We start from the raw sequence: 260,884 nt of genomic DNA on the forward strand, positions 1-260,884 counted from the left end.
CGAGGTCAAGAGATCAAGATCATCCTGGCCAACATGGTGAAACCCCGTCTCTACTAAAAATACAAAAATTAGCTGGGCGCGGTGGCGCATGCCTATAATCCCAGCTATTCCGGAGGCTGAGGCAGGAGAATCGCTTGAATCTGGGAGGCGGAGGTTGCAGTGAGCCGAGATCGTGCTACTGCACTCCAGCCGGGTGACATAGTGAGACTCCGTCTCAAAAAAAAAAAAAAAAAAAAAAAAAAAACAACCAAAAACCAAAAACACAAAAACTGAAAAAAAAAATGCCCTATAATCTAGTTAGAATATAGGAAAATATCTTTTTAAATACCAAAAGGTATTAAAATGAAATACTAAGGAGAGTCGGGCAGGGCCTGTACTCGACCTCATGACTGCGGGAAATTTCTCTTTTTTTCTTTTTTTGAGATGGAGTCTCCCTCTGTTGCCCAGGCTGGAGTGCAGTGGCTGCGATCTTGGCTCACTGCAACCTCCGCCTCCCGGGTTCAAGTGATCCTCCCACCTCAGCCTCCCAAGCAGCTGGAATTACAGGCGCGAGCCACCACCCCCGGCTAATTTTTATATTTTTAGTAGAGATGGCGTTTCACCATGTTGGCCAGGCTGGTCTTGAACTCCTGGCCTCCCAAAGTGTTGGGATTACAGGCGTGAGCCACTGCGTCCAGCCCCTTTCAACTTTTCACCTCAGTTATGTCTTCCTGTTTGGACAGCAGTATCTCATCTCCAACCTCCCTGGCATCTTTTAAATCCTGTTAAGGTTGCCTCTACAAAACAAAACAAAACAAAATTATTAATTTTATTGTTTGTTTAGAGACTAGTGTCGCAGTGTTACCCAGGCTGGAGTGCACTGGCGCCATCTGGGCTCATGCAGCTGGCACCAATGGGCTGGGGCGCTCCTTCAGCCTCAGCCTCCTGAGTAGCTCAGACCCAGGCGCTGACACCACGCCCGACACCTCTACATTTTTTAGGGATACCTTTTTGGTAACCTCTAAATCATAATAAATGCACGGAGGACGGGCCAAAGCCTTTTTTCCTGGCAAATGCTAGTGACACCCGTTCTCAGCACCCAGAAACAGAGGCCAGGAGCGGGGCGGCTGGGCTGCGCCCTCCGCCCTACTCCGCTAATCCCGGGGCCGCGCAGTCCCTGCGTCCGGTGATCACCGCGCTGCTCCTGGCGCACTAGTAGGGTCTGCAGCGTATCCCGAGGATCATTCCGACTTTCCCGCCCCGTACGTGAGGGGCCGCCTTGAAGCCTCTTCCGCCACGGACACTCGAAACTGATCTTGAAGCCCCTGCCGTCACGGATACTAGAAACTGATCTCGAAGCCCCTTCCGCCACGGACACTCGAAACTCTCCCCTACTGTTAGACCTCAGCAGCCAGCAGCCCGCCGCCCGGCGCTGCAGCTCCCTGCCCGCAGGAGCCACGTCTCGCGCGACTCCCCCCACCTCTCGCGACACTTGCCGCCCGTGCCCTGCCGCCCGTGCCCTGCGGCCCTGCAAGCCCCACCCGCGGTCGCGCGCCGCGCTCCCCGCCGCCTCAGCTTTTCGCTCGGCATCCGTGCCCGCTACTCGCCCACTGGGAGCGCCGTGGCGCCTGGTGTTCGGCGCGAGCCTGGCGGGGCTGCAGGTTCCGCCCTGCTCCGCCGCGCCCCGCCCGGGCTGGGGTAAAGGCCGCGGCCGGGCCATGCAGTGTCCTCCTCAGGGAGGGCAGGAGAGCCTGAGGAGTGGCGGGGCCGCCAGGTGAGACCGCGTCGGGCGGGCGGCTGGACCGAGGGAGGCCCGGCTGGGTGCAGGTGGGCGGCGCAGCGCTGCGGGGCCGGGATGCGGGGCGGGGGAACCTCGGCTCCCGGGAAGCCCCGAGCCTGGGGGAACCCTGGGCACCCTGTGAACCCTGTGGTCTGCACTGGCTGCCCTGCTGCTGTCGCGGGGTTGCGGGCGGACGACCTGAGCCCGAGCTCCGAGGGCCCGGAGTGGGGCGCCAGGGCCTAGGGTCGCGGGGGCCAGGGGCGCGCCAGGGTGGCTGAGGTAAGTCTGTGTGGGGAAAAGGACAATGGAGCCGAAAGCCGGCGTCTGCCGTCCCGTCGGGCCCGCGCGAGATGCCCTCCTGCCCCCCGCCCTACGAGGCAGCTTAGAAGTGTCCTTCTGGTGCCTGCGGCGCTGATCGTTGCCGAGTGGAAGGAGTGTTGGAGAGGTAGAAACAGCTGGTCAGAGCCGCCTCTGCGGGAGGAGGCTTTTGAGGTCGCTTACCTTTCATCTGAGATTCTGGCTATGGGAGTGGGCGTGCGTGTGCGCACCGTGGCCCCAGGCGAGGTTTCGTCTTTTCCCAATTTGTACCACCACCCATTAAGCGACTTCAAGGATCCATCAAAAATGATTGGTTCCTAAGCGAACAGTTTTATTTTTTGTATTTTAAGATTCCATTAGTTGTGTAATGGTAGGGGCCTGGAGCCCAAAACCTTGGCGTTACTAGGACAGGGCATGACCCAGCTGACTTGGAGTAAATTTTCTGCCTTTAACTACATTTAGATTGGAAATTAGGGTAAAATGTTTTTGTTGCAATCTAGTTTCGAGCATGTGGTCCTGTGATTCTGGGTTTGTTTTATAACTTATGGACTGAGTAAAATTACCCAGTTTTCTGAGAGAATTGAGAACTCTGTGCAATGGTTGATCTAATAAAAGCATTTTATTTAAAGCTTCCACCCATCCAGTTGCTAATTTATGTTATTTGTCTTTTAAATTATGTAGATTTTGTTGTTGTTGTTGCAGAAATGGGTCCATAAAATGATTAGTTTTGTGCGTGTGCGAACAGTTACACAGTTAAGATCATTTTCCTGATAGTTTTCTTTTGTCTTTAGAGAGCGAAATGTCATCAGTGCAGTCACAACAGGAGCAGTTGTCCCAGTCAGATCCATCTCCGTCACCAAACTCATGTAGTTCCTTTGAGCTAATAGACATGGATGCTGGCAGCTTGTATGAACCAGTTTCTCCCCATTGGTTTTATTGTAAGATAATAGATTCTAAGGAGACATGGATTCCTTTCAACTCTGAGGATTCACAGCAGCTGGAAGAGGCATATAGCTCTGGTAGGTGAAAATTATGACTTGGAATAGACAAAGACTCTCCCCTCTTCAAACTATAATATAATGGTCCTTATAGTGAGTGCTATGAAAACCAAATTTTAGATTTTTCCAGTTACATAATTTCTTACAGCATTTTATATAGAACTTCTGCACTAATACCTAGCCAATCAATAATATTCAAGAATTTGGTCTGTATTTTGAAAACAGTATCTATCATTATTTCTGCATAGTTACCCAATAATTTTTTTTTCCTTAGAGTTGGGGTCCTAATTATATTGTCTAGGCTGGTCTTGAACTCCTAGGTTCAAGCAATCTTTCTGACTGGGCCTCCCAAAGTGCTGGGATTACAGGCGTGTTACACCCTGTGCCCAGCCCCCCAGTAATATCTTTAATGTTCTAGCTTATGTTTTACTTTGTTTTATAAAGAATGTGTAAGGCTGGGCACAGTGGCTCACACCTGTAATCCCAGCACTTTGGGAGGCCAAGGCGAGCAGATCACTTGAGGTCAGAGTTTGAGATTAGCCTGGCCAGCATGGTGAAACCCCTTCTCTACTAAAAATACAAAAATTAGCTGGGCGGCGGGGTTTGTGCCTGTAGTCTCAGCTACCTGGGAGGCTGAGGCAGGAGAATTGCTCAAACCCGGGAGGCGGAGGTTGCAGTGAGCCAAGATTGTGCCACTGGACTCCAGCCTGGGTGATAGAGTGAGACTTGTCTCAAAAAAAAAGAAAAAAGAAAAGAAAAGAAAAAAGTATGTATAGAGTGGGGTGCAGAAGAATGAACTCTCTAACTTGTCACTTGTCTTTTCTTCTTTTATAAAACAAGAATGATTCTATTTACACTGAATCATCATGATGGTTATTAATTTACCTTATGGTTCCTCAAGCAAATTCAGAAAAATCACATTATATAATTTTTTTTAAGGGGCACTGCTATCTTTCCTCAGAAAAAGAACAAAACTGTTTGGGTAGTATTTTTTTCATGTTTCATTAAAATCAGGAATGGTTTTGACGGTTTGTAAAGTAGGTAGTGAAAAAGATATGAATTAAATTCCATTTTGTTTGGTGTTTAGTCAAGTAGGAACTTTTCATTCATGTGTTTCATAACATTATTTAGAGTATAACTGAGAATTGTATGTTGGGAGATTTATTTTGAAATATGTACTTCTTTTCCCCTTTTCAATCCTTGAAAGGAAAAGGTTGTAATGGGAGAGTTGTTCCTACTGATGGGGGCAGATATGATGTTCATTTGGGGGAGAGGATGCGGTATGCTGTATACTGGGATGAACTGGCATCAGAAGTGAGACGATGTACGTGGTTTTACAAGGGGGACAAAGACAATAAGTATGTTCCCTACTCGGAGAGCTTCAGCCAAGTTTTAGAGGTATTCTTTTGACTCTTTTTTTACCTATTCTTTCTGTCTCTTATTTAATAATCTTTTCTTTCCTTTGTAATTTATTTTGTGAAATTTCCAGAAAGACTTTGGTTCTGTCTGCATCACATTATAAAACATAATAAAGCATTTCTATTTACAAGCAAGTTTCAGGATAAAGTAGTCTTATTTTCAGATTTTTTTTTTTTTTTTGAGACGGAGTCTCGCTCTGTTGCCCAGGCTGGAGTGCAGTGGTGCGATCTTGGCTCACTGCAACCTCCACCTCCCCGGTTCAAGTGATTCTCATGCCTCAGCCTCCCAAGTAGCTGGGATTACAGGTGGCCGCCACCACACCTGGCTAATTTTTTTTTAAGGGGCACTGCTATCTTTCTTCAGAAAAAGAACAAAACTGTTTGGGTAGTATTTTTTTTTTCATGTTTCATTAAAATCAGGAATGGTTTGACGGTTTGTAAAGTAGGTAGTGAAAAAGATATGAATTAGATTCCATTTTGTTTGGTGTTTAGCCAAGTAGGAACTGTTCATTCATGTGTTTCATAACATTATTTAGAGTATAACTCAGAATTGTATGTTGGGAGATTTATTTTGAAATATGTACTTCTTTTCCCCTTTTCAATCCTTGAAAGGAGAAGATTGTAATGAGAGAGTTGTTCCTACTGATTTTTATTAGAGATGGGGTTTCACCATGTTGGCTAGGCTTGTCTCGAACTCCTGACCTCAAATGATCTGCTGGCCTCGGCCTCCCAAAGTGCTGGGATTACAGGTGTGAGCTACTGTGCTTGGCCTTTTTCAGATTTTAAAATACGATGGAAATGGTTGTGGTGTTTTAAGGTGTAAAAAAAGAAAAAAATACTCCGGGCCTGGTGGCTCACGCCTGTAATCCCAGCAGTTTGGGGGGCTGAGGTGGGCGGATCACCTGAGGTTGGGAGTTTGAGACCAGCCTGACCAACATGGAGAAACCTCGTCTCTACTAAAAATACAAAATTAGCTGGGCACGGTGGTGCATGCCTGTAATCCCAGCTACTTGGAAGGCTGAGGCAAGAGAATTGCTTGAACCCGGGAGGTGGAGGTTGTGGTGAGTGGAGATCGCACCATTGAACTACAGCCTGGGCAACGAGCAAAACTCCATCTCAAAAAAAAAAAAAAAATACTGGTGGGCACAGTGGCTCTCACCTGTAATCCCAGCACATTGTGAGGCCAAGGCAGGAGGATGACTTGAGTCCAGGAATTTGAGAACAGCCTGGGCAACAAAGCAAGACCCCACCACTACAAAAAAAAGTACACGCACACACACACACACACACACACACACACACACACACACAAATACAAATGCAAACTGTATTATGCTATGGTCACAGGATTGATCTTTTTTAGCTTTTATTTTTCTTGCTCTGAAAACTGAAATTTTTCTTTAAATTGGAGTAGAGCGTTAGTATTTTTTTGTTGTTGTTGAAACAAGAGTGTCGTTCTGTTTCCCAGGCTGGAGTGCGGTGGCACGATCTTGGCTCATTGCAAGCTCCGCCTCCTGGGTTCTTGCCATTCTCCTGTCTCAGCCTCCCAAGTAGCTGGGACTACAGGCGCCCGCCACCACGCCCAGCTAATTTTTTGTATTTTTAGTAGAGACGGGGTTTCACCGTGTTAGCCAGGATGGTCTCAAGCTCCTGACCTCGTGATCCGCCCGCCTCGGCCTCCCAAAGTGCTGGGATTACAGGCGTGAGCCACCACGCCCAGCCTTTTTCTTGTTTTTTTTTTTTTTGCTTTTTTTTTGTTTTTGTTTTTGTTTTTGAGACAGAGTCTCACTCTGTTGCCCAGGCTGGAGTCCAGTGGTGCGATCTCGGCTCACTGCAACCTCTGCATCCTGGGTTCAAGCACTTTTCCTGCCTCACCCTCCTAAGTAGCTGGGATTACAAGCGTGCCCCACCACACTGGCTAATTTTTTTTTTTGAGACGGAGTTCCACTCTTGTTTCCCAGGCTGTAGTGTAGTGGCGCGATCTCAGCTCACTGCAACCTCTGCCTCCTGGGTTCAAGCGATTCTCCTGCCTCAGCCTCCCGAGTAGCTGGGATTACAGGCATGTGCCACAAGGCCTGGCTAATTTTGTATTTTTAGTAGAGATGGGATGGGATTTCTTCATGTTGGTCAGGCTGGTCTCGAACTCCCAACCTCAGGTGATCCACCCGCCTTGGCCTTCCAAAGTGCTGGGATTATAGGCGTGAGCCACCGCGCCCGGCTCACACCGGCTAATTTTTGTATTTTTAGTAAAAATGGGGTTTTGCCGTGTTGGCCAGGCTGGTCTCGAATGCCAGACCTCAGGTGATCTTCCTGCCTTGGCCTCCCAAAGTATTGTGATTACAGGCATGAGCCACCACACCTGGTCTAGAACATTAATATTAATATATTAAAATGTGAACACTAATTATCTAGCGTAGATGATGGAATTAGGAGTATTTTTCCCCCTTTGTCCTGGTGCTACTATCTGTTGTAATTTCAAAATAATTTAAAAATAGGCTGGGTGCTGTGGCTCATGCTTGTAATCCCAGCACTTTGGGAGGCCGAGGCAGGCAGATCACCTGAGGTCAGGAGTTTGAGACCAGCCTAGCCATTATGGCCAAACCCCATATCTACTAAAAATACAAAAGTTAGCTGAGTGTGGTGGCGGGTGCCTGTAATCCCAGCTACTTGGGAGACTGAGGCAAGAGAACTGCTTGAACCTGGGGGGCGGAGGTTGCAGTGAGCCGAGATTGTGCCACTGCAACCCAGCCTGGGCGACAGAGTAAGACAAACAAAACAAAACAAACAACAACAACAACAAAAAGATTTAAAAATAAATTTGATAAATTGGAGTAGGATATTCTTATTGAAACTCATTAATACATAGTATTCTTGTTAATAGGTTCAGTTTTAATAGGAAAGCTACTAGAGAACTCTAATGAAATGTGTTTTCTTTTAAGGAAACTTACATGCTTGCTGTAACTTTGGATGAATGGAAAAAGAAACTGGAATCTCCCAACAGAGAAATTATTATTTTACACAATCCAAAGGTAAAACAAAGCATTTCTCTTGTTGGGATAAAAAGTTAATTGCGCTATTAGGGAGAACTCAATTGGTTTCTTTTGCTAAGCACTCTGTAGGATAACCTTTGTCAAATTTTATATTGAATTCACAGTTATGAAACTTAAAAACTTGTAGCCACTACTGTTATTTACCCAACTCAGCTTATACAAAATAATTTTCTTATGGAAAATTATGCCACTGTAGAATAAGAAAATCACTGACATATTATGTGAGCATGTCTTCCATGTAGAAAGGGACTATTGACAGATCTGTTAGCCTAATATATTTTCACGGTTCTCATTTCAAGCCATACGAGTTGTATATCAAAACTCCAGTTCAGATTTTACTGTGTGGTTTGAAAGACATGATTCTACACTTAAAACTGCATTGTATAGAGATGATTGTATTGCAGAATATTTTTATTGCTCTGATCTGTTCTGTTTAAGCTTATGGTGCATTACCAGCCAGTTGCAGGGTCTGATGATTGGGGTTCAACACCCACGGAGCAGGGTCGACCAAGAACTGTGAAGAGAGGAGTTGAGAACATCTCTGTTGACATTCATTGTGGTAATGTTAATCATTTATTTTTTCTTACCTTTGGATGTATTTGTTTACTCCTTAAATTGTGACCTTTTTCTGTGGATTTAGATTACCTCAAGGCTTAAAAATCATCTTTAATCATATGGGTTTATTCCAAGTTGAGATTAGCATCACTTCGTCTACTAAGAATCTTAATAGATGTAAAAATATCTTTTAAAACATATGGTAGGATGGGTAAAATTTGGCAATACTATCCAGGAAGTCACTAAGTACAGATGAACTGATTTAGTCCTAATTCCAAGAAGTGTGATTCCACCTACTTGACTAGAAATTTATACCTGGTAATAACTCCTTGTCCTTGAAGATTTTCAACTAAGGAAAACTGTTTTTCAGCAGGACCTGATTATGCACTGCTATCTAGGTAGGGTCACTTATGGTTTTATAATATATTTAATTGGATTATAATATTCCTTTTTTCTTGTCTCTTGGACAAAATCCTAGCTTTACTGTAATTTAAAAAGATGAGTTTAAAATTTCAGGCTTTAAAAACATACCAAACATTGATAAAAATGAAATATTAGATAAAAGTATTTTATCAGTGTTCAGTTGCCTGGATTCAATAACTGTATTATGGTTATGTGAGATAATATACTTAGGAAATACACATTATGGTATTAAAGGGTTAAAGAGGTATGGTGCATGCAACCTGATGATGTATGTAGTCTGCTTTCTAATGATTCAGAAAAATAAATGTGTGTGTGTGTGTACACACACACAGAATCATAAAGCAAATGTAATTGTTAAAAAGTTGAATCTCTGTAAAAAGTATGTGGGAGTGTCTGTACTATGCTTTCCAGTTTTCTGTACATTTCTAGTTATTTAAAAATAAAAAGTTTTAAAAACCTGGCTGCGCGTGGTAGCTCATGCCTGTAATCCCAGCACTTGGGGAGGCCAAGGTGGAAGGATCACTTGAGCCCAGGAGTTCGAGACCAGCCTGGGCAATATGGCGAAACCCCGTCTGTACAAAAAATACAAAAATTAACTGGGCATGGTAGCACACATCTGTAGTCTCAGCTACTTTGGAGGCTGAGGCAGGAGGATCACTCGAGCCCAGAAGGTTGAGGCTGGAATGAGTGTTTATCATGCCACTGCACTCCAGCCTAGGCGACAGAGGGAGACTCTGCCTCAAAAAAAAAAAAAAAAGTTTTTAAAACCTGAAAAAAGGCCAAGTGTGTTGGCTCACGGCTGTAATCTCAGCACTTTGGGAGGCTGAGGCGGGCGGGTCAGGAGGTCGAGACCATTCTGGCTAACACGGTGAAACACCCTGTCTCTACTAAAACTACAAAAAATTAGCCAGGTGTGGTGGCGTGTGCGTGTAGTCCCAACTACTCGGGAGGCTGAGGCAGGAGAATCACTTAAACCCGGGAGGCAGAGGTTGCAGTGAGCCGAGATCGTGCCACTGCACTCCAGCCTGGGTGACAGAGCGAGACTCTGTCACAAACAAAAAAAAAAACCATAATTAAAAAAAAAAAAAAAAAGAGTTTTTTTTTTTTTTGGAGACAGAGTCTTGCTCTGTCACCCAGGCTGGAGTGCAGTGGTGTGATCTCGGCTCACTGCAACCTCTGCCACCTCCAGGGTTCAAGTGATTCTTCTGCCTCAGCCTCGCGAGTAGCTGGGATTACAGGCATGCGCCACCACACCGGGCTAATTTTGTATTTTTAGTAGAGATGAAGTTTCACCGTGTTGGTCAGGCTGGTCTCGAAGTCCTGACCTCGTGATCTACCTGCCTTGGCCTCCCGAAGTGCTGGGATTACAGCCGTGAGCCACCGCGCCCAGCCGAGTTTTCTTTTTCAGAGATCAGAAAAAAAAGAAAAAAATCCTGAAAAAAATTTTACAGACTTATTTCAAGATAAATTAGAAACCAAGTAAAATCAGTGTATTTTTGCTAGGTACTTAAAGGACTATTTTGTATCTTTTAAATTATCTGTTCATCTTTTAACTTGCTCATATTTATAACCTTTTCATGATGAATGATATTAGAATACATGACTAATTATACAGAATAATTTTCTTTTTAATTTCATTTATAGGAGAACCTTTACAAATAGATCACTTGGTTTTTGTAGTCCATGGGATTGGACCAGCTTGTGATCTCCGCTTTCGAAGCATTGTACAGTGTGGTAGGTTTGCAAAGCATGTGAGAGAATATTAATCAGTGCTCTTGTGAGCTGAGATAAAGCCTTGTCTTTGGTCTATTGTCTTAGCTGCATAAGAAGATTTGGAGAGTTAAAGACAGGTGGCAAGGTAGTAAAGCTTCTCAGCTTAGACCTGAAGTGCTAGGAAATTCCTGAGTCTAATAGTTTATACTCTTAACTATTGTAATAGTCTCAAATGAACAAGCAGTTAATCCCTATAAAATTGTGTTTTATGATGTGGTGGTCCTATTTCTAACTATTTCAAATTTACAGGGAACCATAAAGATGATAGAGTTTAATGAATAACAGAAGCATCAATCATTTTTGTAATTCATACTGTGATAAACCTTTGATATTGTAATTGGAGGATTTAAGTCGTTAGTATAACTAGATTTTGAAAGGTGTCCTCTAGGCTGGGTGCGGTGGCTCACGCCTGTAATCCCAGCACTTTGGGAGGCCAAGGCAGGTGGATCATGAGGTCACGAGTTCAAGACCAGCCTGGCCAAGATTGTGAAACGCTGTCTCTACTAAAAATACAAAAATTAGCCGGGCGCAGTGGCAGGCGCCTGTAATCCCAGCTACTCGGGAGGCTGAGGCAAGAGAATCACTTAAACTCGGAGGGCAGAGGTTGCAGTGAGCCGAGATCCGGCCACTGCACTCCAGCCTAGGCAACAGAGTGAGACCTCAAAAAAAAAAAAAAAAAAAAAAGGTGTCCTCTAAAACCTGATAGTATTCAAAGTTTAATTGTTCCAATTAGGGTGTCTTATTCTAACTGGCTAATGGTTCTAAACATAAACTAGAATTGTATTGTGGAAGGTTGAGACTGATGTGATATGAATTTCAAACAACGGTGTATTTTTTTTTCTTTAAAGTATTGGGTGGTGCTTGTTTATAAGTACCAGAAAGTTAGGGTAGGAATTCAACTGCAAGACTGTTGTTATATTGTCATGTGATTAAAAAAAAAAATGAAACAGTTCTTGTGACGCCGACGTTTTGAAGTTTAGCTTTCTTTTTTTTTCCTTTTCCTTTTTTTTTTGTTTTTAAATATATTATTTTCTTTCCTGAGACAGAGTTTTGCTCTGTTGCCCAGGCTGGAGTGTAGTGGCGTAAACTCAGCTCACTGCAACTTCTGCCTCCCGGGTTCAAGTGATTATCCTGCCTCAGCCTCCTGAGTAGCTGGGATTACAGGCGCACACCACCATGCCTGGCTAATTTTTGTATTTTTAGTAGATGGGGTTTCACCATATTGGCCAGGCTGGTCTTGAACTCCTGGCCTCATACAATCCACCTGCCTTGGCCCCCCAAAGTGCTGGGATTACAGGCATGAGCCACTGCTCCTGGCCTGAAGTTAGCCTTCTTTTGATGAAATATTTTGTATGGTAAAAGCAAGTTGTTAGGCCAGGCACGGTGGCTCACACCTGTAATCCCAGCACTTTGGGGGGCCAAGGCAGGCAGATCACCTAAAGTCAGGAGTTCAGGACCAGCCTGGCCAACAGGACAAAACCCCATCTGTACTAAAAATACAAAAATTAGCTGGGCATGGTGGTATGTGCCTGTAATCCCAGATCCTCAAGAGGCTGAGGCAGGAGAATTGCTTAAACCAGTGAGGTGGAGGCTGCAGTGAGGTGAGATCTCGCCACTGCACTCCAGCTTGGGTTACAGAGCAGTACTCCATCTCAAAAAAAAAAAGTTATTAAAGAAACATCTTTTCCTATATGCATTCATAATTTTTCCTGAATACCACTTTATTTTTGACGGAAGTCAGTATGTGTTCTGTGCAAATGTAGTTAGAGTATAATTACATGATTTGTTGCATCCAGATTCTACAGATTTGTTACTTCATTGTTGATGCATAAGTTAATTTTCTTTTCCAGTTAATGATTTTCGCAGTGTTTCCTTGAACTTGCTACAGACACATTTTAAGAAAGCCCAAGAAAATCAGCAGATTGGGAGGGTAGAATTTCTTCCAGTCAACTGGCACAGTCCTTTGCATTCTACTGGTGTGGATGTGTGAGTAATACTTAATACCTTTGAGTTGTTAGCTGTGATTATATTTTTTGATCATTGCTATGCTTGGGGACGTTTTTATGCTATAGCTGACTGAATATTTAAAATTTCTTAGAGATATGCTATTAAATGCTGATCAGTCCCTTGGTTTAATTAGCCCTGGTTAGGAGTGGAGAGCTGTGTGTATCTTCAGTATGTTTTACTGGCTCACTAGTATTTACTGTTACAGCTTCATTGTATCTTTAGCATTAAAGCCAAATATTGCTATCTTCCCATAGTGTATAACCATTTCCATCTTCAGATGTCAAAAGCTAGCCGTACCCCAAGATGTACAAAGTATTTTGTTGTTCCTTTTGTTATTATATTTAAATAATATTTGTCCAAATTTAGAAAAAAGGGGGGATTTCTCAAACATTAAACTACTAGCATTTAAAACTTGAGGTATAATTGGTACAGTGACTTTTAAGTGATGGCTTTCTTAAGGTACAAGACCATTAGTTTTGTTTGCAAATTTTATGGTAATGACAGAGAGTGTTGCTTAAATTGAGGATATCTAGCTATGGGGCTCTCCAGCAAGTAGCGTGTTTCTAATTTAGTTCTAGAATAGAACCAGGAGATGCAGGAAGTAGTCAGCATTGTTTCCATGCTGGTCTCAGAAATGGCTTTTCTGATTCTGTGTCTCAGTTCTCAGTACCCCGTGATTTGGGTATATTCCGTTTGCCAAACACTGTGGTGGGGTCCGGATTCTTCAATATTTGAGCAGATGCTAAGAGGTTACTAAGGGCACATAGCCCTTATAAATTGCAGAAGTGGTTGAATATTTGAGGAATCTTTCTGGGAATTTTAAGAAACCTTTAACTGGATGTTAGATTTTGTCAGTGTGGTCTTCCTCTGCCAGATATGAATTCTGTTTGCTTTTGGCACCTGGCACTCACACCTTTTTCTGCTTTTAGAAATTGTGCATTGAGAGAGGGAGCTGATCTCTTTATCGTTTGACCTGTAATTAAAAAACCTTACTGCTGAGAATTCCAGGAAAAGCCTTTTACATTTTTTGTTTTGTCTTTTTAGAAAACTTTTTTTTATTAGAGATAATTTTGTTCACAGAAGTAGTATATATGATGAATCCTTGTATACTGATTACCCAGCCCTAACAAGCCTCAACACATGGCTGGTTCTGCCTCAACCGTATCTTCATACCGTATCTAATGCCCCTTCATCACCATATGATTTTTATCTTAGACATCCTGTAATTTCATCTGTAAATGTTTCAGTTTGTATCTTTTTTTTTTGGTTGGAGTGCAGTGGTGTGATCACAGCTCACTGCAGCCTGGACCTCCTTGGGCTCAGGTGATCCTCCCGCCCCAGCCTCCCAAGTACTGCTGGGACTACAGGCATGTGGCACCACTTGCAGCTGATTTTTTTATCTTTTTTTTTTTTTTTTGAGATGGAGTTTTGCTCTTGTCCAGGCTGGAGTGCAGTGGCGTGATCTCAGCTCACCGCAACCTCCGACTCCCGGGTTCAAGCAGTTCCCAGTCTTGGCCTCCCGAGTAGCTGGGATTACAGGCATGCGCCACCATGCCTGGCTAATTTTGTATTTTTGGTAGAGACAGGGTTTCTCCACGTTGGTCAGGCTGGTCTTGAACTCTTGACCTCAGGTGATCCGCCCGTCTTGGCCTCCCCAAGTGCTGGGATTACAGGCGTGAGCCACCGTGCCTGGCCCAATCCAGCTGATTTTTCTATTTTTTGTAGAGATGGGCTTTTACCATGTTGGCCAAGCTGGTTTTGAACTCCTGGGCTCAAGCAATCTGTCTGCTTTGGCCTCCTAAAGTGCTGGGATTACAGGTGTGAGCCACAGTGCCTGGCCTGAACAGTATATTTTATTTTTTATTTTATTTTTGAGATGGAGTGTCGCTCTGTCACCCAGGCTGGAGTGCAGTGGCACGGTCTCGGCTCACTGCAACTTCTGCCTCCTGGGTTCTAGCAATTCTCCTGCCTCAGCCTCCCAGGTGGCTGGGACTACAGTCATGCGCCACAATGCCCAGCTGATTTTCGTATTTCTTAGTAGAGACAGGGTTTCACCATATTGGCCAGGCTGGACTCCTGACCTCGTGATCTGCCCCCCTCAGCCTCCCAAAGTGCTGGGATTACAGGTGTGAGCCACTGCGCCGGCCTGAACAGTATTTTTTTTGTTGTTTTTTTTGAGACAGAGTCTTGCACTGTTGCCTGGGCTGGAGTGCAATGGCACGATTTCGGCTCACTGCAACTTCCGCCTCCTGGGTTCATGTGATTCTCCTGCCTCAGCCTCCCAAGTAGCTGGGGTAAAGGTGCACATCACCACACCCGGCTAATTTTTTGTATTTTTAGTAGAGACAGGGTTTCACTCTGTTGGACAGACTGGTCTCGAACTTTGGACCTCGTGATCTGCCCGCCTCAGCCTCCCAAAGTGCTGGGATTACAGGAGTGAGCCACCGCTCCTGGCCCTGAACAGTATATTTTAAAGGACTTAAAAAAATGTATAACCATAACACTATTATCACACTTAAAAATTTCTTAATATCATCAAATACCTAGTCAGTGTTCAAATTTCCAGTTGTCTATTATATTTTTATACATATTTTATACATATTTTTATATACATTAATTATATAATTATATACATTAATTTTTATATACATATTTATATAATTACAAACATGTTTTAAACTGGGATCCAAATAAAGTCCATACCTTGCAATTAGTTGATATGTCTTTTATTATAAGTCTCTCTTGGGCTGGGCATGGTGGCTCATGCTTGTAATCCCAGCACTTTGGGAGGCCGAGGCAGGTGGATCATCTGAGGTCAGGAGTTTGAGACCAGCCTGGCTAACATGACAAAACCCTGTCACTACTAAAAATACAAAAATTAGCTGGGCATGGTGGCACATGCCTGCAATTCCAGCTATTTGGGAGGCTGGGGCAGGAGAATCGCTTGAACCTGGGAGGCAGAGGTTACAGTGAGCTGAGATCGTGCCACTGCCCTCCAGCCTGGGCAATAGAGCGAGAGTCTGTCTCAAAAAAAAAAAAAAGAAAGAAAAAAAAAGTCTCTTTAATTTATTTTCTTGATTACCACTTACCTGTCTGTCTACATCTGTTGTTTTCTTGCAGTTTATTTATGGAAGAAATGGGTTTGACTTGAGGGTTTTTTATACTCTGAATTTTGCTTATCACATCCCTCTGGCTTCATTACACATGTTCCTTTGTCCTCTTTTTGTTTTTTCCTATAAATCGACAATTGTTTGTTATAAAATGTTTAAGCTTGAAGGCTTAAAATTGGAAGCGGCTATTAAGTGTATTTAGGTTTCCTGCTTAAATTATTTTTCCTTTTTTCAGAGATCTGCAGCGAATAACCCTGCCCAGCATTAACCGCCTCAGGCACTTCACCAATGACACAATTCTGGATGTCTTCTTCTACAATAGTCCCACCTACTGTCAGACTATTGTGGACACAGTTGCTTCTGAAATGAACCGAATATACACACTTTTTCTACAGAGGAACCCTGATTTCAAAGGGGGTGTATCCATTGCTGGTCATAGTTTAGGTAACAAAATGAGTTCTGTGTGACCAGAGAAGACTATCACATTTTAAAGACACCTGTTTTTGAAGCACAATGTCTTTTATCAGTATGAAATTCAGAGGTCTAGAAGTGGTCTGTGATCAGGAAATTTGGAAGGGGTTGGAAGGGTGGCGGTAAATTGGAAAGAAAGACTCCTTGCTGTATAGATTTGCCTACATATGTAATTGGCTTATGCCTTTTTTGTATAACAGAGAGCCATTTAGTGCTAATGCTTAGAAATTGTCCCTTCTTCTATTTTACTTATAGGTTCGCTTATATTGTTTGATATCCTAACAAATCAGAAAGATTCTTTGGGGGATATTGACAGTGAAAAGGTAATTTAGATGTTCAGCTAGGTTTTCTTGTAGTTTTCCTTAGTAAGGATTTATAGATTTTAGACTTATTTTTTGTTTTTAGCTGAGTTTAGTTTCATGTCATGACATTACATTTACACTTATTTTCATTTTAACAGACTTTTAATTATCTCCGTCATTCTTGGATGATAGAAGGAAGATAGTAACGTGCTTCTACAAATAATAATTGTTATACTCTAAACCATAGTTATCTTATTTTCTTTTGTGAATATGCACCACTGGCCGGGCGCGGTGGCTCATGCCTGTAATCTCAGCACTTTGAGAGGCTGAGACTGGTGGATCACCTTAGGTCAGGAGTTCAAGACCAGCTTGGCCAACATGGTGAAACCCCATCTGTACTAAAAATACAAAAATTAGCTGGGCATGGTGGTGTGTGCCTGTAATCCCAGCTACTTGGGAGGCTGAGGCAAGAGAATCGCTTGAACCTGGGAGGTGGAGGTTCAGTGAGCTGAGATCGTGCCACTGCACTCCAGCCTGGGTGACAGAGTGAGACTCCGTCTCAAAAATATGCACTGCTGATCTGTTAATAGAGTTATGGAATCATTGAGCTAAATGAAGTTTGCATATGAACAAATGAATGAATTGGCTACAAATTGATATGATTTATAGAAACTCTGTTCGAAAGTATTGGGGACTTGATGTTTAAACATTATTTTAGTAAAAATTCCTATAACCATGTATCATCTGTAGGATTGATTTGGTACCTATTTCTCCTGTTGGACCATGAGTTCCTCCAGAGCAGAGCTTTTGTCTTAGACTATTTTATTTCTATTTCTATTTCTTTTTTTTCTTTTTTTTTTGAGACAGTCTCTTGCTCTGTCACCCAGGCTGGAATGCAGTGGCACGATCTCAGCTCACTGCAACCTCTGCCTCCAGGGTTCAAATGATTCTCCTGCTTCAGCCTCCCCAGTAGCTGGGATTACAGGCGCATGCCACCGTACCTGGCTAATTTTTGTATCTTTAGTAGAGACAGGGTGTTGGTCAGACTGGTCTTGAACTCCTGACCTTGTGATCCGCCCACCTCGGCCTCCGAAAGTGCTGGGATTACAGATGTGAGCCACCATGCCCAGCCTAGACTGTTTTATTTCTTAAGCACTGTTTTCCTAATTTCTTAAGCACTGAGCTCCCTTAAAATTCAGCAAATGTTTGTTAATGATGATGAATATTTTACTCATTTCTTTAAAAACATATTTTCAATTGAAGTTGCAAAACCTTGGAACCTCTTAATTTATATCTTGCATAAATGACAATTTGTTAAAGTTAAGATACATTGCTGTGGAAATCTATGTATTTCTTTACTGCAAAATAGTATTAAAGGAAACTAAATGAATGTCAAGAATATGAGCTTTATAATTTAATTTTTAGGATTCGCTAAATATTGTAATGGATCAAGGAGATACACCTACACTAGAGGAAGATTTGAAGAAACTTCAGCTCTCTGAATTCTTTGATATCTTTGAGAAGGAGAAAGTAGATAAGGAAGCTCTGGTAAAAATAATCTTTTAAAACTTTATGCCAAGCCATTTTCAGTATTTTTGTTTATCGTGTTTACTAAGAGCCTACCCTTTAGACACTTTTTAGTCATAAATACTTTATGATTAATGTTCCTTAGCATTATTTATTTGCTTTTTATCATATCAAGTGACCTTTGCTTTGTGGAAGTTCAAAGGTCAGATGGCCATATTGATATTCATAGAGCAATGGAGCAGACTAACCAGTACGGCTCATAGAAAACATGAGTGCAAGAACAAACAAATAAATAACCATTAGCTATTCCAACTCTAATTTTCTGTTGTACTTTCAAGAGCTCTACTGTTATTTGCGAGTAGCTGGGATTACAGGTGCCCGCCACCACGCCTGGCTAATTTTGATATTTTTAGTAGAGATGGGGTTTCACTGTATTGGCCAAGCTGGTCTCTTGGCCAGGCTGGTCTGGAATTCCTGACCCCGTGATCCACCCACCTTGGCCTCCCAAAGTGCTGGGATTACATGTGTGAGCCACCGTGCCCAGCCAGCTTATTTGTTTTTTTTTTTTTTTTTCCATTTTTGTTGTGCCTTTTTCTGGTTTATGATACATTCACTCATTTAACAGATATTTAGAAAATGCTTACTATACCAAGTACTGGATAGATTGGTGAATAAGACATATGATCCCTGACCTCATAGTGTTTATAGTTTACTGGGGAAGACATATGTTAAATAATCACACACATCATGGCAATTACAATAAGTAAGTAGGAAAAGTACACCGTGTTGTAAGAATTAACCTGGTCTCATAAGGTGCAGGAAGGCTTCCCTAATCAAATGAGTGACAGCTGGCTGGGTGTGGTGGCTCACGCCTGTAATCCCAGCACTTTGGGAGGCCGAGGTGGGCAGATCACGAGGTCAGGAGTTCGAAACCAATCTAGTCAACATGGTGAAACCCTGTCTGTACTAAAAATACAAAAATTAGCTGGGTGTGGTGGCACACACATGTAGTCCCAGCTACTTGGGAGGCTGAGGCAGGAGAATCGCTTGAACCCAGGAGGTGGAGGTTGCAGTGAGCTGAGATCACGCCACCACACTCCAGCCTGGGCGACAGAGCAAGACTCCATCTCAAAAAAAAAAAAAAAAAAGATGAGTGACACTTGAGATCTTGATTGTTAGTCTGTTCCATACTTGTGTGTTTGCTGTATGTTCTCAGTGCTTGCGTTCATCAGCAGGAGTATAATCCTTCTCAGGCATGTGACATCTAAGTCAGTATAGAAATCAAGGAAGTTTTTTTGTTTTGTTTTGTTTTTTTGAGACGGAGTCTTGCTCTGTCGCCCAGGCTGGAGTGCAGTGGCACGATCTCAGCTCACTGCAGGCTCTGCCTCCCGGGTTCACGCCATTCTCCTGCCTCAGCCTCCTGTGTAGCTGGGAATACAGGTGCCTGCCACCGCGCCTGGCTAATTTTTTTTGTATTTTTAGTAGAGACGGGGTTTCACCATGGTCTCCATCTCCTGACCTCGTGATCCACCCGCCTCGGCCTCCCAAAGTGCTGGGATTACAGGCGTGAGCCACCGCGCCTGGCCAGAAATCAAGGAAGATTTTTATGTCCTGAAGTCCTTAGATACCCAACTTCTCTGTTTTTTGTTTTTTTTTTTTTTTAACAATAACAATGTTGTCTATATTATTGTAACATTGATATTATAAGTATTGATATTTTCTATTCTTTTTTAGGCTGTTTCATGAATAAAACAGGTCCTTTTTTCTGGAAGTTATTCTATGATGTTTTACTGCTAGAGAGACAGGCAGCAACAGAGTGCCTAGGCCTTATTCCTCTTAGGGGACAGGGTTGATTTTATTTTGTCTAGAAATAAGAAAGACTTGATTTTCTATGCCTAGGCTTTATGTACAGACCGAGATCTTCAGGAAATAGGAATTCCTTTAGGACCAAGAAAGAAGATATTAAACTATTTCAGCACCAGAAAAAACTCAATGGTATGTGCCTAATACAGCTTGTTGGACTAAACAATTCTTTGATGTCCATAGTGTGTCCTTGTGCTTTGTGGGATGTTTACTCTGGGGAGCCAAGCAGTTTTTTGGTAATTGATCTTTGGCTCTTTTTTTTTTGAGACAGGGTCTCGCTCTGTCACTCAGGCTGGAGTGCAGTGGTGTGATCCCAGCTCTTTGCAACCTCTGCCTCCCAGGTTCAAGCGATTCTCCTGCCTCAGCCTCTCGAGTAGCTGGGACTACAGGCGCCCACCACCATGCCTGGCTAATTTTTGTATTTTTAATAGAGACGGTGTTTCACCATATTGGCCAGGCTGGTCTCAAACTCCTGACCTTGTGATCTGCCCGCCTTGGCCTCCCAAAGTGCTGGGATTACAGGTGTGAGCCACCCGCCTGGCCGATCTTTGGCTCTCTTTCTAGAAATTAAACACATTTTCTTTTTTACATTCTTTTTTTTTTTCTTTTCCTGGAAATGAAATCTTGCTGTGTTGCCCGGGGTGGAGTATAGTGGGTGGTCTCGGCTCACTGCAACCTCCACCTTCCAGGTTCAAGCAATTCTCCTGCTTCATCCTCTTGAGTAGCTGGGATTCCAGGTGTGCACCACCATGCCCAGCTAACTTTTTGTATTTTTAGTAGAGACGGGGTTTCACTATGTTGGCCAGGCTGGTCTTGAACTCCTGACCTCAGATGACCCATGTGCCTCAGCCTCCCAAAGTGCTGCACCGCTCCTGGCCCTTCTTTTTTTACATCCTTAAAAGTGTTATTAGCTTCAGAAGTCTTCTCTCCTCTGGAATTCTCCTACCATTTATTTATTTATTTATTTTTGCTTTTTTCTTTTCATGAGAGTTTTACCAATATCTACTTCACATCACATACCATAAAATTCACCCTTTTAAAGTTTACAATTTAATGGTTTTTAGTATATTCATAGAGTTATGTAACCATTACCACTATCCAATTTCAGCACATTTCCATTGTCCCTTAGGGAAACCCCATACCCATTTGCTGTCACTCCCCATTGCTCCCTGCCCCCAGCCTCTGTCAACCACTAATCTACTTTCTGTTTCTACAGATTTGCTTATTTTGGACATTCCATATAAATGGAATGTCCGTTTGAGCCATGTGTCTGACTTCTTTCACTTAGCATAATATTCTGAAGGTTTACCTGTGTTAACAGTACTTCCACATTCAGTTTTTCTGGTCACTGAATTTCTCTCCATATCTTATTAGTTAGTTTTTTTCTTTTTGAGTCGGAGTGTTGCTCTGTCGCCCAGGATGGAGTGCAGTTGCACGATCTTGGCTCAATTGCAACCTCTGCCTCCTGGATTCAAGTGATTCTCCTGCTTCAGCTTCCTGAGTAGCTGGGATTACAGGCACGCGACACCACACCCAGCTAATTTTTGTATTTTTAGTATGGGGTTTCACCATGTTGGCCAGGCTGGTCTTGAGCTCCTGACCTCAAGTGATCCGCCCACCTCAGCCTCCCAAAGTGCTGGGATTACAGGCGTGAGCCACCATGCCTGGCCAGTAGTTAGTTCTTTTCCAACTTTTTAGCAGGTGGCTTATTTCTTTTTAAAGACTCAGTTCTTGGCCCAGCCCATCGACATCCTACTTCCCTTGATTACAGAGGCACGGCACTTCATAGAACTCTAGCAATCCTCAGCATTATCTTCCCACAGTGCCCTGCTATTGTTTTCTCTTATGATTGTTGCCTAAAGTTTCAACGCTACTGAAATGGCTATGTACAACTTTCATCATTTTAGAGCATCTAAGAATGTCAATTAACAATTTAAGGCAATAATTTAATCTTGTTTTCTGAGGAAATCTTCCTAGAATTTTTGGCTGCCATTTCAGAACTTTCCCAAGGGTCCTTTCAAACCAGTAGAAAACTATATAATCCTTTGGCTATACTTTTACTATATAGTAGCTCCCCATACTTTTTTTTTTTAATAGAGACTATGTTGCCCAGGTTGGACTTGAACTCTTGGGCTTAAACAATCCTACCTACCTACCTACCTCAGGGTCCTGAGTAGCTGGGACTACAGGTGCATGCCGTCATGCCCAGCTTCTCCACATAACTATTTTTTACTCTTTAGGGTATTAAGAGACCAGCCCCGCAGCCTGCTTCAGGGGCAAACATCCCCAAAGAATCTGAGTTCTGCAGTAGCAGTAATACTAGAAATGGTGACTATCTGGATGTTGGCATTGGGCAGGTAACTAATTCTCTTTGATCATTTTACAGCCTGCTATTTGTATGGTAGAAACAGATGTAACTTTTGTTATTAATGAGAGATGCTTTTGTTTTCCTCCTTTGAGGTGTCTGTGAAATACCCCCGGCTCATCTATAAACCAGAGATATTCTTTGCCTTTGGATCTCCCATTGGAATGTTCCTTACTGTCCGAGGACTAAAAAGAATTGATCCCAACTACAGATTTCCAACGTGCAAAGGTTTCTTCAATATTTATCACCCTGTAAGCATTGTATAGCTATTGTGGTTTTACCTAAATATCAGGGCTTATTGTTAAAGAACATAGGATTTTCTGTTGTGTTGATTTTTTTTCCTATTCCATTGTCTAGCAATGAGACAACTTATAATAGTATTGATTTGGAAGTGATGGAGCAGAACTGTACATTTTTTTAAATGAACTTATGATTATTCTTGTTTAAGATACATAGTTCTGGTTGTACATGGTGACTAATGCCTGTCATCCCAGCACTTTGGGAGGTCAAGGCAGGAGGATTGCTTGAGCCTAGGAGTTGAAGGCTACAGTGAGCCATGATTGCACCACTGCACTCCAGCCTGGGTGACAGAGCGAGACCTCATCTCAAAAAAAAAAAAAAAAAAAAAAGTTATATAGTTTCCAGACTGTGCTTAGCAGAGGTAAATGTAGCTCTTGTTTTTCCTATGTAGTTTGATCCTGTGGCCTATAGGATTGAACCAATGGTGGTCCCAGGAGTGGAATTTGAGCCAATGCTGATCCCACATCATAAAGGCAGGAAGCGGATGCACTTAGGTAAGTCCGAGCATAGAACTTGATAATTCTAGACCTTTTGGCCAGTGCAAAGGGCATCATTCACTCTGTTCAGCTATGTTGGACCCTAAGCTCTTTGTAAATCATTTAATGTTCTTTATTTATATGTTTCAGAACTGAGAGAGGGCTTGACCAGGATGAGTATGGACCTTAAGAACAACTTGCTAGGTTCGCTGCGGATGGCCTGGAAGTCTTTTACCAGAGCTCCATACCCTGCCTTACAAGCTTCAGAAACACCAGAAGAAACTGAAGCAGAACCTGAATCAACTTCAGAGAAGCCTAGTGGTCAGTGACACTGTACACATTGACCAGCTGCCAGATAAGAGGGATGCCATGGTGTGGCATTTTTCATAGTTAATTTAATTTCACATTTAATTTCATAGTTAATATTGCATTCTTTTGCTTTAGTTTTCAACTTCTAAAGAGCTCTATTCCTGCTTGCATTTAGTATAAACCCAAGGCAAATGACCTAGCTATCAATGGTATAGGTAATGAGATGTGTTGCGCAAAAGCAAAAAAGGGGATTGGACAAAATTACTGTGACCTGAGAAGGAGCTTGAAGGAGATTGAGAGGAGGAAGATGGGAGAGAGCTCTCTGAACAGAGAGTAGCTCATTCTGTGGTAAACTTGGAGTGTGAGGAGAAGTTAACAGGATAACCCTGAAGGCCAAAAGGTTTTAGATTCTTATTATGGTTCTTCCATATCCAGATGTTAACACAGAAGAGACCTCTGTGGCAGTTAAAGAAGTCCTGCCTATCAATGTGGGGATGCTGAATGGAGGCCAACGCATTGACTATGTGCTACAGGAGAAGCCTATTGAAAGTTTTAATGAGTATTTATTTGCTTTACAAAGCCATCTATGCTACTGGTAAATGTTGTTTATTTTTGTCTGTTTTGTTTGTTTACCTGTTTCATAGATAGTTGATAGATGTAGAAAAAGGAGGATAGGCCAGGTGCATTGGCTCAGGCTTATAATCTCAGCACTTTGGGAGGCCAAGGTGGGAGGATTGCTTGAGTTCAGGAGTTTGAGACCGGCCTGGGAAACATAGCAAGACCTCATCTCTACAAAAACTAAATTAGCTGGGCGTGGTGGTATGCGCTTATAGTCCCAGCTACTTGGGAGGCTGAGGCAGGAGAGTCACTTGAGCCCAGGAGTTTGAGACCACAGTGAGCCATGATCACACCACTGCACTCTAGCCTGGGTGACAGAGCAAGACCCTGTCTCAAAAAAAAAAAAAAAAGACCTGTGTACCTTTGGAATTAAAATGACTTCTCATTTAGACAGCACAAGCACAATCATGTCATTTCAAGAATCTGGTTTAAACACACTGTTGTTTTATTTTGCAGCTGGGTAGAACATGGTTGAGGCTAATGATGCCAACAACCATAAGTTCAATTATCTTGGTGTTAAAAATGTGTCTTTTGGCCATTTAGGTGCACATGAATGAACTGGAACAAATATTACTGTTGCTGGAAGTCTTATAGCAAACCCATTTGAAAGCATTTATGGTAGCTGTGACAGAATTAATTATTATTATTTTATCATTATTTGAGACAGGGTCTTGCTGTGTCACCCAGGCTGGAGTGCAGTGGCATGCTCATGGTTCACTGCAGCCTTGACCTCCTGGACTCAAGTGATCCTCCCCTCTCAGTCTCCCTAATAAGTAGGATGACCGTTGTGCACCACCATGCCCAGCTAATTTTTGTACAGACAGGGTTTCGCCATGTTGCCCAGGCTGGTCTAAACTTCAAGCAATCAATCCGCCTCCACCTCTGCCTCCCAAAGTGCTGGAATTACAGGCATGAGCCACCATGCCTGGGCAGAATTATTATTAAATATAATTGGTTACCTGATGGATTGTAGAATGGATTAATGATGCTTATTGAAATTCAGGCCGGGTATGGTGGCTCATGCTTATAATCCCAGCACTTTGGGAGGCCGAGGAAGGAGGATTGCTTGAGGCCAGGAGTTGAAGGCTGCAGTGAGCCATGATGGTGCCACCGCACCCTAGCCTGAGTGACTGAGCGAGACCATGTCTGAAAAAAAATAGTATAAAATAATACTAATTAATCCCTGAAGAAGTTGACATAAAAATAAAGTAAGGAAAATAAGATGGGTCAGAGATAAGTGTTTTAAAAATGAAAGCTCAGACCAGCATGGCCAACATGGCGAAATCCTGTCTCTACCAAAAATACAATTAGCCAGGTGTGGTGGTGCATGCCTGTAGTCCCAGCTACTAGGGAGGCTGAGACAGGAGAATTGCCTGAACCTGGGAGGCTGAGACAGGAGAATTGCCTGAACCTGGGAGGCAGAGGTTGCAGTGAGCGAGATCACGGCCACCGCAGTCCAGCCTGGGTGACAGAGCGAGACTCCATCTCAAAAAAAAAAAAAAAAAAAGGCAAGCTCAAAGGTCCTAAGAAGAATTTTTCCCTTGAATTCTGATGAGGAATTATCATCTGATGCAATCACTATCATTTGTATATAATATATACAGTAGAGGCCAAAAGCAATCTTGTAAGGGGCTAAAATAATGCTAAGAATGATCTCTGGTGATCTGGCTTGATAGAAAAGAAAGCAGAGTTCTTTTAATATTTCTGTGTGGGCAGTACATTCATATGGTTTGAAATTCAAAGAAAGAAAAATAATGAAAAGCCTCTTTTTTATTTTGTTTCTTGCAATCAGTTTCTTCCCCATATACAACTAATGTAAAATGTCTTCCAGCCATCTATTTTATGCCTCCATAATAAATATATGTATGTGAATATATTCTTTCCCTTATTTTAAAAACATAAATAGTATATTAAAGGCAATGTTCTGTGCCTTGTTTTTTCTACTAGTATATCTTGACATTTTTTAACCTATTATATGTAGTTTCCTCATTTTTTTTTAGCTGCATAGTCTTCCGTTATGTAAATACACCATAATTTATTTAAGCCGTCCTCTACTCATGGACTTTCAGGTTTCCTTTTCTTTTGCACACACCTTGTTCATGTCATTTCACCTACTCATGAGTATATCTGTAATGTAAAATACTTTGAATTGAAATCAATGGCATAAAGGGTATATACATTTGTAAAATTTGATAAATATTGACAAATAAGAGGTTGTACCTTTTTATACTCCCAGCAATAATGTACGAAAGTGTGTGTTTCTCCACAGCTTTTCCAACAGTTTTAATATTTTTAAATCTTTGCCAATTTGTTGGGTGAAAATGTACAATATACTGTACATATTAAAAGAATACACATTTGATGAGTTTTGACATGTATACACCTGTGAAGCCATCACTACAATCAACTTAACATATTCATCACTCTCAAAAGTTTCCTTGTGCCTTTTGTAATCCCTCCCTTCTTTTCTCTTCCCCACTCCTCCTAATTTCCAGGGAGCCACTGCTCTGTTCTGCCACTGTAGATTAGTTTGCTTATGACTTGTATTTGGAATCCTACAGTATATACTTTTGTTGTTTGGCGTTTAGCTTATTTATTTATTTATCTATTTGAGATAGTCTTGTTCTGTCATCCAGGCTGGAGTGCAGTGACACAATCATGGCTCACTGTTGCCTAGATCTCTGGGCTCAAGGGATCCTCTTAGGCTCAAGGGATCCTCCCATCTCAGCCTCCCAAGAAGCTGGGACTGCAGGCATGTGCCACTGGGCCTAATTTTTTTTTTATTTATTTTCGTAGAGATGGGGTCTCACTATGTTGCCCCTGCTGGTGTCAAACTCCCAGCCTCAAGCAGTCCTCTTGCTTTGGCCCCCTAAGCTGTTGGTATTATAGACATGATTGATGTTGTGTATATCAATAGTATATCCTTTTTATTGCTGAGTAGTATTCCATTATATGGATATATCAGTTTGTCCATTCACCTGTTGATGGATATTTTGATAGTTTCCAGTTTTTGGCTATTAACAAAGCTGCTAGGAACATTCATGTATAAGACTTTACATGGACATATTCTTGGGTAAATAGGAATGGAATGGGTGGATACTATATGGAAGTGTATTTTTAAAAGAAACTGCCAAACTGTTTTGCCACCAGCAGTTTACATCTGCATCAGCAGTGTTTGAGAGTTTCAGTTGCTCCACATCAACTTTTTTTTTATTTTTTATTTTTATTTTTGTGAGGCAGTCTCACTCTATCACCCAGGCTGGAGTGCAGTGGTGCGATTATAGCTCACTGCAGCCTTGACCTTGGACTCAAGCCATCCTCCCATCTCAGCCTCCTGAGCAGCTGGGAGTAGCTAGGACCACAGGTGTGTAACACCATGCCCAGCTAATTTTTCAAATTTTTTTGTGGAAATGGGGTTTTGCCATGTTGCCCAGACTGGTCTTGAACTCCTGGGCTCCAGTGATCCTCCCACTTGGCTTCCCAAAGTGCTGGGATTACAGGTGTAAGCCACCATATCTGGCCAACAAGTTTTTTTTTTTTTTTTTTTTTTTGAGAAGGAGTCTCACTCTGTCACCCAGGCTGGAGTGCTGTGGCACGATCTTGGCTCACTGCAACCTCTGCCTCCCAGGTTCAAGCAATTCTTGTACCTCAGCTTCCTGAGTAGCTGGGATTACAGGTGTGCGCTACCATGCCTAGCTAATTTTTGTATTGTTAGTAGAGATGGGGTTTCACCATGTTGGCCAGGCTGGTCTCGAACTTCTGACCTCAGGTGATCCACCTGCCCCTGCCTCCCAAAGTGCTGGGATTACAGGTGTGAGCCACTGCGCCTGCTCAAAATTTTTATTTTTATGTAATCAAATTTGTTGTCATTTGCTTTTTGGTTTCTGGAATTTGTGTCATACTCAGAAAGATCTTCCTTACTTTCCAAAAAAATTCTTACCACAGTATTTTTTTTTTTTTTTTTTTGAGATGGAATCTCACCCTGTTGCCCAGGCCAGAGTGCAATGGTGTGATCTCGGCTCACTGCAACCTCTGCCTGCCAGGTTCAAGTGATTCTCCTGCCTCAGCCTCCCAAGTAGCCAGCATTACAGGTGTGCACCACCATACCTGGCTAATTTTGTCTTTTTAGTAGAGACAGGGTTTCACCATGTTGGTCAGGCTGGTCTCAAACTCCTGACCTCAAGTGATCCCACCTCAGCCTCCCAAAGTGCTGGGATTACAGGCGTGAGCCACTGCACCCAGCCAACACAGTATATTGTTATATATATAATTTTTTTTAGAAACAGGATCTTGCATGCAGTGGCTTCTCACAGGCATGATCTTAGTGCACTAGACCCTTGAATTCCTGGGCTCAAGCAATCCTCTTGCCTTGGCCTCCTGAGTAGTTGGGACTGCAGGTGTGCAACACCATGCCTGGCTATTCTAATATTTTATCATCTAATTTTTACATATAAATCTTTGATTCAGATTCAGGTCCTTTTTTCCCCACGTGTCTCAACACTATTAATAGATTTGAGATTCTAAATTAAATTAATTAAATTCTTTTTTTTTTTTTGAGACAGAGTCTTGCTGTGTTGCCCAGGCTGAAGTGCAGTAGTGCAGTAGTTGGCTCACTGCAACCTACGCCATCTGGGTTCAAATGATTTTCCTGCCTCAGCTTCTTGAGTAGCCGGGACTATAGGCATGTGCCACCATGCCCAGCTAATTTTTGTATTTTTAGTAGAGATGGGGTTTCACTATGTTGGCCAGGCTGGTCTCGAACGCCTGACCTCAGGTGATCCGCCTGCCTCGACCTCCCAGTGTTAGGATTATAGGTGTGAGCCACCGTGCCTGGCCACTTAATTAAATTCCTATACATAAATGGGACTATTTCTCGACTTCTTACTTGTTGATTTGCTTTTTTATGTACCATTTTAATATCTGATAGAGCTAATTCCCACTTGTTGATACAGGAATTTCTTAAGCTGGGGTCTGTGTATATGAGTTTGTGGGAGATGAGGGAAGTCTATGAATCCAATGAAATACACATTTATAATTGTGGTTGCAATGTGATCCTTTCTGGGGAGGAATCCGTAATTTCATTAGATTCTCAAAAGGATGCATGACTCAATAAATGTTGAACCACAGATCTAGAAGAATAATAGAGGCTTATATCCTTAAGGCAGTCCCTCATGAGTGTTAATCTTTTTAAGTCAAATTTTGTTATGAAGTGTGGATATAAGTAATTGCTTGTGCATACATAGAATAATATCTGGAAAACTCATGAGAAATTGATAACATTGGTTGTCAGAAGATGGGAACTGGTGGTGGTTGAGGAACAAAGGTGGGAGGGAGACTTCGTTACTTTCTTATATTTTTGGAATTTGGAACCTTATGATTGTATTACCTTTTCCAAAAAGTGCATAATATTTTAAAAATTAAGGTGACCAACTGGATAACTCTTCAATAGTGTCTCTAGAATGATCTCTGTGGAAAAGGAACAATTCTTGGTTATTTCTTACTGGCTTTTTTTTTTTTTTGAAATGGAGTCTCACTCTGTCGCCCAGGCTGAAGTGCAGTGGCGCTTTGCAACCTTCGGCTCACTGCAACCTTCGCCTCCTGGGTTCAAGCGATTCTCCTGCCTCAGCCTCCTGAGTAGCTGGGACTACAGACGCGTGCTGCCACGCCTGGCTAGTTTTTTTTTTTTTTTTAGGAGTCTCGCCTATCTGCCAGGCTGGAGTGCAGTGGTGCAATCTCGGCTCACTGCAACCTCCGCTTCCTGGGTTCAAGCAATTCTTCTGCCTCAGTCTCCCCAGTAACTGGGACTACAGGCGCATACCACCACACCCTGCTAATTTTTGTATTTTTAGTAGAGATGGGGTTTCACCATATTGGCCAGGCTGGTCTCAAACTCCTGACCTTGTGATCCACCCACCTTGGCCTCCCAAAGTGCTGGGATTACAGGCGTGAGCCACCGTGCCCAGCCCTAGTTTTTGTATTTTTAGTGGAGATGGGGTTTCACCATGTTGGCCAGGCTGGCTCAAATTCCAGACCTGTAGTGACTTGTCCACCTCAGCCTCCCAGAGTGTTAGGATTACAGGCATGAGCCACCGCACCTGGCCTCTCTTCCTAGCTTTTTTATATTACCAGACTTAATGCCAGAGTTCTTTGCCAGGTCACCTTCCAAGCCACTGCCAATTACATTACTTCTGAATCTCATTTCTTTGCAGAAGTAAAAAATAAACTTGCAAGATGGTTGTATGGATTAAATGAGATAATATATGTAAAACATTTGGCACAAATGTTAGTTCCTTTTCTCAACATAATTTTTTCTCTTTATAGGGAGTCTGAAGATACAGTATTGCTGGTCCTCAAAGAGATCTACCAAACCCAGGGTATCTTCCTTGATCAGCCTTTACAGTAAAAATGACCCATCTATGGCTGCTTAATGTAAGTTTTAAAATGTCATATATATAGTGTAATTCTTACATATTAACATGTTATAATGAACTATGGAGCCTCAAGCTCTTTTTAAATATACTAGCTGTTGCCTGTCACCAAGATCTAGGCTGCTATTCATTTTTAGAGGGACTGGTAGAAATTCATGGGGAAAAAAACACAGTAGCCCATTTAGAGGAAGATTAGTGTATGTCTGTTTTGCTAGAGATTTTGTCCAATGACACCTGTCATTTTTTAGGATCTAAACTCAGAGTTTTAATGGTTCTGTTATCTAAGAGTTACTGTGGCAACAGTTATGATTTTAATTACCAACCACCCATCCTGAGATTTAAATTACTCAGCCTTTTAGATGTGAAATTACAAAGTCTGTGTATTCGACTCTGGCATTCTCTGTGGTTGCCTTCCAGTTGTGACTGCAGCTCTTCTCCCACTTTCCTCCCTAGACGGACATTGAGGGATCCTTCCCCAGAAAATCCACCTGTTTGTTGCTGCAATTTTCCTCTCCTCAGCTGCGTCATTTCCTGCATGTTGCCTGCCACTTACTCACCACTGGGGTCTTTGGAAGATAATCTTCCTCTTTGGAAATGAATGGAAAAGCAAAAGGCCCTATTACTTTTAACCACTGGCTTCATATAAACACTTGCCATTTTTTCTGCATAGCTGGGGGTGGTTTGTATCTTTAATTCTTTGATGATAGTTTATAGTTGCCACACTTTATTGATTAGTACTTGACAGGGTGTAAAGCCTATTTTGGGTTTGATTTGTTTTGGGTGGGGTAGACATGTTTTTAAGGAACTTATTGCTTATCTTTAGAAAATGTTCTAGTTTGGAAACAGATTCTTGAGATTCAGAAGGCATTTTGGAGTACACTTATCTCTTGTTTGTGTTGAACTGAAGGCTAAGTCTCAGTGGACATGGAAAAGACTTTTGGGTGATTTATTTTTGAACCTGCATTTCTTTCTTATGTGTAGTGTATGAAGAAAGACTAGAATGTAGTTTTAAAAAAGTGTTGTTTACTCTCTTAGAACTGACAGACTTATTGCCAGAAATCACTGATGTTCATTGTTTTTGCAACTGTTTGAGCTGCTGTAAGAGTCTAAAGTTGACAAGTTAGTTTATGTTAGGTGCATCTTTATAAAGCAAAGATGTTGTATATCCTAGGCCTCCCTTTTATATTTGATAGAAGTTATTTGCTAATAGCTTCTATTCTTACGTTGAAAATAGTTGTAAAAGCTGATGAACCTGAAATTGTGTAGCCTCTACAGGCTGCTGAGGTTCTAAATAAAACCTTTTAGTGGTGCCTTTATGGTGAAACAGAATTTGTCACCTGCCATTTCTACTTGGGCTAAGGTAGTATTGTGTATCCTCTTTCCTTCTTAGGTATCCATAATCCACAAAGCATATTTAAAAGGCTCTTGGCATGGGCAGCATTGGTTGAGCAGGTAGGTTTGGCTAGGGGGAAATGTTTAACTTGTTCTGAAAGAAAAACTTATGTCTGTAGGGTCCAAGAAACAGCTATTCCAGAGTCAGTGTCAGCTGAGTCTGGAACATATGAAGTGAGGTTTACTTCTAAGAACACAAGTGACTGCACACTAATTTTGTCAAGGCATCTTTTCACTACTTTGCTGTAGATTTTTCTTCTTCATTGGTCAGTTTGTCATTGTCTTTGTAGTTCTCTTTATGATAATCCTTTATACTTGCTCTCAGATTCCACAGGCCTCTGTTTATAGAGTGGTAAAGGCAGGCGAGCTGTGGTTTATTGTTTATAAATTTTTTTATAAATGTTATGGTATTCAAAGCCACTGACATTTAATATTTACTGAAGCCATTCCTTAGACAGCAGTGGTCTTTATCCCTTTCTGGAAAGAAAAGGAAAATGAAGGGTAATTACTGTCACCATGGAGATTGTAGAGGTAAGGTTGGGGTATAGGTCAGGCCTGGCCTTTCTTTGTCATCTGCTTATAGTCTAGTGCTAAGTATGCCACTAAGTTTCAGATATATGGAATACTTTATTTTTTTAAAGGTATATAAACTCTGAGTTATTGAGAATTAAGTATTCACTGTATATTAAGGGGAAGCTTTTGCCAAGTTGTGGTCTTCAAATTTATGTTTACTCTTCCTATTGGCAGAATAGGTGCTATTTAAGAGTAAACCAAAGGATAAGCAGAGGGAGTCCCTATAACCAAAGATGGACAGCATAGCCCTGGATAGCCAGATAAACCACTCTTTGTATTAAGAAATGTTTCTTTCCTAGTGGTGAGGGGTGGGTAACTGTGAAAGAGCTTTATATCTTGTCTATTCATGGTATTATAGCTGTATATTCCCAGGATAATAAGCTTGATTGAAATCCTGTATTTAGTCATATATTATTTGCGCTGCTTCATTTGTATCATGTGCAATCTCTAGACCAAGCCTATTTTTAAACTCTGGTACAGCATCATTTTGTACATATTCCCAGCTGCAGAACTAGTATCACTTATCTCAGCAAAAGAGATTGTTTGCATGGAAAGATTAATAGCACTGATTAGATTTCTAATATTTTGCATTTTTGAAATGTTTGTTTTCTACGTGATTATATTTAAAACTTTAGTAAATACTAAAATGAAACCATATTGACTAGTGGCCTACTTTTACCTGGACTCACCCGTCTCAAAGTCAAGAAAATCAATACAGTCACGATTTTCTCTGTCTTTATGTATTACTAAAACAAAAAAATAGGTTTTGGGCAAAGAACTAATATGTAAGTTCTTTCCTGTTGACTGGTATTTTAATTGTCATAGGCAGAATTTAAGTTCAGAATTTAAAGCATGGCAATTAGAAGAGACTTTCCTTTGGTATTTATAAATATTAGCCAGTACTATAGATAACAGCAGTTGAATCACTTAGGGCGGATGGGGAATTCAATGTTTTGCTTTACTAAAGTTCCAGCCCCTTAATGTACTTTAAATATTTAAAAAAGCACACACATTTACCATTTTATTTGAATATCAGGTTTACTGAAGGAAAAAGATACATTGAAAATATAGGAAGATACACATAAAAGACGTCATATTTAAAGTATAATCACAATAAAGAGAAAGGGAGCTGTAGGTCCTATGGCATCCATTCTGATGACATCCCATAATTGTTCCTTATATTCCATTGTGAAGAAGGGGCAGAAAAAGATTCATCTTTCCTTCAGATGACGATACCTGTCATTTTTCTTTTCTGCCTTAGTCACTTGGCAGTGTTGGTGCATTTGAGCAGATCTTCAGTCATGAATGGAAGGAAAGAAGCTCACAAGCACAGTTATGGTCAAATGAGGTAGAAACAGTCATCTGTTAGTAGTGCTGAAACCACACTCCTGACCATTTTCTTCTTTATTATTGTTTTCACTTAGTAATTCAACAAATTGTTTATGCCCACGGTGTTCAAAATGCACAGCAGTACCAGATGGCTGGACTCAGATAAGATGCACACAAAAGTGATAAATTACCCTAGATTCGACATTTTCCTATTTAAGACTTGATGGAATTGTCATCAGAGAAGGTAAACAGAATCAAAGTAATTTAGTTGGCCATGCCCTAGATTTTAAGATTTTGAGCTATATGAAATGGAAATGAAGGTTTGATAATGAACTCTAGCTTCTGAGACAAGGTGGGGCTATGTAAAGGCTTCTTTGTGACAAGATCCTTCTAAGAATGGCATTTAAATTAAATGTAAAAACACTGTAGATCTTCAGATATTAATCTGATAGACCAGATTCATAAGGTGTTGGACACCTTTGAAAGATCCTTTTACTAGAACATGTGGCATACAGTAGTGGAAAAGAACCGTAACTCCTCAAGATAGATGAGCAGGGGCAAAAGTGTGTAATCATTTGGAGGCAGAATACAGTGTGGCTTATGTCCTCACTTGCACCTTGGAAGGGGAAAAAAAAGGCCAGAATTTCTTGTCTTGTGCATGGTCCGGTTAGGAGGGCTAGTTCACCTGTTCTCTATTGAGATAGATTCAATTTTTTTTTTTTTTTGAGACGGGGTCTCACTCTGTTGCCTAGGCTTGGAGTGCAGTGGTGCGATCTCGGCTCACTGGAACCTCCAGCTCCCAGGTTCAAGCAATTCTCCTACCTCAGCCTCCCAGGTAGCTGGGATTACGGCACACAACTCCTGGCTAATTTTTGTATTTTTAGTAGAGACAGGGTTCACCATGTTGGCCAGGCTGGTCCTGACCTCAGGTGATCCACCCTCCTCGGCCTCCCAAAGTGTTGGGATTACAGGCATGAGCCACCATGCCCAGCCAGATTCAATTTTTAAATATCAAAACAATAAGAATCCCCAGGCTTCTGTGCAGTGGAAAGTACAAGTTTGTCTTGAAATGGTTTATGGCATTCTGCATCAGTCAGAGGAGGATAATACTGCCGATAGCAGACATAGGCAAATGTCATTCCAATCATGGATCCAACTAGTACATCTGAAGAGAGTGGAAACAAGGTCTTCTCTTAATATTAGGCTCCTAAATCCTATTACATACACATAGCATAGAGGACCTGGCCCTCCAGGATACTCTACTGTGGGGCTAAAATAACCTCAATTCCAGACTTATGGTTTCTAAATAAAATCTTTTTATTCTCAATTTTATCATAGTTACAGTATTATCATTGTCAGGTTGCTTTCTGAACACCAAATCAAAACACATCTTAAGTAAGTATAATAAGCTTTGTTCAGAGTGTACTAAATTAGAATTTTTCTAACTCAGAAGAGTAACAAAGGTCCACTTATTGCTATTCATCTGCCCATTTTCACCATTTAAAGGGTCCTAGAGGAAGGAGTAAAGTATTTTAAGAGTTGCTTCTCGCCGGGCACGGTGACTCACGCCTGTAATCCCAGCACTTTGGGAGGACCAGGCAGATGGATCCCGAGGTCAGGAGATTGAGACCAGCCTGACCAACAAGTGAAACCCTGTCTCTACTAAAAATACAAAAATTAGCCGGGCGTGGTGGCGTGTGCCTGTAATCCCAGATACTCAGGAGGCTGAGGCAGGAGACTTGCTTGAACCCAGGAGGTGGAGGTTGCAGTGAGCCGAGATGGTGCCACTGCACTCTAGCCTGGGCGCAGAGCTAGACTGTCTCAAAAAAAAAAAAAAAAAAAAGAGTTGCTTCTCTTTGCAAAAAACTATTTAAAAATTTAAAATAGGGTTCCTGAGGACCTGTGGGCAATACTTCCAGCATTTTTTTTGGAATTGTGTCAGGTTCAAGCCATTCTCCTGCCTCAGCCTCCCAAGTAGCTGGGATTAAAGGCGTGTGCCACCATGCCCAGCTGATTTTGTATTTTTAGTAGAGATAGCGTTTCACTGTTGGTCAGGCTGGTCTTCAACTCCTGACCTCAGGTGATCCACGTACCTCACCTTCCCAAAGTGCTGGGATTACAGGCATGAGCCACTGCACCTGGCCTCAATTTTTGTATTTTTAGTAGAGACGGGGTTTCAATATGTTGGCCAGGCTGGTCTCGAATTCCTGACTACAGGTGATCCGCCTGCCTCAGCCTCCCAAAGTGCTGAGGTGTGAGCCACTGCGCCAAGCCAGGTGTTCTGTAATTTGGATATTTTACTTACTATAGCATTCAGCTTAAATTTGTTTGGTTTAATTATAATTTTATGTTTTCTTGAATTTTACTTATGTTTTTGAACAAAAGTCCTATGACAATGAACCTGATTTTTAAGAGAGTAAATTGAACTTTGAGGTTTTAAATTTCCTGTAGATGCAGTTTAACTTGAACTTACAATGCTTCAAATAATGGAAAAATTAGGATGTTTATCTTTGGTAAACTCTTTTTGTCTTATCTTTCCTATAATTTTAAATGTATATTCTTAGTACAGAACCCAGACCATCCATACTCATTAATTTGTTCATTCAGCAGATATTTAGTAAGCATCTCCTCTGTGCTAGGTGCTAGGAATAAAATGAGTGAAATATGCAAGCTTCCATGGCCTGAGTACTTTGCTTACCTTGCCAGTGATGCTTGTAGTCACATGTGCGGGACAGTGCAATCACAGCTGCAAAAAGTAGAGGTGACAGAAAGGCACAGAACCTCCAAGATTTCCCACGGCCTTGTGGTGTGAAGCAGTGTAACTTCCCTGCCAGGTAGAAGGACGCAAAGGCCAGACCAGCAAATGCAACTGGAACAAGAAAAACTTTTAAGTGGTTTGTCTTTTAAAGGAAGCTACCTCATTCATCCCCACATAGGAGGCTAGGAAGCATGAGTATGTTTTTATTTATTTATTTTTTGAGACAGAGTCTTGCTCTGTCGCCCAGGCTGGAGTGCAGTGGCACCATCTCGGCTCACTGCAACCTCCACCACCCGGGTTCAAGCGATTCTCCTGCCTTAGCCTCCCGAGTAGCTGGGACTCCATGTGTGTGCCACCATGCCCAGCTAATTTTTTTTATTTTTAGTAGAGTTGGGATTTCACCATGTTGGCTAGCCTGGTCTTGAACTCCTGGCCTCAAGTGACCTGCGTGCCTTGGCCTCCCAATTGCTGGGATTACAGGTATGAGCCACCACACCCGGCCATGAGGGTGTTTTAATCCTTTTTTGTGTATACTTATAGTGTAAGTCATTGTGAAGGAAAGGGAAACAAAAAGAAAAATGAAGGACTTAGTGCCCCAAAGTTAATGTTTTATCTGAGTATAGTTTTCGGTATACTAGCTATATGTATTAACTTGTTGATGCTTTAGTTTCCTCATCTATAAATGGGACTCATAAATACAATAGTCCCCACCTCATTGGATTATTGTGAGCTATAATTAGGTAAGAAATGAAAATGCTTCAAAGTACCTGACACATAGAAACTCTTCGTTAAAGGTATTTTTACTGCTAGTACAAGATTGCAGGATCTAGGCAAATAATATAACAATTAAATGTGTAAATCTCATGAAGGTAAACTACCTTTCTGTTCTGTAATATTTACCCAAATAGTCAAGGCTCAGACTTGTTAAACTGTGGAGTTACTAAAGAAGGGGGGATTTTCCAAATTGTAGAAACAAGAGTAGTCAGATTTTCCCATCCCTACTAGCTTTCTAGGTTAAATTCAATGATGTGAAAACAAGCATAGGGTAGAGTCCATATGATATTCATACAGGAAGAATGTCCACTGGGGAAGCTCTTTCGGCCCTCATTCACCACGTCCTTATCCCCTGTACACATCAAGTCAGAATGGGCTAGCCCATCAGGGAAGCAGCGGTAGAAGAAATCTGGGCGTGGCCTGGAAGAAAGCAGCATGGTTGGAACGTAAGTCATTAACTCCAGAAATTATTTTTCAGTTGTAGCAGACATTAATAATCCTGTTAACTATTGGTCAAATAGTGCCCCAGGCAAAATAAGGTAACTGGATTAGTATAGTCACCACACTAAGAGAAAAGCCTTACTTTCAAGGTCAGCATTTAAATTAGGGGAAAAACGCCCACTCCAGCACATGATTACTTTTTAGGGCAAACAGCAAATGACACTGCAGCTTCAGGAGGTGCTCAAGAGGACACTGACCGACTGCTGTGGCCGTTGGTGGGAAATGCTGTTCAGGCAGAAAAGAGCCCAGGTGTCACCTGGAGGACTGAGGTATGGGGAAGGGAGTAAGCGTTGAATGACAAAAGAAAAATCAGAGTGAAGATAAAGGAGAAAAGAATGAGAAAGACGTGTGGTGGACACCATTAACCTCTCTGTTCTGGTGGGTAAGGGCTGAGGCAGATGCTGGGGTGGTTAGCTGTTGTCACTTACCTCCCTACGATCAGTTTTATTGTGTTGGTAAAGACGCCATTCAGAGCCAGGGCAAGGCTGGCAGCTGCAAAGCAAAGCCATTAGTTAAAAGGATCTGTCTAGGAGGAAAGGTATGGTCATGGCCTCGTTATGAGAGCAGCCGTGCTGTTTCTGAGATGGATAGAATCCAACCAGGCCTGGGCACAAAAATAATTAGGGTCCTCAGTGATCACTCTTTTGTAGCCGAGAACTTTTGTACTAGGCCAAAGACATTTCTGAGGTACAAATAACCCAGTGCATTTAGGCACAGGGCTGCCTGCGGTGTAGCCTGCGTAACCAAGTCCCTGCAGTGCTATTTTCCTCTCCCGCGGGGATAGAGTTCCTTTAGGAATGCAGAACTCAGTGGCCTCCACACAGGCTCACCGTGGCTGAATCCCACAACGACCTCCTAGGTTCCCAGCACGAAGAAACCGGCCAGAAAGGGCTAGCGCTCACCCAGGCAGGCTTGTCTGCTGTCTCTTGTGTCTGCCTTCTTGAGAAATTTGGCCAGGAAGATCAGAGACAGTGGAGAGAGAAATGCAATAACCTGAATCAGAATGTCAGAGGTTAAAAACAATAATAATAATAATAATAAAAAAAAGCCACACTCGTGCTCCTACAGGAAAGAGGGATGTGACACAGCAGGACTCACTGGCGCTAACATAAGGTCTCTGAGTGCGCGTAACCGGGCGCCAGGCAGCGCCACCAGTGAACAGCAGCGCCCGTGCGGCTCGGGCCCCGGTACCTCAGGCTGAGGCACAGAGCGCCCGGGAAAACGTTGTCTCAGCCCAAAGAGGCTCGGACACCCTCCTCTCTCAATCAATCAATCAATCAATCAGGATCTTAAACACTCGAGCCCTAGGAGGCGGAACCCAGCGCACAGCAGCGGAGTGGGCAGTGGGTCCCTACAAAGGCTGTCTCGGGGTGGAAAACGCACAGGTGCCCGCGGGAAGCCCGGTCATGGGGAGGGAGGAGAGACGATCTTTCTCCACGCACAAACATCGGCTTGGTGGGGAAATACTCCGCCTCCACGTAGGGGTTCCGGTAGAGCCACATCTCCTCCGGCTGGATGAGTCTCTGGAACGGGGGGAGCAGCTCCGTCACCCTAGAGGGGAACAAAGAAGCGCAGAGCAGGTCGCCTGGCTTCCTCCCCGCTTCCCCACTGCCCGACCCGCCGCCCCGTGCCGCCCGCCTGCCTGGGAAGCGGGGCCGCCCGGGCCCGGCCGTGGATCTTTCTTACAGGAAGGCCGCGAACAGCGCGAGCCGCACGCCCACTTCGGCCCCAAAGGCCACCGCCGCCGCCGCCTTCCCCATCCGGCCGCGAGCCCCGAGCGACGCTGCGCTGACGTGGCCACCTCCGTGGGGAGGGCCGGGCCGGGAACTGGGCACCGCCCCCTCTCCCAGTTGCCCGCGCTCCGGCGGCTCCCCAGGAAGACGGCCGAGGGCATCGTCTGGCAAAGGGTACGCAAAGCCAGCGGAGCTGCCCTCTGGTGCGTTCAGCAGGGAGCCAGCGCCCCAGTTCCAGCCGAGTAGGTCGGCGTACGGTCCATCAGCAGCTCGTCTCCACGGCCCAACCACACCACCGCGGGGAGCAGCCTTCTCCCGGGACCTCGCCTCTAAATGGAAAACCAAACAGCCCGCTCTCAGATCCTCGTTCCTTAGCAACACAGCCGCATTCTGCAGGAAGCCACACTACCTGAGGTTGGCTGGATTGTGTCATTTAGTCCTCCCACCCAGGATGGCCTCCTGCCCAGAGTGTTTGTTGTAGCAAAAAATTATTGGCAAAGAACAAGCCCACATATTTAATTTGGAACATACAGGACAATTTATTGAAGTCAATCTCAAGCAAAATCTGAAATCAGTGGAATGTCATTAAAAACCTTTCCAAATTAATCCTCACGGAAGCAAAAAACACATTGGAATTCCAAAGTATTTGTAAAATAAAAAAGGCAACATCTCAGTAAATATAATGTACAAAAATTATATGTTCCTACCAGCACACACATCAGTAAAGAAGCTTAAATATTACAGGCAACCCTAAATACACTATAACTAGTCAACAATAAGCTATCTATATACAGGTTAACCAAGCTTTACACGTTTCACACTATGCAATAAAACATAGGCCAATCAACAAAATCCTCAAAATATTATATATCTTGAAGTCTATGTGGCAACATCAAGTCATTATACAGTAATGCCCTAGTGGAACACCCCCAGGGAAAATTAACACTAATCCCTTAGTGTCAAGAGCTTCTAGCCAAGTCACAGAAACTCAAAAGAGATTGACTTTAGTGAATATTGATGCTTTGTTATTAAAGACTCAAGTCTCAAGTGATTTAGGCAAAGTAACGGTTCACAGGATCTACAAAGTTTATTACAGATAAAGTACAGAAATAACCAATCTACAAAGATCATTATCATAAAGAACACGAGAAAATGAAAACGGAGTCTGTAGGTATCTGTGTTTGTTGTGCAATATCACTCAAATGGGTACAAATGAGTTTCTCATATCAATTCCAAATATACACATACCCTTGTATATAAAAAATGATATTAGCCAGTTGTAATACTCATTTAGCATCTTGGTTATTAGTGGCAATATAATTTTCTTAACATAGGGCATGTAACAGGACAAATGAGATAAAATAATGACAACCAAGTAAGTTTTATCCAGTCCATTTCTAAACTGACAAGAATACCTTATTCAATACCTTATATAGGTCATCTGACAGATACTTGAGGGCTGTTTGCACACATCAAGTGTGTTGGCAGGCAGGGAGGGGAGCAGTAAAAGCTGAGGGTGCTTTCTCACTAACTAGCAGATGCAGTAATGCCACATAAGAAAACTAAGGACTGAATAAATGACTTTGGCATCTATTCTATTTTCCCTTTTTACTTACATGTAAATTACTTTTACAGCCTACTGAAGGACAGGCAATTCTCATCCCCCTCCCGCTTCATACATACGTGCCACAAGCACCCAAACTTGTCACTTATGCAATGGACTGACCAAAACAAAACAAAAAACAGAAATGTTTTTTGAAAGACACGGATTACCCACATTTTGGGAGTGTAACGTAAGTGCAATTTTTTGTTTTGTTTTTTCCCTACATAGACATAGTAAAAGGAAAGAAGATGTGCTTGGGGAGAGGGTTGACAAAATGACAAAATAAAGAATGTACATAAAAAGTATTTGTAAAAATGCTGGTATCTCATGCAGGAGTCTCTTCCTCAAATGTGTTCAATCAATCTGAGCTATCTACTGTGAACACTCTCCCATTTGCAGAACTTCACCTTTAATCCACGCTAAAGAGGATAAGAGACTAGGCTATTTATTTTCAAAACAGTTTACAAAACAATGCTTTCTACTTCATAAATGTAAAAAGAAACTAAAATAAGGAGAATCTGAAGAGTTTCAAGTACTTAAAAAACCTGAATTCAATGAGGCAGAGGTCTCAATGTTAAAGTGACTATTTCGTACCTGTGGTAAACATTATCCCCCCCCTTACCCTTTACCAGGAGAAAGGGGGTTCCCTTTCTCCTGGTACCCCACCCCAGGTAAAAGTTGGTGAGATTTCAGTATATACACATTTCCAACTTTTCAGTATTTGTTAATTCATTGCAAAGCTGTCTAATTATAGTATTCCCTAGTCCATCTGAAAATGGAAGCAAGTTCTACTTTTTGTTTTACAAATAACCAGAGACCAATTCTAGGTGGCCCTAGGCCAAAGGAAAGTGTTTCCATTCATCAATTCATGTCTGCACCAACTTGGACAACTGGGGGTGGCTGGATGCATCAGCCTTGTGAAAAGTAACTTTAGTCTACGCTGCCCAGAAATAAAGCAATTTCCAATGTCCTTTTTCTCATGTGGAAGTATAGAATGTCAGCTTCCCAGCCGTGAGGGCTCCATAGCCACTGTTTTCTTAACTTGTTAAGAGGACACGGCATGTGGCAGCCAACACCTTGACTTCAAGGTGAATGCTAAAGGAAGAGCTTTGTATTTAAAATGAAATGAAAGACAAGCAACAAGTCCTGGGCAGTCCAGAGATTGTATTCTCTACAGATGGCCTGTTTGCAAACTGTAGGTCTGGGTTTGACCTATTGGAATACACCATGCAAGAAACTACTAAAAAAGGAAATTCCACTTCATGAACCAGGAAAGTTGTCCAACAGCCTGTCCCATCTGAGGGTCCTTTACATGATTAGATACTCAATATCTCAGTTCTACAACGTTATTTACAGACATGTTTTCAAATATTTTGTGTAAATGGCAGAAGGGAGCTGGGAGCAGTCCCCCTGCCTCCATTACTTTTTTAGCTTTCACATATGTTCTTGACTTGTACAGAAAATTCCAAATTTTAAATGATTCCCCAACTCAGCCAGTTCTATAGATGAGGCCAGATCATTTTTGAGAATTAAGATAGAGTGGGAACTTGTTAAAACAAAAATGAAAATAAAACCCACCTCACTCTTGTATCTCTCCCTGATTAGACATTAAAGAGGTGAATCACTGCCTCTGGCTGCTTCAGCCTTCCAGGAATGAAGAGCCATCCACCTTGCCCTTCTCAGCCAGCCACAGGCAGCTCTTCTGATTCTTCCCTCGCAGCAGTGGCGGTCCAGCCCCTCCCTCCCCTGCACAGTGCCTGGGAAAGTTTCCCAGGATTTCATCTTTAGCTCTTACTGATCCAGTTTCTGAAGCTTTAGGCTGATTATCAAAAATCTTATGTTCACTTCTTCCTTCAACAAATTAACATGTGGTTAAAAAAAATACCACCATTAGCCCATGCTGCTTTAAGTTATTTCATTGTTAGACAAGAATAAAAACCAGCCACTTACACTCTGACCACATATAGATTTAAAAGTTAACAAATACCAACTTCAGACTATGAGTGAGCAATGTCTTTTGGAATATTTCATTGGTGTATCACAGGCACAGTGCATGTATACTCATGCACACATAAAGGACAATTTTCTCTTTCTGCATCTATAATCTGCAACTTAAAAATAAATAAAATAGGTCAACATTGACGCTATGGAGGTGTGAGGAGAACTCCTTGGCACCAGCATGACTAAAACCGCTTTTTAGACCATTAAAGAACATTCATGGCCAAAGACTTCAGAACTATGGTTACCTTTTTTTTTTTTGAGATGGAGTCTCGCTCTGTCACCCAGGCTGGAGTGCAGTGGTGTGATCTTGGCTCACTGCAACCGCTGCCTCCTGAGAAACTGGGACTACAGGCATGTGCCACCATGCCCGGCTCCTTTTTGTATTTTTAGCAGAGACAGGGTTTCACCATGTTGGTCAGGCTGGTCTCAAACTCCTGACCTCATGATCTGCCCACCTCGGCCTCCCAAAGTGCTGGGATTACAGGTGTGAGCCACTGCACCCGGCAGCTATTTTGTTTTCTACTCTGATTTCTGAAATGGTGAAACAATCCTATTAATCATAATTTTTTTTTAATTTCAGCAGAGCTCTGTTACAGATATGAAAACAAAATGTGACACAATGAAGAAGCTGCATAAAAATACTGAAACCTAAGGTATCTGTAGTATATAGGATGTACCCTGGCTTACCATAGAAAAGTCTTTAGATAGTAAATAGCACTAAGTCTAAAAGCAAGGAGATAAGATTTCATGTTGGATACTGTTTCAACAAGAACTGTATTTGGAATATTAAAGGAAATCCTTATGTTAGTAAGTTTAAAAAACCAAACATCATATACAAAATAAAATTTTAGTATGATAAAACCTAGCTTTTCTTATTTTTTAAAAGGACATCAAACTATATAATTGCTCAAGAGCAAAGTTTAGTGTTTTGGTGAGCTGTATTTCATGTTACTTGTAGCAATTATATTTGGTGACATGGATCGCATTTTCCATTTTGCTCTTTCTTTTGGGACCATATCTAATCAACAGAAGTACTGGAAGCCCAATGAGTCACCGCAGAATTAATTGCTGGAGTCAGGCAAATGGCAGTTTAGGAGCTTCAGTAAAAGAATTGTAGTGTTTTTTACAAGAGAAAATCCAGTATAATTGCACATTTACATACAAAAAAAAGAGGCACAAAACAGATTTTCACCCTCTTTCCATAGAAGAGCTCTAAATTGATAAGCAAATGGAACACTCAGTACAGCTGAAGGAATGTGGTAGAGTATCTACCCTCCCTACCTTCATAAGGTTACTAGGTACTTGAGGGAAAATAAATGCTACCAGGTACCAGCAATTGTAAGCAGTCAAAATTCACAGAGAAAGTTAACATTCATTCAAGCTAACCCTAGACTTCTACTTAGTACAGTGTTACAACAATGTCTGACATTACTAATTATTTTCATACAAGGAATACTGGAATATACATATTCCTAAGCATTAAAAGCAAGTGAGTTTGGTGAGCAGACATCTTGGTATACTCGCATCTATAAGAGTCAAGCATCACCGTCAACCATTTTTGCTAACACTGACTTTCTTGGGAGTTTTCTCCAAGTGCTTCCTAAGATGAAGTGTGTTTGTGTGGCTCTTATGCACCCTGTAAAAGTAGAAGTTCTTCCCCTTACTCAATGGGAACAATCTGAAGTACTGGATAATAATAGAAATTCTTTACATGTAACCTGGGGATGCCCCTACTACTTTCACCCCCCAAATTAGGAACTCAACCAAAAAGATCTATTCAAATACAATTCAAACTCACTTGTGTGGTTTTACCAGGAAACATGACTGAATGGTCAGATGACAAAAGAAATGTTTGAGTAGGAGAGGAAAACAGAGACAAAAAATAAAATGCCTGTAATTCTCTCCAATTAAGACCAGGGTCTACAATAAAATTGGACAGAAAATGGTGCTTATATGATCCAAATTTTGGTTTATGCCTTCATCCCCCTTTAGCTGCCTTAATCAGTGTCAGGAAAATAGGAGTGACCATTCCAACTATGCTTCATATCCACAGAAACGCACTTCATCCAAAACCCAAACCATCCGTGTCAATGGAAAACGTTTTAAAAATCAGTGAGCACATCCATTCCTTTTTTTCCTTCCACCAAGGAAACACACCATATACCCTTCTAGGTAAAGTTACCATAGTAGAAAGCCCACCTTGTTTAAGACCACAGAGGTAAAATCCACCGAGGCATTGTTTTCAAGAGGCCAGATTTAATACTTCCATAGAGCCCTTCTCTAAGCCTATGAAAAGCATTTTGAAGGGAAAGAGAAGTGAGCCTACCTACTGCTCAGTAAAGAGGTATATAAAGCTTATCATACCCTTTCCTAGAGGGCTTTCTCAGATTCCTACTTAAAACACACACACACTTGATTAGACTATTGAACTACACTTCTTGAAATTCCTAAAAATGAAAATAAATAAAGGAATGATGGCTACTTTTGCTTTATACAACCAAGGAACACATCTTAGACTTTAAATTTATCTCATTAACAAAACTTACTTTTCTCTTTGTTCTTATTTTAACAGCAAAAACATTTCTTTTTCAAGCTGCAATGGCACTGAAGCACAATAAAAGGCAAGAAAAGACCAAGGGAATTTAACCCTCCACAAAAGAATCCCAAACCAACCAAACAAAACAAAAACCAGACACCACCAACTGCTTCTGCCTGCATGAACTGGTTTCCCATTTTTGCTTTAATAAGGCAGTTCCGATGGCAAAGGCTGTATGCACTGTAGCAGTCTCTTCTTTTTAAATGCATGATCTATTTGCTTTTTTCACTTAAATAGAAAGGAGGGGACACCACACATTTATTCTTTTACTTCTTCTCCATGATCTTGTGATTCCCATTTACATTTTATCTTGCTCCAGTATTCTGGTGACACAGGAGCCATGGGGTCATGTTCCGAGCAGCAGAGGCGGCCTTCCAGTGCAGAGGGAACCAGGGCCCCCTTTTCATGATCTTTACAAAATGAATGTGGACAGAATTCACAGAAGGAAACAGCTGCACTGCTGCACTCATCGCACTGATGCCACGGACACTCCCACTTTCCTAATTCGGGGAGATGGGGAGGAAGAAGGAGAAGTGCCCAAGTTAGTGCCTGTCTTGATTACCCATGAAAAACCCAGGTTCCTTCTTCTCTCATTGGAGATGGAATTCAACTGAATACAACTCCAAATTTCAACCAAACATAGATCTGGGTGTACAGTTTAGGATGGATGTGAGCTACTGGCCAAAACCCAACGCCACAGGTACCAACTACCCACCTATGGGAACAGTATACAAGAAACCAATCCTTGAGGAACCACAAGGTATCCCAAATGTGTAAGGGGAAAGATTTTTCCCAGCGTAATTTTTTGCTATTGTTTGTTCTATTCAACATTTCCTATCCCATGGCATGGAATATATTGTGAGTTACACATAGTTGGCAAAGACACAAATTAGGGAAAGGGTCCTGAAGGTCCAGCTTACCATATGGTGGCTGAGTCAGGTTAAGGCATAGGAGGTGGTATGCTTTGGGACAGTCTTTTTTGTCACACATGACCAGCTCTCCACCATCTCCACATTGAAAACAGTAATCTTCATGCATCTGCTTTGGTTCTGTTTTGATCTTTCGTCTCTTCTGTTTTAACTTAGCATTTTTTGCCTTCTCTTCATTTGTTGACGCACATGCCGACTGGCAGGAAAGAAAGGATCATAGTTTCAAACATCACAGACAGTGCATGAAGCTGGACACAGGAAAACCCTGCAACCTTGCATTCATTTAAATTCATCTGTTGTACAATTACCTAAAAACATCAGGAGGCCTTATGCTGCAACAAATACTATAACAAAAATAAAGTTTTGTTTTCACTGACTTAAAAATTATTTTATTTTTGAGATGGAGTTCTCGCTCTGTTGTCCAGGCTGAAGTGCAGTGGTGCAATCTTGGCTCACTGCAGCCTCGACCTCCTGGGCTCAAGCAATCCTCTTGTCTCAGCCTCCCAAGTAGCTGGGACTACATGTGCATGCCATCATGCCTGGCTAATTTTTGTAATTTTTTTTGTAGAGACAGGGTCTTGCTATATTGCCCAGGCTGGTCTCAAACTTCTGGGCTCAAGTGATCCTCCGCCTCAGCCTTTCATTGACTTTTTTTGGAGACTGAGTCTCACTCTGTCACTAGGCTGGAGTGCAGTGGGGCGATCTCATCTCACTGCAACCTCCACCTCTTGGGTTCAAGCAATTCTCCTGCCTTAGCCCCCTGAGTAGCTGGGACTACAGGCGCGTGCTGCCACACATGGCTAATGTTTTGTATTTTAGTAGAGACGGGGTTTCACTGTGTTGCCCAGGCTGGTCTTGAACTCCTGAGCTCAGGCAATCCGCCTGCCTTGGCCTCCCAAAGAGCTAGGATTACAGGCATGAGCCACTGCGCCTGGCCTTCACTGACTTTTGAATAGGGTGCTTTTTATTATTTTTATTTATTTAGTTTTTCGAGATGGAGTCTCGCTCTGTCGCCCATGTTGAAGTGCAATGGCGCGACCTTGGCTCACTGCAACCTCTGCCTCCCAGTTTCAAGCGATTCTTCTGCCTCAGCTTCCTGAGTAGCTGAGATTACAGGTGCGTGCCACCACGCCCAGCTAATTTTTGTATTTTTAGTAGAGATGGGGTTTCACCATGTTGGTCAGGCTGGTCTTAAAACTCCTGACCTTGTGATCCACCGGCCTCGGCCTCCCAAAGTGCTGGGATTACAGGCGTGAGCCACCACGCCCAGCCAGGTGCTTTTTATTTTTAATTGCAAGGGTAGTGGTAAATCCAAGCAACTTTTAGACAACCTGTTAATTTTTTTCATTGAGATATAATTCACATACCACATAATTCACCATTTTAAAGTGTATAATTCAGTGGCCTTTAGTAGTTTGTGGGTTTTTAAAAAGTTTTAAATTAGCTTTTTGCTAATTTCATATTCAATCTGAAATGAAATACATTCTCAGAACCTAACAGACCTTACTGAAACAAGCTTCCTTGGAAAGTCACAGTCTAAATGTTCGATAAGCGCAACTGATGACCCACAAACTAACCCAGGTGCCCAACTGCCAGCAGGTTCCTGAGATGGTCACAAACACACAAACAGACTTCTTTTTTTTTTTTTTGAGATAGAGTCTCGCACTGTCACCCAGGCTGGAGTGCAGTGGTGCGATCTTGGCTCACTGCAAGCTCCGCATCCCGGGTTCACACCATTCTCCTGCCTCAGCCTCCCGAGTAGCTGGGACTACAGGCACCCACCACCACGCCCAGCTAATTTTTTGTATTTTTAGTAGAGATGGGGTTTCACTGTGTTAGCCAGGATGGTCTCGATCTCCTGACCTCGTGATCTGCCCGCCTTGGCCTCCCAAAGTGCTGGGATTACAGGCATGAGCCACCGTGCCCGGCCAAACAGACTTCTTAACAGCCCTACTCCTTATCGCCTGTTGACTGGGGGCGCTCCCCTGCAAGACTGACCTTTGGCCGCACTCCTAGAAAACCACTGCAGTTATCTGCCCCACAGTGGCACTCCGTTCTGCCGTTGCCCAGACAATCTAGGTTATAATTAAATGTTAACTCCATCCCTGAAACACAGGAGAAATAATTATTCAAACTCGAGTCATGGGGAAGAGAAAAGCTCTCACAGGCACACTCCCCTAATGAAAAAAAGAGACATCATTTTGGCATGAAGGCGTTTCCCTTGCCAGTGTTCTACCTCATTGATAACAGTGATGGTAAAAAAAGAAAAGGAGAAAAACATCCCCACCCAGGAACAATGACAGCAAAACTACACATCCTCAAAAGAAGTCATGTCCTTTTCACAGCAGTGGTTGAAACCAAAGTGATAGGGTCTAAGAATCTGCAATCTATGCTCAGGAGACTAGGTTCCAGTTCAGCCTTCTTTTCTATAGCTAACTCACACTAGTTTCTAAATGAACAATATGACCATGGAATTGTAACAATACTATTTCCAGTAATTAGTGCCTTATATTATGATCAAATAAAGATCCAAAATGAAGGTTTACTGCATACACCAAAGATCCAGGGACTCAAACTAGGGCCTCCTAAGCTTTCTTCTAGCTGGGCTTAAACAATCCACAATGAGTTCTAGAAACACAGTTTAAATCTGTTTTAGCTGTAACATTTCTCTTCTCACCAATTTTTCTACAAACTAAACAAAGGAGAAACCAAGTTTTATTGTTCAGATGCTGGATAGGTAAGGAAAAATGAAAACAGCTTTGGCTTCAGAGGCTTTTATGTCTAATTTGAAACAGAATGATCTTTCAAAGTGAAAACAACAACAAAAGATCCCAGCAACTAAGGAACCAGCTGCTGTTAACACAAGCTCATTACTGTTAATATGTTTTAAAAAGAAAACAACAGCTAAAACATCTGGTTACACTCTATGGACAGCAGCTAACTTGGAGAATTCATTCAGCAGGACTGCGGACACAGAATCCTGTCAGACCCGCTCTTACATAAAAGTTCTCACTAAATTCCCTTTTGAGGTTATAGATTTTTACCTCTCACTGGCAGCTAACACTCAATTCTAAATATAACCTTCCTTTTATTTGAATACGTTTTCTAAATATAACCTTCCTCTTATTTAAATAAGTTCTTGGGCATCAAGCCTTGAAGAACCATGTCCTAGCTCTATAGGATATTCTTTCTTCCTAGGGAGGAAAGCATGGGGAACGAGTCACTTTTTTACCTGCAGGAATATCACAGAGAGCAAATAGTCCCACTCGAACATCTCCATTCACTGTCCACTTTTGTGTTTCACAGTTGGGATTACAACTGTGGTTCATGAAGCGAGAATAATTTCCTTTTGGGCCAGCATCAATTATACGGTCCTTCAGAAAGAAAAGAAAAGTACCTTTTACATAAATTAAGTCTCTCCCAGAAACATCCAACTCAGTCAAGGATCACAGGCAGCAGCATTTTGCTACCAACTGGTGTTTGACAACTGACAGATCAGGAAATGTGAGGCTGCCTGGGTAATTTACTAAGTTCTCTCCTTTATTTGATGACCTTCAAGTCAAAGTAATTAGGATAAAGTGGGATTTAGTTGCTTTTTAAGTTTGCTTCTAGAAACAAATAGACCATGGAATAATGCTATTTAGAAGATTAGTGGGCCAGAGGTTTAGGAATGGTATTTTCTGATTAGAGATCTCAAAGTTCTGATAACTGCTCTGTTGTTTTGCTGTCAGCCCTCCTTTTCTGCTCCAAGCAGGAAGCAAAACTAGTATAGGAGGGGATACATGAGAGCTTAGGCCAGAAAGAAGAAAGAAAAATGAGAAACAAAACTTGGAGATCTGTCTGATGGAAGGACTACTGTGTAGGATATATTCTCCAGTGCTTATCTATTTGCTCTGTTTTTACTTAAAGTTCACAATACATTGAAAAGCTGAATTTTCAGGTTTCCTGAATTTGAACTCTAATAATCTGGATAAGCTCCACAGAACTGAGCCTCTCAAGTGCTGTCACGGTGGCTGAAGGGGCCACTGGCAGGGAGGATAGGGTTGCAGGAGCCAGATCCCAGCAATCATAAAGAACGACATTTTAACTGATGTTTATGAAATATGTTTATGAAAGTTGTACAACTTTCAAACAATGACGTATCAGTTAAAATACTTTTAAGCTCCATTTCTTACTTTAATGATATTCTGAATCTCAGTTATAGAGATATGATAGCCTAGAACATAGGAAATATGGGTACTAGTCTTGGTTCTTAAAAGTGTAACAAAATAGTCAACAAATCACTTATCATGGCTGGACATCAGCTTCTTGTCCTCTGTAAATCAGAGAACTGACAAAAAAATTAACTGAGATAATGGATGTACTGTGTATCAAATAGGTCTTACAACTGCAGAGATTAAACTAGCAGCTTTACTGTCATTTTTCTTATGACAGCGCTCATTCTTTTCTTTTTTTTTTTTTTGAGACAGGGTCTTGCTCCATTGCCCAAGCAGGAATGCAGTGGTGTGATCACAGTTCACTGCAGCCTTGACCTCCGGGGCTCAAGTGATCCTCCTGCCTCGGCCTCCTGAGGAGCTGGGACCACAGAAATGTGCCACCACACCTGGCTAACTTTATTTTTATTTTTTGTAGAGACAGGGTCTTCCTATGTTGCACAGGCTGGTCTCAAACTCCTGGGCTCATGTGATCTGCCCTCCTCAGCCTCCCAAAGTATTGGGATTACAGGTGTGAGCCACCATGCCCTGCCGAAAAGTTTTAATATACAGAACAATTTGGAGTTTTGGCTACAGTAGAACTTTAATAACGGTGGCTTATAACTTAGAATCACAGAGTTGATTCTCTCCTTCAGTAATAAAGAAACTGAGGCCCAGGACTTTTTTGACAAAGAGCTCAGACTAAAATCCAGATATGCTAACCCTGCTCCTGGTTTTATTTTCACTCACAGTGCTGTCTTACATGACGTGCAAAGCTTCAGTATCATTCATTTTTTACTCTGGTATAATTGGCACATTATAGTAGGCAGCACACTAGCTACTGCAAATCATTATGCTCTGCCTGAAGAAAAATCAAATTAAAAGAAACTGAGTTCAAATTAAGACTATGAAACAAAAACAAAAACAAATCCCTTTTTCTTACAAAAAAAAAAAGCAATTTTACCTTGGTAACAGTTAACATATAAAAATTAGTTACACTGTTCTCGTGGGCTCGCTTGATTCGCAATCTGCATTCTTCTTCATCAATTAATTCACCGACGTATTCATTTACAAATTCACCCTGGAGATAAATGTGCAATATGTAAGTTAAAATCAGTGTATTATATAAAGCATTGCTTAATCACACATGTATAACCCAAAATAATTAAAGAGAACCCTGAAAATATAACTTCAACCCTAGAAAGAAATGGTTATTTATTCATAGGCATTCAGGTGGCATTATTTTTCTGGTATAAGTGCCTCAGAAGGTGACAATCTGCTTGCCTTTTCTTGCTGACAATACTATTTTTATAGTCCAAGTGACAACATGTGGTGCATTGCTGGGATCTGGGGATAAAGCTAACTCTAACCTTTGAAGCTATATTATAACAGACTTTTACTAGTTGGTGGCTATGCAGGTTTCGGGGTGAGACCTGGAAGAGATCTGAATCTGAAACAAGTGAGCTCTGTTTTTGTTTTTAAGCTTCTTTTCAAGTAATTACTGACATTCAGAGGAAGTGGCAAAAATAGTACATGGGAAATCTTGGGAACATTCACTCAAGTTTCCCCCAGTGGTAACATCTGACATAACTACAGTACAATATCAAAACCAGAAAACCGACATTGGTATAATCCAGACTTTATTCAGATTTTACCAATTTTACATGCATACATTTGTGTGTGTATATAATTCTATGCGGTTTTAGCAGGCGTAGGATCATGTAATCACCACTGCAATCAAGATACAGAGCTGGTGCCTCACCACAGAGATTCCTTGTGATACTCACTCCTTTATAATCACACCCTTCCTCCACTCATCTCATCCTAACCCCTGGCAGTCACTCACCTGCTCTCCATCTCTAGAATTTTGTCATTTCAAGAATGTTTTGGCTGGTCGCCGTGGCTCACGCCTGTAATCCCAGCACTTTGGGAGGCCAAGGCGGGTGGATCACCTGAGGTCAGGCGTCCGAGACCAGCCTGGCCAACATGGTGAAACACTGTCTCTACTAAGAATACAAAAATTGGTCAGGCGTGGTGGCACATGCCTGTAATCCCAGCTACTCAGGAGGCTGAGGCTGGAGAATCGCTGAAACCCAGGAGGTAGAGGCTGCAGAGGGCCGAGATCGCGCCACTGCACTCCAGCCTGGGTGACAGAGCAAGGCAAGACTCTGTCTCAAAAAACCAAAAAAACAAAAAAAGGAATGTTTTATAATGGAATGATATAGTACAGAACCTTTTGAGATTGGCTTTAAAGAAAAAAATCAGGCAGATTCTCTTGAGATCTACCCAAGGTGCTGAGTATATCAACAGGTTGTTCTTTTTAAATCTCTGAGTAGTGTTTCTGCCATTTGTTTAGCCATTCACCCATGGAAGAACATTTGGATTGTTTCCAGATTTTGGCTTTACAAATAAAGCTGCTATGAACATTCTAGTGAAAGTTTTCGTGTGGACATAGATTTTCATTTTCCTGGATAAATGGCCAGGAGTGTGTCTGCTGCACCATATGGTGAGTGTATGTTTCCTTATTAAGGAAACTGCCAAACTATTGTCCAGAGTTGCTGTACCGTCGTTATGTTCCCACCAACAGTTCATGAGATCCACTTTCTCCACGTCCTGTCTGCATCTGGTATTGCCACTATTTATTATTTAAGCTGTTCTAAAAGGCATACAGTGATAAGCTCCTTTTAAAATAAGAGCAAATATTGTACATTCAACATTTTGTGTTTATAATTACATAATCATTAACCTTTTCACCTCAAAAGCACTGCTCATTCAATCTAGGTCAACATTCTCTATAAGGACTTACCAATCTTACTAATATATTTTAGAGGAAAATAAATGTCTTGAAAAACAAAAAGGTATTGGCTTATTTTATCAGATTTCTGTCCCATTCTCCCCATTCTCCCTCCCACCCCCCACCCTACAAATTTCCACTAGCCCTTCTCATAGCTCTTAGTATCACAGAACTGTTGGTAGTCCCTATCTGAAGAGAAAGAAGTACTGCATCACGTTTTCTGATTGTGGAAAGTCATTAGGAACATAAGCCAATGGTCTTTAAAACATTTAACCTTTTCTATTGATAAAAATAGATTATAATAAGGGAAAAGAAATGAATGGTTAAACTAGAAGGGCCCTAACCTCCCTGCCTCTTCCTTTGGTGGCATGTGGCGAGTGAGCTCAGCGAGAAGCACCGGTCTGCTTCACGGAGCTACATATGCTTCAGCTGCGGAGCAGTCACTACCAAAGGTGACCACTGGCTTTTTCTCTCTCCTGTTTTTATCTACTGTATAAGCTATGATATGGAATTCAGTTAGAAAAACAGGCCAGGTGTGGTGGCTCATGCTGTAATCCTAGCACTTTGGGAGGCTGAGGCAGGAGGACTGCTTGAGCCAGGAGTTTGAGATCAGCCTGGGCAACACAGTGAAACCTCATCTCTACAAAAAATAAAAAGCATCAGCCAGGTGCGGTGGTGCATGGCTGTGGTCCCCACTACTCAGGATGCTGAGGCAGGAGGATCACTTGAGCCCGAGAGTTCAAGGCTGCAGCGAGCTGTGACTGTACCACTGCACTCCAACCTGGGTGACAGGGCAAGACTGTTTCAAGGGAAAAAAAACAAACCAAAATTCATCTGTAACGGCAGCACCATAAACAGTTAATTTCCTTCACTTTTTCCTTCCAGTCCTTTCTCACAAAGGACATGGGACTGTTCTGCACATTTTTCTATTATATACACTGTCAGCCTCAAATGGCTTTTCCTGTATCCAGTTTGGACTTTGTTATCAGCTGATGAACAACATTTTGCACTATGATATGATATCAAAGGGTAGCAGACTGTATTGCCATCTTGGCTGCATTGCCACATACTGTTACTATACTTAATGATGTTAGGGCAAATTTTCTGTTTTGAGACGGAGTTTCACTCTTGTTGCCCAGGCTGGAGTGCAATGGCATGATCTTGGCCCACTGCAACCTCCGCCTCCTGGATTCAAGAGATTCTCCTGCCTCAGCCTCCCAAGTAGTGGGATTACAGGCGTGCATCACCACACCCAGCTAATTTTATATTTTTAGTAGAGATGGGGTTTCACTATGTTGGTCAGGCTGGTCTCGAACTCGTAACCTCAAATGATCCACCTGCCTCAACCTCCAAAAGTGCTAGGATTACAGGTGTGAGCCACTCCGCCCAGCCTAGGGCAAATTTTCTTTAGTGGAAACCCATAGAGGAGAATTTCAACCAAATCAGCTCTACTACTTCTTTTTTCACACATTGGGATTCAAGGTAAGATTTCATTTGAAGAAATAGTTTTGTGACTTTAAAAGCTTGATCATGATTTATTATGGTTTATACTTGTTAGTCTATGAAAATGAGTAAATACAGAAAAATTAAGTGCTGATATCAAATATGAGAGCAAGTCTCATAAACTTGATACCACTGTAATAAAGATGGAAATATTTCAGATGTCCTGAGACAGATCTTTAGCCTCAAAGAGATGCTGACTAGACTTAAAAACCATTAACTATGAATTCAACTGTGAAAAAAAATGGTAACAAATTCATTAACTTAAAAAATGGACAGATCTGTCCTGAAAGACCGCAGCAAAGAGGCTGTCAGTCAATATTTAATACCTTAAAATAGACCACAGCAAAAAGGCTGTCACTCAATATTTAATACCTTAAAATAGACCACAGCAAAAAGGCTGTCACTCAATATTTAATACCTTAAAATAGACCACAGCAAAGAGGCTGTCATTCAATATTTAATACCTTAAAAGTTTTTCTGAGAAAGAAACAACTTCATAACAAGAAGTTCCTAGTTTGGCACACATTTTCAGGAATCTGTTCTGTGGAGAAAGAAGGGGACTGACTGTGTACATTCCATTTCATATTGGACTTCTTTCCTGTAAATACCCCGAATATCTTTTTCATGTTGCTATAATGTCTCTGTGATTATTACACTTTTCAGTGATTGCATATTTCTAGCTATTTTGTAAAAGACCAATTGTCTTACATCAGCAAACCCTCAAGTGCTAGCTAAAGAGCAGGAAAATCAAGATTGTTTAATAAGTTATCTTACAACACATTTCAGAATAAGTGCAACTACTATTAAAAGGTGTTAACACAATATTAAAGTGGATGGATTTCAGGATGGCCCCATAAACTCCAGTGAAATCATAGGCAAAAATTTGTATATATGATATGCATGGCACTAAAGTAATATAAAACATTTTGCATTATACAATGACATTTTAGATGTGGTTGGCCTTTGACCAAGCAGCCCAGTCCACATATCCAATACATCAGCAAATCCTGTTGGCTCTACCTTCAAAATGTCAGAAATCCAACCACTTCCCTCCTGGCTCAACTACAACCCCAGTGATTCCACGTTACCATTGTCTTTCTCCTGGGCGACTCTAATGGTCTCCCTTTATCGCTCTTTCCTCCTTATCATATGTTCTCCATACCACAGCCACAGTTATCCTTTCGAAACCCAAGTGTGGCAGACAGACTCTCAAGGTGGCCCCTGTGATGCCTGCTTGCTGGTGTTCATGCCATTGTGTCGCCTCCTCCCCTTGTTGCATGTGAGCAGGACCTGTGATTAGCTTCTAACCAACAGAATATGGCATGGGTGACGGGGTGATTATGTGAGTTTATGACATAAGACTTCAGTGTCCATCTTCCTGTAGTGTCTCTCACCCCTGCTGGCTGTAAGGAAGCAAGTGGCCATGCTGGAAATCCCATGTGGCAAGGAACCGTGGGCAGCCTCTAGAAGCTGAAAGCAGCTCCTGGCCAACCACATAACAAACAAACACACACACACACACCCCAAAACAAAAACAACTGGAGTCTCTCAGCCCTATAGCTAGAGAACGGAGTTCTGCCAACAACTGTGCAAGCAGGGAAGCAGATCCTTCCCTAGTCAAGCCACAGAGGAGAACCCAGCCCCAGTCGGCACCTTGATTGCTACCTGGTGAGGTCCTCAGTAGAGGACCCAGTTAAGGATTGCCTAGACTCCTGACCCATATTAACTGTGAGATAATAAAATGTGTGTTATGTCTTAATTTCCTAACTTTGTGGTAACATTTGTGTGTGGCAATAGAAAACTAATACACCAAATCAGATCAAGTCACTCCCTAGTAAAATCCTCCAGATGTTCCCCATCCCATGGCCGATATGGCCAGTAAGGCACCATCCTATCTAGCCGGTGGCTGACCTTCTCACCGCAGCTCCTCTCTTTCCTCTCCTGTGGCTCCTCCCCAGGCACAGAACTTCCCTGCTGTTCCTGGAGCACACTGCAGCCTTTACAGCTGCCTGCCTCCAGTCTGACATGCTCTTCTCCTGCACACACCTTCATGGCTTTCTACTACACACACGGCAAATGGCGCCTCCTCAGGTCTCCCTGAGCCAATCAATTGAAAAGGGCAATCCCTGTCACCAGCTAGCCCCTTTTCCAGCTTTATTCTTATTCACAGCAGTTAATGGCACTCGACATGTTTACTATCTGTCTCCTCAAGCAGATCCACTAAGGTAAGGGTTTCATGTGTCTTGTTCACTATTGTTTTCCAAGTGCCAAGAATAATACCTGCCACATAGGAAGCAGCTTAATACACGTGTACCGAATAACTGAATTTCACTTCGAGCAATCTGACCTACAGAAATAGATGCACAAAGGTGGATGACAAAGAACATTCATTATGGAATTTAAAAATATTTATGTATCTATTTATTGGGAATAGGTTAAATTATTTATTTATTGGGGAAATAGGTTATTTATTTACTTATTGGGAAATAGGTTAAATATGGTACATTTTACTATGACTAAAATAAGACTGTTAAAAAGAATGAAGTAAAATCTATATGTACTGCCACAAATGTATTTATGATATCGTGTGTGAATGGGAAGAAAATGTCTGATACTTATGTTTAGAAAACCCTTAAAAATGTATTATTATATATGTTTATAACTATATAGAAAACGTTATAAAAGGCTACCTATCAAACTATGAACAATGGTTATCTCTGATGAGGAGATGAAGAATTGAAGGGATGAAAGAAGAATTTCACTCTGCTATCTTTTTTGTATTGTATTGATTGTATTCTATGACTTTACTACATTAGATGGCATTTTAAAATTACAAACTTGATTTTTTTTTTTTTTTGAGATGGAGTCTCGCTCTGTCACCCAGGCTAGAGTGCGGTGGCGCGATCTCAACTCACTGCAACCTCCACCTCCAGGGTTCAAGCGATTCTCCTGCCTCAGCCTCCCGAGTAGCTGGGACTACAGGTGCCCGCTACCACGCCCGGCTAATTTTTTGTATTTGTAGTAGAGACGGGGTTTCACCATGTTAGCCAGGATGGTCTCGATCTCCTGACCTCGGCTGTGACCACTGTGCCCGGCTGATTTTTTTTAAAAGGTAGAAAAATGTCAAGAGTAGTTTTAGGTTGGACACAGTGGCTCATGCTTATAATCCCAGCACTGTGGGAGGCCAAGGCAGGAGAATTGCTTGAGTCCAGGAGTTTGAGACCAGCCTGGGCAATGTAGTGAGACCCTATCCAGCTACTCGGGAGGCTGAAGTGGGAGGATCTCTTGAGCCCAGGAGTTCAAGGCTTGAGTGAGCTATGAACACGCCACTGTACTCCAGCATGGGTAACAGAATGGGGACCCTGTCTTTAAAAGAAAATAAAAATAAAACAATAAAAAAACAAGTAAAAACCATTTCACATAGAAATTACCAGTGTCCCCTCTCTCCTTTTTATGACTAGCCACTGGACACTCAAAGTTTAAGCACATTTTATCACTATCTTCTTCCTACTACTCTTCTTTGCTCAAGAAGTACCAAACTCTCAACATGGAAAGTTTTAACATTTTACCACAAATTCCTGCTGATTTTATCCCTAGAACTATACCCTACTGAAGCATTCCTAAAAAGCCAGGTTCTGGTCTCTTCCACCCTCCACCACCATCCCATGCTACCTTCTTAATGCTCCTTTTGGTCCTGAGGCCCCAGCCTCTCCGCTCCGTTTTGATGATCTCTGCATCAGGGTATAGTCTCTTTGTAAAGCACTGGTTCTGACAACGATCTCCAGCTGGGCACACCTGCGGGTGGCATTCATACTGCAACATTCTGTTCAGGCACTCCGATTCCAAGCCACAAGGGTTTTCATCAGCTGGCTTGCAGTTACAGCGGGGAATCTCTGACAGGTCAGCAACCTGGATCTGCACCTTTCCTATTACTTTGTTAGCCTGGAAAACAAAATCACAAGCGAGAGAAAGGCAGCAGGTAAGTCATCTGGCAATGTGAACAGGAACATCTAAAACATCCACGCTACTGCCTCGTGGTGCTACTCCGAGAAAGGTTATCTTTCCTGATGAATAAGCTGAGATTAATAACCATCTCTTTTGTCATTTAGTTGACAAAAATATCAAAGCCTCATGTGAATTTTCACTTATTTATCCTGGGTATTTCTACTTTCACTAGATGGAAATTTCATAACTGAAAACAAGAGAAAATACGCTTGTTTGTGGGTTCTCTGAAATAAAGGGAGTAAACACCTATATTCTCATTTGGTGGCGGGATAACCTGGTAGAACAAGAACAGGATTTCACATAAGACATGTTGCTACTAGGTATGAGAGGACTTATCAAAGACCTAATTGTCACAGCACAATAACTATGGCTCCCATTTGATGCTTCCAACAGAAGCTCTGTTTTACAGAAGACTGTGATAATTAGCAAAAGTTTGCACAAGTCAAAAAGGGTCTTTAACTACTAAAAAGTAATGCATTTCGTCTCATCTATTAAATACCAATGCTTTCATAGTAAAGACTTACTTTGTTTCTTATTTTATTTGGCAATCCCAGGCCAGAGATAAAGACTTACTTTGATGTGTTTGTAGGGAGGGGGTTTTCTTGAGTTTTTTTCAATCTCTAGGGCTTCTTTACTTTCTCTTTGTGCTTTCAATTCCTGGAAACGTTTTGCAGCTTCTTCCAGTGCTGCCAATAAGATGATACAAAGTATGTAAATACCAAAAACCAAAGGAAAATTGATGGGATAGTAGTTTTACGCTGCCTTCCCAATGCTTTGCATCTGGCCTGAGATTTTTCTTTTTAAAATTATTTTCTGGAAGTTACTGTTTACCACCAGGATGGGGTAACAATGAAATAGGATATAACTCACTGAACACTATGCTCTGTGCATGCTGTTGCCTCAGGGGAGAGGCTCTACTTCAATGATCAGAAGTCTCCAAGTGACCCTAAGAGCAGCTTTTTGCCTCGTAATAGATTTAAATTCATTTTACCCTTACCAGAAAGCCAAACTTGCTGGCAACTCATTGCAAAAGCAGTTGTAAGGCTTTTCATGGGAAGTCTTTACTACTCTTCTGTTGCAAAGGAACTTCACTTGATTAAAAAGACTATTCTCAGGCTGGGCTTGGTGGCTCAGAGCTATAATCCCAACACTTTGGAAGGCTGAGGTGGGCAGATCGCTTGAACCCAGGAGTTCAAGACCAGCCTGGGCAACATGGTGAAACCCTATCTCTATAAAAAGTACAAAAATTAGCTGGGCATGATAGTGGGCACCTGTAGCCCCAGCTACTCGGGAGGCTGAGGCAAGAGGATCGCTTGAGCCCTGGAGTTCAAGGCTGCAGTGAGCTGTGATCATGCCACTGCATTCCAGCCTGGGCAAGAGTGAGACCCTGTCTAAAAAAAAAAAAAAAAGACTATTCCTAGAATAATCTGTGTTTATAGAAAGACACTGAAGAAATTCCTTTCAAATACACAGCACAGTCTACAATATTGAAACGTATTTTAAACCTGGTTCTAATGTGACTGGAAGCTTATGGACACAGGATCATAATGTCTAGTGAAAATTCTCTAATACCAGAAATATTAGGGAGGTGAGGAGATGTTGAGAAACTGACACCGGAGTTGTAGTTTTGAGTCATTGTAAACACCATCCAGCTTACCCTTTTTGAAGGTCTTGTTAATACTAGTCTGCCCCTCAGCAAAGCTTTTGTCTCCTTCAACATAAGGGAACACTCTGCCCTGGTGTACCCAGTAGTAGTCATGAGAACCAAAGAAGAATACAGGGAAGTCCCCCAAGTCATGTTTAAGGCCCTGGATGTTCAGTGGCACAGACCTGGGGTTGCAGATCTCTGCTGGCCACCATCTGAAAACGAAAGCAATTTTAGATCAAGAAGGCAAAAACGAAACAAAAAACCACTATTTACAAGATTGGCAGAAGGGAAAAAAGTTTTTGTATTTTGCAATTTTCATTCAGATTCTAAGAACATAAAATACCACACATCATTATAAAAAGTAATGAAATAGTGAACACAGACTAAACAAATTAGGCCCTAAACACCTGATCTACTTTCTTTTAAAAAATATTTCATATTTATAAAATATATATCATGAAAATGTTCTAAAATGTAATAATAATACTGAACCTACTACCCAATGATATTCCAAACCTAATTTCAATCCCAGAAAAGTCATGTTTCCCCCCAAACTTAATACTGAGATTATCTTTCAAGGTATAACAGTTTATTTCTAGTAGTCAATGGAATCATTTTGAGAATAAACTGATGCTATCATAAAGAATGGCGACTCCCATTCAAATCAGCATTTAGTCTCGAGTCAACCTGGGCAAACACCTCTTGGTCAAATGTACTAGGTTTTATATCACTTTGTATTTCAGAATCTAATTCATCTTAGATCATAATTAAACATGGAATAGTGGACAGAATGAAAATATAACTGTTTCAGGCTATGATAATTGAATACTACAGCAGTCACTAAATGAAACCATCTGTGAGGAAATCTGACAGTTTCTAGCAAGCAGACAAGTTAAGAATTGAATGATGAAGCTAACAGTCAGAAAATGAGGCCAACCTCATGGGCTTTTGTAGTAAATATACATAGACTTAAATTTTTTGAATCTCTTATTTTACATATGCCTAATAAAACAATTTTTAACACATAACTGTATTATTGAGAAGATAAATGATGACATGATTGCACTCCCAGATTTATATTGCAGAACTTGATAAAGTGTCACCTGAAAGGTACTCTGCTGTTCATCTAAGAATTGAAAACATGGGTAAGAATCCATGCTCAAATTGTAAACAAAACAAAAACCAATATTTTCTGTGATTGATACTTGGTTCATTCTCAAAGCAGGCTCTATTTATTTCTAAACAACTTTAAGGTAATTAAATATGTATACAGTTACTGCCTTCACTAACGTCAGTTAGGAAGAGTCACATGTTCTGCCTGGGTTTGTTCCAGGTCCTCATATTTTCCCCCAAGAAGCAACACATTGGAATAACTAGTTATTGAAAATAAACAGCTTCATGCAGCCCCACTGGGCCTGATTGGAAAGAAATACATTAAGAATTAGTTCACGGATGGAAGTCTTTCCAAAACATACAAGAAGAATCTGACCTAGATATAAAATCTCACTGGACTGTGAATTTAATTGGAGCACTGTTTTGGGTTTCTTTAAAATGTAATATAATTAAAATTTAAGTGTTAAAATAAATCAAAGACATTTTTATATCCATAACTTTAAAAAATTGAAGTTTATTTGAAGATCTGAAGGCTTCTTACATTGTTTTAGATATTTCTTATCTAGAAATGTCTTAAATGTATTAATTTTCAAACTGTGCACCCTTCTCCATGCCAGAAAGATACATATTTTTCAATTATGAAAGCAGTATGCACTTCTTTTAAAAATTAAAACAATGCAGAAATGTATAGTAGAAAAGTGAAAATGCCTCTTCTTGTAATCTCATCCTTGACACTATTAACATTAGATGTATTTCTTCCCAGGTATTAAAAACATACTGTATTGGCCAGGTGTGGTGGCTCAGGCCTGTAATCCCAGCACTTGGGGAGGTTGTGGCGGGCAGATCACTTGAAGTCAGGAGTTCAAGACCAGCCTGGCCAACATGGTGAAACCCCGTCTCTAATAAAAATACAAAGATTAGGCCAGGCACGGTGTCTCACGCCTGTAATCCCAGCACTTTGGGAGGCCAAGGCGGGTGTATCACGAGGTCAGGAGATCGAGACCATCCTGGCTAACATGGTGAAACCCCATCTCTACTAAAAAAAAAAAAAACAAAAAATTAGCCGGGTGTGGTGTCGGGTGCCTGGAGTCTCAGCTACTTGGGAGGCTGCGGCAGGAGAATGGCGTGAACCCGGGAGGCAGAGCTTGCAGTGAGCCGAGATCGTGCCACTGTACTCCAGCCTGGGCAACAGTGTGAGACTCTGTCTCAAAAAAACAAACAAACAAACAAAAAAAACAAAGATTAGCCAGGCATCATGGCATGCGTCTGTAATCCCAGCTACTTGGGAGGCTGAGGCAGGAGAATCACTTGAACCCGGGAGGCGGAGGTTGCAGTGAGCCAAGATCGCGCCACTGCACTCCAGCCTGGGCGACAGAGCGAGACTCTGTCTCAAAAAAAAAAATACAAACATTAGCCAGGCATCATGGCATCCATCTGTAATCCCAGCTACTTGGGAGGCTGAGGCAACAGAATCGCTTGAACCCAGGAGGCAGACGTTGCAGTGAGCCGAGATCGTGCCACTGCACTCCAGCCTGGGACAGAGCAAGACTTTGTCTCAAAAAAAAGAAAAAGAAAAAGAACCGGGGGGGAGGTTTGATCTCAATACCCCAGATCTCAGCTAAAAATGAAGTTCTAAAATTTAAATGGGTAAACATGTCTAACATATGTAAAAGAGAGAGAACAGGCTGGGCGCAGTGGCTCATGCCTGTAATCCCAGCACTTTGGGAGGCTGAGGCCGGTGGATCAGGAAGTCAAGAGATTGAGACCATCCGGGCCAACATGGTGAAACCCCGTCTCTACTAAAAATACAAAAATTAGCCAGGCGTGGTGGAGTGCGCCTGTAGTCCCAGCTACTCGGGAGGCTGAGGCAGGACAATTGCTTGAATCCAGCAGGCGGAGGCTGCAGTGGGCCAAGATCACACCACTGCACTCCAGCCTGGCAACAGAGCGAGACCCTGTCTCAAAAAAAAAATTAAAAAGAGAGGGAGAACAAACATAGCTCTTGCTAAAAAAATTACAGTATATTTAAAATTTTCTAGAAATATATTTTAGAGCCGGGCACAGTGGCTCACATCTGTAATCCCAGCACTTTGGGAGGCCGAGGCGGGCGGATCAGCTGAGGTCAGGAGTTCGAGACCAGCCTGGCCAACACAGTGAAACCCCGTCTGTACTAAAATTACAAAAATTAGCCAGGCGTGGTGTCAGGTGCCTGTATTCCCAGCTACTTGGGAGGCTGAAGCAGGAGAATTGCTTGAACCTGGGAGGTGGGGGTTACAGTGAGCAGAGATCATATCACTACATTCCAGCCTGGGTGACAGAGTGAGACTCCGTCTCAAAAAAAAAAAAAAAAAAAAAAAAAAGAGAAATATATTTTACCTAGGATTCTAACTGAAAAGCAGAACTCTATTGTGCTATCTTGAATAGTATCTATTTTCTTTGTAAAATGATAAATATATGCCTCAAAATGTAGAGTTCTTTAGTTTAATTGTGTTTTTTTGTTGTTTTTTTCTGAGACAGGGTCTTGCCCTGTTGCCCAGCCTGGAGTGCAGTGGCACAATCATGGCTCACTGTAGCCTTAACCTCCTGGGCTCCAGCAATCCTCCAGACTTAGTCTCCCAAGTAGCTATGATGCTACCACACCTGGCACGCCACTATGCCCAGCTAATTTGTATATATTTTGTAGAGACAGAGTTTTGTCACGTTGCCCATGCTGGTCTTGAACTCCTCAGCTCAAGCAATCCACCTGCCCCAGCCTCCTACAGTGCTAGGATTACAGGCATGAACCACTGTACCTGGCCAAGTTTTAAAACTGTATCACTATACCTGTTCAGCAAAGGCTCGTTGAAGCCTTAAAGGAGAAAGTACTATTGAAATAATGGTACTCACATACTTCCTGCTTCATTCCCTTAAGACTAAAGCCTCTTAATGGAATAATCTCTCCTTAAATTCTAAAAAGTTTTCTCTTTACACATGGTTTAGGGCTAAAATGGACGAGATTCAGGGGCAAAGAGCTATTTTGACCAGAATATAAACTTGATTTTATTAGAAATCAGAAATCAACATATATCTAATTAAGACACAAAGAAAATATCATCTCTGGCCAAGTGTGGTGGCTCATTCCTATAATTCTAGCACTTTGGGAGGCTGAGGCAGGAGGATCGCTTGAGCCCAGGAGTTCGAGACCAGCCTGGGCAATATAGTGAGTCCCCATCTCACTATATTTATTCAATTTAAATTAAAAAAATTTTTTTAAAGTTTTTTTTTGGCCGGGCGCGGTGGCTCACACCTGCAATCCCAGCACTTTGGGAAGCCAAGGCGGGCGGATCACGAGGTCAGGAGATCGAGACCATCCTGCCTAACACAGTGAAACCCCATCTCTACTAAAAATACAAAAAAATTAGACGGGCGTGGTAGCGGGCGCCTGTAGTCCCAGCTACTCGGGAGGCTGAGGCAGGAGAATGGCGTGAACCCGGGAGGCGGAGCTTGCAGTGAGCCAAGATCACGCAACTGCACTCCAGCCTGGACAACAAAGCAACACTCCGACTCAAAAAAAAAAAAAAAAAAAAAAAAAGTTGTTTTTGGAAAAAAAAAAATCATCTCCACTGTCCATATAAGACCTTTTATTCCAAAATCTAGTAGTACATAGCCCATTAGTATAAAACAACTTTCAGGACTTAAAAACAAAAGTTGGTGGGCATGGTGGCTCATGCTTATAATCCCAGCACTTTGGGAGGCTGAGGTGGGCAGATTGCTTGACTCATGAGTTTGAGACCAGCCTGGGCAACATGGCGAAACATTGTCTCTACTAAAAATACAAAAAACTAGCCAGGGGTGGTGGTGTGAACCTGTAATCCCAGCTACTTGGGGGGCTGAGGTGGGAGGATGGCTTCAGCCAGCAGCAGGTGGAGGGTGCAGTGAGCTGAGATCATACCACTGCACTCCAGCCTTGGTGATAGAGCCAAACCGCCTCACAAACAATCAACCAACCAATCCCAAAGAAAAAGAAAAAGAAATTCAATAATGAATTAGGAACATAACCTTCCCAACCCCTTAAGAACCCAGCCTCAAAACATGGTTCTTTTCTTTTTTTTTTAAGGAAGTAGGTCCATGCTGTCTACCTATCTATCTCCAAGTCACTCTGTATCCAGAGTATGAAACTGGTCTGCACAATGACTGAATACTTCCTCTTTGTTCTTGGAAAAACTTGCCTGTAATTTCCCAATTTGACCCAAACAATCTGCTTGTAATGTAGTTTCTTGCCAGCTTTACAGTCATTACAATTCCAGCAGCCTTCTGGCATTTCTATGCTTAGGCATTCCGGGTGGAAGGAAGCTGGGCACGATTCACAGCAGAGCAATCTTCCACCTTGAAACAAATAAACAGTCTTAATAACTGAGAAAAGAGGAGAGAGAAAAAGAAAGAAAAAGGAGAAAGTTATCTTTTCAGCACATTAAATTTGTTTCAAATTGGGGGAAAATAACAAAGGGACTGAGTCATATCTACAGTGATGGATTAAAATAGCAAGTGAACGTATTTAGCTACTTTTCAGGGTTTCAGTGGCCAGAAACTCAGAGCTTCTGAGTAGTACCAAAAGCATCCATGTACTCTTTACTCCTTTAAACTATGGGCTACTGAGGTATCAGTTTAGAAGCTAAACTCTTAACATATGACCAAATTGAAGCATAAAATCTTTTGACTGAGTAGATTTGAGAGGTTTTTCAAACATGTAAGTAGCAACTTTCTTTTCTCCTTCAGAGGTAAGAAAGAAAGCAAGTCATCGTTGTATTTTAATCCAGTGCCATGGTTAACTAAATTCCTTTACAATATAATTAGCAAGCAAAAAAATAGCCAATAGGTTGATCAGTACTTTTTTCTTTCCATAAAGAATACAAAAAGCAAAAGGAACACAGAATCTCAAATTGGTGATTATGCTATCATTACCTTTTGGTGAAGATATACAGGCTATACAGCAGTGGTTTGCAACTTTTTCATCACCAAGGATTCCCTTTTCCCTCCTCATGAACCCACATAATTTCAAATATTTTATCAACAACCAAAAAACCTCTCTTTCTCTCTCTCTCTCCCTGTGTGTGTGTGTGTGTGTGTGTGTGTGTGTGTATTCTCTCTCTCTCTATACATATACAGAGAATATATTTTGAGACGGGCTCTATCTTGCCCAGGCTGGTCTTGAACTCCTGGCCTCAAGCAATCCTCCTGCCTCAGCCTCCCAAACTGTTGGGATTACAGGCGTGAGCCACCATGCCTGGCCAAAATCTGCATTTTAAAAGTAACAATTTCTCCAATTTTTATTAACCAAAGAAATATATAACTGCCAATCAGAGATTCTGATCCCAATAACAAAACTAGTATTATCCCATTAAATTGTTAAAATCATAGCCAAATTTTAAAAACTCATGCAGTTTGATTCTGTACAAATGTGTAATTGTTAGATTTTCTGAAATATTAAACATAGTTCAAAAATTTTGTTTACATAAGTCTCTTCTGACTTCATATTGAGAACCACTGCTTTATAGCATAAAATTAAGTAGTTATCAGTATAGAATGAAGTACCATATGCAAGGAGCTAATTCCAAGTTCCCTATCAAAACTCTTTCCTTTTAGATACACAAAATACTCTCTGGATTGAGACCAAAACAGGTGTGGCAAACAAAATAGTTGTAAATGCTAAGAAATATGAAATTCTGGGAGGAAATTAGGTATTTCTAATATGTATTTTAATACGTGACAGCGAATGTTAACCACTGAAGATGAAATATAATAAAGACAAATATTTATTGAAAAAATTGATCTTTTCATTGGAAAATCAGGTCTATAACCCATGAGTGTACGAAGATTTAAAGTCTCATAAGCAAAAGGGTAAGAGCCCTCTATGCAACTTTATCAAATCACATGCTCCAACCTTCTGAGGGCTTGCTACCAATTTTCCAGAAAATCTTGTCTTCCTATAAATTTTCAAACTTCTGATTAACATAAAAACAAAAAGAAAATCCATATACAACCCATGATGAATTAAATCACTATATTTCCTCTGCTTAAAAGCTTTTACTTCAATCATCAAGATTTTTTTTCTGGGACTACATCTCAGTATAGATTAATTGATTCAATTTACCAACCTAGAGATCAGATGCCCAAGTGCTCTACACTTAGGGAGGGAATTCGTCTATAAATTTAAAGTAAAATGAGATTATTCATTTTTTTTTTCCATCAGAAAGGAATGACCAGCAGGGAGAAAAGTCTGCAAACAGCTTTAGAGGACATGTGATTATTAGTACTGACCTAGAAAAGTCAGGCTGGCCATTTTTAACATTATGGAATAGTTCTTAATTTTAAGTCTTATTTCAGAGGAAATACAGAGCCAGAATCATCAGAGAAAATCATCATGATAAAGATGCTTAAAATACACAAGGGAAATAAAAAAAAAATATGAATGGTCCACCTTGGTGCTATGCAAGAAAACTAGGATACAAGAGAAGTAAGATATGGTTCAAGTTAAGCAAACAGAGGGCTCAAAATAATTTCAATTCATGTCAAAGTTAATACTGAGTACTGAAAACAAAGTAAGCAACAATTGAATTAATCTAATTTTATATAGGTACCAGCAAGAAAATAAAGCATTTCCTAAAATGTCTCAGGCAGAATAATTATGGAGTAAGTCAAACCTATGTTCATTTTTTTGTTTTGGAAGTAGGCAGTAGTATCAATAAGGTGATATAATCTGACTGCAGAAAACAGACAAAAAAGCCAGTACTCTCTCCAATACTTCTAATATGTTCCAATCGACTTGCTTAGTCTCACTTTCTTTTAGTCATGAGTTGCCACTTCAGATGTCTGACAAAGAGCAAAGATACATCAAACAGGCAACACAAAGAATTTTTTCAAAAGCCCATTTCAAATACACCTACTGTGTTACTGTGTGTGTGTGTGTGTGTGTGTGTGTGTGTGTGTGTGTGTGTGTGTGTAGAGTATATTAGTTATGAATGAAGTTTTCTTTAAAGATTCTGAACTTGGCCCCAGATCATAATGGGAATGTACACAGGAAAAGGCCCTCACCTTTCAAGCTCATTTATTTTTCCCAGTGGGATAATAACTCCCCAAATAATACATCATTGTTAAATCATTTTTATAACAGGTAGGCTATGGAAAACTAAACACAATATAAAGTTTTCTTCCATAGGTTAAATTAACTGGGAGAATAGAAATATCCATTTAGCTCTTGGTACTGTGTGGATAATTATCCACCAGCAATTCAGCTGGGCTGCCTTCCAGCATCCAGTATTAGGGGTATTCTCCCCAACCAGCTTCCCACCAATGTCTCCTAAGGGAAGGGCAACTAGTTTTCATAGCATCTTAACCAAACATTTAAGAAGCCCAATGACAGAACATATTCTAAAAGCAAACTTTCAAGTATCAGTATCTTAGTTTCCCTCTTTTAATAACCTACCTTGTTATTTAGTTGAAAGTTAGTAACAAATTATACCCTATCTTTTCTATTCCAACTTGAATGATAGTTTCACACCAGGAAAAAGAGAAAGAACATTTAGAATATGATTCTATATTTATACTGACCAAAATCCTAGTCTTCCTATTTTAATAACTTATAAATATGGAATGTGTAAAAATTTATTCAAGGGAAGAGTATGTAAAAATGTGCAACAATGGAATTATTTTAAGCCCTTTTTAATAATTGTGCAGCCATATGAAGAAACAGTCACAACCACCAAGGCAGAATTTACCAAAAGCAACAGATGGTGCTTGACAGGCATACATTTCCCCCCTATATTGAAAGAGAAAAAAATAGGAAATGCAAAAATAAAAGCAAGAGAAACTATTTTGATTATTACCTTTCTCACATTTCTTTTTGGAAGCTGACGAAGAAGGAATCATAGGTAATTTCATCAACTCAGCACGATTTGATTCATTCAGTAGGTAGTGGGACTTATAGGCATATGAACTGAACATGGGGTCTGAATGGTCCTGAACTATCAGCCCTATACGAAACAAACAGAAAGAGATGAGCTGCAATGAAACTACCCATGATTCCATGAGGAAAAAATAAACCAACAGCTATTATGTATGCTTCAAAGCTGGGGTGGGGAGGGCGAAAATGAGAATATGAAGAAAAAAGAAAGATCTGACAGAAAGGTTTTCTACAGTTTTCAAAGGGAGTCTGAACTACTCAATTCCTTATCCCTATATATTATAGAAACCTAAATTCTGCAGAAGAAAACTTCAAATAATTTGAAGATATAAACACTTGACATCATACAGAAAACCCCTTAGGGAAAACAAAGCTACACTGCTTCGTATTTGGATGTACAATGACGACAACCCAAAGAACAAAATGATATTATATATCATGTAATGAGATAGAAATAAGAATCATTTACATAAGTAGACCCTGATCTACCTTCAATATATCAAGTAGCACTTTAATGCAGAATGGAAGTCTCTCCTTTTTTCTATTCATATCTTCAGACATACTCAAAGAAATCCTAACTTTCTCTGCCAGATAATGAAACTCTTCTCTATCAATATGGTACATGTTTTATTTCATTTTATATTATATTTTATTTTTTTTGAGACAGAGTCTTGCTCTGTCACTCAGGCTGGAAGGTAGTGGTGTGATCATGGCTCATTGCACCTTTGAATTTCTGGGCTCTAGCGATCCTCTGGCCTCAGCCTCCCGAGTAGCTGGGACTACAGATACATGCCACCACACCAGGCTTAATTTTTAAATTTTTTTGTAGAGATGGGGTCTATAATAGCTTTTGGGCCCAGGCTGGTCTCTAACTTCTAGCCTTAAGTAATCCTCCCACCTTGGTCTTCCAAAATGTTGGGATTACAGGCATGAGCCACTGTGCCAGGCCTGGTACATGATTTTAAAGGAGCCATAATTTCCTGAACTTTACTGAGGTAATGCAAACATTTTCATTTTTTCCCTGCCACAATATAAAATGATTACCAACTTAAGCGTTAATAAAAACAATCTTTTTGATCTACCAATTACAGCTATGCTACTTGGAGGAAAACACTAAAGCTACCTGTGGTTCCCTCTTCTTTCCCTTACCCCTCCCCCAGTTAATTCATGATGTAGCTATAAGCCACTCCTAAACCTAGGCAACTGTGAGACCAGGGGACATTTCTCTATCCTCTATCTTGGTTACTGGATCAGTGTATAATGATGTAGGATTTACAATACAAATTACGGCAGCAGTTTTATTTAGAGATCATTTTGAAGGGGAGGGAAATTACCATTTACTTTTTTCTGTGGGCATTGTCTTCATACTCTACACTGAGACGAATTCAAGAAATATCTCTGACCTAAATAACAGAATGGAACTTGAAATTACTAACAATATGACAATCTTCTTTTTGTTTTGTTTTTTTGAGACAAGGTCTCGCTCTGTCACCCAGGCTGGAGTCCAGTGGCAGATCACAGCTCACTGCAGCCTCAACCTCCTGGGCTCGAGTGATCCTACCACCTCAACCTCCCGAGTAGCTAGGACTACAGCCATTTGTCCCCATGCCTGGCTACGTTTTTGATTTTTTTGTAGAGACGAGGTCTTGCTATGTTGCCCAGGCTGGTCTTGAATTCCTGGGCTCAAGCAATCCTCCCACCTCAGCATCTCAAAATGCTGGAATTACAGGCATGAGCCACGGTGCTCAGCCAGAGTCTTCTAATAAAAGTTATACAGGCTGGGCATGGTGGCTCACGCCTGTAATCCCAGCACTTTGGGAGGCCGAGACAAGCGGATCAGCTGAGGTCGGGAGTTTGAGACTAGCCTGACCAACATGGAAAAACCCCATCTCTACTAAAAATACAAAAGAATTAGCCAGGCGTGGTGGCACATGCCTGTAATCCCAGCTACTTGGGAGGCTGAGGCAGGAGAATCGCTTGAACCCAGAAGGCAGAGGTTGCAGTGAGCTGAGACTGCACCATTGCACTCCAGCCTGGGCAACAAGAGCAAAACTCTGTCTCAAAAAAAAAAAGTTATATAATGTTGAAATGAACTTTGTATATTTAATAGAGGGAGATGGAGTAGTGTAAAAGAATATGGGCTTTGAAATAAGAAGGATTAAGTACAAATACTAGTCCCTCCATTTAACAACTTGTGTGTCATTAGGTAAATTATTTAATCTGGGTTTCAGTGTTCTCACCTGTATACTATGGAGAGATAACTTCTTAGGGAAACTGTGGCAATTCATTCAGATAATGTTTAGTAAAGTTTGACTTACATATGCAAAATAAATTGCTATTATTTACTGTTAAAAGAAAACTCCAGCCTACATTATCCATTTAAAATTACCATTACAAAGAAAGGCACAGAATGTTAAGTAACTTATTTTACACAACCCTCTAAGATGAAAGAGATGCTAAAGAATATGCACTACACTGAAAAATGTCCGCACACTTCTTGTGACTCCACGATTAGGTGGCATGTGGAAGAGGAGTGATGTCAAACCCTGAAACATTTCAAAAAATATTTCCAGACATTGTAGTCCTTAAGAAATAGCTTAATGATTTTAAACACCCAATAACCAAGAACTAAGAGAAAATCTATGTGGAGGGAAAAATTCTGTATAAGGCAAGAAACAAGCAAAACAAGCTAAGTTTTCTAATACCCAAACAGAAATGACTAAAGTGCTCCTTTCTGTGTGTGGATTTATTACAGTTATGTCTCCTTAAAAAAGGTGACCTTTATAAATACTTATAAAAGAACACATATTATTTACTTCTGAAAGACTTTTGATTTAAGCCTTCCCAGCATCTGATCTATTTAGAGTAAGTCTTTGTCAAATGCTAGAAAATAAAATGAAGGTTATGTTTACCATACAAAGTTTCACAGTTAAAATATGTGGGAATTAAATAATTTTGCTTAAACAGGCATTTAAATTCAGTAAATATTCCAGAATAACTGTCAAATTGTTAAGATGTAAATACAGATTCTGTTGTTAAACATGGGTTTTCCCTCCACTTACATTATTCTCAGAATTTAATCAAGTTATGTAAGTTAAATTTAACAAAGTGGCTAGAGTTTCTATAAGCGTACAATTTTCTAGCTGTCCTAAATTGAAAATACTATATTTTGTTTCACAACTCACTGCAGTCTTGAACTCCTGGGGTCAAGTGATCCTCCCTCCTCAGCCTCTCGAGTAGCTGGGACCACAGGCACACACCACCATGCTTGGCTAATTCCTTTATGTTTTGTAGAGATGGGGTCTTGCTATGTTGCCCAAACTGGTCCTGAACTCCTGGCCTTAAGCAATCCTCCTGCCTCAGCCTCCCAAGTGTTGGGATTACAGGCGTGAGCTACTGTGCCCAGCCTGAAAATACCTATTTTAAAGGTATCCCAATTATTGAATGAAGTAGAGCAAAAGAGAATATTAATTAATCTACTGATGGCATTTGATTCAGAATGTGCCCCAACATAAGCCAACATAATAGTTATAAACTTGACATTAAAATGCGGGCTAAATTATGCATGCTTATACACTGACAGGAAATGTCAGTGCCCAGCAATGGTAGCATAGAGTTTGCAAAGCAATAAGAGACTTTATGTTATCACTGCCACTCATCCGTTTAAAAGACTCTAAAGCTAAACATTCAACTGATAATACAATAATTTTTTCTTCTAATCATTACTTTCTTAGGAATGCAGAGATGGGAAAGGCAATGAGTGACACCTTTTTATTTATTATTTGCCCACCTGTTACGATATAGCAGGAAACATTTCAGACCTACTCCTCCATGATACCAGCCAGGTTTCAGAGCAGGATACATTTGACACTGCTGTAGTTAAGAAAGACACAGTACTTCCTGCTCCAAAGGCAGACAGTCACATGTGCTTATAAAACAGGCAAACAGAAAGTAGTGTCTACTACAGACCCTGCTAGCTACTCCACAAAGGACTACGATTTATTTAATCTTTTACTGCCTACCTCCAAGTAATGTTTTCATAATGAGAGATTATGAAAAAACATAGAGAGGTATGAAAAGCAAAACCACCTAAGATCTATCATACTACCTAAATTCTATTTTAAAAAGTTGTTATAGTACTTTCACCAAATTAAAATAACTGTCTCCTAAAGCAAAACCAACCAACCAAACAAAAACCACTTTCATGTTCAGTATGGTCTAAATAGAATCTAACAAGCATGATGGGCCTTAGAGGCCTTGAGAATAGTTCAGAGGGAAAGTCAGAAAACTTTGCACTTAAAAACAAACCAAAGCAATATTTAGGGATATTAGTTAGTTTTTATAATGCTTACTAAGTACCAAAAAAGTTTTATTATAATATGGCTTGAGATAAAGCCAGATATTCTGTATAACATTCAACTAAAGAAGTTTGATTTTATATTTATCACGAACCCAAGTTCACTGACCCCCGTAGGGCTACAGTATTGTTTTTAGTTGATCAATCTCTTGGTGTACTTAAACATCAACAGCTGGCAACAAGAAAGCCCACATGGCTGGCTCTGAACTAACACCACCACATATACTGCCTTGGCTGTGTCCCATCAGACCCTCCTCAATGCCAGACCAAAACATTATGATAAAATACAGCATAAACAACTGAAAAATGGATGTGCTAGTTTTGCCTTCCAAGTGAAATCTCAATCAGTTGAAAGTTCTGGTTTAAGATTATGAAATGGGAAGGATCTACTTTGAATAGAAGAGTTGTTTGCAGAAGGGAAAAGATTAATCTTTTAATGCTCCAAACAGAAAAACTAAGAACTTAACTATAATTCTGTTATTTTTAGAAATGCAGATTTTAGCTTAACTTATGGAAGAATTAGTATTCTAACACTTTGGACATCTAGCATTATGAAAGTTACTGGAAATGTTCATCTCTTTCAGGGATATATTACAGTGGAATTCTGCACTGGGTAGGAGATTCTACTAGATGGCCTGAGTTCTTTCCCAATGCTGAGACTCTATGTTAATGGAGAAATATGCCAATGACCTCAAAAATAAATGAAGAGAAAAGTCAGACACTCACCTCTGGCACAAACGAAACAAAAGCCTACATTTACAGCAGAAGAATTACTGCTCCGTTTGGAATGATTACTACAGATGAGAATGTAGGAGGATACTAACATGCTTCCAGCCGCAATGCAAGCATCTCCAGAGTGATAGGCAACTGGACATCTTAAACATCTCATCATGCGGCCTGTTTAAAGACAAGTCAAAAAGGAATCTAATAAGGCATCAGCGGGACATAAAAATAAGTTTCTGGAGTTGGGCTTTTTTGGGTCCCTCTGAGATGCTAGTTACAGTAGATGGAAAGCATTTTTTTCTTCCCTAGTCTGGCTCTGTCATCCTATGCTATATGGCCCCTAAATGTAAGCCTAATAGTCACTTAGAGATCATCCAAAGAAAAAATTATTTGTTCCAATGCTGCAGAGACGGTGGTATCCAATATGGCATCTACCTGAAGGACTTTCAAGGGTATTTTGAACACATGGAATTTTCTTCTCATGGTCTGAATTTAGAATGTAATCTCTACTTAACATGTACTGTGTATGTACTGTGGCTGAACTGTTAAAGCTAGAGATACACAGAAGGAGAATGCCTTATGTTGTTTGTAATATATGCTTGATAATGTTATTTGCCACTGCCCTTAAAACAAAAATCTTTGTCTCCTTCTTCAGCTGTTTTACCTTTACTTGCTTTGTGGATATCTTTCTCCATAGAGCAGGCAGAGCAGCAGTGCTGAGGACAGCGGAATCCTTTTGATTCAAAGATGGCAGTGGGGAATTTGCGGACACAGGCTTCATGATAAAATTTCCCACAAGCACCAACAGAACAACGCTTCACATCTTTACCAGACACTTTACACGAAAAACATGGGTGCTGCCCTGGAAAATTGGTGAGGAATACAAATTAAATAAAATTGACTAAAGCATATTCAAGTAGAAGCAGCTACAGACATCAAACAGCTACTCCTAAAACAGACTCTATTACTATACTTAAGAATTTAATGCACAAAAAAAATTTAAAATAAATGCTAAATTAAAATTATGTTTTAAATTTTGCTAGAATAATTGATTATCAATTTGGAGACAGAATACTAAAAACAATTTAGATCTCCAAAACTGATTCCATAGAAAAGCCAGAACAGAATTTGTTTAACATCTGGTAGCAGACAGCAGCAAAGTTTTCCCCACATAGAATAAATAAATTACCAAAGGAAAGACAGATTCCATTAGATAATCACTGATTATTTCTATGTGCAAAATATACATAAAATGAAAACTCACAATCCTAATAAAAAAGAAAATTACAGCTAGACATATCTTATTCGAACTATAGAAAATCAAGGATAAAGAAAATATTCAAATTATCCACAAAAAAGACAATTACTTTCAAACAGAGCTGACTGAAAGAGAAAAATGGAAGCCAAAAAAACAATAGAGTGATATCTTCAAAGGGCTGAAAGAAAATAATTACCAAACCAGAATTCTATACCCAGTGAAAATATTCGTCAAGAATGAAGTGAAATCAACATTCGCCAGGGAGAATTAACAAAACCTAGTTCTTTGAAAAAGAATAATAAAACTGATACCTCTGGTAAGAATAATAAAAAAAGGAGAAAGATCCTAATATTAATATCAGATATGAAAAATGGAACATCACTACCAATCCTACAAACATTAAAAAGACAGTAAAAGGATATCACTATATTTTTGCTAATAAATTTGAAAATTTAGATGAATGGACAGATTCCTAGAAAAAAAGAACTTATGAACAATGGCACAAAAATAAACAGGACATATGAATAGTTCTGTAAACTATTAAAAGAAATTGAAACTATAATTGGAAATCTTTCAACAAAAAAAAATTTTAGGCCCAAATGGCTCCACTGGTGAATATGTCCAGTGTTCAAGGAGGAAAATAATGCCAAATATGAAAAAACTAAACAGGAAAAAAAGAAGAAACAAGTAAAAGACAAACAGATGTAGGGAAATATGCAACAAAAATGACAAAAGATTATGTTTTGTTGTATAAACAGTTTACATATGGAGAAAATGCACACAACATATATAAGCAAAGATAATGGAATAAGACTTACAAACTACAAATCAATATAGAAAAAAACCAAAGCAGCCTAATGTAAAAGTGGGCAGAGGATGTAAATGGGCAATTTACATAAAGACAAATAGGCAAAAGAAAATTAAAATATGTTCATCTTCACTAGTAATCAGGTAAATGCTAACTGAAACCAGTTATAAAACAGAAAAAAACGGCCGGGCGCGGTGGCTCACGCCTGTAATCCCAGCACCTTGGGAGGCCAAGGCGGGTGGATCACAAGGTCAGGAGATCAAGACTGTCCTGGCTAACAAGGTGAAACCCCGTATCTACTAAAAATACAAAAAAATTAGCCAGGTGTGGTGGCGGGCGCCTGTAGTCGCAGCTACTCGGGAGGCAGAGGCAGGAGAATGGCGTCAACCCGGGAGGTGGAACCTGCAGTGAACCGAAATCGCGCCACCACACTCCAGCCTGGGTGACAGAGCGAGATACCGTCTCAAAAAAATAAATAAATAAATAAATAAATAAATACAAAAAAAAAGAGTTTGATAATACCAATTATTATTTTTGAGACAGAGTCTCGCTCTGTCACCCAGACTGGAGTACGGTTGTGTGATCTTGGCTCACTGCAACGTTTGCCTCCTAAATTCAAGTGATTCTCGTGCCCCAGAATCCAGAGTAATTGGGACTACAGTGATAATACCAATTATTGATAAGGGTGTAGGGGGCTGGCAGGAGTTTAAGTTGGAGGCAGCTACCTTAGAAGGCAACTGGGAAATACCCATTAAAATAAAAGTACATTCACTTTCTGCCTAGAAATTCAATTTCTCAATAACGACATTGGGGAAGACTGAGAGTAAATGTTAAAGGATGTTGCCTGAAACATTGTTTGTAATTGCAAACAAGTGAAAGTAACTCAAGTGTCCTTCGATAGGGGAAGAGTTAAATAAACTATGACTATATGTATACTAGGGCACTATGCAGCAATTAAATAGAATGCATCTGTATTGACATAAGAAGAGCTCCGACAGAACAATGGTATGACAGATTTGTACTAAAAACACACACAGAGACACCCACAAAGGTTTACAGGGCTACCCGTCAAACTGACAATGGTTGTCAGGACTGGAACTAAGTAAGGGCCTAGGATTAAGACTGATGATCGAGGGTAACATCAGCAAGAACAGTAATTATAATATTTTCAAAACAATGTGGTTATGTTTTACTTGTGTAATTAGAAATAAATTTAAAATATTAACAAATGATAAGAATACTTTTAACACCACAAAACATAAATGGATAAGACACATAAACAGATAATTCACAAGAGTCAATAAAGATACAGAAAGAAATGTTTAAGCAAAGAACTGCAAATTATAACAACAAACTTGTCAAATGTTTATTGGTCATCTGGATATCATCTTTCGAACGTGTTCAAGTCTTTTGTCCACTTTTCTTATAATGTCTACTAAAAATCTGAAGGAAAAAATATAAGGGATAGTTTTGCTTTTTTACAGAAAGTTAGGTGAACTGCATTATTGTTCTTTGATTCTGGAAGTACCCAATCTTTACAAATTTGCTGAATTATAAAAGTTCTTTAAAATGAGTAGTTGAAACTGTGATGTTCACTTTTTAAATTGTCTTGCAGAAATAAAGTACAGTAAGGTGGGTTTTTTTTTGGTCCCATTGTAAATATGTAATTTCAAAGTACATTTTTTCACCACATGGTTAAGGCCAATAAAGTACATTTTACCATGTATATAGATATGAAGGTAATTATATATTTTAAAATAACTTTTAAAAGTTTTAAAAATTAAAAAAATATATTTAAAAGGTAGGAAGTTTGACTTCACAGATTGGTTTAATAAATAAACTACTCTCTGTAAAAATAAAATAGGACTTCAGATGGTCACAGTGGCTCATGCCTGTAATCCCAGCCCTTTGGGAGGCCGAGGCGGGAGGATCACTTGAGCCCAGGAGTTCAAGACCAGCCTGAGCAACACAGTAAGACCCCATCTCTACAAAAAAATTAAAAAATTAGGCAGGTGTGGTGGTATGTGCCTGTGGTTCCACCTGCTCAGGAGGCTGAGGTGGGAGGATTGAGCCCAGGAGGTCGAGGCTGCAGTGAGCTATGATCATGCCACTGCACCCCAGCCTGGGTGACAGAGCAAGAACCTCTCTCAAGAAAATATAAAATAAGGCTTCATTTATATAATGATCAAAATAAGCCTAATATAAATGAAAATAGTTAAAACTAGTGCAAGTGTTATGCTAACAGAGAGCTGAACTATCAAACTCCTTTAAGACTTAGGTTAGAGCTCTAACATGTGAGTGCTTTCCATACTCTTCCTTTTCACTAGGAAATGGCTTTCATTAAGAACAAGTCAGTCAGTGGCTAGGCACAGTGACACATGCCTGTAATCCCAGCACTTTGGGAGGCCAAGGTGGGTGCATTGCTTGAGTATGGGAGTTCAAGACCAGCCTGGGCAACATGGTAAACCTGTCTCTCTACTGAAAAAAAAAACAAAACCAAACCAAAAAACTAGCTGGAGGCTGGGCACAGTGGCTCACACCTGTAATCCCAGCACTCTGGGAGGCCAAGGCAGGTGGATCACTTGAGGTCAGGAGTTCGGGGCTAGCCTGGCCAACATGGCAAAACCCTGGCTCTACTAAAAATACAAAAATTAGTCGGGCGTGGTGGTGTGTGCTTGTAATCCCAGCTACACGGGAGGCTGAGGCACAAGAATCACTTGAATCTGGGAGGTGGAGGTTGCAGTGAGCTGAGATTGCGCCACTGCACTCCAGCCAGGGCGACAGAGCAAAAATCTGTCTCAATAAATAAATAAATAAATAAATAATTAAAAAGCTAGCTGGGCATGGTGCTGCGTGCCTGTAGTCCCTACAGCTAATCAGGAGGCTGGGGTGGGAGGATCACCTGAGCCTGGGAGGTCGAGGCTGCAGGGAGCTGAGACTGCACCACTGCACTTCAGCCTGGGCATGGGGGAAGTGGGGAAAAACAGAATAAGTAAAACTATCTGTTACAGAACTCTTTTTGGAGACTTATTCTATTGTACATTTTATTCAAAAGGGCAAATAAAGATGCTTTCTTTCCAGAAATCACGTTTGACTTAAATAATAGAAAGTAGTAGTATAAGAACATATTAGGTATGTACCTGCAATACTTCTTACATGTGAAGTGTTTATCTTTTGTAAACAAAGGAAAATTGCCTAAATGACCTTAAACAATGAAGAATCACAGTTCTCACTTCTAATATGTTAGAAGTGTACCAAATAGGTACCAAACTAATTTTCACGTCATTAATTAAAAGCACTTAATTTTTTAAATAATTGTGGTAAAATATATATAACATAAAATTTAACACTTTAACCATTTTTAAGTGTACGGTTCAGTAGCATTAAGTACATTCACATTGTTACCACTATCTGCCTCCAGAACATTTTCATCATCCCATACTGAAACTTGGTACCCATTAAAGAACTCCTCATCTCACCTCCCCTACAACCCTGGTGACCACTGTTCTAAGAATTTGACTATTCCAAGTAATTCATATAAATGCAATCATACAATATTTGTTGGCCTTTTATACCTGGCTTAGTTCACTCAGCATAAAGTCCTCAAGGTTCATCCATGTTATGACATGTATCACAATTTATTTTTAAGGTTGAATAATATTCCATTGTAGGTACATACTACATTTTGTTTATTCATCCATCAATGGACATTTGGGTTGTTTCTACCTTTTGACTACTGTGAATAATGTTGCTATGAATATGAATATAACAGTACAAATATCTGTTGGAGTCCTTTTTTTTTTTTGAGAGAGAGAGTCTCACTCTGGTTGCCCAGGCTGGAGTGGAGTGATGCCATTACAGTTCACCGCAGTCTTGACTTCCTGGGCTCAGGTGATTCTCTCACCTCAGCCTCCTGAGTATTTGGGACTATGGGCACGCGCCACCATGCCAGGCTAACTTTTTTTTTTTTTTTGGTAGAAATGAGGTTTTACCATGTTGCCTAGGATGGTCTTGAACACCTGGACTCAAGCAATCCGCTCGTCTTGGCTTCCCAAAATCCTTGGATTACAGGTGTGAGACACTACGCCTGGCCCCTTCTTTCAGTTCTTTTGGGTATATACCCAGAGTGAAATTGCTTGATCATTTGTTATTCTGTTTAATTTTTAAAGAAACCATCATTGGGTTTTCAACATCCACTATACCATTTTATATCCCCACCAACAATGCACAAGGGTTCCAATTTCTCCATAGTTAAGCCAACATGTTGTTTTCTTTTTTTTTTTTTTTTGATACTATTCATTCTAATGGGTATCAAGTGGCATCTCATTGTGGCTTTGATTTGCATTTCCCTGATTACTTTTTTTTTTTTTTTTAATAGAGACAGGGTTTCACCATGTTGCCCAGGCTGGTCTCAAACTCCTGAGCTCAAAGAGATCCACCTGCTTTGGCTCCCCAGTGTGCTAGGATTACAGGCATGAGCCATTGCACCTGGCCCCCTGATTACTCATTATATAGAGCATATTTTCATGTGTATATTGGCCATCTGCCTATCTTCTTTGGAGAACTATCTGCTCAAGATCTTTGCCCAATTTTGAATTGTTTCGTTTTTTGTTTTTGTTTTTTTGAGATGGAGTTTTGCTCTTGTTGCCCAGGCTGGAGTGCAATGGAACGATCTCGGTTCACTGCAACCTCTGCCTCCCAGGTTCAACGATTCTCCTGCCTCAGCTTCCCGAGTAGCTGGAATTATAGGCATGTGCCACCATGCCCAGCTAATTTTGTATTTTTAGTAGAGATGGGGTTTCTCCATGTTGGTCAGGCTGGTCTTAAACTCTTGACCTCAGCTGATCCGCCCAACTCAGCCTCCCAAAGTGCCGGTATTACAGGCATAAGCCACCACACCTGGCTTGAGTTGTTTAGTTTTTTATTGCTGAGTTGAAGGCGTTCTCTATATATTCTGGGTATTAATGCTTTATGAGATATGTAATTTGCAAATATTTTCTCCCATTCTGAGGGTTGCCTTTACATTATGTTGATAAGACCCTTTGGTGTACAAAAGTTTTTAATTTTGATGAAGTACAATTTGTCTGTTTTTCCTTTTGTTGCCTGTGCCTTTGGTGTCATGTATACGAAATCACTGCCAAATCCATTGTCATGAAGCTTTTCCTCTATGCAATGTTTTCTTCCAAGAGTTTTATAGGTTTAGCTCTTACATCTTGGTCTTTGATTCATCTTGAATTAATTTTGTTTATGCTGCTGGGTAAGGGTCCAACTTCATTCTTTTACAGGCATATATCCAACTCTTCCAGCATCATTTGTTGGAAAGACTGTCTTTTTTTCCACTGACTAGTCTTCACACCCTTATCAAAAATCATTTGACCATATATGCAAGTGCTTACTTCTGGGCTTTCTATGCCATTGGTCTATATGTCTGTCTTTATGCCAGTATCACACTGTTTTGACTTCTGTAGCTTTGTAGTATACTTTCAAATGAGGAAATGTGAGTCCTCTGACTTTGTTCTACCCAACTGTTTTTTATTAAAGATTTTTTTCATGCTTACTGATAACATCCCATACTTAACTGTTTTTAAAGCAAAATTCCCTCTTAAATTTTCTAATAGATGTGTACCAAATTAAATACACCTAGCCTCTGTTGGAAGAATTCTCCTGGATTCTAGAGTTAGGAGAGAAGCCCTAAGAGTGTTTTAATACTGAGATATATGGTCCTTCCTATCAATATCTTAAATCAGGGATTGCATACTTGATATACTTTGGATATTTGTCCCCACCCAAATCTCCTGTTGAAATATAATCCCCAATGTTGGAAGTGAGGTCTGGTGGGAGGTGTATGGATCATGGAGGTGGATCCCACATGGCTTGGTGCTGTCTTTGCGACAGTCAGTGGGTGCTTGTGAAATCTGGTCATTTAAAAACTGTGGCCCTCTCCCTCAACTCTCTCTCTTGCTCCTGCTTTTGCCATTTGAAGTGCCTACTCCCACTTTGCCTTCTGCCATGATTGTAAGTTTCCCGAGGCCTCCTCAGAAGCCAAGCAGATACTGGCACTATCCTTCCTATACAGCCTGCAGAATTGTGAGCCACTTAAACGTCTTTTCTTTATAAATTACCCAGTCTCAGGTATTTCTTTATAGCAATGCAAGAAGTCCCTAATACAATACTTGAATGCTTAAAGGGGCCAGGCAGCATATATAAGTGACTGGAATGACTGAATTTTAGAAAAAGGAATAATGGGGAATGTGAGGAGCCAGGATTACATGCTCTATCCGTGTTCAAAAATGAAAATGCATTCTGAAGGCCAAATAAAATGATGTGCAGATAATATGACCCCGGGGCTGCCAGTTGGCAAACTGTTCACAAGTTTTACTGCAGAGTCTAAATGTGATGAATAAAATATTTTATAAGGGGAAAATTTTAAGTTATATGTTCTAAACAGCTTCCATAGCTTAGTTTATGTACATGTGTGTGTGTATCTGTGTGTGTGCGTATGTATGTGAATGAGTGTGTATTGGGATATATGACATGTGACTTGTGATGTCCATCCTATTCACCAGGGCAGTAGAAGACCATGGTAAAGAAAAAATAAATCTGGAGTCCAGCTGCCTGGGTTTAAATCACAGAGTCATCATGGGCTATCTTTGTGACTTTGGGGAAGCTACTAAACTCTCTAAGCCTGTTTCTCCTTCTGCATAATGGAAATCATAATAGTACCTATCTCATCATGGATCAAATGAAATAGCAGGAGAAAATGCTTAGTACTTGTAGCACCTAACATTTAGTAAGTTAGTGTTCAGTTAAAAAAAAAATTACTTGGGAGGCCAAGGCGGGCCGATCACGAGGTCAGGAAATCGAGACCATCCTGGCTAACATGGTGAAACCTCGTCTCTACTAAAAATACAAAAAATTAGCCAGGCGTGGTGGCAGGCACCTGTAGTCCCAGCTACTCGGGAGGCTGAGGCAGGAGAATGGCGTGAACCTGGGAGGCGGAGCTTGCAGTGAGCCTAGATCGTGCCACTGCACTCCAGCCTGGGCGACAGAGCGAGACTCTGTCTCAAAAAAAAAAAAAAAAAAAAAATTACTAACTTTTTGTCTGAAAGATTTTAGGAGGCATACAATCAAATAAGAAAAGATAAAATAAATATCTGTAAGAATCCAAATAAAAGGAAAAGAAGGAGTAGAAAAATAATAGTCAAAGGTAAGATCAGCATATCATGTACACTTGCTATCCAATCGGCTTAGTTCCTCATAGCTAAAACAAAGCAAAACAAAACAAAAAACACATCAACATGGTTCCTAGAAGCACCACCATGTCATCTCCAGTTATTTTTAATTTGCCATGTTGTTACAGATTAAACAACTACGACTTGCTTTCCATGATATTAACCAGAATTATGGCTACAGAGAGAAGAAATATAAACTAGCATATTTATTTCTCTACAAATTATTTTAGTAGGTGGTAGTCTATGTATAGTGAGATAAGAAATAAATGGTGAATCCCAAGTTTAAAAAATGATTTCCAGTAGCTCCAAATTTCCACTAGAAATATAATCACTGTGGTTATGCACTGATACTTCTTCCAGTCTCTTAAAGAACTTTAAACCAATTTATTGAGCCCCCAAAATCTCAAATCCATCTGAAAAATAACTCAATTAACATACTTTATATAACTCTTTAGATAAAACACAAATTCATCTTGGTAATTTGACAGGTTTTATGGTAGAAGGCACCAGTAGGAGGAAATTTAACTACTTTTTAAATCTTGAAGCCAAATCTTAATTTGTTGAAATACCTTTGGGAAGAGAGGAGGAGGGCTAATAAAAGTAATGGGAACAAGATGTCCTAGGAGAGGTTGTCAGTGCACATTCCTGGCACAATCCCATTCATCTTTTCATGACTCTCGAAATAAGTCATCTTACCAGTTTTACATTCCATGCAGATGAACTTGCTATCAGGAAGTGATGTCAATCCCAGGCACTCCAGGTGAAAGTGTTTGCAGCACTCTCCCTCACAAGCAATCAGAGAGTCACCAGAGCTTTCACAAATCTGTAATATGGCAAAAAGCAGTGGTTCTCAAACTTTGGCAAACATCAAGACCACATGGGCGGCTCGTTAAACACAAATTACCGGGTCCCTCACCCACAGACTGTGATTCAGTAGGTCTGGCGGGGGCCCCAAGAATGTGCATTTCTAATATGTATCCAGAAGATGCTGATATTGTTTGTCCTTGGCCTTCACTTTGAGAACCAGAGAACTAGACAATTACAGTATTTCCAGATACAATATGGTATAAAGTTTAAAGTCATACTTGGTCTTTTAGGATTCCTTCTTTGGGATCTGCATATTTAACTTTTCTTCACAGGGCAAAGCAGTATTTTTTCAAGAACGGTAAAAATACACTGAGAAAGTTATTACTTTAAAATTTTGAATTTAAGAAAGTTTTTCCAATCAGTCATCTGCCATTTACTTCCAATTAATAATAGTATATCACACTAAAGATTGGCATGTGGGTAAGTATTCCAACTCAGAAAGGGAAAAAAAGAACCACAAAGAAGTTTTATATCTGTAGCTTTAAAGTAATATCATAATAATTTGGAAACATATTATCCTCTTCAACAGGAGTTAAGTCTATTACTGGCAGAATATAACAGCAATTATTTCAAGCCATAGCACCAGTTACCTGCCTACCTGACATACAGTGTCCTTCTTACTCATTCCAGTGCCTCTTCTCGACAAACTTGAATCCATGGACTGCACATCAGAAACGTCTGCATCTGCAGTAGCTGAAGGGCTATCTACTTGCTTTCCAAAGCCTACCTATATAGAAAACATAGCATTTTTAAGAAAAACAAAATGAAAATTCCCTCCAAGATAAGATGCTATGAAAATCCTAGTAAGACTTGCTCAAACATTAGATCTTGACACAACCACCTCTTTTTTCCTTCCTTTCTTTCCAAAATCCACAGATACCATAGGTCTGCTGTTTTGGGAAAAACTGTAGTTAAAATTACAAACAAACTATAGTTTTGTTATATAACATGAGAGCAAAAGAATTAAGACGCTCAAAATAAACAAAGTGATTTTTTTCTATGAGTATTTTTAAAATGTCCTGATTTCCCCAAATAAATAAGGCAAAAGCATTATGTTCAAGAAAGAACACTTTGTCCAGACCCTTGCACATATTTACCTGCAGGTCACTCAGTCCTCTAGAATCGGAGTCAGATGTGTCTCTGTATGCTGAACTAGTCATTTCTACATCAGTTGAGGCGCGACTCCTTTTCTTTAGAGGTTTACAGGAATCTGAAATCTCGCTGGCACCTTAATACAACACACTGAAATTAATCCTAAAATAGTACTTAAGGTTTGTTTTAATTTTTTTGTGTGTGGGAGAATATTTTCTTTTCTCAAACTCATCTTTAGTGTGGAAAAAGCATAGCTCTCTTTGTAACACTGAAATAATGAGTCAAAACTTCAGAACTTCTGACCTTCCTGGTAGTGACTGATTTAATTTACAACCGCTCTATCAAAACATTTAATTCAGTTCTCCTCTCTAAAGCTATTTTCAGTCAACAGAGCCCACGTTCCAACCTAAAAATCAATTCTATGAAAATTGCAGGATAGCTGATGGATTTGGAGCAATTCAAAGAACCATTCAATTTGGAGGGGGAAGACATAAAACCCAACACACTGTGTAGCTTACAAATATGGTTGCAGAGACATCTCCATCTTGTTTTTATTAGGGATGTGACAAATCTTTGATTTGTATTCGATTCGTACACGGATAGTGCCATTTTCCCCCAAATTTTGCAATTCAGTTGATTATTGCCCCCCAATAAAATTTGGATGTTCATAATTGTTCATCTGAGACTTCCTTGGTGAAGTGGCATTTATTGTGACCATTAACAAGCGCTGCAGCACATCTACATATGTCATGCCATTTAGAAGGCACATTGCTGAGGGTTGTAAATGGACAATCAGTGTTCAAGTGCAGCCAAATCACGTAGAGCTGGATGGGAAGGCCTCTATGTGGAATTTGTGCGGGAAGAAATAAATAGGAAAAAAAAAGGCAGAGAATAGTGTGGAATTTTTTTTTTTTTAAAACTGTGTGTAATACAAATCCAGCCAAAACAATAGTGCAAAAAGTTACAAAGCAACAATCTCTTGGGCTAATGCAGTATAGGCTATACAGAAACAGCCACGATGAAATGTGCAGATCAGGCACGGTGAATACCAAGGAACCAAGGAGACGGTTAATATTTCAACCCACAGTTTGTGTTTTGGATTTTTTCCCCCAAAATTTCCATACAACAAACAGACATCTAGATCAGCCCAGCAAGCTATGGTGGAAGTGTGCAGTCCAGAAGAGCCCATGGAGAAACAAGTCTCCTGAGGCCATGAAGATCCGCAACAGGCTGAGTGAGAGTAGCACTTGGAACATAGCCACGTTCTGTGGTGGAGGAGGTGGGCCTCGTTAGACTGCTCAGATTACTGGAACCTCGTTATCACATCCCATTCTACAAGTTTTTCACTGAATGTTTCCTGACATCTATAAATGAGGGTGCCTGCCCATGTTAATGCTGATTAAAAAACACAAGTACACAAATCTATCTCCTTCATTGCTGGTGTATGGACCCAGAACACCATCACAAAATATTTCCTTGGCCTAAAAGATCACTGGATTAACAAGGAGTTTTAACAGAGGAACAGGAGTGCTGTACTGAGAGGCTTTCGAAGGGAAACACAGGTACCGCCATTTCCGATGAGTTTCTGAAAATGCTAGAAAAATGACAGACTGCCAAAGACAGCTGTCATGCTGTTCTCCATGATAACGGCACTAATATTAAAAAAAATAAGAACTTTTAATGATTGTAATGTATACAGTTTGGGCTGTTTGGCAAACCCCTGCAGATGTGCATTAATGATGCTTTATTTAAAAACAAAAAACCAAAAACAGTCCATGTTGAAATTGATCAGTGTAAGTTAAATGGTGGTTTTTAGGCTGGACCCATGATTTAAGCTGTACCCATCCAGCTCAAACCGAAAAAAAAAAATCATTTGACTGTTAAAGCAATTGTTCAGAGTCTTGAAGAAGAAACCAGGCAGGAAAATGCCAATAATGATGATTGGCGAAATCAAAATCGAAAACAAAGAAACTGTTTATCAAGCCGCCGACAAAGAAATCTTGCATGGAGACTACAAGTCTGGAGTTTCTGGGATGAAATTGTACAGGAATCTCAGTCCACAGTTTCCTCAATCGCTGCGGAGACGGAGCTGTCACTGAATCTGACAGAGCCCTGCACTCCCCGGTCCGCCGACCCTGTGGAATGGTGGAAACACAACGCAATCAGGCCTCCTAATCTCGCAGCGATCGCGATGTCTTTTCTTGGAGCTCCGCCAAGCAGTGTTCCCTCCGAGAGGCTGTTCAGTTCTGCTGAGGATCTCCACGGAGACCATCGCTGCAGACTTCTCCCCGAGAATGCAGAGAGGCTGTTGTTTTATTTTATTTTTAAATAATGCAATTTGCCCAGAGTAAACTACAGGTATTAAATACAGTTTGATCTCACCAAAAACGCACGAATCATGCTATGGAGTTTGTACTGTAGTCAAATTGCACACAGAAAATACAGATATAAGTTTAAGCTTTCTTAAACTTTGTGCATATCTCAAATAGATTCGCATAAGGTCATCTAATAGTGGCCATAAATGCTATGAATCATTTTAATTTACAAAAAGATTTTACAGCACTGTAAAAATAAATGTGGCAAGATTTTTTCAATCAGCTTGTCTTGTCTGATTTGTCATAGTGCATGTTTGACAAACATGAATAGCTACTATTCGGTATTCAGTCGAATACCAAAAAAAGTGGATTCGTCACATCCCTAGTTTATAAGCCAGTGAAACCCCAGAATCTTATGGAGAAAAGTTGGAAACAGTATCAAGTCTACGTGGTGTTCTCCAATTTACCAAAACAAGTAAGACTTTTCACGTGGAGGTACAGAATAAGATCAACTCTAAAAGTCACACACACACACGAACACTGGGGAATACTGCAATTTCACACTGAAGAGCAACAACAATGATTTACAGAGACAGACAAAAATACATGAAGTACAAATAATTCTTAAAAATTGGTTTTAATCAAGGAAATGCAAAGCAACATTATAATATTAACTCACCTTTCTGTAATCCAGTCTTCACTGTAGCCTGAGGAACTGTTTCAACCTGTTTGGACAGAAAAATACAGCATTAACAAAGAATTTTTTTCCCTTTTAATTATTAACAGAGGGAAAAGATACTTTCATCAATCTAAGCAATGATGAGTGATTAATGTATCTGAAATCTGAACTCAGTCCCATCTTTTGGGTAAAGTTCTCTGTCTCAAGATCAGGGAGGGTTTAAATCCTAGCTGCCTGTGCTGAATATCAAGTGACAACACACAGCCACATGCTCTCTAGCAAAGACTTTTCCCACCATTCCCTTGGTATATGAAGAGAACAAGAATACTTTCCTCAGTGTCTGGAAGGCAGGAGAGGGGTTGTTTCTGCAACCGGCCCCAGTGTTGCTAAAAACCCCTCCCGCCCCAAAGACGTTAGGATAAATTTTTACTTACTATGATACTCAGGTTAATGTAACTCACGCCACTTTAAGACCCTTCCGCGCCTGCACTCACAGCTAAGTTGCTGGGAATCAGGACCCTCTCTGTAGAGAGTGCTACAGGGCTCCATACAGCTGGAAGCTCAATACTTTTGCTGCTAGTACAAACTTAAGAAAATAAGTTTGTGATATTGCAAAAGCACTTTCTTGAGTGTCTTATGAACAGTGTCTTGATCCTACATTAGGAGAGCGAGATCAGAAGTTATTCTGCCAATGTATATGTAAAACACGTGGTAATTTGAGGATTGAACCATTGGAATTAGAGAAAGGAGGCTGTTTGGAGGAGTTCCTGTTTAAGCTATAAATTGAATTTCATGTTTCTTTAAGATGTGGTGAAATATGAATGTTGAAACACATTTTGTAAATATTTAAGGATTGTTCTAAGCTTTTTAAAAAAATTTTTATTTTTTTTTACAACAGGTAAAAAAACATACAACAGAAACGCTTTTATAAGATACAATTAGTAATACAAATATAAAATCTTCTAAACAAGCACTGGTATTGTTCTACTACTAACTATAACACAGTGGCATTAACAATTTGTCCCACTTTTTGTACTCATTCTGCTTATTAGTTTAAAACTGACTGGTCACAGACTGATTTTGGGAACCAGCTGGCAAAATCACAACTTCATTTTGGTAATGAATAACTATAGATTTTCAAGAGCTTAGAAAGATTTTTTGGAATATAATTTCCTAAGTATGAAATATGAAAGTTAATATGATAAATGAATGACAAATTAGTATACTATTTAAATTTTAGTTAAATATTCTGGAAAAACTGTTCCACTTGCTTGGTGATACCACAGAGCACCCACAAAGTTAGCTTTTAAATTTGGAAGTTTAAAATCATGAAGGAAATATTTTAAATAGAAAAGCTCACATTCTTCCATATTAAATGGTTTAAAAAATATAAAACTTATTGGAACTAATTCTATTCAGAATTTGTTTTGTTTACTAGCAGGTGTTTAGGCTGTAAGAATGGATATTCTTTCACAAAAAAAATTAAGAAAAAATCTGATTGTGAGTTTAATTTAAAGAAGAATGGCTTCTAAAATTTTATTTGAAAAGTTGATTTAAATGTATCTTACTACATTGATTACACTGGTTTAATACACTTCAGTCAAAATGCAACCCCCCCACACACCTTTTTTTACCTAAATATTATTTATCTGACAACCTGATATCAGGCGAATATTCCACTGGGAAAATAACATTCCAAAAAATCTGCGATATTAACAGAAAAAACAGATCATCTATGAATATCTGCTTCTTAAATATAAGAATATAAATTAAATTGATTTGTTTAAAAAATAAAAAACAATACATACCAGCAGCTTAAACCAAAATCAAACTTAAAAAAAAAAAAAGGAACTCAATGATGGTTCCAAATAAAAATCATAAAAACATGAAATCATTCTGCTGATAACAGAAACTTCTAAATAAATGTGAAGGATTTTTTAAGTCTTGCACCACTGGCTTCCCATCTCCTGAAACCTGTTTTCTGTGAAAATGCTTGAAGCAGAATCACAGGGATGGCTGTATTAAAACTGAGCACTGGAACCCACCAGGACAGAAGCGTTAAGATAGTCCAGAAAGGAAACTCAGTGTGGGGGAAAGTTTCTCTTTCTTTTAAGACAGGAATGTAAGCCACAACATTTACAAATACAATGTTTTAACTCTCTACATGTAGGAAGCCAACCTGCTCCTTTTTGATCTTCTTCTTTGGCACAACCTCAGTGGATTTCTCTGATTCAGAACGAGTTCTAATTGATCTTCTCTGTTGCTTCTTTTCTACTGAGCCTAAGGAATGATTTAAACACACAAACAAAAACTCACTTAAGGATACCTTGACATCTATGTAATTAAGATATGACCAAATTCCTTGCTTTTCTTACCCATTACTTTTGGAATTTTAATTAAAATCATTAAAAAATGCTAAACATTCAGGAGCATATAAATTATTTAACAGATCAAATTGTAAAGGCTGATAAGCTGAGACTGGGATTCACAAAGGGTCCTAAATTATACAAATAAAGGGGGATTGGTTTTTTAAAAATTGAAAAGTCAAACTAAAACAGCAGACACATTAGTTTTAAAGGCACATAAACATCTTTAGGTAAATATAATTAGGGAATGAAGGGACTGAAGGATGCATAAAAATAACTTTATTATCCACCTGATGTTAGAAATTATTGGTTCAGAATTCAATCAGTGCCACACATTCTGCATTTTAACAAATGAGTTTAATTAATTCTATACATAAAATGGTTAACAGTGCTTGTTGCACTTATATAAGTTTTGCTGTTGTTATTAATAACAAAAGCAGGAAAAGCAGGGAAGGCAAAAAATGTGACCAAAACCTAATCATTAATTTGACTATCAAGGGATCTGTTATACTCTGGAAATAATTAGTCGTGGAAAACTAGTTGAAACAAATTATCAAGCTTTTTCATGTTAAATGGTAAAACAAACTATTAAGATTTTTAAAGAGTACAATTCTTTAAAAGCGAATTGAAGAAAACTCACATGGACCCCATTTTTGGAAAGGATAAAACTGAAATTGAAGAACACAACTTGAAAGAACATTGTCAGGAATGATTTCATTCTGTGAGCCTGAGGAGGAATGATACCTGCAGTGCAGCTGTTCTCCATGTTTTCAGTGCCTGGACCACCTACATATTCCTTCCTAAATCATAATCACCTCTGGCTTGCCATAGGAAGAAGCCACTAAGACCTATAAAATCAGATAGAAGCTCTATCTATAAAGCCTTTCATATAACCTTTATATTTTCTGGTTTCATTGCTCTTGGCTATGTATAAATGACTTCCCTCTCTTTAGTTCAAAGCCAAAATGAAGGATCCCACTACTTTGTTTTGTTTTTGGGAAGGAGCGGGTAGTTTGATAACAATATATTGTTTTGGAGCTGTGGTTAATCGATTTATAGTAATCACAAGTAAAGGTACTGGCTCCTTTCTTTACTCTCACTCTTCTCCTTACACTGACGAAAATGTTTACTAAGACAGCAGATATGCTACCCTCCCAGACCAACCTGAGGATCCGAGATCCATACTTTAGTATTAAAGTGTCAATATTCAACTACTACTAGGAAGGGCAAAAATGAAAATGGAATTGCTTAAAAATGAACAAAAAAATATTTACTTGTGTTGAGGGTAATATAATCACACCATGAAGAGCAGATGAGATTTGATTTACTGTCTTATAGAGGATAAAGCAACATGATTTCTTAAAATTATTCTGAAAGTTACCCAAAGAACATATACATTTAAAACCATTGAAGAGTATTATGTTCATGTTCTAAGAAAGAGGAGGTGAGCATTTCTGGGCTTGGAAAATAACTTTGAAATCTAGTGTGAATACAAGTACAGTTCTTCAAACGACAAAAATGTGACAGTGCCAAACATTTTATATATCCTTGAAATTTACTAAGAAAAGGCTCAATAATTTCCTTAAGCAGTTAACATCAGCTGAGATGATGCAATTGGTTTCTGAAGGGTGAACAAGTTTCTATTTTGACTTTTCAACTACTGAAGTTATTTTCACAAAAAGCAAAATGGTCACTTAAAAAGACAAGGTATGCTTATCAACCACAGCTGTTAACCAAACTTCAAACAAGCTCAAAGCTTTAGAGCACCAGTCCCTAAATTAAGTTTTTTTTCTTTTCTTTTCTTTTCTTTTCTTTTTTGAGACGGAGTCTCTCCCTGTCACCCAGGCTGGGGTGCAATGGCGCGATCTTGGCTCACTGCAACCTCCGCCTCCAGGGTTCAAGCAATTCTCCTGCCTCAGCCTCCTGAGTAGCTGGGATTACAGGCGTGCGCCACCATGCCCAGCTAATTTTTTTTTTTGTACCTTTGTAGAGACAGGGTTTCACCATGTTGGCCAGGCTGGTCTCAAACTCCTGACCTTGTGATCCGCCTGCCTCGGCCTCCCAAACTGCTGGGATTACAGGTGTGAGCCACCATACCCGGCCCTAAATTAAGTTTTCAATCTTAATTTACAACCTAAATTCTACGTTCCTGCTTAAGCAAAAAACAACACTGCCTTTTTCCAGATATAAAGAAGTATAACCTTCCACTTAAGAAAAAAAGGAAATATTCATAGCAGAAATTAAATCTTACAATGAAAATACTATATAAAAAGAAAATGTTCAGGCTGGGCACAGCGACTCATGCCTGTAATCCCAACACTTCAAGAGGGCAAGACAGGAGGATCGTTTGAGCCCAGGAGTTCGAGACCAGCCTGGGGAACAAGGTGAGACCCTCATCTCTACAAAAAATAAAAATAAAATAAATTAGCCAAGCATGGTGGCAGGCACTGGGTAGTCTCAGCTACTCCAGGAGGCTGAGGTAGGAGGATCTCTGGAGTCCAGGAGTTTAAGGTTACAGTGAACTAAGATCACACCACTGCACTTCAACTTGGATGCAAGACCCTGTCTCAACAACAAAAAATAAATAAAAAAAATTCAGTAACTTTCAGAGGAGGAAGAAAAACAAGCTCCATCCAAAATAAAAGCATAATATTTGAGTTAAGATCAGTCTAATATAGGAAGAATTTACTTTCTCCTTAGGAAACTGCTGATTTCAAATAAAGATCCTCCTAGGTATCCCATTTAAATTCAGACAAATTACTAATCATTTAGTGTAAAGAGATAACAAAACTGACATACCTAATTTGGAAAGTGGAGGCCAAAAGATTCTTTTAATATTCAAAGAAGGGAACATTCTCAATTACGGCTAATGTGAAATCTTCTAAGTCCATCTACTCATTCCTTTGACATTGTAAGTTCATCTTTTTATAAAGTATTTTGAAATGATACAAGTTGCAAATGTAGTACTGGACTTTGCTATTCACTCCCTCCTTTCTTTAACTCAACTTTCCTTCCCAATTCCATATTGAAAAAGGCTGTTTAAAATGCCCCATCCAACATGTGCCGCATCTCCACTGGCATTACCTCTCCCTGTCCTGCAGCTCCCATTATTTTCTTTTTAAGAAAGCTAGCCCAAGTACTTTTGTGAACAGTGATTTTTTTTACTTTGCTATTATAATAATTAGAATCTTATTTAAATTTCCCTTACAAAAATATTTACACTTTATGCCACTCAGTCACAGGTTTGCCTGAGTTACTACTGATTCAAGATTACCACTTCAGGTCTTAAGACTTTGATCCATCCAGAAAATTACTTGGTCACTGTGATATTGTGATATGATAAGAAACATATATTTGATCTCTGCCCCTGGTTCCTGGCACAGAGCTCCTACTTGGAATTTCCTGCATAATATAAGTGTTTTTTGCTCTAAAGAGGCAACTCTTGGTGGGTTCCTAGTTGGGGGCTGGTCACTAGAAAAACCAAGCTATGATTAGATGCTTTAAGCTCCACCCCCCCATCCTCCGAGAAGGGGAGTGGGGCTGAAGACTGAGTTAATAATTGATCATGCCTACATGATAAAGCCTCCATAAAAATCCCCGAGCTACAGGGTTTGGAGAAATTCCAGGTTGCTGAACACACGAAGGTGCCTGTAGGGTGGCATGGCCAGAGAGGGCATGGAAGCTCTACAGCCCTTTCCATATACCTTGCCCTGTGCATCTCTTCCATCTGGCTGTTTATCTGTATCTTTTGCCATATGCTTTATCATGAACCAGTAAATGTAAAGAAAGGGCTTGTCTGAGTTCTGTGAGCTGCTCTAGCAAATGACTAAACCCAAGGAGGGGGTCATGAGAACCTCCAATTTATAGCTGGTCAGTCAGAAGCTCTGAAGCCCCAGACTTGCAACTGACATCTGAAGTGGGGGCAGTCTCATAGGGTTGAGCGCTTAACCTGAGGGATTGGACTCTAACACCAGGGAGACAGTGTGAGAATCAAATTGAATCATAGGACACCCAGCTGGTCAGTGTGGGAAAACAAAGAAACCCATATATGGGTCTATAAGTATGTTCAGAAAATAGTTTAACTTTTTTTTCTACTATAGTCGCTTCTTAGATTCAAAACAAATTTTTAAAGAACAAAATGAAACAAACTCCTTTCTCCTAAACTAAGATTCCAAATGAACACGCTAGTTAATACTTAACTCTTTTCTTGATGGCTATATGAAGCAAGCAGTATTACAGAAATACTACTAATATAATACTGTTACATAAACCAAACCCACCAGACATTCAATTGAAACTCTAAAATCCTTAGTAAGTTAGTCTCAAAAAAATTATGTTGGCTGGGTGCAATGGCTCACGCCTATAATCCCAGCACACTGGGAGGCCGAGGCAGGTAGATCGCTTGAATCCAGGGGTTCGAGACCAGCCTGGGCAACATGGCAAAAAATACAAAAACTTAGCCAGGTATCATGGTGCATGCCTGTGGTCCCAGCTACCTAGGAGGCTGAGGTGAGAGGATCACCTGAGCCTGGGAGGTCGAGGCTGCAGTGAGCCATGATCGTACCATTGTACTCCACTCTGCATGACAGAGTGAGACCCTGTCTCAAAAAAAAAAGGCCAGACGTGGTGGCTCATGCCTGTAATCCCAGCACTTTGGGAGGCCGAGGCAGGCAGATCACAAGGTCAGGAGTTGGAGACTAGCCTGGCCAACATGGTGAAACTTTGTCTCTACTAAAAATACAAAAAGTAGCTGGGTGTGTTGGCATGCCCCTGTAAGCCCAGCTACTCAGGAGGCTGAGGCAGGAGAATCGCTTGAACCTGGGAGGTGGAGGTTGCAGCGAACCGAGATTGAGCCACAGCACTCCAGCCTGAGTGGCAGAGTGAGACTCTGTCTCAAAAAAAAAAAAAGTTAAACATTCCAAAGGCACAATCTTACTGAATACAGTCACTTCTTCTTTAAGCAAGAATAACATGGCTTGATTTTCAATTCATGGTGTCTGCTAATCAGAAAACAGGTTACATTAGGACAATTAGGCTCTAGGCCCCTCAGCTACTAGTATCTAGCACAACTAGGAATAATGACAAGAGCTTTGGCATCAGCCATTTGTTTCCAACAGGGGTAAAGGAGGAAATGGTATGTGTGTGCTAATAGAGTGGGAAAAGTAAAGCTGTCATTATGCAAAGAGAGATAATCGATGGTGTATTTACTCAGATACATATAGATTTTTATAGCTATACACTTTTAATTATAGAACCCTATTATTTTAATTCTTGTACAAAAAATAACTTGCTATGAATAAAGTTCTCTAGCCCCTAACCCACTTTCCTATTAAAGTAACTGCTTTTATATTTTGATTTTTAAATATAATTTACTTTTGATAACTAAGAGTTTCTTAGAAACACAGCTACCACATTATAGCAGAACAGAACAAGGATTTCTCAAAATGGACCTATATATACTCTTCATTCATACCAACCTGTAGAACCAGATGTTGCTTCAGGAGATGATACACTCTGCGTTGGCTTTTCATTTCTCTGGTTTGGTGTAGAAATTATAAGCCTGTCTTGCCCCCTGACACTTATTTCTGTTTTGTTACCAATTCCCTTTAAAATAAGGCAAAAGAAAAAACAACAAAACAGGTGATTACCAGGCAAGTGGCATCATGGGCTTATAAAGATGGCTTAAAATGATCATAATTTGCTTAAATTTTATATGGTCTTTGACTGCAATTAAGTTATCTTAGCCTTTATCAGAAATTTGATTAAGTGATCAAGATACTTTTTTTAAAAATTAAAAACAAATTTTTTTTTTTTTGAGAAGAAGTCTCCCTCTGTCGCCCAGGCTGGAGTGCATGGTGTGATCTTGGCTCATTGCAACCTCCACCACCTGGGTTCAAGTGATTCTCCTGCCTCAGCCTCCCCAAGTACCTGGGAATACAGATGTGTGCCACCACGCCCTGCTAATTTTTTTTTTGTATTTTTAGTAGAGATGAGGTTTCACCATGTTGGCCAGGCTGGTCTCGAACTCTTGACCTCAGGTGATCTGCTCACCTTGGCCTCCCAAGGTGCTGGGATTACAGGCGTTAGCCACCGCACCCGGCCAAAAAAAATTTTTTTTTTAAGATGGAATCTGGCTCTGTCACCCGGGCTGCAGTGCAGTGGTGTGATCTTGGCTCACTGCAACCTCTGCCTCCCGGGTTCAAGTAATTCTCCTGCCTCAGCCTCCCGAGTAGCTGGGACTACAGGCATGTGCTACCATGCCCAGCTAATTCCAAGATACATTTTAAAATGCACAATAAGATCACGTGAGGTAGAGTATTTGTCTAAGTCTAGGTGATAAATGTCACTAAAAAATATACCTGTATCACTCAATTTTCTATAAAAACAAAATATTTTCTGGTCTTTATACATATCACAGTAAGAGAACTCTAGTCATTTGCATTTGGTAAAGTGCTCTATTACACAGAAAAAAATGCCAATATGTCTTAAGAGACAAGAATATCCCTAGATACAGAAATATGTCACTCATGGTGACCAAAATGTGACCCAATAAGTAATCCGAAGCAGAAAGAAGGCAGGTATAATTAACTTAGGTCTCCTTTTAGGTATTTTTAATGCAATGGAATAGAAGTAAAGAAGTGATTTATAAACATATATGTATTTTTTTGGCCAGGCACCGTGGCTCCTGCCTGTAATCTCAACACTTTGGGAGACTGAGGCAGGAGAACAGCTAGAGGCCAGGAGTTCAAGACCAGCCTGGGCACCATAGTGAGACCCTGTCTCTACAAAAAATTTTTAAAAGGTCTGGCACAGTGGCTCATGACTGTAATCTCAGTGCTTTGGAAGGCCAAGGCAGAAGATCCCTTGGGGCTGCAGTGAGCTATTATTGACCACTGCACTCCAGCCTGGGCCACAGAGTGAGATCTCATCTCTTAAAAAGGAAAAAATAAATATAAATATATACATGCATATATTTTTAGAGCCTTCATTTTGAAAAGATCAGTTTTATCTTGAATTTCCTTTAAATAGCATTCTTTGGGGTGGTAGTGACAAAGTTTGACTTGTGCATCAGAAGCAGTAAAACTAGCTCCAAGAATAAAGCCAATTTGTACTCAAAAAAGATGCAACATACTCATTTGCTATTTGAAAGATGAAAAATATTCATTTGCTATCAAGAGAACCAAGTGGGGACTGCAATTCAAGTTTTTGCAGGTAGCTTGGCCTTAACTGAAGTCAGCTGAACCTATGGGCAGACCAGGTTAAAAGAGCACCCTTGACATTTCTCTAGGAAGATGTATTACTAATTAAGCATTCCCCTGTTTAACTAATTAATCTGCATATGACTATATTAGGAAAAAATAAGCATAGAATTCTTTAATACACATGAATGAAATGCAACTAAATCAGAATCACAAACTCAACACAGTGGGATGGGATGGGATGGTAGTGAAGAGGTACACGGAATAAATACCTACCAATATTATGGAAGAGTTTTAAAGTCTTCAAGCTAAAGTGTAAGTGCCCTAAATGGAGGCCCAGGACAAACTGATGAAGGCACACAGTTGGTAGAGGCTGTTTTTACCCCATTACCCAAGTTATTGCCACAGCTAATTGTTACAGAACAAACACAGTTCTGGGATTCTCTGAAAGGCAGTTAGATATCCCAAGCCCATAAGAATCTAACAAAATTGCTGGTGGAACCAAACAGGTCAGCAGGTACAATTATTACAGTGGTTTTTATAACAATGGTTAATTCATATAATTGACAAAAATGATTTTAATAAGAAGTACACTTTGCAACTAAGAAAAGCTAACTACGCAAACTAGAAACAGGCAAAGTGCCCAGTTTTTTTCCATGACTTTAGGGAGCTAAGCTCAATTTTGGCTGCACAGCTCAAGACTAATCTACTACAGATGGGAAAATCACAAAAGAAGGGGGAAAAAAAGAAGAAAAACATAGCCTTTTTGCCTGTCTTTTTTGCCCACAGAGTACAATGACTGTATGTTTCAAATTCAGTGGGTAGAAAGGGTATTTAAATTATGCCAAGGTCATTGTTTTAAATGCCAAGGTTGACCACTTTTAAACTACCATCCCCCAAAAAACTCCACGAAAAAAGGAGGTACCTTTGTTGAATAAACAAATTGATCGATAAATTTCCCATCCCCTGTAGCATTCTGAAGAGCAAACACTTGTTCAATTTTCACAACTGGAGACATGTTACACTTCTGCAAATCCAGGCTCCCTTTGTGCATCGTAATGGAAGCTGGTAAGGATTTCCTTGCTGCCGCAGTTTTCCAGGCTATTTTAACAGGCGGTGGCTCTTCCTCTTCCGCACTTGTGTGCCGCCTCTGGCTATGTCTCCGAATTTCAGTACTTGAGAGTGAGGAGGCCACCTCCCCTGCATTGGTCTGTTCTGGCTGAGTATTCAGCACAGATCTTGGTCGTCGGGTTTTTTTAACTTCGGTTTTGGAGGCAACATTCTTTTTTGCTTGGGATAAAGCCTCTTCAGGCTGTTTATCAATGTAAATAAAAGTATACTGTTCTATTCTTTCTTCTCGAGTCATTTTCAATGCTTTCTCTGCATGGGCAATGCCAATATCCCACTGAGCACGTTCTCTCTGAGGTCGGGGTTTCCGAATCTTTAAAAAAGATAGAGATTATCAGACATGCTTTACTCTAATAGGTACATTAAAATTGATATGTATTTCCCATGTGATCCCGTTATCTTTTCAGGTCTACATAAATATCTTCAGGTTCTTTGGTCAAACAAGTGGAATGTTCTATCTCCATAATTCTGATAAAAAGATATTCGATAACATGAGGATCTACTCTCTTTTATATCCTTCCTTTGCTGATCACTCTGCTGGACAAGGTCCCCAAGAGGGAGACATCCTTCTCCTCTCATATACATAAAAAGCTAGTGATAATGAGGGAAAAGAGAACAATGATTACAGAAATGGTTATTTTCAGTGGCTAATAAAACACTAACATTAAAAATGATACCCTGAAACTCCCAATTCTCTCCCATATCTAGGGCAGAGGGCAAGTCAGGGGTGCTACAGAGATCACAACAAAGCTACTGGCAGAGTTTGAACCACAATGCATGCAGGGACAGAATGAAGTGAAAGGACAGAGCCTCAAGGAACAAATGAAAGTTAACAAGACAAAGGAGAACAGGCATGGATGAGAAAAAAGGTAGACCTGAATTATAGTTTCCATAGGTCTCTAGGTCCAGAGCCAATCAGAAGACTTTGGATTGGCAAGAGGGGTAAAAATACTTTGAATAAAGATGTGTGAGATGGCCAGAGCAATTAGGAATTATCCAGGTGGCTAGACTGATGTAGCCAGAAATTAGTTAATAAAACTATGAGATAGTATATGTCAAATATTCATATATAAATCTGTAAAATGTAAGTCTCATAAAATTAATCAAAATTCTGTGATAAAATTTAGTTTTTCAAGTGTAAAAAATGACAAATTTCTGAATCATAAGAGACCCACACTAAAATTAGTTGAGTTTAAACTCTTAACCAGATTACCAAGAGTTCATGTCAAAATTCTAAAATATCCACCACCACATCAAATATATTTCCTGATTCCATCACTTGTGTGATCTCGGTTGAACCAGTTACATAAGCTTTCTGTGCCTCAATTTCTTCATCTGTAAAAAGGGGAATAATAGTATCTACCTCATACAGGTTGTTATGAATAATAAGTGAGTTAATATATGTAAAATGCTTAAAAGCATACCTGTTTCACAATAGGCACTCACTAAATATTTTTAAAAGTTTACTTTCATAAAACAATTTTGTTAAACAAGAATGAAAAGAAATTATGGAAACATGCTGAAATAGAAAAAAGAGTAAAAATCCCTGGCAAAAATCCACATTTCACTAGCATCTGGTACACTTATGCACATTAATGAAACTCACAATAGAATTCAATATTAAGCAGGTAGCTAAAGTTTTTAATAGTACTATACGCCATTTATATGACATATAAAACTCATTGGTGTACTTACAAACTTACTAGTCATTTACCATTATGATTAAAACAGCTGAAAGGGGTTTAAAAAAAGGATTCTAATAATTATCTGAATTCAAGTATGAAAAATTCTTCTAAATTATTAAGTTCTTTAAAAACCATACTAGGTAAATAATATTAACATGTTAGTTACCTTTTGTTTCTCAGAGTGATTGCTGGCTTGTTTGGTTGCCTCAGCCAGTAATTCTTCATACTGTTTATGACCTTTATACTCTCGTACCCGTTTTTCATGAACCCACGCCCTCTCTGGCTGGTTGCTAAAAAACTGGACATGATATTCTCGGGCACCTGTAAGTAAAAATTCTTATTAACCATTTCAGAACATAAGCATTCACATCTACTTTGCCAAAAATGGGAATCTAACCCAGGTTCCTCAGTATTACTCCCACTAAAACTTGTATGTTTGGATTGTCCAAAGATATGTTCCAATACCCACCAGTTATAGAACTAATAGCTACTGTAAAAATCACCACAAATAATTGATTGTACCACTGCACTCCAGCCTGGGTGACAGAGCAAGACTCTTGTCTCAAAACAAAACAAAACAAAACAAAACAAAATAACATTCTTCTCATTAACTTTTTAACAAAATAGTCATTTTTCATAAAAATATAATTAATGATAGCATGTAAGGAGTTCTTGTTGTTAGAGACATGGTCTCACTCTATGGCCCAGGCCGGACTGCAGTGGCATGATCCTAGCTCACTGCAGCCTCAAACTCCTGGGCTCAGGCAATCCTGTGCCTTAGCCTCTTGAGCAGGTAAGACTACAGACATATGCCACCATGCTCAGTTAATTAATAAATTTTTTTGTTGCTTTTTTTTGTAGAGATGGGAGTCTTACTATGTTGCTCAGGCTGGTCTCAAACGCTTGGCCTGAAGTGATCCTCCTGCCTCAGCCTCCCAAAGTGCTGAGATTACAGGCATGAGCCACTGGCCCCAGCCTATGATAGGTTCTTATTTTTAAATAAATCAATAAATATTTTGAAATTTTCTCAGCTTTAATTTCTTTTTTTCTTTAAACTGAGATGGGGTCTTGCTATGTTGCCCAGGCTGGTCTTGAACTCCTGGGCTCAAGCAATCCTCTTGCCTCAGCCTCCCAAAGTGTTAGAATTACAGGTGTGAGCCACTGCGCCTGCATCTCAGCTTTAATTTCTAAATTTAAATAACATTAGATATAACCCACATAAACAAAAGCCTTTTTGAGTCCTCAAGTTTTAGGAGTAAAAGGGGTCCTGGGACCACAACATCTGAGAATTGCTGATTAAGGGCAATGCTACTCTGAAATTGGTTTGACAAACAAGCCAGTCTGGGACAAAAGTTAAGTACAGAAGTTGAGTAAGCATTGAGAAGCTCTGACAGCAATTTGACATTGTTATGATATCTAGACACATGATCAAGAATCTTGCACTAGGTGTTTTTTCAGGGGAAGGGCATTCTTTTTTTTTAAATAATTAAGTTTGGTTGTATTTTACAGAGGTATTAGTACATAGTAGACTAGACATTTGAAAAAAGTAAAAAAAAACTGATCTTTTGCCAAAAATAGTCTGAAAAATACTGTTCTAGAGAAAAAGTATTAGATCAATGGAGAAATGCAGGAACTGATCTTTTCAGAGAACCCAAAGTAATTAGGAAGAAAAAGGCAACAGTGGACTCAGATTTTCCTATCATCTCATCTGAGAATAAAGACCCAAGCACAAATCTAATTATAATTAGTCAAAGAAGATTTATCTGAAATCCAAAGGGATTTTGGGGGGAAAAATAGAAATATAACCTAAACTAATAAGTGAATTTCAAGGACAGGGTAGTGGGTACAGGTATTCAGATTAAAAAAACATAGTATATAATGTTTCCAAACATCAGAGTTATTTCTTCAGATATAAACAGATATCCCAAAGGACTTAACATAAAAGCCGAAATTTATAGATAACACAATTTCATTTTAATCTGTATTTTCAACTTCTTCTCCCATTAAATCACTTACTAGAGAGGAAACAAGACAAACATTTTGCCTATTTGTTAGCACTTTGTTTCCTGACACCTGGAAAACTATGAAATAAGACTGAAATAAGAAGCTACAGACCTGAAAAGTCAAGAAACAAGCACATCTGTCTCTGACTGAAGAGCTAAATTTTTAATGAGTCCTAAATAATAAAATACAACTTAAAATAGAATTGTGATCCAAACATCTTTCAACATGCTCTTACAAATAATTATTACATCTTTATGTGTGAAAAACTGTTAAGTACATTTTCCAGTGCTAAGAATCTAATAAAAATACTGACTAATAACAATATGGAAACCAGTGATTACTATATATGATTAAGATAAATTTTACAAAGTTGCTTAGATAGAAAGCAACACAGGAGATTCACTCATTTCTCTGGGTATCTCCCATGTATACATGCAGTATATGTGCTATTAAAAAAATAATGATCAGCATAAAATGCTTAATAGGCATCATGCGTAGAACATAATTAACAGAATTTTTAGGCTGTGTTTTTTTGGTTTTCAGAAAAACTGTCAGAAAACTACTGCATTTAAAACTATACTATATAGCCATAAATGGAATATTATTTGGCAATAAAAAGGAATAAAGCACTGATACCATGTTAAAACATGGATGAACCTCAAAAACATTATGGTAAGTGAATGAAGCCAGATGAATAGGTAAGTCTACAGAGACAGAAAGTAGTTACTGGCTGCTTAGCGGGTAGAAATGAGGGTGACTGCTAATGGATACAGGATTTTTGGGGGTTGATGAACATGTTCTAAAATAGATTGTGGTGATGGTTGCACAACTCTGTGAAATGTACAGATTTTTAAATCAATGAATTGTACATTTTAAAAGGGTGAATTGGCCAGGAGCAGTGGGTTACGCCTTTAATCCCAGCACTTTGGGAGGCCGAGGCGGGCAGATCACAAGGTCAGGAGTTTGAGACCAGCCTGGCCAACATAGTGAAACCCCGTCTCTACTAAAAATACAAAAAAAAAAAAAATTAGCCGGCGTGGTGGTGGGTGCCTGTAATCTCAGCTACTTGGGAGGCTGAAGCAGGAGAATCGCTTGAACCTGGAAGGCGGAGGTTGCAGTGAGCTGAGATCGTGCTACTGCACTACAGCCTGGGCAACAATCCATCTCAAAAACAAACAAACAAACAAAAAAACAGGTGAATTTTATGATATGAGAATTATATTTCAATAAAGTTTTTAGAACTACTATAGAAAAATAAACAATTTAAATTTTTATTAAAATATATAGGTTAAAATATATGCATTTCTTAACCTAAAATTTCAGACTTCTGGTAGTAATATAAACAAAATCGGTTTTTCCAGCACTAAAGTAGGAAACTGCCTGGGGGTACCAGGCTAGAATTTTTTTTTTTTTTTTTTTTTTTGAGACCAAGTCTCACTCTGTCACCCAGACTGGAGTGAAGTGGTGGATCTCGGCTCACTGCAACCGCAACCTCCACCTCCTGGGTTCAAGTGATTCTCTTGTCTCAGTCACCTGAGTGAGACCTTAGAGGCATGCGCCAAAACGCCTGGCTAATTTTTGTATTTTCAGTAGATATGGGGTTTCACCATATTGGCCAGGCTAGTCTTGAACTCCTAACCTCAGGTGATCCACCCACCTTGGCCTCCCAAAGTGCTGGGATTACAGGCATGAGGCACCTTGCCCAGCTGAGATTAGGTTAATTAATAAAACTAAATGTAAATACTTCCTTTGAAATACAGATGAGACATAAATTGTGCTTTCATTTGTATCTTGAAAAAAGCTGAAATCTGCAGGTTTTCATAAAGTAATTGAATATGAAACTCTTTATATAATCTCAACAGTATGCTTTCCTCAGGGGACAGAAGTGAAGATCCAGAGTTCTGACATGATGTAACTTCTTAAGAGAGTTCTGGAGGCCTAGATGTGGACATGAATTGTTTTATTTAAGAAAGCATGGTCTTCTTGGAAAATCCTTGTCTTTTCTTTTCCCACTCATATAACCATAGATTATTAGAGGGGTAGGGTACTTCAGAGATGACTAGTCCAATACCCTTCTTATATAAATGAAGGAACTATAATAAGACTGCCTCCTCCAACCTCTGTAAATGATGACTAGGTGAATTTAACTGCTTTCCCTGTAATATAAGGCAGTGTTTAGGAGGAGAGGTTATGAAATTAAGATTTCTTTGAGATTCTGTTTACCTATTTAAAATATGGGATAATAAAAGTACCTACTTCATTGTGTTGCTGCTATGAGGATTGGATAAGAAAATATATAAGAGAACTACTGAACACAGGACCTTGCACTAAAGCAGACACCCAACAATGTTGGTTTTTCACTTCTGCCTCGCTGACACATCCCGTCTCCTAACCTTTAATCAGCAGGTCACCTTGACAAGACGAAAAATGGTCGAGCCAGATGGCCTTCTATACTGGGAGAGATTCTTGGTTATGCAGCACAAGAATCACAGATATGGCTGATCCTATCACAAATGTGCCTTGCCAGACATAAAGAGATACTTTTTCCCTTCAGAAGAGTGAACAAGGACCAAGACAGATGGTTTAAAGTAAAAGAAAAAGAAACAGGTACAAACTTGTCACAGACAATGAAGAACTCTACACATGACAAGAGTCAATTCACAAAGTTAACACCCAGAAGTAAGTTCCAAGCTCAAACCTTTCTTTGGCTACTAAGCAAGTTCATTTCAAATGCTAGAATCTCAGCAATCTACTCCACATCATTCTTTGGTCAAATCCCAGAAAAGGAGTAGAGAAAAGTTAGAATTGTCTTTCTTAATTTTTATTAACATTCCTAAGGTAGGATTCTATATTATATAGCAACCTTCAGGCTACATGTCATATCAAATTTACAAGGATGCCCCAGTAAATTTACCGATTCAAGAATGGAGTGTAGAGGAAAAAAAAGCATCCTGCAAAATTTGCCAGGATGAAAAGTGCTTGTCTGGGTAAAAAATTACTATCCATAGCAGTCAACGAGGAAATAAAAATGTTCAAAGAAGGCTTGGCGCAAATGCTTATTAAGTTCATATAAAACATCTGATCGCTTGTCCATATGCTTTCTTTAGGAAATATGAGGTCATATTTTCAGTCAGATTAAGGTCTTTAAAAAAAGCAAGTGTAAGCAAATTATAAGCAAATGTAGGGTATCATAAGGGAAACAAGGACTGCATTAGCCATAGAAGCACTCTGCAATTTAAAATGACTATCAGTATTTCACTGGTTTTAAAAACTGATACAGAGGCCGGGCGCAGTGGCTCACGCCTGTAATCCTACCACTTTGGGAGGCCGAGGCAGGTGCATCCCTTGAGTTCGAGAGTTCAAGACCATCCTGGGTAACATGGTGAAACCTCATCTGTATTAAAAATACAAAAACTAACCAGGAATTGTGGCGGGTGCCTGTAATCCCAGCTACTCCAGAGGCCGAGGCAGGAGAATCACTTGAACCCAGGAGGCGGAGGTTGCAGTGAGCTGAGATTGCGCCATTGCACTCCAGCCTGGGCAACAGAGCAAAAACTCTGTCTCAAAAAAAAAAAGAAAAAAAAATCCACAAAACTGATACAGATATGCACATTTTTGTATCAGATTATATATTACGTGTGTATTCTTATATTCACATACAACATTTGAAAGTCACTTTTATTTCCAACCTTTTACTTAGTATCTGTTTATGCCTTTTCTTACCTCTTGTGTTAATTTTAGTATGAACCTCAAGCTGGGGATCACTTGAAACCATACAAGGCCACCAAGGATAGGTTCCCACCTTGGACCACACAAGATCGCCAACCTGAAACTTAACACCAGTGGACACTTCCGTTGTTGGAACAGAAGATAGTATTGGCTGAACCTACAGGAAAGGGTCAAAAAACTTCATCAGAAATTCAAAAAAAGAAACTATGTATAAAGTAAATTAAAAATGCTAACAATGTAATTTTATCTTCAGTTATACTTTGATACAGGAAAGGGTCAAAAAACATCAGAAATTCAAAAAAAGAAACTAGGTATAAAGTACATTAAAAATGCTAACAATGTAATTTTATCTTCAATTATACTTTGATACAGGAAAGGGTCAAAAAACATCAGAAATTCAAAAAAAGAAACGAGGTATAAAGTACATTAAAAATGCTAACAATGTAATTTTATCTTCAATTATACTTTGATACAAGAAAGGGTCAAAAAACATCAGAAATTCAAAAAAAGAAACTATGTATAAAGTACATTAAAAGTGCTAACAATGTAAATTTATCTTCAATTATACTTTTCTCTGATGCCTCCTATCTAAAACTAGCAAAAGGGAAGGAGGAAAAATATTAATAAGCCCCACCCCAAATACTGAAGATAGGATTGATGGTTTCTGTTGCCAAATTATTAACAAGGCATGTTAAGAATACACATGATCGGCCAGGCGCAGTGGCTCACGCCTGTAATCCCAGCACTTTGGGAGGGTGAGGAGGGCAGATCACAAGGTCAGGAGATCGAGACCAGCCTGGCCAACACAGTGAAACCCCGTCTCTACTAAAAATACAAAAATTAGCTGGGTATGGTGGCACGTGCCTGTTATCCCAGCTATTCGGCAAGCTGAGGCAGGACAATCGCTTGAACCCAGGAGGCAGAGGTTGCAGTGAGTCGAGATCGCGCCACTGCACTCCAGCCTGGGCAACAGAGCGAGACTCCGTCTCAAAAAAAAAAAAAAAAAAAAAAAATACACATGATCAATTGAAAAAAAAAACAGGTCATAGTTTTGAAAAGGAAAATAATTCACTGAAAATATCGACCTATCAAACCAGCTCCAAGACTTATTTCAATATAATTTCTGAAATTAAGAAGCGTAGTACCAATACAATTGTGTTGCAATTCAATCACTGTGTTTCACCTTCTTCCACCATATTTGGTTAGACAGTATTCAGTAAAACAACTTACTGGGGCTTCCTCTTTTAGTACTGGTTCTTCCCTTGGTTTTTCTGATACAGTGTCAACCCTCTCATTTGGTCTCTAGGTGAAAAGGTATAGGTAAGTAGAATAAAATGGCATTAAATAAACAAACAAACAAAAAACAGTGACATACATAAAAAGAATCAAAGAAAACTAAATAAAGAGAATAAAGGGCATTTATTAACTGAACAATGTAAGGAGTAAGAATACAACTTACTCAATACCTAATGCTGTCTCAACATTCATTTTCCACCCCATATCATAGCTTTATCTCCTTTTTCTTATTTTGTTACTTTTAAAACTTAATTTCTAGGCCGGGTGCAGTAGCTCATGCCTGTAATCCCAGCACTTTGGGAGGCTAAGGCAGGCGGATCACAAGGTCAGGAGTTCAAGACCAGCTTGGCCAGCATGGTGAAACCCCGTCTCTACTAAAAATTAAAAAAATAGCCGGGCATGGTGGCGCATGCCTGTAGTCCCAGCTACTTGGGAGGCTGAGGCAGGAGAATCACTTGAACCCAGGAGGCTGAGGTTGCAGTGAGCCGAGATTGTGCCACTGCACTCCAGTCTGGGCGACAGAGTGAGACTCCGTCTCAAAAAAAACAACAACAACAAAAAAACCACTTAATTTCTAAATAAACTGGTAATTTTCTTTTTAATGCTCAGATTCTAGAAAAAATGGGCACTCTAAGATTACTAGTAAGATGTAACTTGAAACTTTTCTGAGAGCAATTTGGTTGTATATATGAAAAACATTAAATTTTCAGACTCTGACCTTGCAAATCTACTTCTAAGAATGTATATTTGAAAAGCACTGAGAGATGTAAAAAATATGGATAAGTATGAAGATATGCATACCATTGCTACTTACAAGAGCTAAGTATTAAACATAAACTAGATGGGCTGGGCATGGCGGCTCACGCCTGTAATCCTAGCACTTTGGGAGGCTGAGGCAGGCGGATCACGAGATCAAGAAATTGAGACCATCCTGGCCAACATGGTGAAACCCCGTCTCTACTAAAAACACTAAAAATTAGCTGGGTGTGGTGGTGTGCGCCTGTAGTCCAAGCTACTCAGGAGGCTGGGGCAAGAGGATTGCTTGAACCTGGGAGGTGGGGGTTGCAGTGAGCCGAGATCATGCCACTGCACTCCAGCCTGGTGACAGAGCAAGACTCCGTCTCAAAAAAAAAAAAAAAAAAGAAAGAAAGAAGTTTCTAAAACCCTTTAGGGAGGCAATTTGGAAGTAGATATCAAAATTCAAGATATGTACACTCTTCCATCTAGCAATCACATTGTAGAAATTTATTCTATAGAAATATCCAAAACAAGAAAATCTAAGCAGAGGAATGGTAACTACAGTATTATTTCATGTTAGTAATCTGCATGTCTACCAATATCTTCCAATTTTTTATTTAAAAATATGTAATTTATACATGCCTTGAAAATATTTGGTACAATGTAAACAAAATTGATACCAGTAATTATCTTTTGGGAATGACATGAGGGAAATGGTGAAGGAAGATATTCTATACCTTTTTATTATTCGTCTTTTCTGTAAAAAAAAACCAAATTACTTCTACAATTTAAAAGATTTTTAAAATATGTTACTTGTTAGAGAACAGAATTTAATTTAGATGGCTTAAAAAGAGGGTATAGCCATTAAAGTAGGTCTTCACTCCACTAAAAGAATATGATTAATTCTAAAAGCTACTTAAAATTCTCATTCTATTATTTCAAAACATTTAAAGACACTGTTGTGAAAACAAAGTTTTATTAAATTTAAAAAAGTATAAAAAGGTTTTTGTTTTTTTGAGACAGAGTCTTACTCTGCTATTGCCTAGGCTGGAGTGTGGTGGCGCCATCTCGGCTCATTGCAACCTCTGCCTCCCAGGTTCAAGTGGTTCTCCTCCTTTAGCCTCCTGAGAAACTGGGAATACAGGCCCGCACCACCACACCCAGCTAATTTTTGTATTTTTAGTAGAGACGGGGTTTTGCCATGTTGGCCAGGCTGGTCTTGAACTCTTAACCTCAGGTGATCCACTTGCCTTGGCCTCCCAAAGTGCTGGAATTACAGGTGTGAGCCACCGCACCTGGCCTAAAAAGATTTTTAAGTTTTAGGAAAATGATATGTTCTATAAGCCAGACTAATGTCCCCAAACCCAAGTATCAATCATTCACTTCGCAATGCCTAGGACGTTCCAGGCCCAGTTCTAGAAGCTATATAGGCTATATATAATAGTGAAACAAACAGATGTGATTCCTGACCCCAAGGAGTTTACAGTTGGGCAGGAGAGATTGACATTAAAAAACAGAAACACAAACATCCAGTTAAAAAGTAAGTGCTATGGCTCGGCATGGTGTGGCTCACACCTGTCAGTACTTTGGGAGGCCAAGGTGGAATGATCTCTTGAGGCCAAGAGTTCAAGACCAGCCTGGGCAACACAGTGAGACCCAGTACCTAAAAACAACAAATGCCTGTAGTCCCAACTACTCTGAGGGGCTGAGGCAGGAGAACTGCTTATGCCTCAGAGTTCAAGGCTTCAATGGGCTATGACTGCACTCCAGCCTGGGTGATGGAGCGAAACCCCGTCTCTTAAAACAACAACAACAAACAAAAAAAGTAAGTGCTAGGAAGAGAAAGATAAATAATAGTGTGTAAGTGTATATGTATTTTCAGATATGAAGGTCAGGAAAAGCCTCTCTAAGAAAATAAATTACAATCTGCCAGGCACAGTGGCTCACACCTGTAATCCCAGCACTTTGGGAGGCCAAGGTGGGTAAATCACGTGGTCAGGAGTTCGAGACCAGCCTTGCCAAGATGGTGAAACCCTGTCTCTACTAAAAATAGAAAAATTAGCCAGGCACGGTGGTGGGTGCCTATAATCCCAGCTACTTGGGAGGCTAAGGCAGAAGAATTGCTTGAACCTGGGAGGCAGAGGTTGCACTGAGCTGAGATTACACCACTGGACTGTAACCTGGGTGACAGAGCGAGACTCCGTCTCAAAAAAAAAAAAAAGAAAAGAAATTACAATCTAAGAATCAAAGGACGAAGAATTAGCTTAGTAAACATGGAGGAAAGAACATTCCAGGAGGAAGGAGTAGCATGTGTGAGATACCTGAGGTTAAAAACGGTACCAGCTGTGCACAGTGGTTCACACCTATAATCCCAGGACTTTGAGAGGCTGGGGCAGGTGGATCACTTGAGCCTAGGAACTGAAGAACAGCTTGGGCAACATGGCGAGACCCCATCTCTACAAAAAAAGAGCCAGGCGTAGTGATGTGTACCTATATACTCCCAGCTACTCGGGAGGCTAAGGTGGGAGGATTGTTTGAGCCCAGGAGTTTGAGGCTGTGTGAGCTATGATCACGTCACTGCACTCCAGCCTGGGTGACAGAGTGAGACCCTGTCTCCAAAAAAACAAAAAAAAAAGGACTTCCTTCCAAATCTTATAATTCAAATGTCTTATCTTTTTTAATTTTTTGATTTGTTCCAGATTGTTGGTGTTTCCTTCAGGCTGGTTTGAAACACCATCAAAATCACTTTCAAAGAATTAAAGTTTTTTACACAGTCATTTTAAAAGAAATAAGTGGCTAGGGAGCGAAGGATGCCCAAGAGGATTTATTCTAAGCTTTCAAGACTATATAAGTAAGAGAAGAAAAAGAATTCAAGTAAGGATACTGCAATAATAGAGAGGGAGTATCTATTATAAAATGTGCGTGAGCAAAACAGATATACCTGGTAGGCATTCAGAGACAGAGACAAGTTTAAGACATTAAAATTAAGTAGGGACAGAGATACCCTCTTTGGGTACTAATTCCACTGCTTTGTCAGAAAGAGAAAACATCAGAGAAAAAGATGACAGTGAGTTAGCTCTCCTTAATGTTCAATTCATCTTAATTTTAAAATTATGATTTTGTGGGTATATACCACTTTTTTACATTTTTAATTGACTCCACATAAGAACACCTAAAAATTATGTTAAGAGTAGCTAAAATAAATTACATTATCCTAAATATTCCTTTACAAATTTTAGCCTAGTACTTTTTTTTTTTTTTTTTTTTTTTTGGAGACAGAGTCTTGCTCTGTTGCCAGGCTGGAGTACAGTGGCATGATCTCGGCTCACTACAACCTCTGCCTCCCAGGTTCAAGCGATTCTCCTGCCTCAGCCTCCCAAGTAGCTGGGATTACAGGCACGCGCCACCACGCCCGGTTGTATTTTTAGTAGAGATGGGGTTTCACCACGTTGGCCAGGAGGTCTCGATCTCTTGACCTTGTGATCCGCCCGCCTTGGCCTCCCAAAGTGCTGGGATTACAGCCATGAGCTGCCGTGAGCCACCACAGCCTTCAGCCTATTACTTTTATTAAAACCCAAGACATTCATTAAGATGAGTATACTACAGGCCAGGTGCCGTGGCTCACGCCTATAATCCCAGAACTTTGGGAGGCTGAGGTGGGTGGATCACTTGAGGTCAGGAGTTCAAGATCAGCCTGGCCAACATGGCGAAACCCCGTCTCTACTAAAAATACACAAAAAAATTAGCTGAGTGTGGTGACGCACACCTGTAATTCCAGCTACCTGGGGGGCTGAGGCATAGGAATCACTTGAACCCGGGAGGCAAGAGGTTGCAGTGAGCCGAGATCGTGCCACTGTACTCCAGCCTGGGTGACAGAGACTCTGCCTCAAAAAAAAAAGATTAGTAATACACATCAAATCTGTCAGAATTTCAAAGCCTTAATAATATTACTTATATAAATTTCAAAAACATAGAGTAAAATCATAGTCCCTAAAAGAACAAAAAACTGATGTCAACATTAAAGTTGGAAAGAAAATTTTAAAGGTAATAAATTGTGCATTTTTATTTTACTTTCTGAATGACTTAAGTTTGTAACCTTAAAAATAAAAAATGTGGGCCAGGTGCAGTGGCTCACACCTGTAATCCAAGCAGTTTGGGAGGCCAAGGTGGGTGGATCACCCTAAGGTCAGGGGTTCACGACCAGCCTGGCCAACATAACGAAACCCCATCTCTACTAAAAATACAAAAACTAGCCAGGCGTGGTGGCACACACCTGTAATCCCAGCTACTGAGGAGGCTGAGGCAGGATAATCGCTTGAATCCTGGAGGCAGAGGTTGCAGTAAGCCGAGATTGCACCACTGCACTCCACCCCGGGCAACAGAGTGAGATTCTGTCTCAAAAATAAACACATAAAATCAAATAAAAAATGTGTACAATAAAGAACATTTTGCATATAAAGAGTTTCTAAGAATTTTAAGGCCTAATACTCTGAGGCTAGAGAACCAAACCTGCTACCTTAGTGTTCACGGGACTGATCCAGCCACTCTGCTTTTTATAAGGGGATATGGCAAACTAAGGGTTAATGAGACCCTGCCTTAGTGGATTAGCCCACTGAAGTGCTGATAGGAGACCAGTGACTGTTTGAATAATAGGGCCTACGCTCACATGCCTGAAGCATTCCACCTGCCAAGGAGGAAGACATGCAGAAACACAGCCACATGTTTCTGATTTGGTGGGAGGAAAAACAGCTCATGCAGATTTTTAAAATATACAATTTCAGTAGTGATCTCAGGTCTCCTGCTGCCTAGATGTTTGGACACATTTTCATTGCTGAGAAGATATACTTAGGTTGTTCCAAATAACAGCCACTCTTCAGAAGGCCAAACAGCTTAGAATTAGGGGGAAATACTTACACATCAAGTACTAAGAAAAAAAGTAGCAGGTGAAATCTTAAGGTGTTGTGTTTTTTTATTTGTTTGTTTTTCAGACAGAGTCTCATTCTGTCACCCAGGCTGCAGTGCAGTGGCATGATCTTGGCTCACTGCAATCTCCACCTCCCAGGTTCAAGCAATTCCTGTGCCTCAGCCTCCCGAATAGTTGGGATTACAGGTACCCACCACCACGCCCGGCTAATTTTTAAATATTTTTAATAGAGATGGGGTTTCACCATGTTGGCCAGGCTGGTCTTGAACTCCTGACCTTAAGTGATCCACCCACCTCGGCCTCCCAAAGGGCTGGTATTACAGATTGAGCCACCATGCCCGGACTTAAACATGGAACTCAACTATATGAGATTTTGTTTGCTCAAAAAAGAACCTATGAACCTATGAGTGAGCTTTTAAGGAACAACAACAACAAAGTAAAGTAAAAGAAAAAATCTATATAAAAGCAAATCCAGCTCCAGGAGATTTAAATCAGACTTTTTCTCCAGGAATACATTTTTCATTATGTTTCCCTGAGGCATCTGGGGGAGGGAAGCTGTCCAGTGAAGTCAGTGGACGCTTCTTTGGGCTTCCTTTTCACTTCTCAGTTCTCTACAATGCTAAACACCAAGGGCTGGGACCCCTATGGACAACCAGTAGGCATAGGGTATTGACTATTAAAACACTTAAAACAACTGTCCTGAAGGAAGCACTGTAGATGTTGTTCAAGTTAAGGAAATCTAATTTAAAAATATATGCAGTTGTGAAACATTAATTTATACACATCTCTAGCTTAGCAAAAGCATGACATTAACGATAGGCAAGAGCTGTGGGAGCTCTGGCTTTGAAGGTCTGTGGTCAGAATGGACTACAACTTCTACAACTGCCCCCGTGTGTGATACAGTTCCAATTAATCAAAATTCAATTAACAAGAACTTACCTCTTTACTTCTTTGAAGGAAGGGAAGAAAGAAGGGGTGAGAGAGAGAGGGAGAGAGAGAGAGGAGAGAGGCAGAGAAGAAGGGAGAGAAGAAGGAAGGAATGGAAGGGGGAAGGGACGAGGGGGTAGGATGGAAAGGGGGAGGAATGGGGCAGAGAGGGGAGCAGGGAGAGGGAGGGAGAGGAAGAGGGAGAGAAGGAGACAGGGAGAGAGGGAGAGAGAGAGAGAACGAACAAGAAAAAAACCTGGATTTCCCCCCAAGACTCGACTTTCAAGCAATGCTCCTAGTAATATTCCAGGCAGTCAATGCCACTTTCTCCAGCTATACTTTTGGTCAAATTGATATTCCTTTATCCCAAGCTACTGTAAGATCCTAAACAATCAAATAGTAAATTTTGCTCATCATGATTCAATAAAAGGGAAAATGAATTAAAACCCTTAAATTAAAATCTAAACATCTGGGCCAGGCGCAGTGGCTCACGCCTGTAATCCCGGCACTTTGAGAGGCCGAGGCAGGTGGATCACCTGAGGTCGGGAATTCGAGACCAGCCTGACTAACATGACCCTGTCTCTACTTGAAAAAAAAAAAAAAAATTAGCCAGGCGTGGTGGTATGCCTGTAGTCCCAGCTACTCGGGAGGCTGAGGCAGGAGAATTGCTTGAACCCTGGAGGCAGAGGTTGCGGTGAGCCAAGATTGCACCACTGCACTCCAGCATGGGCAATAAGAGTGAAACTCCGTCTCAAAAACAATAAAATAAAATAAAATCTAAACATTCTAATCCTGAGCTACAATAGTTAACTGAAGGTTTAGGTGATATAAAGAACTAGGTATAGCAGACATCTAACAGAGACAGAACTGGTTTTAGAATCTCATTGCAAAATGACTATTAGAAACATCACTGATTACTCTTTATCTCATTACCCAGTTTTATTGTCTTCATAGCATCTAAAGCTATGAGAACTTATGTACACATATATACATATATGTATGCATATGTATGTATATATGTATATATACATATATGTATATACATACCTATGTATTATGTATATATGCATATGTATATGTGTGTACATAAGTTAGCTTTAGATGCTATGAAGACTATATATGTATATATACATATATAGTATATAGTATATGTATATATGTATATATACATGTATATAGTATATATAGTATATGTATATGCATATATGTATATATAAATATATATTGTATATATGTATATATGTGTATATATATATATGTATATGTGTGTGTATTTTCTGGCTCCCCTCACTAGAATATAAGCATCCTGAGAGCAGGCATCTCTACTTTTCATTCATTGTCATACCTTTAAGTCTTAGATCATTGCTTAGCACACAGTAGGAGGAGCATTTCACCAACATTTGTTAATGAATAAATAAGAAAACTATAAAAAATGAGAAAACATGTTGAAATGTCACACTGGGACTTGTGAGAGTCTAGAAGCATTGTGACCTTTACTCCAGAAAAACATCACATGTGAGTTGTATGAAGTAATAGAAGCCAGCTACCAAGGAAAAGATGAATAGGTAAGAAGTAAACATTTCTTTGAACAGAAAATAAATTAACTTATTCAGGCATAACACATATAAAAGCAGATAGCTGTCATAAAAATAAATATAGTTTTCCCAAGTCAAAGTTTAGAAAACATTTGCAATTTATATTATGAACTCTTCATTTAAGCTAGAATTATTTGTTACATACTTATTATATTATTGCTAAGCAAATTCACGCTGAAATCTCAGATATTAAAAAATTCAGCAGCATGTATCTTAAGTTACCTATAAAGGATGACTTTTATAAAAACTCACCTGAAGTTTTAATCAATATTTATTAATACTAACTCTGATTTTAATAAAAAGATTTCTATTATTTCAGGTTATTTTGTAGCAAACATTAGCAATGAGTGTTAAATCTAAGCTCTACTGGAAAAAGTTGGTCTAAAATAATGAAAACCCAATATAATTAGCTATCTTCTCTTTGCCTTTCCTCTTGATTTTCAAAAACCAACAGTCTATTGTAAGCAAATAAAAATAACCGAGGTCATCAGGACAAAGAAACATAAGCAGAAAGATTCGTTTTACATGTTTTAAAAATATTTCTTAACTAATCATGTCCATTCATATATTCAACAAATACTCAGCACCTATTATAATATTCCGAGCACGTTGCTAGTGATTAAAGAAGTTATCAGAAAGATTCATATTTAAAGAGATAAAAACCAAAAAGATCTCTTGAACTTCCAGTAAATGTGAAATATAACAAAATTTTTCAAAACGACTTTTCAACTCACATTTTGTTCCTCTGGTTCTAATTTGGGGATTTTGTGTGACTTGCGCTCTTCAGATCTTGATGAGTCATGCTTGTTGCTTTTTTTCCTCTTTTCTTTTCTGCTTTCATGCTTTGATTTCGTGTGCTCACTTGCCTGTACTTCATTTAAAAGGTCTCCACAAAGGGAAGACTCAAACAATTCCCTGCCATTCTGGATAGTTTTGGTTATTTTTAGTTTAATTTCAGGTGAGCCAGTCTTCTTTGGAATCACAGTTTGTGGTACCGAAGGAGGAGGTGGTGGCTGTGGAGGGGAAGGTTTTTCCAGAATTTCATGTGGTCTTGTGTTTGGAATTTCTGAATGATAATAGTCAGTGGGGCTAAAGTTTCTAACTGCACCAAAGCCATTGGCTGACCCATTAGGATACTGATTATATGACTGGTATTTGGTTTGAGTTTCATACACACTGATTGATGATGGATACCCATTTGTGAGTTGAGGAAGATCTTCTGTTGTAGCTGGGTACTGAAAGCCTTGCTGCAAAGTAGCTTCATATGGTGTCTGGCCACCATCTTCAGCAATGTCACTGTTGTTATCAAAGGCATCCTCCTGACGGATGTTGGCGGAGTCAATGAGTTGAGGTGGTTGCTGAATTGTGTTTCCCATGATCCCTTGCATGAAAGAGAAAGAGAAATCCATTGTTCTGCTCCAGCATCCTTAACTTTCCCTTTCTCTCATCGGGCCTAAAATTATAAAAGAGGGGATTAGAAGGTGTTAATATTCTCATAGGCTAGGGGCTAATCAACTGAAAAAGGATTAAACTGAAATGTTTTGAACTCAATTTTCATATCCAGATATGCATAGACATTAAATATTTCTAAAACAGATAACTGATATAATTCTGACACAGGGCAAATACCTTTTATCTTCAATGCTTATCTGTTTGAAACTCCTGATTACTTTCACAACAACTGTGGCAACAAGATTTTATCATCACCGCCAACACACGAAATAGTTTTGACATTCCTTTTTATTTCCCAAGTTAGAGATCATAAGTCTCAGGTTAAAACTGGTGTTTGCAAAATAAGCAGTGTCCTGACACATATCAATCTGCTTCCATAAGAGCTTCCTTTAAAATCATTCATATTTTGTCCAGTGGTTGTTTTTATTACAAAAATAATAAAACGTTATTGCATTTTTTCTTTTTTTTTGAGACAGAATCTCACTCTGTCACCCAGGCTTGAATGTAGTGGTACAATCATGGCTCACTACAGCCTCAACCTCCCAGGCTCAGGTGATCCTCCCATCTCAGCCTCCCCAGTAGCTGGGACTCAGGCATGCACCACCATGCCCAGCTAATTTTTGTATTTTTTGTAGACAGGGTTTCACTATGTTGCCCAAGCTGGTCTTGAACTCTTGGGCTCAAGCAATCCACCTGCCTCAGCCTCCCAAAGTGCTAGGATTATAGGCGTCAGCCACCACGCCTGGCCTGCAAATATTTTAAACACCAAAGTGAAAAGGCCTGTTCCTGTCCCCACTTCATTATTCCCACTCTTCTATGCCAAGACAACCACTATAAACACTTTGATGGGTATACTTTCACATCTTTCTCTACATTTTTACATATAAATTTTTAAAATAGGGCTTATTCTGTGATTTGCTTATTTAACTTAACAATATATCCTAGATATACTTCTACATCAGCATGTATAGACAATTTTCATACATATTCATTCTTTAAATGGTTGCATAGTAAACAAATGTGGTATTTGTATTTAACCATTTATGTACTGATCATCAGTTTCTCACAATTGTTTGATATAATGAATACGTCTGCAGAAAACCTCGTTTATTTTTTACTTATTTTTCTTTTCTTTTCTTTACTCTTTTTTTCAAATAGAGACAGGGTCTTGCTATGTTGCCCAGGTAGGTCTCAAACTCCTGGACTCAAGTAATCCTCCTGCTTCAGCCTCCCAAAGTGCTGAGATTATAGGCATGAGTCACCACGCCTGGCCTGAAACATTCTCTAAACTCTGTTTTTGTGCACATATATATTTCTATAGGACAGATTTGAAATTTTGAGATACTGTAAAATTGTTCTATAGGTTATGCTATGTCAATGAACTCTCATACCAATAGTGTGTGCTTCTCTATAGTTGCCAGTATCTACTTATTTTTTTATTGTAATTTCTTTCTTTATATATATATATATTTATTATACTTTAAGTTCTAGGGTACATGTGCACAATGTGCAGGTTTGTTACATATGCATACATGTGCCATGTTGGTGTGCTGCACCTATTAACTCGTCATTTACATTAGGTATATCTCCTAATGCTATCCCTCCCCTCTTTCCCCACCCCACAACAGGCCCCAGTGTGTGACATTCCCCTTCCTGTGTCCAAGTGTTCTCACTGTTCAATTCCCACCTATGAGTGAGAACATACAGTGTTTGGTTTTTTGTCCTTGCAATAGTTTGCTGAGAATGGTGGTTTCCAGCTTCATCCATGTCCCTACAAAGGACATGAACTTATCATTTTTTATGGCTGCATAGTATTCCATGGTGTATATGTGCCACATTTTCTTAATCCAGTCTATCATTGTTGGACATTCGGGTTGGTTCCAAGTCTTTGCTATTGTGAGTAGTGCCGCAATAAACATATGTGTGCATGTGTCTTTATAGCAGCATCATTTATATTCCTTTGGGTATATACCCAGTAATGGGATGCCTGGGTCAAATGGTATTTCTAGTTCTAGATCCCTGAGGAATCGCCACACTGTCTTCCACAATGGTTGAACTAGTTTGCAGTCCCACCAACAGTGTAAAAGTGTTCCTATTTCTCCACACCCTCTCCAGCACCTGTTGTTTCCTGACTTTTTAATGATGGTCATTCTAACTGGTGTGAGATGCTATCTCATTGTAGTTTTGATTTGCATTTGTCTGATGGCCAGTGACGATGAGCATTTTTTCATGTGTCTGTTGGCTGCATAAATGTCTTCTTTTGAGAAGTATCTGTTCATATCCTTCGCCCACTTTTTGATGGGGTTGTTTTTTTCTTGTAAATATGTTTGAGTTTTTTGCCAGTATCTACTTATTTTTAACAAGTGGTATATATAGCAGAAGCATCTGGAGTACTTTTACAAAATGTACGTGGCAGGGTCTGTCTCCTGAAGATTCTAATTGAATAAATCTGGGGTGGGGTACTGGGCATAAGTTTTTTAAGACTATATCCCCGGTAATTTTGATGCATATTCTTGGTTAGATCATTGCATTATAATCTTTCAATTATTGCACCTCCTCCAGTAGGTGTCCGAAGATGCCTACATTATGTAATAACGTTACAATATAGATAAGTATCTGTTAGAAAATGCTACAAGACCACCCTGCCTTGTCATAAGGTTTGACACGTGCACATCACAGAATAGAAGATTAATGGACAATCCATATAATATTTTGATAATCCCACAAACATTTCTTCTAGAAAGTTCTTTTTTTTTTTTTTTTTTTGAGATGGAGTCTTGCTCTGTCGCCCAGGTTGGAGTACAGTGGTGCAATCTTAGCCCACTGCAAGCGCCGCCTTCCAGGTTCACGCCATTCTCCTGCCTCAGCCTCCCGAATAGCTGGGACTACAGGTGCCCGCCACCATGCCCAGCTATTTTTTTTGTATTTTTTTTTTAGTAGAGACGGGGTTTCACCGTGTTAGCCAGGATGGTCTCGATCTCCTGACCTCGTGATCCGCCCGCCTCAGCCTGCCAAAGTGCTGGGATTACAGGTGTGAGCCACCATGCCTGGCCTCTTCTAGAAAGTTCTAAAGCAGGAAGGACAAACCAGTTTTCACAGCTATATCAACTCTGATGAACTGATTGTAGCTTCCTGGAATACTGTGAAGAAGGATCCTGAGGCTGGGCGCCGTGGCTCACATCTGTAATCCCAGCACTTTGGGAGGCCGAGGTGGGTGGATCACGAGGTCAGGAGTTTGAGACCAGCCTGGCCAATACAGTGAAACCCCATCTCTGCTAAAAATACAAAAATTAGCTGGACATGCTGGCAAGTGCCTGTAATCCCAGCTACTCAGGAGGCTGAGGCAGGAGAATTGTTTGAACCCAGGAGGCAGAGATTGCAGTGAGCAGAGATCGCACCATTGCATTCCAGCCTGGGCAACAGAGTGAGACTCCGTCTCAAAAAAAAAAAAAAAAAATACTATGCAGCCATAAAAAATGATGAGTTCATGTCCTTTGTAGGGACATGGACGAAGCTGGAAACCATCATTCTCAGCAAACTATCACAAGGACAAAAAACCAAACACCACAGGTTCTCACTCATAGGCGGGAATTGAACAATGAGAACACATGGACACAGGAAGGGGAACATCACACACCGGGGCCTGTTGTGGGGTGGGGGGAGGGGAGGGATAGCATTAGGAGATATACCTAATGTTAAATGAAGAGTTAATGGGTGCAGCACACCAACATGGCACATGTATACATACGTAACAAACCTGCACATTGTGCACATGTACCCTAAAACTTAAAGTATAATTAAAAAAAAAAAGGATCCTGAGGCTACATTCCAGTTCGACTCTGTTAATAACAGAATCATTAACAATGCCTATTATTAATAGATTAATAATAGACTGATTAACAGTGTCTACCATCTTGGTTCCAGTAGGATCTGCTGTAATAATAAAACAACCCCAAACAGCAAATGGAAGAGGGAAACAAAGCTGACAATACACTTTTCAAGGTGTATCCAATTATACAGCCACTGTTTGTTCTGCTGTTAGCAAATGGAAATGATTTTGGAAGTCCTAAAATTACACACAAATGAATAAGACTGCACACAAGAAATTGAACTGTATGTATTGCTTTACATTGGTGGGGGGGTGGGAGGGATCCAGAGTGCTCTCATTTTCTTAGTGTCACCTCAGTGTCAGGCACTTTACACATCAGCTCATTTAATAATCACAACTCTGCAAGATAGGGATTGTGATTTCTGGTTCATAGGTAAAAGAAAGTGAGCTTCAGAGGGGCTAGGTGGCCTGCTTAAACCACAAAGTGGGAGAACTTGAATGTGGATCTAGGCATGTCTGACTCTGAAGTCCATGTTGTTTTTGTTTGTTTGTTTGTTTGTTTTGAGATAGGGTCTCACTCTGTTGCCCAGGCTGGAGTGCAGAAACACACAATCACAGCTCACTGCAGCCTTGACTTCCTGGGTTCAGATGATTCTCTCACCTCAGGCTCCCAAGTAGCTGGGACTACAGGCATGCGCCACACCTGGCTAATTTTTTGTATTTTTTGTAGAGATGGAGTTTCACTATGTTGCCCAGGCTGATCTCGAGCTCCTGATGTCCATGATTTTTACTACTGTATCACTTCTGTTTCCCTCAGCTATCAGTTCTGGGAAAAGAATTCTTTTGTTCAGGTACTTTATTCCTTCGTCACTACCAAAATCACAAATATTCTAATAACCACCATTAACACTTACATAGCACTTTGCATATGCCAGGCACCATTCTAAGTGCTTGACATAAGTACTACGTTTAATCCTCCCAACAACATTCATGTAGCTATTATCTCCTATTATACGTAGGGAAATAGAGGCACAGAGAAGTTAAATGACTTGCTCAAGTGCACATGGCTAAGATTCAACCCAAGATTCACCCAGGCTGGAGTGCAGTGGCACGATCTTGGCTCACTGCAAAAAAACCGCAGTTCCAGGGTCTGTGCTCTTGATTAGCATACCATATTTACTGACAATGTTTAACAACTGAAACATTACCTTAATTTAACTTTTGGCAAAAATGTATAGCTCACAGCAACAGACATAAGAAGGAAATGTTTAAAAATTCTGTTAAAAAGCATGGACCAACTACACAGGCAGAATTCAAAAGTTCTCATTTATACTTCCAACTTGAAGGCAAGTCAAATAATGACATCTAACAAGATGCAACCTGTGTTTTTGGTTCTTGTAACTGTTGTATACAAGATCAGCTTCCAGATTCACCTCCCAAATTATAGTCTTCAGGGTTTTTCAGGCATATGTATTCAGAGACTGAGATTTCTGATGCTTTTGATTGAGTTTCAAACACAAAAAGTTTTATATTTTCCCCTTTTCCTGTCTTCTCTAGCCCTAACTCCAAATATTTCATTTTAGTCTGAACTAAGAAAATAACATTACCTTCTTATAATTACACAGGAGTCCACGGAGTGAACACATATACATTTGTATCACAGAGTGTTTTCATATACATTTGTATTTGATCCTCAAAACAACTCTGTCAGACTGACAGGGCAAGGTGTGCATTAACTTCATTTTTTAGGTAACTACATAGAACACTTCAAATACTGACTTTCCAAGACCACAAAGCTAATTAGTGATAAAGCTTGAAAAATAATCAGTCTCCTGATTTCTAATCCTGTGCTCTTTTTTACAACATCCTACCGCCAGAGAATAACCAACTACTTAAGGACAACTACACTAAACGCTAAAGGTCATTAGTCCAAAACTGAATGCACTGTCCTTTTCCTAGTGCAATGTCCCTTTCAGACTACCCCAGTCTGTCATTGCTTCCACCACTTTTCTAGCTTCCCAGACTAGAAATCTCAGGCTCACAGGTGATTGATTCTTCCCTCTTTGTTAAGCCATAAAACCAGTCATTTAGCAAATCTCGCATTTTCTTCCTTTGAAGTATTCTTCCCAGTGCTTAGACCGAATCTAAAGTGAGGAAATAATCAGACAAATCCAAAATGGGGGATATTCTCCCAGTCAACTGGCCTGGGCTCTTCAAAGAGGCTAATGTCTAAAACAAATGAAAGGTGGAAAGACTATTCTAGATTAAAAGAGACAAGATTTATCAACCTAATACAATGTATGAACTTTGATTAAATCCTGGATTTAAATACACACAAACACAAAGATTAAACAGATATTGTGGAGACAACTAAAGAATTTTAAAATATGAACTGGCTTTAAACAATGGAGCTATTAATTTCAAGGTTCTGATAATGCTATTCTGTTTATATACGAGAATGTTCTCATTCTTAGGAGAGCTATGCTGAAATACGTGATAAAGAGATAAAGTGTCATGGTATCTACAACTTTCAAATGGTTGAGGATTTTAAAAAAGGTACATATACCTACAGTAAAGCAAATGAGACAAAATTTTAACAACTGGCGAATCTAGGTGTTGAATGTAATATTCTTTTAACTTTTCTAAAGGTTTGAAAATTTTTAAACTGAAAAGTTCGGGGAAAAAAAAAACAAATGATTTGGCTAGTGTTTGGAAGAAGTACTAAAAATAAAAAGCTACAGGTACCTAAAGTGGTATAAGCCTCCATTAAATTCTGGTGCCATGTTCTAAGCAAACAAGCTAAAGGGGCCACATTGTTATATTTTCTAGAAACCGTAAGCATGAAGAGGGCCATACTTCTTCATATTATGCCTCCAAATAATACAACAATGCAATCAAGAAAGCAGTTTTGGTAGTTCATAAAAACAGATATTTTGGGACTACATGTAAATTTCTTTACATAGTGATTTTTATGGGCAGCGGAGTCTGGCGGCCAGCCTTCACACAGCAGACACACCAACTGATAAAATGGTTAAGACCTTACTAGATTAGGGGGCTCTACTGAGCACTGTGCTTGAGAGTGCAGGTTCAGAATCAAACTAAGTTCAAAAGCATACTTCAAGTCCTGCTGGCTGTGTGACTTCAGGCAACTTATTCAGCATCTCTAATCCTCAGTTTCCTTAGCCAGAAATTGTGGATACCTGCAATTGTGTACCTTGTACAGGGCTGCCGTAAGAATTAAGAGTTAATCCATGAACAGCACTTAAGACAGTGCCTGGCATACAGTTAGAGCCTGGCCACTTGTTGGCTATTATTATCATTCATTGCAATGCTGGGCACACAGAACTGCTAAAAAGTTAAAAAAAAAAAAAAAATCACTGACCTAAAGGTACTTTCAATCTCTTTAGCAAGATAATGTAAGATTTTGTGAGTAAGACACATACAATAGTAGCAAACAATGTGAAACAGAAGATGACTAAGAATTGAATTGTGTTACTACTACAATTATAACAGACATCTAAGGAGAAGAAAAATGCTGGGCAAGGAGGCATTTAGGCCATGAGAAACAAGTAGGATGTGGAAGTAAGGTGTTCTTCACACATTGCTTTTCAAATTACTTGGTACAGGCCATCAGAAATTCTTAAACCTTTGTCCTTAATAAATCCCTGATAAAGATAATGTGTTCAATTTATTTTTAAAGCAATAATATTAATGGCTAACATTTGAGAGCTTAGTGTCAACACTATTCTAAACGTTTTACATTTGTTATATTATTTTACTTCACAGAACACCCCTTTGAGGAAATACTATTACTATCCCATTTTACAAATGAAAAATCAAGGCCAGTATGATCAAATAACTTGCCATAGTCTGAGATCAAGTAAATGGAGGGTTCAAACACACACTCTGTTCCACAGCATTGGCTCTTAACAAGTAAGCTTACTTCCCACAATCCCTAAATATGTAAAGTAAACAACAACAGAACCTCACTTCACACTTCTCCACTCCCACTCCCCAGAGTTAACTAACAATTTGGTGGGAGACTAAATAATTGTACTAATCTATCCATTCTAATATGTACTTTCAAGTAAATGAAATCACCACAAAAAACATTTCTGATAAATTCATCCTCTGAACAATGTTTCTAGGCTAATTTTTTAAAAAAGATAAATCAATCAATGAATACTTCTAATTTTGCTGAAACTATACAGTTTTAAATAAGCAAAAAAAAGTTGAAAATTATCAATCAAAGCTTTAGTGCTCTTATTATTTACCAACTTATTCATGGTGGTGGGGGGTGGTGGGCTGATAATAGAAAAGTTTATAGAATCCTTAAGCCAAATCACAGATACAGAGTTGAAAAAAACAAAAACAGGAAAAGAAATCAAGCCAGGCATGGTGGCTCATGCCTGCAATCCCAGCTCCTTAGGAGGCTGAAGTAGAGGGCCTGTTTGAGGCCAGGCATTCAAGACCAGCCTGGGTGACACAGTAAACCTCTTTCTCTAAAATAAAAAAAAAAGCAAGAGGGAGAAAGAAAGAAATCATGTTACGTGTTTCAGATGAACAACTTGAGCCTATAAATATCAATTAAGTATTCGTAATGTGCTAAATTTATAGTTTAAGTCACTGTAACAAATTCATAAACAATTATTTCTGTGGAATGTATTGCTAGATTCTACTTTATAGAATTACATGTTGTGCTGTATATATTCATTTTTTTCTATGTTTAAAATGCCAGTCTCTTCTCAATAATAGAAACTTTATATTTAATTATACTTAAAAATTCCTTAGGCTGGGAGCAGTGGCTTATGCTTGTAATCCCAGCACTTTGGGAGGGTGAGGTGGGTAGATCACCTGAGATCAGGAGTTTGAGACCAGCCTGGCTAATACGGCGAAACCCCGTCTCTACTAAAAATACAAAAATTAGCCAGGCATGGTGGTGCACGCCGGTAATCCCAGCTACTTGGGAAGGTGAGGCAGGAGAATTGCTTGAATCTGGGAGGCAGAGGTTGCAGTGAGCCAAGATCACACCACTGCACTCCAGCCTGGGTGACAAAGCAAGACACCATCTCAAAAAAAAAAAAAAAAAAAAAAAAAAAAAAAAAAAAATCCTTACATTGATATCATTATTTAAGCATTTTGGAATTAGAAGTGGTTTTAAGATGACATATAAATTGTCTATTTCTGTTTTCAGACACAGCTACTCTACAAATACATTCCTAGATTAATCTGTAAATCAAACCACAACACTCTATTAATTAAAATCCTTCAATGGTTTCCCATTGCCCAGAAAAAGGCCAAGCACTTAGACTGACAGATCATATAAGGCCCTCCAAGCAAGGTCGCTAACCTACCTCTTCAACCTCAAGTCATTTTTGTACTCTAGTAATATAAAATCACTGGAAATTTCTCTGCACACCATGATTTCACTCCTCTGTGCCTTTACTAATGTTATATCCTATCCATAATATACCCTTTTCCTTTTTTATTTTTTTTGCTTGACCCTTAACCATCTTTTGAGCTCAGAATGTCATTTCCAAGAAGTAGTCACTTAAGCTCTAAGTTAGTCTGAGTAACTTTCCTCTGTGTTCTAAGATATTCTATGCGTGCCTCTCAGAATTAACCATAAACTGATCTGTTTATGTGAGTTTTCTTAAGAGCAGGAAGTAATGTTATTCCCATATATGCTCTTGGAACCTAACTCAAAGGCTCAGAGGAGGGGCTTCAATGAATCTTTTAAACTAAACTACATAAACTTAAAGAAGTTATTTTATATAAATGAAATGCTTCACAGAGCTGCTGTGGGTCTTTGCATGGAGGTAGTAACAGAATATAAAAGCAGTTACAGTCTCCTCAGGTAATATCCTTGGTGAAATGAGACTAACAACTTAGCTCACTTAGATGTCACTGAGATTCTCTTTAGTTCTAGACTTAACTTTCATGAAGGTTTAAAGTTCCAAGAGACTGGAATGAAGTCAAATAAACTTCCAGAGGGAGTGTTAACCCAACCAAAGACCAAAATATATTAAAAAAAGAAACTCATATGTATATATATATTTAAAACCTTATTAATGTAGGTCCGAAATTCAGAATGTAGAAGCTCTCAAAATACAATTGTCATAGTTGTAGTTAACTGAATCAGCATGAAAATCAATCTATTTTCCAAAGCTGTTCTAGTAAACATAATCAATCATACTATAAAACAAAGTATACTTGATAGATGTACATTAGAATTTTTACAGCTAGAAAAAAATGGTGGAATATAATATGATTTTCACAACACAGAGGAAGACGGTGGTCTTCCCTCACCCCAGGATAAACAAGGGATCCAGATGTTTCTTTATATGAACTGTTGCAAGGAATATTTCTCAAGGTTTATGATAAATCCACACTCAATGTGTTTCCATAGTAACAGGAATGGAGTACATGCAGACAGTCTACAGTAATGAACCAGCTATGCTGGTTCTTGAAAACCTGGCATGTTTGGCAATTTATGCAGCAAAAACATTATTTAAAAAAAAATTTTTTAAGATACATAATGTTAAAAAACTAGAGGGTCATTTTGTTTTAAACGCAGTACATAAAGACAAGCTTAAGCATAGATTCTGTGAAGTGTAAAGAGAAAGCTATCAAATATATTCATATACTAATTTCTAACTGAATGATCACTTAATGTTTCAGTGATCCTGTATTTGGATCCTGTCTTTGAAATCAATTTAATATGTACATACACACAAAGCCCCCCTAAAAACATCTTCTGAATGTGACTCACATTTGATCACAGAATATAAAGATCTCCGGGTGACAGCATCAAGGGAGATTCTCGTTTTACAATTTTTCCCCAAATTGACACCAAGAAGTAAATGGGGGGAAAGGAACAGTTAATTTTTTTTTAATATGCTCCATTATTTTCAGTATACGGGTTTGGTAGGGTGAAACCAGAAACTCTATAAAGAAAAAATGCGTAACTATAGAAGATGCTAAAATCCTCTAATGTCAGTTTTTAAAAAAGACTCCATTCTTTCTGGTTCTGTGTTCTACTAATATTTTAATCTAAATATATGATCAGAGTAACCCTTTGACTATAAGTTATAAATTCTGGTATTGCTCATTTAGGTTTTCATAATTAAAAAATTTTTAGTAATACAGTAACAAATGTGTATTGTTTAAAAATAATGGAGGTATGTTTTTAATGCTATTTATTGTGAAACTGCAAGCCCCTCATCCCTTTTTGAAGTAGTACATACATATTTTTAAAGGACCCAAACACATACCTGTAGAAATCAGCAAAACCAAACTGCTATGAAGTATGAACAGAAGCAAAAGTCAATTTCTACCCTAAGGACAGGGCACAAATTACACTAAAAATCAATATTCTTCCTTTGAAAGCCATGAGTCCTTTCTAATCACATTTTAACTTCACCCTCACCCCACACGTACACAAGAAAAAGCAGAGATGTGGGTGTGGACTTCTGGAGGAAACAAAAAGTAAAAACCAACCACCTGGTTCTAAGAACTTGACCACACCCCTATGGTACCAAAAAGGAAATGAACAAAAATGTTTGTCTTTTATTCACTGAAAGCAGCTAGAATCGATAGGATCTAATCTAGCCCTCACTACAGACAAAAGCAATAACCAAATTTGGTACAGTGACTATACAACTCAATGTTAACTTTCAAACAAAACGGATCCTGCTTGAAAATGTTTTGTCAAGGAAATAAAAATGAAATTACAAATGCAAGTGATTGTTCTATTTGTCTTTAGATTATTTTATCCTTTGAGGGAACAAACACCATCTATAAAATAGATCTCACTATTTCATCCACAAACAAAATACAGTGCTTTTAGTGGCATCCAAGTGTTATACAGTTGGCAGTTACAGTTATCCAAAAAGTTTGAACCACGATAGTACAAATGCAAATTATTTCTCACTAAAATGTGGGCATTTCCTCTCAAACAATTTTTTTTTTTTTTTTTTTTGAGACACGGTCTCACTATATCACTGAGGCTGGAGTGCAGTGGTGCAATCACAGCTCATGGCAGCCTCAACTTCCTGGGCTCAGGTGATTCTCCTACCTCAGCCTCCCAAGTAGCTGGGACTATGGGCGTGCACCACCATGCCTGGCTAATTTTTAAAATTTGTTGTAGAGACAGGGTTTTGCCATGTTGCCCAGGCTGGTCTTGAACTCCTGGACTCAAGCAACCCTCCCACTTTGGCTGGGATTACAGCCATGAGCCACTGTGCCAGTCCAAATAATTTCTTAAATTCCCATGGTAATGCATATACTTGAACTTCTCAGATTCAAAGGCCATTATATATTAATTGTATAAGCACTTAACACATTTTTAGTTCTCCTATAGCTTTTTTAATGAAAACGTGAGGATGTCAAAATTATGAGGTTTGAAAAGACTGCTGGTCAAACTCTGAATCATTTAAAGAGGTTTACTACCATTCCGGTTGAGGCTGACTCTTTCAAAGTTTAAGGCTATGACTTAGGGGAAAACATTTTCCTGTACTACTTTTCAGCAGTTATACTAATAAAACATCAATTCTCCAAATGACAAAAAGGGCTTACAGCATTTTAGTATGTAAAACAAATGTTCTGTATTAGTAAACCTTATCTGTATATCTTGACTTAAAGGTACTTTCCGTGGTAGCCTTTTAGAAAGAACTCTAAGCTGCTGACTAATTTCTGGGTTAAACTGGAAAATCTGCTTGCTTAAAAAAAAAAAACAATTTGGGAAAAATACATTCCCTTTATATTTTCATGTAATTTTACTCACTTTCCTCCAAGACGTGAAGCAAATTATGTCATTTTTGTAAAATTACTAACAACATGCATCCAAAACAAAGTAGTCTAGCTCCATCTATATATAATAAACTCAAGATGTATCAACAGAAGTTACCCTTCCAGAACAGGACTTGTTATATGACATTTAGTTATTAAATAACTAAGCAAAAGCATAAGAAGGACCACTCTTTTCAATAAATGAAGGAGAAGTAATTTTTTTTTTGAGACAGAGTCTCACTCTGTCACCCAGGCTGCAGTGCAGCGTCACGATCTTGGCTCACTGCAACCTCCGCCTCCCGAGTAGCTGGGATTACAGGCACGCGCCACCAAGCCCAGCTAATTTTTGTATTATTAGTAGAGACGGGGTTTCACCATGTTGGCCAGGCTGGTCTCAAACTCCTGACTTCAAGTGATCCACCCGCCTTGGCCTCCCAAAGTGCTGGGATTACAGTTGTGAGCCACCACGCCCAGCCTAATTTTGCTATTTTTAGCACAGACAGGGTTTCACCGTGTGGCCAGACTGGTCTCCAACTCCTGGCCTCAAGCAAGCCGCCTGCCTTGGCCTCCCAAAGTGCTAGGCTTATAGGCACTGCTCCTGGCCAGAAATAAATTATGTTTGATACTTGAACAATAAAAACAAAAGACAGAAAGGGGCCGGGCGCGGTGGCTCACACCTGTAATCCCAGCACTTTGGGAGGCCGAGGCGGGCGGATCACGAGGTCAGGAGATCGAGACCATCCTGGCTAACACGGTGAAACCCCGTCTCTACTAAAAATACAAAAAGTTAGCCAGGCGTGGTGGCGTGCGCCTGTAGTCCCAGCTACTCAGGAGGCTGAGGCAGGAGAATGGAGTGAACCTGGGAGGCGGAGCTTGCAGTGAGCCAAGATTGCGCCACTGCACTCCAGCCTGGGCGACAGAGCGAGACTCCGTCTCAAAAAAAAAAAAAAAAAAAGACAGAAAGGGACAAGTGTCCTGGATGACAAAGGAAAATATCCAGGGTTGAGAAGCTGGGGGTGTGACGACGGGGAGAGAGGATGCAGGGGACCTCAGGCATTTTTGGCTTAGGAAACAAGTTCTAACCTGTAGTGGAAGAGAGAGGGGCTCCTTTCCAAAGACCTATTATAAACCAGTACCTAAAGACTTCCATTGAGAACCTTCTTGGCTTCTTAATATCACAGGTTTCAAATGATCTAGATTTTTAGAAGGGCTTTTCTTCATATGTTGCAAAACCAAATTATAAGTATTTAATGAAAGCACACTATAAAATTCCAGGAAATAAAAACAACTTAGATGCCAGAGAATATGGACAGACTGAAAGTTACAGGACATGAAACTAGTTCATCCTTGAATTCCCAGAGCCAACTATAGTGCCTGGCACATTATCAATAAATAAATCAATCCAAAACAGAATAGAGTATTACAGTAAGGGGGGGGGGCACAAGATTGGATTAACAATTTAAAAAGCTTAATATATGCTAATACCATTAAGCAGTATTACTGAACTATCACAGGCTGTTTTTTAATGGCATGGATTTTGAACTGAGCGTACAGATTTGCTTTTTCCTTCCTAAGAAAGACCTCATAAATGTAACGTCACTCAGAGGAAAACAGAAAAAAATTTTGCCCCAATTATTTTTAAACTTTTTAAAAAGTTTAGTATGTAATTTTTAAATTTTAGCAAGTAATCTTTTCATTGGAAAATTAAAATTAGATATTTTATTAAGTGCTCAAAATACGAGTGTAAGTACATCATCCAAAAGAGTCACGACTTGTCAAGAATTTTTTTCCAAGAAACTTTAAACATTTACATAACCACATTAAATATGCTCTACCATGAATCTAATAATAATTCTACAAGCATATATAAACAATTGACAACATATTGTGATTCATATTTTCCTAAACAGTGGGGATATTATGACACGAAGCTCTGTCTTTTGTATCAGTATACAAAACCTACATTCACTATGAACAGCGTAAGAGAAACTGTCACAACATCATCACTGTAGAACATAACACATGATGAGAATCTGAAACTCTAAAAAAAGACTTCCTTTTTTGTATCATTTATAGACTAATACAAAACCTGTGCTCAACATAAAATCAATTTCTTTTGGAATGTCACGAGATATTTAGGTGTCTTTGAGTAACTTCAGTGCTCATGTGCGCTGATAACTGAAGTTCAGATTTATCTTTAGTTTCCAAAGTAAAGTGTGGTAGTGCCTTCAGTCATGGAAAGAAAAACAAAACAAAACTACTTCCGTGTTAACGAAGGTACTGCGTACTTCTACATCTTGCTCACTGCTGTATCCCCATCCCCTAGTATGTGAGGGAAGAAAGCTGCTAAATGAACATAGGAATGGCAGCAAACACAATGCTGCAATGGAGAGATTATCCTATACTATTCAGGTGGACCCAACATAATCACAAGGATCCTAAACATCCTTTTGGTGGGAAGGATCAGAGTCAGAGAGAGATTTGAAGACTGCTGACTTTGAAAATGGAGGAAGAGGGCCGGGCATGGTGGCTTATGCCTGTAATCCCAGCACTTTGGGAGGCAGAGGCGGGGGCTCACTTGAGGTCAGGACTTTGAGAGCAGCCTGGCCAACATGGTGAGACTCTGTCTACTAAAAATACAAAAACTAGCTGGGCATGGCGGTACGTGCCTGTAGTCCCAGCTACTCTGGAGGCTGAGGCAGGAGAATCACTTGAACCTGAGAGGCAGAGGTTGCCATGAGCTGAGATTGCACCTGCACTCTAGCCTGGGTAACAGAGTGAGACTCCGTCTCAAAAAAAAAAAAAAAAAAAAAAAAAAAGGGAAGAAAACAGCTAGATAAATCAAGGTAACAGTTTCTCTCCTAGAGCCTCCAGAAGGAACGCACCTCTGCCGCTGACAGCTTGATTTTAGTCCCATGTCAGACATCAAGAAATGTAAAAGAATAAATCTGTGTCGTTTTAAGCCATTAAGTTTGTTGTAATTTGTTACAGCAGCAACAAGGGTTTTTCTGAAAGCCTTTCCACTCACTTGGTTGTCTTCAGTTTCAGGAGCATCCCTATAAACAGAAGGAGGGGAATCCTTAGATTCATTAACCTAAGATTTGGGGTACCCAAAATAGAAATATCACTTAAAAAAGAAGTCTCAGGCTAGGCGTGGTGGCTCATGCCTGTAATCCCAGCACTTTGCGAGTCCAAGGTGGGTGGATCACTTGAGGTCAGGAGTTCGAGGTCAGCCTGGCCAACCTGGTGAAACCCCGTGTCTACTAAAAATACAAAAAAAAATTAGCCAGGCATGGTGGTGCGCATCTGTAGTCCCAGCTACTCAGGGGGCTGAGGTGGGACGATCGCTTGAACCTGGGAGGTGGAGGTTGCAGTGAGCCAAGATCGTGCCACTGCACTCCAGCCTGGGTGACAGAGCAAGAGTCCGTCTTAAACAACAACAACAACAACAACAACAACAACAACAACAGAAGTCTTGCCCCATTACAACATAAATAGTTTTATCTATAGATACAGGCATGATGATGTGACCTAAAATTTGTCCCTGGACAACCAGGAAAAGCCATTAGATTTTAATTGCTGGTAGGGTGTTACTGTCATCTCTCACATAAGCAGAAGAAATGGAAAGAATTTCTCTCATTTCATTGGCACAGCTGCCACAGCTTTCTATACTCTGGAGTTTACTCTCATTCTAGGGGTAGACCTGATACAAATGACAAAATGGCAGTCAAGCCACTACTATGCATGACATAATAAAATGCTATGGGTCCTTTTACTACTAAAACACCTATTTAAGATTTTCCATTTCTGACAACCAAAATCTCTGGGCCACATTGAATTTTGTGGCTGATTTTCATAAAAATATATAGGGAGAAAGAAAACTTGTAGTAATAAAGACAGCACTATAGTAAGAATCATTTTTTAAAGTCTTGTTAATTTAAACATATAATAGTCACAGTTTTAAGAAAAGCCCCTGATAGCCATCACAAAGAATTATATTAATCCAACAATTTTTCTAAAGAATAATCACTGGTGGAAATTTATTTTGTAAAGATAAATAATGTGCAAGTTTCCTAAATAAACAGACTTTCATTCACATTTTAAAACACTACTCAAGAACAGGCATTTGAGTAAATCCCATAACCTCTGTTTTCCCAAATAAATGAGACTGACTAGTCAAAAACTGACCATGGAAATATTTTCTCATGTTTGTTTCCCTTTTCCAGCTCCATGAGGTAGATAGAATTTATTTAGTATATATTGTATGTCTGGACAAAAGTTTTGTTTTTAATTGAGTTCCCAGAGAAACATTTCTATACAAAATTAAACTAACCAGCTTGAATCACCCACACCAACACTGCCAAGATAAGCAAAAGCTGAGTCTCACCTTGCCTATTCCCAGACTCCAAGTGCCATGTTATATATATTTCTCCTTGTAGAGTCTTATTTTTGTTTTTGTCTGTGATGTGGTTCACTACTGAACACCAACTATGTACCAGACCCTGTTCTAGATCTTGGGAAATCCAAAGAAATAAGATTCTAGTCTCATGGAGCTAAAATAAACATGGAAATTTCAGATAGTGATATGCTACTATAAAACAGGGTAATACAATACAGGGACGGGGGGCTGGATTCTTTTCTTTGAAGACGGAGTCTCGCTCTGTCACCCAAGCTGGAGTACACTAGCACGATCTCAGCTCACTGCAACCTCTGCCTCCCAGGTTCAAGCGATTCTCCTGCCTCAGCCACCAGAGTAGCTGCAATTACAGGTGCCCGCCATCATGCCTGGCTAATTTTTGTATTTTTAGTAGAGACGGGGTTTCCGCATGTTGGCCAGGCTGGTCTCGAACTCCTGACCTCAAGTGCTGGCATTACAGGCGTGAGCCACCGCACCCGGCTTAGATTCTTATTAAAAAAACTAATGAAACCAAAACCAGGAATCAGTCATATAGAGAGGCTGGAAAAAGACAAGGAAAAAGATGATCATCAGGTAATCTCTTTTATTTCCTTTGAAGTTCACTCTGTTTCAGAGGCTTCTGAGTTATGGCTATAGTAAAAAGATTTAAATTACGGTTTACTCAAGTATTCCATGTAGTATAAAGTTTAAATCTTAAATGTTATGTAAACATAACTGGTCCAAAATATACTGAAATGGAACTCTCGGGAGGCTGAGGCATGAGAATCATTTGAACCTGGGAGGCGAAGGTTGCAGTGGGCCAAGATCGCACCTCTGCACGCCAGTCTGGGTGATAGTGTGAGACTCTGTCTCAAAAAAAAAAAAAAAAAAAAGCTGAAATGAAGGCAATGCATTCTGTATTTAAATCATTTTGTTGGTCGGCAATCTATAGTCTGCTAGTAATTGCACTGATTAAAAGACTTTTAAAATATTCCAGCTTTCAAACAACTATTACTGATAAGTTATAGTTATCTTTCTTTCCCATGAAGAATTTATTTACCATCTAACGTAGCAAACACACTGGAAAAATGAGATTTTAAACATCTAGCCCACAAAAACACACAAATATAGTAATCACAAGGCAAAGAATGTACAATTATGTTCACATCTACTTAATTCTTTTTTTTTTTTTTTTTTTTTTTTTTGAGATAGAGTCTCTCTCGTCGCCAGGCTGGAGTGCAATGGTATGATCTCAGCTCACTGCAACCTCTGCCTCCTGGGTTCAAGCAATTCTCTGCCTCAGCCTTGTGAGTAGCTGGGACTACAGGTGCCCGCCACCACACCTGGCTAATTTTTGAATTTTTAGTAGAGACGGGGTTTCACCATGTTGGCCAGGATGGTCTTGATCTCTTGACCTCATGATCTGCCCACCTCAGCCTCCCAAAGTGCTGGGATTACAGGTGTGAGCCAACGTGCCCAGCCTATATCTACTTAATTCTTTCCCTTCACTAAGAATAGCTAATTCTGGGCTAACCACATGTAGCTATTTAAATTTAAACAAGTTAAAATTAATTACATTAAAAATTTAGTTCCTCAGTTACAATGGCCATATTTCAAGCATTCAACATCAACATGTGGCTAAGGTTACCATATTGGTCAGTGCAGATACAGAATATTTCTGTCATCATAGAAAATTCTATTAGACAGTGCTGATCTACATTATTTTTCAAATTTTACCTTAACAAAAACATCCTTTAAAAGCTTATATTAAATAAGAATTATAAATTTTTAAAGAAATCTGTTAATATTACTGTGATGCTAGAAAGAAGTCACATAAGAGGAAGTTCAGCAAATAGATCTCTATGCCAGAGTAAGACAAACTCATATACCTAGGGACAAGCAAAATGTCCACAGAGTAGAAGGATGTACTCTAACATTGGTCTTAGAGTCATGAGACTTGAATTTTAGTTCTGCTTCTACCCCTAACTTAGCTGCATAAATTCCGAGGACAGACAGTATCTTTGGGTTTTCATTTAACATCATAAGAAAGGTTGGATCAGGTGATCCACATATATAAAATGACCACGAAAAATGGGAAAATGAGCTGTGATTCCTCCTATTATCAATACATAAGTGTAGGGCTTGAGTTTTCATTCTGAAAAGAATATATATATATATATATGTGGTTAAAATACTAACTTTTGGCCAGGTGTGGTGGCTCATGCCTATAATCCCAGCACTTTGGGAGGCCGAGGCAGGGAGATCACTTGAGGTCAGCAGTTCAAGACAAGCCTGGCCAACATAGTGAAACCTTGTCTCTACCAAAAATACAAAAATTAGTTGGGTGTGGTGGTGCATGCCTGTGGTCCCAGCTACTAGGGAGGCTGAGGCAGGAGAATCACTTGAACCCGGGAGGTGGAGGTTGCGGTGAGCTGAGATTGTGCCACTGCACTCCAGCCTGGGTGACAGAGTGAGACTCTGTCTCAAAAAAATAAATAAATAAAAAACTAACTTTAAATCTCATCTATCACCTTAACATTATTTAAGATGACCATTATTTGTAATATCAAACAATTATATGAAATTCACAACCAATACACTTAGCTACATAGATAGGATTTTAGGGAGTAAAATCAGCATGGCCACCATGATTCTCTTTACAAAATCCTAGTAAGGAATCAAGGTGTGTTAGACAAGTTGTATGTTTTCTCTTAACTTTTTTTAAACTTTTCTGAGTTTAAACTACTAATAAAGCAAAATATCTTTTTTTTTTTTGAGACAGAGTTTTGCTCTTGTTGCCCAGGTTGGAGTGCCCTGGCATGATCTCGGCTCACTGCAACCTCCGCCTCCAGGGTTCAAGTGATTCTCCTGCCTCAGCTTCCCAAGTAGCTGGGATTACAGGCATGCACCATCACACCCAGCTAAAGGGGGTTACACCATGTTAGTCAGGCCAGTCTCGAACTCCTGACCTCAGGTGATCCACTCGCCTTGGCCTCCCAAAGTGTTGGGATTACAGGTGTGAGCCACTGCACCAGGCAGCAAATTATCTGTAAAGAATAACTGTGCTACTCCATAATCTGTTTAACTTTAGCGTTGTCACCTCAAATATTTTCTGAAATGTGTTCACTTTAAATTTTCCACTAAAAATTTAGAGAAAGATGTTTAGAGAAGGATGATGATTAACGACATTAAAATATCCTGAATTAGGAAGTAACCTGCGTGAAGTAGAACTTAGTTAGCAAAATACAAAAAAGAAAACAACAACAACAAAAAAGTATTTCATTTAACCATAAATCCTGTCACTAAATTCAATCATACAGTTTTCACTTGACTATGATTCCATTAAGTTATACAACATTTTAGGTGGCTTTGTAGTTCATATTTTTTTTCCTGACTAAACCACATTACTATTGAACTGCCTTTTACCAATACAAAACTTACTAGTAAAACACCCTGTTTCCCTTATCTATCTAGTTTAACCTCAACTGTCTTCGCTTTGTTGCTGACCACACCCGGCAACAACAGACATGGTATTACCACTTGAAGGAAATTACATTATTTTCCAATCCTTTACAGCAAGGGTAGTTGCTCACAATGAAAATTACTACAAACAACTTTCATCAGTCATCTTGTTCCATTCACTATGAAATCTAGTAAACTAACAAGTTCATCCACATATTTTCTTACCTATTTCCTGGACAAACTTTTAAATTATGGTAAAATGGTTTGAGATTGGTTCTTAAAATTTTGCAAGCATTCAAATTTACTTTCTTTTAACTTGTATCCTCCATTCCCCAAAAAAAGGCAAAAGAGAATGTATGCCAAAGATGATATGTAGTTTTTAAGGCACTAAGCAATTTATTATATCTAAATAATAATTTACTAAGTTTATCTTTTCTATAAAGACCAGTTTGGGTTTTGTTTTTTTTTTGTTTATCGCTTTAGTATTTTTAGGTTCAACATGTAGTATTTTAGTATTCAACATGTAGTTTTCAAAATAAGCAATAAAAGTTAGAAAATTCAGAATTTCATACTATATATCCAAATTTCACATCACCTATTTGTTTAATCAGAACACCAAGCTTTAGTGAAGCTTTAGCCATCATGAGTTGTAATAAAACAGTGGAAGTAGAATTGGACTGGAAAGTTAACTTCATGTTCAAACTTGAACCAGCATGAATTCTCTTAACAATTAAGAAAAACTCATATAACCTAGGCAAAGATTCTCTTCAGGTATTAGTTGATGTTCAACTTTTAACTTCTATGAAAGTGAGTTTAGCCAATTGAGTTCAGTTCTTCTTCCATTAAACATGTGACTAAAGACTAGTTCATTTTGTGTACACTATTTTTCTTCTATTAAAAAAGTTATTCATTATCAACTATGTGTCTGGTACAGTTCTACGCACACTCTAGTACTTCTAATTTGAATCCCTGTAACTCCAAGAATAATTTTCATTTGCACTTTTAGAGATAAGAACACTGATCTTCAGTGGTAAAGTGAAGTGGGGATAGGAACTCAGATTTCCTTGACTCTTGCCCTATACTTCACTGCCCTCCCAGTTTTGTTTTTTGTTTTGAGACAGAGTCTCGCTCTGTTGCCCAGGCTGGAGTGCAGTGGCACGATCTCAGCTCACTGCAACCTCTGCCTTCTGGGTTCAAGCGACTCTCCTGCCTCAGTCTCCTGAGTAGCTGGGACTACAGGCGTGCACCACAACACTGGCTAATTTTTGTATTTTTAGTAGAGATGGGGTTTCACCATGTTGACCAGGCTGGTCTCAAACTCCTGACCTCAAGTGATCCACCCACCTCGGCCTCCCAAAGTGCTGGGATTACAGGTGTGAGCCACCATGCCCAGCCAGCCCACCCAGTTTTTAAAAAATGTTTTGTTAAACGGCTTAAGCGAACATAACAAAAGAACAACTTTCGGGGGGAAGGTCAATTAGAACAAAGCAAACCTCTCTTAAAAGAAAACCATATTTTCTATAAGGTGATAAGTTTGCTACAGTTAACTGTATAGGTAAAACATACTTTCCACAGATGTTTTCTAAAATAAAGTGTTTCTAAATCAAATTTGAATTTTTAAAAAAAATTTTAAACCATACACAATACTCTCTCAATAAAGACATTCTGACTGTCCAGGAGAATAATTTTTTTCTTTTTTTGAGACAGAGTCTCGCTCTGTCGCCCAGGCTCAGGAGAATAATTTTATAATTCAAAAAAATATACCTCATATTTTGTTTAATCAGCTTAAGCTTAATATGTCAGGTTTTCTTAAAATGGGACGTAGGAGCATCATCTTCTCATGAAGGACTTTCTAAAATCTCTCTCAAATGCATATAAAGTATATATCACACAAGCTGTTGTGTTCCTGTATACTGTACTACTTTAAATGTTACGAATAAATGCTGTTTTTAAAACAAAACTTTATAATATTGCTGGGTTTAAACTGGTTCAAACCTTTCTGGAAATGTTTTAAAATTGATTGTGGTGATGGTTATACAACCCCGTCAACATACTAAAAGCCACTGCATTGTATACTTTAAATGGATAAATTTTATGGTATGTGAATTATATCTCAATAAAACTATTATTTTAAAAAATCTTTCAAGAGAACAGTTTGGAAATATGTATCAAAAGCTTTCAAAATGTTTATATCTTTTAAGTAATTCTACTTCTAGGAATTTATTGTAATGAAATAATCAGCCATATAATTTTTTTTAATGTATAAGGATGTCCATCAACTTACAATATCCCAAAATTGCAAACTGCCTAAAAGACCTTCAACACGGAATGGTAAACAGATAATAGCACACCTGTACACTGAAATTCTATATTGATTTTTTAAATCACAAACATTTATTTCATAATATATGAAATAATAAAACATGTTACAAAATAATATGGATGCACAATTCCAACTATGTAAAAAAAAAACATATGAAAAAATATTGGAAGGATATAGAACAAAATATTAATAGTAGTTACTTCTAACTAGTAGAATTTTAGATAATTTTAATTTTCTTTATACCTTCTGGTTTTCAATTTCTCTGTATAAACAATCCTTACATAAATGTTATTTTAAAACTAGTCACTTTGGAAAAGTTCAAGTTTTCCATTAAAAAATAAAAACCAACAGGTGGTAATGACATAGAAACCATGAGGTGAATAAAAGCATATTAACTCTACTGCATACACAAAGCCAAATTACCTAATTTATCTTTTTAAAAATATCAAATTATGATTACTTCCACATCTAGGAAAACTCAACATACACGTTCAAGATTTAAAATCGCTATCGCCCATGCAGGGGGAAAATTAGCAAGAAATATATTTAACCTTCAGTGGGAGCAAAAAAGAATAACATGCTATTGCACTACAGAAAAGAATTCAAGGATACAATAAAACAAAGCAAGAAGTTTCTCACCACAATCTAATATGAAATACTATATTCTGATGCATTTGAATCTTGCAGAGATCATACAAAAGGAGACCACTTAGAGTGACAAAATTATAATAACCAAATAAAGGCTTTAATTTATAAAAATGCCTTTCTCAAAGTTCACATGGCAGAGTTGCATGCAAATAGACCGTATTCAGCAGGTACTCAGTGGGAAAAAAGCATTCAAATTTTTCTGCTATCCTAATCCTCAAAAATCAACACTTAACCTTTCCAAATACCTAAGAAAATATTCTTGAAGGCCAGGAAAGCATAATGCAGTTTCTCCAGCTTCAAAAGAAATTTGGTTCTCTTGCCCAAATTACAGAAAAGTTAAAACTCAAGAAGTACCAAGGATGAAGGGTCAAACATAGATTGTCATCACTGATTACTTCTCAGGTTAATACTTTTTGAATGGTTCCAATACTGCAAAAGCAGGAGTGTCAAACTCATTTTTGTTAATTAAGATAGTTAAGCTAAGAAATTAACAATATAGACAAATCGGCATTTTCTAAGTAAGTCATTTTAGAGTTTGCATGTTAATTTAAAACCTAATCACTGAATCTTACCAAAAAGTGCAACAGAGATGAACTCTAAACAAACAACATTTTGTATAAAATGGCACTTTCTTACAGGATTCAGTATTATTTTTTGTTATTCATCGGTAAGGTACTAAGATTTCAAATCACTAAACACTGACAATAAATGTTAGAAAGCTACCTTAAAAACATTGTTCAGAGACCCCTTCTGGCAATAACAATTAAAAACTGGTTATTCAGTTTTTATATTCGTTGAACTCGCATGCTTATGAATTCTTCAGGTTCTTTTTTTTTTTTTTTTTTTTTTTTTGAGACACAGTTTCGCTCTTTCGCCCAGGCTGGAGTGTGAAGTGACGTAATCTCGGCTCATTGCAACCTCCGCCTCCCGGGTTCAAGCGATTCTCCTGGCTCAGCCTCCTGAGTAGCTAGTATTATAGGCGCCTGCCACCACGCCTGGCTAATTTTTGTAGTTTTAGTAGAGACGGGGTTTCGCCATGTTGGCCAGGCTGGTCTCCAACTCCTCCCCTCAGGTGATCCGCCCGCCTCGGCCTCCCAAAGTGCTGGGATTACAGGCATGAGCCACTGCGCCCGGCCGCAGGTTCTTACTATTATTAAAAAAAAAAAAACAAAACCACCAGCCAGGCGCGGTGGTTCACGCCTGGCCAATATGGCGAAACCCCGTCTCTACTAAAACTACAAAAATTAGCCGGGTGTAGTGATGGGCACCTGTAGTCCCAGCTACTCGGAAGGCTGACGCTGGCGAATCGCTTGAACCCGGGACGCGGAGGTTGCAGTGAGCCGAGATTGCGCCACTGGACCTCCAGCCTGGGCAACAGAGCGAGACTCCTCTCAAAAAAAAAAAAAAAAAAAAAAAGAAAAGAAAAAAAGAAAAAAGAAAAACCAAGGACATCAATACATTTTTGTCCCTAAAGTCCAACTACCACCAAAGCAATACCAGCTAAACCAATGAGGTTGTCTCTGCAGCTTTTCTTAAAGGACTTATTACCTGGGTGATAGTTACCCGATGTTCACTTCTTTTTTTTTTTTTTTTGAGATGGAGAGTCTTGCTTTGTCGCTCAGGCTGGAGTGCAGTGGCTCAATCTTGGCTCTCTACAACCTACGCCTCCCTTGTTCAAGTGATTCTCCTGCCTCAGCCTCCCGAGTAGCTGGGATTACAGGCGTGTGCCACCACGCCTAATTTTTGTATTTTCACTTCCTAATTATTTGTTTATACTGTACATTCAAGTTTTATATGCTTTTTTTATATTTCACATTTCATAACGTAAAAGGCTTTAAAATGCCTATTTCTTAAAGTTTTTGTTTGTTTTTTACATATAGCTTTCTTAAGCCTCCACAGCTAAGAGAAATTAGATAACATAAGATTCAATAGACACAATATTGTCTTGGCTATGGCCCAAATGCCACTAGGCGTATCTCCATATGATCTTCTTAATCTCAAATCAATTTGATAAACTAATTTTTTTAACCTATGAAATCCCAATAAGCTACCCATTCTTAAATTTAAAATGCCTCCCTATAAGGATCACTTGAGGCCAAGTGTTCAAGGCCAGCCAGGCAACAAAGTGAGACTCCATCTCTACAAAAAATTTTTAAAAAATAGCTAGGGGGACCAGCACAGCGGCTCATGCCTATAATCCCAACACTTTGGGAGGACGAGGTGGGAGGATTGGTTGAGCCCAGGAGCTCAAGACCAGCCTGGGCAACTTGGCAAAACTCTGTCTCTACAAAAAAAAAAAAAAAAAAAAAAAAGCAAAACTAGCCGGGTGTGGTGGCACACGCCTGTAGTCGCAGCTACTCGGGAGGCTGAGGTGGGAGGATCACCTGAGCCTGGGAAGTTGAGGCTGCAGTGAGCCATGACTGTGCCACTGCACTCCAGCCTAGGTGGTAGAGGAAGACCCTGTCTCAAAAAAAAAAAAATTAGTTGGGCAGGGTGGCACATGTGTGTAGTCATAGCTACTCCAGAGGATGAGGCTAAGAGAACTGCTTGATCCAAGGAGTTCAAGACTGCAATGATCTAGGATCATGCCACTACACTCCAGCCTGGGCAAGAGAGCAAGACCCGGTCTCTAAAAATAAAAAAATAAAAATAAATCTATATATCTTAGGAAATATGTATATAACTTACACCAAAATAAGAAAAAGCACATCTATGTAGAAAAATACTTGTTACTTAATATTTAATTATCTATTAGAATGTGGGTAATATAAGCTATGAAGAAAAATCAGGACACACACAGTCTGAATTTGTTTTAAGTAATCATACAGAGCCTGGTGCAGTGGCACCTGCCTGTAGTCCCAGCTACTAGAGAAGCTGAGACATGAAGACTGCTTGAGCCCAAGAGTTTGAGTCCAGCAGAGGCAACAGAGCCAGACCCTGTCTCACAAAAAAAGAGAAAAGATTAATTATACGGAAATCTGAAAATTTTATTCTCCGTAACATGACAGTCTATTTGGCCTGAAGGGGTCTCTGAAATCTTAATTTTCCCATCTTAAGACTGAGTTAAATAATTCTTGCCTGGGCGCAGTGGCTCACGCCTCTAATCCCAGGACTTTGGGAGGCCGAGGTGGATGGATCACGAGGTCAGGAGATCGAGACCATCCTAGCTAACACGGTGAAAACCCATCTCTACTAAAAATACAAAAAATTAGCCGGGCGTGCTGGGGGGCGCCTGTAGTCCCAGCTACTCGGGAGGCTGAGGCAGGAGAATGGCGCGAACCCGGGAGGCGGAGCTTGCAGTGAGCCGAGATCGCGCCCCTGCACTCCAGCCTGGGCAACAGAGGGAGACCCTGTCTCGAAAAAAAAATTAAAAAAAAAAAAATAATAATTCTTGTGCTTTCTAACTTCACATTTTAAAAAAGCCAAGTTATTCAGTGGGAATTCTACCAAACACCTCAGAAGATGCCACATAAATGTAAGGTATTATTCATGTTTTATCTTTCCATGCTACACATGGCTAAAACTGAAACAGTATGAATATTAACAATTTTCATTTTCCTAGTCACTTTCTCTAAGTAGCCCTAAATGTAGATGGAAAAAAGAACCTAGTAATTAAATATTAGAAGGGGGAAAAAGTTATCACTGTAGATCAGTTAATGACGATAAAGATCCACATCTAAAAAAACAAGCTAAGAATACTTTTTCTTTTTTTTTTTTTTTTTTTTTTTTTTGAGACGGAGTCTCGCTCTGTCGCCCAGGCTGGAGTGCAGTGGCGCGATCTCGGCTCACTGCAAGCTCCGCCTCCCGGGTTCACGCCATTCTCCTGCCTCAGCCTCCCGAGTAGCTGGGACTACAGGCGCCCGCTACCACGCCCGGCTAATTTTTTGTATTTTTAGTAGAGACGGGGTTTCACCGTGTTAGCCAGGAAAGAATACTTTTTCAAAGAGCTTTTTCAAATTCAAAATCTTATCAAAAAAGTTGTGCTTTAGGAGTAACAACACATCCATGTGGTAAAAACTGAACATTCTCTAAGTCCACAAAATTTAAAATATACCTTTACCTTCTTTTCATCCTACACAGTGCAGGTACAACATACTACAGAAGTGTTTAAAGTCTTTATTACATATTTACTAACAGCAACAGTAAAAATGAAAACAAAACTGTAAGCTTTTTAAAAAAAGGTTAGATAATGTTAGTATAAGCAATTTCTTAAATTTGTCCTTGTTAATATAACAATATAAGTATAATTATTTATAACTTATAAATATAATTTATAAAAAGATTGGCCTGCAGAAATAAAGTTCACCATTCATTTAAAAACTCAAATGCTGGACATGTTTATTAACAAATAAATGAATCATCTTAGTTGCTTTTTCAAAAAATAATAGACTGCTTTTAAAAAAAAGTAAAACTAAAAACAGAATTGCATTGAAAAACAGATTTTATGGACAGATGCCAAGTTCTAAGCATTTTTAAAGCTTTAACAATTTTAATTTCTAAAGTGTCTACAACAGACAAGACTATCTTTTTGTTTTAAAAGATCCCAATGAATAAGTAACCCATTTTCTTCTTGATAGAAAAAAAAAATTAAATAAACAAAGTAAGCAACAGTCCATGCTAAGATTTTTAACTTGTTTTCAAACAGGGATTTTTAGCTCACTTTAAAATTTTTACCAATGTCTCTATTTTTTTTCCAGGTCCTTTTCTAAGACCATGATGGACCTCTAATTTTTTTCGTTTCATCGCTATCTTATTTTATTGATAATTTTATTCAAACAAGAAAAAGTCCACTAAAATCCACTTCATACAAAAACACACACCTCAAGATAACTTGGACACAATTCATTTTTGCATGCAAAAATATTTTATGCATATATGTTCACAACATGGTGAATAAAATATGAAAAAATACAAGATCTCTTGCCTCACTGCAGCTTACTCCCCTTTAACTCTTTCTACTAAATATACTTAACCTTAAGTTTGCCCCCTCACCTTGAGTTTTCATAGGCAGCTCTAATTCTTTCTTTCTTTTTTTTTTTTTTGAGACGAAGTTTTGCTTTTATTGCCCAGGCTGGAGTGCAATGGCGCGACCTCAGCTCACTGCAACCTCTGCCTCCTGGGTTCAAGCGATTCTCCTGCTTCAGCCTCAAGAGTAGCTGGGATTACAGGCGCACACCACCGGGCCCGGCTAATTTTTTGCATTTTTAGTAGAGATGGGGTTTCACCATGTTGGCCAGGTTGGTCTTGAACTCCTGACCTCAGGTGATCCACCCGCCTTGGCCCCGCAAAGTGCTGGGGTTACAGGCGTGAGCCACTGCGCCCGGCCAGGCAGCTCCAATACTTTAAGGAAGTAATAGGTTGTGCTGTAAAGAACCAAGTAACGGGTTTGTCAAAAAAGCCCCGGACTTCACTTCCATAGGCCTCAGTTTTCTCTCTTCTAAAATAAAGTAGTTGTACTATCTCTCTTCCATTTAACAGGCTATTAGGAACTTAATTCAGGACCAACTATTATTTACTTATAATAGCAAAACCTGCTAACAAACTAAATGTTAATCGATGTTTTAAACAATGAAATACTTATAAGACTCTTTAAAAAAATAAAGCTGTGGATCCATATGTACTAATTTTTATTGTTTTTGTTCTTTGTTTTGTTTTGTTTTTCAGACGGAGTCTCGCTTTGCCTACCAGGCTGGAGCGCAGTGGTACAATCTCAGCTCAGTGCAACCTCCGCCTCCTGGGTTCAAGCGATTGGCCTGTCTCAGCCTCCGGAGTAGCCGGGATTACAGGCACGCACCACCATGCCCGGCTAATTTTTGTATTTTTAGTAGAGACGGGGGTTTCACCATGCTGGCCAGACTGGTCTCAAACTCCTGACCTCAAGTGATCCTTCTGCCTCAGCCTCCCAAAGTGCGGGAATTACAGACGTGAGCCACCATGCCTGGCCTTGTTTTGTTTTTGAGACGGAATCTCGCTCTGTCATTCAGGCTAGAGTGCGGTGGCGCAATCTCAGCTTACTGCGGCTTTCCCCCTCGGGGTTCAGGCAATTCTCCCATCTCAGCCTTCCGAGTAGCTGCGATTACGGGTGCCGCCACCACACCTGGCTAATTTTTGTATTTTTAGTAGAGATGGGTGTTTCGTCATGTTGGCCAGACTGGTCTCAAACGCCTGACCTCAAGCAATCCGCCCGCCTCAGCCTCCCTCCCAAAGCGCTGGGATTACAGGCGTGAGCCACTGCGCCCAGCCGTGGATTCATAGGTACTAATTTAAAAAGATGTCCCAGATAGGCTGTTAAAACGAAAAAGTGGCCAGGTGCGGTGGCTCACGCTTGTAATCCCAGCACTTTGGGAAACCTCGTCTCTACTAAAAATACAAAAATTAGCCGGCATGGTGGTGCATGCCTGTAATCCCAGCTACTCGGGAGACTGAGGCAGAAGAACCGCTTGAACCGGGAGGTGAAGGTTGCAGTGAGCCACGGTCGCGCCACCGCACTCCAGCCTGGGCAACAACAGCAAAACTGTCTCAAAAAACAAACAAAAAAACAAAAAAGCAAAATGCAGATAGTATGATCCATTTGAAAATATTTTAAGAGAAATATACACATACATGCATAGAAGTTTTCCAGAGGGACATACAAGAAACTTCAAGTGGTTATCAGTGGAGAAGAATGCTAACTTTATTTTTTTAACTTCTTAGCCTTCTATAATATGTGAATATGTGAATAACTTTTTTTTTTTTTGAGACACTCCAACCTGGGCAACAAGAGTGAAACTCCATGTCAAAACAAACAAACAAACAAACAAACTCCATCTTGGCCGGGCGTGTTGGCTCATGCCTGTAATTCCAGCACTTTGGGAGGCCAAGGTGGGCAGATCACGAGGTCAGGAGTTTGAGACCAGCCTGGCCAACATGGTGAAACCCTGTCTCTACTAAAAAAAATACAAAAATTGGCCGGGCACGGTGGCTCACGCCTGTAATCCCAGGACTTTGGGAGGCCGAGGCGGGTGGATCACGAGGTCAGGAGATCGAGACCATCCTGGCTAACACCGTGAAACCCTGTCTCTACTAAAAAATACAAAAAATTAGCAGGGCGTGGTGGCGGGCGCCTGTAGTCCCAGCTGCTCCAGAGGCTGAGGCAGGAGAATGGTGTGAACCCGAGAGGCGGAGCTTGCAGTGAGCCAAGATCATGCCACTGCACTCCAGCCTGGGTGACAGAGCGAGACTCCGTCTCAAAACAAAAACAAAAACAAAAACAAAAAAACACAAAAATTAGAAGGGCATGGTGGCGTGTGCCTGTAATCCCAGCTACTCGGGAGGCTAAGGCAGGAGAATCACTTGAACCTGGGAGGTGGAGGTTGTATTGAACCGAGATCGCACCATTGCACTCCAGCCTAGACAACAAGAGTGAGACTCCATCTCTCAAAAAAATAAAAAAAGTACTAACTTCATAAAACTGTTAGGAGGATAAAAGGAAATCATGCAGGTGAGACACTCAGCATAGCACAGTGTGAGGACAACTGTGAGCAGCTATTAGTGGATTATGAATATTATTATAAATTCCAGAAACGCTGTCATTAGAATCAGATTTGACAGTTCACTCAACAATCACCAATCTCAAAGACAGTTTCCTTTATCCAAAACTCATTCAATCTGATCAGTGTAAGAGAGGGCATTTGTTAATTTAAGGGTTAGGGAAAAAAAGAAAAAAAAAGCCAACACAGGTAACAGGTGGGCTGATGGACATATTAATTGGTTATAAGTGTTATTTAACAAGAGTAGGCTTCTTCGTATATGAATACCTGTCCAAGGAACCAGGATACTTATGACAGCTGGGCAGGAACCCTGATCTTTAAAGGATGCTGCATACATAAAAATAAACTTTTTCTTTCTTTTTTTTTTTAAGCAATGAAAGCTTCCAACACAAATTTTTCTATTTAATGATTGCTTATTTTCCTAAAAATTTACAGCACTGATAGCTCATGCACACAATTTACCAGCTAATTACAAATAACATGTCAATCAAGTAGGAGATATAAAACTTAAATTGCCATAAAAATAAATTCCAGAAAAAGCATGCTGAATTTTTTTTTTAATGCAACTGTTCCTCACAGAATTTCAAACAAATTCAGGCTGAATATTATCAAATTAAAATACTACAAGCTGAGAGGGTGCTTTTAGTGTAAAAGCCAGATTTACAAAGTACCACTTTAACAACATTCAATTTCATTTTTCTAACAAACCAAGAATATATCCTAAGCTTCTGTATAACAACTGAGAGGATGTTGCCATTTAGGTAGGTTAAATGTAGTTCAACTGGTTTGAGTCCACAATATTACAATGTTAACAGGCCTTCTTGGTATTAGAGAACAGTTTCAATATCAATGTGATAGGTTAAAGTTTGGATTACTCCAACTGCTATAATAAAAACAAAAGGTCACACACACATTTAATCCAATATGAAATAAAATAGGCTCTACTTAACACCAATGTATGTACTGTAAATTTGTCAGGATTTAAACCTTAGAATAGTAATTATTTCAAATTGTACAAGTAGTTACAGTTGAATATATTAGTTACTGTAGTTTCCTGAGAGTCAACTGAAGTTTCAATCAAAAAATGAACAAACAAAACAACAACAAAAAAACCCTGGCATCTCAATGAGACTCTAAGAACTGCATGCCTACTTCACAGATCATTGCACTGTGCTGAACTGGCATCTGGAGATTGTATTGAGCCAGCTACATGAAGGCAAAGAGAAGAGATGGGGAAAAGAGAGTTTATTTAAAAAAGAAAATACTATTCTTAACACACTCATCACTTAACACGCTCATCACCTATAAGCAAGAGCTATCAGAAATACTATTTAAAAATACATACATTTCTAATTTTTCAACATTCAAAATACAGCAAGCCGATAATCTACCACAAGCAGAGCTTCCTACCCCTTTCACCCGGACACAGCGCTTTGCCAAGAGCACAGGCCCAAGTAAAATAACCGATGCAATTTCCTTGTTTACTTAAAGAATTGCAGAAAACATGTTGACTGCTTCTGAGGCTTCCGAAACAAACGAATTTTCAATACGTAAAAGACTTCACGATCATGTTTGATATGTAAGCGTAGTAATGATTCCATCAGCTAGTAAAAATCTAGTTTTAAATTGATTAAATGGGTTAAATTTACACTGCAGCTCATTAGCATACCTTGTTTGCAACCAGAAGGAAGAGGGTAAAGAGAGGGAGAAAAGCATCAAAAACACACAAGATGGAAAACATCACTACCTCCTTTGGCGGTTATGAATAATTTAAAATGACCCAAGACGTAAGGGGAAAAGAGTTCATGAATAGAAAGAAAGGGGGCTAACAGTCTGAATTGGCCCCTTCCAGATTCATACTGATGTCGGAGAGGAAAAGGAATTTATTTACACTGCAGTGCCTTGGCAGCAAACATGGCTGCCCCTGCCCCCTTTAAATCGAAATAATCTTCACTCCCTCCCCAAAACCATCAAATTATGGCCATGTCTCTCCCTGCCTCCCTTCCATAACACAAACACATCGCCTTCTCCCTCAAAACAGTAAAACCCACACCTCCCCATTTCACAACAATCACAATCCCATAACCACCAGCTTCTCTATTCTCTAGCCTTGAAAGAAAGACACAGAATACACACAAATACAGGAACAAAAGGCCTCCCTTCCTAACACTTTAACGACCTCCATCCCCTTCTCTTCCTCCCACTCTGACGCTAAGTCGATCGTTCTCATCCCTGTCATCATTCAGTTAATTTCCTTCCCTAGCCCAATCCTGTCTTCCAGTTTCCTGCGTCTATTTCCCATCCTCCTATTGCAGCCTGCCTCATCCTTTCCTAATCCACCTTTTCCTTCACTTCCATTCCTCATTTCTCCCTTCATTCCCATAAAATGCCCCATTTCTCCAGCAAATTTATCCCCTTCTCCCAGACTCTTCTGGTTCCTACACTCCATCCCCAAACCTCCCTATTTATCAGTCCACCCAGGTCTCTAATCTCCATGCAACTCTTCTCCCCTTTCCCTGCCCCTCCCCGATCCATCCTTATCCCCGCCCCCATCCCACTTTCCCAATTCCCAGCGCAGCGCCACTCCGACTCCCATCCCACTCCCACCTCCCCTGCCCCACCCCCCAATTCCCTCCACACCCCCCACCTTGCCATCTGCTCCTCCGTCAGGACTCCCCTCGAGCCCTTTCAGGCCACCCGCTTCCCCTTCCATTCCTCCTGGGGTCTGGCGCTCCATCCCTAGGTCGCCCCCTCCCCGTCGTTCCCTCCTCAGCCCTTCCTAGCACTACACACGCGCGCGCGCGCACACACACACACACATACACACACGCACACGCACTTTACCTTCAGTTTGTTCCATTCTAACCCCCCGGCCGTGTCAGTGCGATCACAGGAGAGACACGGAGGCCCGGAGTGGGGCTGGGGTGCGGGCAGCCGCTGGGGCCGCGCGGGGAGGAGGCGGAACCGAGCTAGGCCGCATGAAATCCCCGGGCTAGATTTTCCCCGCGCCGGACGCCTCTGCCATGGCGGCCGGCACTGAGGAGGGCCACGGCCGGGCCGGGCCGGGCGTGCTGCGGGAAGAGGAAGGCTCGGGAGGTGGGATGGGAAGGGGAGGCCGAGGGACGGGGGTCGCCGCGCCGCCGCTGCTGCCAGAGAGGAGCCTGCGGCTGGCAGACCGGCCTGGGTAGCACGGTCCTCGGCGCTCGGCTCGGAATTCGCACGCCTCTCCGCGGCGACCTGTGCACAGCCCCCTCGGCCTCCGCCTCCGTGCTGGCCGCCGCCGCCGCCTCTCCCGCCGCCGCCGCGCACAAAGCCCCCCCACCCCGACTCTCGGGGCGCCGCCGCCGCCAAATCCTCAGCCCCTCATTGGCCGCGGGCCGCGGCGCCTGCCGGGAAATGCAGTCCCGGGTTCGGGACGCTGGGGCTCCGGAGGAAGCGGCGAGTCAGCGGGGCGGAGGGGGCGGGAGCGCGAACCAGGAACGCCCGCGGCAGCTAGCGTCTGGACGACTAGGGAGACGGGGCGAGAGAGCCGAGGGACGAGGGACGGGGAGGGACTGTACGTGGGAGAGTGACACACAAAACACCCCGGGAAGCCGGAGGAGGCGTGGAAAGGTGGGGCCCGGGAGGTAAAACTGGGCTCGGCGCGTTCAGTGAGGCTGATTAAAGAACAACGCGCAACCAGCGCCATACGGCGCTCCTCAGGGTGACTCGGCTCTCTAGCTCCTAAGGGTTAGAAGCGACCCTCGCACGGTCCCCGGTGGGTGACCGCGCGAGGGCGGGGCAGTCCAGGCGACCCCTCGGCCGTCTCCCGTCCTACGGCTGTCAGGGAAGGGCTCCGGTTCCAGTAGGGTCTGCATTTGGAAAGCCGGGGGCGATGCAAGACCGCCTTGGCGTCGTCTCCCTCTCAGCCCTGGCTGAGTTGTCGGATGGTCCCCCTCCCCCGGTTGCAAGCAGTAGGAGGCCCGGCCGGCGGCGCCGGCTCGCCGAGGGAGCGCCTCGACCTCCCCGGCAGGCGCCGGCCCCGCGCGCCTCTTCCTGCTCTGCTGCGGCCCGGAGGCTTGTGGGTAACCGGGAGGACGACGTCAGCGCCCGCCGCATCCCCGGGTGCCCCCCAGCCGCGGGGGACCGCGACGGCTCCGTGACCGTCACGTGCCGGAGGCCGCGGCCGCTCGCGGCCAGACCTTCGCATCGAGGGACGTGAGGGACATTTGTCCTAGAGGGCCCAGATAAGAACGAGAGGAAGAACCGGGAGGCAACTCTCCGTCATCCTCTAGCCCCCCGCATCCTAGGAAACATATGGGAAACAATGGAAGGTTAAGTGTGTGCACAGTGATCTAGCCCTGCAGGAGTGTGCCGACCAGGTGATATTTCCTGGGGCCTGGTGATAAGGATTTGGAAGGTTACAGCACAGAGACGTGAACGTAAAAAGGAAACAGAGGCAGCAAGCAAATGAGGAAACCGATACTCTGTTCTGAGAATAAAGCCATTTTACCGCTAGACGTCATACTCTGTAGACGTTATAGTGCTGGATGTCTTTGGTACTATTACAAGAAATTAGATATCTCTATCTTTATCACTTAAGGAAATTAAATGATTTCTACAGATCAGTTATTTAAAAGGGCACTAATTATGAACTATTTTTTTTAAACGTAACCCGGTTAATACTAGATACGGAGAATTATCAGTATTGGCCGGGCGCGGTGGCTCACGCCTGTAATCCCAGCACTTTGGGAGGCCGAGGCAGGCGGATCACGAGGTCCGGAAATCGAGACCATCCTGGCTAAGACGGTGAAACCCCGTCTCTACTAAAAATACAAAAAAGTAGCCCGGCGTGGTGGTGGGCGCCTGTAGTCCCAGCTACTCAGGAGGCTGAGGCAGGAGAATGGCGTGAACCCGGGAGGCGGAGCTGGCAGTGAGCCGAGATCGCGCCACTGCACTCCAGCCTGGGCGACACAGCGAGGCTATGTCTCAAAAAAAAAAAAAAAAAAAAAAAATTCTCATTACTATTAATCATTAAATATTTTTAAACGTATGCTTTAAGTAGTACCACAAGTTACAGCTATCAGTAAAAGCATACTTTTTATTTGTGATATGCCATTTTAAAACACAGATGGCCAAAGCGGGCCACCAAGTCTAGCTTAATTCTATCTCCAGGAAAGAGGGATTAAATTGGTCTTTTTTTTTTCTATGAGCCTTTCTACCTCCATTCTTCTTTTTCTTCCTCCTGTGTCTTCCTTGCTTTGTTGATAAACTGTTGCCTTGACCCGGCACCTGGGTTTCTCCCTTGAGGAGAATCTAGTAAATTGTCCCCAGGGATCTTATATTAGCCTGTTTCTAATAGCTATGCTGACAGCAAGAGTTTAAAATTGGAGTTATGTGAAGTAGATGCATAGTCTTTTCCTGCAAAACATTACAAAATACAGTTAGTATACTTGATCTGGTGGCATATTTAGGAAAATGGCCATTAAAAATAATAGTTTACATTTTCAGTATCTAACATCTTCTGAGGTTTAGACGATGCTTACTGTTCGCCATAGAAAATGAGCAAGGAGCTCATTAAGACAGCAATCTAACACAATTCTCAGGGCCAGAGTCATGGAGGAAAAAATATTTTTTAAAAAATTTCTCTTCTGAAGATTACATACAGAATCTTACATGATAAATCTCTTATCCTGAAAGTCAAAGAAATTGCCAAGTCTCATAACTAGGGAAGACGGACATTACTTTGAACAAACATCTCAATAAGAAGAGTTCTTAGCCCTTCTCTTTTTAGGATAGGATTGCTGACATATGGCCATGGTAGAAAACCTAGCTCATCTTTCAAATACTGGGCATGGAATCGTTCATCTGGTTTATGAATACTTAATGATATTCACTGTGCCTGGTTGTAAGTGAATACAATGCATGAATAAGAATATTTCCCCGTATAAAATGTCTCCCAGGGAACTGAAACTGTTTTTGCATCCTTTATGATCTTTTCCAGAAAAGTACCAGTACATGGTAGTGCAATGATTAATTTATGAAATTAGTGTGAAAACTACATCTACCTTCTAGAGCTCAAAATTTGACCACCAGGAATTTTCAGTGAGGGAAAAGTAAAGAGTCCAAAGCTTTGTAGATTTTAATACTGGTAAACAGAACGTGAAGTGAAACCTTTATGTGCAAAGTTGAACATCAGACATGCACAAAGAGACCTCTAGTGGCCAAACTGAAAAGTTTTGCCTATTTAACAGTGGATCTATTTGGTTATTAGCTGAAAAATCCTTTGTGGATTAAAAGCAGTCTGCATTTTTTACTGACGTTTAATACCGCCATCTTCCATTCTTAAAAATGTGTAGCCCAGATGAGTAAAGTCTGTGGTCAGCTCACATGTCAGGAGACGTATTCGCCGTGAGAAAGCGATTCCTTGCTGTATGGTGGTCGAGTAGAGCCACTAAGAAAAAAAAAATTTTTTTTTTGAGGTGGAATCTCGCTCTTGTCGCCCAGGCTGGAGTGCAGTGGCGCGATCTCGACTCACTGCAACCCCTGCCTCCCGGGTTCAAGCGATTCTCCTGCCTCAGCCTCCAGAGTAGCCGGAACTACAGGCGCACGCCACCATGCCCGGCTAATTTTTGTATTTTTTTTTTTAGTAGAGACAGGGTTTCACCATGTTGGCCAAGATGTTTTCTGTCTCCTGACCTTGTGATCCGCCCGCCTCGGCCTCCCAAAGTGCTGGGATCACAGGCGTGAGCCACGGCGCCCAGCCTAAGTAAAAAAATTTTTTTAACTCTTTCTTCTGGAGCCAGATAAAATGGATGGGAAAAGATAACTGGGGAATGAGAATATTTCTAGATGTTTCATTTTCCCAAGATGGCTCAGTTGGCCATCCTAGGAACTGAAGTGCCCTCAAACCTGCAGTGTCTGTCATTTCACAGCTACTATAACATACATTTTATATGCTGAGATTTCTACACAAACTATTAATCACAAACAACACTTGTTAAGGGACCATTGAGAAAGCAAATATTTTTAGTAGAATACAGATTTCCATATGAAGATTTCACAGTATTCCAGCCTCTGGAGAGGAAGGGAGAGGAATGCGCTCCTTCCGATTCCCGCCCTTTCTGCGACACCATCAAATCCTCTCAGCGCCCCTCAGGCAGTTCCGGATTTGCAGGGTCCGAGGGAGAATACATCAAAGTGATGTCATTCATGACTCCGAAATGGTTACCATGGCGACTATCAGACATATTAAGCTGTCAGGGCAAGAGCCTGTTTAATCCAGTCTTCAATCACGGGTTTCCTCGGGCGTTAGCCACTGCCTGCGGAGTGTGGACTGGCAGAAAAACGTCACCTTCGGGCCCCCCAGCACCAACGCGCCTTAAACCAAGCCCCACAAAGAAGTCACTTCGGCGATGGAAACGCGACTTTGCGGCTTCCTGGGCTGCTAAGGTGAAGGACGCCTGCCCTCCCCAGAACTTGAGAGCTTATTGGTTGGCGATGTCGTCACTCAGAGTGACGTCAGGGGCGAGGAAAGAGGCGGAACCGTAGAGACTTGGCTTCGGGCCCTTCTAGCTTGGGGGTCCCGGGAAGGAGCTGGGAGGACCTAGGCGGCCGTTCCGCGGAGCCCGGCCGAGGAGGTAGGGGTGGGCAGGCCCAGCCCTCAGGCCGCGACCTGGTGGGCCGCGCTGCCTTTTTTTCCTCCGGATCCCGCTCGGTCCGCATCCTGCTCCTCTCATCAGAGCACTATCCAGGCTTCTGACAGCTTCCAGTTCCCACCGCGCTCTCCTCCGCCCACGACCTCATCCCCACCAGTTCCCCAGCACAGCGCGAACTCTGAAGCTCGGCCTCTCCTCCCCATTCCCCGCACAGCGCGCTCCGTCCTTTTTTCCATCCTAGGCCCTGCTTCTTTCTCCTCGGCTTCATTTCCAACAACCCCGATCATCCACGAGGGTCGTCGTTCCCGTGCCTGTCCCACCTCCGCACCAGAAAACCAAAGCATATCCCCCAGACCCCGAAGCCGCCGGGCGAGGAAGCCGAGGGCGCGTTTTGCTCCCGTGTGGTGATGGGCAAAGCCGAGGGAGCCCGGGAGCAGCGGACGTGGGGCGGCGCCAGTGCGAGTGCGAGCGGTGTCCGCCGCCCGGGAGCGCCCGGGCCCGAGCGGATTAACCGCCGCCTCAGGTGTCGTCTCCTGCCCGCGAACCACCATCCACCGTTAGTGTGGGTCCACAGGTTTCGAGCCCCTGTTGAAAATGTCAGCTCTGTGGCTAAGGTTTCTATTCAGGAGAGCTCCTGGAACTCTTTTCCCAACCACAAGAGAGCAAAGCTGCCATTGGGAATGCCAGCTCTTCTGCCGTTCCTCGCGGCCCTTAGCAGAAAAGCGCCCCTGGATGGAGAAGGGTTTTGGTGAAGGTTATTTACAGGTTCAAAGCTCAGTTTGGGCTCTGGAGAATCAGTAGCAAGGGAAACAGTTTTACTTCCACTTGAGCGATTAGTAGGTTGCATGTCTACCTTCATCCACTGCTACATAAATTAGATTAGTGGGTACGTCCAATCTTCAGGGTTTGGGACAACTTGCCTAAATATAGAACAATGCTAACTGAAAAGAAATTCAGAATATTCACTTTCTACCTGTATTTTAAGGCTACAGATAGATATGTATTGCTCTACTTTTAAGTACTTGGCAATCATTGAAGTTGCATTACTAGATACTATTGACCAGAAATCAAAATGTCTCTGAAGACTGTACCATCTTCATGAGCATCATCATCTTAGAGATCATTACCGTTTGTTGGAATCTCAAAGTACCATTCTCAAGTCCAGAGCTACGAAAATATCTGATTGTTGGAAATGAGCTTGAAGGAGATTTTGTACCTTAACTATGCAAATGTTCTACCTTTGCAATAGTTAAAAACACTAAAATCCTGATGTCTTTTAATTGATGTATTTTTAAACTACTAAATTGTTTACTTACTCCTTTTGCCTAGGTCCCTATGTTAACTACTTGAGACAAAAATAAATATGGCCTTCTACAGTTATAATTCAGTTCTGGCTATTGCTCGAACAAGGTAAGCATTGGAGTTACCCCCCAATATGAACGTAATTCTTCTTTTTTTTTTTTTTTTTTTTTTCTGAGATGGAGTCGCACTCTGTCGCCCAGGCTGGAGTTCAATGGTGCAATCTCGGCTCACTGCAACCTCTGCCTCCCGGGTTCAAGCTACTCTCCTGCCTCAGCCTCCAAGTAACTGGGATTACAGGTGTTTGCCACCACCTCTGGCTAATCTTTGTATTTTCAGTAGAGACGAGGTTTCACCATGTTGGCCAGGCTGCTCTGGAACTCCTGACCTTAGGTGATCCGCCTGCCTTGGGCTCCCAAAGTGCTGGGATTACAGGCGTGAGTCACCTCGCCTGGCCTGAATTTCATCCTTCTAGATGGAAAGGATTGGCTTAGTACACAATTAAAAGTTTCTTGGAGGCTGGGTGCAGTGGCTCACACCTGTAATCCCAGCACTTTGGGAGGCCAAGGCGAGCGGATTGCCTGAGGTCAGGAGTTCAAGACCAGCCTGACCAACATGGTGAAACCCCGTCTCTACTAAAACTGCAAAAATTAGCCGGCATGGTGGCAGGTACCTATAATCCCAGCACTTGTGAGGCTGAGACAGGAGAATCGCTTGAACCTGGGAGGCGGAGGTTGCAGTGGGCCAAGACTGGGCCACTGAACTCCAGCTTGGGCAACAAGAGTAAAAATCCATCTCAAAAAAAAAAAAAAAAAAAAGATGTAGTTTTTTTTGTTTGTTTGTTTTTGTTTTCTTTTTTGGGACGGATTATCACTCTGTTGCCCAGGCTGGAGTGCAGTGGCATGATATCTTGGCTCACTGCCACCTCCAACTCCCAGGTTCAAGAGATTTTCCTGCCTCAGCCTCACAAGCAGCTGGGATTACAGGCATGCGCCGCCATGTCCCACTAATTTTTGTATTTTTAGTACAGATGGGATTTCGCCATGTTGGCCAGGCTGGTCTTGAACTCCTGACCTCAGGTAATCCGCCAGCCTGGGCTTCCCAAAGTGCTGGGATTACAGGCGTGAGCCACCGTGCCCAGCCAGAAGATGTACTGGTTTTAGAGTGACATCTCTGTAATTGATGAACATCACGTGAGGTCCTTAGATGTAAAGCGAGTAAAATGGCTGATGAACAGCCAGTCTTAGGGCATATTCGTGTCCCATTAGGGTCTGTTACCATTATTTATTTATTTATTTTTGAGATGAAATCTCGCTCTATTGCCCAGGCTGGAGTGCAATGGCACAATCTTGGCTCATTGCAACCTCTGCCTCCTGGGTTCAAGTGATTCTCCTGTCTCAGCCTCCCGAGTAGCTGGGATTACAGGCATGGGCCACCATGCCCAGCTAATTTTTTTGTATTTTTATAGAGATGGTGTTTCTCCATGTTGGCCAGGCTGATCTTGAACTCCTGACCTCAAGTGATCCACCCACCTCAGCCTCCCAAACTGCTGGGATTACAGGCGTGAGCCACCGTGCCCGGCCACCATTTATTTATTCACTGAGAATAAAGACTATTCACTGAGCACTTACTTTTCCCCTTTTGGCCATTCAAAGAGCGTTTTATCTTGGCATGCTTCAAAAATAGTCTGAGGCTGGCTGCAGTGGCTCACACCTATAATCTCAGTACTTTTGGAAGCCTAGACAGGAAGATAGCTCGAGCCCAGGAGTTCAAGAACAGCCTGGGGCCAGGCACTGTGGCTCACGCCTGTAATCCCAACACTTTGGGAGGCCAAGGCGGGTGGACCACAAGGTCAAGAGATCGAGACCATCCTGGCCAATGTGGTGAAACCCCGTCTCTACTAAAAATACAAAAATTAGCTGGACGTGGTGGCATGCAGCTGTAGTCCCAGCTACTCAGGAGGCTAAAGCAGGAGAATCGCTTGAACCTGGGAGGTGGAGGTTGCAGTGAGCCGAGATCACACCACTGCACTCCAGTCTGGGCAACAGAGCGAGACTCCGTCTCAAAAAAAAAAAAAAAAAAAAAAAAACAGCCTGGATAACATAGCAAGACCTCATCTCTACAAAAATTTTTAAAACTAGCTGGGCGTGGTGGTGCGGGCCTGTAGTCCTAGCTACTCAGGATGCTGAGCCTGGGAGGTCGAGGCTGCAGTGAGCTGTGATCACACCACTCTACTCCAGCCTGGGTTTTTAACACCTTAAGAACCAAGCCAGGCATGGTGCATATGCCTGTAATCTCAGCTCCTTGGGAGGCCGAGGTAGGAAGATTGCTTTAGCCCAGGGGTTTGAGGCCAGCCTGGGCAACATAGCAAGACTCTGTGTCTTAAACAGAAAGAAAAAAAAAAGAGCCGGGTGTGATGGCTCACACCTGTAATCCCAGCACTTTGGGAGGCCGAGGCAGGCAGATCACTTGAGGTCAGCAGTTCAAGACCAGTCTTGCCAACATGGTGAAACCCCGTCTCTACTAAAAATATAAAGATTAGCCAGGTGTGGTGGCAGGCACCTGTATTCCCAGATACTCGGGAGGCTGAGGCAGGAGAATCATTTGAACCCAGGAGGCGGAGGTTGCAGTGAGTCAAGATCGTGTCACTGCACTCCAGCCTGGGCAACAGAGTGAGACTCTGTCTCAGAAAAAAAAAAAAAAAAAAAAGAACCAAGACAAATTTTTTATTTTTGTTTTTTTGTTTTTTGTTTTTTTGTGAGACAGAGTCTCGCTCTGTCACCAGGCTGGAGTGCAGTGGCACAATCTTGGCTCACTGCAGCCTCCGCCTCCTGGGTTCAAGCAATTCTCCTGCCTCAGCCTCCCAAGTAGCTGGGACTACAGGTGCACTCCACCACGCCCAGCTAATTTTTGTATTTTTGGTAGAGATGGGGTTTCACCATGTTGGCCAGGATGGTCTCGATCTCTTAACCTCGTGATCCACCTTCCTCAGCCTCCCAAAGTGCTGGGATTACAGGCATGAGCCAGCGTGCCTGGCGACAATTTTTTTTTGCTTTTGTTTTTGGTTTTGTTTTTGGCATGTTCTAAAATAATGAATATTGCATATGCATTTAATTCTATAGCTGTTGAGAACTTGTGTTGATTTCTTCCACATGAGCCTAGGAGGTCATGGCTGCAGTGAGCCATGATCATGCCACTGTACTCCAGCCTGGGTGACAGAGTGAGACTCCTCCTGTCTCAAAAAAAAAAAAAAAAAAAAAAAAAACCCAAAAAACTGAAAGAATGGAAAAAGCCATCTCTTTGCCAGTAACTTTCTTTGCCAGTATCTGTCATATTTTTTTTTATTTTATTTTAGTTTTTTTTTTTTTTTTAGACGAGTCTCGCTTTGTCGCCAGGCTGGAGTGCAGTGGCACGATCTTGGCTTATTGCAACCTCTGCCTCCCAGGTTCAAGTAATTCTCCTGCCTCAGCCTCCCGAGTAGCTGGGACTACAGGCACGTGCCACCACGCCCAGCTAATTTTTGTATTTTTAGTAGAGACGGGGTTTCACCAAGTTGGCCAGGATGGTCTCGATCTCTTGATCCGCCCGCCTTGGCCTCCCAAAGTGCTGGGATTACAGGCGTGAGCCACTGTGCCTGGCCCATATTTTTATTCTCAATCTGATATGGTAGTTTAACTGCAAACTGTGGGCTGTTGCAATACCAGAAGGTAGAGACCCTTAATTGGGGTGCCCAATTCTAATTTTTTTTTTTTTGAGACGGTGTCTTGTTCTGTTGCCCAGGCTGGAGTGCAGTGGCATAGTCTTGTCTCACTGCAACCTTCACCTCCTGGGTTCAAGCGATTCTCCTGCCTCAGCCTCCCTAGTAGCTGGGATTACAGGTGCATGACACCACACCCGGCTAATTTTTGTATTTTTAGTAGAGACAGGGTTTCACCATGTTGGCCAGGCTGGTCTTGAACTCCTGACCTCAGGTGATCCACCTGCCTTGGCCTCGCAAAGTGCTGGGATTACAGGCATGAGCCATCGCGGCCAGCCCAATGTTCTAGAAGAATTTAGGTGAAGGGTATTTCAGCTGTAAGTTCCTCTCATTTGAGGGGTTCAAAGACACTGCATAGGCAAGGCGGTATTATGTGACTGGTTAATTCCTACAGTGACCATCAAATGTTTCTTTGAAACAATATTCCTTGGCCAGGCATGGTGGCTCACGCCCATAATTCCAGTACTTAGGGAAGCCAAGGCAGGCGGATCACTTGAGGTCAGGAGTTTGAGATTATCCTGGCCAATGTGGTGAAAACCCGACTGTACTAAAAATACAAAAATTAGCTGGGCATGGTGGCCTGTGCCTGTAATCCTAGCTACTCAGAAGGCTGAGGCAGGAGAATCGCTTGAGCCCAGGTGGCGTAGGTTGTAGTGAGCCGAGATTGCACCACTGCACTCCAGCCTGGGCAATGGGAGTGGAAAAAAAAAAAAAAAGCTGTTTTATTTTGACCAGATGTACTATCTATTTCTTTAATAATATGTGCTTTATGATAGTGTGTGCTTTGTAATAGTATGTACTTAACTCAGAGGATGTTGCTTTTTATTCCAGATTCCCTAGCCATTTTGTCCATCCTACCTGCTCTTCTTATTCCCCATCATGTGCATTTCTTCACTTGCCAGATTCCCATTTAAATAAGAAATGTATGAAGAACTATGAGAGCAAGAAGTACTCGGATCCTAGTCAGCCAGGCAATACAGTACTTCACCCAGGAACTAGACTAATACAAAAGCTACACACATCCACTTGCTGGCTGCAAGAAGTTCCTGGCAAACCTCAGCTGGAGCAAGCCACAAAACATCCACAGGTGACAAGCCCTCAGGCCACAAAAGAAACTGGCACGAAGATTAAAGAAGGCAAACAATCTTATAGACAAAAAATCATGGATGAACTAAAATATTATTACAATGGATTCTACTTACTTTGGATTGACGCCAAAGTTGCTGCCAGAATGGTTTGGAGGCTGTTGCATGGACAGGTCCTGACCAGACGAGAGAGACGAAGGGTAGGCAAGAATCATATTTGAGAAAGAAAATGTGAAATTAAAATGAACTATTTGGGAACTCAACTATTTAAATTCAACGTAAACTTCATCTTAAAAATCCCAGAGTAGGAATAATAACTGCTGGTGAGAACCAGTTTCTTGTCTGCAACTGACTTACTGTACAACTTTAGTCAGTATTCTGAAATTTGTTATATATTTTCCTGTATAACGGTTTTTTAAAAAAACTTTTATTTTAGGTTCAGGGGTACATGTGCATGTTTGTAGAATAGTTATAATTGTGTTTTTTAATCTTTCCAAGAAGTTGAGGGGCTTCATGTTTCAACTGTTGTTAATATATTAAGCATATGCATTTTTAAAACCCAATTTTGGCTGGGCACGATGGCTTACGCCTGTAATCCCAGCACTTTGGGAGGCTGAGGCGGGCAGATCACTTGAGGTCAGGAGTTCGAGACCAGACTGGCCAACACGATGAAACCCTTGTCTACTAAAAAAAAAATACAAAAATTAGCCAGGCATGGTGGCACGTGCCTGTAGTCCCAGCTACCCAGGAGGCTGAGGCAGGAGAATGGCTTGAACTTGGGAGGCGGAGGTTGCAGCGAGCCGAGATCGTGCCACTGCACTCTAGCCTGGAGTGAGATGCCATCTCAAAAAAACAAACAAACAAAAAACAATTTTAAGTAATACAATGCTATTAAAGTATGGACCCTCTAACATAGATGAAGTCTAGGAGATGCCAATAATATTTTTATTGTCATAGATTTCCTTCAAGATAGCCCCTAAAAGTTACTTCAGAGCTATGGTAAACAGGAAAACCCTGCCTCTTCATTTTATAAACAGCTGCAGAAAACCTGTCTTGGGTTTTTTTTTTTTTTTTTGAAGGAAAATTTGTATTATTTTAATTATCTTTATGTACAGAAAACTCAACAGTGTACATTTAACCCAGTTTAGTGGCAAGTTCTTTAGCCTTTGCCTTTTCGAGCTTGGCGATACGAGCCACAGACTTAGGACCCAGGACATTGCCACCCCAGTGACGGCGGATCTCATCGTATCTGTCATTGTAATTGGTCCTGATAGCTTCCACCAGCTTAGCCAAAGCGCCTTTGTCTTCCGAGTTCACCTGTGTGAAGGCGACAGTGGTGCAGGTCTTCCTGTGGACTAGACGTCCCAGTCTTGCCTTCCGTCGAGCTGGTTGTCTTCTTGCCTGCCCTGTGTCGTAAAATGGGGGTCCCTTACTGCATTATCAAGGGGAAGGCAAGACTGGGATGTCTTGGGTTTTTAACACTTTAAGAACCAAGCTGAGCATGGCACATATGCTTGTAATCCCAGCTCCTTGGGAGGCTGAGGTGGAAGGATTGCGTGAGCCCAGGAGTTTGAGGCCAGACTGGGCAACATAGTGAGACACTATCTCTTGAAAGAAAGAAAATGAAACAAGACAGGGTTTTTTTGGTTTTGTTTTTCATTTTTGTTTTTGGCATGACCTAAAATAATGAATATTGCATATGCATTTAATTCTATAGCTGTTGAGAACTTGTGTTGATTTCTTCCGCCTGGTTCCATTTATGGTGTTCATAATTGTACCCTTCATGGAATTCTTATTACCAGTGTTTCTGAAACTCTTCCCAGAGATGTTGCCATCAACTTTTGAAAGTGAATCCAAAAAGGTATGATTTTTTAACTTTAATAAAATTTAATAAACCTTATTAGAGGAGTTTTTAGGTTTACAGAAAACTTGGGCAGAAAGTACTACTTCTCCCCACCCAACCCCATCCCAATTTCTCCTGTAATTAATATCTTGCATTAGTGTGCTATATTTGTAATGATTAAAAAAACCAATATTGACATGTTATTATTAAAGCTCATACTTTAGGGTCCACTCTTTATGTTGAAGCATTTCTGTGGGCTTTGCAAATGCATAATTTCATGTATCCACCATCACAGTATCATACAAAATAGTTTCACTGCTCTAAAAATCCCCTGTGGGCCAGGCACAGTGGCTTATGTCTGTAATTCCAGCACTTTGGGAGGTTGAGGCAGGTGGATCGCCTGAGCCCAGGAGTTTGAGACCAGCCTGGGTATCATAGTGAGACCCCATTTCTACAAAAAATGCAAAAGTTAGTTGGGCATGGTAGCTCATGGTAGCCCTTGCTTCAGCCTCCCAAGGAGTTGTGGTCCCAGCTCCTTGGGAGGCTGAAGCAAGAGGATCACTTGAGCCCAGGAGGTCAAGGCTGCAATGACCTATGATAGTGTCACTGCACTCCAGAGGCACTGGGTGACAGAGGGAGACCCTGTCTCAGAAAAAAAAAAAAAAAAAAAAAAAAAATTCCCTGTGCTCCACCTATTTGTCCCTCTCCTTTCCTCCCCCAACCCATGGCAGCCACTGATCTTTTTATTGTCTCTGTAGTTTTGCCTTTTCCAGAATGTCATATAGTTGGGATCATACAGTGTGTAGCCATTTTAGACTGGCTTCTTTCACCTAGCAATATGCATTTCAAATTCTTTTCATTGCTCAATTCTTTTTATCACTGAGTGATAGTCCATTGTATGGCTGTACCACAGCTTGTTTATCCATTCTCCTATGAAAGGACACCTCGATTGCTTCCAGTTTTTGGCAATTATGAATAAAACTGCTATAAACACTTATGTACAGGTTTTTGTGTGGATGTAAGCTTTCAACTCATTGGGGTAAATGCCTAGGAGAGTAATTGGTGGATCATATGGTAAGACTATGTTTAGCTTTTAAGAAATTGCTAAACTGTCTTCCGAAGTGGCTGTATTGTTCTATATTCTCACCAGCAACAAATGAGAGTACCAGCATTTAATGTTGTCAGTGCTCTAGACATTAGCCACGAAACAGGTGTGTAGTGGTATCTCACTGTTTTAATTTGCAGTCTCCTGATGTCGAGTATCTTTCCTATGCTTATTTACCATTTGTGTATCTTCTCTGGGGAGGTGTCTGTTTAGATCTTTGGTTGACTTTTTTTTTTGAGAAGGAGTCTGGCTCTGTCACCCAGGCTGGAGTGCAGTGGTGCAATTTCAGCTCACTGCAACCTCTGCTTCCCGGGTTCAAGTGATTCTCCTGCCTCAGCCTCCCGAGTAGCTAGAAATAGAGGTGTCTACCACCGCACCTGGCTAATTTTTGTATTTTTAGTAGAGATAGGGTTTCACCATATTGGCCAGGCTGGTCTTGATGTCCTGACCTCCGGTGATCCACACACCTCAGCCTCCCAAAGTGTTGGGATTACAGGCGTGAGCCACTGCATCCAGCCCTTCGGTTGACTTTTTAATTGGGTTTTTTTGTTTTCTGATTATTATTTTGAGTTCTTTGTATATTTTGGGTAAAAGTCCTTTATCAGATATATATTTTGCAAATGTTTTCTTCTACTCTGTGGCTTATCTTTTCATTCCTTAACCATGTATTTCACAGAGCAAATGCTTTCAGGATTAATGACATCCAGCTTATCAATTTTTTCTTTCATGAATCATGCTTTTAGTGTTGTAGCTAAAAACTTATTGCCAAACCTGAAGGTCACCTACATTTTTCTCCTGTTTTATTCTAGAAGTTTTACAGTTTTGTGTCTTAGATTTATGTCTGTGATCCATTTTATTTTTTTATTTATTATTTATTTATTTTTTTGAGATGGAGCCTCGCTCTGTCGCCCAGGCTGGAGTGCAATGGTGCGATCTCGGCCCCCTGCAACCTCCACCTCCCAGGTTCAAGAGATTCTCCTGCTTCAGCCTCCTAAGTAGCTGGGATTACAGGCATGTGCCACTACACCCAGCTAATTTTTGTATTTTTAGTAGAGCCAGGAGTTTGCCATGTTGGCCAGGCTGGTCTCGAACTCCTGACCTCAGGTGATCTGCCCACCTCAGTCTCCCAAAGTGCTGGGATAACAGACGTGAGCCACTGCGCCAGGCTGAGTTAATTTTTATGAAAACTGTAATGTCAGTATATAGATTCATTTCTCTCTTTTTTGTATGTGGATATCTAGCTTTTCCAGGACCATTTGTTGAAAAGATTTTCTCTTCTCCACTAAATTCTAACTTGATTTTAACTGTCAAAAGAACAAAGAGAACAGGCTGGATGCAGTGGCTCATCTCTGTAATCCCAGCATTTTGGGAGGCTGAGGTGGGAGGATTGTTTAAACCCACGAGTTCAAGACCAGCCAGAGCAATATAGTGAGACCCCTGTCTCTAAAAAACAAAAATTTAAAACAAATTAGCCAAGTGTGGTAGCATGCACCTGAATTCCCAGCTACTTGGGAGGCTGAAGCGGGAGGACTGCTTGAGCCCAGGAGGTTGAGGCTGCAGTGAACTGAGATCAGGCCACTGCACTGCACTCCAGCCTGGGCAAGAGTGAGATCCTATTTAAAAAAAAAAAGAATAAAGAAAACAGAAATCCACTGTTACCGCGGTGACTAGTGGAACAGTAGGTATGATTTAGTCAGCCCAACAGACAGTTCAGCAGCCCCTGAGAAGAGGGAGCCTTCACTGAGTGTGGCAGTCACTGTGCCGGCGAGAAAACAGAGGCAGCTCCTTCCTTCTCCCCCTTCTGTGCTACTCTACTAGACAGCGTAGACAGCATATGGTAAGAAAGTGTGAACAAAACATTATGAGAAGACAAAAAGTGCAACTTTTTTTTTTTTTTTTTTTTTTGAGACGGAGTCTCGCACCATCACCCGGGCTGGAGTGCAGTGGCACAATCTTGGCTCACTGCAACCTCCGCCTCCCAGATGCAAGCAATTCTCCTGCCTCAGCTTCCTGAGTAGCTGAGATTACAGGCGCCTGCCACCACGCCCAGATTCAAGCAATTCTCCTGCCTCAGCCTCCTGAGTCGCTGATATTACAGGCGCCTGCCACCACACCCAGCTAATTTTAAGGGCAACTTTTAAATCAGTAAGATTGGAAAATTTTTCACAGAAAAGGTAACTTTGGAACTGAGACTTAAAGAGTAAGTGGCATTTTACCATGGTCTGGGAAAGGTATTCTGGATAAAAGGAATAGCATTTAACATGGCTCAGTGGCATAAGAGAGTATGATGTAATCAGAGACCACTGGTTGGTTATTTGTGGTTGAAGTAGGCAGTTCCAGGGCATCAATGACAGGAAACAGACAAAGCGATGTGTTGGGGTCAGGTTGGAAGGCATCCACCCGCTTAAGGAATTTAGGCTTTCCCTTTCACCATGGTGAATAATGGAAAGGGAACGTTTGAAGCAGGGTAGCTGGGTGGATGACATGATTAGATCTATGTTTTGGAGGAATAATTTTGCTGGCAGGAGGGGCAGCAGAGGGTAGAGCCAAGGAAGGGAAACCAGCTGGAATGCTAGCCCAAGAGAGAGATGACAGAGAATACATTATGAAATTGACAATAAGAATAAAGACTTGAAGGCCGGGCGTGGTGGCTCATGCCTGTAATCCCAGCACTTTGGGAGGCCGAGGTGGGTGGGTCACTTGAGGTCAGGAGCTCAGTACGAGCCTGGCCAACATGGTGAAACCCCATCTCTACTAAAAATACAAAAATTAGCCTGGCATGGTGGCACGTGCCTGTAGTCCCAGCTACTTCAGAGGCTGAGGCAGAAGAATCACTTAAACCTGGGAAGCAGAGGTTACCAAGAGCCAAGATCGTGCTACTGTATTCCAGCCTGGGTGACAGAGTGAGATTTTTGTCTTAAAAAAAAAAAAAGAGACTTGAAGACAAATTCGGAATACCTTCACAGGATAAATCAAATTATAATATTTGACTGCCTGGCAATGTTTTAATTTGCTTACATTTAAAATAATCAGCATCTAGAATTAATGCCATAACATTCCAAGGAAAGTATTAGTGAATTCAGGAAGATGGGGGGAATAGAGGAAGTGATTTATTTAAATGTTACCTCTTTCCTGAACACCATTCATTCCCTGAAACATACAAATATGTCTACATCATGGCCACAGTCTCAGAAAATTCTTGTTTGCTTTGTTCCATGGAGAGAGGAGCTTTCTGTTTACATCAGATCACAGCACCATGTATTTCTCTTTCATAGCACTTATCCATTATGCTTCTATATTAATGTGAGGAATTGTGGGATTATCATTAGTCACTAAAGTTTGTCTCTCCCACTACACTAAAAGTTCCATGATGGCAGGAATTCTTACCTGTTGTTGCTCATTTTATCCCCAGTACCTAATATGGTAGATGTGCAATAAATAAATGGATGGATGGATGGAAGGATATGGATGAATGAAATGCATGACTAAGTGGGTTCTTTTTTTTTTCTTTTTTTTTTTTTGAGACAGAGTCTCGTGCTGTTGCCCAGGCTGGAGTGCAGTAGCGTTATCTCGGCTAACTGCATCCTCCCCCCAGGTTCAAGCAATTCTCCTGCCTCAGCTTCCTGAGTAGCTGGAATTACAGGCATGTGCCACCACGCCCGGCTAATTTTTGTATTTTTAGTAGAGACAGGGTTTCACCGTGACAGGCCATTACAGGTGTGAGCCACCTCATCCGGCCACTAAGTGGGTTCTGATCATACTATTGTGTGATTTTTTTTTTTTTTGGCTATATCTTTTAAGATCTATCTAAATATCAGTGATTCTTATGATTGGCTGATCATTAGAATCTCCTAGGCAACTTAAAAATATACGTAGATTTCTGTTCTTCTTTACCACCCTGAGTCCTGACTGTGGTTATTTTGAAAATGCTACCATACTACATTTCTGATGATTAACAAGGATTAAGAAACACCAGCCAACACAGTGTCCATGTACTTTTCTTCTGTGTAGTGCTGTGTTCATGTCTGTTAGAGCACTTAACTCACTGTATTGTAATTACTTATGTCTGTTTTCTAGTTAAACTGTAAGCCACATTAGGTAGAGTCCATTTCCTAGTTTTCTTTGTTTGTAAAGAAAAACCCAGGGCCACTCAAGGAGTTAGCTCAACTGGCAGACTGGATAGTTTGCACCAGGTTGAGATTGTATCTCATTCTTGTCTGGGCGCTGTGGCTCAAGCCTGTAATCCCAGAATTTTGGGAGGCCGAGACAGGCAGATCACTTGAGGTCAGGAGTTCAAGACCAGCCTGGCCAACATGGTGAAAACCCCTACTCTACTAAAAATACAAAAATCAGCCGGGTGTGGTGGCGTGTACCTGTAATCCCAGCTATTCGAGAGGCTGAGGCAGGAGAATCACTTGAACCCAGGAGAGAGAGGTTGCAGTGAGTCAAGATGGTACCTCTGCACTCCAGCCTGGGTGACAGAGCGAAACTCCATCTCAAAAAAAAAAAAAAAAAATTAGCCAGGTGTGGTGGCATGCACCTGTAATCCCAGCTATTCAGGAGGCTGAGGCAGGAGAATCACTTGAGTCTGGGAGGTGGAGGTTGTGGTGAGCCGAGATCGTGCCACTGCACCCCAGCCTGGGCAACAGAGTGGGACTTGATCTCAAAAAGAGAGAGAGAGAGAGAGAGAGAGAGATAGTATCTCGTGCTAAATAATTATAAAGCCTCTCATTGGGGGAACATTTTGGATCTATCAAATGCTTATGATTATTGTATTAGTGAGAAACAAAAAGTAAGGAGACAAGTTCCAAATAGAGGCTTCTTTTTACTTGCTCTGATGTCACAAACCCATTCAGCTATGCCTGAGAATCACGTTATTACATGATGTAGGGATGAGCAATAACAAGGAGACAGTTATTTTTCTCCCATCTTTATCTACCAATTTACAATCACGAAGGATTGAGTAACTTTTATTCTTCTACCATTAAGGAAGAAAAACAGAAAAAGAAAATGGCTGTAAAGTTGGAACTAGCAAAATTTCTTCAAGAAACCATGACAGAAATGGCAAGGAGGAACAGAGCCAAGATGGGCGATGCCTCTACACAGCTCTCATCCTACGTGAAGCAGGTGTCCATCTTTTATGTAATGCCGAACAACTTCGGGGCTGGGCGTTCTATGAAAAACGCATGTCATCATGGATTTCCCAAATTGTTCACCATCTTTGGAATTGCAAATATCTAAATTATGAACATATAATATTGTAAACATTTACTATTATAAACATTGATAGTAGTTTGCAGAAAAGCCTGTCTTAAAGTAATCAACGTTTTGAAGACATTGATAACTTCTTGGAAAGAACAGTAGATTTAGAGTCAAACTTCCAAACTCCTGATTTTTCAGCTGATGTAGTTTGACTTCAGATGGATATCTTTTCTTTATACAACGAAGCCCATTTCCAGATGTCAGACAGAGTCCCATAAATGCTTTGATGTCTCTTTCAAATAGCCTATTGGGAAAGTTAAATTAAGTAGAAAACACATTTTAATTGGCCTTTTTGTCCCACTGCATAGGTCCAGACAGGCCACAAGCCCAGCACAAAGGAGATAGTTCACTTCTCCAAACTATTTGAGGACCAGCTGGCCCTGGAACACTTAGATCGCCCTCAGCTGGTTGCCCTTTGCAAACTGCTGGAATTGCAGACATTTGGAACCAACAACCTGCTCCGCTTTCAGCTCCTGATGAAACTGAAGTCTATAAAAGCAGATGATGAAGTAAGAGCTTAACCATAGCTCTAGGGAATTAGCAAGGTTTTGGGACATACCTTAGGGTGCCTGTGGGATGAAGTGTGCTGTATTTTTTGTTTTTGTTTTTGTTTTTGAGACAAAGTCTTGCTCTGTCACCCAGGCTGCAGTGGCGCAATCCTGGCTTATTGCAACCTCCACCTCCCGGGTTCAAGTGATTCTCACACCTCAGCCTCCCAAGTAGCTGGGATTACAGGCACGCATCACCACACCTGGCTAATTTTTGTATTTTTAGTAGAGATGGGACTTCACCATGTTGGCCAGGTTGGTCTCAAACTCCTGACCTCAAGTGATCCACCCGCCTCAGCCTCCCAAAGTGTTGGGATGACAGGTGTGACCACCATTCCTGGGTAGAAGTGGAGTATTTTCTGTTGGGTCTGGTCATGTTGGGTTCTGACAAAATGAGTGGTTTAAACAACCATTACCATGACAACCTGAACCTTGATTACTCATTTGAGGAGTTGTCATCCCCTTACCCATTTCTTGAGAAGGTCATCATAAGCAGTTAGTAATTTGGATGTCTTAGCTGGGACTCATCTAAAGCAGTTAGGACCTGCTGGGAAGGAAACAGCAGCTCAGTAGATTCCTGACAAAGCTCTGCTCCCACACTTCTGCTCTCATACCGGGAAGCTGGTGCCAAAGTCAATATTCTGCCGGGCGCATTGGCCTGCCAAGAAGGGGTAGTTGGCTTGGTATGCAAAGCATAATGCTGGGAGGAAAAGCAGAGCCTCAACACCTTGTAGAAGAAAGGCACCCTTGGACTATAACTACTAATTAGGCTTTTTTAAAAAATGGAAGGAATGTTTGACTCAGAATCAGCTGCTTTATAAGCATTCCGCCTGGGGGAGCAGGTTTCCCAGAACTGAGAAAGCATGATCCCTTTGGCCCCATTTAGATTTCAGTTGTTGCTCTTAGAGCTTTGGAATAAACAACACTGGTCCCAGAAATACTACTGTTTTGGGTTACGCCAAGCAGAAACTGTGTTATTTACTGAGGGAGTTTTGTGGACCAGTGTGTTAGGGCCATTTCTGGGGGTGTTGGGGGGACAGCAGGGGAGAACACTACAGGGACATGCAACAAATGGTACATTGTGAGCTTTTCAAGTGAACTACTTTTTTCTAATGAACCATAAAGCTGCCATGGAAAAGTATGTATGTCACAACCAGACAAAATGCAGATCAAAAAGGGAAATAATTACTCTGATGACAGAATGTTGGAAAGGAGTTGTGTAAATAGCCCTGATATTGCTAATTGCTAATACCTGTTGGCAGGATTCCCATTATTTCAACTGCCACCTCCCTACGTCGCCTTTGCAGTAGCAGCCAGTGCAGGGCACAAAGCGTCCAAGCCTCTGATTCCGTTTCCACTGATTTGCTGGAATTTAGGGTTTACGTAAAATTGGAATCAAAAGCTCCAACTCCATCCCTTACATTTCTTTCAGATAATTGCCAAGGAAGGGGTGACAGCATTGAGTGTATCAGAACTACAGGCTGCCTGTAGGGCCCGAGGGATGAGATCACTGGGTCTCACGGAAGAACAACTGCGACAACAGCTCACGGAGGCAAGTAGCAGCGCCCCCCTGGGGTCCTCTTCCCTAGAACTCTCTCCTACAATATGCAGACCTCCTTATGTGATTTCTCCTTTGCAAGTGAACCGTCTTACTTAATTTGCCTTATTTCATTGAGCAGTGGGATGCTGAAGGACTAGGTTGATTTTTCACTTTGATTGGGATCTCTATCAGTTTTGTATTGCTGCCTAAGGAATGACCATGAACTTAGTGGCTTAAAACAACACTGGTATATTAGCTCACAGTTGGTAGGTCAGAAGTGCAGGCTGTGTTCCTTTGGAGGCTGTGGGAAACGACCTGCTTCCAAGTTCATTCAGTTTGTTGGCTGAACTTAGTTCCTTGCAGCTGTCGGACTGAGGTCTTTGTTTCCCGGCTGGCTGTGAGCCCCGGGCTACTCTCAGCATCTAGTGGCCACCTGTATTCCTTGCCTCTTGGCCTCCTTCATTTGCAAGAGAGAACTTCTCATATGCCAGAGCTTCCTCATGCTTGAAATCTCCAATTTCCCCCGTGTTTGACCTCTAGCCCCAGATTTAAGGTCTCATGTGTTTGGTGAGGCCCATCCAAAGAATCTCCCTATCTTAAGGTCAACCAACTTGGGACCTCAGTTACACCTGTAGAATCCCTTCACACAGCAGCCAGAATACTGTTGAATAACTAGGAGAGGGTGTGGGTATTGCAGGGACAAGGTGTCACCTTAGAATTTTGACCTACTTCACGTAGTGTAACGGGTCCTGGCAAAAATTTCAGTTCAAGGCCTGTCATCTGTGTGAATCTGTCTGGAGGTCCCCACTTTGCCTGGTGGCCCACCTGGGGCTGCTTTTCAATTAGTGCCCCAAACCAACACATGCTGTGGTAACCCATGTTTAATATTTTTCCTCAGATAGCATATTTGGACTTCAAGTAAGAGCATCAATGCTTTAAAACAAAGGAGTAACTCCTATTACATTTCATTCTCATCATTGTAAGAAATGCCATGAAGATGTGCCATGTGTAAGATGCACAGATGATCTTAGGTTACCAGCCATGGTGTGGCTTGGAAACCATGTTAGGTTACTTTTTCCTCTCATGTGTGGGACCAGCTCTGGTTGGAAGACAGCACATTGTAGAGAAAGATCCTTAAAATCATGTATTTCTTGAACGTTGGCTATGACACTGTCACTGCAGAAGCTTTGTGAATACTTTTTATGGTACCTTTTGAATTTTATCTTTTGTGCATATATTACTGATCTTAAGAAGACAGAGTCTCACTCTGTTGCCCAGGCTGGAGTGCAGTGGCACTAACACAGGCCACTGCAGCCTCAAACTCCCGGGCTCAAGCGATTCTCCCACCTCAGCCTTCCTAGCTGGGACCACAGGCATGTACCACCATACCCAGATAATTAGAAAATTTTTTGTAGAGACAGAGTCACCCTGTGTTGCCCAGGCTGTGATTTATTCTTTCACATTATCTACACTTTGTCCAACAGAAGATACTTGACTACTTTGATCCACAGTTGGGTTGAGAGTTTAATTGAATTCTCCCTCTCTGAGAGTGATTCCACCATAGTGAGGGAGGCTGTAGGGTGCCCCCTCAGTGCAGAAGCCAGGGCTGGGCTCTTGTCCGTGTTCTGCCATGACTCATCAACTGAGCGGCTTGGCGGAAAGGGCGGGGGCGGTGGGAAGCTGTCAGCCAGGGAGGGTAGATGACCGCGGATCACTCTGGCTCTGGTGTTCTGATTCTCACGTGTTGTTCCCCTCCCGTTCTCCAGTGGCAGGACCTCCACCTGAAGGAGAACGTCCCTCCTTCCCTTTTGCTCCTGTCCCGCACCTTCTACCTGATAGATGTGAAGCCCAAGCCGATTGAGATACCACTCAGTGGGGAGGTGAGTACCTGGGTTAATGGGGACCCTCGACGTCCATCCAACTGAGGCCTCTCCACAAACACTTGGTGTACTCTTGCAGTTAGAGCAGGCATTTCTTTTGGCCTTTTAGAATTTGACCCAACTGGCTTTATGTGTTTTAAAAATTTCTAAAAAAACCAACCAACCAACCAACCACAAACAAAACAAAGGAAGGCCAGGCACAGTGGCTCACGCCTGTAATCCCAGCACTTTGGGAGGCCGAGGTAGGTGGATCACCTGAGGTCAGGAGTTTGAAACCAGCCTGACCAACATGGTGAAATCTCGTCTCTACTAAACATACAAAAATTAGCTGGGCGTGGTGGCAGGCGCCTGTAATCCCAGCTACTTGGGAGGCTGAGGCAGAATTGCTTGAACCTGGGAGACGGAGGTGCAGTGAGACGAGATCACGCCATTGCACTGCAGCCTGGGCAATAGAACTAGACTCCGTCTCAAACAAAACAAAACAGAAAACTGAAGCCACTCAGTTTTACCTCCAGCCTTAAGGCTGCTACTGCCTTTGAGCCCAGCTTGATTGAGAATTTTACTAATAGGAGCAGTTTATTCCTTTTTCTTAACTATCTTCATTAGCAGACTGGTGTGTGTGGGTGTGGGTGTTTCTGCTGCTTTCTCCTTTTAGACTGAATGGTTCCTGTTCTATTTCATTTGTCCAGATTCCTATTAGTTTTTAAGCATTGAATGGCTTATCTAGAATGTCCTTCAACTCACTTCCTTAATCATTTTTCTTCCTGGTGTTGTAGGGAAGAGCATAGGATTGGCCCAGTCACTACAGCATCTTGCTCTGGGCCCATCAGAAAGGGCCTCCCGCTTCTCTAGCTGGTGGCTTCCTGTCTGACTCAGAACCCGGCATGAGTAAGAAAGGAAAGATTCTTGTAGAATATGCTACACTGTGGTTTAGGGGACTACTCCAAGTACTAAGTGAGGGCCAGTCGTTTTACATCTTAATTATGCTGTTGACTCCTTGGACAAGCCAAGGAAAATTATTTGAAGTCCAATATGAAAACCCAACTTCAGGAAACACCATCTTGCTTTCCCTTTTCATATTTCTAGAGTGATCTGGTTTTGGGATTTGTCCAGGAAAAACTCTAGGGAGACTAGGAGCAGTTTCAGAGTATAGACCATGTTCTAAAAGGCAGGCTAGTGGGTTCTTATTCTATCCAACTCTTGGATCCACTCATGTGAGACAGACCAAAGTTAATCGTCATTCTTAGATTGCTGTCAGGGGCAAGGAAATCTTGGAGGAGCTCACTGTCTCAGCTAAATCTGGGTTCTCAGAATTATTCTAGAGGGCCATAAGCTCTTTATCCAGATGTTGCTTTCTGGAGTGGGTGAGAACGGAATTAAGGACAAAATGATAAGCTCCTAAGCAATTTATTGGCTTTTTCCCACCCATGTTTTTAAACTTCTATTCTCCATGTATATATACAAAATGAGAACAAGTAGCATGCTAGGTTCTGTGAAGAATAGAGACATCAAATATACTGTAATTTTGGATGTATGTAGCCTTATCCCTCCAAAGTCCACAAATTACTTCCAAAGCACAGTGATATGTTTTTCAAATCTAATTCCTAAAGATAGGTTAGCTAGCTATTCTATCACCACTCCCATTCTTATCGTTATCTATTTTAATACCACTCCTCTCCCCATCTTCCTTGCGTTATAGGAGCTTACCATTTTAGTAAATCAGGCAATTTTATCATTTATTATTAGATACTAAAAATGAAAAAGATGCAACATAGACCAAGTTACATCAATGCTATTAGAAAATAACTGAGGCCAGTAGCAGTGGCTCATGCCTGTAATTCAGCACTTTGGGAGGCTGAGGTGGGTGGATCACCTGAGGTCAGGAGTTCAAGACCAGCTTGGCCAACATGGTGAAACACCGTCTCTACTAAAAATACAAAAATTAGTAGCCAGGCATGGTAGTAGACGCCTGTAATCCCAGCTACTCAGGAGGCTGAGGCAGGGAGAATTGCTTGAACCCATGAGGCGGAGGTTGCAGTGAGCCGAGATCGAGCCACTGCACTCCAGCCTTGGTGACAGAGTGAGACTCCATCTCCAAAAAAAAAGAAAAAAGAAAAACAAATAATTGAGAAATGGCTTTTGAGGCCAACAGCAGGACCAGTACCATCAGTGGATTGCTAATGATTATTTTAAATGCTAGAATCTATCAGAGTGCAACTTTTGTATATAAAGTGCTCAAAACTCAAAGAGAAATAATACTAAGTTGCTACATCAGGGGCATATTTCATAGGTTACTCATAAAGGGTGTAGCTAGAGGAGGAAGTTAGGGATTTAGTGGAAAGCAAATAGTGCTAAAAAAGGCATTGACTACTGTAAAAGTTTCTGGGTTTTAGGAAGAGCAGAAAGCTTATGATACGTAAAATGTTTATCTCCCGAGGCTCCAAAGACTGATATTCTTGTGGAATTACCTACTTTCACTGAATCTAAAGAGAACATGGTGGATCTTGCACCTCAACTGAAGGGAACTAAGGTTAGACAGTTACTTTCCATTTGGTTAATTAGATTAAAAAATGAAAATAGCAATGGGTCAGTTTCTCCTGTTTTAATCCCCTTAATGAAATTGAAATTCAATACAATAATGTTCCTTAATAAGGAATATTTATTGTACTGTTTGATCTAAGAGGAAGTTTAATATTTGGCTACACGCAATTAGGTTCCAGATTTTGCCTTTTGAATCCTGTGCCAGGATATGAGGTAGTTGTGACAAGTTCCTGGTAGTCAAGGTAGTGGACTGTAGATTAATACACATTTTCTTTTAAATCAGTAACCCAACTCTCAGTTCTGATGTTTAAGGATGAAGACTTTATACAGCCGCCACCAGTTACATCACCACCCATAACACCATCAACACCTATTTCATTACCTAAAGGACCCATCACTTCTTCTGAAGAATCTGTAAGTATCTTTAATAAATGAAAAAGAAAGAGAAGACCCTTTCCCTCTAGTTATCTTTAAGGGCAGTGAGAATCTAGAATTAGTCCTGTTGCAAAACACTGCACAATTCTTCCTGTTGCCCAAACAGGAAATTGTAGGCCGAACTTTAGTCATCTTATAACAACCACGTTTTTTACTTCAACTATCCAAAAAAAAAAATCGTGGGTCAGACTAAAACATGCAAAGTGTAGAAGTCAGTTACAATATAGGCAGACCCTTTTTTTCTTATGTGCCAGGTGGAAATAGTTTCCATGTGTTATTTTACACATGCTTCCGATGTGAGGAAATACTAGCTGGAAAGCAACTTTAATTTCCAGAGAAATGCATGTAAATAAGAAACTACTTATCTATCATCCAGTTTTCCCAATTGGGTGAAGGGATTTGGGGCAAGAGCACAGGGCATGAAGAGAGTAAAGTGGGGAGGTTGTGGGAGAGTTGAAGTGGGAAGTGGTTCCTGTGGACCAAAGACATGGCTGGCAGGACAGAGAATCTATGAAGACACAGATGGGGTAAGCCCAGAAAAGCATCCTAAGGCACACACATACCTTGTTTTTTGTAAATCTCCTTTATCTTTTATTACCAAGGTAAATTATAATCTCAGATTTGACTTTGTGGTCACTATTTTGATTAAGAAAACAAAAATAGCATTCACTCCTTAAGAACTTACACGTCTAACTGTGACTAATGCCTACAGTCCTTGTTTTTTACGCCTAGACACTCCAGGCCAAATCACAAATGACGGCCCAGAACAGCAAGGCTAGTTCAAAAGGAGCATAAAGGACTACTTGAGGATGGAGCTCACTCTCTTCAGCTTCCGGCCCTCAACAGTGGCATCTGTAAAGGACCTCCCAGATAAGACTGTCTGGCTTCAGAGAGCGGATCAGCCGTTTAGCCCGTGGGGCAGTCCTTTGAGGCCTGGTAACCATTCCAGGTGATGTGGGTAGTGAGACCAAGTTCAGACCACTTAGAAAAATATAATTGCAAAGTCCCATTTCCTCTGTACCACTGTCACCCCACTCAACTTTGTATAAAGCCCACCCCCCCATCATGTTGTTTTTTTAGTTTCATGTGTACGTCCCTTCAGAGAGGAAATTTTTTGCACAATGGAATCAGCTTGGCACCTTAGATACCTGTCTCCTATGGCTTGGAATTCTGAGTAAGAACTTGGAAGTTCCAAAAACCATTTTAGGAGCACCTGATTAACTTTCTGAATGATCCACCAGTAGGATCAGCACCCTGGAAACAAAGTACCTTATGAGATGGGATGGATATACTCCCCAGTAAGATCTTTCTGGATATAATGAAGCTTCCTGGAGAAACAGACTGGCAATCAGAAAGATTTGGCTGCTTCCGACACCCCCATCTTGGGCCTGCAGAGGCTGCAGCAATCTGTGAGGCAGCCGCAGTCTGCGAGGCAGCCACTCTTCTAGCACATATGGCTTTCATTAGCCACCATTTTGCTAGGAAGCATAATTAAGGGTTTAAGCCTTAACCATTTGTTTGTGTTGGGTGTGTGTGTTTCTGGCCAGTTTGTCTTTCACAAATAAGACTATTTATTCGTCATAGGGATTGTGAAAGTCTGATATAATCCCTGTGTTACCCAGCAACAAGTATTACATTAGGATATTTATGCTTGGTGTTTTCAGTATTAATAATACTGAAATAATAGATAGACTGCCATGCAGCTGACCAAGGGCTTTCTTCCCCTGGGGAGTGGTTAGAAGGCCAAAGGTATTTCAGCCTGTAGGTGATAAAATTAGATTTCTTTACTTGCTGTGGTTAGACAGCAGTCAGTTAAAACAAGTAAAACTCAACTGTCCTGTCTGGGATCACCTAAATGAGGAATGTCACCAGCACTTCACAGCAAGAATATGCATTCTACAATGCTTTCTAAACTTCTGCTCCATCAGAGAGGCCCCACCATGTCCCACTAATGAAGCCCAGTTCTTTGGGAATGATGAATCCCTACTGTGCACATACAGCAATCATGGATCCTGCCTATCAAGGTGATTCACAATACACTTTCCCATTTCAAAAATGACGGGTATTTTAATTAGTCCACATTTCAGGTGTTAAATGTGGGAAAGGGATTAGCTAAACTTGCTCAATTCTGTTTTAGCTGAATGAGTCATAGGTACTGCTGGGCTGTCCTACAGTTCCTTCTGGCTTTCCCTCCGAGCAGGGTGGGAATGAGCAGTGACCTGGTCAAGGGACCCGGGCCACTTGATAGACCTCTCCTCCCACTCTTCTGCTAGCAGCTCAGAGAAGTCAAGGATGTTTTGTTGTTCTCATCATTTAGGGTGCTTGGCTGTTGGGTTCAGTGATCCTTACATCTAGCCCCAGCTAGTGGTGTTCTGGTAAATCATTAACCACCAACTCTTTGAGCCTCCCAGGGTAATGAAAGTTACACCTCTAGTTAGCATGTTTATGAAATAGATCCCTTCTGCATGCGAAGACCTGCATGTAGGGCAGTATGGTGGAAATGGTCCTGAATACTGTTGACGGTCCACCTAGAAGGAACCCACCCAGACCAAGTCTTAGCAGTTGGGTTCTTACTGACCACCTTCTTCCCTGGCTCTCCTCAGTGGAGGGAATGGAAGGCTGTGCCGGCTGCTTCAGAGCTTTCTCCTCTCTGCTCCCTTCGCTATAGATGCAGATGCCTTGGCTCTACCTGCCACTAATGATCTCATTGGATATGACTTTAGATTTTTTTTTTTTTTTGAGACAGTCTTGCTGTCACCCAGGCTGGAGTGCAGTGGCACGATCTTGGCTCACTGCAACGTCTGCCTCCTGGGTTCAAGCGATTCTCCTGCCGCAGTCTCTGGAGTAGCTGGGATTAAAGGCATGCATCACCATGCCTGGCTAATTTTTGTATTTTTGTAGAGATGGGGTTTCACCATGTTGGCCAGGCTGGTCTTGAACTCCTGACCTCAGGTGATCTGCCTGCCTCAGCCTCCCAAAGTGCTGGGATTAAAGGCATGCGCCACCATGCCTGGCCACTTTAGGCATTCTCTAAAAACCCAACTACAGTGATGCTAGATGTGTCCCGGGTCTTACACACAATTCTGCTACAATAGAGAGGTGGTGGCCACTGACACTTAGGGCCTTGCACCTGTGTCATGTCTAATTCTAAAATCATCCCAAAACGAGCCACATCAGTGCTGCCCAATCAGTTTTTCTGTAATGCCAAATCTAGGCTAAAGATTTCCCACTCACCACCAGCACACACTAGCAGGTAGTAGTTGGACCAATGTGACTTGAGAGCGGACTGGTGCTTCACCTAATGCCAACTGAAACTTCAGCTCGCTGGCTCCACCCAGTGGTGGCTAATAAGCACAGCAACCTCATTAACAATGAGACAGATTTCTTGCCTCATTTGATGCTCAATCTTACTTACCTGAGATCAATACATTACATTAGCAGGGCCAAGGGACCGATGATCTCCAGCCTATGGCAATTAGAAGAGACGGAAAGGCAGTATTGATTAATGCTGTGGTGATCCCAGCCCTAATATTTTAACCCTCAGGAAACCAGACAGACTCAGTGCCTTCATGGCACAACATCTTCATTAGATAAACTGGATTCCTTTCCTCAGGAGACCCAATTTGGTCCTATAAGTAAAACGGCCATTTCATTTTCTCTCAGGTCAATTTCACTGTCTTTTATTTGACAGCTAGCGCAGTCTTTGGGGAAATTCGTGGGTGATTTGAGTAGTAACAGCAAGGACATCACTGTAATTATGATAGTGCCTTATATTTTTCTAGCACCTCTCCCAAGGACTTATGAAGACTTTTAGATTCTTCATCCCTTCACACAACATTGCTTCAAGGTAGGGCCAAGGCAGAAATTATCATCACTGTTTTACAAGGAAAGACACTCCTGTGCGGTCTCAAAGCAAATGCTTTTAAGAGCTAAAAATTCATTTCCTAGTTCTGTTCACCAAATGATGCCTTCTTTAAACATAAATACAAATTGTAATGTTAGCAGGTGCTATTTACAGAGAGAAACAAAGAGAATTTTACAATAGTCGCCAACACTGCAGCTGCCAAAAAATCCCTAGCTCAGAAATTTAAAGCAGCAATCCCATTTTCCCTACAGAAATGAAAACATATTGAACTTTCTTTTGTATTTAGCAGTAATCCAGCAAAATATAAGCTTTAATATAGCGACTGAGGAGTGGTAGTTTGAGCCATGAGGTACCGGGGAGCCAGAATCCACTTGGTGAGGACAGTGATGACCAGCAGGTGGCAGAAGTAAATTCCAAGCAGCCAAAAAACCAAAAACATTCGGAGAATTTTCCCCCGTTCCTGAGGGGCAGGATGGAGTTTGGACAGGAAGAACTGTAAGAAGCCAAGATCTGCGACAGTCCCAACAAATACAGTCTGGTCACATGGATACAGGAAGGACGATCTGGGGAGGCATACCAACAAGAAACGAAGCCAGGGACCTGAATGCAAAACTAGCCTCAGGTGACATGTTCTCCTGCACTTAGAAGCACCGGCAAAACCATGCCCACATAAAGGGGGCAGACACATGTCTGGGTTTCAGTTTCTGCAGACCTTCATCATTTGTTTTCCTTTTTGTTTTCTCTGTTGCCCAGGCTGGAGTGCAATGGCGCAATCTCGGCTCACTGCAACCTCCGCCTCCCAGCTTCAAGGGATTCTGCCTCAGCCTCCTGTGGAGCTGGGATTACAGGCGTGTGCCACCATGCCTGGATAATTTTTGCATTTTTAGTAGAGATGGGGTTTCACTAAGTTGGCCAGGCTGGTCTCAAACTCCTGACCTGAAGTGATCTGCCCACCTCGGTGTCCCAAAGTGCTGGGATTACAGGCGTGAGCAACTGCGCCCTTGCCTTCCTCTTAATCACTGTAGCTCTACCCCGTGGCTATTCCTAGGTAGGTGCCCCCTCCCCAGCCCAACCCCACCGGTTTCCTTGGAGGAAACCATCCATGGTCGATGGCTGCTGGGCCTTGACTCTCTGCCCAGCGCCTCTACTGCATGGATGGGGTTCCTGCCCTCGAAGCGGACATCTTCTTTTTCTGACTTTCCAGAAGCAGCGGAGAGGCGGGAGGTGCGTCGTGAGGTCTGGGTGCAGGACCTAGGAAGAAGAGGTTACAAGGAACCTGCGCCGGGAGCATGCGGTGCCCTCGGGACAGACCTAGCCCCAGGGCCCGTGGGTGTCCCTTCTTTCCAGTGGACATTCCCACCCTTTTCACACAGCCCATAGATAAATGAAGCAGCAGCAATTTTTATTGAGGGACCTAAACTGAAAATAGGTTTAGAACATAATTTAAAAAAATAAAACAGCAAAAGTAGCAAAAAATATATGACCTTTTTAAAAACATTTTCCTTTTTTTTTTTTGTTTTTAATATATAGCAACTGATGCCTCCCAGCCACCAGGAGCATCTTACCCGATGGGTAAATCTCTGGTAATGACCTTTTTAAAAAGACATGTAAATATATACTCAGATTTATACACTTTGTGTTTTCTTCATAGCTATATACAGAGCCCCCAGTTTGGGGCTGGGCCCCAGGGCCACAACACTGCCCCCAACTTGGCCTTCGCCTCACCATCCTCTGGTACCAGGCATTTGGTCAGCAAAGCAAACTAGTATCGGAATTAATAAGCCACTGGCACCACCTATCTGGGGCAGAGGTCACCTTCAATCGAGGCACGAAGCACTGACCTCCCTACTGCTGTAGCCCTGAGGACAAGGCACCTGCCACCAGAGTGCGAGGGGCTTATGGGTGAAGGCAAAACAGACCAAACCGACAGGAGAAAGCTCAGGAAGCTCTCACTTGCATGCCTGTTCATCGGCTCCCACTCCCTGCCCTCCAGGCAGTGCCTGGTGGCAGGGAGGGGTGTTGGTCCAACATCTGGGAGGGGATGAAGTGGCTGGCAGCAAAGATCTGCCTCTTTGCACCTCTCACCAGCAGGTGGAGAGGAGGTGGAGGGAGAGGTGAGCTGAGTGGGGTGAAGGCAGGCCACACAGGAAGGCCCCTGGTAGGCAGCCGGCTCCTGCCAGCAGGAAAGGGGACAGGGACGGACAGGTGGTGGGCCCAGCAGGGGCTGTGGGTGAGGGTTACAGCTGACGGTGGAGTCTGGGGAGGGCGTGTGGGTGGCAGTCAGCGGCGTTTGAGTCCGCCATTGGCAAGCTGGGCTGGGTGTCGGGGCAGGCAGGGCTCCTCGGGCAGCGGCTCATGAGAGAAGACGGAATCCTCCCCTGAGGAGCACGTAGAGCTCCGGGTGTCGGGAAAGCTGGGGGAGTACTGGTCCAGGGGCATGGACAGGTCCAGGTACTCCTGTGATGGGCGAGAGGAAGCAGCGATGGGCCGGGCCCCTCCTCCCTGCTCAGGGAGGTGCGTGCACGCAGTGGGGACGGCCTGAGCTCTGGCTCTGGCACGGGCAGCCTTACCTGGTTGGAGGTCAAGGCCACGATGCGGTCCAGGTCTTCCACCAGCTGCTTGAAGGTGGGTCTCTGTGAGGGCACTGCATGCCAGCAGTCCCGCATCATCATGTACCTGCGGCAGGACTGTAAGGTCAGGGACGTCTCCTGGAGATGGATACTCTCTAGTCTAGCCCCCTGCCCCTCAAGCCCACTCTTGCCCCAGGGCCTGGCTCAGGGCCTCCGACATCTCCTCGGGCTTACAGCTCGTTGGTGCAGTTACTGGGCTTGTCCATGCGGTGACCCTCCTTCAGCAGCTTGAAAAGTTCCTCCACAGGCACACCGGGGTATGGGGAGCCGCCCAGAGTGAAGATCTCCCACAGGAGCACCCCGAAAGACCACCTGCAAATGGGCGGAGAGCCACAGGGTGTTAGAGCTTCTCCGCCTCCCCTCCCCCAGCACAAATCCTCTACCCAGGGCAGTGCCAGGAGACAGCATGGAGAACAGATCAGCCTTTCAACATCTGGAGCAGAGGGAATGGCCACAGACAATGTTTTGTTTTTCCCTCTGGGGCAGAAAGAGGACTCCTCAGTCCAGGGAGAAAGCAGGACTCTACAGTGCTAGAAGCTCTCTATCCCACACCTCCCTGGCAATTGCTATTACAAACTCACACATCACTCTGGTGGGTGTAGATCCGGTCAAATAATGCCTCGGGTGCCATCCACTTCACAGGCAGTCGGCCCTGAAAGCAGCACAGGGGAGGTTGGAGTGGCCCCAGGCAGGGCCATGAGGGCACAGGTGGGAAGGGACTGGGGGGTGGGTTCTCAGCCCACCCCACTCCTCGCTTCTCAGATGAAACCACCAGCACAGGGCGGCCTTGTCGGCACTCACGTTGGTTGTCTTTTTATAGTAGTCGATGTGGTGAATGTCCCGTGCGAGGCCAAAGTCTGCTATCTTCATCACATTGTCCTCTGTCACCAGGACATTCCTGGCTGCCAGGTCTCGGTGTATGCACTGAGGAAGGAGGAAGGGAGAGCGGGAGGCGGGGAGGTGAGGGAGCTGGAAGGCTCTGGGCGGCCGCCACCCATGCAACTAGCCGACTTGTCTCATAGAACTTCTGCCACACTGCTCTGCCCCCCGAACCTTTGCTTTCCCTCTTCTAACGTTCTCTGCCAGCTCCAGGCTTCTCATCACAGCAAGCGCTCCTCCCTTCCTTCCCCAAAGACTGGCCCCTTATGCCTCTGCTGCGTCTGCAGCGATGCGTGCTCCTAGGTCCTGCCTCCCAGCACAGCAAGTCCACATGGGGCTGGGCTCAAACCAGGCCAGCCCTTACACACCAAACACTGCACTCAACACTCACAGACAGTTTCATTTTATCTTCATAACAATTCTACAACAGGTATTGTTATACTTTATTTTCTTTTGAGACAGGGCCTTGCTCTGTCGCCCCGGCTGGGGTGCAGTGGTGTGATCATGGCTCAGTGCAGCCTCAAACTCTTGGGCTCAAGCTAGCCTCCCACCTCAGCCTCCCGAGTAGCTGGGACTACCGGCACGCACTACCACACCCAGCTGATTTTTTAATTTTTTTTTTTTTTTTTAAAGACGGGGTCTCAATATATTGCCCAACCTGGTCTCACACTCCTGAGCTCAAGCAATCCTCCCGCCTTGGCCACTGCACCCAGCTGATATTATTATTATTTTGTATTTGAAGAATTTTAAGATGCTAAGTAGCTGCCTGAGGCTACGCAGAAAGTGGCAGTGCACAGATCGGACCCTACATCAGTCTGACCCCAAGGCCACCTGGCTACACTGGTGCTCCTGACTCTGCAGTTCCCAGAGAGCCTAAGACAACACACAGGGCACACAGGGCCAGTGCTCAGTACATCCACAACGCCACCACAAGATGATAAGTCACAGGCTGGAGGACTAGGGGGGCTCTGTTCCCACCCTGGCATTACCCAGGGGAGCCTTCAGGTTCCACACCTTCTTGGAGGCCAGATACTCCATGCCTCGGGCCACCTGGTAGGCGCAGGACACCAGGTCCTTGGAGGAGAGCTGCTCCTCTGGGTTGTGGCTGGGGTTGTAGCAGTATTCCAGCCCTGGGGGCCTCCGGGCCTGCAGGTACTCCCGCAGGTTGCCCTTGGAGGCATACTCCACGATGACATACAAGGGACCTGCAGGCACAGGAGAAGAGGCCATGGGGCCAGCAGCAGGTGAGCAGGTTTGGCTTCACCTCAAAGAAACCCCACCCCCAGCAGCACACCCCGGCCAACCTCCCATCTCCTGCCTCCTCTTAGGGGACCTGGGAAATCCATTCTACTACCCAAAAAACATCAGAGAAATAATTACTCCCAGCATAGTCCAGAAAATTCCCGAGCAACATTGGGGTAAGAGCCCCAGTTTGTCTGTTTATTTTGAGACGGAGTCTCACTCTGTTGCCCAGGCTGGAGTGCAGTGGCGCAATTTCGGCTCACTGCAACCTCTGCCTTCTGGATTCAAGAGATTCTCCTGCCTTAGCCTCCCAAGCAGCTGGGATTACAGGCATGAACAATGCCTGGCTAATTTTTTTTTTTTTTTTTTTTTTTTTTTTTTTTTTTTTGAGATGGAGTTTTGCTCGTTGCCCAAGCTGGAGTGCAATGGCGCGATCTTGGCTAACCGCAACCTCCGCCTCCCGGGTTCAAACGATTCTCCTGCCACAGCCTCCCGAGTAGCTGGAATTACAGGCATGCGCCACCACGCCCGGCTACTTTTTGTATTTTTAGTAGAGATGGGGTTTCACCTGTTGGCCAGGCTGGTCTCGAACTCCTGACCTCAAGTGATCCACCCGCCTCACCCTCCCAAGGTGCTGGGATTACAAGCGTGAGCCACTGTGCCTGGCCTATTTATTTATTTTATTTTTGAGACAGCGGGAGTATCTCCCAAGCTGGAGTACAATGGCGTGATCTTGGCTCACTGCAACCTCCACCTCCCGGGTTCAAGCAAGTCTTATGCGTCAGCCTCCTGAGTAGCTGGGATTATAGGCATGCGTGACCATGCCTGGCTAACTTTTGTATTTTTTAGTAGAGACGGGGTTTCACCATTTTGACCAGACTGGTCTCGAACTCCTGATCTCAAGTGATCTGCCTGCCTCGGCCTCCCAAATTGCTGGGATTACAGGCATGAGCCACTGCACCCAGCCTGAGCGCTCTTAGACCATAATTACTCAGCTGCCTCTGTTAACACACCACGTGTGTGAATCTAGGTTATCTGTATTCCTGAATGAACACCAATGAGCAGAGCCCAGATCCCGAGATAACACATTTTAAACCTCTGCCAAAGCGGCCTCTCTTAACCCCCTTCCCTAGCTGTGGCTGAGAGAGGCCTTGGGACTGATACCCCAGCTCAGATCTTCTCCCCGCTGGGCAGGGAAAGCCAGTCTGGCCGGCACCCACCATCCTGCGTGCAGGCCCCCAGCAGGTTGATGATATTCTTATGCTTCCCGATCATCTTCATCATCTCCATTTCTGAGATCAGGTCTGACAAGTCTTTCTCTGTTGCGTCCGCTTTAAAGAACACGTTGAGACTCATTTACTTGGGAAGGGAGGAGGGCAGGATAAAGGCTAAGGGAGTAGGGTATGTGTCGAGGGGCTGCTTTTCCCTGGGACTTGATTCTCTCCTCCCCACTTCATCCAAACTTGTTTTCTCTTCCCTCTCATGGGAGCCGTTGTTGCAATAGGTGGTAGTGAGTGGGCAGGGATGTGGTGAGGAAAGCCTGCAAGCGATGGATCCAGGATAAACACCTGACCACAGCCCAGGTTGACGCCAAGGAACAGAGTGATGTCATAGAACAATCTCAAGGTGCAGAACACCCCCTCCACTCCCAGGTAACCCCAAGCAGGCAGGGGAGCAGGTGTGGGCAGCAAAGGCACCAGAGAAGCTGTTCTGCTGGGCCCGAGGCCTGCTGTTTGCTTGGAATGGGACAAGATTTTCTTTGCAAGGACAGAAGCATCACTTACACTTCAACATCTTCACAGCCACTTTGGTCACACGGTTGGGTTTGTCCTTGTCCAGCCCGATAGCCTCTGCCAACACCACCTGCCCAAAGCAGCCCTCTCCCAGGGGTTTGCCTAAGACCAGTCTTTCGGGGGAAACAGAGAGTGGCATAAGTTGGGGCTGGTGAAGTTCAAACCTTGAGAGGCACCCCATCTCCACCTCTCTGTATTTCACCCAACTGCGAGCAGAAAGTGGAATGAATGTTTCTGCAGGCATTTCATGAACCTTCACCGCCCAGAAGGTGTTAGTATACACACCTTCCACCACTAGAATAGCAAGCAAGGAATGCCTTCAAAAAGTTGGGAGTCAAAGTATTATTACCTGTCCCGAGGCAGCTCCCAGCGAGGGTCTTCGGGAAGCTCATACTCAGAGACCCCTGCTAGCATGGGAGTCCCACTGGAGGAGAGCCGTGATGGCCGAACCAGAAGAACCCCAGAGTTCATGGATGCACTGGAGTCAGCAGACACCTGCAAGGAAGAGTGGGGTCACCCTAGAGCAAGGAGGGGGGACAGGGGTGACTCCTTCCCATTTTTAGTCAGGGCTTCCCAACAATGGCAGAGGCACATGTCTGTGTATCTGATGTTCTTTCCTCAACACAGAGTGGTCCAAAGACCATGGTAGGCCAGGAGGCCCAACTTCTAGGACTGACCTATTTCTGCCACAAGCTGGCCTTTCTGGACTTCACTCACCTTTAAAATAAGCAGACCAAATGCACCTCTTCCAGCTTGACATTTTATAACTGATCATTGCAGTAACAACTCTATTCTCCTGACTCTTTGCAAATACTTTGCCTTAGCTTATGGATTCCTAACTCCCAAAGCACCTTCCAGAATGAGCACAGGCTTCTGAGGGAACGGTCATTCTTGCACACACCTGTGCCATCTGTACCATTTCCTCCCGTGGGGAAGGGTGGGCACACAGGGGACAAGGGTATGGTATGGCTGATATGGTTTGGCTGTGTCCCCACCCAAATCTCATCTTGAATTCCCACGTGTTATGGGAGGGACCTGGTAGGAGGTCATTGACTCATGGGGGCAGGTCTTCCCTGTGCTGTTCTTGTGATAGTGAATAAATCTCACGAGATCTGATGATTTTATAAAGGGGAGTTTCCCTGTACAAGCTCTCTTCTCGTCTGCCACCATGTGAGACGTGCCTTTTGCCTTCTGCAATTGTGAGGCCTCCCCAGCCACATGGAACTGTGAGTCCATTAAACCTCTTTCTTTTGTAAATTGCCCGGTCTTGGGTATGTCTTTCTCAGCAGTGTGAAAATGGACTAATAAAAACAGTTCTCTTCTCTACCCTGCATCTCTGCACTTCTAAGCAGCCCTTGGGGACAGTTCAAATTCATGCTATTGGCTGCACATTCTGTCCAAATAGGACTTCCTCCCAATCCATGTCCCAGGAGTCCGGAGGACTTGCAGCGTGATATGGAGGGTGCAGGAAATTCATGGGCTACACTAGCTTGAAACAGACTCTAGAGCACTTAGTTCATGACATTCCACTGTGCCTTGCCCAGAAGCCAGAAAATAAGGCCCAAAGCTGTAGATTAGGGACAATGGAGAGGGCAGGGCATTAGAGGCCCAGAGAGAGAGGTGGTGCTGAGTGTGCAAATCCCCCATCTACTTTCTGTTACCTGTCTGCGCAGAGGGATGCTCTTGGCCAGCTTGTGCACAGCCATCTGGCTGTGGAAGTCACTCTTCTTGGTACCACTCTTCATCTTGTAGACGATGACCGACCCCACCATGCAGGAGATGAGGAAGGCCCCTGTGCAATAGATGATGATCTCCAGGTACAGGGGCGAGGTCATCACTGCCGGCCTCTCTTCCAGGGCTGAGTCAGTGCGAACAGGGTGTTAGCAGGCTTGGAGGGCCCCGTCCATGCGAGGTCCCGCTCCATTAGAAAAGCAACACCTGTCTCCTGTCCCCTGGGAACTTTTAGGGAGAAGAACCATGGCAAGTTCTAGCTAGGACTGGGATTGTGGCACTAGGAGGATCAGGCAACCTGATTTTGGAGGCTGCCTTCAATGGACTTGAGCCATGGAAAAGGGATGGCCTAGAACCATCGTGCTACACAAGCCCCATCCTCATTAATTCCTGAGCCTCCTTGCTCAGCTGGACTGGAGAGGTACAGGCACCCAGGGATCCTGCAAGGGCCAGCTGAGAAGTCACTTCTATGTGCCTTTCTTGGTCTCCTCAGGGAGCCATGGCCCTTCTCTGCAAAGCCTCAGCACTGTGTGCATGCACTTAACATGCGGGGACACAGATGTTTCTGAGTCCTCTGTCCCTAAGAAGACACGGGGTCCCTGAGGGCAGGGTTGGTGCCTCATTTATTTCTGCAGGCCACAGTACCTGGTGATGGTGGCACTCACAGAATGAGGACAGAGGAAAGGAGGGGAACCAGCCTGTGCCTTGCTCAATGTCCCACTTTGGGTCTGTGTCATCTCTGTAGGGGCACACAGGTAAATATTTATTCCTAGCCAAATCACAGGCAAAGCTGACTTAATTTCCAAAAATAAGCTTTTTTGGTAGTTCTTTCAAATTCTACTCATAGGCCCCAACTCCTAAAACTTAAGGAAATGTGGCGGCAGGGGGCAGGGTTCCATTTTGTTATTCTCTTCTCCCACCTTCTGATTAGGACTCACCCCCCACCCCATTGCCACAGCAGCTAAGCCAGTTCGGTCCACCTTTCCCTTCAGCACGAGAGGCTGGGAGGCTTTCATCCCAGCACGCACAGCACTGGTTTCATGGAACACGCTTTGCCCCACGGGTGTGGACGGCCCTCCTCCTTCCACAGGCCTCCTACCAACCTTCCCCTTTAAAACCCACCAGCCAACCATGGAGGCGGCGCCCCTGGGAACCTTCCCAGAGAGGCATGAGGCATGAGGCACGACCCTAGACTGAGCCCAGAGAACGTCCCAAGGCCTGACAAGGAGACAGCAGAGCTGATGACAGGGAGAAGTGTTGCTGTTTTTTCTTTCCCTGATGTTGAGGAACGAAGACAACTGATTGGGAGCACATGGGGAGCACGGACAGGACCAAGACAGGGACGATGATAAAAACAGAATGCTTCTCTGCCTCCAGCAGGGGCATCCGGAGACCCTGACGGGCAAGCAGGGCAGAGTGGGAAAGGAGGGGAGAGAGAAGAGGGCAGTGCCAGCAGAACAGCCAGACCCACATGCAGGACATTCCGAGAGACAGCAGCAAGCCCTGGCCCCGCAGTCACCAGCCACCACCCTGAGCAGGCTGCAGGCTCCTTCCTCCCTGGCTCAACACGCAGACCTCCCCTCTTGGGAGAGGAGAGACGGCAGCAGCCAAACAGGATACATGGACATCGTGAAGCCCGCTGCGGCTGCCTGAGACAGGCCTTTCTGAAGGCAACTCAGTTCACCTGTCCAGGCTGACCTCCTTCTTCAAAGGCAATAGGATGGCAGTACAGGAGGGTGAGCTGCTCTTTGCAAGCAGCAAGCCCCACCCCTGGGCTGAGCACTTGAGAAGGGAGAAGAGGTGTAGGGCCCTATCTGAGACTTTTCAGATGCTCAGTACCCAGTGGAGGGGGGAGGCTGCTGGACCCAAGGACGGAAGGAGCCTGCCCTGGAGGAGTCTGGCTGCAGGGTAAACCCAGATCCCGGGCATGCATTGCAATGGCCAGGGGGAGAGCAGAGGCAGGTGTATGGGTGGGAGGCCTCCGTGCGCCTGCAAAACTAGGGAAGCTCTTCTCTGAGCTGAGAGGATTCAGCCCTCAAAGCTGGGGCAGGATGTGGCACCAGGCAGGCAGGAGCCCATTCTTCCAGCTCTCCTGCCTCTGTGTCTCCCCAAGCCTGGAAATGCATGCTCCCCCCGTGCCCGTGGCGAGGGCAGGACATCGAGAGGAGAAGTTACAGTGTGTACCTTCCAGAACGGTCAACCATGCAGAGTGATGGGAGAGTCCGATAGAGTTACCCGCCAAGCACGTATACTCCCCTGCGTCCTCAAAGGAGACATTTCTTAAGTGAAGCACCTCCATCTCTTTGTCGGTGGTATTAACTCCAGCAGTCTAGAAGAGACAACGGAAGCAAAATGGACAAGCACAGGACATGAGACCTCTAAGAGACGCAGAGCAAGGGAAGGAGACAGAAAGAAGGGGGACTAGAGGAAGAAATGCTCCCCGACATCTTCTTTGCAACAAGGAACAAACGAAAACCACCAGGCAGCAAAACCTGTTAGAGGAAGAGGGTGAGACCCTGAGGGAAGAACTCCGGCAGACCTGAGAAGACGACGGCTGGTTACAACCCTTCACCAGATGCTGGCAGCCACTGGCCCATCCGAGCATGCGGGCGGTGAGCGGCATGGAGAAATGGGGCCGGCGGGCAGGGGCTGTTTGGTTTCAGGTAAAGATAGCCAGAAGGTGAACACAGGAGGGATGGCGGGGGCTGCAGACACACACATGCACACGCATACACACTCACACGCACATGTGCATACACAGCCAGCAGATGCGAGTATGCAAGGGAATGCCTAACCCCTTCTCTCTCTTTTTTAAGAGATGGGGTACCATTCTGTCAACCCAGGCTGGGGTGCAGTGGCATAAACATAGCTCACTGCAGCCTCGACCTTCTAAGCTCAGGCAATCCTCCTGCCTCAGCCTTCAGACTAGCTGGGACTACAGGCACACGCCACCATACTTGGCTAATTTATTTAATTTGTAGAGATGGGGTCTTGCTATGTTGCCCAGGCTGGTCTCAAACTCCTGGCTTCAAGCGATCCTCCCACCTCAGCCTCCCAAAGTGCTGGGATTACAGGCGTGAGCCACCGTGCCTGGCCTATGGCCCCTTCTCTTAATCACCACTCACTCACAACTTCAGTCTGAAGTACCATTTGTAATACAGCAAAACCGTGTCCCCGTGAGTCCTCACATGGATCCACACAAAGCCAAGGAACACACAGAAGGCAGAGAGGGAACCCACAGACACCAACACAATACCAAACCAAACCAGCCTCCCAGGCCGGGTATTTTTCCATGGCTCTGGGCACTAGAAATACAGTAGGGTGGCAAGGACAGTCCAGTACTGGCTTCCCCGCCTGCCCCAGCAGCTTGGGGCCTACATCAAATCCCCAGCACAGGGTCCCATCCATCTCCCCATTACCTTTTGCCACAGGTCTGGTGACAGTGAGCCACGCAGACTGGTTAGCTTCACCAATATAATTGGAAACCTTACACACATACTCCCCGCTCTGGGCCTCTGTCACATTGAACAGGGTCAGCACCTCCGCATCCGAGCTATTAATCCCCGAATGCTGGAACAAACCAACGACACACCAGTCAGTTGGGCAAAGCTGAGACGTGGCCACGCACGTTGCTCCCGTGTAACTTTCAGGCAGGCCCAGGGAGCGAAGGGAGATGTTAAGTGAGATTTATTACCTTTCCCTTTTAGATTTTTTTTTTTTTTTTTTTTTTTTTTTTTACGCAGAGTCTCACTCACTCTGTCACCCAGGCTGGAGTGCAGTGGCGTGATCTCAGCTCACTGCAACCTCTGCCTTCTGGGTTCAAGCAGTTAGCTTGCCTCAGCCTCCTGAGTAGCTGGGACTACAGGTGCCAACCACTATGCACAGCTAATTTTTGTATTTTTAGTAGAGATGGGGTTTCACCATGTTGGCCGGGCTGGTCTCAAACTCCTGACCTCAAGCGATCTAAAGTGCTGGGATTACAGGCGTGAGCCACTGCGCCCGGCCTTCTTTCCCTTTTACAAGTACAGAACAAGTGGACTTCAAAAGTCCAAAGCATTCGATTAAAAAAAAAAAAAAGAATCACTGCTTCAAATGGAATGTTCTATTTGTGTTTAACCCACTCCCTCCAGGACTGGAGCAGGGGTTGTGAGTGGAGACAGTGGCCAATGACCTACAGAGCAGTTTTAGCACCAGCAGCAAAGAGAAGAGAAGGGAGGGCCAGTATATCTCTGAGACAGCTAAGCTAGGGGAGGATGAGGTCTAACTCTGGGACAAAGAGATAAACAACTTTCCCAGCTTCTGGTTCCTTCCTGTTGCGAGACCCACTGGAGATTTAGGCAATTACCTTCCCTGGATTAATGGAGCATTCAGGGACAATGAATGTCTGGGAGTGAGAGGAAAAAGGAAGAAAATGCCATTACTCCTCATCCTCATATGGCTTAGAATTTATATGTGGCATTTGTTTTTCCAACTCTTCATAAGAGATGCTCTTATCATGCACCCCATTTGCCAGAAAGATCGTACGTAACTCAGGACACAGGGCTAAGACTGGGAAACGCTTGGTGGAAAGGCTCTGGTTTCGGGCAATGAAAAGGCAGGGGTCCAAATGCCTTCCTTGTGTAGCTGACCCCAAAGCCCCAGTGACGTTGCTCTCAAAGCTTATTACAGACCAGCACCACCCATCCCTGCAGCCCTCTGTTCCCAGCTCACCTCCACTTTGTGACCTCTGTCACTAGTCCTGGGGGATGTGGCTAGATCCCTACTGAGATGGAGTGTGTGTGCCTGAAGCGTGAGGAATGATCCCATTCGGGGGCACTGAGCCTGCCCACAGCAACTTGAGCCCCCGAGACAGTGGTCTCCTTCCCAGTAGACTGGCCCACGAAGACTGGTGCCATGATTACCTTCAGGATCTGGACATAAGGCAGGTTGTCTGGGCCAATCTTGCTCCCGTTCACCTCGATGTGCTTTAGCCACTGGATGTGCGGCTGCGGGTCACTGTACACCTTACACATGAACTCCACATTGCTACCCAGGGCCACTGTCTTGTTGGCGGGCAACCCTGCTTGCAGGATGGGCCGGTGAGGGGACCGCTCTGTGGAAGATGGGAGAGGAGGCACTTGTCATGGGGACCTTGCCATGGCTAAAGAGGGGTGGGCTCACCTGCGCCCCACTTGGCTTTCCCAGTGATGGGTTGTAAACCTCCCAGCACTTCTGCTGAGCCCAAGCCTCTCAAAACAGAGCTGGGGAAAGGGACACCCTCTCTTCAGGCCCTGAGCCATCAGGATCCTCCTCCCCAAGGCAGTCATCATATTTACAGTCACAGTAAGTCGCTCATGCTTTAATGGAGAACCTTCTAACTCAGTTGCACCCCCAGACCTCAGCACAATCTGCTCCTCCTTAAGTAAAACCAGAGAGTCACTTTGACTCCTGCTATTCAAAGTGTGGTCCACGAGCAGTGCTACCAGCATCCCCTAGGAGCTTGTTAGAAACGCGGAATCTCAGATCTTACCCCAACCTCTTGGATCAGAATCTCCTTTTAACCTTTTTTTTTTTAAAGGCAGGGTCTCACTCTGTCACCCATGCTGGAGCACAAGGGTGTCATCATAGCTCACTGCAGCTTCGAATTCCTGGGCTCAAGTGATCTTCCCACCTCAGTAGCCTCAGTTAACTCAGCTGGTACTACAAGTACATGACACTGCACTAGGCTAATTTTTAAATTTTTTTATAGAGACAGGGTCTCACTGTGTTGCCCAGGCTGGTCTCACACTCCTGGCCTCAAGCAATCCTCCAGCCTTGGCCTCCTAAAGTGATGGGATCACAGGCATGAGTAATCCCATCATGCCACCTGGAGCTCATAAGCCACTGCACCTGGCCACAATCTCCTTCTTAGACCATATCATCATAATCAAGAAGAACACTGGCTGAGAGATTCTGTACCCAATGATCTCTAGGGAGTGAGTTTCAGAACTCCTAGAGGAAAAGGTTGCGGTAATAGCTCCAAGAGGCTCAATGTTCTTCCCAGAGTCTCCTGTGATGCCCTGAAGTTGGCACAGGTGTGCAGTTCTGCATTAGCAAGGTGTCTGACCTCTCTGAGCCTATGCGCCTGTGCTCCTGTGCAGGGCTAGACTAATATTGCCCACCTTGCAGGTGTGCCACGAGCATTACAGGGCAGGTATTTAAGGAGCCTGGCATCTTGCTAGCATTAAGCGACAGCTCCTATTATGCTACATTTAACACCTCTCCAACAGCGCCTCCTTCAGGACAGACCCTGAACAGCACCTTCCATTTCACAGTGACAACCAGCTTTGACCGTGTTACTGTCTGATCTTAACTCTATTTTACAGATAAGAAAAGTGAGGCTCAAAAGGGAGAAGTGACCTGCTCAAAGTGACAAAGCCAAGAAGTGCCAATCGCTATCCTGACTCTGCCCCTAAGAAACCTGGACACCCCGGCTGTGTTCTCCAAGCCTGGCTCTTCCCGCTAAACTCATTCCTCCTGCTGCCTCTGCCCTCTTACCCACGACATCCAGCTGGTATGTGTGGTTGATGCTGCCGTACTCATTCTCCACAATGCAGGTGTAGTTGCCCTTGTCAGAGGGCACCACAGAGTCCATTATGATGCTCCAGGTGGCATAACGGACCTGAGGGGAAATGCCAAAGGGGTACATTGAGGGTCCAGAGGAAAATGCACGCAGAAGCCCCATGACAATGTCGGCACCCCGTGGCACCTGCCCTCCATATCAGAGCCTGGTGGCACAGGGCCCCAGGCTGCAGGGTTGGCTAGGACAAGGCGTGGATTGGCCCCCTACCAGCCCGTTCACACTCTGCAAGCTGGCAGATGGGGTGTAAAGACTCCAGAAGTCTCCACTGTGACGTTCAAGGTCATTCGTGATCCGGACAGATGTGCCTTCTGCAAACACTCCCAAATACACCAAGAATGTTCCCAACTGTGCACCTCTCCTATTACACTAAGAATCCAGCCCCCACTGCCCTTGACAGCTCATTTCAAAAACCATCTCCTCCAGTCCAGTCTCTGGTCAGAACTGTGCTCACCCTTTCCTCTCTGCCTACCAAAGCACTGATCACAGTCTACTTTTTACGGTAGCTGCTCATGGACATTTGCCTCCTATCAGACTGGAAAATTTTGATGGGCAGGAATGCTATCTTGCAGCATTTAAAGCATGGTGTCTTGTGTGTAGTGAGTGCATGGTGAATTAATTTAAAATATTTCTGGCTGGGTACGGTGGCTCACGCCTGTAATCCCAGCTCTTTGGGAGGCCCAGGCGGACAGATCACTTGAGGTCATGAGTTCAAGACCAGCCTGGCCAACATGGGGAAACCCCGTCTCTACTAAAAATACAAAAATTAGCTGGGAATGATGGCCACACATCCCAGGTACTCGGGAGGCTGAGGCAGGAGAATGGCATGAACCTGGGAGGTGGAGCTTGCAGTGAGCCAAGATGGCACCACTGCACTCCAGCCTGGGCAACAGAGTGAGACTCCGTCTTAAAAAAAAAAAAAAAATGCTTACACCCTTTAAGTTGGTAATTTCACTTGTAACAATCTGTCCTAAGGAAGCACGCTTAAAAAAATGCTGACAGAGATTCACTGCAACATTATTTATTATGGTGAAAAAACAGAAAATACCTAATATCACAAAATAGTTCATTAAATTATGGGACTTTTTTTGTTGTTTTTTGAAGACAGAGTCTCACTCTGTCACCCAGGCTAGAGTGAAATGACGTGATCTCAGCTCACTGCAACCTCTGTCTCCTGGGTTCAAGCAATCTCCTGCTTCAGCCTCCTCAGTAGCTGGGATTACAGGAGCCTGCCACCACGCATGGCTAATTTTTTGTATTTTTAGTACAGAGGAGGTTTCGCCATGTTGCCCAGGCTGGTCTCGAACTCCTGAGCTCAGGCAATCCGCCCACCTCGGCCTCCCAAAGTGATAGGATTTTAGGCGTGAGCCACCATGCCCAGCCAAATTATGGGATTTAAAAATAATGGAATCTTATACAGTCATGAAAAATTATGTTTCAAATATTCATGCTTGAAATATATCATGAAAAGACTCATGTTAACAAATGACAAGGCAAGGAAATTACATACATGATGTGATCAACTATGTAAAAACCATATTACAGAAAGAAGACTGAAGAAATGTTCAAACTTTATTTGCATTTTTTTGTATTTAAAAATTTTAATGAATAACCTGTATAGGTGGAAAGTATTACTTAAAAAAATGAAAAGCATGTCATCAGGACTTCCTAACTCGGCCGCCCCTTACTCTAACTTTCGCATGCACACACACGTACCTTGTAGCCTCCAATTCTGTGGTCAGGTTTGAATTCTTTGCCATTTTTCAACCAGCGCAGTGTGGGGTTTGGGGTCCCACTGGAAGGGCATTTGAACTTCACTGTCTTGGCAGCCGGCACTGCATGCAATTTCTTTTCCATCTTTTCTGGGGATGTCCAATATGGAGCTACGGCTGCCCGGGGAAAGCCAAGAGAGACAGGCAGGGTGGAGAGGAGCAGCTGGTCAGGCTCAGGAGCAGGGCCCAGGCCAGGACCTGGAGGTGTCTTGCCCATCTGCCCAACACCTGTGAGCAGTGCCTGGCACTTAGCTGAACAGGCACCGTGACCCCATGTGCCCTCCTCTTCCTCCCCTTTCAGCCTTCCCCTCCCCTCTTAAACCCAATGCCCAGACCCAAAGGGCAGTAAGATAGGAAACAGTGTCTCACGCATACGGTTTGGTTTGGTGTTATCTGTTTCTTTCTCCTCTGAAGAGGAGTCATCATCATCATCATCATCCTCCGAGGAGGGGAGAGCATCTATGGGAAGAAGAAGGGGCACTGAGGTTCCTCCTAGGGACCCCTAGATTTCACCAAGGCTAGTGTAGTTCCAGATGAACACGGACACCCTCCCCATGGGGATCCCAGTCCCACTGCTCCCTTAGTGATGATCTCTTGGTGGGATGGAAACTGTTTAAGAACAGTTCCTGTGCGTGTTTGCTTCCTTCCCCAAAGCACTGCCTCCCACTGCCTGGAAGCCTTCACACTGGGTGGTTCCATCAGGGTCAGCTGTTCCTATTTAACTTAATTCCGTCCTACATTCAAAGGCGCTTTCTCAACTTGTGGTGCCACCTGGGTGTGCTGGAGCCAGGCAGCCTGTATTCTTCTTTGGACGGCTGACTATAGGGAAACCCAGGCAGGTCTAGACGCACTGTGGCTAGATGCTATTTCCAAAGGATGGGCTAAACACCCCACAGTCAGAATTTTTCTACCATGTGTCCACTAAGGTTTGGGGGCTGCCCTCCTTAATCAGAGCAGATAGGGCACCCACCACCCCAGCAGCTGCCAACACCTCTCCCCAATAAGTATTTATTTCTTGTAAGAACACGCTTGATACACATGTGGTCACCCATCAGGGTTCATGCCAGATCTTTCTCCAGTCCTTCCTATCACCTTTGGGGATCTGGTGCCAAGTCCACACCCTGAGGTGCATAAATGGCATAAAGAAAATTTCAGCTCCACTTCCTCAACTCCTAGTTTTGTGAAAGTCACATTCTAAGAGTGGCAAGTTCCCAAGTTCACAGAGCTCCAGGGCTCTCTGGCTGCCCTCGCACAGCTCCCTTGCGGTGCACCTGGGTTCCTCTCCAGCAGAGCAGGGATACCACCACCTGTTCAGGGGCTCTAATCACTAAGCCGAGTACCAAGTCCAAATGGCAAGGGAGTGATGGAGTGGAAGCTGGCCGAGCACCACTTAGCCTCTTGGAGATCTGGGCAAGCTGTGGTGGAAAAAAATCACAGGGTCTTAACATCCCAAGAGCCCTGGCAATCACCTCCGAGGTGTGTCCTGGAAGCCCCAGATCTCCGGCCCTGGGGCCCACCCCACCTAGTCACCTCTCTGAGAGCCAAGCCACGCGGCAGGCAGGGAGCAATGTTAGTGGGCAGCAGTTTCTGAAGCAGAGTGGGGGCAGATCACGGAGGGGGAGGAGGTTCACCTTCCCCTGAAACTGGCAGAGAGGGTTGGAGGGGGTGGGTCTAGGGAGGGGCAAGGGCAGGGCTTGGCTACCAACCTGAAACATTGACGGAGAAGTAGGTGGTGTCACTGCCCGAGGGGCTGCTGGTTACGCAAGCATAGAGGCCGGAGTCTGCGGGCACGGAGTCCTGCACCTCCACCTCCTCCCCTGTGATGCGGGTGCGGTTGCTTTCCGCCAGCTGCACCCCGTCCCGCAGCCAGTTGATGCTCTGCACATCGTCCCGCAGCCGACAGCGAAGCTGCAGCAGGTCACCGGGGTGGACCAGGAAGGACTCCACTTCCACAGGGGCTCCCCAGGGCTGGGCTGCAGCCACCACGGGGCCGGGAAGGGAAGCCAAGGGGCGAGAGAGGAAGACAGGGAGAGGGGAGGAGGGGAGAGACAAAGGGAATTATGCTGGCCACATGGAGCCGCACCATCCTGGGCATCACTTACTGGAGGCTACTGAGCCAGGGCAGTGGGAATTGGAGCATGGGTCAGTGGGGAAAATGGCTGGCTGTCTGGGAACCCCCATCTCTTTTCCATCCCACTCCTCCAAAAGTCAAAGGAAGAAAGAGGCAAAGTTAGGAAGCAGCTGTAGCAGCATTAAGCAGATCACATTTCATTTCCCCCATCCTAAGGGGAAAGGTCGGCCCTCCCCAGGACTTCTTTGTGTCTGGAGTTGCCCCCTCCCCAGACGCTCAGTTCTTTGCCAAGATTGCCACTTGCCAGAGGAACACCCCATTTCCTTTGGGATAGCTCAGCCTCACCCTTCCCTAGCAACAGCTGAACAAACCCCGCCCCTCAAAACCCCAGCAGCCCCTGCCCAAGTCGAGAGAAGGCAATTTGTCAACTGGGGGCTGACCAGGATGCGTGTGATTCGGAGAGGGTGGGGGTCTGGCCCTCGACGCGTCAGATGCACATGCTGGGGGTGGGGGGGCAGCCCAAGGAAAGGTCAGCTCAGGGAACCTCTCGCTAACAGGTGTCAGGGCAGGGGATTTGGAGCTGTTGACTATATTAGGACCGGAGGCCACAGCTGCCATAAAACCCACACTTGCTCTGGCAGCAGGAGCTGTCGCACACAAAGGTCCTTTCTCCTCAGCCCTCTGACTGGGCACACCCTCAGGCCCCCCACCATACACTCTCCCTCCCCGTGTCCCATCCTTCTCTGTCCCTGGGTGGGAGCACTGGACCCACCGGGGTGTCTGCACCTCACAAGATCTGATACCACCAAGAGCACCTGTCCCTCCCCTGACCAGTGCCTCTTCCCGCACGCGTTCAAGAAGGCCCGTGGCCCGGACACACCTGAGTTCACCATCCTGGGCTGTTACCCATCTCCTGAGCACACCCCTCTGCACTCATGAGGGGAAATGAACTTTCTATTTCCTTTTAGGATGTTCAAATGTACTCCTGGCATCTTCCACCTCTCACCTACCACCCACATCCCGCCCACAGCCTTGGAGAGGACTTTTCTCACCATTTGTTCACCCTAAGAGACTCAGTGGAGCGACTGCCGCTCCCCGATGCATAAGGCTCTGAAACAGCATGCTCTCCCTCAGCCCCTGCTGTGGCTCACGGCTGCCCCAGTGGCCACAGGGCCCCTGATTTTTTTTCTGTCCAGCTCTCACTACTTACTCTTCTGTCTCAGCCTAGCTGGTGACTTCTCCCCCAGGGCGGTGCTGACTCCCAGTCTGGGTTAGGTGCCCTCCCCCTCATGGCACCTGTCACACTGAAGGGCAGTCCTCTTTCTGAACCTGAGTGTGGTGATGTGTCATCGGTACCTTTAAATCTCCAGCACCTACTATGATGCCTGGCGCCCAGGAGTTGCTCAAGAAATGCTTGCTCAATAAATACCACACGTGCAGTCACCCTGGCTCTTCACTGCCTTCCTTTCTACTCTCCCTTTTCTCTTTCACTCCCCCTTACTTGAAACACGGTCTTTCTCAAGTGCTCAACAGGCTTCCGCTAGAAACCTTAAAAATGAAAATGGGTGTCCCGCGCATCGTGATCAGCAACTGACAGGGACTGACAGTGGTTTCTCTTGGGGGGGCCAAGGTTGCAGACCCAGTCCTGCATTGACCCATGGGCTTTATCTTAAATAAGAGTTGTCAGAAACAGGGGTGCTGCTTTAAAAGGGCTCAGAAACCACTAGGCTTGCACACGTTTATTTTTGTGAGTCCGGTCAAGGGGAACACCACAAAGGTGAGTAGACCACACAACTGATTAAAAATAAGCTTTTGTGGGCCTTAGAAAAAGTTATTCTTTCCATTTTTAATGGTCTGTGGTTTTGCCAAACGAAGGTAGGAGAAAAGCAGTTTAGACTCAACTCTTAAGGAACAGAGCAGACACTTCTATTGATCAAATCTCATTTCCCTCAAATGACCTCGGTGATTAAATATTTTGCAGCTTGTGATCTGTGCAACCCATTGGTCAAGAGTAAACTTGAATTCTTACCCTCTGGCATCACAAGGCCTATTGCAGCCGATCCCAGAGAAAAAAGCAGCTCCCAAAGACAAAAATGTAGCAAAGAGAACCCCCAGGCATTTATTTCCCCCCAAGAGAATGCAGCAAAGGAACACTGGCCCTGGTGAGACCCGCTCTAGCTGATACCAGCTTGGATCCGTAACTTCCTGCCCGTCCCAACCAGAACGTGCAAACAAAACTCCACTATACGTGATCTGTAAAAGCCTCAAGAACCAGCTCGCTTTCCTCCTGATGCAAGTTTAGACCCCAGTTCCCTTCCAAACGTGGCTCAGGTATGCTCTGTCCTATCTCTTTACCGGAACCATCTCGGGATAATTTTTTTTTTTTTTTTGAGATGGGAGTTTTGCTCTTTCGCCCAGGCTGGAGTGAAGTGCTGCGATCTCGGCTCACTGCAACCTCTGCCTCCCGGGTTCAAGTGATTCTCCTGCCTCAGCCTCCTGAGTTGCTGGGATTACAGGCATGCGCCACGACGCCCAGCTAATTTTTGTATTTTTAGTAGAGAAGGGGAATGTTGGTCAGGCTGGTCTAAAGCTCCTGACCTCGTGATCTGCCTGCCTCGGCCTCCCAAAGTGCTGGCATGAGCCATGGCGCCCAGCCGGGATAATCTTTTAAATGGCCTCCCTGGGGCTGCAGCTCAGACTCCTGCTTCCAAGCTGTCATGTGCTTGACATTATTTTCCTGATCAAAATCTACCCTGTGTACAGAATAAAATCCACATCCCTGCCTCACCTTCAAGACTCCCTGCAATTGGCTTCCACTCTCTCCACCCAGCCCCATTCTCTCTACCAGGGGCTGTCCCTCCCCACCGCGCCCCCCCCCAACCGCGCCCCCCCCCACAACCCCCCAGTTGGGATGCTTTCAGCACGGCTGCATCCTCCCTGGCATAGCAAAGCTTACTCCTTCCTGAGGACTGTCAGCGCCACTCCAGAGTCCTCCTACCCCAAACTACTCAAAGTCCACCATCCAAAACGTCCAGGGGCTGGGTGCAGTGGCTTATGCCTGCAATCCCAGCACTTGGGGAGGCTGAGGCAGGAGGCTCATTTGAGCCCAGGAGTTCAAGACCAGCCTAGGCAACATAGTGAGACCTCGTCTCTACAAAAAAATTTAAAAATTAGCCAGACTTGGTGGCACATGCCTGTAGTCCCAGCTACTCAGTGGGCTGAGACAGGATTGCTTGAGCCCAGGAGTTGGAGGCTACGGTGAGCTATGATCATGCCACTGGACGGGATGACAAAGACCCTTTTTTTTTTTTTTAAGACAGAGTTGCTTTGTTGCCCAGTCTGGAGTGCAGTGGCACAATCTTGGCTTGCTGCAACCTCTGCCTCCCAGGTTCAAGCCATTTTCCCACTTCAGCCTCTGGAGCAGCTGGGACTACAGGCATATGCCACAATAGCTGGCTTATTTTTGCATTTTAGTAGAGATGGGGTTTCACCATGTTAGCCAGGCTGTCCTTGAACTCCAGACCTTAAGTGATCTGCCCGCCTCGGTCCTTGCATCTTCAGTTAGCAAGTGCTGGGATTACAGGTGTGAGCCACCGCACCCAGCCAGACCCTGTCTTAAAACAAAACAAGAAACTAGGAAGCCTTGTTTATACCAATGTCTCATCTCTAATTTTCTGTAAAACAGTTACCGCCTGAACCACACAAATTCACACTCAATTACATTCCATTTTGTATTGTTTCTATTTTTTTTAAACAGCAGACAGGTAATTCACATGCTGTAATATTCATCCATTTAATGGTTTTTGTATATTCAGAGTTGTGCAATCATTCACCACAATCTCACTTTAGAACATTTTTACCATCCCTCGCCCCTCAAAAAATGCCTGACCCATAGTAGTCACTCCTCCATCCCCTATCCCCAGTCTAAGCAACCACTAATCTGCTTTCTGTCTATGGATTTGGCTATTCTAGATATTTCATATCAATGGAATCATACAATATGTGATCTTTTGTGACTGGCTTCTTTCACTTAGCATGTGTTCAAACTTCCTCCATGTTATAGCATAGAATCAGCACTTTGTTCCTTTTAATGACCTAATAATATTCAATTGTGTAGACATACCACATTGCAGTCATCAATTGACAGATATTGGGTATAATGTTTCTTTCTTTTTTAAAAAATAAGTTAAAATTTCAAATGTTGCCCAGGCTGGTCTTGAACTCCTGGACTCAAGCAACCCACCCACCTTGACCTCCCAAAGTGTTGGGATTACAGGTGTGAGCCGCTGCGCTCAACCCATATTGCTGCTGCTTTTTTTTTTTTTTATAACAACCGCTAATCAGTTTATTAAAATAGTTGACTTTGAGCATCTGCAATGGTGATTTCCACCTCAATTCCTGGCTCAACACTGATGGAAGTCAACTGCTTAACAATCTCAGAAGGACTGTGCAAGTCAGTGGGTAGCTTGTGGATTCTCATCTGGAAACGATCCATGTCTCTGAACCTTCACCACAAGAAGATTTTCTTTTTTTTCTTTTTTTTTTTTTTTTACTAATTTTTTATTTTTATTTTTATTTATTTATTTTTTTTTATTGATCATTCTTGGGTGTTTCTCGCAGAGGGGGATTTGGCAGGGTCACAAGACAATAGTGGAGGGAAGGTCAGCAGATAAACAAGTGAACAAAGTTCTCTGGTTTTCCTAGGCAGAGGACCCTGCGGCCTTCCGCAGTGTTTGTGTCCCTGGGTACTTGAGATTAGGGAGTGGTGATGACTCTTAACGAACATGCTGCCTTCAAGCATCTGTTTAACAAAGCACATCTTGCACCGCCCTTAATCCATTCAACCCTGAGTGGATACAGCACATGTTTCAGAGAGCACAGGGTTGGGGGTAAGGTCACAGATCAACAGGATCCCAAAGCAGAAGAATTTTTCTTAGTACAGAACAAAATGAAAAGTCTCCCATGTCTACCTCTTTCTACACAGACACGGCAACCATCCGATTTCTCAATCTTTTCCCCACCTTTCCCCCCTTTCTATTCCACAAAACCGCCATTGTCTTCACGGCCCGTTCTCAATGAGCTGTTGAGTACACCTCCCAGATGGGGTGGTGGCCAGGCAGAGGAGCCCCTCACTTCCCAGTAGGGGCGGCCGGGCAGAGGCGCCCCTCACCTCCCGGACGGGGCGGCTGGCCGGGCGGGGGGCTGACCCCCCCACCTCCCTCCCAGACAGAGCGGCTGGCCGGGCAGAGGGGCTCCTCACTTCCCAGTAGGGGCGGCCGGGCAGAGGCGCCCCTCACCTCCCGGACAGGGCGGCTGGCCGGGCGGGGGGCTGATCCCCCCACCTCCCTCCCAGACGGGGCGGCTGGCCGGGCAGGGGGCTGACCCCCCCACCTCCCTCCCGGACGGGGGGGCTGGCCGGGCAGGGGGCTGACCCCCCCACCTCCCTCCCGGACGGGGGGGCTGGCCGGGCAGGGGGCTGACCCCCCCACCTCCCTCCCGGACGGGGCGGCTGGCCGGGCGGGGGGCTGACCCCCCCACCTCCCTCCCAGACAGAGGGGCTGGCCAGGCAGAGGGGCTCCTCACTTCCCAGTAGGGGTGGCAGGGCAGAGGCGCCCCTCACCTCCCGGACAGGGCGGCTGGCCGGGCGGGGGGCTGATCCCCCCACCTCCCTCCCGGACGGGGCGGCTGGCCAGGCGGGGGGGCTGATCCCCCCACCTCCCTCCCGGACGGGGCGGCTGGCCGGGCGGGGGGCTGACCCCCCCACCTCCCTCCCAGACAGAGCGGCTGGCCGGGCAGAGGGGCTCCTCACTTCCCAGTAGGGGCGGCCGGGCAGAGGCGCCCCTCACCTCCCGGACAGGGCAGATGGCCGGGTGGGGGGCTGACCCCCCCACCTCCCTCCCGGACGAGGAGGGAGGACGCTCCTCACTTCTCAGACGGGGTGGCTGCCGGGCGGAGGGGCTCCTCAGTTCTCAGACGGGGCGGTTGCCAGGCAGAGGGTCTCCTCACTTCTCATACGGGGCGGCCGGACAGAGACGCTCCTCACATCCCGGACGGGGCGGCAGGGCAGAGGTGCTCCCCACATCTCAGACGATGGGCGGCCGGGCAGAGACGCTCCTCACTTCCCAGATGTGATGGCGGCCGGGAAGAGGTGCTCCTCACTTCCTAGATGGGATGGCGGCCGGGCAGAGACGCTCCTCACTTTCCAGACTGGGCAGCCAGGCAGAGGGGCTCCTCACATCCCAGACGATGGGCAGTCAGGCGGAGACGCTCCTCACTTCCCAGACGGGGTGGCTGCCAGGCAGAGGCTGCAATCTCGGCACTTAGGGAGGCCAAGGCAGGCGGCTGGGAGGTGGTTGTAGTGAGCCGAGATCACGCCACTGCACTCCAGCCTGGGCGCCATTGAGCACTCGAGATTTTCTTATAGTGATTCTCAAAGTCTTGGCAGGCATTCAAACTGGTCCCTTCACCTAGACATTCTTTTCCTTTCCTCCTCTGAATCAAGTCAGCACACACCTTCTCCAGGGATTTTACGCTGCGGATCATTAGAGGGATTTGAATTTGGTGAATGGTCACCTCCAGCTTCACAGGTGTTTTTTGGTATCTTTAAGAGCCTTGGTGCAGTGCGGCTTCCTGGCTGACTTGTTCGGAACAGCGGTGAGTGAGGAGCAGGAGTGGGCGGACTGCAACTCTGCACCACTTATGACTGCATCTTTCTCAAAGAGCTGTATTGCTTCTTTTTGTTTGTTTGTTTTTTTGAGACAGAATTTCACTCTTGTTGCCCAGGCTGGAGTGCAATGGCGTGATCTCGGATCACTGCAACCTTTGCCTCCCCAGTTCAAGCAATTCTCCTGCCTCAGCCTCCCGAGTAGCTGGGATTATTACAGGCATGTGCCACCACGCCCGGCTAATTTTGTATTTTTAGTAGAGATGGGGTTTCACCATGCTGGTCAGGCTGGTCTCGAACTCCTGACCTCAGATGATCCACCCGCCTCGGCCTCCCAAAGTGCTGGGATTACAGACGTGAGCCACCGTGCCTGGCCTGTATTGCTTCTTAATTGTCCAAAATGTCCAAGTCTCTCCTAGGAATTAGCAAGCAACTCAGCACAGACGTACCTGTTATAATTTTCCCACAGTGCCTAACAATGTCAAAAACCCAGAGACTACTCAGTAAGTCCAGAACTGAATCTAGCATCCAGCAAAAGCTAATTTTCAGAGGAACCAAAAATCAGACTAACCTCGGGTTCTAGCGGCTTTTTTCCACGGCTAGGAGTGCTCTTGGTGTGTGTCAGGTTCTCCGTTTACAAAGCAGGGATGATGCCACTTTCTTATAGGAGATGAAACCAACTGCTTGTATGCTTTCTGGGCCCTCCCTGCTTGACTGCGTCACAACCCCATCCAGTGGCCCTGAATTTGGGGAGTTCTATGTAAGGTGGCTGATTTGGGGGCATGACTGCTCACTAGCACCCTGCAACTACCATGTCAGTACTTTCTATTCTCTTTTGGTCTTTCCAGTGTTCCTCACTTATGTCCTCATTAGAAAGGTCCTTGCCTCTTCAGCTCCAGCTGCCCTGAGCTGGCCTTTCTCTGGTCAAGACCAACAGGCCAGGGTGTCGTTAGGTGTCCATTAGCAAGAGAAAAGCTACCTGACACTTTTATTGGACTGGCCAAGAAAGATGAAGAAAGCCACTTTATTGTTCAGTCACTTGAAACCAACATTCCAACTCCTGGAGAACCTGATTAATTGGAATCAGATACAAAGGTTGTCCTCAAAATGCACATGGATATGCTGTGAGGGAAGCAGCACCAAAACACTTGCTTTATGCATCTGTTTCCTGAGAGATGAGGTGGGGAATGGAGGCTGGAGGGCATCTGGTATCTGGATTCCCTGGTGACCTAGCCTGAGGCTGAAAAAGACTGGCTGTTCACTATTACAGGCTCTAGGTGCCATGTGTTAACAGTGCATTGCAGACTGGGTGCAGTGGCTCATGCCTGTAATCCCAGCCCTTTGGGAGGCCAAGGTGGGAGGACTGCTTGAGGCCAGGAGTTCAAAACCAGCCCTGGCAACATAGTGAGACCCTGTCTCTGCGAAAAATAAAAAAATTAGCCAGGCATAGTGGTGCACGCCTGTAGTCCCCAGGCACTTGGGAGGCAGAGGAGGGAGGATCCCTTGAGCCCAGGAGCTCAAGGCTGCAGGAGCTATAATCTTGCCACTGCACTCCAGCCTGGGCAACAGAGACACTGTCTCAACAACAACAAAAAAAGTGCATTGTGAAAAAAAAGGGGCCTTATGCTTTGATGCCAATAGAATGGAGTCACCGTTCTCATCAACAGGAGTGGGAAGGTCAGGGTTAGGGTTTGCCTTGAACATCGTTCAAGAACTCAGGCTGCTGATCTCATTACCACGCAGGTTCCTGGGTCAAAGCAGCTGGCGGGTGGACCTTGGGAATTTGTGCAGGCTGCAACCAGTGCTCCTTTTAGTGCGAGTGACAAGGATTCATACATCAAACCTACCCTTCTTCTCTAAGGTGTCTCTATCCCCTAAGAAGGAATTAGGAGCCCACCGGAGACCCACACTTTTTGATAATCCTCAAGGAAGCAGCTAGAAAGGACAGAGGCAGGGGTGGGAGGGGATTTTCCCATGGTGCTTTCAAGTTCAGGAACACGATTAATGATAATGAGGCCCTACTGAATCCCTCTTCCCTTCCTACTTTCCCCCCAAATACTGCAGGCTTGTACTTCCAACAAGCCAACAGGTACAGCATTTTGCTTCTAGCAGGACTGGACAAAAATCTCCCACAGTCATTTTAGAAGGCAGTTCTGGGATCTTGGCTCACTGCAACTTCCGCCTCCCAGGTTCAAATGATTCTCGTGCCTCAGTCCCCTGAGTAGCTGGGACTACAGACAAGCGCCACCACGCCCGGCTAATTTTGTATTTTTAGTAGAGATGGAGTTTTGCCATGTTGGCCAGGCTGGTCTTGAACTCCTGAACTTAAGTGATCCACCCACCTCGGCCTCCCAATTCTTGATTCTAAATCTGTGTCTTCCACCAGTCATGGGAACCATCAGAGGCCCAAACCCATACAAACCTTGCTATTCTTATGACAAGATGAGACCCCAGTTCTCAAAAATCCAAGGAGGAGTCAGGGAACTTTCATCAACATAGCTACCATTAGGTGACTCTGGGAGCCCTTGTCACTGTGCAAGGAGAAATGGCTGAAACAAAGGCCCAGAAGGCATATGTCTTGCCCTAACAGGGGTGCTAAGATTTGCACAGCACCTTAATATGGATGAAGATTTTATATTGCAACATGAGACAAATGGAGAATGTCAGGACCAAGTACAGGCAGGTCTAGCACAGGCTCTGAAGTCATGAAACATAAAGAAAGTATCAGCAGTGAGAGCAGAGGTTGGACAAAATGACAGGGAAGGGAAAAGAGAGGATTTAGATGAGAAGTGAAATGTCTGGGGGGAACAGAAGAGAATGAAGTGCTTACAGGCATGGCTGTACCCTGGTCTGAGGGGCAGTGGGAGATGAGGCCAGGCTGTACAGCTGGCCAGGAACAGAAGGTTCATGGGAGAAAACAGTAACAAATAATGATTTCAATTTGTAAGTTGAGGGATAGAACAGAGCCACCAAAGATATCCCAGGGAACATACCTCTCTGCAGAGACTATGAATGCAGGGCATTCATGCCACATGGACAAACACACCTGAAAATGTATTTTGAAATACTGCTTCACCAGCCTGGTCCCACAGCAGCCACTCTGGTCTGGAAGTTATCCATCCCCAAACCCCACAACTTAACAGGAACCCAGTGAAGAATAACAACATATTTGCATAGCACTTTGCAATTTACCATGTGCCTTCCCATATATTATCTAGGGATCCATAAACATCTGAGTAAACACCAATACTACTACTGGCCAATATTTCCAGCACGCTCACTATATCCCATAGGCTGCACAAAGCTTTTAACACAGACCCTCCCATTTCATCCTCATAGGAAACTTATGAGGTTGATCCTACTATGATTTCTATCCTACGGATGCGGAGGCTTACTACATACCAGCATAGTTCTCAGCATGTGTTAACTTAGAATCTTGTGAAGTATTTAAGAGTTAGAATTATTATCTTCGGGCCCAGTGCGGTGGCTAATGCCTGTAATCCTAGCACTTTGGGAGGCCGAAGTGGGTGGATCACCTGAGATCAGGAGTTTGAGACCAGCCTGGCCAACATGGTGAGACCCTATTTCTACTAAAAATACAAAAAATTAGCCAGGCGTGGTGGTGCACGCCTGTAATCCCAGCTACTGAGGAGGCTGAGGCAGGAGAATCACTTGAACCTGGGAGGCAGAGGTTGCAGTGAACCGAAATCACACCACTGCACTCCAGCCTGGGTGACAGACCCAGACTCCGTCTCAAAAAAAAAAAAAAAAAAAAAAAAAAGGAATTATTATCTTCAGAGGGGGAAACTGGGGCACAGAAAGATTTGGGATTAGTCCAAGATGGCCCAGCTAGGTTGTTAAGTGGCAGAGCTGGGATTCAAACACAGGTAGCCTGGTTCTCCAGAATCCACATACATCATACATCCAGAGTCCAGCTTTACCGCTTTGCAAGGTAGCCTCAATCTTCACAGTGTCTTGACTTCCCCAGGTGAGGAAGCCCTTCTGGTTCAGCCCTTTGATTCTGTCTAATGGCACCCCCTGCATCCTACCTCCTCCCGTGAGATTCTGAAGTTGGTTGCTTTGGCCTTATCCTCCCCTCCTTCCCTCATTTCCTCAAGCCCATAGCTCGTATCAATCATTACCTTACAGTTGAGTGCTTTTAATTATAAAATGCACTCTCCTGCCCCTGCGAGTCCAGCAGGCTTGGCTGTCCAAATGTGGCAGGTGAGAAAATGGGGGAGGTGTTCATTGTGATTGTGGCAGACTCAAGACCAGTAACAATGCCCTGTTTTGGCATTGCACTTAGTATTTCATAGGGCCTGCTTCCTCGTGTCCAGGTGACTTGTGTTCCTTCCCATTTAAACATGGAAAAATGGCTCCCAAAGTCACAAAACAGGGACAAGCTCTAGAGGCTGCATCTGCTGGGTCCTGGCCCCTCCACTGTGTCCAGGTACTCTTCCAGGGTTCAGTCCAGCCAGCACTGTCGCAGCACATGGGGTGAGGAGGGGTGGCCCACTCCAGGTCTGTGCCACTCTGCCTGGGCCACAGGAGACAGCACCCTGCCTCTCCTGTCCTCAGCTCAATCCCCAGCAGTCACCTGACACCTTCTCTTCTCGAGCCCCTCACTGTTGATTACAGCTTACAGCTGATGACCCCCGATGACCCACTGAGAAGATTAAGAACACGAGGCAAAAGAGCTGGTCCGCCCTCCCCCTTGGGCCACATCCTCAGGACTGCACAGGGCTCACAAGGGTCCCGGCTTTCAAGTCCTGACTGCTCCAGACCCCCAACACTCCATGACAGCCCCAGCTGGTCTGGAGCCTCTCAACCACGTCCTCTCCCACCCCTGGTTCGGCCACTACCCCAGTCCCACCTCCCCAGTGGAGCCAATATCCTCACTGCTCCTTTGATTTTCCTTTTCTTCCCCTAAATGCCTTTCTCCTTCTCTCTCTCCAACAAGCAATCATCTCATCACTTTCCTAGGCCTTAAAACTCACTCTTCTGAGACTGGCCAAACTGCATTCTCCACCTCTCCCCAACATGAATGTGCCTTTCCCTAGAGCTGAAAATGTTCATGCCTGTGTCTTGCACTTACTCATGTTGCTGGGGTGCTGGGCTGACAGTAAGTATTTGTATTACCTACTCTATGTTCTACACTCCAAAGGGCTTAGGGCTTGGATAACTGGCCCCCAACAAAATCCAGGCATCCTCCATTAGCATGATGTCTCAGGGTAGCAATTTCTATCATCCCTATTCCATCTTTTTGATTTCTGAGTTAAGAAAATTACGAGAGAAGGGCTAAACTCCTCAGCAACATGGGGGAAACTGGTGGTCCAGGAATGTTTACAGTCTTGGTATAAACTCCCCAGAGATAAATGAGGGGGCAATTGTGGGTGGGGGAGGAACTCGGGGTGGCTTTGAAAGCAACTTAAAAGGAGCACAGAACAGCGCAGCGGGGCTCCGGGGGCCCTCTGCAGAGGTTTTTTTATTACATTATTTTGGCTTTGAAATGGAACTGAAAACTTACCTTTGGCTGGCAGGACCCGGCCAGAGTGCAGAAGCATCTCACCGAAATCCCGGGTCACAGCTGCCATCCTACAAGGGTTTGGGTGGAGAGAGCCCCAAAAATGTGTTTCTCTCAACTCTCGGAGTCCCCAAATAGAAGGAGAGCTGCAAAAATGGGGGGCACAGGTATGTGTGGAAAGAGAGCCGGGAGCACCAAATCAATTAGCAGGGCCTGACACCCAGGGCCAATGGCGTCCACCAGCCCCCCGACCCAGGGGATGTGGAGAAGGGCTTTTTTTTTTTTTTTTAAATTGAAGAAAGTGAAAAGAGTAAGAAGGGACATTTTGCATGCAAATGGGCCACTGCCAGAAGAGCCCATTAAAATGTAAAAACTCCACATTCAGCCTGACAAAACGGTGCAAACTGCTGTGTTTGCCAGAGGGCCGGCAATAAAGCTCACAACAAAGGGGCCGGGGGACAATGGCAGGCTGAATGGCCTCTGCCAGCAGGTCCCCCCGCGCGTTGCCATGGGGACCCCACCGGGGCTTACTAAAGGTATTTCCTGAGGAGAAAGGCCGAGCACACAGGCCCAGGCAGCCCGGCTAATCCTGACAGGAAGCCATGGCCATTCAGCAGCCCAGGGGCTTGGGGCCCAGAGTTTTGTTTTGTTTTTATTAAAAAAAGATTTCGGCCTTTTGTGTGTCCCACCTCGTCACTGTAATTTAGTGCCGAGCCGCCTGCACTAGCCAAAGCCACAGCCAGGACCCTGCACCCGCCCCGAGACCCCCCAAAAACAGATCCCCCCGAGCTGGGCAGCAAGACACGTGTAGAATCCCACTTGGGAATCGCAGGCAGAAAGAGCTATTGGCCTGGAGAGTTGTGTGTGGATCTTAAAAGACAGAGGGACTCTGGGTGTCGTAAAGGATAATGCAGCCTGAGAACTGAGTTTGGGGCTCAAGCTTCTATGCACGGATTCATCTGATGCCTCCTTCAAATCTGTACTTTTTTTCCCCTAGGGATTTTGCCACCTTTCTCCAATCAGCACCAGTGTCCCCCACCTCCTCCCTACCTCTCACAATGGGGAGTTCACTACCTCACTGGGAGAAGGGCTGTAATTAAGTGATTAACAAAGGAATGCACCCAAGAGTTGTCTTAAAAGAAATTTCCCTCCTTCCTCTCTCCCCAGCAAAAGTTCTCACCCTATTGTTTACTGATACATTAAGGACAGAGCTGTACAGAAAACTCTTACTACACTCTTTTGCTCAACCTATTCCCAATACACTTTGCTTCTCTCCCTCCTATCTAAACAGGAAGAAAGCATTGCTCTGGAAAGAGGGAAGTTCATTCACTCATCCAAGAAGAGCAAAGGTAGATGCCCTGCGGCTATGGAGGAGGGCCGTCCAAGCTCACAGTTCCTAGAAGTTTGTGTCACCATTTCACATTTGGCACCAGAATCCAGCCTTGGCAGATTCAGGGAAGGAAGCCAAGGACACAGCTGGCGGTGAAGACAGAAACTCCTGTGTGACAACTGCCCCCTAGGACACAGTTTAGGGTCAATTAACATTTCCTGAACAACTTGCAAATGGAAAGAGCCATCCCCAATGAAGACTGAAAAATGAGAGGCTCAACTCATCTATTATGACTTGAACCCAAGTCTATCTGTATTTGCAAAGGCTGTGCTGTTGCACCTAGACCTCCACCCAGAAACATGTTTTGGGGCTGACATTTTAATAGAAACATAGAGAGGAAAACATACTATTTCGGAGACATTAAGACTGTGACTAGCAACTGCCCCGGATACCTTGGGAAGCTTCTAAGGCCATATTGGGTGGGTCCTATTTTGGGAAAAGAAGTTGGGGCATCTGCACGATAATAGAAAGCTCCCAGGATCTGGTAAGGACCACTTAGGTGGACTGTAAGTTGGGGGGATCTAAACACTCAGGTTGGACCGGGGCGGGGGGAGTGTCTTCTCCTGCCTTTATTATAATATAAATCACATCCTAAACTCAAAGCAAAGTCCAACTCGTCATCACCTGTGACAGTCCATAAGAAAGAACATCTTCCACCAAGTTGTTAAAGTGGTGTGTGTGTGTGTGTGTGTGTGTGTGTGTGTGTGTGTAGGGGTCCCACTGCTGGAGGGGAGCTCAGACTCTCCCACCACTGGCCCGGAGCCCAGGCCTCCCAGCCATGTGTCTGCAGCTGCGACCTGTCACGCACTTCCTGGTCTGGGTTCTGTAATGGAAAGATCATTAAGAGTGGGGGAGGGTGGAGAGATGAATCAACGGCAAAGAGGTAACCCTGCAGCTCCCACTCTCCACTGAGCTCTGACCTTAAAGTTCGGTCAGGTTCCTTAAGGAAAAGAATGTATCGCCCTCCCCCCACCTCTCCCAGCCGGGGCCTCTCGAACAACCTCCCCTCCCCCAAACTCAGCAGAAATTGTATGGGGAAGGAAACGCCAGCAGCTGGGCAGGGAAAAGTTGCCGCTCCCTAAACTTGCTGATGAATTAGTAGAGGCTTCAGCTGTTTCAGGATGTGTCTTCTGGTCCCCCAAGACCGCCATGGGTGCTTGAGCTCACAGTTCACCTGGACTCTCAGCACCCCAAGTGCCCGCCATATCCCCGCAATCCCGTCTCATTCCTGCAATGGTAGGGCTGGGTCACCAGCCTCTCCAGAGTAGAGAAAGGAATGGGCTTCATAAAGTTACTTTTTCTCCACCGTAAAGAAATTCTCTTAAGGTTTCACACGATGAGACTAAAGACAATAAAACATACTTTGAAAATGAAAAGCTGTAGAATAGTGGTTACCAAGGGGCTGGAAGAGGGGAGAAGGGGGAGTTAGCGTTGAACAGGTAGGGTGTCAGGGAAGGTGAAATGGATGGTGGTGATGGCTACACAGCGTGAATAAACTTTATGCTACAAAACTGTATACATAAAAATGGTGAAAATGCACCACAAAGAAATGATAAATATTTAAAGTGATGGATACAATACAGCAATTACCATGATTTGGTCGTTACATAATGTGTGCGTGGATCAAAACATCATACCGTACCCGACGATTATACATAACCATTATGCTTCAATTACAAATTTAAAAATTGGCCGGGCACAGTGGCTCACATCTCTTAACTCCAATACTTCGGGAGGCTGAGGTGAGAGGATTGTTTGAGTCCAGGAGTTAGAGATCAGCCTGAGCAACAAAGTGAGACCTCATCTCTACAAAAAAAAAAAAAAAAAAAAAAAAAGAAGAACAAAATTAGCCAGGCATGGTAGCGTGCACCTGTGGTCCCAGCTACTTGGGAGGCTGAGGTGGGAGGATCTCTTGAGCCCGGGAGGTCGAGGCTGCAGTGAGCTGAGATAGCAACACTGCACTCCAGCCTGGGTGACAAAGTGAGACCCTGTCTCAAAAACATTACATAATCAATTTAACTTAAAAAAATAAAAATAGTTAAAATGGTTAGTTTTATGTTACATATATTTTACCACAACAAAAGAATTAGATGGCGCTGGGCTCGGTGGCTCACGCCTGTAAACCCAGCACTTTGGGAGGCTGAGGTGGGCGGATCACATGAGGTTAGGAGTTCGAGACCAGCCTGACCAACATGGAGAAACCCCGTGTCTACTAAAAATACAAAATGAGCCAGGTGTGGTGGCGAATGCCTGTAATCCCACCTACTCAGGAGGCTGAGGCAGGAGAACTGCGTGAACTCAGGAGGTGGAGGTTGCAGTGAGCTGAGATCACACCATTGCACCCCAGCCTGGGCAACAAGAATGAAACTGTCTCAAAAAAAAAAGAATCAGGTTGTGATGGTAGCAGGCAGCATTAGTTTATTAAAAACGTTCTTACTTGGCAAAAAAGTTGATGATCCTTTGTTGGTTCCAAAAATCTGGAGGGAAATTTTACTGGCCTATGAAATCTAAAAATCTGGGACCACTGGTCTGTTCCACAAATTTCCAGAAGAGCTTGGACCCAGAGACTGCTTCATTCACATCCCATCTATCCATACACCACACATTCATCCTTCAGTCTCACTTTTATGCACACAACATGAACGTTGAGCATTTAGTACTCTCAGTTTTAAGAAATTAAAAACATGGTTCGGGTTTTTTTTTTTTTTTCTTTGAGACAGGGTCTCATTCTGTAGCCCAGGCTAAAGAACAGTGCCATGATTTCAGCTCACTGCAGCTTCCACCTCCCTGGCTCAAGTGATCCCCCCACCTCAGCCCCCCAAGCAGCTGGGAGTATAGGCACTTGCCACCACGCGTGGCTAAATTTTTTTTTTTTTTTTTTTTTTTGTAGAGACAGGGTTTTACCATGTTGGCCAGGCTGGTCTTGAACTCCTGACGTCAGGTGATCCACCTGCCTGGGCCTCCAAAAGTGCTGGGATTACTGGCATGAGCCACCATGCCCAGCCAGTTTAGGGATTTTTCTACCTGAGAGTGTGTGGCTCTGTGGTAGCCAGGAAGCTAAAGCCTAGTATCTATGCTCAGGGTTCCAGTGATCTGGGGATCTAGAACAATCCTGGGAAAAGAGCCCTTACTCTCAGCGAAGTCAGTATTCCCCATGTCCTACTAGAAGAGAGAGAGTATACTTTGAGGTCCTTGTAAAACCATTTAGTCCCAAACTCAGCTTGAGCCACAGGTAGTTGTCACTGGCTGGGTCCAGCCAGAGAGAGTACCTGAAGAAATCACTCAGATGACAGCTGATCACTTACTGTGTGACCTCAGGCAAGTCACCTCCCCTCTCAAGCCTCAGCTTCCTCCACTGTAAAATGAGAAGGCTGACTGACCCTGTCCCAGCCCTAACCAATGTCCTGTTTCAGCTGGATCTTGTGAGATGATAGAGGGGCATCGCTTACTGGTATCCCTTTCCGTGCCCATCGTGAGCACAAAGCTCCCTCTGATGTGAGGGAAGTGAAGAGCCCTCAACTGTCCTTGAGTTGTCCTTCAGAAAAAACGATTCTGTGTTGGTCTCAGGGCTCCGGCTACCAGCACCTTCAATAAATGCTTCTCCTCTTCACCCGTTCTCCCTGGCCTGGGGTGCTTCTCCAGAATCTAAGGCTGGCAGAAAGCCCAGCTATACATGGAGGATTCACTTTAGTGTCATCTTTTGATGGTCACGATATATTACCCCATGAGAATGGCTAGGCCAATAAATTTTTTAAATGCATTGGGAGCTTGGGGTAGTGAAGAAGGGCTAAAATTATAAAATAAACATCACTTTCAAGTGCATGTCAGGCATTCATACAGTCTCAATGAAATTGACATTTCATTTTTTGGGGAACGGAGTCTCACTCTGTTGCCCAGGCTGGAGTGCAATGGTGCAATCTTGGCTCACTGAAACCTCCGCCTCCTGGATTCAAGTGCTTCTCCTGTCTCAGCCTCCAGAGTAGCTGGGATTACAGGCGCCTGCCATCACGCCCGCCTATTTTTTTTTTTTTTTTAATATTTTTAGTAGAGACACTATGTTGGCCAGGCTGGGCTTGAACTCCTGACCTCAGGTGATCTGCCCGCTTCAACCTCCCAAAATGCTGGGATTACAGGTGAGCCACTGTGCCTGGCTGCAAGTGACACTTCAAATCATGACTACCCAAGTTTTGAATGCCTAACTTCATTCAGTAGTTAGTAAAGGAAACTGACTCTTCTAAGGTTCAAAAGCTACTTCCTAAAACCTAAGGAAAATAAACCTTAATTCCAAAAGTAAACTCTGGAGTTTGACACCAGAGGAGCAGAAGGACACTTCTGAAGGGCTGGAGTGCTGATCAGCATTCTAAAGGCAGTGATAATTGACTGAAAGCTGTGGCAGAGCAGGAGAGCATTCCAGGAAAAGGGTGTCCTTCCTTCCTAGGGAAGCTCTTAGATCACTTCCCTGTTCACATCCTTCTCCTCCCCCATGCCTCCAAGGCAAACTGACTCAGCCCTCTCCCACCATTTTTTTTTTTTTTTTTTTTAAGAGGAAGTCTTGCTATGTAGCCAGGCTGCAGTGCAGTGGCACAATCTCGGCTCATTGCAACCTCTGACTCCCTGGTTCAAGCGATTCTCCCGCCTCAGCCTCCCGAGTACTTGGGATTACAGGCGCCCGCCACCACACCCGGCTAGTTTTTTGTATTTTAGTAGAAACGGGGTTTCACCGTGTTGCCCAGGCTCGTCTCGAACTCCTGAGCTCAGGCCCACCTCGGCTCCCAAAAGTGCTAGGATTACAGGTGTGACCCACCACACCAGGCCTAGGTGATCCTCCTACCTTAGCCTCCCGAGTAGCTGGGATTACAGGCGCCCACCACCATGCCCAGGTAATTTTTTGTATTTTTTGTAGAGATGGGGTTTATGCCATGTTGCCCGAGCGGGTCTTCTGAGCTCATTCTATCTGTCCACCTCGGCCTCCCAAAGTGCTGGGATTACAGGTGTGAGCCACTGCGCCTGGCCCTTCTTCATTATTTAAAAAAAACACTAGTAGCCTCAAAAAAATGTTAATGTCCCAGCCTCTGAAGCTTTTGATATGTTTACTTCCATTCATCAGAGATTGTTGGACCACATCCATATTAGAAGCAATCTAGTTTATGCGTCCAGGCAATACCCCTACCACACATTCTAGGCTAACTGTGACCTATAAAGAAAACTCAAGTGTCGGATCTGACACCTTGGGAACCTTCTCCAAGTAGGTCTCTGGCAACAGTGGAAATGGCAGCGTCCATGGGGATTTTGTTCCATTGATTATTCTAGGCTAGGGAACCTTGTTCATTAAGGCAGCTCACAGACCTGTGACTGATGTGTAACCTCTACAGAATGCCACAGGAGATATTACTGCAAGCAAACACACACACACACACACACACACACACACACACACACCTGACAAAGGGAGGGGATGCCTGACTCCTGTGAGACAAAGGGGACTGAGCCAGCAATGTTTACATTCAGAAGTTGGTCCACCTAGATTTTGTGGGGAAACCCAATTTGATATAGAAAAATAGTGTAATACAATGGGAAAAAAAAAACTATAGCAGAACCACCTGAGTTTAAATCCTAGTTCCACCCCTCACCCACTATATAAACTTAAGATAGGTTACTTAACCCCTCAAACCTCAGTTTACTCATCTGATTATGGTCATAAAACCTATGTCTATGGAATCATTGTAAAAATGGGAAAATGTCAAGCATGCAGAGTGTGGAGATGATATTTATTATTATTACTTTTGAGACCGAGCCTTGCTCTGTCGCCCAGGTTGGAGTGCAGTGGTGCAATCTCAGCTCACTGTGACCTCCACCTCCTGGGTTCAAGCTATTCTCCTGCCTCAGCCTCCTGAGTAGCTAGGACTACAGGTGGCCGCCACCATGACCAGCTAATTTTTGTATTTTTAGTAGAGAAGGGTTTCGCCATGTTACCAAGGCTGGTCTCAAACTCCTGACCTTAAGTGATCTGCCTGCCTCGGCCTCCCAAAGTGCTGGGATTATAGGTGTGAGCAACTGCACCTGGCTGGTATTTATTATTATATTTTAAAAGACATTTACTGGTATAATCTTTTGGGGGATATTTGGTATAGTGATGTAATAGTGATAAAATCAAAACTTAAAACAAATGGAACTATCCTTGGATACATGGACAGATTTTATTTGTAAGAATATGTTCTATTGAATGCAAACTATTGAAAATAACCTAAATGCCCAAATGTAGAGAACTGGATCAATTTTGTACACCCACACAATGGAACATTATGTAGTTCTTAAGCATAATGAAAAACATTCTCTGTATGGCTCTAAATGCTGATATCAGTCACAAAACATCGTATACAGTATAAATCCTAATTCTGAAAAGTCAGGTTTACATAAATGCAAGAAAAAAGTCTAAAATAATAAATTCAGTTAACAGTGATTGCTTTTGAATGATGGAATTATAGGAGTCTTTCTTTTCCTCTTTACAGGTCTGTATTTTCTGAATTTTGAAAGATGAACCCAGATTATCTAACAAAACACCAATTTTTTTTTTTTTTTTTTTTTTTTGAGACGGAGTTTCACTCTTTTGCCCAGGCTGGAGTGAAGTGGTGCGATCTCGGCTCACTGCAACTTCCGCCTCGCGGGTTCAAGTGATTCTCCTGCTTCAGCCACCTGAGTAGACGGGATTATAGGTGCGTGCCACCACACCTGGCTAATTTTTGTATTTTTAGTAGAGACAGGGTTTCGCCAGGCTGGCCAGTGCTGGGATTACAGGAGTGAGCCACCGCGCCCAGCCTAAACACTAATGTTTTTAAAAGAGTGATAAAGATATACTTGCTGACTATAGAGAACTTTGCTCTAGTGGAGTAAACAGACATCTATTTAAAACTCCACATAATGTGAGGCAGAGTAAAGTAAGTGTTAGAATGAAAGTTAAAAAGAGGCCAGGTGTGGTGGCTCACGCCTGTAATCCCAGCACTTTGGGAGGCTGAGGCGGGTGGATCACTTGAAGTCAGGAGCTCAAGACCAGACTGGCCAACATGGCGAAAACCTATCTCTACAAAAAATACAAAAATTAGCTGGGCATGGTGGTGGGTGCCTGTAATCCCAGCTTCTCGGGAGGCTGAGGCAGAAGAATCGCTAGCACCTGGGAGGCAGAGGTTGCAGTGAGCCCAGATCGCGCCACTGCACTCCAGCCTGGATGACTAAGCGAGACTACATCTCAAAAGGGCATGGTGGCTCATGCCTGTAATCCTAACACTTTAGGAGGCTGAGGCCAGAGGATCGCTTGATCCCAGGAGGTTGAGGCTGCAGTGAGCCATGATCACTCCACTGCACTCTAGCCTGGGCAACAGAGCGAGACTAGGTCTCAGGAGAAAAAAAAACACAGAAAAAAGAAAAAGAGAAAAAATGGGGTAATTAATTTGGAGATAGGGGAAGGCTTCAAAAGGGAGGTGGCCCTTAAGTTAAGCTTTAATCTAAACCCAAGCTAAACCTTAAACTAAGATTTGAGCAGGAATTATAAAAAGTGAAAAGGAAGAAAAGGACAGGAACAGATATTTCCAGCTAAGGGACCAGGATAAAACAATGTATAAAGTATACATTGTATTTACAGAAAAAGGAAGAGACTTGCTTGACTAGATGAATGAATAAATGAATGAGTGAAAAAAAATCAGTGAATGAATGGACCATTAGCCAGAAGCTAGTTTTTGATCCTAGAGAAAAGTAAGGAAGGGCTAAGCTCTGAATTCAATGTTCACTGTTGGCTAACTCCTAGAAACCTCAGTGTTGCTGTTTCTGACCTCTTTCCCTGCCCAACCTCGTAACCACTAAGTCTACTCTTTGCGGAACTCCTTGACCCTCTCACCCACTTCAGGCTCCATGTGTCTCCATGTCCAGGGCCTGGGAACACAAATGGCACAGCCCCCACCCCACCATTCTCCTTTTACACAACCCATCCCGGGAGGCTCAGCCACGCCACAGCATGTGAACGAGGAGAGGGCGTGGAGTTTCAAGCTCTGCCAGGGTGGATCTTTCTCAGTGCCTGAAACCAGCTACACGGAGCCCTCACCCCACAGCCCCTAGTTTGCAGGGCACAAATGCTTTACATGAAGGCAGTAGATACCTGTTTGGCAAGTGGAAAGGCAAGAACTGTTGTGAGCCAAGAAACAGGAGAAGGGAGGGAACTCTGAGGGTAGAAGTTCAATGTCTCTTGGTGCCACACTGGCAATGCTAAGAGGCAACAGGCCCACTACCGGGGAGGCGGGGTTAGGGCAATTGGCCCTGCTACTTGGCTGCCACCAGCTGTAAGTCAGAGCAAACCCCAAGGTCAGAAGTGGCCCAGACTCCAGCAGGCTTCTCCTAGGAGGAAACAGTTTGGGATTTAGCCCAGGCCCTTCAGATCCAGGTAGGGCAGTTAGCTTTCAGCTTAATTATTTAGGGTGCAGTGGGGCTGGGGAGTATGGTGGGTGGGGAGAAGGGATTGCCTGCCTGCAAGTTGGTGAAAGAGCCAGGCCCAGGAGAAAGGCCTGGGCCACCCCGTTCAGGAGCCCAGGAGAATGAGAGCAGCTGGACTTCCCCGGTCAACAGGGAAACAGTTGTCTCATTTCCAAGCCTCAGGGAAGGAAGAAAGAGGCAAAGGTGGTGTCTACAGGGTGAGTTGGAGCCCCCAGTGGCCCCGGAGGAACGAGGCATTGTGAAAATAGGGCCAGCTGCTGGTCGGGCTCTCTGACCCCAGACCTCGCCCTCCCGGATAATGACTCCCCAGGACTCACTTCTCCCAGGGCCATCCATCACCGCCCAGACACAAGCCATCACTCACTGCTTCTGCCTGGCCAGGAGCAAACACCCCTCCGCGCTGGGGCCACAGGTTCCCAAAGAATCCCTGATGCTGTCTCTCCAGTTCCTGCTGACCCGACTCCAGGTAGTCACAGGAACCAGGTGATGGAAACCCTGACAGAGTCTTTGTTTGGGATCCCTCCCTTCCCCCACTGGCAGCAAGATCTCTGGACAGCCATTTGTTCTTCCCTGAGAAATTCCTCCTCCCTGACTTCAGGGAGCGGGCCTGGCAGAGCCAGAGTGGAAAATCAGTGAAGCTAATGGTGTAGCAATGCAGAAGCCGGAGCCAAGAACACAGCCTCGGAGTGGCTTTGCTGCGCTTGCCCCAGCTTGATCAAGAGGGCCACGTGAGCGTCCTCACATTCTCTCACAGGCCGAGGGCTGGGTCCTCCCTGTCCAGCTCTGAACACTTGCAAACACCCCTTCCAGGCACTGGAGCCACTTCTCCAGGGGAAGTGGGATAGAGCTGATCCTCTGGGGAAACCTGTTATGAGCTTAGCACCTTGCAGATTTCTAGAGGCCTAAATCCTCCACCCTTGTTCTCAAGTGGGTCATCTGACGTCACCTTTTGCTCCATGGAATTCCATTCGCCTTCTGGCAGGGGATGAAGAAACTCCTCTTACCATCCAGGGTGAATGAGAAGCAAACAAGTTCTTTTCATCATAAGAAATTATGCTGGAGATGGGGTGGGAGTAGGGGAGGGTCCTGCCTGTGTCCCAAGGCAGCCTTGGGACACAGGACCACAGTCCAGTGTAGATGCTAGACTACAGGTCTGATAGTGGAACAGAGGGTGTCCCACTACCAAACCTGTAGTACCTATTTGAGACTCTCCCTGCAGCCAGGCTGAAATGCACACCCCTTTGGGCCAAAGGCAGCTGGAGACGCCCAGGGATGGAGGACCTGCAAGGGCCCTATGATCTGAGGCTAGGCAATGGCTCTGGCACCACGCACAGCCTCTCCCCCATAGGTGCAGGTTTCTGCAAAACACAGAGACAAAGCCCCGCTTTGTGGTGCACACAGGGCATCCAGGGGGCTTGAGGCCAGAATGGAAATGTGCGGTTTTTCCATTAAGTGCAACCTCTCCCTCCTCTAACAAGCCACCAGACTCCTTCAAATCTGGATGGGTGGGAGGAGCTGTAAAACTCAGCCCATTAAATCACTTCTGAGCTGCAGGTTTTCTGAGCACTGGGGTGTTTAACCCACAGTACTGCTGAAAAGGGGGCAGGACCCCCACCCCAACTACCAGCAGTGGCCTTGCAAGCAGTGTTGTACTCACTCACTGGCTTTCCCCACCAAGACTTGACTTATTGCAAAAGACAGACAAATGCACCCTCTGCAAGCTCAGAATGTTGGTGCTTATCATCTGAAACCGGCTTCAGTCTTTCCAAACAACTCCCTCACCACTCTCAAAGCCTGATCTGAAACAAGCTGAGGCTCTGTAAGATCCCAAACCAAAGGAGGGGAAGGAGAGGGAGAGGGGAGGGAGGCTGGTTTTCCTGGAACCCTTATTAAATCAACTTTCCAAGGACAGCCAGAAACTCCAGGCCCTCCCCAATCCCTCAGGAGCACTTGCAGACTGAGGGGCGTTGGCACTGCGCTCAGTGGGGAGGGGCTCCCGACAGACACACAGACACACACACACACACACACACACACACACACACACACACACACACACTTAAAATCACAGCAAGGCCTTTTAAATGGGGAAAACTCAGTGTGAAAAGGGTTTTGGGTGGTTTGCTCTCACCTTTTGGACAAAGCCCTTAATACAGATTATAATGTGTTTCTTCTTTTTTTTAAAGACAGGGTCTCCTTCTGACCCCAGGCTGGAGTGCAGTGGCTTGATTATAGCTCACTGTAGCCTCGACTCCTGGGCTTAAGCAACTCTCAAGCAATTCTCCCATCTCAGCCTCCTGAATAGCTAGGACTGCCGATGTGTGCCACGTTACCCAGCTAATTTTTAAAATTTTTAGAGATGGGGTCTTGCTATGTTGCCCAGGCTGGTCTGGAACTCCCGGGCTCATGTAATCCTCCTGCATCGGCCTCCCATAGTGCTGGGATTACAGGTGTGAGCCACTGTGCTTGCCCTATGATTTTTTTTTTAGGACAACAGCAGCATTGGCCAGGCATGGTGGCTAACACCTGTAATCCCAGCACTTTGGGAGGCCGAGGTGGGCGGATCACGAGGTCAGGAGACCGAGACCATCCTGGCCAAGATGGTGAAACCCCGTCTCTACTAAATATACAAAAAAACTAGCTGGGCGTGGTGGCACGCGCCTGTAATCCCAGCTACTTGGGAGGCTGAGGCAGAAGAATCGCTTGAACCCAGGAGGTGGAGGTTGCAGTGAGCCAAGATCGCGCCACTGCACTCCAGCCTCACGACAGAGTGAGACTCCGTCTCAAATAAATAAATTAATTAATTAAAAAATATCAGCATTATTATTTAATAATCAGCAGGCCCAAGACTATGCAATATACTTTACACTAACAAGGTTCCTTACAGCTTACAAAGCATGAAGCCAGATCTCCCCTTAGAATGTCCTGGGCACAGCAGTTCTCTGTTCTGTCACAAAGCTCATGAGAGACAGGCTATGTGAAAGCACCACACTCACACTGAGATGGGGGCTTACTCCACCAAACAGAGACCTGGGGCTTGTTCTCCAAGTGCAGGGGCTTTCCGTTGCTGTGTCCCATGAAACAACATGCTCCTCGCCATGTGCCGTCTCCCCTGGAGGCCCAGGGAAAGGGACCCACAACGGCCATTGACTGCTCATGGCCTACGGACCAGGCAATGTCCTATGAGCTCTGCAGACATGCTTATTTGATATTCACAATGACCTTATGAGCACACATTCATTATCAATATATTTTATAAAAGGGCACAAAAAGGAACTTCCCCAAGAGCCAACAGTCAGTAAGGTGTGGAGCCAAAATCAAAACCAGGGCAGTCCAAGGAAAATGTGTGCCCACCCAGGCTTGCACATGAAGGTTCACAGCAGTTTTATTACAATAGCCCAAACTGTTATACCTAAATTAAGTTAGTTTGGCCAGGTGTGGTGGCTCACACCTATAGTCCCAGCACTTTGGGAAGCCGAGGTGGGCAGATCACTTGAGGTCAGGAGTTCAAGGCCAACCTGGTGAAACCCATCTCTACTAAAAATATAAAAACTAGCCAGGCATAGTGGTGAGCACCTGTAATTCCAGCTACTTAGGAGGCTGAGGCAGGAGAATCGCTTGAACCTGGGAGGCAGAGGTTGCAGTAAGCCAAGATCATGCCATTGCATTCCAGCCTGGGCAACAGAGTGAAACTCTGTCTCTTAAAACCAACCAACAAACAAACAAAAAAAAACCAGCTGATCTTAAACTCCTGGGCTCAAGTGATCCTCCTGCCTCTGCCTCCCACAGTACTGGGATTATAGGTGGGAGCCAATGTGCCTTTGAAAATTAAGTTGATTTTTAAAAAATGGTCATTTAATGTCAGTCTTCCTGGGTACATGGCTCCTAAGAGCACCATCCACCTCTCTTACTCCCTTTCTTCTGTTCACAGGGCCGGTACTTTGTCCTCATCAAGATCTTCAGCCCCCAGGTTCCAGCCTCCACCCTGCCCCAGCAGCTTCCGTGAAGCCCCCTCCTCTACTAGCACCCCCACCCTGGCCCTAAAGTTCCTTATACTCATCCCGTCGGGCTGGCTCACAAGCAGCCAGGCCCGAGATCCACTTCTCCCTTCTTGGGCTGCAAAAAAAAGAAAGTACTTTAGGCTCCATTATAAATTCACATTCTCAAACCTCAACTAGGTCCTTGCTACTCTTCCACTCCTTTATCGCTGTCTACAATTGGCGGATTCAAATCTAAACTCCCCTCAAACCTCCCACTCTGACTCACTCCCTTTACACTCTCATCTCAGTCTCCAGTTGCCCACAGTTGACACCTAACCTACTTAAACCCACAGATGCTATTGCTGTAGTGTCTTTACTACTTTTTCCTTCCTCTATCATCTCCCAGTCCCCATCCTGGTCAGTACCTGCACTTCCTCTAGCCAGACACTCAAAATAACCTTCAACCTCATCCTTCTGGCAGCAGCAGTGGCAGCAATAGCAACTATTAACACCTTACATGGAAGTGCTTCATCTGGATTACCCCACTTAACCCTTTATTATTTATCCCTGTTTTACAGATGAGCAAACTGTGACGTATGGTGTTTGAGTAGTTTGTTGAAGTAAATAATGCAGCTGTCAAGTGGCAGAGCAGGATGCAAACACAGGTGCACCTCACTCTTTCCTCCTAGCCATCCACACTGAGCTGCCAAATTAACTTTCTGAAAGCTGATAGTGTCATTACTTGCTCAAAACTTTTCAAGTTTCCCAGCATCTACCCATTTAAGTCTAGTTTTCTTTTCTGGTTTTTTTTTTTTTTTTTTTTTTTTAGACAGAGTTTCACTCTGTCACCCAGGCTGAAGTGAAGCGGTGTGATCATGGCTCACTGCAACCTCTACCTCCCAGGTTCAAGTGATCCTCCCACCTCAGCCTCCATAATAGTTGGGACTACAAGCATGTGCCACCACACCTGGCTAATTTTTCTATTTTTTGTAGACACAGGGTCTCATCATGTTGCCCAGGCTGGTCTCAAACTTCTTGGCTCAAGCAATCCTCCTGCCTCGGCTTCCCAAAGTGTTGAGATTACCAGCATAATCCACGCCTGGCCTAAGTATAGTTTTCTTTTTCTTTTTTGAGACGGAGTCTCACTCTGTTGCCCAGGCTGGAGTGCAGTGGCGCGATCTCGGCTCACTGCAAGCTCTGCCTCCAGGGTTCACGCCATTCTCCTGCCTCAGCTGGAGACTGGAGCTGGAGTAGCTGGGACTACAGGCGCCTGCCACTACGCCCGGCTAATTTTTTTGTATTTTTAATAGAGATGGGGTTTCACCGTGTTAGGCAGGATGGTCTCGAACTCCTGACCTTGTGATCCACCCGCCTCAGCCTCCCAAAGTGCTGGGATTACAGGCGTGAGCCACCGTGCCCGGCCCTAAGTATAGTTTTCTTAGCAGGGCATTAAGCCTTCCATATGCTAACTCAATCCAATTTTTCCAAGTGTTGTTTCCCAGAGCTACCTACTCACCAGGCAAACCATTCTCCATAAACCATATACATGCTGCCTCTGAACACTCATGCTGTTCAACCTGGAGGGCCCTTCATTTTTCCCCTTCTGAACTCAAGCCCATCTCAGGTGCTCTCTGCTCCCCTCCTCCTCTGCATTCCCACCACCTCTGGTTGTAACTTCACTGGGTGGTTTAAACACAGTCTGTCTTGTGTTACTTATCCCTGTACTTGCCCATCCCTCCTGACCATAAACTCCCTGTGGGCAGACACAGTCTCTCCCACTTTGGGTCCCCACCGTGCTCCAGCTCAGACCTTGCCTTCGGTTCTGTTACTGACAGCAACATGAATATGCCTGCTCTAGCCACTGCACCTTCTATAAAGTCTCACACAACTTTCCCTGTTCATCCCCAACTCCATCCAGAGGACACATATTCTCACCCATCACTCATCATTCAAACGAGTCCCTGACCAGCTGAGCGGCAGCCTTTTGCACACAGCCACCCCATCACGTGCACCTCCAACCTTTCACCCACTGTGTGTCAACCTTCTCTGTGTGACCAGCCACTGAGTCACGAACCACACTATCCTCTGGCAGCAGAAATGCTCATACATTAGTTTTCAAAGTCCCGCGAAAGCCACCAGGTATGCTGTACCTATAATCTCCCAAGAGGCCTTTTCACAGCTCACACAGATCCCAAGAATGGTGGGGTAAGTCCTTCCTGTTACCGATGATGGTTCTGAATTTCCAACACGCCATAGGTCTCCATGCCCCTTTACGCTTCCTGGGTCTCAATCACTTCAAAACCCCTCAAACAGTACCTATCCAAAGCAAACCGCTTGGCAAGCCCCCAAACAGAACCTGTGAGACACAGTTAAGGATAGGAAAATGCAGGCATGAAGCCATGACTGCTGACCCTTAAAGAAGATGTGCCTTTTTTTCACCCAGGCTGGAGCGCAGTAGTGCAATCATAATTCACTGCAGACTCAACTCTTAGGATCATGCAATCTTCCTGTCTCAGCCTCCTGAGTAGCCAGTAGCTGGGACTAGCAGCGTGCACCACCACACCCAGTTAATTTCCTTTTTTTTTGTGGAGATGGGGTCTCGCTATATTGCCTAGGCTGATCTTGAATTCCTGGCCTCAAGTGATCCTCTTGCCTTAGCCTCCCAGAGTGCTGAGGTTACATGTGTGACCCACTATGCCTGGCGAAGATGTGGCCTTGAAACAATTTTCTAGAAGTCAGAGGTCTTTAGCAAGCTCTCACCTCCTACAACATCCCCTGTAGTCCGACCCAAGTTCTACACGCAAATTCAAAGGTCATTCTCTCCCCATTGCACCACCAGCTGCATTTTATACATCACCTATGTTAAAGTGTGACACTAGGGTCCTCATCAGATATTCTTTCCTCAGAAAGAGAAAAGCATAAATTACCCCCCACAAACATGTCATCTCAGGTAAATGGATGTCACCAGCCTTCATGACCCCAACCTCTGATGAAGTCAGTTATGTTTATAACCAGACCAGAACCAACCCAGATATCTTGAGAGTTTCTCCTACAGGAAGGGAGTTCTTTGCTCCACTTGGGAAGGAGCCTTCCCTGTTGACCACATCACCTGCAACCATATCACCTCCCTCCCAGCCCATCCTGTTCCCAAGGCCCAGGAGTCCAGGCTGCCCCCAGCCAGCACCTTACCTTGTTCAGGCAAGGTCGGGGACGGCCTAGCGGTGCAGAGTGTGGCTGTGACCAGCACAGCCCAGAAGAGGAGGCACTTCCAGCTCCACATCCCAGTTCTGCAGTTAGAGGTTGGTGACAAGGCTCCACATCTCCATGGATACTCCACAGTGAGCTCGATCCTCCTTTTCAAACTGACCCTGAGGAAAGGAAAAAAACCCCAAAAGTTAGGAGGGTCTAGGTAGGGGAGGGGAAAGGAAAAACAGAAGGTAAAGTATGCCATGTGGTGGCTGCTTAAAGTGTGGACTTACTAAGGCGTCCAGAAGAAAATTGTGAAGCTACCCCAACAATGAATTAGATCATAGGTCCTGGCTGGGTGTGGTGGTGCACCCTGTAATCCCAGCACTTTGGGAGGCTGAGGCGGGAGGATCACTTGAGGCCAGGAGTTTGAGACCAGCCTGGCCATGGCAAAACCCCGTCTCTACTAAAAATACAAAAATTACCCAGGCGTGGTGGGGCGCACCTGTAGTCCCAGTTACCTCGGAGGCTAAGGCAGGAGAATCGCTTGAATCCAGGAGGCGAAGGATGCAGTGAGCTGAGATTGCACCACTGCACTCCAACCTGGGTGACAGAGCGAGATTCTGTCTCAAAAAGAGAGGTTATAGGTCTTAATTGGACAGAGGGATGCTTTAGTTCAATTCTACAGCTATGTTTTGAGTGCAGATTATGTGCAAGCCTGGGAATACCATCATGAGGTTTTCCAAGGTATAAACTTCAAAGTAGTATGTGCTACAAAGTGAATGGTCTCATGAAAGTCCCAAATAGTTCTGCCCTTTTGTGGGAAACAGTTTTACAAAGTGTGCTACAATTGCAGGAGGCTTGAGCATGCAGGTGGCTCCCCATCATAAGACTTCACTCTGCCCAGGCCAGGTGCAGTGGCTCACACCTGCAATCCCAGCACTTCGGGAAACTAAGGTGGGCAGATCATTTGAGGTCAGGAGTTCGAGACCAACCTGGCCAATATGGTGAAATCCCATCTCTACTAAAAATACAAAAATTAGCTGGGCATAGTGGTACATACCTGTAATCCCAGCTACTCAGGAGGCTGAGACAGGAGAATTGCTTGAACTCAGGAGGCGGAGGTTGCAGTGAGCCGAGATCACGGCACTGCACTACAGCCTAGGTGACAGAGTGAGAGACTCTATCTCAAAAAATTAAAAAAAAAAAATTTTAAAAAGACCACTCCATCTAGGGCCAACCAGTCCCTCTGGTGAGAAATCAGGGGCAATGAAGAATCATGGAACAAGCTAAGGACCAGTAAATGGAAGCCAGGTACAGAGATAACTAGTTAGTAGCTGCTGGACTCCATGCTCAACTCCCCGACCTATGCAATGAAGCAGCTGAAATAAATGACCTCCTGGGCACTTTCTTTTTGTCTCTAAAATTGTATGAATCACATCCATAGTTCTACCACCCTCCCTTGCAGAGAGAAGAAAACCCTCACCAGCTACTTACAAAGAGCCTAAGAGTGTGGAGCCAGGAGGGATCCAGTTCTCCCTGATGCTGGAAGGTGACAAGTGATGTCTGACGGATATGAGTCCAGAAGTTGCAGGGGGCAAGGGGGCCTGGGAGGTCCCACTGCAGAATCAAGGTCTATTGCAAGCACTGAGTCAAAGATGGCTCACACTGGCCCCAGTTAAAAGAACAGAATCTGCAGCCCTTTACCCTTCTCGGGTCTGGAGGGGTAAAACTTAAAACTCCCCAGGGTCTTAAAGAACGGATCATAGCTGTTAACATTTATCAAGTGACAAGACTTTCTGGGCACTGTCAGGGCTACATGGGGGTGACCATCTCTATTTTCCAGGTGGCTTCTGTCCTAAATGCTCCAGGGAGCCATCCAAGTTATTCAGAGAATCTACTTCCCCGGAACATGCCCTAATGTGGTACTTCAGCCCTGCCTCCCCCGAGCTAGGCAGGGCCCCTCGCAAGTGAGTCAGTGCTGGCTGGCAGAAAAGCCCCTGGATTCTTGGCTTCGTTCACATGTGCTTGGCCAGCGGGATACACATGCCACACCACTAGCTCCCTCCCAAGGCTTACTAAAATGTTTTAATGATGTCAAATCAAAAGAGAAGTTAACATTTCTCTTTCATTTTTCTACTTTTACAAAAGGAATCAGAAAAGAGAAAATGAAATGAATACTGAACACCCACTATGTACCAAGGATGCCCTAAGTAGAATTAATTTAGAACTATAGTGAGGAATTAATTCATTCCTCACTATAAACTTATGGGGGATAAGTTTTATTATTCCTTTTATGCAATGGAGAAACTGAGGCTCAAAGAGGTTAAGTACTTTACTCAAGGAAATGTAGCTAGCATGTAATAGTGCCTCAAGGTTTTTGGATATTAGAGAACAGGGTGGGGGGAAGTAAATAAGGGATTGATCAAGCCTGACTCCATCTGATGCAAACTCAATTTATCCAAACCAAGTAGGTAAGGGTAAATCCAAGGTAACTCTGGTAACAAAAGAGGCTTGATTTGCAGTTCCATTGGTCAAAGATAGACCCTTGTGCCAGGGCATGGTGGCTCATACCTACAATCCCGGGACTTTGGGAGGCTGAGTCGGGCGTATCACCTGAGGTGGGGAGTTGAGACCAGACTGGCCAACATGGTGAAATTCCTCGTCTACTAAAAATACAAAAATTAGCTGGGTGTGGTGGTGCACGCCTGTAATCCCAGCTACTCAGGAGGCTAACGCATGAGAATTGCTTGAATTTGGGAGGTGGAGGTTGCAGTGAGCCGAGAATGCATCACTGCACTCCAGCCTGGGTGACGGAGTGAGACTCTGTCTCAAAACTAACTAACTAAAAGAAAGACCCTTGGAAGCAGACCACAGATGGGCCATCTAGGACACTGCATGGGGCACATTCCCAGAGCTGGGATAGAAGCAGTGCTTGCCAGAGGATGCCCCTAAACCCATATTCCACATCTTACTACATCCCAAAAATACACCTGATGCAGGCCTGTCACCCAGAAACGCACACCTGACCAAGAAAACCCAGGTCCCTTGCTAAGTGTCAGAATACTGAACAAGTTCTCAGGTTCCAACGGGAAAGAGTGGTGTCATGTTGAGATGGTTAAGCTTGCTTCGACTTGGCCACTCTGTCCCCAGAAAAGCCTGCCGCCTCCTCGCAGGTGTGGGCTGGCTGCAGACCGCCCTCTCTCAGCTCCCTGGTCAATGCACTTCAAATTCATCTGCCAGCTTCCCTCTTGTTCTTTCCCAAAAAAGGTACAAAAAGTCTCTTCCTCTCCTACCCCTCTGGCCCTCAAGTTTGACATCTGTAAAACAACGATGTTAAGAAAACCTGGCCTCCTGGCACCAACTCCTGGAATAAGAAGTCAGCATACACCCCATGCCACCCGCCTGCAAAAAACACAGTGACACAGGCCACTAGTCCAACATGCTGTCTGGGACCCTGCCACCTCCTCCTTCACCTCAGTTTCTCATTCTACTAATTAATGAATTTTTCCAATCCCTTAGGAACAACTTCCTTCCTTCACTGCTTGACAGATGTAACCTGCAGCCTTGCAGGTGTACACAGCAGCTTCCTCCAAGACCCTGCAGCTGGTTCCCCCCGCCCCGTCTCTCCAATATCAGCTAGGCTCCTGGGATTCATGCCTGCATGCAGAGGTCCTCGGTGGAGAGCGGAGAGGGGGCACATCTCAGTTTCCCACTCATCAGAGGGGGCTGAAATACTTGCCTTGCCTCCATCACAGGTGGTTATGAAGACTGAATGGGCTGCATGGGTGAAAGTGCCTGCTGTCTTCTCACTGGAGTACTGATCCAACATACAGGGTGGACAGTGTCTGGTGAGATAGCAGGGGCTGGACAGACCACGTGACCTTGAAGCTCTCCCACTTCTAAGAGAAAAACCTATGAATGTCAGATCTCCTTGTCCAAAAATTATGTAAGGAAAACTAGCTGACGAATTCATGGCCAAATCTTTTTATTCTTTCTGAGACAGAGTGTTGCTCTGTCACCCAAGCTAGAGTGCAGTGGCACGATCTCAACTCACTACAACCTCCATCCCCCAGACTCAAGTGATCCTCCCACCTCAGCCTCCCGAGTAGCTGGGCTAATTTTCTGTATATTTAATAAAAATGGGGTCTCACCATGTTGCCCATGCTGGTAATGAACTCCTGGGCTCAGGAGATCCACCTACAGTGGCCTCCCAAAGTGCTGGGATTACAGGCATGAGCCACCACACCCAGCCTGGGTCTTTTTATTCTTGTCCGCTGGAGACAGTATGAATTCACACCCTTCCACTTATGATCTTGCCACCCTGGGATAGTCACTTAACCGTTCTAAGCCTCGGTTTCCCACCTAGAGGAAGCTACATCACAGGTGATTATGAGGCTCAAATGGGTGGTGTGGGTGACTGTGCCCATTCTCTCCTCTCTAAAGTACCAACCAAATGTAAAGAATTATGCATTTGTATTTCAGATATAATATTAAGATATTTATAATTCTCTTTGTGTAGTGCTTTGAGTCACTCCTTAATAGCACTCTCAGGAGATTTGGTAATTGGCAGCAGAAGGACAGGAACTTCCAACCTTTCCAAAGGCATTTCTCACTCTCCATCTTCATGTCTTATATTCTAGACCTGTGGCCCACACAGTGGCCACTGCACACTTGAAATGTGGCTGGTGCTAACGGATATGCTATAAGTAAAAAGTATACACCGCATCTTAAAAACTTGTTACGAAAAAAAGTAAAGTATCTCATCAATAATTTCTATATTGATTACATGTTCAAATGATAATATTTTGGAAATATAGTTACATTAAATAAAATCTAAACAAACAAGTTAATTAAAAAACAAATTTTGGCCAGGCGCAGTGGCTCAAGCCTGTAATCCCAGCACTTTGGGAGGCTGAGGTGGGCGAATCACGAGGTCAAGAGGTCGACACCATCCTGGCCAACATGGTGAAACCCCGTCTCTACTAAAAGTACAAAAATTAGCTGCGTGCAGTGGCGCGCGCCTGTAGTCCCAGCTACTCAGGAGGCTGAGGCAGGAGAATTGCTTGAACCCGGGAGGCAGAGGTTGCAGTGAGCCGAGATTGCGCCACTGCACTCCAGCCTGGCAACAAAGCGAGACTCCGTCTCAAAAAAAAAAAAATTTTTTTTACCTATTTCTTTCTTTTAACTTAATTTCCAATGTGGCTTCTAGAAAATCTGAACGTACACATAGCTCATGTTATAATGTTATATTTCTTTCTTCCTTTCTTTTTTTCTTTGAGACGGAGTCTTGCTCTGTCACTCAGGCTGGAGTTGCAGTGGCGCAATGTTGGCTCAACCACCGCCTCCCGGGTTCAAACGATTCTCCTGCCTCCCAAGTAGCTGGGATTACAGACATGAGCCACCAAGCCCGGCTAATTTTTTTATTTTTAGTAGAAATAGGGTTTCACCATGTTGGCCAGGCTGGTCTTGAACTCCTGACCTCAGGTGATCCACCTGCCTTGGCCTCCCAAAGGGCTGGGATTACAGGCATGAGCCACTGTGCCTGGCTTTTTTTTTTTTTTTTAAACAGGGTCTTCCTCTGTCCCCCAGGCTGGAATGCAGTGGTGCAATCACAGCTTATTGTAGCCTCTGCCTCCTAGGCTCAAGTGATCCTCCCACCTCAGCCTCCTGAATAGCCGGGACTACCAGTAAGCATGAGCATACTCATCTAATTTGTGTATTTTTTGGTAGACACAGGGTCTTACCATGTTGTCCAGGCTCATCTCCATCTCATGGGCTCAAGCAATCCGCCTGCCTTGGCCTCCCGAAGTGCTGGGATTACAGACATGAGCCACTGTGACCAGCTGCTCGTGTTCTATTTCTATAGGGCGCCACAGCTCGAAGCAACATCCATGCCTCTGTGCAAGACTTTCTTCATGCCATTCCTTGTTCTGCAACACGCCAGCCCTTCCCTTTTCTCTGAATCCCACCTTAAGAAGCTGTTTCTTCCATAAGACTTTCTTGGGCCTTCTAGCTGGAGAATTGCATTCCTCCAAATTTGCAAACCACATTACCAGCCCCTCTCACATGGCACTTAGGTCATATTATATGATTGTTATTTATGTTCTTCATTCTCTTCTCTCCCCACGAAACTGCAGGCTCCTTCAGAACAGGGTCTGTGCCTCCCTAACCTTTGCTAACACCCTCGGCACCTAGCATGTACACAGGAGATGCCAACATGTTTGTTGACTGGATGAGTAAGTGAATGAAGGGAAAAAAAGGGCTGATGAAAAGAAACTGATACAGATACTCCTCCAGAAAAAGAGGCTGAGAATATCAGAGAAAAGCAATTAGGTAGTACCCCTTGTTAACCAGCCAAACTCTAGTCCAAAGAACCCTGAGAAAATTTCTGGACAACTTGGTTCTTCAGAATTGAGGAAGTAACACCAAAACATTAATCCCTTCAGATAAGAATAAGACTTATTTCTTCCCCAAAGTGACCATTCTCTACTCACATGTTGAGAGGGCAGGGGGCAAGTACTAAATAAACATATGGAGAAAGTTACTCAGCTCAGCTTGCTAAATTTTAGTTGGTCCAATGGAAATGCTAATTTTTTGAGTCTCTTTAAAAAAAAAAGTGTCTAAATGTCCTTGGAAGTAAGAGACATATAAAAAATTAGCAGTAAGTGGCCAGGCACAATGGCTCACACCTGTAATCCCAGCATTTTGGGAGGCCGAGGCCAGCGGATTGCTTGAGGTCAGGAGTTCAAGCCCAGCCTGGCCAACATGGTGAAACACCATCTCTATTAAAAACACAAAAAATTAGCCGGACATGGTGGCGCATGCTTGCAATCCCAGCTACTAGGGAGGCTGGGGCAGGAGAATCACTTGAACCGGAAGGCGGAGGTTGCAGTGACCTGAGATAGCGCCACAGCACTCCAGCCTGGGCGACAGAGCGAGACTATCTCAAAAAAAAAAGAAAAAAAAAAAAAGCAACAAGTGAAACACGAACTGCTGCACATAATCTAGAAAACCTTGCTCTTAAAGACAGGATGTACTATGAGTGGAACCCCACCAAATTCTTGGGATAGTTCATCCAGGTGAGGGCTATTAAATGGGGGAGAGGGCCCTAAACATGGTTTTTTTCATGCAGGGGAGAGATAAATGGTGGCGAGGAGAGAATTTCTGTTTAAAGTAGATGCAACCTTAGGAGGAAAAACAAATATCCTAGCCCAAGTCTGACATTTCATCCTCTCTGGAAACACCAGAATTTTCTCTAAAGCTCTGCATCTGGGCTCCCACTAGTCCCTGGTGCGTTCAGGCCTTTTACAAAGCTCTGGGGAAGACAAATGTAAGACACAAATTTCCCAGGAGGAAATTAAACTATCAAATGATGTGAGGCCCTTTCAGTATAAGACATTTGAATCAATTCTAACTCCTTTTCCTCCAGCAGCAACAGGCTCAAACTTTGCTAGGATGTTCTGTAACTAACAGCCATTTTGACGAAAGACACTTTAGAAACGAAGGCAAGAAAAAAGCCTTTGTAGAAGCCGGCTGCTAAACCCCCAAGTTCATACCAGCAAATCTCTCATTTTAGGAGTCTTGTTTCAGGTCAATACTGAAAACAAAGAGCACACCACTAAAAGCAAAACCCATGGATTTTCCTTGGTCTCTAAGGCTTGAATCTGCCTACCCAGTGTTCAATTCAATTTTCTTGCCCTCTGGAGTCCACCAGGAATAAAGCTAGCCCAGCCTGAGGGATGCACCGATGTATCTAATCCTCTGCCCCTAGGGAGTGGGGGACGCTTCTCCATTTCTTCCTCAGCCTTTGCTTCCCTTGCTATCAAAGGGCCACCTAATGGAACTTTCTAACACCCTCCATGGCCAGAGGCCAAGGAAAAGAAGCACCCTAAGATTGTTCAAGTGGTGCCCACTCTGGCCTGAATTCCCATTGGGAAAAATACCTCGAAAATGAGCATTTCTGCAGGCATGTTTGGAAAAGCAGGCAGTGAAGTACGCAGTCCAAGTGGCTCTCAATCTGGATGAACCTCATTAAAAAGCTGACACTCAGCTATGACTAAGAGTAAATGCAACAGATATTTCAAGCAGCTCGTCATTGATGCAGTTCATAACCCTCCCAGCTGGAGTCAGGCCCCAGCAGCCTCCCGGTCCCCAAACACCCTGCACTCGGAGGGTCGGGGCAGCCCCGGAGCTTCTCCTAACCCACTGGGGGTAGGATATGTAAACAAGTCATTAGGGAGGCAGGCCATCGGCAAAGACGGCCGGCAATAGCAGAGGCTGCTGAACCTCGGTCACCGAGAGGAAGGTGGATGACCCGGGCGTGGGGGTGATTACCCAGACCAAGGCGCGTCCCACGGGGCCCTGCTACTTCGCTTTTAAACAAGCCTCAGGGAGGAAACTGGGAGCCCGGGCCAAGGGAGGAAAATGGCCACTTTCTGCTAAACAGTCTCAAGGCTAGATAGTATTCCAAAAAAAGCGCTGGTCCGGAGGTGCAAAGGGTAGGGCACATCTGCGGAGGAAACAGTCACCTTAATTACCACGTCTAGAGAAAGTGCGATTTCATTACAGCCTCCAAAACTACCGCCCAAAGAAGGAAACCAGAAAAGTGTTTTCAATTTGAAAGAGGCTGGAAAGAAGCGGGTAAGACGCCGACTCTCCCCACCCTCCCGCAACTTTGGACCACAAGGCGCTTTCCTGCCTCAAAGACTATTACCAAACACAACTCGAAAATCCAACCCCACTTTCAAACCTGTAGCCGTTATTTAAACGGTAAAACGCCCCACTTTAGTTTCCGGGGGATGCGGCCCAAATCAGTCCTTAAAAACACACAGGGAGCGCCTCTGGCAGCAGCCGCCCACGCCCCCGGCCCTGCGCACCGGGCTTGCTCCGGGAGGGGCGCGTGACGCCACCGCGGGGCAGCCGAGAGGGGACCGCGGGCTCCGGGCAGGGCAGGCGCTCCCGCAGCTCCAGCTATAACACAAGGGAGAGAAAGCAACGCTTTGGTTCCAGAAACTTCCATCGTCAAGGCCAGTTCTGGCCAGACGCACAGCCAAAGAGCCCCCCTAGTCTAGCGGATGAACCGTTCGCGAGTGGCACCCCCTAAAACCTTGGCCCCATCTCCCAAGATGCCTCTTTTCTGCGCAATACAGAAAGCACCCCGACCGCCGCCACCCACCAGCGGCGGCGAATAACTTGCTGAGATCTTAAATAACTCGGGATCCAAGGGAACTTTCTTTTCTCCCCCGAATCTCAACGCCGCATCTCCAAGTCTCCAGAAATGTTAAGGAGGGAGGTGGTCAAGACAAGCTGAAGAATCTGAGTTTTAATTTGGGGGAGGGGGAGGGGAGGAAGAGGGAAGTTAATAATGCGGCTGCGGTGTACCCGTGTGGGGTGAAACGGAACCAGATGCGGCTGCTACATCTGGAAATTGGGGGTGGGGGAGTGCTGGGGGAGAAAGGCACCGTGGTAATGTTTTTCAAAAGGGTTGATAGCTTCTGGGCCCAGAACAAGAAACAGGCTTCACACCCCACCCCCCCACCACCACCACCAAAAAAGTGTCTGGCTGCCTCATAGGGGGTGTGTGTTCTATATGAACCCCCATCTACAAGGTCCATAAAATTCCTCCGCAAACATGGGTCGTAGCCTCACTTTTCTCCCAACCCCAAACATAACGGTAGGGGAAGCGGGGTGCAGAGGGGTCTGGGCCAGAGAAGCATACGCATCGCTGCCGAGTGAACCACACCGGACAAAAACCCTCATCCCTTCCCCCACCTCCAGGAACCAGATTGGGACCGAACGGTCCTTCCGCCCCCATCCCATACCTCGGCTTAACGACCGTGGGTCGTCCTCCCGTTCCCCAAACTTCCGACCCTTTCAGAGACCGTCCAAGTCATAAGATCACCCCTTCTGGAAAGGGGAGTCGTTTTTCGCTCTCAGCTCAAGCAGATTCAGCCATTTGGTGACGACACCTCCTTAAAACCTATTCCAAGAGAAGCTAACCTAGCCCTCCACGTCCTCCGCAGTTCATCCCCCACCCCATCCGACCCCAACCCGCACCCCAGGCTTTCCCGGGGGTGGAAAAGGACTTAGGAATGTCCCGGATTTTTAGCGTTCAGCCCAAAGCTACCTGCTGAATTGGGGGTGAATCCCCAAAAGGGGACCAAAAAGAGATGGAGTGGAATGCAACACACACATAACACACACAACGCATCCCACCTCGCCGCCCACTCCCGCCCTCCTCCCCAGTCCAGGAAACCGCGGGCCTCGCCGCCTTCGCCCCGGGCCTGTCCCTCCCGGGACTCACTGAGGAGCCGCCGCCGCCTCGCCAGCTCCCGAGCGCGAGTTGGAGGAAAAGTTGGGCGGCGGGAAGAGCGGCGGGACGAGCGCAGGGAGGGGGCGCAGGAGACGCGGACGGAGGGAAGGGAGGGGAGACCCAAGGGGCGCGGATCGCCCGGGAGGGAGCCAGGAGGTGAAAGGGGCGGGCGGCGAGCGGAGGGAGGCGCCGGCCCCGGCTGGGCTGCGGCGGGCAAAGCGCGCAGCCGGGAGGCTCCGGCGCCGGGGGCCGCTCGGGACGCCAAGCCCGCCCCAGATCCGGGGGCGCCACGGCTCTTACCTCGCTCGGCGTGGAGGTTCCGCCTCGGGAGAGTCCGCCGTGGCTTGTGCGAGCGGGCGTGTGCCCGCGTCCCCGGCTCCGGCCCGCCGCCCCCAGGCTCTGTTCGGGTCCTGGCGGGGTCGCAAGAGCTCCGCGGCCGGCGCTCGACTCCCGGCGGCGCTCGGTGCTCGGCGCCTCCAGCCCGGGCGGGAACAATGGAGCCGGAGCTGGTGCCCCGGAGGCGGGGCGGGGGGAGGGCTCCCGTCCGCCACCCGGGGTCTCCAGACCTTGTGCCCCCCTCCTCCAGAACGCAGCGGCGGCGCCTCACTTTCCTTGCAGACCGGGCTCCATCGCCCTGCGGAGGCCCCGGCGCCGCGGCGTGCCCGACTGCAGCACGGGTACCGTGCGCCCTGCGGGGCGCCCCGAGCTCGGACCGGAGAAAAGTCCTTGGGTTCCGCGGCTTTTCAAGCAGCGGCGCGCTCGCGGCCGGGGAAGGCGAGGTCGCCGCAACGCGCTACGAGGGGTCTCGGTCCCGTCCGGACGTGGCCGCCCAGCTCCCGGCAAACCCGGGTTCCTCCGCGCGCTGCGGCTGCACCGGCGTCCGGGCTCCCGCTAGCTGCCGCCCGCCGCCGAGGACGCCGCGCCTGTGGCCGCAAGAGCGCTCCGAGCGCTATGCGCCGGCGAGGCGCGAGGGCTCGCCCTCTCACTCCCACCCGCGCTGGTCCCTCCTCCGCCTCCGCCCCCTGCAGCTGCCTGCTGGGCCTTGTAGTTCCCCAGCCGCGGCCCCAAAGGACGGGGAGCGGGCCGAGCTGTCCGGCGCTCTGCCCTTCTCTTCCTACAGCCTGGTCTCCTTTGGCGTTTGCGCCCCTGCATCTGAGCACGTCCCAGAGGGCGCCGGAATGTCAGGCCCTAGACATAGCAGCGGTTTGGGGGCTAGGGGGCAGGTGAAGAGACGCCGCAGCCTTGAGGTTGTACCTGGTAGCGTGGGCTTTGGAGTCTGTGCGCCTTGGGGAAATGATTTTCGCGCTCTAAATCTCTGTTTTCCCATCTGTAAATGGGGGATATTAGTGCTTTTCATATAGAGTTGAGGCGTCAACGAGGGCCTAGCGCATAGTTAACACTTAGTAAATACAAGCTGGTTTTATTATAAGGTCAGCCCCTCCTCAAACCCTTCCCTTGGATTTCAGCTTTCCCCAGCCACATAATTTAGGTTTTGTGGTCCACCGGGAACTGGACCCTGTAAATTCTACAGCGATGCTGTTGGCTTCCAGAAGTCTCCAGCCTGCCGTGAATGTCTAGGAAGCAAAGAGTAAGCAGTGGGAGTTGAGGGGAGACGTGTGGTTGGTTTGGAAATTAATCACAGCCCACTCAGAACACCCTCCAGTACTGTGGAACACAGGAAAGTGGCTAAAATGCTTCCCCCTGAGTCTTCCCGCGGAGTGGTATAATGTAGTGGTCCCCTAATCCAGATGGACACGGGTCCTAGGGAACGTCTGAAAAATACAAGTTCATGGGCCTGCTCAGACATGAGGAATCACGCTGTCCCAGGAAGAAGCCAAGAGCCTTTATTTTTTCCAAGGCTCCTTGGGGCGTGTGATGTGAGCCCAGGCTGAGGCCACCATTGGGGTGGGAAGTAGGCAGCACTAGGTCTGAAGGATTCCTCCATTCTGTCCATCATTTATGAAGTTTGATGTAGGACAAATCATGCATCTGATAAAATCAAAACGGGGTATCTGTTGATACTCCTTCACAAGATGGTCATAAGAATCAAATAAAATAATAGCTCTCAGTGGACCAAAAATATTACACAAATGGAAGTCACTATGAAAGTTAGTGGCAGGGCCTGTTCCCTTACCATCACCCACCTCAACCCCGAAACTTGTAGAAGTTTGAATACTGAATGAGATCCCCCCACCCAACTCCTCACCCAACCCACCCACGCCTCCCTGGCTAATTTAAGAAAAGAGTTGGCCGGGTGCGGTGGCTTATGCCTGTAATCCCAGCACTTTGGGAGGCCGAGGCGGGTGGATCACGAGGTCAGGAGATCGAGACTATCCTTGCCAACAAGGTGAAACCCCGTCTCTACTAAAATACAAAAAAATTAGCCAGGCATGGTGGCGCTTGCCTGTAATCCCAGCTACTGGGGAGGCTGCGGCAGAGGAATCGCTTGAACCCGGGAGGCAGAGGTTGCAGTGAGCCGAGATTGTGCCACTGCACTCCAGCCTGGCAACAGAGCAAGACTCCGTCTCAAAAAAAAAAGAAAAGAAAAGAAAAGAAAAGAAAAGAAAAAATGGTCCTCGTGCTATTTTTCTAATCCACCAGTAGGTGACAGACTAGTGGCCAACACAGTGTTATTCACATAGTAGACACTCATGAAATCCCTTGACTGGCCAAAGAGCAAATATTCAATAAGTATTTGTTGAACAAATGAGTAAATAAACAACTAAATTACAGCTCACGCCTGTAATCCCAGTACTTTGGGTGGCCGAAGCGGGAGGATCACTTGAAGCCAGAAGTTCAAGACCAGCCTGGGAAACAAAGTGAGCCCTTGTCTCTACAAAATATTTTTAAAAATTAGCTGGAGGTGGAGGTTGAAGAAGGAGGTTGGCTTGAGCCCAGGAGTTTGAGGCTGCAGTGAGCTATGATCCAGCCACTACACTCCAGCCTGGGCGACAGAGTAAGACCCTGTCTCAAAACAAAATAATACAAAACAAAAAATGAGAAACAAGAACTCATATCTTTGTTGAATAAATGAACTTCAGCCACTGTTTATAGGGTTTTCCCCTACAAGCCACCATTTAACCTTTCAGCTCCTGGTCAAGCTTGGTTTATACTCCTATATAAGCTGCCCACCCATTAGGCCTCCTGCATTTTAATTACTACTCATCACAGGCTTGTAAGAAGGCCATACTCACACCCTACCCCCAAGAGGCCTTCCCTGCCCATCCCAGCTTTGTCAGTCCCTGGACCCCCTGCTCACTTGCTGACTATCCACTGAGTTGATACCGTGCTTTGTTAGTGGTTTTCCTTACTCTGCTTTCTTTCTAACTGGTTTCTAAACTGCTTTAGGGCAAGGATCTTATCTAGGTGTCTGACCAATTCTACACAGGAGGTTTTCCAGGTATATTTATTGTTGATGGACTTGCTAAGCATAACCAACCTGGGTTACCAGAGGAGGAAACACAATTTGAGGGAATATGATTGGGAAGACAAGCCATGAAAAAAATCCAGCATTTAATGTTAACACCCAGCTACTATTTTTCTACTTTGCTCCGTAATTCTTCTCAAACAAGGGTTTTTTTTGTTTTCTTTTTTTTTTTTCCTGAGATGGAGTCTTGCTCTTTTTGCCCAGGCTGGAGTGCAATGGCACGATCTCAGCTCACTCAGCTCACCTCTGCCTTCTGGGCTCAAGCCATTCTCCTGCCTCAGCCTCCCGAGTAGCTGCGATTACAGACGCCTGCCACCATGCCCAGCTAATTTTTGTATTTTTAGTAGAGACAGGGTTTCACCACGTTGGCCAGGCTGGTCTTGAACTCCTGACCTCACGTAATCTGCCCACCTTGGCCTCCCAAAGTGCTGGGATTACAGGCGTGAGCCACCATTCCTGGCCCAAAACAAAGGGTTTTAAATCAAGCCCCTTTTTCTTATGATTTAGAACCATTGTAGGAGTATCTTGAACCCCAAATAAAAGGCTAAATAATGCGTTCTTGATTTAAACAGAAAGAGAATGATCTAAATGCTTGTTTGGGGTTGAGGGACATGGGCCTGCTGCTGAAAAATCCTCTATAGATTTATCAAGAAGCCAAAATGAAAGCAAGTGGCCAACTTGCCAGGGTCCCTCCTCCACTTCTCAGGGAAAGAGCTGATGGCAGCTGAACAGAGAAGGTGAGAAACTCAGCAAAGGCATGGGCTGTCCACACACTGCAGACACGTTTCTGAATAATTGAGAGTTGGCTGCTTTTATCCTTCCAGCCCACCTCGCTCCCCTTCTGTCCCACTCCTCTACTCGCCCTCTTTCTGAAATGTAGCCCTCCCATTTCTGGAAGGGCCCCAGGCCAGTGGAGGGAGAGTGTCCCTAGGGCAGCCCTGAGCTGCTCCAGGCAACAGGGGTAAGACAGCAGCTCTGCCTGTCTCTGTCCTGCCCGAGGCCTCCCGGCACCTTGCCTCCCCATACAGAAATGTAATCTTCCCTCTGAGATAACAAAGAGCTGGGAGGGTCAGGGAGGATTTGTCGGCCCTTCGCCCTGCCAGCTAGATGTCTAAGGGGAGACAAAGGCCCTCATGCTGGAGGGCCTGATAACTGGTTGGGGGCCTGTTGCCTCCCACATCTGTGGGAGGAGGAGACCACTGCTGAATGAAACGAAGGGAAACGGAGCTCTCCCCAAAGCCCGGCCAGCTCTCTTTGTTTGGGAACACTGTAGGAAATCCCTTCCCTGTTCCTCCAGCTACTTGTGTCCTCAGAGTTTTCCCTGGCAGAAGGGAGCTCCTCTTCCCCTCTCCCCACATTCCTTCTGCCCCTGCTCTATCTGGGTTCTGTTATTTTAGGGCTCAGCTGTGCCTACCAGGAATGATCACCCCGCTACCCTGGGTCGATACCGCAGAATTAACAATTCTTTGTTATGGAACAAGTCAGGTAAAGTAAGCACCATTGACATGGGGCAAGGTTGCAGAACTTCCAGCCCAGGCTTCGAGAGTCCCCAGGATGTGGTGAGAGCTGGCAGAGTCTCCACTCCGAGAGCTGGTTGCAGAAGGGGATTTGGGAGGAGGGAACTGTCTGGGGTTTTCCCTACAAAGTGGATCGTTCACAGGTCCTGGGAGCAGGTGGGCAGCCAAGCCTTTTGCCCCAGGCCCCTGGAGTTAGGGAGCAGCAGTCAGTCACCATCTGGCCACCATTTGGTGACCCCTGTCTGTTCCCAGAGCAGCTTCAGCATGTCAGGGAAGGGAGGGTCTTATTTGGCTTGGTGTTTTTGTAAATAACATTCACTCTCTTCTGCCAATTTGGAGTGAGAAAGGGAGCGAGCTGTGTGGCAGCTCAGCTCTGTCTGGCCTGAATGCCACATCTATTCACGGAGCCTGGGGGTGTCAGGGAGCACTTCTTGTGTGTCAGGCGCTGTGCCGGGCACAGTGGATCCGAAGATGAAAGAGATGAGTGCACAGCCTGGGGGACCTCACTTGTCTTGTGAGGGAGACCAAACATGACACGTAGTGCCACCCGGGGGCATCTGCAGGGGGCTGTGGAAGGAGAGATCAGGAAGGAAGATGACTCAGGGGAAACGATGCCTGAATCTTGAAAGATGGCAACGTGAAAATCCACAAACTCATCTGGGATAGCTGAGGAAAGCAAGCCTGGAGAGTTCGTGTTGAGGGGTGGGGGTGGGGGGTAGACAGTTGGTAGTCACTGAAGCATCGAATTATTTTGCTCTGAAGGGATGAACTTAGTCTCTGGGGTCAAACAGTTTTGAGCATGGGTCCTGATTCTGCCACTTATTGCTAGCTGTGTGATCTTGGGCAAGCTAGTTAGCTCCACTGCATTTGCTCAATGGTGAAATGAAGATAACAATGGTAACTGTTCTTCCCAGGACTGTTGAAAGGATTAAATGAGAAAATGTGTGTAATGCACTTGGCAAAGCGCCCAGAACATTGTAAATGCTCAATAAATGGTAGTCATTGTTGTTATTATTATTTTTTAGCCCAGGAACTTTCCTTTGATGGAAGACACCTTCTGGAGCCTGCATATCTTTGTGGCTTTTTTAAATTTTTTTAATTTTAGATAGGGTTCCTCACTCCCCCAGGGCTGGAGTGCAGTGGCACGATCTTGACTTACTGCAGCCTTGACCTCCTGGGCTTAAGCAATCCTCCCACTTCAGTTTCCCAAGTAGCTGGGACTACAGGCATGCACCACCATGCCCAGTTGGTTTTTGTATTTTTTTGTGGAGGTGATAGTCTCCTTATGTTGCTCAGGATGGTCTTGAACTCCTGGGCTCAAGCCATTCACTTGCCTCAGCCTCCAAAAGTGCAGGGATTACAGGTGTGAGCCACTGCACCCAGGCTTCTTTGTGGCTTTCTTATGTATTTACCATCTCTACCCCCACTTCCACCCTGGATTCTCTGTTCCCCAACACCAGCTGCAGAAAAGGATATATTTTTCACCCTCATCTCCCTCTTCCTTGGTGTACCCCAAGATAAACAGCCCTTTTTGTTATAGATTTTACTGTGAAATAAGAGAAAAACAACAAGAACACATATGGGGAAGCTAAGGGGCCCTATTAAACCTCAGCGAATCCTTCCAGCTATGGTTGCTGGTCTAGGATTCTGACTCCCTTCAGAACACTAACTGCAAACAAGCTGGTCTTTTGTCCTCTGTGTTTCTTCAGGGTTCTCCAAAGGCTCTCCTCTTTCTGACACAGACTTGTAAACCCTCTCCTGGTTAAAGCCACTCATCCAAGGGCTGGGGTCTGGAGAGGTGACAGAGGAGGCAGTGGCAGAACAGTGAAAAATTTGCATTTCTGAGGACCCCCCTCCACCCCCAAGAGTGAAGGACCTAGTTCCTTAGGCTTTGCCCTGCCTAGGTACAAAGATCAAAGTTTCAGGGTTAGACTGAGATACTTGAGGATTCAACTTTGAAGTGGATTCCATCCAAGGATATGCTAATAAAGTTGCAGCTGACTTCTCCTGGGTTGTTAAGAACCTTTGGCGATATTGGGCTGGGTAGGGTCAGAGAGGAAGATAATTTAAAAATAGATGGTGTTCTCCCATTCAGGTTAAATTTCCCCCTAACTGAATTTTATTATTCTGTCAAAACAAAACAAAATAGTTAACCACATTTTTAATAGTGGTTTTCTTTGGGAATGTGATTGTAAGAGGCTTATACTTCGGTTTAGTTTTGTTTTTTTGAGCCAGGCTCTATTTTTTTGAGCCACCTCTCTCTGTTGCCTAGGCTGGAGTGAAGTGATGTGATCACAGCTCCCTGGAGCCTTGAACTCCTGGGCTCAAGTGATCCTCCTGCCCCAGCCTCCCAAGTAACTGGGACTACAGGTCCATGCCACTATGGCTGGCCAATTTTTAAATTTTTAATTTTTTGTAGAGACAGAGTCTAGCTATGTTGCCCAGGCTAGTCTTGAACTCCTGGGCTCAAGTGATTTTCCCACCTTGGCCTCCCAAAGTTCTAGGATTACAGGTATGAGCCACTGTGCCTGGCCCATTTTTTATGTACCTTTACATTGTTTGACTTTTTTGAGAGGAGTTTTTTTTATAGGCCCTGGGCTGGAATCCTGTGTGCTACTGCCCGGCTGCCTCTGCCCAGAGGAAGTGGCCTTCCTCCAATGTGCTCCAAGGCACCCTGGCCCTGATCTTGTACTAGTTTTCTAATCAGCAAAATATAATAATAATGATAATAATAATAATAATAATAGTGATTTTTTTTTTGAGGCAGAGTTTCGCTCTTGTTGCCCAATCTGGGGTGCAATGGCGCCGTCTCAGCTCACCGCAACCTCTGCCTTCCGGGTTCAAGCGATTCTCCTGCCTCAGCCTCCAGAGTAGCTGAGATTACAGGCACACACCACCACGCCCATCTAACTTTTTGTATTTTCAGTAGAAACAGGGGTGGCGCGTGCCTGTAATCCCGGCTACTCAGGAGGATGAGGCAGGAGAATCACTTGAACCCAGGAGGTGGAGGTTGCAGCAAGCCGACATCGCGCCATTGCACTCCAGCCTAGGTGACAAGAGTGAGACTCCTTCTCAAAAAAAAAAGAAAAGAAAAGAAAAGAAAAGCCTTCTTAGTCATCCAAAGAGAAAGAGGGACAACATGAAAGCTGATCTCCTGATATCTCAGATGACTAAAGAATGGTTTGGGTTCTGGAAGGACTGGAGATGCCTCTGACTGCCTGTCTTCACCGAAACCTGGTTTCCTCCATGCCACTGAGTGCAGAGAGCTTTCAGGGCACCTTTTTGAGGCCTGCCTAGCCCAGGAGAAGCCAGGCATACCCTGACAGTGCCCAGCAGCCAATATAGGGTTTTGGTTAGCAGATGAGGGGGGCCTGTAGGTTTCTCTTTGCTGAGTCAGCTGGGGTGGATTTCTCAGGCCTATCTAGAAAGTAATCTGCATGGGTGTTGAGTCCCCTTAGTTCTTCCAGGATGTTTCTTGCTAAGGCTAGATAGAGGCCAATTATTTGCTGCTCTGTTCCTAACACCGTTTGTCTGGTTCTGATAGGTTTCCAAGCATGTGAGCATGTGAGCTTATTTTCTGAGAAATATACAGATGGACCTTGTTTGATGGTGCTTTGCTTTTTTTTTTTTGAGATGGAGTCTTGCTCTGTCGCCCAGGCTGGAGTGCAGTGGCGCGATCTTGGCTCTGCAATCTCCACCTCCCAGATTCAAGCAATTCTTCTGCCTCAGCCTCCTGAATAGCTGGGACTACAGGTGCGTGCCACGATGCCTGGCTAATTTTTTTTTTTTTTTTTTTTTTGTATTTTTAGTAGAGACGGGATTTTGCCATATTGGCCAGGCTGGTCTCAAACTCCTGACCTCGTGATCCACCCGCCTTGGCCTCCGAAAGTGCTGGGATTACAGGTGTGAGCCACCACGTCCGGCCAGTGCTTTGCTTTATCGTACTTCCCAGATAGTGTGATTTTTAAGCATAGAAGGTTTGTGGCAACCCTGAATTGAGCAAGGCCATTGGCGCCAATTTTCCAGCTGAGTGTGCTCACTTCATGTCTTTGGGTCACATTTTGGTAATTTTTGCAAAATTTCACACCTTCTCATTATTATTATATCTGTCATGGTGATCTATGATCAGTGATCTTTTCATTATTATCATTGTTTTGGGGCACCATGAATCATACCCATATAAAACAGTGAACTGAATCGATAAATATGTGTTGCAACTGCTCTACCGACTGGCTGTCCCCCACCCCTCCCTTTCCTTGGGCCTGCCTATTCCTTGAGATACCACAATATTGAAATTAGGTCAATTAATAATCCTACAATGGCTTCTGAGTGTTCAAGTGAAAGGAAGAATTCCATGTCTCTCACTTTAAATCCAAAGCTAGAAATGATTGAGCTTAGTGAGGAAGGCATGTTAAAGACTGAGATAGGCCCAGACCCAGGCCTCTTGTGCCAAATGATTAGCCAAATTGTGAATGCAGAGGAAAAGGTTTTTTTTTTTGAGACGGAGTCTCGGTCTGTCCCCAGTCTGAAGTGCAGCTGTGTGATCTTGGCTCACTGCAATGTCCATCTGCCAGGTTCAAGTGATTCTCCCACCTCAGCCTCCTGAGAGTAGCTGGGATTACAGGCATGTGTCACCACACCCAACTAATTTTTGTATTTTTAGTAGAGATGGGGTTTTGCCATGTTGGCTAGGCTGGTCTTGAACTCCTGACCTCAGGTGATCTGCCTGCCTTGGCCTCCAAAGAGCTGGGATAGCGGGCGTAAGCCACCACACCCAGCCAAAAGTTCTTTAAAAAAAATTAAAAGTGAGGCTGGGTGTGCAGTGGCTCACATCTGTAATCCCAGCACTTTGGGAGGCCGAGGCAGATGGATCACAAGGTCAGTAGTTCGAGTCCAGCCTGGCCAACATAGTGAAACCCCGTGTCTACTAAAAATACAAAAACTGGCTGGGTGTGGTGGCACGCCCCTGTAGCCCCAGCTACTCTGGAGGCTGAGGCGGGAGAACCACTTGAACCCAGGAGGCTGAGGTTGCAGTGAGCCGAGACCACTGCAAAAAAAATTAAAAGTGCTACTCCAGTGAACATATGAATGAAAAAAAGCAAAACAGCATTACTGTTGATATGGAGGAAAGTTTGGGTGATCTGGATAGAAAATCAAACCAGCCATAACATTCCCTTAAGCCAAAGCCTAATCCATAGCAATGCCCTAACTCTCTTCAATTCTGTGAAGGCTGAGGGTGATGAGGAGGCAGCAAAAGAAAAGTTGGAAGCTAGCAGAGGCTGCTTCAACTTAAGGAAACAAGCCATCTCCATATCATAAAGGTGCAAGGTGAAGCAGCAAGTGCTGATGTAGAAGCTGCAGCAAGTCATCCAGAAGATCTAGCTAAGATCATAGATTTTTTAATGTAAATAAAACAGCCTTCTATTGGAAGAAGATGTAATCTAGGACTTTTCTAGCTACAGATAAGTCAATGTCTGGCTTCAGAGCTTCAAAGGACAGGCTGACTCTCTCTTGTTAGGAGGTAATGCAGCTGGTGACTTTAAGTCGAAGCCAGTGTTCATTTACCATTTCAAAAATCCTATTGCTGTTAGAAATTATGCTAAATCTACTCTGCTTGTGTATAGTAAATGGCATAACTAAGCCTGAATGACAGCACATCTGTTTACAGTATGGTTTACTGAATTTTTTTTTTTTTTTTTTTTTTTTGAGAAAGAGTCTTGCTCTGTCGCCAGGCTGGAGTGCAGTGGTGCGATCTCGGCTCATTGCAACCTCCGACTCCCAGGTTCAAGCCTCAGCCTCCTGAGTAGCTGGGATTACAGACATGCACCACCACACCCAGCTAATTTTTGTATTTTTAGTGGAGACAGGGTTTCATCATGTTGGCCAGGTTGGTCTCGATCTCCTGACTTCGTGATCCGCCCACCTCAGCCTCCCAAAGTGCTGGGATTACAGGCGTGAGCCACCGTGCCTGGTGGTTTACTGAATAAAGCCCGCTGCTGAGACCTACTGCTCAGAAAAAAAGGATTCCTTTAAAGGTATTACTGCTCATTGACAATATACCTGGTTACCCAAGAGCTCTGATGGAGATGTTCGAGGAGATAAATGTTGTTTTCATGCCTGCTAACACAGCATCCATTCTGCAGCCATAAACCAAGGAGTAATTTTAACTTTCATGTCTTATTGTTTAAGAAACACATTTTATAAGGCTGTAGCTGTCTTAGGTAGTGATTCCTCTAATGGATCTGGGCAAAGTCAACTGAAAAACCTTCTGGAAAAGATTCACCATTCTAGATCCCATGAAGAACATTTGCAATTCATAAGAGAAGGTCAAAATATTCACATTAATTGGTGTTTGGAAGAAGTTTATGCCAACCCTCATGGATAACTTTGAGGGGTTCAAGACTACAGTGAAGGAAGTAACTGCAGATGTGGTGGAAATAGCAAGAGAACTAGAATTAGAAGTGGAACCTGAAGATGTGACTGAATTGCTACAAGCTCATGATAGAACGTGAACAGATGGGGAGCTGCTTTGTTGCTTCTTATGGATGAGCAAAGACAGTGGTTTTTTTTTTTTTTTGAGATGGAGTCTCATTCAGTTGCCCAGGCTGGAGTGCAGTTGTGCGTTCTTGGCTCTCTGCAACCTCCGCCACCTCCCAGGTTCAAGGGATTCTCATACCTTAGCCTCCCAAGTAGCTGGGATCACAGGCATGTACCACCACACCAAGCTAATTTTTGTATTTTTAGTAGAGACAGGGTCGGAGTTTCCCTCTTTTGCCCAGGCTGGAGTGAAGTGGCACTATTTTGGCTCACTGCAACCTCTGCCTCTTGGGTTCAAGCAATTCTTCTACCTTAGCCTCCCGAGTAGCTGGGACTACAGGTGTGTGCCACCACACCTGGCTAATTTTTGTATTTTTAGTAGAGACAAGGTTTCACTATGTTGGCCAGGTTGGTATCAAACTCCTGACCTCAGGTGATCCACCCTCCTTGGCCTCCCAAAGTGCTGAGATTACGGGCATGAGCCACAGCACCTGGCCGAGAGTAGTTTCTTAAGATGGAATCCACCCTTCGTGAAGATACCGTGAGCACTGTTGAAATGACAGCAAAGGATTTAGAATATCCCATAAACTTAATTGATAAAGCAGCAGCAGAGTTTGAGAGGATCTAATCCAATTTTGAAACAAGTTCTGCCATGGATAAAATGCTGTCAAACAGTATCACATGCTACAGACAAGTCTTTTGTGAAAGGGATAGTCAATTGATGTGGCAAACTTCACTGTTGTGTTATTTTAAGAAATTGCCACAGTCACCCAAACCTTTAGCAACCAACCACCCTAATCAGTCAGCAGCCATCAACATTGAGTTAAGGCCCTCCGCCAGCAAAACGATTACAACTTACTGAGGGCACTGATGATTGTTAGCAATTTTTTGGCAACAAAGTATTTTTAAATTAAGGTATGGACTTTTTTTAGACATGATGTTATTGTACACTTAATGGACTGCAGTATAGTGTGGATATAACTTTTTTTTTTTTTTTTAAGATGGAGTCTTGCTCTGTCTCCCAGGCTGGAATGCAGGTGCAGTCTTGGCTCACTGCAACCTCTACCTCCTGGGTTCAAGCGAGTCTCCTGCCTCAGCGTCCGGAGTAGCTGGGACTACAGGCACGCGCTACCATGTCTGGCTAATGTTTGTATTTTTAGTAGAGGCGGGGTTTCACCATGTTGGCCAGGCTAGTCTTGAACTCCTGACCTCAGGTGATTGACCCGCCTAGGCCTCCCAAAATGTTAGGATTACAGGCATGAGCCACCGCACTCGGTCAAACGTAACTTTTATATGCACTGGGAAACCAAAACATTCATGCGACACACCTTATTGCAATATTAGCTTTATTGTGGTAGACTGTAGTCGAACTCACAATATCTCCAAGGTATGCCTGTATAGAAAATACAAATAGTGGACCAGGCATGGTGGCCTGTAATCTCAGCACTTTGAGAGGCTGCAGATTAGTGGAGCCCAGGAGGTCAAGCCTGCAGTGAGCCATGTTCATGCCACTGTACTCTAGCCTGGGTAACACAGGGAGATCCTGTCTCAGTAAATAAATAAATAAATAAATAAATAAATAAATAAATATCACAGTGTTAGATTTTATCTCTCTACATAAGGCTTTTTGGTGGTATGTTTTATTTTGAAGTCATGATAGCTACTATTAATGAATGCTTACTATGAGCAGGTACTATGGTAAATGGTTTTATAGGAGTGATCCCATTTCAACCTCACAGATGCTATTGTTAGCTCCCAATTCACAGGTGAGAAAACTGAGGCTACATAATTCCCCAAGTCATTATGTAAGTAAGCAAACCTATCAATGCAGATAGGCTGACTCCAGAGCCTTCATGGCCAGCCAGTCCATGTGGGAAAACAGGCTGTTCTTGATTAACAGTGTCTACAGAAGGGAATTTAAAACCCCTCTTTCTTTAAAAATTCAATTATTAGAAAAAAGTTTAAACCACACCAAACAGAATTGTAACAGTTTGAGTGTGTGTTTTTAGAGAGAACTTGTTAGTAATCTGCTTGAATCAACACCAGTGCCATTTTTCTAAAACTGTTTTACTTCATAGGATCTTGTGAAGTGTGTGTGTGTGTATGTCTGTGTGTGTGTTGAGGGAGGGGGTGGGATGATAGAAAAAAAGAAGAGCTGAAATCTGACACCTGTGTGCCCAAATCTCAGTGTCACTAGGGGTGTCCCTGGGTTTCAGAACCACCCTGCCGGTTCCAGTTCTGCCAGCCCACTTGGAGGTGGTGTTCAGGAATTATGAGTTCATGGCAAAGCAGGGGCCAGTGAAAATATGGAAGGCATTTTTGAGGAGACTCAACCCACCAGTGCAGAAACTGCATTTTAAGAAACTATATTTCTGTGTTATGAATAGGTCCACAGAAAACTGAGATAGAATCTTTCAAATCAAGTGTGCTTTCTGCTAGGTATGTTTCGAGTTTATTTTTCATTTGTATCTTTTAGCATGCCTTCTGCCCGCCTATAGTTCCACCTCCTTCGTCTTTCAGAATTTTTTTTTTTTTTTGAGATGGAGTCTCACTCTGTCACCAGGCTGGAGTGCAGTGGTGCGATCTTGGCTCACTGTAGCCTCTGTCTCCCAGGTTCAAGCAACTCTCATGCCTCAGCCTCCCCAGTAGCTGGGACTACAGGCACACGCCATCATGCCCAGCTAATTTTTGTATTTTTAGTAGAGATGGGGTTTCACCATGTTGGCCAGGATGTTCTCCATCTCTTGACCTCGTGATCTGCCCACCTCGGCCTCCCAAAGTGCTGAGATTACAGGCATGAGCCACCTTGCCTGGCCTTTCAGAATTTTTAGTAGAGGAGCAAGGGGTAGGTAGTCTTCTGCTTAAAGAAACGATTTTGATTGGGCATGGTGGCTCATGCCTGTAATCCCAGCACTTTGAGAGGCCAAGTGGGGTGGATCACTTGAGCCCAGGAGTGGGAGACTGGCTTGGGCAACACAGTGAGACCCTATGTCCAAAAAAAAAAAAAAAAAAAAAGAAAGAAAGAAAGAAAAGAAAAAGAAAGTAAAAGAAAAAAAGAAATGGTTTTGTCTCTGACTTCGCTGTCAGGTTTCTCACCATAAGCTTTGTTTGGGTATTGCGTTCCTCACTTCTATGAAAGATCCCCTGTCCCTGCCTCCCAGCTTCCCGAGCAGAACGCAGGTCACTAGTTGCCTAAATTAGAGCTGTACTTCATACCATAATTCAAAACCAAGTTTTTAAGTGCAGTGAACATTATTAAAACAATCAGGAAGAAAGTTTGTTTTTTTGTGGGGGTGGGGGACAGAGTCTCGCTCAGTCGCCCAGGCTGGAATGCAGTGATACAATCTTGGCTCACTGCAACCTCCACCTCCCAGGTTCAAGTGATTCTCCTGCCTCAGCCTCCTGAGTAGCTGGGATTACAGGTGCCCGCCACCACGCCCGGCTTTTTTGTATTTTTAGTAGAGACGGGGTTTCACCATGTTGGCCAGGCTGGTCTCAAACTCCTGATCTCAGGTGATCCACCTGCCTCGGCCTAGCAAATTGCTGGGATTACAGGCATAAGCCATTGTGCCTGGCCAGGAAGAAAGTTTGTTATGTCAAAATGTTGAATATGGGGGCAAAGAAAAGAGAACAATCCAGGAATACAAATACTCAACACATCTCTGTCCCCTGTTCATCCTTAAGCCTGTTCCTCCACCAGGAGGGTCCCCTCTGGGACAGCACCTGGCAATCCCCACTGAAGCTGCACAGTCCTCTCCTGAGTACTTAATGGAGACTCAGGAAGGGCTTGCTGATGTGGACTCCGCTCTGTGGCTTCTTCCTTCCTGCATTTTTATTGAAGCCCTGGGAAGGGAGCCAGGACTTTTGATGATGTTTGTTTCTACAGATACTCCATTCCTTTTTTTTTTTTTTTTAACTTCCAGATTAGATTATCATGTGTTGGTGGCAGCAAAAACAGAGGGTTGATGACAGGTAGAGGATCGTTGGAGCACACATTGGGACAATAAATGCCCACACAACTTTGTCCAGACAAAGATGTGGTCGGTCCCCCTGGTCCTGGCTAAGGGGGCTTTGTCCTGGGACTGGGGAGCAGTTATGCACCCTTCCTACCTTCCTCTTCCTGTTTCTGCTTCAGGTGGCCTTTTATTTAAATTCTAAAGCCCTTCAGAGGATCTAAATGAGACTATCTCTATCCTTGATCAAATATGCAGAATAACTGCAGCCCTCCTTAGCATTTTGCTTCACTGACTTTCCAATATTCTCCTAGGAGCTGGGTAAGCATCGGTCTGTCCAATGTACAAATTTTTTCTTTTGTCACTTTGGCAAATTTAGCAGCCTCTCTGCACCTCAATTTTCTCAACTGTGAAGTGGATTTGTAGAGTTATGAGAATGTAAAGCTCAGGGCTTTTGAGCTGGGTTGGTAATAGGTGCTCATTAGATGAAGGCCACCTTTACCTGAGCTGCTGTGCACGGTACCAGGAGTCACCGATGGGCAAGAAGGCCTGGACTACCCTCTGGTTTATTGCTCAGACATTTGGGGGTGGTACCAGGCTCACCTCTCCACAAAGCCATTCTGAAGCTGCCACCTAGATTGATGCCAGTTTGGGTCTAAAGAGGTGGGGGCCAGGCACAGTGATTCACACCTGTGATCCCAGTGCTTTGGGAGGCCGAGGTGGGAGGACTGCTTGAGGCCAGGAGTTGGAGACCATGTCTCTAGAAAAAATTTAAAAATTAGCTGGGCATGGTGGTTTGTGACTGTAGTCCCAGCAACTTGGGATGCTGAGGCAAGAGGATCCCTTGAGCCCAGGAGGTCAAAGCTGCAGCAAGCTATGATCACACCACTGCACTTCAGCCTCGGAGACACAGCAAGACCCTGTCTCTTAAAAAATAAAAAGAGGTGTGGAGAGGTCCTGCCCCCTTTGCCTTCCTTATTCTCATCAGTGGTCTTCCTTTGTTCCATCCTCACTCAACATTTCATCCTGCACCTGGATTTCATAAGGAAAGATGTCAAAGAAAACGTGATTGAGGCAGAGAAAGAAGGGCGAGCAATCCAGGAGCCTGAAACACATTGGTGATTCTCAAATCCCTTTCCTCAATAACTTCCTTGGCAATCTCTTGTGCTCTCTGTCCTCTCGCTCTCTGGCCTCAGATTTCCCTTCCCCTCAGCGTCACTGCCAGGGCTGAAGTGATGGAAAGCTGCAGATTGATGGAGTGGCTGCAGTGCTCTGGCCCTGGCTTCTGCCCTCTGCCACTTCTCCCCTCCTGGACAGAAACTGCTGTCTTTCTTCTTTCTCTTTGGAAAGCTCCTTTCAATTCCTCTTCAATTGCATTATCCTTCTCTAGGGAATCCACTAGTGAGCTCAGGAAGACCCTCAGCATTTTGTAACACACAGAGCCCCGTAATCTCCATTCATCAAGACTGATTTTTCCACAGCTCTGGTTCTGAAGAGGTCGGGTGGGGGTGGAGAGTGCAGACTGAGGGATGGATGGTGAAGGAAAGCCTGCAGTGGCAGAGGGGACCCTCCCCAGCAGTGGGGCTTCTTACAGACTGATTGACAGCTGAAGCCAGCCAGCCAGGCTGTAGGGAAGGCACCCAGGAGACGCCCTAAAGTGTGGCCTGGGCTGGGAGGGGCCCCCAGTGCCCATGATTGGTTCAGCCTCTGCTGCCCATGGCCCCTGTCACTGCCAATCGAGGAATGAAGAGCAGGAAGGCAAACATACCCAACTGCGCAGTTTCTAGATCAGAACTTTGCAATTCTCCATAGTGGCAGAGAAAAAGAAGCCATCCTGCTAGTGCTTAGAGAACTTTAAAATGGGGGCATGGCATGGCAGAACACACAACTAACTTATATCACAGAGGCTTTTCCTTTCAATCACAGAGATGCGCTGACTCTTCCACACTCCCAGCAGCAGGGAAAGCAGGATTTAAATACAGCCTCCAGGGCGGGCCCCGTGGCTCACTCCTCTGTGTTCCAGCACTTTGGGAGGCCGAGGTGGGTGGATCACTTGAGGTCAGGAGTTTGAAACCAGCCTGGCCAGCATGGCAAAACCCCGTCTCTACTAAAAATACAAAAATTAGGGGCCGGGCTTGATGGCTCACGCCTGTAATCCCAGCACTTTGGGAGGCCAAGGCGGGTGGATCATGAGGTCAGGAGATCAAAACTATCCTGGCTAACACGGTGAAACCCTGTCTCTACTAAAAATACAAAAATTTAGCCGGGCTTAGTGGCGGGTGCCTGTAGTCCCAGCTACTTGGGAGGCTGAGGCAGGAGAATGGCGTGAACCCGGGAGGTGGAGGTTGCAGTGTTGCAGTGAGCCGAGATCGCGCCACTGCACTCCAGCCTGAGCGACAGAGCGAGACTCAGAGTGACACTCCGTCTCAAAAATAATAATAATAAATAAATAAATAAATAAAAATACAAAAATTAGCCGGGTGTGGTGGTGCGTGCCTGTAATCCCAGCTACTCAGGAGGCTGAGGCAGGAGAATCGCTTGAACCAGAGAGGTGGAGGTTGCAGTGAGCCGAGATCGTGCCATTGCACTCCAGCCTGGCAACAGAGTGAGACTCTGTCTCAAAAAATAAATAAATAAATAAAAGCAGTCCCCGGAAAGGAGAGGGGGTACATGCTGCAGCAACTGATCAGCTCTGTGATCCAGGAATGGGGCAACCACAGGGCAGGAGGGAAGGGCGATTTTGTGTCTAAGAAACAACAGAAATCAGGAGGGTGGAGGAGAAGCAAGAGATCAAAAAGGAACAGGAGAGTTAAAGTAGATAAAAGACAAAGGTAAGGAAGAAAGGAAAAGAAGAGAGATGCCGGAGGTTGAATAAGAGAGGAGGTTGCCACAACACAGCCCCTGCCACTGCTGAAAAACAGCAACCTATTCAGAGAGCCTGTGCCACTTGGCCATTGTGGGATTCCAGAAGGGACTCATTAGGGCCTGTCACATGGGCTGCATTGTCTCCAGACAACAGTTCCGCCAGACAGTCCCACCACGGTCTGTGCAGCCAGGGCAGACTCTCCAGGTCTGCTGGACCCAGGTCCTGGGGCTGGGTGGGGAGCTGCTCCCTCGATTGTTTCTGTCACCACAATGACAGCTCTAGGGAAGAATACCTCCCTTCCCTCCTGGCTGATCTGTTGTGAAATTCTGGGAGCCCGTAGCCTGGGGTGGGGTCTATTAAAATTGCACACACAGCGTCTTTCATCTGTGTAGAGCATAGAGTCTCTGGACCTCAGAGTATAGAAGTGAAATCTAACCTACGTTCATTGAAAGACATTGTTTTGAGACGGAGTCTCACTCTGTTGCCCAGGCTGGAGTGCAGTGGCAAGATCTTCAGCTCACTGCAACCTCTGCCTCCTGGGTTCAAGTGATTCTCCCGCCTCAGCCTCCCGTGTAACTGGGACTACATGTGCACGCCACTATGCCTGGCTAATTTTTGTATTTTTAGTAGAGATAGGGTATCGCCATGTTGATCAGGCTGGTCTGGAACTCCTGACCTCAAGTGATCCACCCCCACCCTCGGCCTCCCAAAGTGCTGGGATTACAGGCATGAGCCACCGTGTCGGCCCATTGAAAGACTTTTACCTACGAGCGCTGCAAGGGTGAGGTGCGGTTCCTCCCCAGTGTGATTTATTGCCTCCAGTGCAAGAAGTGGGGGGTATCTCCCAGCTTTCTGCCTGTAGCACCCTGCTCAGACCTTGACAGCTACAGGAAATCCCTAGAGGAAGCTTCTTGGGCACCTCAGAACACAGGAAAAATTAACAGCTAAACAAGAGGAATGATAACTTTCATTCCAGGTGTCAGGGATCACCTGCAGAGAGTACATCAGTCACCATTCTCTGAGGGTTATTACTATGTTGCAGCCTTGGGGAAATACCCAGTCCCTATCTATATTCTCTCATTGAGCCACCCTCATTGTATAGAAGTTCAAAGGGTGGTTAGGTGATTTGCTCAGGTGTGATTCAAATCTTGAAATCTTTGGAGCTAGGAAGCTCCTCTGGAATCATCTATTAGTTCCCCAATTCTTGAATCCGTTTCCCTCCATAATGAAGCTTTCAAGAGTCTTTGATGAAATGAGACAAGTACGATCATGTAGTGGAGTTTTCCATATAGCTGAATTTCTTTAAAGGCCTCTCCTTAGCATTCTAAGATGATGTCTCATCTACTTTTTTTTTTGAGACGGAGTCTCACTCTGTTGCCCAGGCTGGAGTGTAGTAGCACGATCTCTGCTCACTGCAACCTCTGCCTTCTGGGTTCAAGCAATTCTTCTGCCTCAGCCTCTTGAGTAGCTGAGATTACAGGCACATGCCACCACACCTGGCTAATTTTTGTATTTTTAGTATAGATGGGGTTTCACCATGTTGGCTCAGGCTGATCTCAAACTCCTGACCTTGTGATCTGCCCACCTCAGCCTCCCAAAGTGCTGGGATTACAGGCATGAGCCACTGCGCCCAGCCTCATCTACTTTTTTAGTACCAAAATGTGCTTTCTTTTTAAAACTGATAGCGATGGTGATATTTTTAAAATATTCTTTTTTGGCAGCATGAAAAGTTAGTCCCCCAAACTTTTAGTTAATTGGACTGGTCCAAAATTCAGGAAATCACTGATCAAATCCATCTCCTTCCTCACCTAGGTGAGAAAACTGAGGCCCAACCAGCTTGAAGTGTCTTCCAAGGTCACTCCGCAGGTAAGCAGCCTCTGCCTGGCTGTGTCTATCTTCATTGTGTTCCCCATTCTGGGGATTTTGTGCCACTGGACCTGTGGAATGTGACGAACAATACCTGGTCCCTGGTAGTGGGATGATCTCCCTCTGTGCAATCTCCTCTCCCTGTGTCTGGTATTAAAGCATCAGTCCCTCCCTTCTACCCAGCTGCCACTGGCTCTCTGCATTTGCTCCTGCGCTTAGTGGGCACAGTGTCCCATGCCAGGCACACCACGGCTCCCCTTGTAAACCTGATGGCAGCCTGGCCCTCCTCTTCGTGACAACGGATTGCTGGCCTCCTCTGCGAGGTCATTCCTAAAACGCAGGCATGAAAGTCATCCCCAGCAGCGGTCCCCAGGTCTGACCCGCAAGACATGTGCTTTGTGCCAGGCACTGGCTCATAAATTTTGTATTGAAGTGGCTTAGCCTTGTGCTAACCTGATCTAAATTAAACTTCCTGAGGGAAACAACTGTTTCTTCTCTTTGTTCTGTAACTCTCCACCCCTTTGGTGGGTTATCTGTAACAATGGAGTGTGCTCTATTCTGAGTTCTCTGAAGGTTGGATGGCGGGAATAATATGGCAGATAAGTCAGGGGTGCAGGAGAGGGTGGAACTGGACTGCGGAGAAAGGAATTCTTGAGGCCAAATTTGAAAGGAGAGAGGAAAGCTCAGCCCTATGGACCCAGAGCTTAAAGATGTCCCATTCTTTAGTTCTGGGACAGGATTGCAATGGGAAGGTACTGGGTTCTGACCTCTGTAGGAGGAGGAAGGCCTTTGAAGCCCCCAGAAGTCAAAGAAAAGCTGATAGAGTGAAGAAGTTCCTTCCTGTTCTGGAACCTTCCCAGCTT

At 43.5% G+C, this 260,884-nt stretch overlaps 5 protein-coding genes across 56 annotated transcripts; 2 read left to right on the forward strand and 3 right to left on the reverse strand.

The window, feature by feature from the left end:
* The first annotated feature begins 1,613 nt into the window (after positions 1 to 1,613).
* Positions 1,614 to 32,692, forward strand: DDHD2 (DDHD domain containing 2). Of its 4 annotated transcripts, none has more exons than XM_034965956.3 (18): positions 1,614 to 1,753; positions 2,869 to 3,096; positions 4,283 to 4,473; positions 7,433 to 7,522; positions 7,982 to 8,102; positions 10,166 to 10,255; positions 12,145 to 12,280; positions 15,647 to 15,855; positions 16,138 to 16,205; positions 17,610 to 17,732; positions 19,611 to 19,706; positions 21,815 to 21,931; positions 22,035 to 22,190; positions 22,631 to 22,733; positions 22,866 to 23,036; positions 23,460 to 23,619; positions 29,964 to 30,071; positions 30,488 to 32,692. In XM_034965956.3, the coding sequence occupies exons 2-17, from the start codon at positions 2,877 to 2,879 to the stop codon at positions 30,043 to 30,045; spliced, it is 2,133 nt and encodes a 710-aa protein (XP_034821847.3). In that variant the 5' UTR covers positions 1,614 to 1,753; positions 2,869 to 2,876; the 3' UTR covers positions 30,046 to 30,071; positions 30,488 to 32,692. The 4 variants fall into 4 exon arrangements, with proteins under 4 accessions (XP_034821847.3, XP_034821846.3, XP_054972439.2 ...); XM_034965955.3 differs by having other exon boundaries at positions 30,524 to 32,692; XM_055116464.2 differs by lacking the exon at positions 10,166 to 10,255.
* A 362-nt stretch (positions 32,693 to 33,054) lies between these two features.
* Positions 33,055 to 39,211, reverse strand: PLPP5 (phospholipid phosphatase 5). Of its 5 annotated transcripts, none has more exons than XM_003830727.6 (7): positions 39,084 to 39,211; positions 38,840 to 38,948; positions 38,300 to 38,390; positions 37,826 to 37,889; positions 37,192 to 37,316; positions 36,063 to 36,233; positions 33,055 to 34,529 (listed from the first exon to the last, which is right to left on the reverse strand). In XM_003830727.6, exons 1-7 carry the CDS (start codon positions 39,155 to 39,157, stop codon positions 34,369 to 34,371), a joined length of 795 nt encoding a protein of 264 aa, XP_003830775.3. In that variant the 5' UTR covers positions 39,158 to 39,211; the 3' UTR covers positions 33,055 to 34,368. The 5 variants fall into 5 exon arrangements, with proteins under 5 accessions (XP_003830775.3, XP_008954398.3, XP_054972440.2 ...); XM_008956150.4 differs by having other exon boundaries at positions 33,055 to 34,874; XM_055116465.2 differs by having other exon boundaries at positions 33,055 to 35,180.
* Positions 39,212 to 39,644: 433 nt separating this feature from the next.
* Positions 39,645 to 153,018, reverse strand: NSD3 (nuclear receptor binding SET domain protein 3). Of its 9 annotated transcripts, none has more exons than XM_003830724.5 (24): positions 151,650 to 153,018; positions 117,111 to 117,829; positions 108,127 to 108,198; positions 106,891 to 107,053; positions 101,330 to 101,484; positions 99,276 to 99,791; positions 96,629 to 96,755; positions 90,965 to 91,065; positions 88,786 to 88,831; positions 85,797 to 85,927; positions 85,298 to 85,426; positions 84,529 to 84,655; positions 75,199 to 75,396; positions 74,538 to 74,708; positions 69,378 to 69,524; positions 65,724 to 65,880; positions 60,412 to 60,614; positions 59,328 to 59,440; positions 58,422 to 58,691; positions 51,450 to 51,533; positions 49,492 to 49,633; positions 48,258 to 48,364; positions 46,251 to 46,455; positions 39,645 to 45,830 (listed from the first exon to the last, which is right to left on the reverse strand). In XM_003830724.5, the coding sequence occupies exons 2-24, from the start codon at positions 117,783 to 117,785 to the stop codon at positions 45,589 to 45,591; spliced, it is 4,281 nt and encodes a 1,426-aa protein (XP_003830772.4). In that variant the 5' UTR covers positions 117,786 to 117,829; positions 151,650 to 153,018; the 3' UTR covers positions 39,645 to 45,588. The 9 variants fall into 9 exon arrangements, with proteins under 9 accessions (XP_003830772.4, XP_008954394.4, XP_008954393.4 ...); XM_008956146.5 differs by having other exon boundaries at positions 65,724 to 65,907; XM_008956145.5 differs by having other exon boundaries at positions 51,417 to 51,533; positions 65,724 to 65,907.
* A 2,114-nt stretch (positions 153,019 to 155,132) lies between these two features.
* Positions 155,133 to 178,803, forward strand: LETM2 (leucine zipper and EF-hand containing transmembrane protein 2). 17 transcript variants are annotated; one of them, XM_063606736.1, is made up of 12 exons: positions 156,246 to 156,424; positions 156,684 to 156,965; positions 157,772 to 157,852; positions 162,330 to 162,783; positions 164,301 to 164,444; positions 170,521 to 170,658; positions 171,102 to 171,302; positions 172,774 to 172,893; positions 174,648 to 174,761; positions 177,199 to 177,291; positions 177,615 to 177,716; positions 178,450 to 178,803. In XM_063606736.1, the coding sequence occupies exons 3-12, from the start codon at positions 157,806 to 157,808 to the stop codon at positions 178,492 to 178,494; spliced, it is 1,458 nt and encodes a 485-aa protein (XP_063462806.1). In that variant the 5' UTR covers positions 156,246 to 156,424; positions 156,684 to 156,965; positions 157,772 to 157,805; the 3' UTR covers positions 178,495 to 178,803. The 17 variants fall into 17 exon arrangements, 15 of the variants coding, with proteins under 15 accessions (XP_024785731.2, XP_054972457.1, XP_063462806.1 ...); XM_063606735.1 differs by having other exon boundaries at positions 156,249 to 156,424; positions 156,684 to 157,328; positions 178,470 to 178,803; XM_055116470.2 differs by having other exon boundaries at positions 156,249 to 156,424; positions 178,470 to 178,803.
* A 2,598-nt stretch (positions 178,804 to 181,401) lies between these two features.
* Positions 181,402 to 240,595, reverse strand: FGFR1 (fibroblast growth factor receptor 1). Of its 21 annotated transcripts, none has more exons than XM_063606726.1 (18): positions 240,156 to 240,595; positions 229,544 to 229,722; positions 199,954 to 200,220; positions 198,623 to 198,706; positions 198,192 to 198,364; positions 196,394 to 196,517; positions 194,779 to 194,969; positions 192,062 to 192,206; positions 189,801 to 190,004; positions 188,496 to 188,640; positions 188,138 to 188,259; positions 187,574 to 187,684; positions 186,126 to 186,316; positions 185,034 to 185,156; positions 184,814 to 184,884; positions 184,407 to 184,544; positions 184,173 to 184,278; positions 181,402 to 182,853 (listed from the first exon to the last, which is right to left on the reverse strand). In XM_063606726.1, exons 2-18 carry the CDS (start codon positions 229,632 to 229,634, stop codon positions 182,647 to 182,649), a joined length of 2,493 nt encoding a protein of 830 aa, XP_063462796.1. In that variant the 5' UTR covers positions 229,635 to 229,722; positions 240,156 to 240,595; the 3' UTR covers positions 181,402 to 182,646. The 21 variants fall into 21 exon arrangements, with proteins under 21 accessions (XP_063462796.1, XP_063462795.1, XP_057158979.1 ...); XM_063606725.1 differs by having other exon boundaries at positions 198,617 to 198,706; XM_057302996.2 differs by lacking the exon at positions 240,156 to 240,595 and adding an exon at positions 239,847 to 239,922 and having other exon boundaries at positions 188,496 to 188,641; positions 189,808 to 190,004.
* Positions 240,596 to 260,884: the final 20,289 nt, after the last annotated feature.

Source organism: Pan paniscus, chromosome 7 (assembly GCF_029289425.2).
Source record: "Pan paniscus chromosome 7, NHGRI_mPanPan1-v2.0_pri, whole genome shotgun sequence".
Taxonomy (NCBI): Eukaryota; Metazoa; Chordata; class Mammalia; order Primates; family Hominidae; genus Pan; species Pan paniscus.

Excerpts from the sequence above, each read along its gene's own strand:
- NSD3 (XM_008956145.5), bottom strand. The coding sequence starts at position 117,785 with ATGGATTTCTCTTTCTCTTTCATGCAAGGGATCATGGGAAACACAATT. Across the intron at positions 49,634-51,416 it reads ATATGTTAACTGTTACCAAG|GACCGTATAATTGATGCTGG; the intron begins GTAAAATTGCTT and ends TTCTTTCTGAAG. Across the intron at positions 48,365-49,491 it reads TCTCTGTGATATTCCTGCAG|GGATGGAGTTAACATTTAAT; the intron begins GTAAAAAAGTGA and ends CCTGTGTTTCAG.
- DDHD2 (XM_034965956.3), top strand. The coding sequence starts at position 2,877 with ATGTCATCAGTGCAGTCACAACAGGAGCAGTTGTCCCAGTCAGATCCA. Across the intron at positions 17,733-19,610 it reads AAGTAGATAAGGAAGCTCTG|GCTTTATGTACAGACCGAGA; the intron begins GTAAAAATAATC and ends TTCTATGCCTAG. Across the intron at positions 22,191-22,630 it reads TCTTCAATATTTATCACCCT|TTTGATCCTGTGGCCTATAG; the intron begins GTAAGCATTGTA and ends TTTCCTATGTAG.
- LETM2 (XM_024929963.4), top strand. The coding sequence starts at position 157,806 with ATGGCCTTCTACAGTTATAATTCAGTTCTGGCTATTGCTCGAACAAG. Across the intron at positions 162,784-164,300 it reads CCAGACGAGAGAGACGAAGG|CTGTTGAGAACTTGTGTTGA; the intron begins GTAGGCAAGAAT and ends TTAATTCTATAG. Across the intron at positions 177,717-178,469 it reads TCACTTCTTCTGAAGAATCT|ACACTCCAGGCCAAATCACA; the intron begins GTAAGTATCTTT and ends TTTTACGCCTAG.
- FGFR1 (XM_063606725.1), bottom strand. The coding sequence starts at position 229,634 with ATGTGGAGCTGGAAGTGCCTCCTCTTCTGGGCTGTGCTGGTCACAGCC. Across the intron at positions 190,005-192,061 it reads ATGGTTGACCGTTCTGGAAG|CCCTGGAAGAGAGGCCGGCA; the intron begins GTACACACTGTA and ends GCACTGACTCAG. Across the intron at positions 186,317-187,573 it reads GGGGGCCTGCACGCAGGATG|GTCCCTTGTATGTCATCGTG; the intron begins GTGGGTGCCGGC and ends CTGTGCCTGCAG.
- PLPP5 (XM_034965958.3), bottom strand. The coding sequence starts at position 39,157 with ATGGGGAAGGCGGCGGCGGCGGTGGCCTTTGGGGCCGAAGTGGGCGTG. Across the intron at positions 37,317-37,825 it reads ATAAAACTGATCGTAGGGAG|GCCACGCCCAGATTTCTTCT; the intron begins GTAAGTGACAAC and ends GCTTTCTTCCAG. Across the intron at positions 36,234-37,191 it reads CCCCAGTGGACATTCTTCCT|TTGCATTTGCTGGTCTGGCC; the intron begins GTATGAATATCA and ends TTCTTGTTCCAG.